General features: G+C 49.6%; 7 protein-coding genes and 1 long non-coding RNA gene across 12 annotated transcripts in view; 4 read left to right on the top strand and 4 right to left on the bottom strand.

The window, feature by feature from the left end:
* Nucleotides 1-42,272: 42,272 nt before the first annotated feature.
* Nucleotides 42,273-92,174, top strand: ITGA11 (integrin subunit alpha 11). The gene is made up of 30 exons (XM_068410148.1): nucleotides 42,273-42,400; nucleotides 49,483-49,594; nucleotides 63,045-63,154; nucleotides 64,535-64,626; nucleotides 65,871-65,985; nucleotides 67,906-68,033; nucleotides 68,694-68,842; nucleotides 70,155-70,299; nucleotides 70,510-70,675; nucleotides 71,253-71,323; nucleotides 72,103-72,247; nucleotides 74,759-74,907; nucleotides 75,057-75,197; nucleotides 75,918-76,121; nucleotides 76,757-76,887; nucleotides 77,580-77,746; nucleotides 79,347-79,489; nucleotides 80,628-80,738; nucleotides 80,951-81,036; nucleotides 82,450-82,657; nucleotides 84,411-84,509; nucleotides 86,140-86,216; nucleotides 86,840-86,929; nucleotides 88,117-88,207; nucleotides 88,328-88,441; nucleotides 89,047-89,133; nucleotides 89,377-89,487; nucleotides 89,848-89,943; nucleotides 90,309-90,422; nucleotides 91,388-92,174. The coding sequence occupies exons 1-30, from the start codon at nucleotides 42,349-42,351 to the stop codon at nucleotides 91,451-91,453; spliced, it is 3,570 nt and encodes a 1,189-aa protein (XP_068266249.1). The 5' UTR covers nucleotides 42,273-42,348; the 3' UTR covers nucleotides 91,454-92,174.
* Nucleotides 92,175-97,168: 4,994 nt separating this feature from the next.
* Nucleotides 97,169-103,253, bottom strand: FEM1B (fem-1 homolog B). Its single transcript, XM_068410808.1, has 2 exons — nucleotides 102,824-103,253; nucleotides 97,169-100,258 (listed from the first exon to the last, which is right to left on the bottom strand). The coding sequence occupies exons 1-2, from the start codon at nucleotides 103,069-103,071 to the stop codon at nucleotides 98,623-98,625; spliced, it is 1,884 nt and encodes a 627-aa protein (XP_068266909.1). The 5' UTR covers nucleotides 103,072-103,253; the 3' UTR covers nucleotides 97,169-98,622.
* A 370-nt stretch (nucleotides 103,254-103,623) lies between these two features.
* LOC137668723 (uncharacterized) lies at nucleotides 103,624-104,683 on the top strand. The gene is made up of 3 exons (XR_011048981.1): nucleotides 103,624-103,790; nucleotides 104,121-104,371; nucleotides 104,501-104,683. It is a non-coding gene; the product is annotated as an uncharacterized lncRNA (long non-coding RNA).
* A 1,892-nt stretch (nucleotides 104,684-106,575) lies between these two features.
* Nucleotides 106,576-113,677, top strand: CLN6 (CLN6 transmembrane ER protein). The gene is made up of 7 exons (XM_068410474.1): nucleotides 106,576-106,665; nucleotides 107,597-107,711; nucleotides 108,132-108,230; nucleotides 110,635-110,823; nucleotides 110,940-110,995; nucleotides 111,935-112,057; nucleotides 113,299-113,677. The coding sequence occupies exons 1-7, from the start codon at nucleotides 106,583-106,585 to the stop codon at nucleotides 113,585-113,587; spliced, it is 954 nt and encodes a 317-aa protein (XP_068266575.1). The 5' UTR covers nucleotides 106,576-106,582; the 3' UTR covers nucleotides 113,588-113,677.
* A 1,747-nt stretch (nucleotides 113,678-115,424) lies between these two features.
* CALML4 (calmodulin like 4) lies at nucleotides 115,425-120,393 on the top strand. Of its 2 annotated transcripts, XM_068410769.1 has the most exons (5): nucleotides 115,425-115,508; nucleotides 115,620-115,650; nucleotides 116,961-117,101; nucleotides 117,842-118,030; nucleotides 120,076-120,393. In XM_068410769.1, exons 1-5 carry the CDS (start codon nucleotides 115,506-115,508, stop codon nucleotides 120,171-120,173), a joined length of 462 nt encoding a protein of 153 aa, XP_068266870.1. In that variant the 5' UTR covers nucleotides 115,425-115,505; the 3' UTR covers nucleotides 120,174-120,393. The 2 variants fall into 2 exon arrangements, with proteins under 2 accessions (XP_068266870.1, XP_068266871.1); XM_068410770.1 differs by lacking the exon at nucleotides 116,961-117,101.
* Nucleotides 120,394-122,658: 2,265 nt separating this feature from the next.
* Nucleotides 122,659-187,447, bottom strand: PIAS1 (protein inhibitor of activated STAT 1). The gene is made up of 14 exons (XM_068410119.1): nucleotides 187,416-187,447; nucleotides 161,952-162,396; nucleotides 146,003-146,087; nucleotides 145,338-145,385; nucleotides 143,351-143,441; nucleotides 142,540-142,674; nucleotides 139,665-139,770; nucleotides 138,092-138,165; nucleotides 132,850-133,010; nucleotides 131,123-131,253; nucleotides 130,632-130,809; nucleotides 129,293-129,435; nucleotides 128,219-128,256; nucleotides 122,659-126,524 (listed from the first exon to the last, which is right to left on the bottom strand). Exons 1-14 carry the CDS (start codon nucleotides 187,437-187,439, stop codon nucleotides 126,489-126,491), a joined length of 1,695 nt encoding a protein of 564 aa, XP_068266220.1. The 5' UTR covers nucleotides 187,440-187,447; the 3' UTR covers nucleotides 122,659-126,488.
* A 21,353-nt stretch (nucleotides 187,448-208,800) lies between these two features.
* Nucleotides 208,801-212,811, bottom strand: SKOR1 (SKI family transcriptional corepressor 1). The gene is made up of 8 exons (XM_068410684.1): nucleotides 210,847-212,811; nucleotides 210,661-210,757; nucleotides 210,159-210,266; nucleotides 209,975-210,046; nucleotides 209,682-209,756; nucleotides 209,534-209,608; nucleotides 209,003-209,068; nucleotides 208,801-208,898 (listed from the first exon to the last, which is right to left on the bottom strand). The coding sequence occupies exons 1-8, from the start codon at nucleotides 212,809-212,811 to the stop codon at nucleotides 208,801-208,803; spliced, it is 2,556 nt and encodes an 851-aa protein (XP_068266785.1).
* An 8,359-nt stretch (nucleotides 212,812-221,170) lies between these two features.
* The window catches only part of MAP2K5 (mitogen-activated protein kinase kinase 5), a 134,516-nt gene continuing 114,077 nt past the window's right edge, over nucleotides 221,171-241,609 (bottom strand). For 3 of the 4 annotated variants that reach the window (XM_068409968.1, XM_068409969.1, XM_068409970.1), the window contains one exon: nucleotides 221,171-222,791. In XM_068409968.1, coding sequence (XP_068266069.1) covers nucleotides 222,687-222,791 — 105 coding nt within the window. In that variant the 3' untranslated portion in view covers nucleotides 221,171-222,686. The remainder of the gene's footprint in view (nucleotides 222,792-241,609) is intronic. The other variant, XR_011048940.1, reaches the window with a different exon arrangement.

Here is a 241,609-nt window from a genome sequence, read left to right as displayed (position 1 = left end):
ACGCCGGGAGGAAGCAATAAGCTTAAGCGCCTGTTTCGCTGGAGAAATCCTGAGTTTCTTTCCTTCAGCCTCCGTCAGTATTTCCTGTACACAGCGTCACGTCGCCCCGCGGCCCCGGCCACGCAGACGGTCCGGAAACGTCGGCAAAATCCCTGGCAAAGGGCTCGGGGCTGCCCAGAGCCCACATTGTGCGGCGGGCGGCTCCTGACCGAGCCCTTTCCTGCAGTTTGGAGGCTTTCCTGGGCCAGAAATAGCTCCTGGGAGAGCTGGGGGGCTCGGGGGGGTCCCAGCCCCACTGGCTGCGGGGAGCATCAGCCTTTGGATGGAGAGGGTGCTGCGGTGCGGGGGGAGCGGGGAAAAGCAGCTGATGGGAGAGTTTTCGTGCTGGATTTAGGGTTGAAAAATGAAAAGCTGGATTTGGGGATGGAAAATGAAAAGCTCAGCATCCTCTGGCCCTTCGTCTGGCCCCGAAGCAGGCTGCTCCTGCCAGCGTTTTGTCCCGTCGCTGGAGCAAGGTGCTCAAGGGGTGGGTGGGCAGGAAAAGTCCAGCTTCAAAACGTCATCGTCGTGTCTGGCCCGTCAGGAGGTGGCTCTAGCAGGGGCTGGGCTCTCCAGCTGGAAAGCATCCAGGAAAGCAGCGTCTCGCTCTGCGGGGCTGTTCACACCTCCAGGATTGGCATGCGGAGGTGCCCCCGGCTCCGGAGGGACCTGCCCACCCTGCACCGCCACGCTCTGGCCAAAGCCCTTTTCCTAGAAAAAAAAAAACCTAGAAATACTTTCTGGCCAAGAAAAAAATTGCCAGTTTCCCATTGCATTATCCCATTTGGGGTGTTTTCGTGAGTGATGTTTCAGTTCTGGACTGATGAAAACTTCGAGTTCCCAAGCAGATGCCAGCTTCATTTTTCCACTTGATTTTTATTATTTATTCCTCCATTTCTTTTTCCCCACTATATATACTTAAACCTTCTCTTTGAAGCTAGTATCATCTCATGGGGTTCCAAGCATCCAGGGCATGGGGGAAGGAGCAGGAGCCCTTTGGTTTCTGATGGCAGCGCTGCCGAGGACACAACGGCTCCGATCCAGAGAGATCTCCCCGGCACCCAGCTGCTCCCAAAGTGTGTGGACAAGAGTGTAAGCCCACAGTCAAGGCCACCAAGGGACCTGAGGGATGCCAGGAGGAAGAAAGTCAATGAAAAACCAAAGGGCACAGGGTGATGCTGCAAAAACGGCTGCCGACGGGTTGCACGTGGGAAGTCTTCCCAGCAAAATACACGGTTTCACAAGAAACACCATTTTATGATGGAAAACTGTTGAAAACAAGTTGAAGGACAAGAGGACACAGCCTCAAGCTTCGCCAGGGGAGGGTCAGGTTGGACATTAGGAAGCATTTCTTCTCAGCAAGGGTCATTAGCCATTGGAAGGGGCTGCCCAGGGAGGTGGTGGAGTCACCGTCTCTGGAGGGGTTTAAGAAAAGCCTGGACATGGCCCTTAGAGCCCTGGTCTAGTTGCCATGGTGGTGTCAGGGCAAGGGTTGGACTCGATGATCCCAAAGGGCTCTTCCAACCTGGTCCATTCTGTGCAATCCAGGGGAGAGGTGCAGTTTCAAACGGGAAATAGTTTTGTTATTTACTTATTTATTTTCCCCCCGCGCTGCTCTGCAGAGCCCGCCGCTCCCCGAGGTTTCCGGGCTTGGAGGGGCCACGCTGGAGCTCAGCGCTGGACAAACATCCCATTTCCTGGCCGAGCCAGCGAAGGCTTTTAAAGATGAGGAAAGGATGGAGAGGAAGGGGGATGCGGGGACGCTTCGGACATCGGGTTGTGGCTCAGCGTTCCCTGCTGCTGCTGAGTGTTTTGCAGGCAGCGCCGCCGTTTCCCAGCCAGGAAGGAAAACAGCCCCTTCCCCAAAGGAGCTCGAGACAAAGCGGGAGAGGAAAGGCTGGAAGAAGGGCCCCAGCCACCCCGCGGTCCCACGCCGGCCCCTCTGCCCCTCGCTTCCTCCCGGGGGCTTCGCATGGGTGTTCGCGTGCGGAGACCGAAGCGTCTCGTGTCCCGCGGGGTGTGGGGAGAGGTGGCATCGGTGTGGCCAAGGGGATGGGACCTTCCCCAAAGCTTCAAGAGCAACATTGCGTTTGCTGCCTTCACCTGGAATTCCAACCCTTGCTCCATCGGCATTTTAGCAACCGTGGAAACGAACAGCAGGTCAAACTCTTGGGGGATTTGTTTCCAAATCTTTTTTTTTTTGTCTTTTTCTCCTCATTTACAGATTATTCGACTTAAATTTCGCAAAATTGTGTCTGTTCAGAACCTATCGTTTTCATTGTGCATTATTCTCCTCCTATGAACACCCTCCTCTCTGCTCTAGGACAGAAAAACAAAAAAAACCAAAGAAATTTGGTGTGAATTCAGGGATGCTTGTGAGCCCCCCAGGCCATCACCCTGGAGCTGACGGGTGTGTTGCTCTCTGGAGGATGCTGGAAGACAAAAAAACTCTAATTCTAGCTCCTGCGTGCCAGTTATTATCCAGAGCATTTGCAGTCCTACAATACATAATTTTTATGAAACTCCCTTTTTGAGTAACCCTCTCCATTCTGCTGACGCTAATGGGCGTTTTTATTTTTCCATCACCTCACTCTCAGCGGCTCAGAGGCATTAAAAAAAATATTATTGATTTATTGGAGTCATTTCCATCCATCTCCCGAATCGGACTAACGTGCCACCATTTCCAAGGTTCATTTTAGTTCTGCATTATTCTTTCATTTATTCTTCTGCATTTAGTTCTGCGTTTCGCTTTCACGACACAACTCCTCCCTTGGTTTGGGTTGAGCAGAACTCAGATGAAAAATGAGAATACTATAAAGCACTTCGAAGCGGGGCAATAAAATAAATCACATCCCCCATTGTGATGTCCAGCATCAACATTAACCTCATGAAACAAGCACCAGCAGAGAAATTCGCCGCTCCACTCTGGTGTTTTTAGGCTCTTTACAATGTTTTACTTATTTAAGTGCTTGAGGGGAGGAGCACATCCCAAAATCCCACGCTGGAAGGTGGAAATGTCCTTTGTAATAATAGTTAGAGCAGCAAACGGGTGTGCTGGGAAGCCCGGAGCGGGGATACAGGCCAGTGTAGAGCATCTCTGTGCCCTTCCTCCCCTCCAGCGCCGGGGAGGGGAGGGCTGGGCAGCGCTGCCGTCCCGCTCCTCCTCTCCAAACAAGAGAACAATTGAGGTTTCATAATCAGAGCGACGATATCTGCCACCGCCGGGCACCCAGCCTGGGGGGACATCCCTCGTGGAGCGAAAATATTCCACGGGCAGAGGACAGGGTTGTTTCTGTGTGTCACTGCGTCGGGTTTGGGGCTGTTCCTCCAAACTAGAGGCAAACACCCAGACCTGGAGGTGGGGAAAGACCCCAGGGACAATGTTATAGGCAAGGAGCCACCGGGTGATGCCTGCCGTGCTCCCCAGCACCTCGGCAGAGCTGCACGAATAACTTACTCTGCCCCTGCCCCACTGCAAAAGCAGATACGGGGAGAAGATGGGCAGGAGCAAGCGATGCAGGTCGGTTAGCAAGAGATTTTCCATACACAATAGGGCTGGATTAAGGGGATGGATGCTGAGGGGTGGCTGCGGCCCCATGCCAGGGAAGGGACGGGCAAGCTCTCCTCTCCGTGCACGAAGGGCTGACTTCCCTCTTTTTCCCCATCTATCCTGGGAGCTGCAATACTGCATCACGCATCAGAGGGCTGACCCGAGCCAGAAATGGAGGGCAGGTCCCAGCAGCACACACAAAACCCACAGGGACCAGCTCTGCCACAGCCCCTGGGAACAGCAATGCCCTTCGCCTGGGGGAAAAAAATAAAAGGAACCAAGAAGCAAAAAACCCCAGCGCCTCTTTGGAGGCTGTTTTGATCTGCTGGCAGCTCCAGCCTTCGCCTACCAGCAGCAGCAGGACACAGCTCTTGTCTCAGTGTGTTTATTTTTAAATGCATCTTTTCAAGCATCGGGAGTCTTGGCAACGGCAGCCGGGAGGGAGAGCGCGTGCGATGGGCAGCTACAGCGCGCTGGGCTGTAATCCCTGAAAAATCTGTGTGTCCTATATATATAGCGCCGTTTAATCTGCCTCAGTCGTGAGAGCTTTCAGAGAAATGAATTTCAGCTTTCACCTGGGCGAAGCTGGGCATTTTTTTTGCCTAGAAAATATGGGGCTTCCAGGAGGGGTTCTGTGGCACTCCAGGAGGCAGTGCCTTACCCAAATCACATCATTCCCTTTTTTCTTGCCCCCTCCTGGCACAGGCAGAGGTTCAGGCGAGTATTCCCCATCTGGGGCTGTCCAGTTAAAGCCAAGACACAGTTTTGCATGAAGAAAACCAAAAAGACAACTGACACCCACCCCCTCATTGCCCCTGTGCCCCCCTTGCACGGGGTTATTTCCCCCCCGCTCCTCTCCGGAGCCACCACGTCGCCTGCGCGTCCCTGGGAGCCGCTGGGCAGGAGTTATTTTCCACCACAAAGGTCAGCGGTGCTCCAGTTTGACATTCCCAGTATCGATCAGCCATTAAGGCAGCGAAGTGTTACTGGGCAAAAACAAGAGCTGCTTTTCGGCAGGTTTTAACCAAGGGGATGGCTTCATTTGTAGGAAGCACAGCGCTGCCCGATCCCCCCTGCCCCTGCCCAGGGACGCTCCTCCCAGCTCCCACGTGCAGAGGGTGGGGAAGAAAACATCAAAATAGCTCATCAGGGCTTATTTTAGAGGAGAAAGCCACTACCAGACCCGGCACCACGCCACACGCCTGAGCACGCTGCCATGTGCCTTCCAGGACAAAGCCACCGTCCCCAAAGTCCCCGTGGGGCGAGCATGACCCTGCTCTGGTCCCGATGCCCCCACACACCCGACAGCAGCATCAGCACTGGGGCATTTAGGAGCCTCGTGGCCAAGGGGGGATTAAACCCCTTCCCAAAGGACGTGGCGTGTATTGGCCGTGGACTTGGGGGAGAGCCCAGGTCCCACATCAGCCAGAGGCAGGGGACCTGCGCCCATGAAGGGCTGGGACGAGCAGGGCTGTGCTCATCCCCTAACAGCAAAACACCGTCCGTGCCATCACCACAAAGCCACCTCCCCACCCCAGCCCTGTCCCTGTGTGCTTTGCTTGAGTAGAGACAATATTTTTTCCCCTTGGAGGGGACAATGCAGAAGCAGGAGCTGGCAGCAGGGGGGCTGCAGCAGGATGGTGCCACCCCAAGACATGTCCTGCCCAGGCTCCTCTGCACACGGAGGATGGGATCCTCTCAGTGCGTGCCCGGTGCGTGAGCAAAGCCTGTATGTAGGATTTATGCTGCTGGAATCCGCCCCCTAAAGAAAAGCTTGAAATTAAACAGCTATATTTTGATAAGATACCCGGCATTGCCAAAATTAGTCATCAAATGCTTATTGTTCCATGCACATTAGATTAGAGCCAAGCAAATGCTGATTTTAATCTCTCCAGCACTCTAATGCTCTGATGCTTCTCAATTCAACCTTGAAAACAGCTTTTGTTCACGTTAATGGCTTTCATGCTAACGAGGCTGGGTAAGATTTAACATGTAGGCTCATCCCGTTCTTCATTTTAATAACAATTCCGCCACAGAAAGCAACACATGTTGGCAGCATGTGGGCATCACCCAGCCACCAAACACGGCTGGAAGTCCCCATCCAGGAGCGATGCTTCGGCCAGGGCACCCGGCAGCCCGAGCTTGAGTTAAAACGGGCTAAGAACCATCGAGTCACCGGTGTGAATTAAGTGGTTTCTCTTTTGTGTCAAGGGACCTGCAGAGCAGAGCCAGCTGGTCGGGCTCAGCGGCCGTCCCTACGCACCCCTCTGTCCCAGCCTCATTAAGATGCCCTGCGCGGGACACTCACCAGGCTGCCGTGCTTGCTTCCCAGCACGCTAGACTTGTGGAGGTCTCTCATTGACTCGACAAGAGCTCTGTGCAGAGAGGGAAAGCAAAAACATTCAATTCACCATCCCAGGAGGCTGAGATAAAGCACACAAACTCTTCCTGCTTCTCCGCGCCGCGGCGTTGGGCCATGAGTGGCAGGATCCGGCCCCCATGGGGTATTTCTGCACAGGGTATTTCTGCACGGGGTAATTCTGCACGGGGCATTTCTGCACAGAGTATTTCTGCACCAGGTATTTCTGCACCAGGTATTTCTGCACAGGGTATTTCTTCACGGGCTGGAGCATCACCAACAACAGGGCACAGGGCTGAGCCCCCCGGGCAATCACGCCGACCCCCATGTCCTCCTCCCCGGTGACTGCCAGCCCTGTGTAGGATAATTACACGTTGCTGCCCACTTTCTTCTAGAGGACAAAGCAATTTCAATGCACAAATAGTTTTTGCTCCCGAGGCCATTAGCAGTTAGGTACACGGCACGTTGCCTGACGCACACGCAGCCCCGTAACGTACCCATTAACCTGCCCAGGAGCCCCGGGATCAGCAGCGGGATGCAAAGCAACATCTATTCGTAACGTTTGCCGGCGAGTCAGCTGCCTGCTCAGAGGCTCAGAGCCCCCAAAGCACCAGTGTGGGCACGACTGCCCCTTGCCCACGCAGCCAGGTCAGGATCCGGCCCCGCACACCCGCATTGGGCTGATAACACACGTAGCAGCACAGCAGCGATGGCGATCGGAGCCCCGACACCAAGTCACAGAATCACAGAATCACTGAGGTTGGAAGAGCCCTCTGGGATCATCGAGTCCACCCATTGCCCTGACACCACCATGGCAACTAGACCAGGGCACTAAGTGCCATGTCCAGGCTTTTCTTAAACCCCTCCAGAGATGGTGACTCCACCACCTCCCTGGGCAGCCCCTCGCTCCAACACTTCCACACCTCAAGTCCTGCCAGCCTGAGAAAGTTACGGGGCAGGAGGGAAGAAGAGGTTTGATAGCTATATGAGGTCGGTTCAGGATTATATATTGACCACTAAAAAGCAGATTACGGGTATTTATGAGACAGGCAAAACTGCACGTCCCATTACAGAATAACTCCGTCGATAATGAAGAATAAAGCTCCCCACTGAGCCGCCGTGCAGCTATTATGGTTTGGATGGCTCAGTGACTCCAAGATAACATCAGCGGTGCTGCAGGACCTCATCCATCACCCGCTGCCATGCCAGCGCAGTGGCTCCCGGGCCGGGGCTGGGGACGGTCACAGCTCCTGCCTCCCCCTCAGCACTGGTCACACAGAGCCGTGCAAGCCCCTCCACAGCTGCCAGCGGGCAGAAACGCCGTCTGGAAACGCTCCGCTGCCATTGCCAGGGATGCAGTCTGAAATGCCATCAGCATCCTGAAGCTGCTTTTTTCTTTTAGACCAAGTTTTTCCATGCGTGTTTCAATCCCTCAGTAAAAAAATTTGTTATACAGAATCACAGAATCACTCAGGTTGGAAGAGCCCTCTGGGCTCATCGAGTCCAACCATTGCCCTGACACCACCATGGCAACTAGACCACGGCACTAAGGCCATGTCCAGGCTTTTCTTAAACACTACGTACCTCAAATTAGTTATAAACATTTAAGAACAGAAAAAAAGTCTCCTTCTTGGGAAGAAGCTTTTTTTTTTCCTGGTCCTGAGATGGATTTGATCCCCCATGAAAAGTTCATACCACTGATGAGAGACCCCATCTCCCCCGTCCCCACCAGCCCTTTACACATACGCAGTCCACAGAGCAGGGAAAGCCCTTCAGCCTGCTCTTGACAACACTTCGGAGACCCAAATCCTACAGTAACCAGCAAAGCTCCTTGTTTTCTCCTTATTGATGGCACAACCAGCTGGAGTGGCAGAGGGAAGCTGAGCGAGCGGCTTCAGCTCCGCACCCAGCTGCAGGAAACACCTTGGGGCTCAAATAAACACCGGAATAAATGCACCGAGCGGGGCCTCGAGAAGGAGCACGTTCCTCTAGATCAGGTTGGGACCCCCCCAACGCCGCGCTGCTCTGATTTGGTCCCCTCAAAGTGGGGCTGAGCTGCCAAGAGCTGGGGCAGATCTCTGGGTGCTTCTGACAGTGACCTTGGAGCAGGGGGGTGCCCCAAGGTGGGATTTTTGGGTTTGCTCTGGGAAAGCCACTTGTCCTTAGTGCACAGACAAGGAGAAGAGGCAAAGAGAGCTCCGCTTATAAACTTTTATATATATATATATAAACTTATAAAGAGCACTAGATTGATTTGACAAATATTAAGGATGAATCCCACTAATATGGTCTAAACAAAGGACGAAAGAGAGATGAACATTTCTGAAGCGATATCTGCCAGCTGAGTCTTTCCCAGCCTGGAAGGAAGTGACTGGGATGTCCCTGGAGTTCAACTTCTCAACGATTTCTTCTTTCTCGAGACCCCTGACTGCCTGGGAAGAGCCTCTCTGCTTCCCAAGCCGCTGGGAAAAAAAGCACCAAGCGAGGCCAGATGTCTGCTGGCCATGGGGCCGGGCTGTCACCACGAGTCCCCATCCCTCCTTCTCCACTGCTTCCCACCCACACTGGGCACTTCACCTGGTCCCACGGACGTCACAGGAGCGATGCAAAAAGCATCCCTGGCACCAGCACTCGTGGTACTGGCAGGGGCCCCATTTTGGACCATTTTCCCCCCAGGAAACCTTCCGGAGGAGGCAAACCAAACCTCTCCTGGGCCCACGTGCTGAGAAGAAACACAAATCTCACGCTCGTCAATAAATTCTGTAAACAAGCACAATTTTCCTCCCACTCTGTTTCCCAACTCCTTCCCACCCCGCGAAGCCGGCGGAAACATCCTGATGGAGCACAAAGCGTTTCTGGCCCTCGGAGCTGCCCTGGGTCACCGACCACAGGATTTTTACCCTCCTCCAGCTTCTTAGAATAATGTTTCCTTGAGGGCAAAAATATTGCATGCTTTTTCTCAACTCTAAAGGGTTTTAGGAAACTCAGAGAGGGGGGGGAAAAGTCTCTTTCCACGTGCTGAGATGAGCGGATAACCGAGCCAGGAGCTCGTCCGTGAGCGTTATTTCACGTCGCATCACACGTCATCAAGAAGAGTGAGTCAAGAGAATTGGTTACAACAAGGTTTTTCCACCAAGGATCCAGCAGTTTTAAGCAGAATAAGGGGGACTGCCCGTATACCAAGAGAAAGCCTCTGATGGGAGGACACCATAAATCCAACCCCTCCTAAACTCACCTGCCTTTTAATGGCAAAGAGGTGAAGAGCCACACGCACGGGTATTAAAGGGGGGGACACAGGCAGCTGCTGGAACCCAGGGGGAAGAAACTGCTTGGGAAGATGCTCTGGGGTGGGTGAGGGTAAAAAAAAAAATCAGGGCAAAAAGGGCTGCTGGGAGCACTAACATTCCCATTTTTGAGATAGGCTGAATAAAATCCTTACTAAGGCCCAGCTTGGTACGGGACATGAACCACAGAAATTTATCCTGGCAAAGGGGACTTTTCTAAAGCAGGGAGATAGTGAGCAGCTCAGGCACCTCTCCCTCATGTGCTGTTTTCCACCCAAATGTCCCAAAATGTTCCCTGTGATGAGCACCCCAGGGTGCTCCTCGGGGCATGGGCAGCACCCCGCAGCCCCAGCGGCTCCTTTCCCCTCTCAGCCGCTCCTGGACAGCTGACAAAACCACACGGGTTTTTGGGAAGTTTATCCCAGTTGGGGGCAAAAGTTGTCCAAAAGAGAAGGAGGAAAGGAAAAAAATCAAAATAAAGAAGAAAAACAAACACTATCTTCTAAATATTTCAGGCTTCAGAAACCCGTTTCCTGGCCAGCGCGAGGAAGTGCCAGCGCCGGGGTGGATGAAGGTCACCGGAGGGCTGGATGCAGGGGGCAGCTGGAGCCCGCACAAGCCCTGCCTTGTGTGCCAGCTCCCAGGGACAGGGACCCATCCCCGGGAGCAAACAGAGACTGGTGATTCAGGCACAAACAAGAGCGCGGGGAACGTCTGCGCCATCCCTCCCCTGCCCCATCACGTCCACGCGTTCGCCACAGCCTCAAATCTCGCCTTTTCCCCTATTTTCCCTTATATTTTTGCACAGAACGCTCTAGAATCAGGTTTCTTTGCACTAAATATGAAAGCAGCCAGAGGTTTGTAGTGAACCGACACGGAGCTGTGAACTCAGCATCTCGCCAAGGGCTGAGCCTGCCGTGGATCTGCTGGCATCAGACGTATGGAGCTCCTTCGGGGTATGGGGTTGGATTTAGGGGGGAGGAGAGCTGCTGGAGCTGCTGCACTCCTCTTGATAAAAAATAAATGCTTTTCTGGACATGCGACTGCCTGCCCGGCCATCTGCAGAGCCATCGGGGATGGCACGGAGGGGCTGCCACGTCCCTGGGGGGTCTGTCGGGGCGCTGAGTCCTCACCTGCCCTGCTCTGCTCCGCGGGCTGCTCGGGTGCCTCCGGACACCCAGGGACGGACGCGGGGCTCAGGGAACCGTGGGCGCTCCTCGACCCTGGAAGAAAGGGAAACCCTTTGGTTACAGCAGCACCGCTGCCGCCTGCCCCAGGCCCCCGCCGGGCACGAAGGCTGAACCTCGGCTTCACCGAAGGCACCCGAGACACGGTGGGTGCCAACACGCACCTGGGTGCAGCCACCAGCACCAGCGCAAGCAACTCATTCCTAAAGATATTAGGATCAGCTCCAGCCCCTCCACTCTTATCGCAGAGATTTCACAGCACGGGCTGAGCATCACAGCCACACCGCTGGCACAGACGGGTCAGGATGTGGCCCCCATCGCTCTGGAGCCTCAGGGTGGGCACGGACAGAGGGACCATTATTCTCTGGGGAATTTACAGCAGCTATTTATTGTACACGGGGAGAGCAGGGATGTCGGAGCAGAAGGCAGCCGGGGCTGGGCTGTCCGAAGGGATGGTCACTGCCACAAAGGGACCCTCATCCCCACATCGCTTTAACAGCCCCAGCACCCCCACAACCCTGGCAACCAGCTTTTTAGGTCCTTCCCCTTCCCAAAATCAACCAGCATGAACTGTGACAGCGATACCCGGCGCTGGCACCCCCCTGTCCCCAACGCAGGCACACGCACATCCCCGGGCTGGCCCCAACAGCTTCCCTGGCTGCACCATGGGGCTTTTTGGCTGGAGCGTGGCTATTCCCCACCCCTCGGCGCAGGAGCTGGGTGAGGATTTTTCCATAAGGCCCGACAGCTTGTTTGAGGGATTTGAAACGACCTCTCCGAGAGGGGAAAATCCAGGTCCACATCCCGGCGGGGGGACGGGGGCTGTGGTGGACACCCAGACGGGGAGAGCAGAGCTCACAGGCACAGCTCCTGCCCTGGCACCGAGCAGGCGCTTCCCCAGCCGTGCTTTTAACTAAGCATGAAGCAATAGGTTGGAAAAACTCGTTTTTGGTGCAGCGAGGCGGCCATGCCCCTGCCCTGCTTGAGGACAGAATCCCAGAATCAGTGAGGTTGGAAGAGCCCTCTGGGCTCATCGAGTCCAACCATTGCCCTGACACCACCATGGCAACTAGACCAGGGCACTAAGTGCCATGTCCAGGCTTTTCTTAAACCCCTCCAGAGATGGTGACTCCACCACCTCCCTGGGCACCCCGTGCCAATGTCCAGGACACCCCGGTTTCCCACCAAGCAGGGTCCCTGTCGCGCTCACCAGCTGCACGCCATAGCAGGACCCCAGTCTGGGCTCGGGTCTGAAGGGTTCACCCTTATTTCTCCGCTCTCTGCAACTCAAGCAACATCTCAGCACCTCCTCGGCACAGCCTCTGCCCAGGCGGTTTTGCTCCCCGGAGGTTTTCACAGCGATGCTCGAGGCTCTGCAGACCAACTGCGGCCGGAGAGCTGCGGCGAGGGGACTTTGCCAACAGCTTTGTGCCGAACAAAGGAGCGTGGGGTTTCTGGGAGCTGAGCTTGGCGCTGGCCCCCTCCCAGCTCGGGATGCACAGATTTGGGGGGGACTCTAGCAGCTGGCTCCGTCACGTAGGATTTGCCAGATTTGGGTAATTACACACTGACTTGGGAGATAGGAATCCAGGATCCGGCTCCTCCGAGCTCTCTGCTCGCTGGGGAATGAATCGAACTATTCATCATTTGATAAAATTGCCATGAAAAGAAGGAGGAGAGGGGGGCGGCCCCGCCTTGCCTTCGCAGGGTATGAATTACAGCGCCCGGCGAGCCTGCCGGCCCCAGACGGGCCCTATTAAAGCGCCAGATTAATGCTGCGTTGAATCACAATTAAAACTCATTAAAAAGCCACAGGCCAGACAAGTTGCCTTTGACGAGAGTAATAATGCTTCTGGAAATGGGGAACTTCATTTTTAGACTCAAAGCGGCCCGTTATGCTTGTTCCCAACCCCCAGAAATCCCACCGAAGGTAACGATGAGTGATCATCCACGCTGCGGGGGACAAGGGATCTGGTTAATGGGTATAAATAGCTGAGGGCTGGGTGTCAAGAGGGAAGGGGCAACCTCTTGTCACTTGTGCCCTGCGATAGGACAAGGGGCAATGGATGCAAGCTGGAGCACAGGAAGTTCAACCTCACCATGAGGAAGAACTTCTTTACTGTGAGGGTTACAGAGCCCTGGCACAGGCTCCCCAGAGAGGTTGTGGAGTCTCCTTCTCTGGAGACTTCCAAGCCCCGTCTGGATGCGTTCCTGTGTGACCTGCCCTAGACTGGTCCTGCTCTGGCAGGGGGTTGGAGTTGATCTCCAGAGGTCCCTTCCAACCCCTAACATCTATGATTTATGATTCTATGGCCCTAGACTGGTCCTGCTCTGGCAGGGGGTTGGAGTTGGTCTCCAGAGGTCCCTTCCAACCCCTGACATCTATGATTCATGATTCTATGGCCCAGTGCCTTCAATCAAGCTTCCCATTGACTGAACCACCGCCAGCCTTTCCATGGGCTCAGCGTTTGCCTCCCACCCCCTGAATCTGCCCTCACCACCGAGGCAGAGGACACTGCGCCCTGCCATCAGGAACATCACGGCGTTGTAAGCGTAACCTCCCAATCAAGGCCTCTGCAGTAATTACCCGTGTTAGGGCATCATTTATTCAGTGTGTTTGATCACGACAGGCCGTAGTTGCAATTTCCTCTCGGGGTTTTGGGTTTGGCTTCATCTGCTTGTTGAACTACGAGGATGAGCCGTTCTCGAGGCAGCGTGGCTCGATGGCGAATGCCAATTAATAGATAATAAAGCCAGAGGAGACCATCGGATAATTCAGGCTAACGCACACCACGGGACCTCCCACACGGCATCCTCTTTTAAACTGCGTCTTTCAGAAAAACCTCCAGTCATTTTAAAACTATATTCTCCAAATTAACGCGCCTCCAGGCCCCCACTAACTGGTGTTCATGGTTAATTATATTTAGGGCTTTGGCAACAGCCTCTGGAGATGGGTGGCAGCTGGAAGCACCATCACTGTGCTTCTGCCTGCCCAAATACACCCAGCACAACCCCTGCTTGGAGGTTAGGTTTGTCCAACCCCTCCCCGGGCTGGTTTTCTGTTTGCAGGCAACAGAGACCAAACCCGAGCCCCAGACCCTCGCAGGACCAGCGGGGATGAAGCTGCCCCTGATTCCTACAAGACCTTCTCAGCTGAAGGCCATCACCTCGCTGGCTCTTACTGTAGAGCCTGGAGAAAGCCCTGGCCGGGCAGAGCTGGTGTGGCACAGCATGGCATGGCACGGTGCAGCACGGCATGGCACACAATGCAATGCCATGCCATGCCACGATGCCAGGGATGTGTCCCAGAGCTTGGACAGATTCTCAAGCACGAGGCATGGGCTCTTTTTGCATTTCAATCACAGAATCAATGAGGTTGGAAGAGCCCTCTGGGATCATTGAGTCCAACCATTGCCCTGACACCACCATGGCAACTAGACCAGGGCACTAAGTGCCATGTCCAGGCTTTTCTTAAACCCCTCCAGAGATGGGGACTCCACCACCTCCCTGGGCAGCCCCTTCCAATGGCTAATGGCCCTTGCTGAGAAGAAATGCTTCCTCATGTCCAACCTGAACCTCCCCTGGCAAAATCAGTCCTTCTCCATCCTGTTTATAACCTGCTTAATCTCTCCCATGTAGCAAACTCCCCTGAAGGAGCAAGGTCGGGGACGTGCGGCGGCTGTTTGCGGTTCCTCCTGTGGGAGGGAAGGGGGTGGCTTGGGACACAGATGAAACCAGCTTCTTTCACAGCAGATATTTCTGCGCCCTCCTTGCCTTCCCACAGCCCCCCCCTACACCCCAAGAAAAGCTTTTTGTCCCTCCCCGTGCCTCGAGCTCGCGCTAGGACAGCTCTGCCTGGCGTTAGGCACCCGGATCTGATTTTCACATTAATTTTCCTCCACGGATGAATCGCTCAGGCGTATCTGCAAAGTTTGTGAGATCCTACCCACGGCTCCTGTTTCCAGCACCACCTGGGACACGGCCCCAGCGTGGGAGGAGTTGTTGCAGGAACACTGTAAATGCCTGTCCCTGGCAGCACTGGGAGCTGTGGGCTTTACTGGTTTTAGTTAGACACCATTACTGGTTTTAGGTAGACACCATTACTGGTTTTAGTTAGACACCTGCTGCTGGGCAGGATGCAAAGACCCCAGATGTCCTCCAGGACCCTCCCCTTCGCCTGCCCCACTGTGGGAACACACACACAACTCCCAGTCCCCAAACCCCCCCGTTACCCCCAGCCTTGGGTCACCGGACCCTTCCCTGAGTCCCCACCTCACACTGACTCCTGGCAGCCAAAAACACACAGAAAAAGCATCTCCTCTCCCACACTTTCATTTTCCCCCACCACATCAGCCCTGGCCATACGTGCCAGCCTCGTGCCCAGGGGAAGGACCATGAGTGAAGGCCACGTTCTCCACCTCAGTGCTGGGGTCCAGGTCCCAAGTTGCCTGGATGCCCCTGGAGCCGAAGCTGTGGCAGGTCAGGAGCCTGCTCTTGGGTTTTCTTTAGCTTGCATCAGGATATTGCAGGGAATAGTATCTACAGGGTGTATCAGAGCTTCACAGCGCTTTACTCAAAGCTTACTCCGTGCACACAGCATAGATCTTCCCAGTTCACACCTCTGTTCCTCGAAAATTAACAGCAGAGTCCCTCCCCACCCCACTGACGGTGCTTTCCTTGTGGCCCCGCAGCCTTTTCTCAACGTAGCTCTGAATAAATCTATTTGCACTCAGAAAAAAATGTGTTAATGAGCACTACACACCCATCAGCCCGGCTTAAAACCGTGACACTTGGTAGCAGTAAATTTGTAGTTCTTTTAACCCAATTTTAATCTTTCAGGTCCCTCCCTCAGCACCCAGAAGAGCTGGAAACACACTTTTTCTTGGGCAGAGATGCTGGTGGGTTTGTCGGGATGGCACAAGGCGTTGGAAATACCCAACAACAAATGCCAACAGCAGTGACCACCCCGCAAAAGCCAAGCGGGCAAAATGCAGGTTATTTCCTAAGGACAAAGATGGGAGAGAGCGATTCCTCCCCAGCAGCATCTCCTCGGGGAGGCTGGGCACACACCAGCGTGCCAACACGTGTGTCCCCGCTGCGTGTCCCCTCCTGCCGGGGAGGCCAGCGACATTTGGGGTGAAAAGCAGCAAACAGCACCGCTACCGCTGCCCTCCCCGCACACGTCCCACCTCAGGGCTCGGAGAAGGACCACACCAGCTTCAGTCCCGTTTCCTTCCAGCTCCTTAATTCGGTGCCCAACGTCCTGGCAAGTCTGTGCCACGGCCCCGTGAGCAGTGCCACAGCCTGGATCAGCCGTGTGGCACCCAACACCCGCAGGGACCCCGTCAGCCACGTCAATCGCAGCCCGCTGAGAGCCTTCCAGCTACGGCCAGACCCTGCCCACCGTGGGGGGGCTGCCCGAGGTGGGGGGGCTGCTGTTCCCTCTGGGGTGTGAGAACCATCAGGCTCATCGGCACGACCACATCCTCACGTTGGGGCTGCGGAGCAAGGAGGGCTTGGGCCAAGCAGGTCCAGCTTGGACTGCTCTGCTCCTCTGTGCTCTGGACGCTGCCGTATCATGCCGTATCACGCCGTATCACACCGTATCACACCCTAATTCAGCGGGATGCTGCGTGCTCTGGACCACCCCGCTGGCACTGTCCCCCTGGCACAACCTCGGCTGCGGGATGGGGCGAGCGGGAGGTGATGAACTCGGCTCCCGGACACGAGGGATCGTGGGGATGGGGAGAAACGGGGAGAAACCGGCCTCAGGAAGCAAAACCTTCCCCTCCGCAGCGCCGGCAGCGATGCGGGAGAGCCGGGCTCTGAGGTTGGGGGGACCCAAGCGGCTCCGCATCGCCTCCCACCCCCGGCACCCCTGCTCGGGGGGGGGGGTTTGCCACCCCGCAGCGCCCCGTCCCGCTCCCTAATCCCCCCCAGCCCCACTCCCGACGTGTCCCCCCCGCCCCAGACGAGCCGGCAGCCACCTGTAGCGGTGCGGGCAGCAGCTGCGGAGCGGGGTGCGGGGGATGCGCAGCCCCCCCCGGGGCGGGCCGCCCGCTCCAAGGGTTAAAAATGCAGCACGACCGCGAGCTTTGCGGGGGGGGGGACACACAAGCAAGCGGGAGGCGCGGGGAGATCGATAAAATCCTATAAAATAAAATAAAAAGCGGCGAGCCGGGAGGGGGGGGAGGCGGCCGGGCCCCGCTCCGCAGCGGCAAGGTGCCGGGGAGGTGGGGGGACACACGGTGTCGGGGGGGGGCGGCAGGTCCTTACCTTGGTGACAGTCATGCGGGAGCGGCGGCGGGGCGCGGGGGCTCGGCGGGGGCGGGCGGAGCGCGGCGGGCGGAGCGAGGGAGGGGAATGAAAAAATGAAGAGGAAAAAGGCCGCGGAGGAGGGGGGGGGGAAAGGGGAGGGGAGGGACGGGGCTGCTGCGCGTTACCCCGCGGAGGAGCCGGCGGCGGCGGCGGAGCGGGGAGGTGTGACGTCAGCCCGCGGCGGTGGGTGACGTCAGCCCGCGGCGGTGGGTGACGTCAGCCCGCGCCACCGTGACGGAGCAGCCGCCTCCCGGTGCCGCTGGGACCCGCTGAGGAAAAGCCGCTTTTAACCCTTTGCAGCCCGAGCGGGGGCAGGAGCCGGGCGGGCACCTGCTGCCCCCCCCGTCCGGGTGCGCAGGGGGCTGGTGGCCGCCCCGGGGGGGGGCTCCGGGCACACCGAGGGGCAGCGGTGACCAGTAAACCCAGTGGGTACGCGCTGGGAGGGCGCTGGCTCTGCTCTTTGCAAGCAGTAAAACCACCCCGGGGGGGCCTGGGCGCGGGGCTGGCACCGCTGTTGCGGGGGGGGGTGGCACCCGAGTCCCCCACTGTGCCACCGGCCCCTGGCACTCCCCCGGTGGCACCCGAGTCCCCCACTGTGCCACTGGCCTCCGGCAGTCCCCCGGTGCCACCCGAGTCCCCCACTGTGCCACCGGGGTCTGCACCTCGCTGCCCGCTCCGGCTCGGCACCGCAGGAGGGTCCGACAGCACCCACACGCACCCGTCCGTGTTCTTGTCCACATACAAGGTGGGCTGTGGTTTTTTTTCCCCTATTACAGTGACAAGTGGCCATACCAGAGCCCACTGCTTTGTGCCAGAGCTGTCACTCCTATTTTCTAGGCGAAGGTGGCACTCGGATGCACAGGGTGACACCGGTGTCCCACCATGCGGCTGGATGCCAGGCAACATCCACAGACCAGGGCCCAAACAGCTGCCACGAGGTCACTGACGCAGCAATAAAATCTGTGTAATTTTATCCCGCTTCCTCTTGTCATCACTGGGCAAATCGAGCTCCTCACGGCACCGACTCAGACTCAGGGGTGCGGGGTACCAGGAGGCACCGCAGCATCCCCGCCAGCCACGGCCCGCGCTGCCTGGCCTGCACCAGCCACAAAACACAGGCATTTCCTCACATTTTTCTAAGCAATACTTAGAAAACGTTGCATTTTAGCTCGTTGTCTCCTGGTTACGCGGGAATGAAACCAGCAGGATACAGCCCAGATGCAGAATTATCCAGCCATTAGATTAGGGGCTGCACCAATTTATTTTATTGTTGCTGAATTAAAGCTACTTGAGGCCAATGCCAAACGCATTTCCAACTCCCCTTAAAGAAAAGCACTCTGCCAATAAACAAAGGATTTCCTTTTTATAAGGAGATTATTCAGCCAAGAGTCTGATGAAAGATTATGGAGTTTCATTCCAGTGCCGAGCCTTCCCATAAAATACCAGTGGATCTGATAACAAGTGAATACCGAGAGTTGTAAAAAAAAATGTCTCTAAAAATCAACTCTGTTCTTAAAGATAAACTATGTGCCGTGGGCTGGACTGGAAACTGTGAGAAAGGTTAATGCAATTAATGCAGAGCTAATGACATTAGCCAGCAGAAGCCACCTCTAATTCCCCAACCACCCAGCCATGACCTCTTCCCAACAAAAACCCCATTTTCCTGGGAGCTGGTGGTGGAAGCAGAAGGCTCGATGCAGACAGAAATGATGCTTAAAACTAAACAGCACTCGGGAAGTGGCCGATACGGGGGACCCCGAGACCCAGACAAGCCAAACGGGGAGAAACGAAGCTCTTGCAAAGCCTTAGAGGAGCTGCCGTGCCCCGGCCAACGCCGCTCGTGCCGTGGAAGCACAGCGCCCGGGGCCCGCTGAGCCTCCTGCGCGCGGCCGGAGCCGCTGGGATTAATTAGCACCAATTAGCTGATTGAAACAACCCGCTTGGAGCGGCGAACTGGGACAGCCGGCGAAGGTAGGGTGAGAAGGGAAAGGCTGCTGGGCAGGCGTGCGGTGCTGGGTGACTCCTGGGGGCCTGATCCTGCTGATGGAGGGAGGCTGCAGCCACCCACCCTCTCCACGTGGTAAAACCCAGCACCTCCCAAACCCGAAATGCTGCTGCTGGGGGGAGACCAGAAATGTTGGGGAAAGGGCTGGGACCCCAGGAGAGATGCTGGGGTGGCTCAGCCCTTTCTCGGTCAGGACGGTGGGATTTTGCAGCGATGGGGAAGCCGCAGCAGCGTTGGCACGGGGTAACCCACTGCCCCAAGAACCTGTGCTGCAGCTGCCTCCAGCAACGCCGCGGGCTGAGGGCACCCCTTGAACCGTCCCTGCACAGCTCCCAGCAGAAAATGGCATTAATGGGTGTGTGGGGCTCTGCTGAGAGCTGGTGGGGGCAAACGGGCCCTTAGCTTTGCCCCACGGCTGGGAAAATAGCACGGGCTCCTTGTTTCACCAGTACAGCAACTCCAACCCCAAATCATCCAGCTTTTGGCAGGCTGGGAAGGATTTTATTGTATTTTGGATCAAAATTAAGCCAGTGACAGATTGCAGGGGCTTTGTCACCAGGGAGAAGATAGGACAAGAGGACACAGCCTCAAGCTTGGCCAGGGGAGGGTCAGGTTGGACATGAGGAAGCATTTCTTCTCAGCAAGGGTCATTAGCCATTGGAAGGGGCTGCCCAGGGAGGTGGTGGAGTCCCCATCTCTGGAGGGGTTTAAGAAAAGCCTGGCCATGGCCCTTAGTGCCCTGGTCTAGTTGCCATGGTGGTGTCAGGGCAATGGTTGGACTCGATGATCCTTGAGGGCTCTTCCAACCTGATGGATTCTGTGATTCTGTGGGGTTTTGCTCTGAAGGTCTGTTGGGACCCCATTCAAGCCCCGGACTGGACTTGCCCTCCTGGGGGGCTGAGGAGGGGGGTGTGCTGGAGCTGTGCAGACCTGCACTGACAGCACCCACCCTCCTGCTGCAGGGGAAAGGGAGATGCTCAGCACCTGCAAAGAGTTAAAATCTCCTTCTGGCACGGCACAGGATCCGTCCTGGCCTCCTCCTGCAGAGGAAATCAGCACCAGGGCTGCGTGGGGGGGGCTCATCCTCTGTGGGCCAGGAGGATGCCTATGGGGTGGCCCACGGGAACCCTCCTGCGGGGCTGGATGGGGCTGTGCAGCCCCAACCCCGAGCAGAGGCAGCTGGGGTGTCCCACCGCCGCGTGTCCGTGGGTGACGCCGAGCGACGCGGTGCCACGCGGCCTCGCCACGCAGCCATGGGTGGGTGCCAGGGGCTGGGGCGAGCGGCGGCGGGGGTGGCTTGGGCTCCCTCTCCCGGCTCCGCCGAGATAAAATCATGATATATGATTTTACATGATATATGTATCATGGGGCTGGGAAGCTCGCACGCCTCTGAGCACGGGTGGCGTGGGGACAGGGGGATGCCGGGGGGACCTCAGGGATGCTGGGGGGGGGCATGTGGCAGTGAATACCCTTGGGGCAAGGAAAAGCCCAGCAAACCCAGCAGAGGGATGCTCAGCCGGGCTGATTAACAAAATCCCTCCCAAAACCAGTCTGGGGGGGCTGCCTGTGCCCCCCACCTCCCACCTCGCAGCATCTGGAGCCCACGTCCGTCCTTCCTGCCACGCGGCTCGTCCCACCCCTCCGTTTATCTGCGTGTTTAATTTACTGGCTCTGCTGCGCAGGAGGAAGGAGACGCTGCCTGGGTGGACGCAAAAGATTAAAGCAAGTCATGGGGAAAATCGGAGCCTGGCTGGCTGGCTGGGCAGCATGGGCCACGCTGGGGCAGGGGCTGCGGGGAGAGCGTGGCTTGTAGTGCCTGTGTTGTAGAATCACAGAATGGTTTAGGTTGGAAGGGACCTTAAAGATCATCTAGTTCCAACCCCCCTGCCACAGGAGATTCCCCCTGTCCAGGAGATTCGGGACATTGAACGCTGCAGACACATGCCTGTCTTCAGTGCAATACGTCACCTCGCTCAAGGAAAGCTCCTGAGAGAAATATTGCCGAACCCATCCCAAATCATAGGTCTGGAGAGACTTCATCAACCCATTACTCACTCCTTGGCTTGCCTGAGCCAGGCTCGGCTCTGGGGCAAGCTCCAAGGTTGACCTGGTTACACCATGGATGAGTTTAGCCCTTCATTTGATGAAACTCTTGGGAAGACACATCTCTGTTGCACCAGGCTGGCCTTGCAGACACATGAGAATAACAACAAAGCCGTGCTGCAACACATAATTACTGTGTCACCAGAGAGCCCTGGTTATGAGATGAGTAATGAATGGACCTGGCCTAGTCACAGAATCACAGAATCACAGAATCACAGAATCAATGAGGTTGGAAGAGCCCTCTGGGCTCATCAAGTCCAACCATGGCCCTGACACCACCACGTCAACTAGACCAGGGCACTAAGTGCCATGTCCAGACTTTTCTTAAACCCCTCCAGAGATGGTGACTCCACCACCTCCCTGGGAAGCCCCTTCCAATGGCTAATGACCCTTGCTGAGAAGAAATGCTTCCTAATGTCCAACCTGAACCTCCCCTGGCCAAGCTTGAGGCTGTGTCCTCTTGTCCTAGCGCTGGTTGCCTGGGAGAAGAGGCCGACTCCCACTGCGCTACAACCTCCCTTCAGGTAGTTGTAGACTGCACTAAGGTCACCTCTGAGCCTCCTCTTCTCCAGGCTAAACACCCCCAGCTCCCTCAGCCATTCCTCGGAGGTCAGACCCTCCAGACCATTCACCAGCTTGGTCGCCCTCCTCTGCACTCGCTCCAACACCTCAGCATCTTTCTTCAAGAGTCACTTGCTGCAAGCCCATGATGGGTTTGCTCTGGGGATGCACATCAGGCCCCAAATCTCCTGCACAAGGTGTCTATCTGGCTGGCCCAGAGATGAGACCTCTTGGCACTTGAGGCTAGCTGCGCTCCTTTAGCCCTGGAGCGCTGGAGGGAGTGATGGCAACATTGGAGGCGGTGGTCCTGGTCCTGCTGTCAGAGGCGGTGGTCCTGGTCCTGCTGTCGGAGGCCGTGGTCCTGATGCTACTGTCGGAGGCGGTGGTCCTGATGCTACTGTCAGAGGTGGTGGTCCTGGTGCTGCTGCCGGAGGCAGTGGTGGTCCTGATGCTGCCACAAGCACGAGCCATCCCAAAAGCAGGTTCTCCCTGGCTGCAGGTGGAACAAGTCTTCATGTCTTCCAGGTCCATGCTCTTTCTCAGCAATGCCAATCCCACCAAAACGAAGGATGTGTGGTCCCCCCTTAAGCAAATACTTGATTCTTTAGGAAAGATCCACTGAGCTGGTTCCTTGCCCCGTCAAAAACGAGTTACAGTTCTCAGAGAGGTTCCCAGTGCTGGACTGGCGTAGTAGGGTGGCCAAAGCTGAGCACATTGTTTGTGCTGGCTAAAATTACATCGAAATAAATATAGCATAGATACTACAGAGTCTGTGCGTGGCAAATTGTCCTGGATTATCCCCAGAGTTACTGCAGCTGTGAATTATCCAGAGGTTCATGTTTGGATTTCATACCAGATAATTTATAGAGAAGTCCAGAGACGGGCTTTCATCTGCTTTGATGAAAGTTCATCTGGAATAACAATACTTGGTAGAACCTGGCGCTTAGACTGCACTGAAAACCCAAGCCCTTCTACTTGAAAGCAAGATGTTTCCATTTAGAAGCACTGTTAGCAAGAACAAACATCTCTCTATTACTGACTCTCCTTGCTCTTCCCCTCCGCTGCAGTCATCTGGTTCGGATTAGTCCTGGATAAGGTCCTGTTTTGCTCAGGGAGCTAGGAGGGGAACTTGGAGCTATTTCTACTCATTTCAAGTATGAATTGAATGTGGTGCACAAATGAAAATGCAATGAGCTTCAACATGTGAAGGGAATCAAAGAGACATGGCAGCTCCTCCCGGTGGAAAATCAGTTCTAATGGCAGAGGAGATGAAGGGTGGGAGCTGAGTTCCCCACCTCAAAGCTGTGCCCTTGGTCCTCAAAACCACCAGGACCGGTAACAATGACCCCCTGGCAAGGGGGAAGCCGTGGTTGAAGTGTGGGTTTGGGGGAGAAGCCCAGCTTGGTTCAGCTGGGCCAGCACTGGGGTCTGGGGCTCCTCTGGCTGGGAGTGGAGGGTCTCTTGGCACCCACCATCTTCTCACCCCAATGGGAAACTGCCTTTTTCTCCAGCGAGGATGAGTGACAGCCTTCCTCTCTCACCTCCCCAGCGAGGGTGCTGGCAGCCTCTACCAGTTGGCTGGGAGGAGAGCCCTCCTCTCACGAGTGGGAAAAGCTGTTCCCAAGTCAAGCCAAGCGAGAGGGAGCCTCTCAACACCAGCAAGTTAAATCCAGCCCCTTCTTGTGGCTTGTTGTTTACATAGCGCCTGTTTATAGCCCGCTCCTGCCATAGCTGCTAATTTGATAGCATGTGACGATCGGAAACGCTGCACAGAAGATGACAGAGAGAAAAACAGCCATCGTGTCAAAGGCAGGAGCAAAGCAAGAGCCGGGGCCAACAGCTGTTTAGATTTCGGGTTGGTGTGTTTTGGGGAAATGAAGAGATAAATATAGAATCATAGAACCATAGAATGGTTTGGGTTGGAAGGGACCTTAAAGCTCACCCAGTCCCAACCCCCCTGCCACAGGCAGGGACACCTTCCACTAGACCAGGTTGCTCCTAGCCCCATCCAACCTGGCCTTGAGCACTGCCAGGGAGGGGGCAGCCACAGCTTCTCTGGGCAACCTGGGCCAGGGTCTCACCACCCTCACAGCAAAGAATTTCCTCCTAATATCTGATCTGTATCTCCCCTCTTTCAGCTTAAAGTCCCTCTCCCACTTTCCTGTAGCCCCTTCGGGTACTGGGAGGCGCTAGAAGGTCTCCCCAGAGCCTTCTCTTCTCCAGGCTGAACAGCCCCACAGAATCAATGAGGTTGGAAGAGCCCTCTGGGATCATCAAGCCCAACCATTGCCCTGACACCACCATGGCAACTAGACCAGGGCACTAAGGGCCATGTCCAGTCTTTTCCTAAACCCCTCCAGAGATGGTGACTCCACCACCTCCCTGGGCAGCCCCTTCCAATGGCTAATGACCCTTGCTGAGAAGAAATGCTTCCTAATGTCCAACCTGACCCTCCCCTGGCCAAGCTTGAGGCTGTGTCCTCTTGTCCTAGCACTGGTTGCCTGGGAGAAGAGGCCGACTCCCACTGCGCTACAACCTCCCTTCAGGTAGTTGTAGACTGCACTAAGGTCACCTCTGAGCCTCCTCTTCTCCAGGCTAAACACCCCCAGCTCCCTCAGCTGTTCCTCGGAGGTCAGACCCTCCAGACCCTTCACCAGCTTGGTCGCCCTCCTCTGGACTCTCTCCAACAGCTCAACATCTCTCTTGAAGTGCGGGGCCCAGAACTGGACACAGGATTCAAGGTGCGGCCTCTGGGAGTGTACAGGGAGCTCGTTTCCTAACCCTCATCAGCCTGGGTCTTCCTGGCTGAACCACCACTGCTCAGACAGGCAACGCCTGGCACGGATTTCTATTTAAAGGGAGTTTAAGGTTGCACTGAGCCACATCTCCTGCTGCAGAAAAGCACCCGCTGAATTTGGAAACCCAGAAGATACGGTGGAAGATCAGAAAGTGGCCGGAGTCCGGAGCTCTCCTTGCAGCGTGGGGGCATGGAGACAGGACTCCATTTTAAGCAGAGCATCCTGGCAAGCGTCCTGGGCTGTGGGCAGCCAGCTGGGCGATTTAAGAAGGGTTTTCCGTAGCTCCCGTCTGTTGTTTGGTGGATGTTCTTGGCTGTTGCCTCCAACGTGCATTTTAAAGGGAAACCTGAAACTCCTGGCCCGCTGGCTGGTTTTCCCCTCGCAGCACGAGCACCCCCAAGTCTCCCTGGGCTCAGGGGCAGCAGGGGGGGGTGGTTTGACACCATCGGGGTGGGCAGAGTGACCAGGTCCCCTCAATCGCTCCCGCTGACCCCCGTGGGCGACCTGCCAAGGATCCCCACCATGATCACGTCACCCGAAACGGGATCTGCTCCCCAGCTGGAAGACCCCACGCAGCGCTTGGGAAAGGGGCTGGTGAAGCAGCAGCTGGCGGCGCCCACCAAAGCTCCTCATGCCCCCCGCAGTACCCCCAACCTCTGCACCCCCCCGCCCCGCTCTGCCATTCCCAGGAGGAGCTGGAGAAGGGGAGCGCTGAGAAACGAGCCCCGAGTCAAACACTTCTCCAAGTGACTTTTGTGTGTCGCCTTCTTACGGCCCTTCATTGTGGGTGCTGAGCCTGGGCACACCGCTGCGTTTGTGTCAGGATGTAGCCCAGGCGTGGCGGGCACACATGCCGCAGCAGGACACTGGGTTCCCGTGCCTCAGTTTACCCAGACAGAGCATGGAAGCTGCTGCCTCCCAAGCAGTGACTCCGGGCAGGCGCGTGGTTTCTGCAGCGCTCTGCACAACACTTCACACCCCAAAAATAAAAATTTCTGACCATCCCTGCTAGCAGCTCTGTTTGTTTTCTAAATGCTTATTTAAACACCGGGGTTTTCTGCCCAGGAGGGGCAACTTTTGGTCCCACCGCCCGCAACCTCACGGCCGAGCCAGGGAGCAAGGGAAGGCGACCCTTCGTGCACAACACACGGAGAAAGTGCCTCAGCTCTTGCCTCTCCTGGCAGCTTTTAAGAGGCTCTTTGACCCTCCTGCGGTGCCAGAAGCGCTCCTGGCCCACACACACACACACACGCTGCACACGTTTTGTGCAGCTCCAGGTTAATTTTCTGGCAGATGTCAGCAGGGTCCTGTTGGAGCCTCTCCCCTGGCTCGGGCACCTTGGGCTGCTTCACCTCCCTCTGTCCCCCGTGTCCCTGTCCCCAGGGCTGCTGAGGGAGCTCCCCAGCACCTTGGTGCTGTCAGCTGTGAGTGCAAAGATAAACGAGCTCATTAGGTTGTAAGTGCTAATTAGCAGCCTTTGCTTAAAGGGTTGAAGCTAGACCAAGGGCAGTAGTTTGTTGGTGCTGCAGGGAGTTGTGGTGTCCTGCAGCTCCCCTGGTCCAGGAGCGTGTCCTGGAGAGACACCAAAGTCTTTCTGCCCAGCTTTGCACCCAGAGCAAGTGTCTTCCCAGGCTGGATCCGTGCCCCTGCGTGAAGGGTGCCATGAGGCAGCACCCCTTTGCCTGGCGTGTGGTGGACCACTGCGTGCTCCTGTGAGACTTGTCCCATTGGTGGCATCTGCTGCCATGTGCATCTCCTGGGAGAGGTGGCCTGAGCGGCTGTGACAGGGGGTGAGGAGCCTCTGCCTGGGGTGAGTACTGGGGTCTGTGGGTGCTGTGTGGTGACCCTGGGGTTTGTCCTGGTGGGTCTGTGGCTATTGGTAAAGCTTAGCTGTATCTCTAGCAAAGTCTGCCAGGTGCTGCAGCACCCATGGGTGCCATGTGGTTCTGAGCACTTTGCTGTTAAGGTCTTGGACTTCCAGTCTGGCCCTGGTGTTGGTTATCTACATGGGCCTGCCCATGGGCTCTGCAGAGGTGGCTTTTACTCTGATGTGGTCTTACTGCTCTAAGTGGTGTTTAAGAAGGCTGGAGTGAGCCCTTAGCTCTCACTCCAGGAGCTCAGCTCTGGAGGATGCTGCTTGTGTGGGCACAAAGTTACATGACTGTGGGCTTGCTCCTGCCTGTGCCATGTCAAGGGAGATGAGCCCTGACCGTGTCCCCCAGCTCGGCAGGCTCCTCTCTGGCTCTGTGCAGGGGCAAAGGGACCTGTTGACCCCCTCTAATGAAGCCAGGCTGATGCAACTCCTCAGCTGCTTGTTGGAAATACCTATTTCATCTCTCAAATAGGAAATCTCTCTGTGTAGAGAGAAATGCCTTTACCTCCATTCTTGACTTACTCTGAATTAGCACATACCTCTCTCTTCCTGACTCAAACACTACCTGTGGGGCAAAAGCCCCAGTGCCACCCTTGCTGGCCTGTGTCCCCCCAGTTGCCCATGCCCACAGGGCTGAGCTTTGGCACAGGCTGCTGCCCCCCAGACCAGGTGTGCCATGATGTGCCGTGCCGTGCCCACGTGCTTGCCCCATGGCTGGGGACACTGAGCAGCCCCAGGAGGTGGGCTGTCCCCCTTCCTTTAGCTGGGATCATCTCCGAAGGGCTTTGGGGTGGGAGAAGGGCACCTGCTGTGGCCCAGCTGCTGGTGCAGGGTGACTTCCCACGATTTCCCTTCCTGTGAGCAAAAGCGAGCCGACGCTGTCCCCCCGCGGAGGAGCAGGCAGGGGAGAGCTGCCTGCAGGCAGCAGAGCAGCCAGGATGCTCATTTTTTACGTATTACGTGCTCTTCTGTGAATAAACTTGGGAGTTTTAATAGCAGTGTTGTTTGTATCTGTCTGTGAACGCACACAGATGTAGGAGGACGCGAGCGGAGGGAGCTGAAGTGGTGAAATACAGAAATCAGGGGCTTCCCCAAGTGCTTTGGGACCAGTTGTGCTGATAAGTGGGTGGTTGTCCCAGTAGCTGCTGAGGAGGCTGTGTGTCATCGTGAGCTCATCACAGGGTCCTGGCATGGGGATGTGAAACCTGAATCTTAAAGGTCTTTGTCCCCCTGCAGTGGTGCGATAAATGGGAAGGAGGTGCAGGGCACAGCCTGCCTGCCCTGCACAGGGAGCCCTTGGGAATGAAAAATGGGCTTTTAATGTCAACCCTGTGCCATCCTTTGCAAGGAGGTCAGGAAAAAGCTGGTTCTCCGAAGCGTTGGCTGCTGCCACCTTCCCACATCGTTGCCCCCAGCCCTGAGCTAGGAGAGCGTTGCAAGGGAAATAAAAACACCTCGAGCACAGAAAACCCTGCTGCCAGGCTCACTTCTGGTGCTGAGGAGTCCAGAACAGCCCCCAAAGTGCCAGAAATATCTGCAAAATTTCTTTTTGGGGTGTTCTAGCGTTGCTTTATATTTCCCCTGCCCAGCCCGGCGATGGATGGAGGGGACCTGGCTGCAAAACATCTTGGGTAACCATAGGGCTGGATCAAAGGCGGTCACATTTGGTCCGGGCCCACTTAAGGCTTTGAAAGGTGATGAAAAGGCTCTGCGTGCATGTGTGTGAAGTGAAAAATACTGTAAAAGATTCCTCTTCTATAAATCCCCGCAGCTGAAACGGGGGCCTGGGACAGGCTGCCAAGTGCTGCAGAGGAGAAACCAATCCACCAGCTCAGGTTTGATCTTCCTAGCAGACCTGGGCGAGCACAGGAGCTGAAGAGTAATTTAGAGCTCCCCTGACTGGCTTTCAGGTGTGAGTAGGTAGTGTGACATGGGCTATAACACTAAATGAAAGGAATGGCTTTGCTTCCATAAATGTATTAACAATACATCATACTTAAGAGTAATAGAGACTTGGCCTCATGAACCAAGATTTTCCTACGTGATGGGAGCATGGAAAGAAAAGTTGTAGTAATTTTACAGTCATGAGGTCTTGTGGTGGTGGTTATATCAGGGCTTCTGGACTGGGTCTGGAGTTGAGGTGCAGCATGTGATGGGTGCAGGCAGCTGCTGGACGGAGGGTCCCTGGAAAAGCACCTTTACAGGGTTTGGCAAGTCCCTCCTCATTTCTAGAGCAGGGGAAATACAGTGTCCAGAGGTTTCATGACCTCATTTGAGGCTTTTTTCCCTTCCTCAAACAATAAACAAGTACGTTTGCCATAGTGCTGTCTCCCCTCGCCCTGACCACCTGCACAACATACTGCAACTCACGAAACACATGTTTTCCCAGCAGTCTGGCCTGGAGGAAAACGTCTGCAAAATGACATATTCTTCTAGTTACAGTTTGCAAAACTGTATTTATTTTTTTTCTCTCTAAAGTGCTAAATTTAGCCTCCTTGAGTCAGGAGCGGGATTGCTTCTGCCGGCTCCTGACAGGAGGGAGCAGAGTAGATGTGCTGCAACGCTGGCAGCAGCCACGGAGGAGCAGGAAAAAACACTTCAAGAAAGATGTTGAGGTGTCGGAGCGAGTGCAGAGGAGGGCGACCAAGCTGGTGAAGGGTCTGGAGGGTCTGACCTGCGAGGAATGGCTGAGGGAGCTGGGGGTGTTTAGCCTGGAGAAGAGGAGGCTCAGAGGTGACCTTAGTGCAGTCTACAACTACCTGAAGGGAGGTTGTAGCGCAGTGGGAGTCGGCCTCTTCTCCCAGGCAACCAGCGCTAGGACAAGAGGACACAGCCTCAAGCTTGGCCAGGGGAGGGTCAGGTTGGACATTAGGAAGCATTTCTTCCCAGCAAGGGTCATTAGCCATTGGAAGGGGCTGCCCAGGGAGGTGGTGGAGTCACCATCTCTGGAGGGGTTTAAGAAAAGCCTGGCCATGGCACTTAGTGCCCTGGTCTAGTTGCCATGGTGGTGTCAGGGCAATGGTTGGACTCGACGAGCCCAGAGGGCTCTTCCAACCTCATTGATTCTGTTATTCTGTGATTCTGAGAAAGGAGAAAGTCTGCTTTAATATGGGTAGCACTTGCAGGGGATCAGAGTTGTCTTTCCTCATTACATGCTCAATTAAAAAGGAAGCGAAGGGAATACTTGTGAATTCCCACATTCAGCTGAGCCGAGGGTCTCTCCCGCAGAGCCCTCCCCTGTGTATGTCAGTCCATCCCGCTGGAAAAAGCTGGTTTTAGAAGCAAGCGACATGGAAATCATTAAAACTCCAGGTTTATAAGATGTTTTCAAGCTTTTTAAGTCTCTAACCACCAAAATATGTTTAGAGCTTTAAAAAAACCCCAGCTTTTTACTGACAAGGAGCTTAAATGGAAGGGAGAGAAAGTTGGGATGTGCCGTAAGCAGTCGGTGTTACTTCACACCGGGAGCACGGGCAGAAGTGGATGTGGGCACTGATTCCTTGGGGTCTGAGGGCTCTGGAAACTGAGATTTGCTGAAGTTGCTGTGAAATTATATAACATCCTTTTTTAGATTTGAAACCCAAGTTGTTTTTTTCATATTAGGCATCAACATCAGCCCGTGTGGGACGAGCGGTGTGTGCCCTGGTCTAGTTGCCATGGTGGTGTCAGGGCAATGGTTGGACTTGATGAGCCCAGAGGGCTCTTCCAACCTCATTGATTCTGTGTGTGGCACTCAGCTGTGCTTCATGCCGGGTTTTATTCCATCCCAACAGCATCCTGACATCAGAAGAGGTGCCTTTATACATAATATTTGACTCTATCATAAATATGGCATGCAGATGGCATAGAAAAAATCTATATGCCCACCGAAAGAAAGACCTTAAAACCTGCTTCCTGACGGATTCAGTTTATGAAGTTGCTGATTTATTACAGCGCTGCATTTGGTATAAATATCTTTGTGAATGGAATCACTTTGTTGTCATAACTCCGAAAATACGAAGCAGGCAGCCTGTTTTCTTTACTTTTATTTCATTATGATACATGAATCTCTTTAGGATAGGATTTTATCAGTGGTGAACAGCATTAGAGGTACCTGGGCTGCTCTGAGGCGGGTCAAGGGGTGTCCCCTGCTTTGGGACCACAGAATCAATGAGGTTGGAAGAGCCCTTTGGGCTCATCGAGTCCAACCATTGCCCTGACACCACCATGGCAACTAGACCAGGGCACTAAGTGCCATGGCCAGGCTTTTCTTAAACCCCTCCAGAGATGGTGACTCCACCACCTCCCTGGGCAGCCCCTTCCAATGTCAGCCTGGACCAGCAGCAGCAGGACCCGGCTGCAGCGATGCAGGCTGAGGGTGAGCTCCAGCACCAGCTGCCAGAGGAGATGCTGGAGGTTGGTTTAGAACAGGCAACGACCAGGAAGGTGGGCAGCCCTGGGGATTAAATTATCCCTGCTCTGTCCCCCCGCCCTGAGCGGGTGCCAGTCCTTGCAGCCACTGGCACGTCCCTGGTGCGTGCTGGCAGGGAGTTTTCTCTGTTCCTAATCTGTCCCAGGCTCCCGGCTGGTTTGGGCAGCAAAACATCTTTTTCCTGTTACAAGCCAGGGCAGGTTTCTTGCTGATGCTGCATCCTTCCCCACGAGCGGCATTTCTGCCACACTGACTCATCCCAGCTCGCTGAAATACAGTCGCTTACCCACCCCCTCCCTGGCCCTGCTCCCGGCTGGCCCCAGGAGCACTGGCTGGGGACAGTTCTGGGGGGGTGATCCCCAAAACAGGCAGCGGAGACCGGGTACAGGACCGCCAGGGCTTTGCAAGCTGCACCAGCCGTTGCAGGCAGGGCTTCTGCACGTGCCACAGCTTGGAAATTAATAATAATGCAGCTTGGAAACTACTACTAATGCTAAAATAACACGTGGGAAGAGGTGGGAGAAGCCAGAGGAAACTGTAGTTTGGGAGTTTGAGCTAGGAAAAAAAAAAATGGAGCGTGAGCACAGACCCCCCAGGCTGGGGGATTTAGAGAGCAAAGGGGTGACTCTTCCTCCATCCCATGTCATGGCAAAAGCCATGGAGGGAGCCAAAATCCAAGCAAAGGACGAGGAAAAACTTAGCAAGGCTGTTCTATGATGTAAAGCGAGCGATGGAGTTAAACCTTCAGTGAATTCCCAGACAGAAGCAGGAGCGAGCAGCTCTGATGGCAGCGTGGCTTCAGAGCAACCCTGTCCCTGGGATGCCTTGGGGCTGGTTTTGTGGACTGGAGGGAGGAAGAGAAACCACCTGCTCGTTGAGGTAATAAGTTCATCAGCCTGAAATATTTCTCGTGTGGATCTCCAGAATCCACGAGGCCTTTGTTGCGGCGTCGAGGCTGTGTTTTGGTGAGGCCAGTCCGACGGCTGCAGCACTGAACACTTTCCCATCTTCCTTTTTTCCATTTTCCGTGGTTCCTTCAGTTGGATGCCGTCGGATGGCGTTTCCTGCTCGGCAGACGATGCTGCATGGCAGAGCCGCCAGTGCTCCGGCCAGCGCAGGCAGGCAGCCAGGGGACAGTGAAAAGGAGGGTCAGCGTTCCCTATAAAGAACTGGCTTTCTTTGTAATGTCTTCACACTTTTTTTTTTCTGGGAAAAAAATCAGAGAATGTGCTGGCATTCAGCTTTGGAGCAAAACCTCAGACTTCATTAACAAAGCAAGCACCTTCTGTTGGCTGATCTTTACTTCAAAATCCAACTTTCCAGTTGTTCTTTGGCAGAAGCAGGAAACTTTGCACTGACTCTAGTATCAAATCTATAAACCGTGCTGGTTGAGATGGTGCCTTGAGGATGATGCTTTTTCTCGCCTTGCTCCGCTGTCCCCAACAGCTGACCAGCAGCTCTGGCCAGGTGGATGTGTCAACACACATCCCCTCTGCTCTCACGGGAGCTGCAGCCAGGGAGTTTTGTCTCTTCTTATTTAAGGTAATTACTGTTAAACAGCTGCATTCTTGATACATGGGCACAGTTTGTGTTGTGCAAGAGTGTCAATGTCTAAGGGTCATCAGCCATTGGAAGGGGCTGCCCAGGGAGGTGGTGGAGTCACCATCTCTGGAGGGGTTTAAGAAAAGACTGGACATGGCACTTAGTGCCATGGTCTAGTTGCCATGGTGGTGTCAGGGCAATGGTTGGACTCGATGAGCCCAGAGGGTTCTTCCAACCTCATTGATTCTGTGATTCTGTGTTTCGGAAATTGGAGGCTCAACACTGTTCCCAGCAAAGTCCACTGGCTTCATAGACGATGGCCAAAGGGCCACTAAATGCAGCTGAACTCACACCTCCGTGCTTGAAACTCAGGGCAGTAGAAAAGCTTTTGACCTTCTGACAAACCGAAGGGGTATGAAGCCGCTTGTGAGCAGATTCACAAATGGAAAGCAAAGAGGGGACACTTCAGAAGCCCTAAAGGACCATGTGGGAAGGTATTCGCTCTGTAATGGTGAGGAGGGAAGTCGAGCACCTTGCCTTTTGGGAGAGCACACGCCGAGGGTGTGAAGCACTCCAGGATGCTCTCGTGAGAGGCAAAGCCCTCTCTGCTTCATGGAATTATAGAATCATTTGGGTTGGAAAGGACCTTTAAGGTCATCAAGTCCAACCATTAACCCAGCACTGCCCAGCCCACCACTAACCCATGTCCCTCAGCACCACATCTACAGGGCTTTTAACTCCCTCCAGGGATGGGGACTCCACCACTGCCCTGGGCAGCCTGTTCCAGTGCTTGACAACCCTTTTGGGGAAGAAATTTTTCCTGATATCCAACCTAAACCTCCCCTGGCACAGCTTGAGGCTGTTTCCTCTCATCTTATCACCTGTTACTTGGGAGAACAGACCAGCACCCACCTTGCTACACCCTGCTACACTTGCTCCATCGCAGAGCAGCCGCTGGGACTGAGCCCTCCATCATGGGATGCTTATGTTAATGCAGGTGATGAGTCCCAGGGAAGCGAGGATCCACCACCCATCTGCAAATGCCATGGGAGAGGCGATATCCCCAGCTGCTGCCTTGGCACAGGGATGCTCCTGGGCAGTGGTGTTGGCAAGGCAGGGGACCACAGTGCTCATTGTCTGCAGGGGCACTCAGCCAGTAATGGCCTTGCCAGAGCATGGACAGCAAAGCAGAGCACTCTCCAGATGCCTGGAATGTGTTAAATCTGTCTCCAGAGTCTAAAAATGGCTCGTCCTTCCTTTTTTTAGAGGGCTGTCTAGAAAGTGCCAGCGCTGAGTGCCCTTGGAGGCAGGTGAATGGGGAGCTGGGGATCCAATTTTGCTGCCTGATGGCATTTCTGGTTTGGAAAGGCGTTTGAGCTGCTTGGAAGAAGTGTTTTGTGAAAGTCTGAAGGCTTGTTATAGTAACCCTGTCGTGTCTTGGAGTGGGTAACGTGCTTATTTTCTGCAGCGGACTGTTCTGGAGAAATGACCAAAAATATTCAATTCCTGACCTGCATCGAGAGGAGCACAAATTCCCAACAGAAGCCATGCGAGGAAGGAAGCATTAGGAAGCATTTCTTCTCAGAAGGGGTCATTAGCCATTGGAAGGGGCTGCCCAGGGAGGTGGTGGAGTCACCATCTCTGGAGGGGTTTAAGAAAAGCCTGGACATGGCCCTTAGTGCCCTGGTCTAGTTGCCATGGTGGTGTCAGGGCAATGGTTGGACTCGATGATCCCAGAGAGCTCTTCCAACCTCACTGATTCTGTGATTCTGTGAGTGGGGTCACTCTTTCAACCTGCTGGTCTGGAGGGTGGGTTTGAAGCCAGCGTGGAGGGGAGCAGCGGGGAGGAGCTGGTGGGACTCGTGCTGTGACGATCTCAAGCCTCAACCAGATTTCAGGCCAAATTTGCATTTCCATTTTCTGAAAGTTTTGAATCCCCTCAAAGCTTGCACTAAGAGAGGCTGTTCCCTTGCTTTCCTTTAAGAAAGAGAAACCACATTTTGGTCTCGGTGTAAAAATCCACATCCCTTTCCTTAACCTACCCTGAAGCACGTTCAGCAAAACCACCAAGCTCTGCAGGAGCTGCCCGGGTGATGCTCCCAGGGCTCTGTCCCCACCAACAGGGAGTAAAGCAGGTTCAAAAAGCCTTTTATTTTTTTTTTCCTCCTTTGCAAAAGATTTTGTGCCCAGAGTTACTTTTACTGTCGCATATTTTCCCCTCCAGGAGCTTCGGCAGCGTATTAATCAAGCTCTCCTCTGATGTTGTGATTTTTACGGGCTGCCAACTGCACACAGCCAGTTTGGCATCTTCTCTGACAAACCCAGGTTTAAATGGCTTTACCATTTGTATTTAGGGCTTAGCTGCGTGTGTTACTTCGGTAGAATTAAACTGGAAAAAAAAAAAAAACCAAAACCCCAAGGACAATTCATATCGTACAGCAATAGCCTCCAGACAGGGAGGAATCGCTACACGTGGGCAAATGGAGGTAGCAGAAACCTGCAGCTGTGAATAACAGCAGATAAAATAATATTTGTAATAGATAGTTCAGAATAGTTACGTAAGAGGGTCTTTTTTTTTTTTCTGCAATGGAAAATTTCCCAGGGGAAAAAAATCTGTTTTGGTGAGATATTTAATTTCTTTTTCTGGGTTTGAGAGGGGGGTTAAGTGCTTGGGATGCAAGAGCTTTCCCAGGGCCTCTCTGGGGTGATGCACTGGGGGTGCACAGGGCATGGACACTCAAGCCTTTTTATAGGGGGGAAAAAACCCAACTATATTATTTTTTTTGTATGTGTGGAAGAGGATCCGAGCTGTGGTACCTGGGAACCCATCCAGACAGCGTGTGCCACAGGTCAGGCGGGGAATTCGGACCGCAGTTACTCAGCACAAGCTCTGCCCCAGGGGATTCATCCTAATAATTCATTATCCGGGCAGGGTGGATGTTTCTTCATTCAGAGTAAGAAATAAACGGGGAGAGACTAAATAAATAGGAAAAAAAATAATGCTGGCTAAGTAAACAAAGAAATTCCTCCGTAGCAAAGGCCGCTTTTAGGGTTAGCGGGCTGTAAATACGGCGTTGGGAAAGCTGCTTGAACCGTGAAGTCACGGCGGCAGTGCCAGACACCTGGGGAGCCTCGGCTCCGGGGTGCAGCTGGGAGAGGAGTGACCCTAAATCTAGGGGGGACCCCGTCCCTGAAACCACTTCCCTACCCCACGGTCCCCCCGTCTCTCCCAGCTCCCTGCCCTCGCCACCAGGTCCTGGGGCTCCGGTGGCTCTTTGCGAGGGGCTTTGGTGGCTCCTGGAGTGTAAAGTCGTCTGTTGGGAGGTGGATGTTGAGAGCTGGGTGCCGATTGCCAAGACAGCAAGAAACACCCGGCAAGGAATGTCTCAGCTATTGAATTTTGTGTATAGATTTTTTACAAAAAATATATCGTTTGCTGCCTACCTCAGCTCAGCACCCCCGAGCCCCGGCAAGCCCTGGCCCCAGCATGAGCTTGGTGGCACGGAAGGAGAGGAGAGGAGCGTTCTGGCAAGGGCTAATAAATACGGCTTATGCTAATTGAGTGCTGGGAGCTAAGGGCCAAAGTTCTTCCAAACACGGTGGGGGTGCCAAGTCTCTGTTTTCTGGAGGTTAAATTACTTTCCTCTTTTTTAGACAAAAAAAAAAAAGCCAATGAGTCTACAGCACCACCTCACCGGAGGAGTTTCTCTTGGGTCAGTGTATATTTGATCCCCTGATGTTGTTGGAGCGAGTGCAGAGGAGGGCGACCAAGCTGGTGGAGGGTCTGGAGGGTCTGACCTCCGAGGAACGGCTGAGGGAGCTGGGGGTGTTTAGCCTGGAGAAGAGGAGGCTCAGAGGTGACCTTAGTGCAGTCTACAACTACCTGAAGGGAGGTTGTAGTGAAGTGGGAGTCGGCCTCCTCTCCCAGGCAACCAGCGACAGGACAAGAGGACACAGCCTCAAGCTTGGCCAGGGGAGGGTCAGGTTGGACATTAGGAAGCATTTCTTCTCAGCAAGGGTCATTAGCCATTGGAAGGGGCTGCCCAGGGAGGTGGTGGAGTCCCCATCTCTGGAGGGGTTTAAGAAAAGCCTGGACATGGCCCTTAGTGCCCTGGTCTAGTTGCCATGGTGGTGTCAGGGCAATGGTTGGACTCGATGAGCCCAGAGGGCTCTTCCAACCTCATTGATTGATTCTGTGATTCTGGAGTTGAGTGTTGCTTGGGGTGCCTCCTCCTTAGTTTCCCTGGAGAACCGGGTGGGTGGGGGTCTCAGGGGGGTCTGTGCCTGCCTGGGATGGTGAGCACAGGGACCCCACAGCCTGTGTGGGATGCTGAGGGCAGGAACCCCAAGCTGCTCCATCAGGGAGGCAGATGTTGAACATCGGTCTTGTAGCGTAACTCAGGATTTTCCAACACCTCCACGGGTGCCCTGGGTCCTGGCTCAGCATCTTCCCCTCCTTTCCCAGGCTCCGGTCACCCTCCCCTCCCCTGCAGCTGGCTGTACCTAGGGTGATCCCAGCTGAGACATTGCCCTTGCCCTTGAGGTAGGGTGACCCTGGGGCACAGAAATAGCCCTGGAGCATCCCAAAGTGGGAAATGGGGTCGCTCCCCCGGGTGCTGAGCTGGCAGGGCAGGGGAGGCTCTCGCCCTCCTTCCCAGTCTTGTGCTCTGCAGAGACGTAACGTTTCCTGGCCTCACACGCCGCTGACGGTCTCCAGGAGAGGCTGGCTTTCTGTTTACATCAGCGTTTGTTTTGGACAACCAACTCTCCAGAGCTCTGAGCTCAGCGGGGCTGTGTGACGGCCAGGCGTGATGGCACCACGTGCTCTGCTGGCCCCTGCTCACCCTCGGCACACGGCTTTGAGCTGCTCCCCGTCACCCAAAGGTGACAAATCCGTGACAAATCCACTCAAACCCAACTGTGCCCACCCCGGGGAGCCGCTGGTGGTCCAGCTTTGTGCTGCCCTTATGCCGTGGGTAAGGGGTGATGTGTTTTCCCTTCCTGCCACGCCAGAGCTGCTTGCGGGTGTAATCCTGACCCCAGACCCAGGTGCTGGGCAGCATTTGGTGCTCCTGAGCTGGCTGATATGTGTAACCTGAGCACCCAGCCTGCACCCATCCTTCCCCTGAAACTTTGGGAGAAGCACCATGGGTGCATCCCAGACCCTCTGCAGCACCCTCACCCCGGGGCAGCTCACAACTAAAGCCCCGCACAGCACCGTCGGCCCAACCTCTGTTTATATGAGTGAATTAGGGATTTTGTTTTCATTCCTGGCCTCTGTTTACATTCCTTGTATCCTAGTTTAGTTCTTCCCAAACTCCAGAAGCAACAGCATCCAATACATGACACCCTCGGAAAGGTCAGGCGCAAGGAGGCATCTGCCACGAGGAAAGGCTGAATTTTGGGGAAAAAAATGACCACATGTGGGAAAACCTACAGTGAATTGCTGGGGTGACTTCAAAATGTAGGGGAGGAAGGTCAGCCAGCCGGTGAGTTGATAGCATGAGCTTGTGTAGGGTTTGCTTTCAGCTCTGGAGGTGTTGGGGTGAGAGCTTGAGCTGGGACTTGGACGTGTGGGTGAAAGTTAAAAATCCCAGAATCAATGAGGTTGGAAGAGCCCTCTGGGCTCATCGAGTCCAACCATTGCCCTGACACCACCATGGCAACTAGACTATGGCACTAAGTGCCAAGATACTCATAGGTTTTTCTCTTGAAGAGGTGCACGAAGGCTTGTCTGGTTCGGCCGTGCAGCTTGGGGTCATCCTTCACGCAGGCTGCAAGGGCACGGTCAGTGCAGTATCCTTCTTATCCAGATTTTATAAGAAGCCCATCCAAGGATGTTAATTTGGGGAAGACACGAGATCTTCCCTTTGGGAACGGCTTGTGTAATTCCCTGAGCAGATCTGCAGCCAGATGAACTTGCTGCCTGGGTTGAAACGGCCCCTGCCTGCTCTCTCCTTGCTTTTTACTGACTTGTGCTGGCACGTGCAGAAAATGTTGATGGTCACGAAGGTAAAAACCTTGCGGGGGGCTCAGGTGCAGAGCTCAGCTCCCAGGTTTTGCTCCTGCTGAAGGGATGGGGTGGTTCAACCCAGCGGTGTTTAGCTGCAGAGCATGGATGATCTCGGACGTGCACAAGCCTTAGTTTGCACCTTGACACTTCTCTTGGAAACTGTCAGGCTTGCAGAGAAAATATGAGGGTTTTTTGGTCACAAACTTCTGGCATCTGAGCCACGAGCAGAAATTTTCTTGGGAGCCAGCTTTTTTGGGGGTGGGAAGCTTGAGGGCTGCCCTTCCCCACCGAAAGCTGTTGTTTTGCTCTGTTTTCAGGAGAAAACTGGTTCATGTCTCACTTTCTCCACCAACTTATTCCTGGCTGCCAGAGAGCCCTGAGGGCTCGATGCCGCTCTCACTGGGTTGGTTTTGCAGCACGGTGGGATGCACAATTAATGTTCAGGATGGACCCTGCGAGCACCAGCAAAGTGCAGCATCCTGGTGCTGAGCACCCCCCTACCGCCACAGCAAAACCCCAAATAAAGAAACCCAATCCCAGGGGCTCGCTGAGAGCCAGGCAGAGCTCGCAGCAAATCTTTTCCTACCGCCCTTCCAAGGGTTTGTGCAGGGACCGGCTGTTTGTTTGCAGCAGCACCCGTCTCTATTGGAGATGGTCGGGGTGTGTCAGTTCCTTGTCCCCCACGATGCTCACGTGTGAAACCCTTCCCCTCGCTGCTGCGTTCATCACGGTCAGCAGCTGGGAGACAGGGAAAATAAAATTAAATTAAAAAAAAAAACACCCCTCCTTCAGCTGATGGAGTTTGTGTTGCAGCCTGTGGCAGGGCACAGGATCCAAAAATGAAGCAGGAAGGCAGCTTTTGATATACACCCAGCTTTTTTTTTTTGACAGGACTAATATCGTCTGATGAATACATGAAAATTATCTTCTGTTGGCTTTTTAGACACTGAGGAGCCCTGCTGCTGAGGTTTTTACTGGATATCATGGCATGTCCCCGTAACAACTCTTTGCAAGAGGTTAAAATACTATTATTTCCTTGGTTTTTGTTTTCCCATCCATGACTTCCACCGCCAGCTGTTTACATTTTGGAAGCATTACATCAATATTATCACAGCACAGCTCTTCTCCTTTGAACTCTTGGCATTTCTCGCTCATGCGAAGAGGCTCGGTCGCATTAAGATGTCTGAGGGGGATCACAGAATCACAGACTGGTTTGGGTTGGGAGGGACCTTAAAGATCATCCAGTCCCACCCCCCTGCCACGGGCAGGGACACCTTCCACCAGACCAGGTTGCTCCAAGCCCCATCCAACGTGGCCTTGAGCACTGCCATGGAAGGGGGCAGCCACTGCTTCTCTGGGCAACCTGGGCCAGGGTCTCACCACCCTCACAGCAAAGAATTTCTTCCCAATATCTCATCTCAATCTCCCCTCTTGCAGTTTAAAACTGTTCCCCCTCATCCTGTCACTCCATGCCCTTGTCAAAAGTCCCTCTCCCGCTTTCCTGTAGCCCCTTCAGGCACTGGAAGGTGCTAGAAGGTCTCCCCGGAGCCTTCTCTTCTCCAGGCTGAACAGCCCCAGCTCTCTCAGCCTGTCTCCAGAGCAGAGGGGCTCCAGCCCTCGGAGCATCTCCGTGGCCTCCTCTGGACTCGCTCCAACAGCTCCGTGTCCTTCTGCTGTTGGGGGCCCCAGAACAACCTCTCTGAAAACTGCATCAAGATGCAAATTTCAAGTTTATACAGGCCTTTTGTAATTTTACTTTTTTCCATGAAAAACTGGCTCGGTTTCCAACTGCATGGGAGAGTTTAGCTCCCAGCGAGGGATCTCCCCTCGTGTGCCCTGTCTGCGGCCCTGCCCTGGGAGCAGGAGCAGCGAGGCTGCGACTTCTGCTCAGAGCATCCACTTCTCAGGGATCCCTCCCTCTGTGCGCTGGTGATTCTGTTTTAAGTCTCATCTGTGCTTCCTGCCCAAGCTTTTTAATATTTCCTTTTATTCCCTAAAAACTCTTTTTTAACTTTCACCAAGCCAGAAATGTGTTTTGTTCCCTCCAGCTGTTGCTGTCGCCTGAAATTCTGCTTTTTCCTTCAGTTATATAGGGGAAAAACCGGGGCTGCCCAGGGAGGTGGTGGAGTCACCGTCTCTGGAGCGGTTTAAGAAAAGCCTGGACGTGGCACTTAGTGCCCTGGTCTAGTTGCCTTGGTGGTGTCAGCGCAATGGTTGGACTCGATGATCCCAGAGGGCTCTTCCAACCTCATTGATTCTGGGATTCTGGGATTCTGTGATCCATGTCCCTGTGCTGTTTTGGATCCTACTGCTGCTTTGATCTCCGTTCCAGCCATGTGTCCTCTCCTGCCTGCAGACCCCAAACATATATTTTCAGGGGAGCATGAAAAGAAACTGGATCTCTCAGACACCGTTTCATCCAGGAGTGTCTCTAGCAGAGCTTATCTCCCTCCCACAGACCCCAAACTGCCTGACAGACACTCGGTAGACAGAGATGTTGGCGTTTGGACCCATCTCAAAAGATCTTCGCTCTTGGCTGGGTGGGAAGAGGGACAAAAACCCCATCAAGGACTTTCGTTTGCTCTTCAGCTTTGAGGGGAGGAGAGCTGGCATGGCAGCGGTGGCTGCAGTGGGCAGACGGCCCTGGCTTGGCTTTTCTCCTGGCTGCAAGATCAGTCTTGTGGAGCTCGACTGCTGCAAGTAGTGACTGCACATGGAGATGCGCCCATCAGCAAAGAGGGCTTGGGCTGGAGGGCGGGTAGGGAAGGACCTCCAGGGTCACATCTACTGTCTGAAAACAAACCAAAGAGTGGATTTGTCTTTTCTGCTCAGAAAAGTGGAAGCAAGGCGGTGGCCAGCCCTTCCTCCCCAGTGGAGCAGCCCCAGCTGGGTTGCAAGGTCTGGTCCAGAGGTGCTCGGGGCTGTGTCCCAGCCCCAAACCCTTGCTGCAGTCGGAGCTGAGCTCCTCCTGGAGCTGCCTCCTGGGTGCCTCTTCCAAAATGTGTTCCCCAGCCCAGGGAGGAAGAGGATGGAGGGAGAAAATCCCACCCTGGGGATGCTGCTGTGCTTTGGGTGTTTTGGGCTCCTTAGTCCAGACCAGAGGTGATGGGGCCCTAAATGACAGTGGTGGCTGTTGGGAGGACACTGGGAGAGAGCTGTGTGCAGCAGGAGCACCCCACCATGCCCGAGGACAACCCTGGGAGAGGGGAAGGAAACACTTGTTAGGAGCGTTCCTTCTGCTCCTTTGCTGTTTGCTTCCCAGCCGGGCTCTCCTAGGTGCCAGTGCCAGTGGGGATGTGCTCACGCCTGGGTAGGTGCTGGGGAAAGTAACTGGTGCGACCGGGTGCCCCAGTGCTGCATGGTGCCCTGCAGCATCACAGCAGCCACCTCAGTGCCATGGGCGCCAGCCCCACTATCCTCCACTCCAGGGGTGGCATCTGGGCGAAGGTGGCACCCGAGCCGAGGTGGTACCCAGCTGGAGGTGGCACCCGAGCAGAGGTGGTACCCAGCTGGAGGTGGCACCTGAGCAGAAGTGGTACCCAGCTGGAGGTGGCATCTGAGCTGAGGTGGTACCCAGCAGGAGGTGGCATCTGGTCCAAGGTGGTACTCAGCTGGAGATGGCACCTGAGCCAAGGTGGTACCCAGCTGAAGGTGGCATCTGAGCACACGTAGCACCCAAGACTAGGTGGCATCTGAGTGCAGGTAGTGCCCAGGCAGAGGTGACACCTGAATGGAGGTGACACCTGAATGGAGGTGACACCTGAATGGAGGAGGCACCCAAGCAGAGTTGGCACTTGAATGGAGGTGTCACCCAAGTGAAGGTGGCTGGAGGTGGCACCCAGCAGAGGTGGCACCCAAGTGGAGGTGGCTGGAGGTGGCATCCAAGTGGAGGTGGCTGGAGGTGGCACCCAGGAGAGGTGGCACCCCACAACCATCAGTGACCCTGTGCAGACTTTCCATCATCAAGCCCCCAGTGGGGTGAGGGGTCCCCAGGGGACCCCAGTGGGGTGCCACAGGGAGATGACCAGAGCGCTGCCATGGGGTTGAAGTTCCCGGCCAGCACGGCCCTGCTGGGAAGCCGATCCCTAAAGGGTGCCGTGGCCGCGTGAAGGCTGTCCCCTCTCCCGTCCTCTCCTGCTGTACCTCCTACAAGTTTCGCTCGTCCCTCCCACTCCCTCCCAATGCTCTCCTTCTGTCAGGGAGCCGGAGAAGGCTGGGGATAAGGAAAGGGCTCTGCGAGCGAGGCTACCAGTCTGGCTGGCTGCCTCCCGCCGATGCTCGGGGCCGGGGAGCAGGGCAGCTCCCATGGACCTCCCCAGCGGGATGCTCCTCGCCTGCTCCCTCTGCCTCCTGCCCGGTAAGCGCCCGCTCCCCCTCCTGCGCCCACCCCGATTCCCCACGCAACGGGAAAGCAACTGGGAATAAATTTTTTGCTTGTTTGGGAAAGGTGCTGGAGCAAGCCCAGGGTTAATAAAGCTGTTGGGAAAGTCTTCCCAGGAGCAGGAGGGAGGGAGCGAGGTGGGCGCCTTCGAGGCGGGTGAAGGGGAGTTGAAAGGGATGGAGAGCTTTGATGGGCTCCCAGGGAGGAGCGGGCAGAGCGACATCCTCTGAGCCCCCCTGCTCGGCTGGGCTGCAGCTGGAGGGGGATTAGTGAGTGGTTTTGTGAAGCATCAGATGGCGGGGGGGGAAAAAAGCCCCCCAAAAATAAAGCCAGACCCTTTTATCTAGAGTTAGCTTCTGTGCCCCACAGGTGGCTTGTCCCGTTGCACACGAGGGGGCTGCGCAAAAGGGATTTCTTGGGGTTAAATAAGTTGAGAGAGGCTTTAGGCAAGGGTTTGGGTTTGGGGGGTGAGCCTGCAGCTTCCCCATCCGGCTCCGTGCGTGCGGGACGAGCCCTGGGGAGGGCTGGGGTGGGACGGGGGGGTTTATGCTTCTCGCCGGCGCGCTCGGGCTCGCTTCGTGCAGAAAGAAGGTCCCGGCAGCGGTCGGTTTTGCTGCAGTTCCATCTGGCCCAGGCTCCCAGCAGCCAGGCTGGGACCGCTCCGGGCTGCAAGGGGGAAAAAAGAGCTTCTCCCCGCTTCCAGGAGCCGGCTCACGCCTCCCCACCAGCCCCCTTGCTAAACATCCCGAGGGAGAAGCACGCCAGGTTTTGTTTGGGTTTTTTTTAACTACTTTTATTTTGTTCCCCTTCCCAATCGCGCCGTCGCTCGATCCTTTACAGCGAGCCGCAGCGGAGCTGCCTTTCTTTGCTTAATAGGGACCATATGTGTGTGCCTCGCATGGCGGCGGGGCGCGGGGCTGCCTGCGTGGAGCTGCCGGGGCCACGGGGACCGCGGCACAGCCCCGGCCCTGCTTACGTGGGTGACCGGGTCCGTGGGGTGAGCTCCCCTCAAAGAGGGGTTCCCGTCTGCTCCTGGAGCGGTGTGGTGCTGCAGCAGACGTGAGCCATGTGCCGGCGAGAAGGGTTAATGCTTCCAGCGCTCCATGGTGGTCTCCAGACCAGGGTGCCTTGTGGCTACCGGTTGATGTATTTTGCTGAGGGCTATCATTGTGCCACCAGGACTAGAAGCAAGTTTGTGTGGTGTGTGGGACCCGGGCTGAGCTGAGGGTGCCGGGTTGGGACGTGCACCCTTGGGAATGGTCCCTTCGCCGTGTCCTGGAGCAAATCCTCGTGTGCTTTGCCCAAGGGAAACCCCCCTCCCCGCTCTCTCCAGTGGCCCCAGGGGAACCTCCTGCGCTCGGGCTCTGTCCCCGCTCTTGCGTCTTCCCACGGGCTGGGAGTCCCCAGAGCCACCACGGTGTCCCCGGCGCTTGCTTCATTGTTCCTTTTCACCAGCAATGGAGCCAAGGGAGGAGGCAGGTGATGCCAGCGCCCGGCAGACAGTTCCCTTCCAGCAGGCACCTCGCAGGGCCAGGGACCCCAGCACCATGCCTCCATGCCAGCCCATCCTGCGGACAACCCAAGGTGTCCCTGAACTTCACATCAGGCCAGCTCCTCTTCCCTGAGGCTTCGGTGAAAGCAGGGCTGGGTCTGGGCCAAAAGCCAGCAAGCCCAGCCAAGGGGTGCTGAGCCGTGGCTCAATAAAATAAACACCTTCGGTGGCTGCAGATGGCCCCATTGCCCGCTGGCACCCTGCACTGGCAGAAGGATCCAGGGAGGATGCGCTGAGATGCGATAACTTCCCTGTGTCAGACCACGCATCTGGTTTCCTTCGGTGGTTTGGTTTTACAGAGAAGGTAGTTGGCTCCTTCCCTCTCTAAAGGGTCAACAAATGGTAAAACCATCGCGCTTGCTCCATGGGGATTTGTCCAGGTGGGTTTCCAAAGGACCCTCCAGTCCAGGCTTTGATGGTGGGTACTTAATTTTGGGTGCCTGCACAGCCCCAAAGGTGGGGCTGAGTGGGACCCCACCTCCCCCCCACACCAGTTGTCCATCCGCTGGCCAAGGTTTGGCCAGGGAAGGTCCGATAAACAACCTCCCCAAGGTGCATGAGGCCCTGAGAATCCAACCCCCCCATGGCCCCCACAACCTACCCCTTTCCTGGCATCTCCCTGGGAAAGGGGTGATCAGAGACCTGCTGCTATTTATTCCTGATGCCGTTATCACTAATGAATGCGCCGCAAATGAGCCAGCAACACGTTCCTTAGGGCTGCAAAACGTGGCCATCAAACGGCTCCTCCTCGACTTTTGGGGGGCCAAAAAAGCTGGAATTATGGAAGCACAAGGTAGTTGTGTAGTTAACGCCCCGGGGCTGTTTGTCAGAGATTTTGTGGGTAACCAGGAATGTTACAAGACACGAGCCGGCGATGACTGATCCTCTGTTCATCCTCAGTATTCCCTGGCTCTCCCCCCGCGCCGCGGCAGCAGCCACCAAACCCCGGGTTGTTTCCTAACAGCTGATGACAAACGCTGGCTTTGAGATAGCGACCTGGAGAGGAATTTGGTGCTTTCAGCATCTCGTTTGGCAAAGAGCGCTTGATGGGAATTAAAGCTAGAGGGAAGCACGGGGACACGTGGCCCACTCTGCTCCTTCCCAGGGCCCGCTAGTTTTTGCCCAAATACCTTATACCAAGCTTAAACATTTTCTAATTAAGCCAAATATTTCAATCCTAAGAAAAGCAAAGGTAACGTGCATGGCAGATGGGCTGCAGAGGAACATCCGATGCCACCTCCTCCCTGCGGGAAAGCAAGAGCCTGGTGCAGCACGTGCTCTTCTCATGTCCCATTCGTACCCTACTCCTCGGGTCACCCGGAGTGCCCCCAAATCCTGTATCTCCTCCCGTGCCACCCCTGGGGATCCACAGCAGCCCAGCAGTGGGCAAGATGCCCTTGCCCTGGAGGATTTGGCAGAAGAGCCCATGTGGACCCCGACACAGGTTCCCACGGGCCAGACTCAGCCGCCACCTTCGAGATGCTTCTCCTACCCGTGTTGCTGCCCCGTGTCGGCTCGGCCTCTCTCCAGAGACTCCATCCCAAGCTGTGAAAGTGCTGGAGGCTGGTGAAACAGGCTGGGTTTGCACGATGCAGTCAAAAAAATTGAGTGCATTTTCCCTACAGTCAAAAAAAAAATCAGAAAATTCTTCTGGCAGCTCCAGAGCCCAGCTCAGGTCTCCTTAAACTGTCAAGGTTTGGAGCAAAGGCAACAAGCTAAAGCCCCAGAGCTCTCAGGGCAGCAGAGGCAGCCTTGGGACATCACAGCAAGCACCATGGCACCTTCACGGGGTCCCTTTGCCGGTGGTGAATCCTGTGGCCTGCCCGAAGGATGCAGGCAGGAGGCACGGGCAGAGGTACGGGCAGGAGGAGGGTGCCGGGGCCCCAAGAGCATGCCCCTCCTGGAGGTTTCCCTTACAGGGAGGACTTATTTTTACTCTTTTTGGCAGGAAAGGTGGCTTTTATTCTCAGTATTGTTTCCCAAATGTGTTTTGTTTTTTTTTTTTTTCTTTTCAATATTTGACCTGACAAGAATCAAAAGTTTGGACTCAACAGAAGCTCCGGTTCGGAAAGGAGGTCTTTGAGGCTTCCTGCCTTGGCAGCATCGCAGGCAAAACATGTGGTTTTTGGTCACTTATTTATGACAGTGATGTCAGTCCTGACAAGAAAATGAGACTGGGTTCCTCGGGTTGCTAAATCTCCTTGACAACAAAAAGCTCCCATTACTTTAAGCCAGTTTAAATATTCTCCGCTTATTTTTTTTTCCTGTCTTCCTGCCTCGAATGCACCCACATCTGTCAGCTGGCTGAAATTCCTCCCCTCTGCCATCCATTGCCTGGAAACTTTCTTCCAGATCATTTTGCTTTTCCAGCCCCATCGCCTCCCCCGGTCCCTGCTACCTGCTGCGAGCAGGATCACAGAATCACAGAATCAATCAACCAGGTTGGAAGAGGGAGCTGGGGGTGTTTAGCCTGGAGAAGAGGAGGCTCAGAGGTGACCTTAGTGCAGTCTACAACTACCTGAAGGGAGGTTGTAGCGCAGTGGGAGTCGGCCTCTTCTCCCAGGCAACCAGCGCTAGGACAAGAGGACACAGCCTCAAGCTTGGCCAGGGGAGGGTCAGGTTGGACATTAGGAAGCATTTCTTCTCAGCAAGGGTCATTAGCCATTGGAAGGGGCTGCCCAGGGAGGTGGTGGAGTCACCATCTCTGGAGGGGTTTAAGAAAAGCCTGGACATGGCCCTTAGTGCCCTGGTCTAGTTGCCATGGTGGTGTCAGGGCAATGGATGGACTCGATGAGCCCAGAGGGCTCTTCCAACCTCATTGATTCTGGGATTCTGTGAATTGAACCTTGCTTGAAATACTGCAAAAACCCCTCCCCAAAAGACACCCCCCTCCTCTTCCAGCCAGGTCCAGGTTGTCACCCCACCTGGGTGGCAGTGATGTGACACCCCAGGGTGGTGCCAGCTCCCCACGACCTCCCTGCTTCCCCTTGCCCATCACTCCTCACGGTGGCCGGTCCTGGCCTCCGTTTAGCCACTGGGTAACAGTTAACTCAGAGGAGGTTTTAATTTGTTTTGTAATGTTAAATAAGGTCAATCTACCACAAAATATGCTGGCTCTCATCCCCTCCCCCGTCTCCTTTTTTTTTTTCCTCTTGCTTTCTAGAATTTCTTTTTGTAGGATTTCAAAGCTCTTTACCTCAGCTCTCCTTGGCGAGACTCTACGGTTCTCCGCTTACGGAGCCAATGTTGCAGATTTGTTCCTATAATGGAAAAAAATCAGGTTTATCCCTACATTCCTACCTATAAAACACTTTCCAGCCTGAATTTCTCTGCCTGGGAAGCGGCATTCCCAGCCTCTCCTATTGACAACCCCTTTATACCCTATAAATACCAAACGTGATCCTTCTGCTGCTTAAGAGGAACGCCAGGATCTTTTATTTGCAACCGCAGCTACTTTCTGCCCGAAGGCAAATGAAGAGCTGGGATATCCTGGCTATTGTGTGTCCTTCCCTGCAGCACCATCTCCCACGCCCAGGCCCCTCTGTGCGTAAGCAAACGTGTGGAGGGTCTGACCTCCGAGGAACGGCTGAGGGAGCTGGGGGTGTTTAGCCTGGAGAAGAGGAGGCTCAGAGGTGACCTTAGTGCAGTCTACAACTACCTGAAGGGAGGTTGTAGTGCAGTGGGAGTCGGCCTCTTCTCCCAGGCAACCAGCGCTAGGACAAGAGGACACAGCCTCAAGCTTGGCCAGGGGAGGGTCAGGTTGGCCATTAGGAAGCATTTCTTCTCAGCAAGGGTCATTAGCCATTGGAAGGGGCTGCCCAGGGACGTGGTGGAGTCACCATCTCTGGAGGGGTTTAAGAAAAGCCTGGCCATGGCCCTTAGTGCCCTGGTCTAGTTGCCATGGTGGTGTCAGGGCAATGGTTGGACTCGATGATCCCAGAGGGCTCTTCCAACCTCATTGATTCCGTGATTCTGTGTGGGGAAAATAGTGTCGTAAGTTAAAAATGCCCCATAGAAGCTGTGCAGCAATTGTAGCTGTGGAGGGTTTGAACATGACGCTGGCCTGAGCCAAAGCGTATGTAGCTCTGGATAAAGACCAGGATATTGTGGGCTGATACCTGCTGGCTATGGGACAGGGACCTGCTGGCTATGGGACAGGGACCATGGGATAAGGGACATGGATATGGGTGGCTGCAGAGTTTTGCAGCCACTAGTAACAGAGGCAACGCAGTGCATGAGCCCCTCACTCCTCCCTGAATTGCTCCTGAAGGTTGACCCGTGCGGGCTGTGAGCCCCAGGCTGCCTGGAGCTGGGGTGTCCTGGCCAGGGATCCTGCTCCCGCTGTCCTGCGGGAAGGGGCATCCTCCAGAGCAGCCCTGGGGAGAGGGTTGAGCCCAGAAATCACCCCATCCGCATCTGAGCACCCATCCTAGGGGACATCCCCCTCCAGAGCCACCTCTCCCTAGCAAACCCTGCAGCAGCACTTTTTGCTTGCACAGGAGAAGTGAACCCCAGCTTTGACTCTTTGGTACTGCAAAGCCCTCGGGGACGGCAGGAGGTGGCCCATGGGGATGGCTGGGATGGGTGATGGGCTCCAGATGGGGCACACCTGCCATGACCACATGTCTCCTATGTACCCCCAGCCTGTGGTCCTTGCTGGGGTGCATGGGAACGTGGTGGTGGCCATCTTCACCATGAGCAGCTGCTGCTTCATGGCTGGAGCAGCAAAGTGTTGTCTCACAGGGGGCTTGAGGAGATGTCAAAGAGGAGGAGGGTGCTCTCCTCTCCCCTCCCCATGCCGGGCAGCCTGGGCTTCAGCTGATTCACTCTTACAGTGGCCTAGAGGAAAAATAATTATTCCTTTATCATAAACCAGAAACACTTTGTGTTGGTAGCAGTGGTGGGTGCCAGCTCAGCAGCCCCGAGGAGCATGTTGGTGCCTGCCAGGTGAAGCCCCTTTGCAGGTGGGGTGGGGAAGGGGGCTGCCCTCCAGGGCTTGTGCAGCTGCAGCCACTAAACCCTAATTGAACCTGCTTAAAGCTGCAGCCCTGGGGCTGGCTACTCCCTGGGAGCTCAGTGCTGGAGAGAGGAGTGCTGGGAGGCTGCAGGTGAGGTGGGGCTGGTGTGCTTTGGGTCTCCCAGCCTCCCCTCCATCATGGCTGGGTGTGGGAATGCTGTACCACAGAGCTGCTATGATGGGGTAAAACAACCCCTGTCTTGCCTAGGACCCTCCTGGAGCATGTTGTGCGTTTTGAGGGAGCAGCATTCCCAGGATGGTTGAGGTTGGAGGCACCTCTGGAGATCGTCTAGTCCAAGCCCTGCTTAAGCAGGGTGACCTGGAGCAGGTTGTCCAGGGCTGTGTCTAGTTGGGGTTTGAATATCTCCATGGGTGGAGAGAGCACAGCCTCTTGTGGTGACCTGTTCAGTCTCTGACCACAGTAAACAAAGTGTTTTCTCCTGCCATCTCAGCACCCTGGCTGAAGGGATCCTTCTTTTCTCTCCCCAGGGTTCAGCGACACCTTCAACATCGACACCAAGAGGCCCAAAATCATAGCTGGCTCTAAGGAAGCGTATTTTGGCTACACGGTGCAGCAGCATGACATCGGGGGGAAGAAATGGTGAGTTCTGCGCCGGGCTCTGAAGAGGAGGGGATCTAAAGCAGCCTACCCAAAATGCTGGGTATCTCCTCCAGCTCCATCCAACCACTGCTTTGGGGTGGGAAGTGCTTCAGCCCCAAGGGAAAGCAATTTGCTCTTGGTCATGCTGGTCCCAAGCCAGCCTGGGCAAAGTAGAGAATAGAAACCTCCTTCTTTTCAGAGAGAGGAGATTTATGTGGGGGATAACAGTGTTTGATAGGGGTGTGTGTATATGGAGGGTGCTGTGCTCTGGGTCTTGCCCAGCTGCTTCTCAGTGGCAGGTGCTGCACGTGGGGCTTTGCTCCAGGCAAGTTCACAGTTCCCTGGGGCCCCTCAGCCTTCCACACTAGCTGAAAACCCATCTGGGTTTTGGGTCGAGGCCATCCCGTTTTAGATAGTTTCCACGAAGGAGCCGTGGTCTGCAGAAGCGCTCAGACCTGCCTGCGTCTGTCAGGGGTGCAAGATGAAACTCAGATGGGCTTTGCTCAGGTTTTGGGTTTCGTGGCAGGTTTTGCTCCTCGCTAGGGCTGATCCCTGCTGGGAGATCCCACACAGATGTTGGCAGAGACCCTTGGTGCTCTCCAGGAGCACGTCTGGATGCTGCAGCGATGAGGGCAGCTCAAAAGCCCATGAAATTCTCTGCAACTGAATTACTGCGGTGCTGAATGATCTGCCCCATGGGTGGATGACAGCCAAGGCAGTAAGCAAACATGTAATTAATGCAGATGGACACCCTGAAATTCAAAAATTAGACCTGTGCTGCCTTTGTGTGACCTTTGCTGGTGCTGGTGGGGGCTGCAGGGGCCAGACCCTGTCCTGCATCCTCAAGCCGAGCTGACATCTCGCTGCAAGGAGGAGCAGGGAGGTTTGGCTTTAACCTTGGTCTCTCCAGCTGCCATCAGCACAGCCTGAGACCCCCCTGCTCACTGTGTCCCTGCTGATCAACGCAGGGTCAGGGCCAGCTGGTGAGGTTCAGGTTGGACATTAGGAAGCATTTCTTCTCAGCAAGGGTCATTAGCCATTGGAAGGGGCTGCCCAGGGAGGTGGTGGAGTCACCATCTCTGGAGGGGTTTAAGAAAAGACTGGCCATGGCACTTAGTGCCACGGTCTAGTTGCCATGGTGGTGTCAGGGCAATGGTTGGACTCGATGATCCCAGAGGGCTCTTCCAACCTCATTGATTCTGTGATAATGTTCAACTTTCTGATGGGAGCGTGTGCTCTCGTTGGGCTGGGAAGAAAAGGGGCTGTGTGGGGCACAGCTCATGAAGCTGCATATGCACCATCGCAGAGATGGGTCCTGAGCAGGTATTTGAGCACCCAGTGTCCCCTCTGAAGTTCAGAGACTCACATCTGCATGGCAGGGATGAGCTTTTCCACTGCTTCAGCTCAAGACTGCTCGCAACCAGGCTGAGTCTCCCCAGAAGCATGTCCGTGCCAGGTACCAGAGCATCCTCAGAATCAATGAGGAACACGGCATAAACACAGCTGTCCAGTAGTTCCAGTAAATAAAGCAAATTCCTGCAACGTCCTCTGCTCGAGACGTGGGTGGGGTGGCTGACGTTAACGGGTGACGTTGCTCTGCTTGGCGTGAAGCCTTCCATCCTCATCTCCCTCCGTGCGATGCTGGAGCACATCTGGGCAGCACCGTGTGCTTAATTTCTAAGGGAATCTCAGCCCAACCTGGTGTCTCCATCCCTCACCTGCATCTGGGTAGGGTCCAGGCGTGTCTGTGAGATGGTGGGATGGGGTCCAGGCTCTCCAGGGCAGTTGATATGATGCTGCAGAGCATACGAGCTCTTTGTTTGCACAGACATCTGCTGTGAATTATTTTCTATCAGGAATGGATCCAAAACACCAAAAACTTGGTGGTATTTGCGCTGACCCCTGCAAGTGACTCTGGCTCTGCCGAGGTGCCTGCACGGTCAAGGCTGAGCCCAGGACAGTTCAGAGATCGTGGTTCTCCGAAGCAGATAAGGAGCAGGAATTGAGTGTCTTTGCCATCACATTCCTCCCTGCCTTTGCTGCTGGATAATATCCCTTTTCCTTATCTCATTTCACCCTAAACCATGCCAAAATCTCCCCTTGGAGGACAGCAGCATAACCGGGTGCGAATGGCATGCAGGCGCCTTGCTCCAAGGTGCTCATGTCCCACCATGCTCCTCAAATGACCAAGTGACATCCATGGGTGCAGGTGGTGGGAACACCTCCTGGGACCCCAGCTGAGCCCTGCTTGCGAGGAAGGACCTTCCTCACCCACCTCAGGGCAGGAGGTGCAGGGCAGGGATGTAGCCCATCTTGCAGGGGGTCCTAGCCAAGGCATTGAGGAGGGATCCCATGCAATCCCCCCTGCCCCTTGGGGTTTGGTTTTCCTACGAGGTGGGGATGGCAGCAGCAGCTAAGCCGTTGGGTGCTCAGTGCCTGCACGAGCTGGTTTTGCTGCTCTGTGGATGTTTCTGCCCAAAGTGAGATCACTCGGAGAGATGCCCTGTGGAAATTGGTGGAAAACACCCATTTTTTTAAAATATTTTCAGCCCAGTTGTATCTATAGATGCTGTTTTAGCCACGATCCTGGCTGCACCCTGGCAGAAGGACGGAAATTCCCGTGCCATTTGGGGGGTTTTAGGTTTTTTCCTCATTCCTTCGAGCTGCCACTATCACTGATGGCATGGTCAAGGGTTGGCTTCCCTGGGGACCAGTGAAGGGAGGATTGTCACAGAATCAATCAGGTTAGAAGAGCCCTCTGGGATCATCGAGTCCAACCATTGCCCTGACACCACCATGGCAACTAGACCAGGGCACTAAGTGCCATGTCCAGGCTTTTCTTAAACCCCTCCAGAGATGGGGACTCCACCACCTCCCTGGGCAGCCCCTTCCAATGGCTAATGACCCTTGCTGAGAAGAAATGCTTCCTAATGGCCAACCTGACCCTCCCCTGGCCAAGCTTGAGGCTGTGTCCTCTTGTCCTAGCGCTGGTTGCCTGGGAGAAGAGGCCGACTCCCACTGCGCTACAACCTCCCTTCAGGTAGTTGTAGACTGCACTAAGGTCACATCTGAGCCTCCTCTTCTCCAGGCTAAACACCCCCAGCTCCCTCAGCCGTTCCTCGCAGGTCAGACCCTCCACGCCCTTCACCAGCTTGGTCGCCCTCCTCTGCACTCGCTCCAACACCTCAACATCTTCCTTGAAGTGTGGGGCCCAGAACTGGACACAGGATTCAAGGTGTGGCCTCAGCAGTGCCGAGTACAGAGAGACGATCACTTCCCTAGCCCAGCTGGCCACACTGTTCCTAACAGAGGCCAGGATGCCATTTTGCCTCCTTTCCCAGCACAACACTGGAGCAAAGACCAGCTCCAGCTTGTTTTGGCTCTTCTCGCATCTCTCCTGCCAACATCAGGCAGGACACAGCCGTAGGTTTCTCCTTTGTTGGTTCCTCTGCGTGAAAAAAATGAATGTTCTCCGCACAGAATGAGTGTACGTATGTACCTCAGTACAGCGTGTATCTGAACATGCAATTATGTAGTATAAAATGTCTATTAAATATGTGTACACAGTTAAAAAATGAAGCCACCATGACTCACTCTGGTTAAAGGATAAATGACTGAACAAAGAAAACATCTATAGTATAAACCAAGGACGTACAGAAAGAGCAGGATAATAATTGTGCCGAGCCTTGGCCGGCCCCAGGAGCTGGCAGGAGGCAGAAGAAACGAAGATTCAAGCTTGGCCAGGAGAGGTTCAGGTTGGACATTAGGAAGCATTTCTTCTCAGAAAGGGTCATCAGCCATTGGAAGGGGCTGCCCAGGGAGGTGGTGGAGTCACCATCTCTGGAGGGGTTTAAGAAAAGCCTGGACATGGCCCTTAGTGCCCTGGTCTAGTTGCCATGGTGGTGTCAGGGCAATGGTTGGACTCGATGAGCCCAGAGGGCTCTTCCAACCTCATTGATTCTGTGAGATGCTAAGATGAAACCCCAGTTGCTGGTGAAGGCAGAAGCCAGACGAGCATCCTTCAATGTCATACCCAAGGAGTTCAACAAGATCCACTGAAAGGCAGAAGAGCTCAGAGGAGCTAAATAGTTATCTCAGACGCGTGGTTCGTATCGGGGCGATGGTTATAACAAGGCGCAGAGACCCGGCTGCCAAATACCAAACGTGCAATCTGAGGACTTTGGCACCTATCCTTCAGTCTGGGTCTTTTAATGCTGCTTTTGGCTAGCGTGGATGGTTTTTGGAGGGTTTCAAAGCAGCTTTTTTACATACATATATATATAAATTTTTATACATGCATCTATGTGTGTGTGTGTATACACAAACTTATATATAATATTCTGTAGGTATATTTTCAGTGGTGACTATTTCCCTTTTTCTAACCTTTTGGGGAAGGAGGCAGATCATTTGCACGTGGGGGCTGTAATTGCAGCCCTGATAGTGGAAAATCTGGGAGGAAAGAATTCGGATTATTAAACTCCAGGGGGAAAAATACCACTTGGATATATACTGCTCGAAAGCCACCCCACAAACTGATGAGCTTTTCTCTGCTCGCCGTCTTCCCAAGCAGTGAGTAGCTTTCAACCCCCTCTCTCAACACTTTCTCTCCCTTTTTCATTAAGCTGGAGGTGCCTCCTCCAAGCATGAGGATGGAAAAAATTACTACAGGCTACTGAAACTCATCCTACCATGCAACGTAGCTGCGTACAGCAGCAGTCAGGCAGTGATCCCAGTGCCTGGTGTTGTGGGATCTGCGCATCCCCAGGGCTGGGTGTCTTGGGTGAAATCTGGGGGACATGGGAGCTCCCTGTGCTGCTGTGTTTGGGGTAAAGTGGCCTGGCAGGAGGTTTGGTAGAAGGAGAGGGAGTTGTCATAATGGCAGAGATGGTCGTGGTGGTGACCCGAAGGGGTGGCTTGGCTTGGAGCTGTTCCTCTGCCCACGTTGTACTTTGGTCCATGTCATTTTGGGGTTATTTAAGGTATGAATCGTGTGAGTTCAGGCATGTTTGTTGCAGTGGATGCATTTATTCAGACAAAATACATCTGTCAAACGTGAAAAGAGTTTCCACAAATAAGCATGGGACATATGTCCCTCAAACACAGGAGCTCCCATCCCCATGTGCACTCTCCTCATGCTGCACGTGGATGTTTGTGGCAAACACAACCTGGAATTGCCTTGAGTTTGGGGAGAAGATATTCTTAGAGGTCAAAAATCAGGGGGAAAAAAAAAAGGGGAAAACGTTCCCTTCATCTTTCATCTCCCCTCTCCCAATTGCTTTTCCTGATTGCTGCCCATCACCCAGGAGCAGGAGCTGCATCACTCTGTAAGGAAGGACAAAAGGACCCATTCCCTCCTCCCACATGTGCACAGGAGGACACACCAACCTCACCCTCAGCCTTCCATTGCCACCAGACACCCCAGTACAGAACTGGAGAGGGAAAGGAGCCGGGGGGAGTTATTGTGCCTCCGTGGGGCAGCCGGCAGCAGCCGTGATGCTCCACGCAGCGAGTGCCGGGACTGCTGCCCCGCGCCGGCTGGTGTCTGTGGAGTGAAGGTTTCCAGCTATGCAAAAAATGAAGCTTGAGATGAACTGGCTGTGGAAGGAAAGCCCTGGGAATAAACATCCATTAGGCTTCAGAAGCCATAAAAATAATAAATATAGCATTCCCGGGCTGGCTGGGGCCAGGGCTTCGCTGGTGCTGCTGGCAAGGGGGCATGGCTGGAGAGGGGGGGGGTTGGAACTAGATGATCTTTAAGGTCCCTTCCAACCCCAACCATTCTATGATTCTATGGCTGGGGAGTGGGTCCCTGGCCATGCTGGCAACTGGATGGGCTTCAGGGGAAAGCGTTTGGGGTGCTGGGTGCTCTCTAGCTGCTCTTTGCCTCCTGAGTCGTGTCTCGTGCTGTCCTGACCCCACTTGGCGGCCAAGGGGTGCTGTGAAGCCTCGGTGCAGGGTTTGACCACCTTGAACCCCCCTTCTCCCCACCACCATCAGCAAGAGCTCATCCTTGCAAGCACCCCAGGGCCAATCCTCCCTTTCAAGGGTGCCTGGAGAGCGGAGGCAGCCCCAAGTCCCCCTCCCCATCCCCATGGCTGCTCCCAGGCACAGACATGACGTTTCCAGTCTGAACGCGGCCAAAGGGAAAAGGAGGAGGGAGAAGAGAGAAAAATCTGCTCGGTGGATTTAAAACTGTAATTGTGCTGATCTGGAAAAACAGTTAAAGGGTCTGCTATTTCCCTACTACTGCGAGAGGCTTTCTTGGCTGTAATTCTCCTGTGGTTTGGCCGGTACCCGAGCGCTCGGATTATTTTGGTGAAAGGGGACATAACTGCAAAGCATTCCTCCGGCGCGGGGATAATGTCTGCTCCCAGCTCTCCCTCCCACCACGCCAGGGCTGCAGGCACGGGATGCTGGAGCAGCCCACCCCAGCTCCCCTAGTTCAGGGGTTGTCCCTTTTTGGCACACATGGGGTCTTTTTTTCCAGCAAATCACATAGGTTCTGCTATGAGCATCGCTGGGCTCTCTGGGGCTGCCCCTGTCTGGCACCTTCCCAGGGCGCCTTGAAGGACCCAGGACATCTGTTGTCCCTGGGGCAGGTCTTCCTTGGCACAAAGCAGCGCGGTTGTCACAGTCTGGGGTCAGTTTGCATCAGCCAGTTGGGCCCTTTCGTTATTTTTTTAATTATTTTATTTTTTTTTAGAAAGCATTTGGTCTAATTGGAAAAATAGATGTGGTCTCGTGTTACTCGTGTAGGACTTGCAGGAGAGAGGGGCTCACGGGAGGATGTCCCATTGCAGACAAGCCCAGGCTGCACCAGCAGCTCTGGGCTGACACCCTTCATGGTTGCTGGCAGGCTGAGAGAGGAAGGAAAAGGTTTGCCACCCTGCCCAGCCAAAAAGCAAAACTGCACTCGGGATTTTATTTCCACAAGGAACAGGAGGCACGTGCAGAAATGGGGGTTTGGGTTACAGGACAAATCTGGCAGGTGGACAGCAGCTGCCCCGCAGCTCCTGGGCTCCCAGGCATCCCACCACCTCCATCTCATCTTCCTCACCTTGAGAGCCTGAAAATTTCCCCTGCCCCGACCCTGCGGGTTTACCCCAGGCTTTCCAAACTGCTGCAGCGAGAGCAGCATTCCCCGACCTGCCTTTGTTTGCTGTGACACGCAGGTGGGTTCCCCCTCTGAGCTGCACCAGGATTTTTAGGAAGAAACAGAGGAAGCCCAGCAAGCATGAGCTTTGGCAGCCAGGCCCTTGGTGTTTTTAAAGCATCCTCATTGCACCATAGCATTAGTATTCAGGTGCAGCTCCAAGACCCCAGCACCAGAGGGAGGCTGGAAGTGGATGGACACCAAGTCCTGCCTGTGCCATCACATTGCACGTGTGTCACAGAATATCTATAGCCTCCTTTGTGAAGATTGCTGTGGAGGAATCACACAGAATCAGTCAGGTTGGAAGAGCCCTCTGGGATCATCGAGTCCAACCATTGCCCTGACACCACCATGGCAACTAGACCAGGGCACTAAGGGCCATGTCCAGTCTTGTCTTAAACCCCTCCAGAGATGGTGACTCCACCACCTCCCTGGGCAGCCCCTTCCAATGGCTAATGACCCTTGCTGAGAAGAAATGCTTCCTCATGTCCAACCTGAACCTCCCCTGGCCAAGCTTGAGGCTGTGTCCTCTTGTCCTATCACTAGTTGCCTGGGAGAAGAGGTCGACTCCCACTGCGCTCCAACCTCCCTTCAGGTAGCTGTAGACTGCAATAAGGAAGGGGGTCTTGCTCCTTCCCATCCCATATTATTCATCCATAAAAAGGCCTTTGCAATCACATCTTCATTATTTAGGGCTGAGGGCTTGGTGCCCTGATCTCAGAGCACTGAAGGGCAGATGGATGGAGCTGTGATATTGGAGCCGGTGACCCTGTGGAACCCCCCCAAACAGCGTTAACTGGTGATAATGGGTGACTAGGGAAAGTGGGAGGCACCTGGTGAGAACCGGAGTCACGGATCGGGGTTTGCTTTGGAAACCTCCAGAAGAACATCAGTGATCACACGAGTCCTGGTGGACACATGCAGCCTGCAGAGCGTATCGACCAGTAACTCTAAACGCCGCAGTGGAAACCTGCTGATGGGCCTCGCCTGTAAACACCTCTTTATTACAATATCTCTAAGCAAAAGGGAAAAAATGATACCAGGAAAAATGGTGTGTTGGTGGTAGATGGACAGCCTCCTGCAGGGACTCCCCGGGGAGGGGCAGGAGGGTACAGGGATAGGGACAAAGCTCGTGTCCAGGAGCGGGTCAAGGTCTGGACCTGGTTGCCTGCGCTGGGCACTGCGGGGTCAGTGGGACCCAAACCTCAAAGCAAGGATGCGCTACAGCTTGGGAGAGAAATCCCCTAAAGCTCACCGAACGTGGGGATGGAGCACTGCAGCTGCTGTGTCGTTAGTAGGTTGTCTATTAATTGGGGTAATGGGGAACATTTTAGGTATTGGAAGGGGCTGCCCAGGGAGGTGGTGGAGTCACCATCTCTGGAGGGGTTTAAGAAAATGCAGTGCAATCGCCATCAACTTGAACTCCCTCTATGAGACCGTGTTGGAGGTTGCCCAATGCTCAGCCACAGCTGTCTGTCCCAGGCGTGTTGTGTGGTGGCCCTTGGTCACCGACACACTGGTTTTCTCTGCTCGTGGTGAGCAGAACTGGCCAGGACAGCCATCTGCCCATTGCTGCCCACGCAAGGCGATGGGGTCATCACCATCAGCAGAGCCATCCTGCATCGCCCGTGCTATTCAGTGGAGCTGTCTCATATTTAACGGTATAAAAATGACCACATGTGGATAAAGTGATTTGCTAGAGGCTGCACAGAAAGATGCTGTGAGACCAAGGACTCATTTTCAGGTCCCACATCCTCCTGTGCCACCATCTCGTTGACTCCTCCACCATTTCTGCCTCTCCTTAGGCTCCCACGAGGTATTTTTTTCCACCGTTGCCAACGTGGAGAAAAACATTCCAAAGTCCATTCCTCTGTCACGCTCCCTCCGAGGAGCCCTGATCCCATTTAAAGTTTTCCAGAGCTGATCTCTCCCTTTCCTGAACCTCCTTAATCACTTCTTCATCTAGTTCCGTCTTGAATAAATTAACTGCAAGTGAATTTGCCTGGCGGGAGATTAAGTGTCCCATTAATTGAAAAATCCTGTGAAAAGCATAGTTGCTTCTCCATTCCTCCCTAATCCCTGCATTCCCAGATTACCAGCTAGACATACCTTCCTCTCCTGATTTCTTTCCATTTAATCAAAATATCTTGAGGCTCAAAACGAGCTTTGCAACCTCTCCGTGTTGCGCCCAGGGAGCCTGCTGTGCCGAGGGGGTTGTTCCCTTTAAAAGTCAGGAATTTGCTGGATGCAAAAAGGCTGAGGGATCTCTTAGGGACCCTTAGGTTGGGATGTGGGATTGTCAAGGGTATGGGTGAGGGGCTGAGCTACGGCCAGGCAAAGGTGCTGGTTAATACAGCCCTGGCAGGAGAAAGTGCGGGTAAAAGCCAACAGCACTTTAGGGGCAATAGGCAGAAATTAAAAATTATGTGATAGAGAATAATAAATGACGTTAAATAGAGACTAAACAACTGACCAGAACCAGACCCAGCGCTGTCAGGGGTGGTTTGATGGGGGTGATGCATTCCGCCAGGGAGGGGGGATGCTGGGGATGGGCACAACCCTTCGGCTCAGCGTAGGAGCCTGGAGGTACATCCAAACAGCCACAGATTTCCCAGGGAAATGCCAGCTTCTCCGTCGCCTGATGCCTTCAAATCAGGGATGGGTGTTTTTCCAGATGTGCTCCAGCCAAACAGAATCAGGAGGCTCAGAGGTGACCTTAGTGCAGTCTACAACTACCTGAAGGGAGGTTGGAGTGGAGTAGGAGTCGGCCTCTTCTCCCAGGCAACCAGCGCTAGGACAAGAGGACACAGCCTCAAGCTTCAACAGGGGAGGGTCAGGTTGGACATTAGGAAGCATTTCTTCTCAGCAAGGGTCATTAGCCATTGGAAGGGGCTGCCCAGGGAGGTGGTGGAGTCACCATCTCTGGAGGGCTTTAAGAAAAGCCTGGCCATGGCCCTTAGTGCCATGGTCTAGTTGCCATGGTGGTGTCAGGGCAATGGTTGGACTCGATGAGCCCAGAGGGCTCTTCCAACCTGAGTTATTCTGTGATTCTGTGATCATTGTGATGTTTGCTGCTAGCCTTGCCCAGGGATGGACCAAGGGGTCCCGTCCCCAGCTCGGGCAGGGCACTGGGAAGCGGGACCCAGCATAGGGGCTTTGCTGGCAAAGCAGAAGTCGGGTTTCCACAGGCAGAGCAGAGGCTCCTCGGATATTTCCACCAGCAGCTTGGTTTTCCTTTTTTTTTTGTTGTTTTTTTTTTTCCCCAGGATGAAAGTTAAAAATATGTCCTCAGACATGTTGCTCTGAGCAGTCTGTGCTTTTCACATTTAATCCCTTTATTTTTTTTTTTTTGCTTTTGTTTTCCCCATAAGGAGCGCATGAAAAGGAAGGCGAGGGCGGGCTTGTTTGGTTCTTATTTTCTTTTAAAGCTGCATTTATTAGCCATGACGCAAGGGCCTGCTGCTTTGCTCTTTGCAGAGGGATTTGCTTGTTTAGGTCATGGTCAGTGGGGGGGATTTGGGGTGACCTGTGGGGAGGGGGAGAGCCAGGATGGAGCAGGGGATGGGACCCTGCTGCAGCAGGATGCTCCAGTTGGGTTTGGGTGATTTGGGATGGACTTCTATATTTTTTTTAAGGAAAAAAAAAAACATTTAGAGTATAGGTTTACAAACCACAAAGTAAAGGAAGAGCTTTGTAAGCAAGCTGTGAGCTGGTGAGTAGAGCAGCGTCTCTGACAGCCGCCTTCGGGGAACGCTTAGAGCATCCCTGCAACCAGCACCTTCCAAACAGCTGGAAAAGCCTTTTCCCCAGCTGCCAAGTTTCCATGAGAATTTGACAGCTTCAGCTAATTAATCCTTTCAATTTAACCAAAAAGGGAAAACAATGCCATTGTCTTTGGGAGACAAAAATTCTGCTTTCATGAGCTTCACAACCCCTTTGCATTCATGGCAGCGCCTGTAAATATTTGGGCTTTCTTGGAGCTCGCAGCCCTGACGTAGGGCTGGGGAATGGGTGCTTCGCCCTCGTCATCGTCTCGTGTTTGAAATAGGTGCTTCGACATAATAACCACTGCTGTTGGGGAACAGGTGTTAATGGGTAGCGTGAGAATATTAATATGTGATTATTAATTAATGGGAAAGTCCCAGCTGGGATTTTCCTGCTGTGATGTGGAGTTGTTAATGTTAAATCCTGTTTATGTTAAACTCTTCTATTGGAATGAGGGATTAAAAAATGAGAACGTAGTCTTCTCAGGTATCTCAAACTTTATTTCTTTTCATCTTTAAGGTCTTTTTCTTCTCAGAAAGGGTCTTTAGCCATTGGAAGGGGCTGCCCAGGGAGATGGTGGAGTCACCATCTCTGGAGGGGTTTAAGAAAAGACTGGACGTGGCACTTGGTGCCATGGTCTAGTTGCCATGGTGGTGTCAGGGCAATGGTTGGACTCGATGAGCCCAGAGGGCTCTTCCAACCTCATTGATTCTGTCTTTTTCTCCTCCCCTCCCACACCCTTTCACTACATTTCACATCTTCCACCTTCCCCCTGTCTCCGACCATGAGCAAATGGGCATCGATAGCGTGGCAGAAGCAGAGGGACACGAGGTCGGGGAGAAGGTACCAGATTTCCCTGAGCTTCTAGATGCTGTTGAGGACAGCTCCAGATGGTTATTATTTTCCTCTAATTAATCTCTTCCTTAGCAATGAAGCTGTAAGACAGGAAGTATTTCCATGAGAATCCTTCAACGCTGCTTAGATTTTGGAAGTTTTAATTTGGTGAGCAATTCCGTTTTATAGTGATGGAGCAAAAGAATGAGTGTTTAGTGTCTCTGCAAGCAGCATTTTTTTAAAAAAAATGACCATTTCTGGTCTAACAGGGACCATCTGTGCCGGGAACAGTCGCTCTGCCAGCTGCTGGGTAGGGCAGAACAAAAGAGGTCCTGTTTATCTGGCGATCCGGACTCGGACGGTTACATCCACCGATAGGATTTGGAAAATAAAAAAGTCATGGAGCAGATTTATTTTGGGCTAACACATTGGGAGCAAGAGATGCCAATAACCCGTGGTTCGGGGTATTTTTGAACTAGCCTGTAAGGAATGGCCAAATTCCTCAGGTTCTGCTCTCCTCCTTCTTTGGTTTGCTGGTTTGTGCTATTCTGGTCAAGTCCACAAGAAAAAGTGAGAAAAATGCTTGCAATGTCCCAGATGCATCCTGACTAGAGACCTGCACCCTGGGTGGGTGTATTTGTTTTTATCAGCTTCTCTTACTTTAAAGAACAGATAGATGTCCAGCGTCCTCACCCGCTGCCGAGCTGGGGATCCTAAGACACGGCTCCGGGCTGCTCGTAAGTGAACAGCCCCAGGTCGGAGCAAAACTCCAGGAAAGTCACTTTTTCAGCTTTTTAGTGGGGAAAATTCCCTGTGGATCCCAGTGTGAGTTGCCACCGCTGCTATACCAGCTCCATGCTATTCCTTCGGCTATTGCTGGGCAGGACTCCTTCCTACACATCTGTGTCCTGAAGACAATCCTGCCATGAGAACGTTCCTACCTTGCAACTAGCGCTAGGACAAGAGGACACAGCCTCAAGCTTCGCCAGGGGAGGGTCAGGTTGGACATTAGGAAGCGTTTCTTCTCAGCAAGGGCCATTAGCCATTGGAAGGGGCTGCCCAGGGAGGTGGTGGAGTCACCATCTCTGGAGGGGTTTAAGAAAAGACTGGACATGGCACTTAGTGCCCTGGTCTAGTTGCCAGGGTGGTGTCAGGGCAATGGTTGGACTCGATGATCCCAGAGGGCTCTTCCAACCTCAGTGATTCTGTGAAGCAGTGGTGAGAAGGGACAGCTCCATTCCCCACTCCCTGGGGCCAACCGTGTCTGCCACGGGACCTCAGAGGGACACTGAAGGTTTTGGTGCCGGTGCTGGCTGTGAGCCGAGGTGGTGATGGGTGTCCCCTGCTCCTCCTCACTCTGTCAGATGGGTTTGCAGACCTCGCTCGCTGCCAGATATTCGTTCGCCCCCGTTGCATCCCCAGGCCTTACTTCCCATGAGCAGCGAGTCACCATCCCAGCTTGTTGCTGCCTGTCGTCACGGGAAGTGGAAGCTGAAATAGTCCTTTTGCTGCTTGCACTGAGTCAGGTCAGGGGAATGATGGTGTCCCCCAGCAAGGGACCCTCTCCTGACACCTCCTGACCCACGTACCGGGGGCTTGGGCTGGGAATCATTTCATTCCCCTCCAGCAGCGGCCATGGGTTTGCTCCCACACCTCCCACCCAGTCCCTGGGTGCTGACGGACCCCTTTTCCCCGCAGGCTGGTGGTGGGAGCTCCCTACGAAACCAACGGCCAGCAGAAGACAGGAGATGTCTACAAGTGCCCGGTGACCAGCGACAGCCACAGCAACTGCACCAAACTCAACCTAGGTACCCACACCCGCGGGGCAGCGAGGGGGAACGGGGCACTTCTAACACCATGCTTTTTATCACTGCTTTGGTCTGTAAAGATGCACCCTGTTGCGTTGCCCAGGTTGTCCCCAAAAGCATGAGGACTGCATGTTTTGGGAGGATTTTTAGATAAGGAATTACTTCAGGTGATCACATCGCTCCTGGTGCTGAGCTTTAAGCAACGTCAGGATAAAATCAAGCAAATCGGGATAAAGTGAAAAAGTTATTTATTTAATACAGCTTAAACTGTTTCGTTTATTAAACCATCAGGATAAAATTATGAGCGGATGATGGTCCCGCTAGCAAATAGCTGATAGCACGTGGTGGTGTCTGTGTTCTCCGGGGGATGCGCAGATGACTGATATTTGGGGGAATTATCCCCCATCCCCACCACCCCATCACTGCCATCGCAGGGGGAGAGATGTAGGGGAGCTCTGGACCCGCAGGCATCCCAATCCCGTCTCCCTGGGTGGAGAGAGCAAGCTCTTTCTCGGGGTTTCTCCAGCTGATCCAGCAGGGAACATGAGAGCCGGGGACTTTCTCATGGTCCTGAGGAGCGTCGCTGGGGTTTGGGGGCAAAGGCTGGGATTTTTGAACACTGGAGCAGCTGTTCTCACTTTATTTATCATCATGATGAATCTGAACTATCCTGGGTTTCTACCAGAGCTGATAAGAGAGCAGAAACTTTGGATCATCCACAATATTTGATTGATTGGCTCCAGTTATTATTTTTTTTAAAAAAACATTGTTTTCTTTCTTTTTTCTTTTTTTCTTTTTTATTTCCTATGAGAACGAGATTCTTCAAGGAAATAAAAATCTCCTCTGTGTGTAAATTTGAATCTTGCTAAAAAGCAATCTTTTTTCCATTGGGTTGAGCTCCGGGTGGTGGATCTGGGTTTCTGAGCCTCCCCTCAATTTAAACCTCAGCAAGAAACTTCCAGTGAAACCAACCCCCCCAGTTTTACCATTAATTGCCCAATTTCCTCCTTCTCAGTTTGCTTCTCAGGGCGAAAGAGCAAAGGGGGAGCGCTGGGTCACGGGGAGCCCCTGAAGCGGAGGAACGAGGGGGTTAGGCAGCGTTTGTGTCACAGCTAAATGATATCAGGGTTGATGACAGGGCTGCCCTGGGGGCTGCCCCCAGTTTCTGGGCTGTGACGTGGGAAACAAAAACCATGCACAAAGATAAAGTGGCCACTAAACGCCTGCTGGCCCGGCAGTAAAAGATGAGATGCTACAGCTGCTCAGGGGGGGTTTCATCCCCTCTTGCTCCAGAGATGCTGGGGAGCGACACGGGGACGTGGGCTGGGTGCCCAGCGTCCCTGCCCGGCACCTGTCCCTAACCGCATCCTCTCTCCGCAGGACGAGTGACGCTCTCCAACGTCTCCGAGCGGAAGGACAACATGCGCCTCGGCCTCAGCCTGGCTACCAACCCCCGGGACAACAGCTTTCTGGTGAGGAGAGGGGGCTTCGGCACGGCCTGGCCTGCCTGGGCAGGGAGGTCTCTGCAGGGTGCGTGTACGTCAGTGTGTAAAGGTGTGCAAAACCAGGTGTATGTACGTCAGTGTGTAAAGGTGTGCAAAACCAGGTGTATGTACGTTAGTGTGTAAAGGTGTGGAAAACCAGGTGTATGTACATCAGTGTGTAAAGGTGTGCAAAACCAGGTGTATGTACGTTAGTGTGTAAAGGTGTGGAAAACCAGGTGTATGTACATCAGTGTGTAAAGGTGTGCAAAACCAGGTGTATGTACGTTAGTGTGTAAAGGTGTGCAAAACCAGGTGTATGTACGTTAGTGTGTAAAGGCGTGCAAAACCAGGTGTACGTACATTAGTGTGTAAAGGTGTGCAAAACCAGGTGTATGTACGTTAGTGTGTAAAGGTGTGGAAAACCAGGTGTATGTACATCAGTGTGTAAAGGTGTGCAAAACCAGGTGTATGTACGTTAGTGTGTAAAGGTGTGCAAAACCAGGTGTATGTACGTTAGTGTGTAAAGGTGTGGAAAACCAGGTGTATGTACATCAGTGTGTAAAGGCGTGCAAAACCAGGTGTATGTACATCAGTGTGTAAAGGCGTGCAAAACCAGGTGTACGTACATTAGTGTGTAAAGGTGTGCAAAACCAGGTGTATGTATGTTAGTGTGTAAAGGTGTGGAAAACCAGGTGTATGTACGTTAGTGTGTAAAGGTGTGGAAAACCAGGTGTATGTACGTTAGTGTGTAAAGGTGTGGAAAACCAGGTGTATGTACGTTAGTGTGTAAAGGTGTGGAAAACCAGGTGTATGTACGTTAGTGTGTAAAGGTGTGGAAAACCAGGTGTATGTACGTTAGTGTGTAAAGCTGTGCAAAACCAGGTGTATGTACGTCAGTGTGTAAAGGTGTGCAAAACCAGGTGTATGTACGTTAGTGTGTAAAGGCGTGCAAAACCAGGTGCACATACATATATGTGTAAAGGCGTGCAAAACCAGGTGCATGTACGTCAGCGTGTAAATGTGTGGAAAACCAGGTGCACGTACGTCAGCGTGTAAAGGCGTGCAGATACACCTCTCTGTGTATTTATATACACACTGCACGCACCGCAGGGCTCAGAAACCTCACCTTCCGTGGGGAAAATGATGCTGAAGGAGATACAACAGCCTTGCAAAGCAGCAATTAAAAAGTGCCAATTTTAAACCCATCCCTGATGCTTGATATCTCCCCGCAGGCCTGCAGCCCTCTCTGGTCCCACGAGTGTGGGAGCTCCTACTACACCACGGGCATGTGCTCCCGGGTCAACTCCAACTTCAGGTTCTCCAAGACGGTGGCTCCGGCTCTGCAGAGTACGAGCAACAATCTGCCCTGCGGCTCTAACCCCGCCTTTGAAGTCAGAGGGAATTTTGGGTTCTCTAAGTGCTTCGGTCCCGTTGAGAAAACAAAGCGATGTCAGTGTTTAAGCGAAGGCAAGAGAGCAGAGGAAATGGTTGCAGGGAAGTGATTCAAAGGGGGTTACGTACACAGACATCTGGTAAACATTTTCCTTTTGACTGACACCCAGGGAAGACAAAAAAAAACCACCTTCTTCTTCCCAAACCAGAAATAAAAGTATCCAGAATATTTTATCTGCACAGCCAGGAAGGCAAAATAGGGAAAGAATTCAGACCTTGGCCACACAAAACAAAGAGCTCATTGACTGGAAGCAAAATGTTTTGGCTCAAATTTGTAAATTTTGGATACATTCTTTTATTTTGAGGTATAAAATAAGCTTTCCTGTAGGTGATAAGCAATTGCAGAAGCTTGTCCTGCACCATCAGGGCTCCCAGACGCTCCTTGCCCCAGCCGGGCGTGGGATGCGATGCCCAAGCTCCATCACCCAGAATCACAGAATCCCAGAATCAATGAGGTTGGAAGAGCCCTCTGGGATCATCGAGTCCAACCATTGCCCTGACACCACCATGGCAACTAGACCAGGGCACTAAGGGCTATGGCCAGGCTTTGCTTAAACCCCTCCAGAGATGGTGACTCCACCACCTCCCTGGGCAGCCCCTTCCAATGGCTAATGACCCTTGCTGAGAAGAAATGCTTCCTAATGTCCAACCTGACCCTCCCCTGGCCAAGCTTGAGGCTGTGTCCTCTTGTCCTATCACTGGTTGCCTGTGAGAAGAGGCCGACTCCCACTGCGCTACACCCTCCCTTCAGGTAGTTGTAGACTGCACTAAGGTCACCTCTGAGCCTCCTCTTCTCCAGGCTAAACACCCCCAGCTCCATCATCCATTTGGTGTCGATTGATTCTTATGGCAGAATCATGGGAAAATTGAACTTTTGGGGGGCAGAGGCAGTAAAGACAAAGTCCACCACCAAATTTTCAGTGCTGCTTGCTCTTTATGGCCAGAAGATGCTTTTAGCCCTCGCTGCACAGGGTAATTGTTTTTTTAGAGAGAAGGTGGGTAATAAGCACAGCGTTATCATTTAGTGAGTGGGGTGCAGAGGGTCAGCTCCTCTCCCTGGCTCCTGGGGGATCGAGATGGTGGCATGCAGAGGAGCCCAGTGATGGAGTGACCCATGTGTGACACCAATCCATGGATGCGCTAACCCATAAATGCCTACAGTAAGTGAAAAGGGCAACAGATAAATATCCGCCACTGGAAAATGCAGCATCTTCTGGTTTTCTGCAACTTTTCTGAAGAATGTTATAAAATAGAAGTGAGAGAGAGAGGGAGATGACGCTGAGCAATTTTCCCCGCTGAAAACCAGTTGACTGCCTAAACCCTTCACGGCTTGTACAGCAGAGCTGAGCCCTGGGGTCCTCGCCAGGGTTTTTGGCTGCCTCGGCGCTGAGGATTTAACGGGAAGGGGAGGAAATTCCCAACTGGCGTTATAGGATGAGTGCAGGCAGGGCTGGGGAGTGACTCAGGGGTAAAGCATCGCTCGGCAGGAGGAGCAGAGGCCGGATCCTGCCTGCAGCGAGTCACTTTTTGAAGTGTGTGACTGTATTAGACCGGATAAAGGCCCCAATCTGAATCAGAAATGATACCGCTGAGTGTTATTCTTAGAAAGTTATCCGGTCTTTTCTCGGCAGAGAGGATACTTGTGGCTTCTCTCTACCTTATTGAAGCCCAGGCGTCTTTATGAATGATTGAAATAAGATTTTTTTTCAAACAAATCATAAGAGCAAGTACCTGGCTGTGAAGAATGAAGCCATAAATCTCCCCTTTGCAAGCGTTGCCAAGGTCTTTCAATAACACGCTGCGTGTTTTTCACAGGATGCCAGACGTACATGGACATAATCATAGTTCTGGATGGATCAAACAGCATATATCCTTGGGTTGAAGTTCAGCACTTCCTGATAAACATCTTGAAAAAATTTTATATTGGCCCTGGCCAGATCCAAGTAAGCCCCTGCACAACTTGTGTGTCTCCTCGTGTCGTGCAGGGTCCCCTGGCAGCGCTCACGGGGCCCTTCCCCACGTCCTTTTCCTGCCAATACGCTGTAATTTGTGCCGTGCTTTTTCAAAATAAACTTCCAGTGAATGGATTTTCAAGCCAAATCCATGGAAATAATGCTCACATTGACATCTCTGAATGAGCGATGGAGAGAGCAGCACCCCACACCCTGGGTGGGCACAGGGGGAGGGTGAGATCCTATGGAAATATAGAAGTATTGCCCCATGCTGGGGTAGCTCGTTGCAGCTGTGAAGAGCTCTCCATCCTCTTCCTATTAGCAATCACTGGTTGATTTGGGCAGGGATTTGTGGAGGGATATCCTCAATAATTTGTTCAAATAACCCCCCTTGGGTCCCATCTAGAGATGCTGTGGGGCACAGCACACCTGCATCATCCCAAACCTTTATAGCAGGGGTGGGTGAGAGCTGGCAGAGGATAGAAACAAAACTGAGTGTTATCAGTGGTCCCAAAGAGGGGAAAACTGGAGCAAATGGGGCCCGAGTGATTGATTTTTAAGGGTGGCTGGTATTTCATGTGGTGGACAAAGCGTGCTCGTCGTATCGTGGCGGGTTGCTGGCATCCTTTGTGACATTCCTTTAATCCCTAGGTCGGAGTTGTTCAGTACGGAGAAGATGTCGTCCATGAGTTTCATTTAAATGACTACAGGTCTGTAAAAGATGTGGTAGCGGCTGCCAGTCACATAGAGCAAAGAGGAGGGACAGAAACCAGGACTGCCTATGGGATAGAGTTTGCTCGGTAAAAATCGCTCACCTTCCTGTTCCTCCTGATGACAAGTTTAAAATCCCTCTTTGCTTTTCTTCGCTCTCTCCCCTTCACTTCTCCTGGGGGTGCCACCAGGCTAAAAATGCTTTTGCAAAACCCCTCGGTCTTTAATTGATGCTTTAAATATGATGCTTTGCAAAACCGCTTAGTCCTGGGTTGCTGCTGGAGCAGGGGAAGGGCACAGAGGCAGACTCTGAAAATGCATCCTCTGTCTGAAAGCACCCAGAGCTGAGCTCCCAGCCCCCAAATGCCACCTGCCCCAGGCTGCCACTGCTCAGCCCCTGCTGGGTCCCAGGGAGCTCGGTGCAGCCCTGACCCACAGCTCCATCTCCTCTGTTATCTGGGACAAGTGCCTGCTCCTGCACTTTCTTCCCGCAGCCCAGCCAGTATTCCTGCTGCAGATTTAGGGTGTTTTGCTGAGTTAAAGGCTGCTCTCCTGCAAGAAGCCAGCTCCATCGGTGGAAAAATCCCCTTTTAAATTCCTAAAATGTTTCCCGAGGTCCTGCACCCCATTACAGAATCACAGAATCAATGAGGTTGGAAGAGCCCTCTGGGATCATCGAGTCCAACCATTGCCCTGACACCACCATGGCAACTAGACCAGGGCACTAAGGGCCATGTCCAGGCTTTTCTTAAACCCCCCCAGAGATGGTGACTCCACCACCTCCCTGGGAAGCCCCTTCCAATGGCTAATGACCCTTGCTGAGAAGAAATGCTTCCTAATGTCCAACCTGACCCTCCCCTGGCGAAGCTTGAGGCTGTGTCCTCTTGTCCTATCACTAGTTGCCTGGGAGAAGAGACCGACTCCCACCCCACTACAACCTCCCTTCAGGTAGTTGTAGACTGCAATAAGGTCACCTCTGAGCCTCCTCTTCTCCAGGCTAAACACCCCCAGCTCCCTCAGCCATTCCTCGTAGGTCAGACCCTCCAGACCCTTCCCCAGCTTGGTCGCCCTCCTCTGCACTCGCTCCAACACCTCAACATCTCTCTTGAAGTGCGGGGCCCACAACTGGACACAGAATTCAAGGTGCAGCCTCACCAGTGCCGAGTACAGAGGGACAATCCCTGCCCTAGACTGGCTGGCCACACCATTCCTAATAGAGGCCAGGATGCCATTGGCCTTCTTGGCACCTCCCCAAGGGCTCGCAGCCCCCTAGACAGCCCTCGGTGATTTACGATGCAGGCGATGGGGCGCGCGTCTCGGTGGCTTCGGCGAGCGCAGGGCGGTGGGAGCCGTGACCCTCCTGGCGAGGCTGAGCAGCCCAGGGCATCTCTTCAATTGCAGCTCGGAAGCGTTTCAGAAAGGTGGCCGGAAAGGGGCAAAGAGAGTAATGATTGTAATCACAGATGGAGAGTCGCACGACAGCCCAGACCTGGAGAAGGTGATTGAGGACAGCGAGAAGGACAACGTCACCAGATACGCCGTGGCGGTAAGTGAGGGGGGACACTTCGGGCAGCAAATGGCTACAAAAGCCGTGCAGAGCTCGGCGGTGCCCTGTGCACCCTGATTGCTCCCACAATGGGGTGTCAGACGCCAAGGCTGTTGGGCTCCTTCCACATGGAGACCCCTCAGGTGCTTCGGGATGGCTCCATCCATCGCACGACAACCCCCGAGTCTTGCATTTGTATTTCAAACCCAGGTGTTGGGCTATTATAACAGAAGAGGAATCAACCCTGAAGCCTTTTTGAATGAGATAAAATTTATAGCCAGCGACCCAGATGACAAGCATTTCTTTAACGTGACAGATGAAGCAGCACTCAAAGACATTGTGGATGCGCTGGGGGAAAGGATATTTAGCTTGGAAGGTGAGTGATGCTCCTCTTCAACACACCCTGACCTGCCAGGCTGCAGCGGGTTACTTCAGATGTGCCGTCGGTCCTTGGTTTGCTGGATTTCAATTGGTCACACTGGGGGTTTCCCTAATATCTGTTTGGTACAGAACATAAAATCATGTTTTGAATATCTTCCTATATAAAGAAATGTATTTTGAGTGGTTTGCATCCCTCAAGCCAGTCACCTTGGTCCAGCCACCCCAATGCTTCTCTGTGGAAGAAAGCTTCCCTGAGGGAGAAGCTTCACCCAGTCACAATTACGAAGTGAAATCCTCTAAATCCACATTTTTGTGTGACCTCACAGCTAGGAAAGGAGACAACTGCACCACGGCAGAGCTCCTGGTACCTATTAGCACATGAGTTTGTGTAATTGCGGTGATTTAGGGCAAAACAGGCTCATTTGTGGCAGCTGAGGTCCTTGTGCTCCATGTGGGGTGGAGATGGATGCTCATCCCACCCCGACCCATCAGGGCACCAGTCAGCCCCACCAGGAAAGCAAAGCTCTCCATTAAATACAAATTCCCTTTTGTTTTGTTGGTTTTTTTTTAAGGAACCAACAAGAATGAAATCTCCTTTGGACTGGAAATGTCCCAGACTGGATTTTCATCGCACGTTGTGGAAGTAAGAGAGTAAATGTGGGTTTTTTTTGCTCCTGCCCCGTGCTTTTTATCACCACCAGCAGCTGCGGGTGGGGAGATGGGTGTTTTGGGCAAGTTGTTAATCGTGAAGATAAATTGCTAACACGAGCACAAGGAAGAAAACCCTGTTGCTGCTGGTTTATCCCATGGGGAAGGGAGATGCTGGGAGAGCAGTGCCTTCCCTAGGACCAGCCTGCAGCAGCTCCTCCCGACGCCTCGACCTCTCTGAAAGGACGTGCTGGGATGTGGCATCGGGGAAGGTGGTTGTGGGTGGTGGGGAGCAGAGGGTGGTCAGTCCCCTTCCACCCACGGGCTTTGAGGGCTGGCAGGTCCGAGAGAAAAGCCAGCAGGGATTTTTGGCTCGGGGTTTTCCTGGGGAGGAAAAGCACGCTGAAAAGATACGAATGGGGTGAAAACATCATGCCAGCATGTCTAAACATCTCCGTCTTTCCAGGTGTGCTTTGGAGAATGACTTTTAAAAAATTTATTATTTTTTTCTTTTATATTTGTGAGATTCCTCCCTTTTTCTGTAAAATGTGATTTCTGGGAGGGACCATTTGCTGGTTTTTTCTTCTGCACTCTGCAGCCTCTGATAAGAATATAGTCTGGGCGTCGGGCTTTGAGGGACCCCCACATATCTTCTCACACAACCTCAGCCCATCAGGTCCCCTTGTCCATCTCAGCGTGAATCAGCTTTGCCCGTACAGAGAATTGCCTCCACTTGGCAAGAAATACCCTCAAACTGCTCCTGTTCCCTCGCAGGACGGGATCTTGCTGGGGGCAGTGGGCGCCTACGACTGGAACGGAGCCGTCCTGAAGGAAACCAGCAGCGGGAAGGTCATTCCCCTGCGGGAATCCTACCTCCAGGAGTTCCCGGAGGAGCTGAAAAACCACGGAGCGTATTTAGGTAAGAAAGCCAAGCGAGGCTGTGCTGCCGGGGCTGAATTCATGATTTTATGGTTCATAATAGGAAGCACAACATGTTTCTCAAATGACTAAGAGCAGCCAGCCCTCCCAGCGTAGGGAGGGTGCCTGGTTGGTTGTGAGCTCCCGTCGGTGTGGGACCCGTGTTGCCCCTTGGGATGCAGCGTCCGTGAGCATCCTCCCTTGGGAAGAGTCCAGTGTCGACCACGGACTGCAGCGTAAAAGTGATTTAAATGCAGAAGTAGCTCAGACATTGGCCAGCCCGGCTCATCTGCAGCGCTTACTGGAAAAGCACTGATGACACTGCATGCCTAGGGAGGAAATACCTGCTGGGTTAATCCGTTCCATGTGCGCCCGTTGAAGTCCTGGACTAAAAATATCAGCCTGGTTTGCAAAACGAAGCCTCTCTGTGGAGATGTGTGTGCCAGGCTGAGCTGCCCCGCGGCAGGGAGTGGGGCGGGATGCTGCGGGGTTGCCCGCCGACGTGTCAGGGTCTCTTCCCTCCTGGGGACATGAACAGCCCCTGGACACGTGGCTCATCTCTTGGGGTGACAGCAGAGCGTCCCTCGGGCTCGGCTGCGAGCGCTCGGAGCGGGGAGGGCTGCGGCTGTGCGGGGGGTACCCATGGCAGGATGTGGGAGCTCAGCTGGGCTCTGTCTTGCCCATTGCCTGGAGCAAGAAATCCAGAAATATTAAGGAAATGCTGGTGCATCCTGCTGTGGAGCAGCCCGGCTCGCCCAGCACCAGGACCTGGGGGTTTCAAGGCTGATGCTTGGCTTAGGAATATCCCCCCAGGAGGGGAATATTTAGGGAGACAGAGACCCCAGGTAAGGCCAATGCCCAGGGATAGGGGTCCGTAAACCCTGATAATCCCTGGAGATACTCAAAATTCATCTGGATGTGACTCCAAGTGATCTGATCCAGCTTCATGGTTGGCCATGCTTTGAGTTTCTAATAATTTAATCAGCATTTAAAACTGACTGTGAACATGCAGGAACCTGGAACTGGGTTTGAAAAGAGGATTTTGCAGCCCCAGCGTTATATTCCTACATAAGCCCATCTGCAATCATGGGCAAGTGTCTCAGCCCAGCGTGCAACATGTGGTGTTGGTGATGCCAGCGCAGAAGATAACCCATCTGGGTAGGAAGGAGGGATTGCTCGGGGGCAATCGCTTGCACAGGGTTATTTCCATAAGGACTCGTGAAAACTGCATGAAATGCAACAAGGCCAAGGGCAAGGTCCTGCACGTGGGTTGGGGCAATCCCAAGCACAAACACAGGCTGGGTGGAGAATGGATTGAGAGCAGCCCTGAGGAGAAGGACTTGGGGGTGATGGGTGACGAGAAGCTCACCATGAGCCGGCAACGTGCGCTCGCAGCCCAGAGCCACCCGTGTCCTGGGCTGCATCCCCAGCAGCGTGGCCAGCAGGGCGAGGGAGGGGATCCTGCCCCTCTGCTCCCCTCTCGTGAGACCCCCCTGCAGTGCTGCGTCCAGCTCTGGGGGCACCAACATCAGAAGGACACGGAGCTGTTGAAGCGAGTCCAGAGGAGGCCACAGAGATGCTCCGAGGGCTGGAGCCCCTCTGCTCTGGAGACAGGCTGGGAGAGCTGGGGCTGTTCAGCCTGGAGAAGAGAAGGCTCCGGGAAGACCTTCTAGCACCTTCCAGTGCCTGAAGGGGCTACAGGAAAGCTGGAGAGGGGCTTTTGACAAGGGCATGGAGTGACAGGACGAGGGGGAACGGTTTTAAACTGAAAGAGGGGAGATTGAGATGAGATCTGAGGAAGAAATTCTTTGCTGTGAGGGTGGTGAGACCCTGGCCCAGGTTGCCCAGAGCAGCTGTGGCTGCCCCCTCCCTGGCAGTGTTCAAGGGCAGGTTGGATGGGGCTGGGAGCAGCCTGGTCTGGTGGAAGGTGTCCCTGCCCGTGGCAGGGGGTTGGGACTGGGTGAGCTTTAAGGTCCCTCCCAACCCAAACCAGTCTGTGATTCTGTGACTCATGAGCAATGGTCTTGATGGATTCATGGCCTCCATTGGACTGTGAATGTTAACATCAAGCATCAGCAAAGTCTTTCACGCTTGGTTTCGTCGAAGGAGCAGCGCAGTGGGTGCCGCAGCCTGCACGCACCTTGCTAGTGTTTGTTTCACTTGATGTGAGCCATGAAGTGAAACACTTGTCAGGCTGTGAACTGGACTTGCCTTCGATGAGAGAAGGAGTTTGCACGGGGTTTGCCACCTGCGTGAGGCAGTGCCAAAACTCTCGGTGCAGCTGCGTGGCTCAGGGACCTGAGCAGGCGGCTCAAAGCCCTGGGTCAGGGCGCTGGGGTTTATTTGAATGACTTTATCTTTGAAGAAATCTGGGTTTCTAGCTTCCTGATCTGGAAGGCAGCCAGAGCTGTGTCAGCAGCTGGGGGCTAATGGGAAGCAGATCACCGAGCAGCGGCTGGGAGCAGGCAGGGAGCCGCTCGGCCGCGCTCACCCCGCGCCCACCCCCTTCCAGGTTACACCGTCTCCTCCGTCATTTCCACCGAGCACGAGCGGATTTACGTCGCGGGAGCGCCCAGGTTCAACCACACCGGGAAAGTCATCATTTTCAGCATGCACAACAACCGAAACCTCACCATCCACCAGGCGCTGAAGGGAGAGCAGGTAACGCCGAGAGTGCTGCACGGATTTTTCCATCCGAGGGGATTCTCCTCCATCAATGCTCCCAACCGCGTGGCTGCAGCAGGGATGGGGCTCAGAACGTCCGTGCGGCCCCGCGAGGTTCATCCATCCCTCCTCTCTCTCTCCTCCAGATCGGCTCCTACTACGGCAGCGAGATCAACTCCCTTGACGTCAACGGCGACGGCGTCACCGACGTTTTGCTGGTGGGAGCCCCCATGTACTTCAGCGAGGGCAGGGAGAGGGGGAAGGTCTACGTCTACGCCCTGCGGGAGGTACGTGGCAGCACCGAGGGGTGAGACAGGGACACCGCAGGGGCCGGGGCGTTTGGGTGTTAGCACGGGAGCTGCTCCGTGTTCCCTCGTGTCACTGCGAGGTGGGGTCTGTGCAACATGGGGTGTTTCTCCAGAGAAACAGCCCCCGTTCACTTCATCTCCCCCAAAACCGTTCCCTCCAAGGGCACCCTCCTGCCCAGGGTCATGGGAAGCGGCAAGGTCGGTCCCTCCACCATCGCTTCAGCGCACAGGTGGGACATGTGCCACCCCATGGTCCCCTTCCCTGGCACCCAGCAGCGCTCTGGGGCAGGACCAGCTTTCCTGCTGCCCTCAAATCTGGGTGAAAATGCAGTTTCTGAGGCAAATCCGTCAGGCTCCGGGCTCGGCAAGCAGGTCATGCTCTATATTGAGGGCTGCAGAGCCCACCCGGAGCCGTGCGAGTCCCCACATCTAAAGCACAACTTTTTATGCAATTATTTATGTAGGTTGCTATAAAAAGGAGGCAAAGCAGGCATGGGGGGCTGGCACGAGGCTCATCCATCCCCAAGGACGAGCAGAAAGTCCCACAGCCCCAGGAGGGCTCTCACCTTGTTCCTTAGAGAAATTGCTCGCACATCACTGCCTCTTGTTTGCTTGTCTTTGAGAGTTTTTCTCCTCTTAGGCTTGCTGCTGATGTTTTGGGGGGTTTTTTTTGCCTTTTCTCTTTGGCTGGCCCAGCAGAACCACTTCGTTTCCAGCGGTGCCCTCATCGATCTGCAGAGCTACCAGAACTCCCGCTTCGGCTCCTGCATCGCCGCCGTGCCCGACCTCAACCAGGACTCCTACAACGACCTCGTTGTTGGGGCACCTTTGGAGGATGAGCACCAAGGAGCCATATACATCTTCCTTGGCTTTGAAGAGACCGTCCTGAAGAAGTACAAGCAGGTACGGCTCCCGGGTTCACACACACAATCAATGAGGTTGGAAGAGCCCTCTGGGCTCATCGAGTCCAACCATTGCCCTGACACCACCATGGCAACTAGACCAGGGCACTAAGTGCCATGTCCAGTCTTTTCTTAAACACCTCCAGAGATGGTGACTCCACCTCCTCCTTCCTCCTCATCCTTCATCGAATAAATGTCATTTGTGCCCATTTTAAGGACTGATAGAGCACAATAAATTCACATGCAGGATTGCATTGTTAATTATTATTGCCAGGTATTTTCTCTTGTAAGGGGTCCAAGAAAAAACAAACGTAGGGTATAGAAAATATGCTTGAAATTAGAGGCAGTTGTTAGCACTCGGTGCAATGGATAACTAGAGATAAAATATTTCTCACACCTGTGAGAAACAGTAAATACACAGAGTAGTTTCAGCTCTGGGATGGTGTCTCCAAAGAGAAACTGCTCTCATTCCCTGGAGAGCAATATTCCCAAAAAAATGGAATATTACATTTGGTGTAATCTCTTGGAAAGGGGCATCTCCAGTAGCGTGGTGGAGGTTGGCATGGCAAACCCCTCCTTGGCGGGCAGGGATGCTCCTGCTGGAAACCAGCCCAGATTGTCCCCTTGGCTTTTCAGCGGATAGCAGCTGCGGAGCTCGCGCCGGGCCTGATGTATTTTGGATGCAGCATCCACGGCCAGCTGGACCTGAACGAAGACGGGCTCGTCGACTTGGCCGTCGGCTCTCTGGGGAACGCCGTGCTGTTGTGGTTAGCTCTGTCTCATTTGCCTCTCTCCTCTGCCCGCAGCTCAGTGCAATATGCTGACATTTTTTGGGGTAAAACTGATCTCCCAACAATCTGATCCATCTTTCCATAATAACAACCCCCTGTCTGGTGGGGCCATGGGATTTCAATGCATTTAGGTCCTAGAAGGACATCTGAGTTGGTTTTGCATTGAATTTCATCATTAGTTCCCCAGGAGTTTCAAACCAGCTCATGGATTTGTGGTGATTTGCCCAGGCTCCCTCTGGTCTTGTTAAATAAGAACAATTTAATATTTGCAAATATTGATTAATGTTTGGAAAGTCCCTTGAAGCTGTTAGGACGGAGGGTAGCTGTGCCCAGCAGAGATGGGCCACCCTGGGGTCTGCCTTGGAAAGTGCTATGTGCACTCAACGGGGCAAATCCTGCTCTCGGTGCTGAGCTACTTCACTGACATAAGCAGGAGGCAAATATGTGCAAGAGATTTTATTCTTCAAATCCTACACAGATGAGCTGAGAGTAGATCAGCATGCTGTGGTGGCCATTGGTCTCCCTCAGCACCTTCTTGATGTTGAGAAAATGGGTGAAAAGCTGTGAAAAGGGTGAATCTGGAGGTGTAAGAGGCTTTTGGAGGCTGCTGCGGACATCTGGGGTGTCCCATGCCCCAGCACATCTCCTGACCCTTGCTTGCCCTGCAGGTCCCGCAGCGTGGTCCAGATCAACGCCAGCATCCGCTTCGAGCCCTCCAAGATCAACATCTTCACCAAGGACTGCAAGAGGAACGGGAAGGATGCCACCTGCATGTCGGCCTTCGTCTGCTTCACCGCCGTCTTCCTCTCGGCTCACTTCCAGACGGCCGGCGTGGGTAAGCACCACGGCTGCTCATGCGATGAAAACCCCAGTTCATGCGTTGTTTAGATCTCCAGCCCCGAGGGAGCACCCAGCTTCTGCCAAGGGAAACCATCCAGCAGCTTGGCACGTCTGGAGGTGTGCACATTGCCACCCGCCACATCCCTTTTTACCCACAAGTTTGTCCCTGTCCTGGATGATGTAGCAGGGACAGTGGCTCTGTACCCCAAGGATACAACCTTACCCGTGTTTAACCTCTTCTCTCACCTACGCCCCGGGGCCAAGCTCTCCTGCAGCTTGCCTGGCCGTGGTACGTGTGACGGGGATGTCACCACCACCTCTCCGGGACAGGAGAGGACGTGCCCGGCCCATGTCCCGCAGAGCTCATCCATCCTCCCCGCTGCAGCGGCACATCTGCCGACCAGATGTGCATGTTTCCCTAATGTCCCAGGGAATCTCTGTGAAGTTATTGGCCAGCTCTGCTTTTAAAAAGTGTTGCATGTTGCTGTGACCCCGAATCTACCCGGCGGATGCCCGTGACTCAGCTGGAGCCGGGGGAAGCGATAGTGACTTGGCCCAATGCAACCTGGCAGCAAGTGCTGTCAGAGGGAAATCAGAGCCCGGGCAGAGCCAAAAGGAAAACTCCCAACCCCTAGAGCACAAATTTTGAGTTGTACCATCAAATCCAGTGTTTTCCTCCTCCCTGCTATCACTGCAGATCTTGCAGGACAAAAAGTCAAGTGGGGTTTCCTTTATTTATTTACTTTTACACTTATTTCTACCCAGAAAAGCCACCCCTTGGACAGTGCGAGCTGGGGGCTGATGGTTGCTCTTTGCTTTCTTGCATGTTTTGCATCACGCTGGTGTAGGGGGTGCAAATCCCCCACTGCTTGGGACTGGGGTGGGGACCTTCGGTTTCATTTCGATAGCACTGCAGGAAGCAAATGATCTCCACTAAAGCATCTAGGAGAGAAACAGCCCGTTTTTGACCCGATGTTGCTATCTCTACTCTACTCTACTCTGGTGAGGCCTCTACCCTGGTGAGACCTCACCTGGAGTATTGCGGTCAGTTCTGGGCTCCCCAGTTCAAGAGGGACAGAGATCTACTGGAGAGAGTCCAGTGGAGGGCTACGAGGATGATGAAGGGACTGGAGCACCTGCCTGATGAGGAAAGGTTGAGAGACCTGGGGCTTTTGAGTCTGGAGAAGAGAAGACTGAGAGGGGATCCAATTAATGTGTATAAATAGATGAGGGCTGGGTGTCAAGAGGAAAGGGGCAACCTCTTGTCACTTGTGCCCTGCGATAGGACAAGGGGCAATGGATGCAAGCTGGAGCACAGGAAGTTCAACCTCAACATGAGGAAGAACTTCTTTCCTGTGAGGGTTACAGAGCCCTGGAACAGGCTCCCCAGAGAGGTTGTGGAGTCTCCGTGTCTGGAGACTTCCAAGCCCCATCTGGATGCGTTCCTGTGTAACCTGCCCTAGACTGGTCCTGCTCTGGCAGGGAGGTTGGACTCGATGATCTCCAGAGGTCCCTTCCAACCCCTGACACTCTATGATTCTATATAGCGAGCGTAACCCCGTGGGGAAGCCCTGACGGTGCCGCTCTCCTTCCAGCGCTGCGGTACAATGCCACCATCGACGAGCGCAGGTACACGCCGCGGGCTCACCTGGACGAGAGCGGAGAGCGGCACACGCAGAAGGGGCTGGGGCTGCTCGCCGGGCAGGAGCACTGCGACACGCTCCGCTTCCACGTCTTGGTGAGTGTGAAGGAGGACAAGGCTGGGGGTCTCCTCCTCTGCTGGGGTCTCCTCCTCTGCCAGCCCCACGGGGAGATGCTCTCCCCCTCGTGCAAAACAACGCGCCGGGACGCGGCTGGAGCAGCCTCAATGGCATCACGGGGCTGGAAATGAGCCTTGTCTCCAAGCCCGGGTTTCTTCACGCTGGGTTTGATGTGGTCAGGGATGGAGCTGCCGGCGTGCGGCAGCTGCTGGGTCCCCGAGCGCTGACTTCATCGCGGCCCCAGCTTGCGCTGTGCTCCTTGCTGCGTGCCACTAGCCGGGCCCTCGGGGAGGGCGTGCACCCCTGACGCCCGGGTCAGGCTGCTCCTCCTGCTCCAAAATCAGAGAAAACTCATTTTTTTTTTCCATTGGGAACCAAACGCCTCCATGCCAGTCCCCAGTGCTCTCCTCTCTGCACCCCCCTGACCATCAAGGTCCTCCTCCCCGGGTGCAGGAGTCGGCGAAACCCTCTGCATCGCTCGCAGGGAACAGCTGATGCACAAACCTGGCCAAAAACAAACATTCCCAGTGAATGATGAGAAAATTGCAGAGGCCAGGGAGGGCCGCGCTGCCAGACTGGCCCGGCCCCAAGCCCCGGCCTGAACTGCCGTGAACTTCTGGGAAATTTGAGTCTGGAGCTTGAGATGGAGCTTGTGATTTAGCCCGAGAAGCATCTCGCTTCAGAGCATCTAACACACCCCGTGCGGCTGGGGCAACGCATGGGAAGAGCTTGTAGAGCTGCAGGAAAGGTGCAGTTTTGTTACCAGTATGGGTTGTAGGACAGCTCTGTCCCCGCTGGGACCCTGGCTCGGGGACAGTTCCCCCCCCAGACCATCCATCTTTTGGATCCAGCATCTCCAGGGTGAAGCATTTCCTACACCATCACTTGTGGACGGGTGTTGTGCAGCACCACCGAGCTTGGGTTGTCCGTGTCCCTAGGTGAGGGTTAGCTGGAGAGATGGGATGATTGCACACAGAGTATAATCGATTGCAAAGCTTTTATTTCATAAACTAATCACACATGCCTGCAGCTCTGCCTTGCCTTGCTCTCTGACGCAGCTGCCCCTCCATGGGCAGGAGACTTGTCCTTCTCACCCATGCTTTCTGCTCGCTGCAGGACACAGCTGACTATGTGAAGCCGGTGACGTTCTCCATTGACTACGAGCTGGAGCACCCCGAGAACGGCCCCATGCTGGACGACGGCTGGCCCACCTCGCTCAAGGTCTCGGTAGGTCCCGGCACCAACCTCCAAGGGTGCCTTTGATCAACACTTGGTCAGCAGATTTATCTCTGAATGTAACATCTGCTTGTTGGGGCTGTAATCTCTGGTCCCTCCCATGATAGCAATGTATTTGCTGGGATCGCTGCCCGTGTCCCTTCTCCTTGGGCCATAACCTAGGGTGCAAAGTGTCACCAAGCTGCTCTTGGTGTCCCCCTCAGGTCCCTTTCTGGAACGGGTGCAACGAGGACGAGCACTGCGTCCCTGATCTGGTCCTGGACGCCAGAAGCGATGTGCCCAGTGCCATGTGAGTAGGTCACTCAGAGCATCCTCCCAACCAGTATCACAAACCAGGGTGGGGGGGTCCAAAACCCAGCCCCAACCCATGCTCCATAGATACCAGCATCACAGCTGGTCCTTCATCCAAAACCACCATGAGGTGTTCCTCAGCACCTCCACTCACAGCACGTCTCTGAGCCCCTGCTTGCTCCATGTCTGGAATGAACTGGCATTTTTTTCAGGGAATCCACAGAACAACTAATATTTGATGCCATGGTGATGAGCCCCAGGGAGACAAATCAGGAAATAACAGGGGGGAATAAATGCAAGGCTGGCAGTACCCACTTGGCAATTACGGGCTTGACTCATGCAGAAGAAATAATTATACGCTACATCTGATGGCTTAGCGAGCTTTTAAAGGTTATGTAGGAGCACAGGAGCCTGAACCTCCACCTCCCGTCAATGGCAGTAGGCTCTGGACCAACCTCAGGGCCAGCGCCGCTACCTGGGCGTTACTTGTATCCCGTAATTCAGCATTTATTGCTCTGTGTCTCCTGTAAAGCTCTTGGTCCTGAAGCTGCGATGTGGGGCTTGACCAGGAGGGGTCCGGGGCCCCCAGTGTTCCTGGCTGGGCTGCGCTGTGGGGAGGGTGCAGTGAGGTATGACCTGCGAGGAACGGCTGAGGGAGCTGGGGGTGTTTAGCCTGGAGAAGAGGAGGCTCAGAGGTGACCTTAGTGCAGTCTACAACTACCTGAAGGGAGGTTGTAGCGCAGTGGGAGTCGGCCTCTTCTCCCAGGCAACCAGCGCTAGGACAAGAGGACACAGCCTCAAGCTTGGCCAGGGGAGGGTCAGGTTGGACATCAGGAAGCATTTCTTCTCAGCAAGGGTCATTAGGCATTGGAAGGGGCTGCCCAGGGAGGTGGTGGAGTCACCATCTCTGGAGGGGTTTAAGAAAAGCCTGGACATGGCCCTTAGTGCCCTGGTCTAGTTGCCATGGTGGTGTCAGGGCAATGGTTGGACTCAATGATCCCAGAGGGCTCTTCCAACCTGGTTGATTCTGTGTGATTTAGGACATGGTTTAGTGGGCACGGTGGCATTTGGTCGATGGTTGGACTTGATGACGATTTAGATCGCTAGTTGCCTGGGAGAAGAGGTCGACTCCCACTCCACTACAACCTCACATCTAGATGTTTTTTGAACACCTCCAGAGATGGTGACTCCACCACCTCCCTGGGCAGCCTGTTCCAATGCCTAACGACTCTTTCAGTGAAGAAATTCTTCCTAAGATCCAGCCTGGTGGTACGGGATCTATTTTTTCCTTACATCCCAGCTGTGCTAAGAGCTCCTAACTGGGTTTGAGCAAGCTAGGCACTGTTAGTCAAAAATCACAAGAAAAATGGGAAGAATTTGCCAAGCCTGCACCGCTGCCCTCCTCTTGCAGGGAGTACTGCCGGCGGGCGCTGCGGAGGGCACCGCCGCGCTGCTCCGCCTTCGCCCTCGCCTTCGACGCCTCCGTCTTTGTCATCGAGAGCGGCAGGAGGAGGGTGGCCGTGGAGGCGGCGCTGGAGAACCGCGGCGAGAACGCCTACAGCACCGTCCTCAACATCTCCTTCTCCAGGAACCTCCAATTCGCCAGCTTGATCCCCAAGGTGAGGCGGCCGGCGGGGAGCCAAGGCTTGCCAGAGGAGCTTCTGATCCCGGCCGGATGAGAAAGCTGTGTCCTAAACCAAGCCCAGAAATATCTCCATCCCTCATAAATCAGACATGTTTATGGGCTTAGTTTCTAAGCACTTACAGCCCTTCCAGCTCTTTATTTTGGAAATACAAAAACGTTTGAATTTTAAGAGCCTGAAAGAAGGTCAGATGCAGATGACATTATTTCCCTCTTTATTTTTCTACTCCAATAGTTTAAAAATACTTGCTGCACGTGGCCAAGTTCCCGACAGGGATGAATTTTTGCAGCTGAGATATAACTCCTGGAAGTATGGGCTGATAACTGGAACGTGGCCACAGCTCAGCATTGAGCCGGGTGATGCCACTTCTCTACGGCTGTCGTGCCCCATCCACTCCCACCCTCCCCAATATTTCACCCCCACCCCTTGACCGATCTCAGTGCGACTCCTCTCTTTTCCCAGCGAGGTTTGGGAAATCTGCTGATGCTGCTGAGCCCCCAATGACTTCATACCCACCCGCAGATCCCATCTCCCGCGTTTGTTTTTCTACAACCCGTGCCAAGGGAAAATTGTGGGGCACGTTGCCCACAAAATAAGGAAAACGTATTTTTCTGAGAGGATACTCCAAATTAAGTGAGGGGGCAAAGCCCTACGCTGCTCGGTAACAGAAAGCACCGTGCAGCAGTGGTTGCAGGAGATATTTGTAGCTGGTTACAGAAGCACCACTGCTAACGGGTTCCTGGCTGCTGCTCCTTATAAATAAGCAAATTGCCAAACAGAGGGGATGGGTGTTTGTGTCAGAGGCTGTACAGAGACCCAGATAAAAAGTAGCTGTGGCCTCAAAGTCCATAATCTCAGCAGATGAGTGGAAGAAAGCTCCGAGCCGTTGCTGATAGCTGTCAAGGCATTTTCCCTGTGGCTGGCGCTGGGATGTCTCAGCTCCTGGGTAGGACTTATCCAGTGGCAGCAGCTTGAACAAGACCCTTGTGGGGTCTAACACAGGGCCAAAAACTGGAATAGCTCATCATGGTGGGGATGGACACCTGCATACAGCAAGGCTACAACCTCTTGTAGGGTTGCTACAGCTTGGCAGCGAAGGAAGCAGAGCAGGGTCAGTGTCCCATCCCACCCCAGCCTGTGCTTGGCCTTTGCAATGGGCAGGAGCTTCTTCCCCAGCCTGGCTGCTGAGCTGGAAGGAGTTCAGGCAGCAGGAACAATTGTTGTGATGAGGAAATTAAATATTACTGCTTAGCTGGTGGCCATGCAGAATAGCTCATGTTATCTCTTGATGCTTCCCTGTGACTCCTCATCACAGAAAAATATTCTTCTTCCCAATTATAGCGCCAAGAATAATCAGGTTAATTCATGCACCGCTGTAGATAAATTTCTAAAGAGGATTTAAATCAGAAAGCTGGAAGTTGCTTGCTAGAAATGCCCCCTTCCAGGAACAGCTCTAGAAATTAAGCTGCATTGGTTGGTTGGTGGGTTCGTTGGTTGGTTGGTGGGTTCGTTGGTTGGTTGGTGGGTTCGTTGGTTGGTTGGTGGGTTCGTTGGTTGGTTGGTGGGTTCATTGGTTGGTTGGTGGGTTCATTGGTTGGTTGGTTGGTTCGTTGTTCTTTCCAGAAGTTAAAGCCTGTTTTGAGCCCCGTGGGTGTGTTTGCTGCTTCCATAAAGAGCCAGGCCACGGGGCTCATGCCAAGTTTCATGGACACTTCATGTCCCATTTTAGGACGACACGGACATCAACATCGACTGCGTGACTGAAGACAAGCACCCCAACAAGAAAGTGTGCAACGTGAGCTACCCGTTCTTCCGAGCCAGGGCCAAGGTAAAGCCATTCCCTCCTGCCCTAGTGAGGCTTCACCCATGGGACAGGAGCCCTCTGCCCCCGGCTTGGCTGCAGGGCCACATCCATCCATCTTCAGGCTGGGTGGCTTTGAACAGCATTTTTAAAGATAAACATTTAGTTTCTTCCCTTTCTCTGTCCATTGCTGGTGTTTGCAAGGTGTGTTAGGGGAACTGGGATGGTTAGGATGCTGCCTTTATGCTACGAGAGCCCCAAAATCAAACCCAGCTCTTCCGAGTCAAAGAATTTAACTCCAGTCCTTTGGAGTAATTTAATGTTGGCTTCAAACCACTGATGGTAACTTCCCCGAGCTCCTTCCTCTCAGGCTGAGGCACCCTTCCCTGCCCGAGAGGTTTTCCTTGCTCTGAGCATCCAGGGTCCCTCCGGACCCTCCTCTGAGCCTGCCCAAGCCCCCTCGGGCTGGTGGCATCCTCCCAACCGCAGCTCACAGCGGTTCCCAGCACTTGGGGTAAGCCCAGGTCCAGTGAGCATCATTTTTTATGTGCCATAAACCCCTTTGCAAACGTTACACACAGCATTAAGGTGGGGAAGGAAAAGCGAGGAGATGCCACGCTCTGCAGTCACCAGGGCTCCGTGTGACATCCCACCTGCACCCCTCAGGGAAAAGGGGCCAATACCAGTGGGATCTAAAGAGAAAAATCTTTCCAACCCCCACATCCGTCTGAAGCCTTTCCTTGTCAGAAGCTTGATAAAGATGGATGAGCTCCAGGCACCTCGCTAGGCTTTAAAGCTCCCAAAAAAAAGCCCTCTCAGATGCCTGTGGCTGTACAACGAGCACAGCAGCCCGGCTCCCCATGACCTACGGGGGCTGAGAATGCATCTGCGTGGCATCAGGTAGTCCAGGTCCTGCCAAAACAAAGACAAGCTGGAAATGGAAATTTGGCCCTAGAGCAGCAGGAGCTTTAATATTATCCTCAGCTGTGCAGTCCCAGACAGTTTGAGGTCATTGCCACAGCTCTCGCAGATGTGACATTTATCACATTTTATTGTTGTTGGCCTCTCTCCGGCTGCCTTTTCCCCCCGTGCCGCGGATGGGAGCGGGCGGCCCCTCGCTGCAGGTCCCCCGGGGGGTTTCTCTTCCAAAGGGGGGCTGCTCGCTTCGCCAATCTCAGAGTAAAAAAAATGCAGCGTACGGGGCCGAGAGCAAATCCTGCACAGCCCCGGCATGGCCTCTCCTCTCCTTGGAAAGCTGAGGCTCTGCCCGAAGCCCCACAGAATCACAGAATCAGTGAGGTTGGAAGAGCCCTCTGGGCTCATCGAGTCCAACCATTGCCCTGACACCACCATGGCAACTAGACCAGGGCACTAAGGGCCATGTCCAGGCTTTTCTTAAACCCCTCCAGAGATGGTGACTCCACCACCTCCCTGGGCAGCCCCTTCCAATGGCTAATGACCCTTGCTGAGAAGAAATGCTTCCTAATGTCCAACCTGAACCTCCCCTGGCCAAGCTTGAGGCTGTGTCCTCTTGTCCCCCTGCAGCATCTCCCAGGGGGATGCTCTCACCCGCAGAGCCCCCGCACTGCTCCTGACCAACACTCAGGGTTTTTTTTCCCCCCTAATTTTTTCTCCTATCTGTTTCCCCTCTCCACAGGTAGCTTTTCGCCTGGATTTTGAATTCAGCAAGTCGATTTTCCTTCAAAGCATGGAGATCTACTTGATCGCCAACAGGTTAACAGCTGCTTTCTCCCTTGCACGGGTTTGCGAGGCCAACGGTTACCTGCTTGCCTTGGCTCTCCTCCTTCCACAGCCCTACGTGATGCTGGAGGCTTCACTCGGGGAAATAACCCCAAGGGAACAGGGTGCAGCCCTGGATTCACAAACCAGGCTGGTTTTATTTATCTATATATTTATATCCATCATTTTTCTGTATGCGCTGAGCAGAGTCTTGGCCAATGCTTCTTTCTTTCTTACCCACCTGCACAAGTACAAACACTCCCAGGAAAAATATCTCCTATTTTTTTTGCAAATTCTCCTCGTTCACTTGCCCTGCACGGGTAAAGTTTTCTGACAACCACGTAAAATCTCCTTAGGGTTTGTTTTTTTAATTTTCATCAATTATTAGAGCTAATGAGGATTTGCTCTGCCAGGGCTGCTGGGTGGGAAACCTCTCTCCAAATGATCTACTTTGATGGCCTTGGGCTAATTAATAAAAGATACAGAATAAAATCATTTCTCTTTACACTTTGGCCAAAAAGCAAAAGTTCAACCCTTCCCCACCTGCTCTCTATGGTCCCCCCTCAAAACCAATCCAACCCTCCCCTCACCCCCTGCTTGCTCCGCTGCTGTTTCAGTGACAGCGAGGAGAAGGAGAGCACCAAGGAGGACAACTTCGCCCACCTGAATTTTCATCTCAAGTACGAAGCCGACCTGCTCTTCACCAGGTGAGTGTTTTGGAAGGGGACACAGCTTGCAGGGTGTCCTTGGGGAAAATCAGCACTGGCCCCATGGGAGCTGCGTTCAAACAGAGCTTTAATTTGGGGAATTTACTTAGAAAAGGGGCTGAAGGAAACATAAAATCAAGGGCATCCCACTCAGTGGGTCCTTATGAAAATCAACAGCAAGGAGCGACGAGGTGCTGCGCTTCCATAACGTTTAAACGCACAAATGTTATTAAATAGGTGTGAGGGCAATTTTCCTTAAAGGGAAAAAGTACTTATTGTAGGTAATAATGTTCATAACACGTGTTACTAGGCAGTGTCTGGGCCAGTAGCCATCCCACTAACAATCACCTCACCAGAAGCTCGGCTGAGTGATGTGCGTGGAAGGGTTTGGGCATCAAGAGTGACTAAAGCAGACTGTCCTCGGTCCAAGGAGAGCAGGAGCTAAGGCACAGAGGATGATTTATTAACCTGATTATAAGAAAAAAACCCATGCACCCCAGAAGCACATTCCCTGGCACTGCTTGCTGTAATTCTTAGCAGATTTTTAAGACCTTCAGTCATTTTTTTTTAACGCTAGAGGCAGTGGGGCTCTGAAAATAAAACCACTTTAATACCTACAATTTATGGGGAGCGGGGGGATTCTCAGCTTAACAAATATCAGAATCGCCCTTATGGGAGAGGGGAGAACTCGGAGGAAAAGCAGCAGCATAAAATATTGAAATTTGGGCACCTGGAGGAGAAAAAAAGAGGAAATAATTTAAAAGAATTTTGGGGGTTTTGGGCCACGTGCCCTGTGTCGTGACACCTGCAAGTGGGCACCCATCGCATGCTCCTGGCTCCTTCCCCTCTTCTCCAGCTGCAAAACAGAGACATGACTTCTCTGCTCTGATTTACACATGACATTCAAACCGTCGAGCAGCGCCTTGGATGTCTCTTATATTAAAAAGGCGAGAAAAATTCTACAAAGAAATGGAAAATACTGCAGAAGTGGAATAGCATGATAATCCCCTGTCTTTTTTTTTGCACGCCAGGCAATGGTTTCCATCTGAAATGGGGCCAGACACACTGAACCCCCTCTCCTTGGGCCGTCTGCCTGCGGAGGGGCTGGGGGCAGCTGGTTGCGGGGCTGCTTCGGGCTCTGTTTTCTCCGAGCCCACCTCACAACTTGTCCTCCTTCGTCACGACAGGGCGTCGAGCCTGGACTACTACGAGATCAGGTCGAACAGCTCCCTGGAGAGATACGACAGCATCGGCCCCCCCTTTCACTGCACCTTCAAGGTAAGGAGAGGGGGGTTCAAACTGGCTGATGGACCCCCAGAGGTGGGATGTGCCACGGTCACCCTGCTCGTCCCCATCTCTCTGGCACCCCGGGCACATCCCCATCCTCTGCCCTCGCAGCTGCAGAACCTGGGCTTCTTCCCCGTGGACGGGGTGACCATCAAGCTCACCATCCCCGTGGCCACGCGGGCGGGCAACCGCCTCCTGCTCCTGACCGAATTCATGGTGGACCAGGTAGGAAGGGGGGTTCAGCCCCGTGAGGCACGTGTTGGGTCCCTTCTGCACCAAGGTGGGGATGGAGATACCCCACAGAGGGTCACCCCATCCTTCTGCAAACCCCCCCCGTGCTCGCACCTGCACGGACGCTCTTGGCTCGTGCCCGGGCTTCTCTTTCACATTCTCTTGGCTGGAAACATGGAAAATGGCAGCGGCCAAAGGGTTTGGTCCAAATATTTCTCTGAGCTAGACCTCCCTCCAATAAGCAACGAATTCTTGAGGGTCTTGAAAGCATTAGCTGTGCCTGGGGCCAGCTGCACGCGTGAGTGACCGTTAAAGCGGTGAGAGGGCTGGGAGCAGCCCCCGGGGCACCCCGAGCCCCCCGCAGCCGTGCGGGACTCACATGTGATGGTGATGGAAAGAGGCCAACGCAGAAGATGGCGTGTTTGTGGGTGGATTTGGCCTCCATTTGTATTGCCTGCTGCAGCAAAGTGCCCGTGTCACCTGTGACACCCCGTCTGGGGTCCCCCCGCTTCCACCAGGATGGGTGCTGAGCACGGGGCAAACGCGGGGAGGTGGCCACCGTGGTCCCCGTGCTTGGAGCCCATCAGCTTCTCCCGCAGGAGAACACGACCTGCAACGTCTGGGGAAACACCACGGACTACGGGAGGACACCGGCCGAGGAGGACCTCTCCCGCACCCCCCACCTGGTACGCACCTTCGTGGGCCCGATCCTGCCCCCGGGCTGAGCCCTGCCACCCCAAAGCAGAGAGAAAGCCCCCGGGAGGGGGATGTCCCATGGCCATGGGGCAGGACGGGTGTGCAGCCCCTCCGCCGCGGTTTGGATCTCGCTCCCCCCGGTGTGTGCCAGGGGAGAAGCCCAAGGGGGTTGTTTTTTTTCTATCCCCTCCTCGGCAGCAATGCTCCCGCACCACAAACCTCTCCCCTTGCAGAACCACAGCAACTCCGACGTCGTTTCCATCGACTGCAATGTGAAATTAGCCCCCAACGAGGAGATGAACTTGCACTTGCGGGGCAACCTGTGGATGAAGTCTCTGAAAGCAGTAAGTCCTCCCAAAGCACACGCGTGGCTTTTGAGGAGAAACCCCCCCCAAAGGAGCCTTTGCACCACAAAAACGTGGGGTTTTTTTCCTCTCCCTCCCAGGAAGCCTGAGCATGTGTGGGGTAACTTCTGTTTTCAAATTCTACTAGTGTGTGCATCCACCATCCCGCACAGCACCTCACCACGGGGAATTTAATCCCGAGCTGCCCTTTTTTTTGGCTGTAATTTAGCCACACTCACGCCTTGACCTGCATCATCCTCCCACACGGATGCAGCACCCACAATCCCCAGCACGGATGCAAAGCCGTGGGGGTACCCAGCTGGGGTGCGGGGTCCTCACGTCCAGCATCTCTTTGCACAGCTGAAGTTCAAGTCACTGAAGCTCGTCACGAACGCCGCTCTCCAGCGACGCTTCGGGAGCCCCTTCATCTTCCGGGAGGAGGACCCCAGCCGCCAGGTAACCCCCCCCCCGGGCAGGGTGGTCACCCACCCACGGACCTGGCAGCTTTGGGGGTACTGCAACACCCTGCAGTCCCCTCCTTCGGGAGGAGATGCTCAGCGTCCCCACCGTCGCCCCGTCCCCCCACCCCCAGCAGCGTATTTCTCCTCAGCAAGGGTCATTAGCCATTGGAAGGGGCTGCCCAGGGAGGTGGTGGAGTCACCATCTCTGGAGGGGTTTAAGAAAAGCCTGGACATGGCACTTAGTGCCCTGGTCTAGTTGCCATGGTGGCGTCAGGGCAATGGTTGGACTCGATGAGCCCAGAGGGCTCTTCCAACCTCATTGATTCTGGGATTCTGTATCGTGATGCTCTTTCCTTGCAGATAACGTTTGAGATCTCCAAGCCGGAGGAGTCGCAGATCCCCATCTGGATCATCCTGGGGAGCACGTTGGGAGGGCTCCTGCTCCTGGCCCTGCTTGTCCTCGTGCTCTGGAAGGTGAGCAGCCCTCGGTGGAGAACCCCCTGCATGGAGGGACCCCGCTCTGTGTCTACAGCCCCACGTGACCCTCAGCACCACTGGGCATCACAAAATCTCCTCTAACCTCTTTCCACTTCCATATTATTTATATTCAGGGTCTAAAGCTCCTGGCGATATCCCATTAAAAGACAGACACTTCCCAGCAATCAGCTGAGTAACAGAATAGTCACAGAATCACAGAATGGTCAAGGGTTGGAAGGCACCTCTGGAGATCATCCAGCCCAACCCCTGCCCAAGCAGGGTCACCCAGAGCACGTTGCACAGGGTGGGTTTGAATATCTCCAGAGAAGTTCCTCATATTCAGATGGAACTTCCCATGTTTCAGCTTGTGCCTGTTGCCCCTTGTCCTGTCGCTGAGCACCACTGAGAAGAGTCTGGCCCCATCCCCTTGACACCCACCCCTAAAGTATCTGTAAGCATTGATAAGATCCCCCCTCAGTCTGCTCTTCTCCAGCTGAACAGCCCCAGCTCCCTCAGCCTCTCCTGGTAGCAGAGATGCTCCAGCCCTCTGACCATCTTTGTAGCCCTTCGCTGGACTCTCTCCAGTAATTCCTTATCTTTCTTGAACTGGGCGGCCCAGAACTGCACACAGTTACTCCAGGTGTGGCCTCACCAGGGCCGTGTAGAGGGGCAGGAGAACCTCCCTCGACCTGCTGCCCACACTCTTCCTCACGCACCCCAGGACACCACTGGCCTTCCTGGCCCCAAGGGCACATTGCTGGCTCATGGGGAACTTGTTGTCCCCCAGAACCCCCAGGTCCTTCTCTGCAGAGCTGCTCTCCAGTAGATCAGCCCCAGCCTGTACTGGTGCATGGGGTTATTCCTCCCAAGGTGCAGCACTCTACCCTTGCCTTTGTTGAACTTCACGAGGTTCCTCTCCGCCCACGGTGGGGTTTCCTTGTGTTTCTCTCCAATCCCTACAGCTCGGATTTTTCAAAAGCGGGAGCCGCAGGCGAGCGGCGGAGCGGAGAGCCCAGGGGCTGGAGTGATGCCGCCGGGACCCCCGTGCCCCCTCCCAGCCCCTCGCCGGTACGGAGCAGAGGTTCACCCTGATGCCAAGGGATTTGGGTGCTGAGCTCGAGCTGAGAGCACACCCCTTTGTGTGAAATCCCCTGAACAGGTCTCAAAGCCAACAAAATACCCCTACCCACACCGAAACCCCCCCAACCCCGACTCGTGGCCCCGTGCCACGGCGAGAGGAGCTTCAAACTGGGTTTGCAATGAGGCGGCAGCGGCGCGGGGACGGAGGGGCCACCGAAGCAACGTGCCCCATGACTCGGGGCAAACTCTGGGGCTGCAAAAGTCTTTAAAAAAATAATATCCTTAAAAACTGAGGGTTGCTCATTCCTGTGGCTGAGCTGCAGCAAAGCTGGCCGCGGCTCTCGAACTGCGTCGCATTCGTTAACCGGAGCAATTAGGTGGAGATTTTAATTTGCCTTCTTCTTTAATGCACTGAATACAAATGATTGATAGCAAATTAAAGCACCTTAATGCAATCTCCAGTTGTCCAGCTGTACATACTTATTTTAAAATAATATTTACCTGTTTAAGCAAAGGAGAAAAAAAGAAATCAATCAAAAAATTTTAAAAAATAAACCCAGTTTGAAAGTGCTTCCTACGACCTGAGCAGTTTCGAAGAGCTCGTGCCCAGCAAGGCTCCACACGTGTATCATAACTGTACAGTGGTGTCACGCGAAGCCGGAGGATCGGTGCTGTCTGACAAAAATCTTTCTTTTTGCATAACAGAATTATTTATGCGAATGTTAATTTTATGGATGAAAAGAAAGCATACGTCCGCTGGATGTGTAATGAAGTTTGTTAAATACTGTCCTAGTATTTTTTAAGGATTAAAAATACAGTATTTTAAAAATGAAGAGCCTCTGGTCCTGTTCTGTGCTTGCACCCCTATGGGATGCAGGGGAGGGGGAGCCAAAAAATAGCTGATTTTTCATTGTTAGCATCCTCACCTTGAACGGGGGTTGTTAATGTCCCAGTTTCTGGCTGGTTCACAGAATCACAGAATCAATGAGGTTGGAAGAGCCCTCTGGGCTCATCGAGTCCAACCATTGCCCTGACACCACCATGGCAACTAGACCAGGGCACTAAGGGCCATGTCCAGGCTTTTCTTAAAGCCCTCCACAGATGGTGACTCCACCACCTCCCTGGGCAGCCCCTTCCAATGGCTAATGACCCTTGCTGAGAAGAAATGCTTCCTAATGTCTAACCTGACCCTCCCCTGGCCAAGCTTGAGGCTGTGTCCTCTTGTCCTAGCGCTGGTTGCCTGGGAGAAGAGGCCGACTCTCACTGCGCTACAACCTCCCTTCAGGTAGTTGTAGACTGCACTAAGGTCACCTCTGAGCCTCCTCTTCTCCAGGCTAAACACCCCCAGCTCCCTCAGCCGTTCCTCGGAGGTCAGACCCTCCAGACCCTTCACCACCTTGGTCGCCCTCCTCCAGACTCACCCCAACACCTCAACATCTTTCTTGAAGTTCAGGTCTCAGCTGTCCCCCGGGACCCGGCTGGGGTGCAGGGCTACCCCGGAGAGCTGAGATCCTGGTGCAGGTACCAGGGAGCAGCACTGCCAGCGCTCCCACAGCCCCAAAGAGACCAAATTTTGCAGATTTATTTTCCTCCCTTGTCATCATCAGCCACTTTTCCTTACCGCTACTGAAAGCACACAGGCAAGATGCACGAGGACAACTGACGGCGTCTGTCCGACCATTTATTGCTAGGAAAGAAAAAATAACTGATTCTCACAGCTGTGCCCAAGCACAGCTCAGCCCCTGGTGCTATGAAGAACGGCCGCTTGTCTCCCTCCCTCCCCCCCCCAGGCTTTAGAGGGCAGCAAGGGCTGGGCAGGACCCTTCAGCCAGGTGTCCCCAAGGATGTGGGAGTGGTGGGTGTTCTTCTGCTGCTGGCCGGCTCCAGAGCCAGTATAAGTTATACACAATGGGGTGGGGGTGTGTGTGCATGTATAATTTTATGTTCTCTCTCTCTTTTTTTTAATATATGTATATATATGGCTGTGTGTGTGTGTGTAATTTTGTGTTCTCTCTCTCTATATATATATATTTTTATATATATATATATATATATATATATGTGTCTGTGTGTGTGTGTGTATCCTCCAGCTGTAGGAAGCCGTGCTTACAAGAAAGATATTGCACCAGCTTGAGGGTGTGTATATGTGCGTGTGTTTACATATATGTGTTTGTGTGTCAATGTGTATCTACATATCTCTGTATGTGTATATATGTGTGTGTGTGGTATATGTATATAAGACTGTGTCTGTGTTTGAGAGTGAGAGCATCTCCACCCTCCAGCTTTGGGAAGCTGTGCTCACACGGGACACTGTGCACCAGCTAGGACCTCTGTGTGTCTGCTGTGTGTGTATTTTTTTATATATATATATATATATATATATATATATATATAAAAAATGTGTGTGTGTGTGTGTGTGTGTGTGTGTGTGTCTCTATATACATGTGTGCATCTGTATATGCTTATATATTTGTGTATTAAAAAAGTGTGTATATACATATAGGCACAGAGTAGGCACAGAGAGAGAGAGAGAGAGAGAGAGAGAGATGCATCTGCACATACGTGCTTGTGTGTGTGTGTGTATATATATATATATTTCTCTACTGGTCCTGTACACACACCTCTCACCCAGCAGCGTCCCCAGTGCAGCAGCTGCTGCCCACTGGTACCCAGCACCCGTCTGGCCGAGGCGTGTGGCACAGACGGCTGGCTGGTGTGCGACAGCCCCTCATGGGAAGGAACGCTGTGCTTCCAGTCCCATTCAGTTAAAACACACCAGGAACAAAGTTCCCATTCCCCACCCGCAGCACGGGGGGCTCCGGGAGGACGCCCACCCCGTGGGATACGAGCCCTGCCGCAGGCTGCTCCATACAGAACCCGGGCATCAAAGCATCAGTGCTTGGCTGGCTGCAGGTTACAGGTAAGGAGGGTTTGCAGCTGCTGAGAACTTGGTTAAAGCTACTTACAGCGATGGCTTTTACTAGTTTAATTCAAAACAGAATCACAGAATCAATGAGGCTGGAAGAGCCCTCTGGGATCATCGAGTCCAACCATTGCCCTGACACCACCCTGTCAACTAGACCAGGGCACTAAGGGCCATGTCCAGGCTTTTCTTAAACACTTCCAGAGATGGTGACTCCACCACCTCCCTGGGCAGCCCCTTCCAATGCCTAATGACCCTTGCTGAGAAGAAATGCTTCCTAATGTCCAACCTGACCCTCCCCTGGCCAAGCTTGAGGCTGTGTCCCCTTGTCCTAGCGCTGGCTGCCCGGGAGAAGAGGCCGACTCCCACTTCACTACACCCTCCCTTCAGGTAGTTGTAGACTGCACTAAGGTCACCTCTGAGCCTCCTCTTCTCCAGGCTAAACACCCCCAGCTCCCTCAGCTGTTCCTCGGAGGTCACACCCTCCAGACCCTTCACCAGCTTGGTTGCCCTCCAAACAGCACAGGCAAAGCAGTCAAGCTGCTCCGCGTGGTTACTTCAGTTCCTAAACTCAGACTTGCGCTCTTCTAACCCTCCCTGTCTGCCCCTGTCAACAAGAAACAGCTCTTCCCATCTTCAGCTAAACTCATTAATTAATTCTGCACCTTGACGTACCCTACACAGGGTGGCACAGCCCCAGGGAGGGTCTGATCCAGCAAACCCATACATATATATATATATATATATATATATATATATATATATATAAAAAAATAACAGCCCAGCACCTACAGTCACCTGCGCCCTCGTCCCTGGCAGAGGGGACGTCTTGCAGCTCCTTCTTCCCAGGGAAAGGAGCACCGGTGGGGTTTGCACAGATTTTCATCAAGAGCTTTAAATAACTCCCACAAAGAGAGCGAGCGCATTCATTCAGCTTTTAATGCTTGAAAAAGAGATTTCCAGAGTAAGGAGAGGGAAGGCCCCGGGATGCCGAGAGCCGTGATGGACTTTGCTGGAAACAGGCACCCACCAGGTGGTGTTTTTTTTTTTTTTTTCCCCCCTATCTTTTGGCCAAGAGCTTTTGCTGCCAGAGCGAAGGCAGCAGAACAGCACGTGCATGATGCTTCCCAGGCTGCAGCCAAGCAGGAACCCACCTTCATCAAGAACCAGGACAAAGCCCAGGGAGCGCTCCTGAGACAGAAGCTTTATCATCAGCTGCTCCTTGCACAGCACAGACCTTCCCCCTCTTTATAAAGTGCTTTGCAATCTACTGACCAATTCTGGAAGTCTTTAAGAAAAGCCTGGACATGGCACTTAGTGCCATGGTCTAGTTGCCATGGTGGTGTCAGGGCAATGGTTGGACTCGATGAGCCCAGAGGGCTCTTCCAACCTGATTGATTCTGTGATTCTGTGATTCCAAGACCGGTTTTATACAGGTATTTTGCAAGGACACAACGCTTGGATTACCCCATGTCAGAAACCGGTCCTGAGAAAAAAAACAGCGCAAGGAAATACTGTCTTAATCAACAACACAGCACCTCGTCATGATTTCCAACCCAGATTCTGTTACACAGAATCACAGAATCAACCAGGTTGGAAGAGACCTCAGGGATCATCGAGTCCAACCATTGCCCTGACACCACCCTGGCAACTAGACCAGGGCACTAAGTGCCATGTCCAGGATTTTCTTAAACCCCTCCAGAGATGGTGACTCCACCACCTCCCTGGGCAGCCCCTTCCAATGGCTAATGACCCTTGCTGAGAAGAAATGCTTCCTCATGTCCAACCTGACCCTCCCCTGGTGAAGCTTGAGGCTGTGTCCTCTTGTCCTAGCGCTGGTTGCCTGGGAGAAGAGGCCGACTCCCACTGCGCTACAACCTCCCTTCAGGTAGTTGTAGACTGCACTAAGGTCACCTCTGAGCCTCCTCTTCTCCAGGCTAAACGCCCCCAGGACCACTTACAGCAAGCAGTAAATAAATGTGCACATGTAAAAAGGACCAGCAAGGCATCGGGGCTCTGAAGCATGTGGCACAGCGTAACAGGAGACTTTTTCCTGTAACAGCTACACACTATTTCATATATTGGTTAATTTTAACTGAGTCAGCTCCCAGTAACTTTAGGAGCTAAATAATAATCATCATTTGCTGCGTGTTCGCAAGTTGTTTGAGTTTCAGGTTCAAAGCTTTAGTGGCAGCAGATACAACCCCACAGGGGAGCCTGAGAGCACACCCCAGTTCTCGTGATGAGCCATGGCGACACGAGCATTTTTTTGCATTTCCAACAGCCAGGTTAAAAATGGGCCACTGTAAATTCTCCTCAAAAACACAGACCTGCAGCTTTCCTGCTGACTTCACACCGACACATCTCAGCACGCAGGAGGAAGACATTTAGGGTAACGGTTTACAGGGACACCAACACCTTCCCAACCATCTGACAACATCCCCTCGTTGCATTGAGGTGCCAGGTGCCTGAATTTGGCTGAATTTTGCCTGATGTTCAACTGGAAGAGGTGCATTTTTTTAAGTGCAGTCGTCCCACCCACCTGAGATAGAAATACCAGGCACAATTTTTCATTTTAGGAGCTATTTTTTAGCAGAGTAAAGTTTGCAGCTTAGAAGACATGGTATTTCTAAAGCTTTTCCCTTGGAGGAGACACAGCAGCCAGCACTTATGGTACCACACAATCTCAGCAGCGCTGTTCTGCTCGTCCCTAGACCAAAAATTAAGAGTTCCAAGCTAATTCCACATTCAATGTTTATTTATTTGTAATACAAATAGAAAGGTGTGCCCAAATCTCGCCTTAAAGTTCTACCCAGATTGTTTAAAAAAAAAACAAAAAAACCCTACAGAACATTCTTTCATCATCTGACAGTTAAAAAGCTGCATTTAAAATAAACAGAGTTTTCAGTAGCCTGTCAAAACAAGTGACATTTTACTGCCGGAGTATCTGCAACTTCTACCCAGGAGAAGAAGCAACGACGTTATTGTACAATCAGTTGCTTATCATAAAAGATTTTATGATAGGACAATTTTTTAAAAAATCAGTTTTCACAGAGATTTTCATAATGAAAGGAGTAAAAATCATGACAAATCCTCCAGTCCAATTCAGGGAGGCACAGACTCCACACGTGTTGGGAAAGCCAGTTTCAAGCAGTATCCCACTCCGAAGGAAGACTCTCTTTGGCGACAGACTACTCGATTAGGAAGATACAGCATTTGGAATCCAAGAGTGCAGTTTGACATACTTTGAGTCAAAAAGGTGCGTGTTGATCATCGAAACGAGAAGAAAAAAAAGAAGTTAAAAGCATTTTGAAATGTTGGGACACACACAAACACAAATACCCTACCAATTTTCTAGGTATCCATGCATGATCTTTATATATGAGCAACTCAGCTACATAAAAAGAAACCATGACTCTAGTTTATTTCGGTCAATGTGCAAGTTTCCCTCTTCAAAAGTTACTCAGTGCTTACTGCAGTGGTGTAAATGAAGAGCAGATGAACAGATGAACAGACTGTAGCTGAATTTAAGCCTGTATTTCCTAACAGAGCACTCCATAGGTGTTGATAACCACTGTTCAAAATTTTATTAAAAAAAAATAAAATTTTAAAACGTTACCAACGTCTTCAGCATTAACTGAAAGGCATAAAAAGCTGGTGAGGTCTGAGAGCAATGGCCTGCTCTGTATGTCGAGACTTCACTTTTAACCAACTACCACATGATTTCCAATTCTTTCCCACCTCACTCCAAGAATTTTTAAAATTTGCAAAGCTACTGCCTCGATAGCACGGTGACCCGGGCTTTCCAAGGTGCCTTTGTAAATATCTACCTAAAGCATTCGGCTGCAAATCCTACGTGGAGATGTGTGTTTGAAACAAAACATTCTGCACAAGTTACATTGGGATTCTTTTCATTTTGTTTTTAAAAACAAGAGATGACGAAGCAATTCTTTTAATCAAAAGAAATGACCAAAATCTCAAACATCAGATTTGACTACAGGAAAACGACGTGGCTTTATTTCCCCCCCCTCCCCTCTCAAGATTTGCGTGAGAACTGAGGCTGCAGACTGAATCCAGAGGAACCCCCAAAAAAAAACAGAATAGAGAAAACCAACTCCATGCATACACATGTATTCTGCTGCCTGCAATTGATGTCATCCCGGGATAGCACCACCACGAAAGATTTTATGTAGCCTAGTGAAACTTCACAAATTCTTCCAGAGTTCTGGGGATCTGGTTTTGGTAGCTGATGTTATAGATCCGTACTGCTCGGGCAGCCAGGCACTTGAGACTCAGCTTCATTTGAGTTTTAAGGAGTATTTCAGACACCCCCGTTGTACTTTTATCAAGAGGGGTTTTCTTCTGCTTGTTCGTCATGTCTGTATGAGCACCAGCCTCCACCAGGCTAATGATGATGGAATGCAACGTCAAGAAGTCACTGATGGGCCTGTGATATTGGACGATGATGTGGAGAGGACTGTTCCCATCACGGTCCACGGCGTTCACGTTAGCGCCGCAATCCAGCAGGAGTTTTGTGACAAGTGCATTAGGGAAGCTGCAGACATCATTCGTGTGGAAGTCGTCAACCGGGGTACTGGAGTTGACGGCGTGATGCAGCAAGCTAGAGCCGTCCAGAGTTCTGGGATCGAGGTTAATCAGGTTATAAATCTGCTTGTTGATTCGCGACTGATCCTCTTCGCTGCACTGGGTCTTGGTAGAGATGCAGACTAAGTAGAGGAAGGTGAAAATGTTGCATTCGTAGTTGTCCATGGCTGTGCGGATGTCAGAGTCCGGGGCGCTTTTGATCCGGGATATGCCTTGTTCTATTTCCAAGACGCTGCACCTCAGAACGCTCTCGATGTCCTTGGCCTTAACGGGCTCATTTAAGTGTATCATCTGCGAAAAGACTTGAGCAAACCTCAGCAGGTCCTTATGAGTGTTCCTGTTGCCTTTTTGCCTTAGATGCAAGGCATGGAGCCACAGCTTGATACACTGTTCAAACTCCATGTTATCTGCATAAACAGCCCCCCGGTAAATAATGGGGTGAGAAACATCGATATTGTCCGAGCCCAGAATTCTTTCTCGCACGATGAGGCCTTCCATGTGAAGGGCATCCCTGTCCTGCCTAATAGACTCTAGTTCCTGAGGAGTCTTGCATTCAGTCCTGTTGCCATAAGCTTCAATTTGTGGAAGAACTTCTTTTTCAATTATATCCTCGCTGTCCCGGTACCTCTCCAGCATCGCCAAATATAAATAGTGGTAAGTCTTCATGATATCATAGTTTTCTCTGTCATTTGCAAAGGAGGCACCCAGAAGCTCCAGAGCTTCAATCCGGCTTCTCCTATCGCAGTCGGCATGAGCGAGCAGCAGCTCCACAACGTCGGCCTTGCAGCTCTCAGCGGCGACTTTCAGCGGAGTCATCCCGTGGCCGTTCACCATCATCGCCGCCTTCCACTTGACCAGCTCCCTCACGATCTCCAAGTGGCCGGCTTCGGCCGCGAAGTGCAACGCCGTGGCCCCGCAGTGGGCTTTGGCGTTGGGGTCGGCATGCTGCTCCAGGAGGTACCTCACCACGTCCGTGTGGCCTTTGTAAGCCGCAATCATAAGGCAAGTGTTGTCGTACTTGTTGGCAATGCTGATGTTGGCGTTGTTTTCCACCAGGTATTTCACGATGTCCAGCCTGCCATCGAAACACGCGGCCCGCAGGGGAGTCGAGTTGGTCACTGTCGTGTGGTTCACGTTGGCGCCGTGACTCACCAGCAGTTTGACGACCTCGAAGTGGCCGGCTCCTGCTGCGCACCACAGAGCTGTGGCTCCATCAATGACAAACCTAAAAACAGGACAGAAACGAGGGGTTAAACTGACGCTCTTTCAAAAGCAGCTTTAACAGAAGAGCAGAATGCAACAGGCACCTCCATACCCAGCCATTGAAAGGTATTTTATAGCCATCCTTGGTTTGTACTTGAAGGAACTTACTGCGATAGCCAAGGGAAAAGAATGACTTATCAAGCACGCAGACCTCCTGAAGAAAGAAGCGTTGGAAGCTGAAACTTCAGAGCAGCCAGGGGGGATTTAGCCACATTTTGCACCAGCACTTCCCAGGCTGCTTTGAAGATCCTACCTGCAAGCTCCAGCCCTCAGCCTACGGAGCTCTCGGGAAGGATGGTTACAAGAATTATTGCTTCTTTGATCCTTTGTGCCAGAAACTGACACCTTAAAGACAGAGAGAAAACTTAAAATTGCCAGATTGACCCAAAAATCAAACTCAGACATGAATAACAGCGTCGCTGTACAACACACCAGCCCTGGCAGCAAAGCTGGCTGATGAATTTCCTACCACTTCACTCGTTCTCTCTCCCTGGGCTGCAAAATTGCCACCGCTTCCACCACGCCAACACTTCTTCTTCAAGAGACCGCACCATAAACCAGCCCAGCAGTCTGGTTACACAAATGGAACTCCAGGAATAAAATTAAATTTAAAAAAGTTGTTCCGAGCTGGACTGTTTGAGAGATCTGCTTTACGTCACGGCCTCGCAGACAGCTCGCTGGCCCTCGTAAATGAGGGGACAGTTAACTTCAGCAAAGCACCACAGTTTCTCAAGCTGTTTTCTTCCCAAATCCAGCATGTTGTGTAACTACAAAAGGCTGATGTCCTTTCCATTCCCCTGGCTTTTGAAGCAGCACTTAAATGTAGAAACAGGCAGCATTCACCCCGCAGTTAATACACGCTCAAGGCACATCTCCAATCACAGGGGAGGCACAAATATCTTACTTCCATATGTCCAAACAGCCACGTTTCCCAAGGTTAAAATATCATAAGGCACCGACTTAATTTTAACAGTGATTTTTATCATTTTATGAAGCTCTCACATAGCTCAACGGGAATAGTTGTGTGGCTGTTTGTAAACCCAACACTTGTAGACAACACTTCAGAGGCCACTTAAGAACTCTGGCACACAGAGGTGTCTACACCTTTATTCACAGTAAGAAGTTCCTTATTTTGTAAACAATCACATTAAAATACTTTTGTATTAAAACAGGAGGAGTCAGGGGCTAGAATTTGTTAATGAACACAACGTGATTTATTGGTACATTCTGACAAGTCAAGAGCCTGGAGCCCAAACAAGGGGAGCTGCTGTGCCACCTTATCTCAAAAAGAACAAAAATAACGCCGGGATCACATGCCTCCGCTCTTCCCACCAAGCCATGACTCCCACGGCGCCCATTGTGTCTCAGACAACACCTCCTTTAATCCGCTCCAGGCAGAGGCTCGGGCGAGCAGATCGCCAGCCCATCAAAGCACAGCTTGAGGAATGAGAAAACTCAGCCGTGGAGGGGGGCTGGCAGCCCTTCCTATCACTTTCTGTCAAGAGAGGCCCTTCCTTTAGCTAAACTCAGGGCAGATCCTCACCCCAGGTATTCTCAACTAGTTTTTGCTTATGGAAAAAAAAAGAGCTGGAAGAAAAAAGGAAAAAAGAAAAAAAAAAAAACACCAAACCACACAGGGAAGCCGGTTCCTCCTTCACTCAGCATGTCAGAACCAAGCCAGTCCTTCCCTGGGCCAGGTGGAGCTGCACAGGCACAACTCCAGCTCATCACGTAGGAGCCAGATGAAAGATCTCAGCAGGGACCCATTACCTTCCCTCAGTATCTGATGTGAGCTCTCCTCTCTCTGCACGCCACCTGCAAAACCTGAACCTGGTCAAAAGACCAATCTACCTTCACGATTAGTCAGCCTGAGGTCGAAGGCTGACATACGGGCAAGAACTTCACGAGCACTCCAGGAGATTGTAGAGATGTTCCTCCCTCCTCCTGCCGTGGCAGCACACCACTCGGGACCACGCTCCTGGAACTGCTGCTGGGCTCCTCCCAGAACAGCAGCACCAACACCGTGGCCCCGGCCGGGTCCTGGCTGAGGGCCAGGCACCCCCTGCCCTCCCTTTCTTCCCTTCCCATCCTAAAATGTCACATCACTCCCAGCCATCCAGTACATTGGCTCCCTGCGGCGAGGATGGGATGTTCCTTGGGATGTCTGGGCTGGCTCCCCATGTGTGGGTACCACCCTACCCTGACCCTACGCCTGCTGTCACCCGCTGCAGAGACCAATGTCACAGAAAAGGCCATTTTGGCACAGCAGGAGAAACCACGAGCTGACCTGCTCGCTGAGAGGAAACCTGATGAGGGGTTCTCCAGGCTGTGGCCAATATTAGTCTGTCTACAGTTTGAGGTGGGGGATCTCGGAACGGCAAAGGCATTTACACCTCACACAGCGTCAGCCGGGCGATCTCAAGCGGCAAAGGCATTTTTATGGCCGATAAAGCACCTTTCCCCACGGCGGCCGGGGGAGCAGCGGGGTGCTGAGCCCCTGCGCCGCGCAGGCACCAGCTCTACGTACCCGTCGAAGCGGACCGTGCCGGTCTGCTGGGTCTGCACGCGGTAGTGCTCGAGGAGCAGGCGGACCACCTTGGCGTGGCCGTTGCGGGCGGCGATGATGAGCGGGGTGGAGCGCTGCCCGCCGTGCTGGCTCACGTAGCCCAGCAGGTACTTGATGTCGCTCTCGGAGCGGTTGAGGAGCAGCGCGGCCAGGGTCAGCACTCGCCCCTCGCTCGCCGCCTTGTACACGTACCCGGCCAGGCCCTCCATCGCCGCCTCCTCCTCCTCCCGGCTGCGGCCCCGACGGCCGGGCCGGCCCCGCTCGGGCCTGCCGGCCTGCCCCGCCGCCGGGGCGGCCTCTCCCTCCGCCTCCTCCTCCGTCCTGCCCCGGTGCCCGGCGGGGGGCACATGCGGCCCCCCCGGCCCGGCCAGCCCCTGCGGGCCGGCGGAGAGGTGGGGCAGCCCCAGCGCCCGCCGCCGCCGCCGCCGCCTCACCTGCCCCAGGAGCCCCCGCCGCCCGCCCCGGGCCCGCGGCCCATCCCCGGCGCCGCCGCAGCGGGGACGCGAACCCGCGGCCTGGCCGCCGGCCCCGCCCTACGCGGGGTTGCGGGGGGGGGGGGGGCGGCGCGGAGGACGGTACCGCACGGACCGGGCCCGGTGCCGCGCGCGGGGCACCGCTACGGGTCGCCGGAAGGGCCCCGCCGGGCGCGCACGTCCGCCGCGCTCCGCCCCCGCCGCCCACTCCGGAAGCAAAACCGGAAGCGCCGCGCCCTGTCCCGCGTCCCCCCGGCAACCGGCGGCAGCGCACGGCCGTTCCGGGCGGCGCAGGATCCCGGGGGGGACTTGGCTGCTCCCTTCCCCCGGGCACCCCGGTGCTGCCCGCCCGCCCCCGGGGCCGCGTGTCGCGCTGTCCGGCCGGGGACCACGCCGCCTCCCCTGGCCTGCCCTCCTCGGGTGGCCTGGCGTGGGGCCGGGCCCTCCCTGCTCTGGTTGGGCTGGGTTTTGTTGGACTGGGTTCAGTTGGGTTGGGTTGGGTAGGGTAGGGTTGGATTGGGTTGGGCTGGTCTGGGGTGCACTGAGTTGGGTTGGGTTGGGTAGAGGTGGGTTGGGTTTGGCTGGTCTAGGCTGCACTGGGGTGGGGTGGGGTGGGGTGGGGTGGGGTGGGTTGGGTTGGGTTGGGTTGGGTTGGGCTGGTCTGGGCTGCACTGAGGTGGGTTGGGTTCAGTTGGGCTGGGTTGGGTGGATTGGTTTGGGTAGGGTTGGGTTGATTTGTGTTGGGTTTGTTTTTTGTTGATTCAGTTTGTTGTTTTTTTCTAAAGAAAGGACCGGCAGCTTTCATTGCCTCAGCCATGACTCCACCCCAACAAGCCTGTCATGGCCAGTCTCAGCACACGCAGGAGCTTCATCCATGCCATTACCAGCCTCACTACAAGCATATCAGCTTAACCAAGAGCTAAACGCAACCCCCCTGCTTGGCTGCCTCGCCTTTCCTCCATACAGATCATCTCCCAGAGGCCTTCAGGAGGTGCCCCACGCTGTGACCAGTTACATGAGACCGATAAAGGCCGCGGTAAGTAACGTGATACACACCCTGCACTGCTGTCTGTTGCGTGCCATTGTTTTCAAGGGGATACGGTATCACCTATATTAATAGTTAATTTAAAATCATGCAACTGGAGCCACTGCTCTTTGTGGAAAGTTTCGTGCAGGCCGGGCCGTGCATTATGTATGGGAGCAGCGGCCTGGCTGCGCGGCCAGCATCGCCGAAAGGAACCTGGAGAGGCGAGAGGGAAGCGAGTCAGGCCGCGGTCAGCCCTGCGGTGTTCAGTCAAGGAGGATCAGCTTTTAACAGCCACGTAGGCGTGTAAGGTGCAGCGCAACAAGCAGGGTTCATGGTAAGTTTAAGTGGAACCTGTCTCCATTACCTTAACGATCTCCTCCGCTTTTCAAGGATATTTTTTTTTCCAACAAATGCTGCCCGGGTGCCAGTCGTGTTCCTTCGTGGGTTAGCATGAACGGTGCAGAGAAGGTCCGTGAGGAAGCTCCAATGCTGCCACCATCCCTCCTGGCAGCACCACGGAGCAGAGAGACCAAGGTGTCTGTTCTGCACCTTCTTGGAGCCTCATCACCTTCGCTGGGTCCAGCTTACTGCGGTCTGGACCGCGATTCCTCAGCAGAAAGCTCTGGCGCAGCTCCAAGTGATTGTCCCCAGTTAACTTCTCAACGACATAGATGGGCACAGCCACGGGCACAGGGACACAAGCGTGTCGGTGCAGAGCTCCCAGCTCGAAGGTGATCCTGGGACTGCCGGAGTGCGTGCGAGCTGCTGAGCTTCACCGTGATCAATGTCAGAGGCCCCAGGAGCACGGTCAGAAGCCGAAAGGTTTCAGTGCATCAAACCACTCAGTCCCTTAAACGCCCATTTCCCCTGACAAGCAGCACATCTTAAATGGCATCTCCACTTGAGGAGCTCTGCTTGTTTCAAACGCAGGTGCATCTCCCGACTTAGACCCTAAACTACAAGTCCCAGGGGGTGCAAATTAAGTCCCGGGGGCTGCAAACGCTTCCCTGCCTCACGCTTTTGCTGCCCATGAGACATCCCGACCTGATGGCATTTCTCTGGGCAAAATGGGGGTGAGGGAACGGAGCACGGCATCCACGTCTCCCAACTCAATATTGTCCTTCTCCTCAATTTTAAAAACAGCAAAGATTATCCAGTCGTGCTTTGGGGAGGGAAGGGAAATAAAACCTTGACAGGCTTGAGAGATGAGCCCGCACAAACCGCATGACATTCAACAAGGCCAAGTGCAATGTTCTGCACGTGGGTCAGAGCAATCCCAAGCACAAATCCAGGCTGGGCAGAGAATGGATTGAGAGCAGCCCTGAGGAGAAGGGCTTGGGGGTGATGGGTGACGAGAAGCTCACCATGAGCCGGCAACGTACGCTCGCAGCCCAGAGCCAACTGTACCCTGGGCTGCATCCCCAGCAGCGTGGCCAGCAGGGCGAGGGAGGGGATTCTGCCCCTCTGCTCCGCTCTTGGGAGACCCCCCCTGCAGTGCTGCGTCCAGCTCTGGGGCCACCAACATCAGAAGGACACGGAGCTGTTGGAGCGAGTCCAGAGGAGGCCACGGAGATGCTCAGAGGGCTGGAGCCCCTCTGCTCTGGAGACAGGCTGAGAGAGCTGGGGCTGTTCAGCCTGGAGAAGAGAAGGCTCCGGGGAGACCTTCTAGCACCTTCCAGTGCCTGAAGGGGCTACAGGAAAGCTGGAGAGGGGCTTTTGACAAGGGCATGGAGTGACAGGACGAGGGGGAACGGTTTTAAACTGCAAGAGGGGAGATTGAGATGAGATATTGGGAAGAAATTCTTTGCTGTGAGGGTGGTGAGAGCCTGGCCCAGGTTGCCCAGAGCAGCTGTGGCTGCCCCCTCCCTGGCAGTGCTCAAGGCCAGGTTGGATGGGGCTGGGAGCAACCTGGTCTGGTGGAAGGTGTCCCTGCCCGTGGCGGGGGGATGGGACTGGATGGTCTTTAAGGTCCCTTCCAACCCAAACCAGTCTGTGATTCTAAATAAACTGCTTCGATTTCGCACAGCGAGGGGAAGGCCGGGCAGCGCCGGGCTGAGCCGAGCCACTGACCCAGCCCCGCGGTTCCCCCCCCGGCCGGGGCGGTCCCGGGGCCACCGGCCGCGCAGCCGCCGCTCGTCCCCCGGCGCCGAGGCGGGGCCCGGGCGGAGCCGTGCGGGGCCGAGCGGGGCCGGGAGCGCCGGGCCGGGGCCGGGCGGGCTCATGCAGGGCGCGGCGCGGCGGCGGCCGTTCCCGGCGGCGGCCCCGGGCTCCCCCCAGCCCGCCGGGCCGCTCTACCCGGGCAGGTGAGCGCAGGGCCGGGGGGGCGGGCACGGGAACCCCCTTCCCCCGTTCCCTGGGGTCCCCATCCAGCCCCCCCCCGGCTCACTCCGTGCCCCATCCCGGGTACCACCAGCCCACCCAGGGCGCTGCGGTTGCCCAGGGTATCCCGGAGGGTCGGGGTCCCCCAGCCCCACGTAGGGTTCCCCGGTTTGTCCGGGGCACCCTGGCTCACCTGGGTGACCCCAGCTGCTCCGGGGTTTGACAGCCGCAGCTCTCCCGGCTCATCCAGGGCACCCCAGCTTGGCCAGGGTACCACCACCCTCTTCCTCCATCCATCGGGTTCGGACCATCGTGCAAACTCGTGGCTGATCCGGCTGACGTCGGTGTGGTCTCAGCACCACGGGGGAGCGATTCATCCACTTTTCCCGTAGGGAGGTGAAGGTCCGGTGATGCTGGAGGGTTGTTTGATAGAAAGATTTCACAGGGTTGGATCCAGCCTTAGAGGAGGAGGATCTTCAGAGTGGAAGATGAAGGTGACAGTGCGCCCAGAGCATCCCTGTGCTCAAGTACCACCAGCCACCGATGCAGTTTTAGCATTCAGCAGAAGTGCCCACGGGAGCTGAATTTTGCTTTGTCATGCAAAAGTTAAAAATAGTTGCACTTAATTCAGCACTTAAGCTTTTCATCCTGCTTTTGCGCTCACTTCTCGGCCAGGAAGAGTCTTCTTACGGGGATGAGCCAGTTTTAACAACGCTTTGCCTTTGTGTACTGCCTCCTCCTCTCTTTGGCCTCTCAACTTTGGTGTTATCCCACAGATCCCAAAGCCCAGAGACACGCCGGCAGCCAGAGAAGCGCAGGCTTTGGGTGGGGATGCAGACCTGGAGTCTGGTCCCTGCCTCCTCGGAAACCTGTTGTGTGACTTAAGGCTGACACTATCACTTCTGTCATCTCTAGGCATGGAGCAGTCAAGAACGAGGACACCTTCAAGACCTCCCCATTTCATTTTGATCTGTGGTTCTACTTCACGCTGCAGAACTGGGTGCTGGACTTTGGGCGTCCCATTGCGATGGTGAGTGTGGCAGAGGCAGGCCCGCTGCTTTGCTTGCAATCAACTTATTTAGGGTGGAGGCCAGGGGGACAGAGCCGTGGTGGTTCCCTGGAGACCTAGGGGCTGTGTTCTACACCAAAGGGACACCCTTGAGGAGCTGTCCTGGAGACGAGGACCGCTGCGCTGTACTGGTGTGAGTGGTACCAAGCATGTTGCTCCAGTCACGAGGAAGGGATCTGGGAAACTGGTTCCATGTCATCTGTCCCACAACTTTATGTTTTCATAACAAAAGTTGCCTGGAGAGGTTCCTACTGCTCTTGCCTGTCCCTTGCCTGTATCTCCAGAGCCTGGGACTCCTGCTTTCCACATAGTGCAGGGCAGAAGTGGCCATTCCTCAGTGGTGAGGATATACTAATGTGCTTTTTTTCCCCCCTTGCTCAGATAATCCTGCCTTTGGAGTGGTTTCCTCTAAACAAACCAAGTGCTGGAGATTATTTCCACATGGCTTACAACGTTATCACGCCATTTCTTCTGCTAAAGGTAAACCTGGAGGGGGCAGGCGTGACACTTCTGTTAATATTACCAGTTGTAAAAACAGAGCAGAGGATACAGCTTTGTAAAGGTGAAGAGTTTGTTAGGAACTTGTTGAACAAATGTTGGTTATTCACAAACTCCTGCGAGTGAGCCAGCTCTAGGGAGAGGGTTGCTGCTCCAGAAAGAATTTGTGATGCCACCTTTTACAGAGCAAGGCAGTGACCATCTTAATCCAGCTCAGTTTCCTGCATATACAAAGCAAATCGCTTCCCCCGGGAACTCCGGATTCAGGAGGAGTCGGAGCCCTTCTCCCTGGCTGAGCCAAAGCCTATTTTTAAGACAACATCCATCCGTGACTTAAGAGACCTTATGAGACAGCTGGGACTGCAGCAGATTTTCTGAATTGTTCAGAGCTTAATTACACTTGCTTTTCGCCATTAGAATTGTATCTTTAGCTTGAATTTATCTTGCTTCAGCTGCCAGTCACTGGATTGTGTAAACCATTTATGAGGTTAAAGACTGTCTTATCTTTAGAAATCTTCTTATATTAAATACTTAGCAGCCAGAAGATATGAGAAAGCAATTATAAATATATTTCAACCTTCATTAGCTAGAAACTGAATTATGTCCTAAGATGTAAAGCTTCTCTCTCTCCCGAGTCTGGGAGATTTTTAAATGCCAGTGTGGCCAAAAAGGACTATTCAGGATCTGCTCCTTTGGGGGATGTGAAAGCTCTGAAGCTCCATCTGACCCGTCTGACACAGCCGATTGCTGCAGGCTGGGTACTCCTCAGGTTGAAATTTGCTGTCTTGGACTTCCCTGGCAGCACAGCAGGAAGGGTTGGTCCACAGAAAAAAACCCCTTTGTTATTCAGGGCGCATTTCTGTTGCCCCGTGTCCCCTCAAAGGACGTGTCCCACCGTCCTTCTCCATCAGATGAGAGCTTTCCTGGACCTTTTGCTCTCCTCATCCCCTCTGACGTTCATACAGGAGTTACGGCGAGAGGGAAAGTTAAGCCTCAAAATTAAATACAAATAAGGAGCTTTTCAGCGTTCATGAAGGGCTGCAAAGCTGATTTGGCAGCAGGGAGGCGAAGGTGGCCCCGGCTGATCCTGGGGCTGGGCTGATGCATCCCCCTGACCCACACTTCCCGAGGCCACCTTGGCATCCCCTCCAACGCCTGAATCGTTTGAGCTGGGATTTATGCCTTTTGAGGTCTTACCTGCTTTGCAAGCTGAGCGGGAAGCTCCATTCTGGAGAGAAGCTCCTGCTCCTTGTCCCCAGCCAGGCTTGCAGGAGCTCACCCCAGGCTCCGAGTAACCCTGGGCTCCCTGCCAGCCTCCCGTGCCTGCCTCTGCCCAATCCTAAGCAGACCAAGGGATGGTCCAGGGAGAGCCCATCACTACAGCTGGTGTTCAAAAGGTTGCCTCAACTGGTTTTGCTGGTTATTAGATATTTCTGGATACGGGTTTAAATCACAGAATCAATCACGTTGGAAGAGCCCTCTGGGCTCATCGAGTCCAACCATTCCCCTGACACCACCATGGCAACTAGACCATGGCACTAAGGGCCATGTCCAGTCTTTTCTTAAACCCCTCCAGAGATGGTGACTCCACCACCTCCCTGGGCAGCCCCTTCCAATGGCTAATGACCCTTGCTGAGAAGAAATGCTTCCTACTGTCCAACCTGACCCTCCCCTGGCCAAGCTTGAGGCTGTGTCCTCTTGTCCTGTCGCTGGTTGCCTGGGAGAAGAGGCCGACTCCCACTCTGCTACAACCTCCCTTCAGGTAGTTGTAGACTGCACTAAGGTCACCTCTGAGCCTCCTGTTCTCCTCTTGCAGCATCCTCTCTATTAGCAAATACAGAGAGAGGTGAGTCCGATTCCATTTGGAAGAACACCAGAGAGTTCAAAAAGAGCCCTTTGAAAACCATCCAGCGGAGAATTATAAAGGAGCAAGCGTGTCCCAGGCAGGGCAGTGAAGCAGCTGGGGTGCTGCTGGAGACTCTGGCGCCGCTGGAGGGCACAGCCAGCCTGCCAGACCCGCGCAGCACCGGCGCTGCAGAAAGCAGCTGCCTTTTTTTGTTTCTCATTACTCGCTTTTGATCACATCTGGTGAAGAAACTGCTCTGAGTACTCTATGAGAAGCGCTGGATCACTGATTCGGTCTAAGCGTTGGCTCAGGTTAAGGGTGCTGCTTTGCAAAAAGGTTTAACTAGGGCAAAAGACGTGGTTTTGTTGTTGCAAACAGGGATAAAGTGTGTGCTCAAACCTGAAAGCCACATAGGTTTCTGCAAGCCCCTGCTTGGGTTTAGGTGATTTTTGCAAAGCACCATCAAGTCGGAGAGGGCAGAACTTGTTGCTCATCTCTGCTGGTACCTCTTTGCTGTTTAACACGTCTCTGTGTTTTCAGCTCATCGAGAGATCCCCCAAGACCTTACCGAGATCAATGGTCTACGTCAGCATCATCACGTTCGTCATGGGAGCCAGCATCCACCTGGTCGGAGACTCCGTAAACCATCGCCTGATTTTCAGTGGCTACCAGCACCATCTGTCTGTAAGAGAGAATCCCATCATCAAGAACCTGAAGCCAGAGACGCTGGTAAAGAGGCTGGGTTTTATACCAGCACTTTAAAAAAATATATATTAATTGCTTGTTCTTATTTAATAGCATCCTGTTCCCTCTGCCCTTTTAAATCTGTTTTCGTTGCATTGCAGATTGATTCCTTTGAGCTGCTGTACTACTACGATGAATATTTAGGTCATTCGATGTGGTAAGTGATTTCCAGGCTATCTGGTGGCCTCAGGATGTAATACAAGGGTGGGCAGATCTGATCTGGTCGTAGCTGAATATGTAAGAGAATGAAACGCAGCTGATGAGACCTGGCTGGGGATAATGTGCTTGTCGCCGGTGTGGTCACAGTGAGCCTCTGCCTTGGAAAAGAGTCCGTTCCCTCTGGTTTTGTCTCTGTCTTGGGGCTATTTCTGGGCAGCACGCTTCATCCAGCCTGGCTGCACTTGCTGGCCCGGGGCAGGTGATGCTGGTAGTGCCCACAGGCTGCGGCAGGTCCCACGGGTGTGAGCAGCACCCGGCGCTGCAGACATGTCCCGTGTCCTGCTGCTCTGCCTGCGCCAGAGACCCCACAAAGGACCCCACAAAGGACCCCACAAAGGACCCCACAAAGGACCCCACAAAGGACCCCACAAAGGACTGTCTGGCCCTTTATCTGCTGCCAGATAATCCCGAGATTGCTCAGAGCAGAGGGAAATCTCTCCCCCATGAGGCTTTCCCAGTTTCTTTGCTGGTCCTTGAGCACTATGAAGCAAGCAAATCCCTGTCTTTTAAATAAAAAAGGGCTCTGTTAGGTTGCTGAAATCCTGGTCCACGTCCTGCTTTCCTGCGGTTCAGCTTTCAACACAACCCAACACCCTTAAACAGCCTCTCAGAGCCTGGGAGTGTAACAAATGCCATCGCTCAATCGAGCACTTAAGCCTGATGTTTGACCTAAGCAGCAAACTTGGGTTTTTCCTGCGAGAGCCCCCAAAGTCTCGTTATCTGCTGGAGCCAGGACATACCATAGCCCTGCCCCAGGCATTGCCAGCCCTCCTAATGATGCAGGCTATCTCGTAGCAAGAGCTGTGACGCTGGCAGAGAGTTGACGATGCCCTGACCAGCACTGCGGGACCCCACAGTGTGTTGTTTCTGTTTCCAGGTACATCCCTTTTTTCCTGATACTCTTCATATATTTCACCGGCTGCTTCACCCCTGTTGCAGAGGAGAGCAGGATGCCAGCGGCTGCCTTGCTGCTGATGGGGCCCAGCAGCCTTTATTACTGGTGAGTGGCTCCTGTCTGTGTTCCCCAGGGCAGGACTTGCTGCAGCTTCTGCTCTGCAGGTCTGGAAAATCACAGAATCAATCAGGTTGGAAGAGCCCTCTGGGCTCATCAAGTCCAACCATTGCCCTGACACCACCATGGCAACTAGACCAGGGCACTAAGTGCCATGTCCAGGCTTTTCTTAAACCCCTCCAGAGATGGTGACTCCACCACCTCCCAATCCCTCTGTTTCAATGGTCACCCAGTGCCAGCAGCGCATCCACCCGCTCTCAGGTTGTTGGTGGCAATGAGGACGCTCTCACCGGGTGTCCAGGGATCCCACACGGAGCTCAGGCCGCCTGCGCCAGCTCGGATGCTGCCTCCTCGTGTCACCCTGCGGCTCCAAATAGCCTTTTGAGAGAGGTCTTATTTATTTCCCATTTTCATTAGCCTCATCTTCCCAAACGGTTTCCCTGATGGCAGCCAAACAACTTTTCATTCATCGTCAGAGATGATGTTCTCTCTTGCCCGTGGCTTTGCCCCCTGCTGAGACTGTTTTTATACAGTAAATTAATTTTTGATAGTCAAAATCATCAGGATGATTTGGTCAGTTCCCAGTGACCCCATTGCACTTGTTTAACTATATCAGCGTGAGCCTCTGCGGTTCGTGCGCTGGTGATTTAAGAGCCAGGGAGTGTGATTCCTTCTTCCTCCTGCTAACACCCGTTCAGGACTGGCCCCTGCCAGACACAGCACAGGGGGAGCAGTGGATTTTTGGATTAAATGAGCAGAACATCATGGGTCAGAGCCAGAGTCTGGCTTTGCTTTGCATTCAAGCACCCTGTTCACAAACTGAGCCCGGCACCTTTCAAATCCCACTGGGCACACACTTCTTTACATGTTCTCTTCATGAAGCCCATAGCTCAGTTGTTAAAGTCATAGAATCACAGAATTATAGAATTGTTTTGGTTGGAAAGAACCTTTAAGCTCATCAAGTCCAACCCTTAACCCAGCACTGCCAAGCCCACCACTAACCCATGTCCCTCAGCACCACATCTACACGGCTTTTAAATCCCTCCAGGGATGGTGACCCCACCACTTCCTGATAAGAAACGTGAAAACAAATCACAGCTTAAAAGCTGGCAGCAAAAAGCAGCCCAGCTTCGTTTGTGCGGATGCAGAGCAGGGAGAGGGGGGAGATGGTTCCCCCAGGTAGGGCTGGCAGCACCTGGGGGGCACTGACGGGTGTTTTTGCTTCGTAGGTACCTGGTGACAGAGGGTCAGATCTTCATCCTCTACATTTTCACTTTCTTTGCCATGATGGCTTTAGTGATGCACCAGCAACGCAAAGGACTCGTCCTGGACAGCAACGGCCTTTTTCTCTTCTACTCCTTCATCATAACGCTGCTCCTCATTGCTCTTTGGGTGGCGTGGCTGTGGAATGACAAAATTCTCAGGAAGAAGTACCCTGGCGTGATCTACATCCCCGAGCCGTGGGCGTTTTACACCCTGCACATGAACAACCTCCATGCGGCAAAGGAAAGTTTATAAGTTTTGATATTTTAGAGTGATTTGAAAAAAGAAAAAAAAAAATCTAGTTTTTCTAATGTAGATGTATTTCAAATAAATTCCTGACCAACATTAGCTGTGAGATGTATCGTATGTTCACTAGACTGAGCGAGGGAGGGGGGATTTGAAGAGAAGGGAAAAAGTCTTTGCAACTTAACATGTTAAAGCCAGGGTCATGGCCGGGCTGCCTGGCTTTGCACTGCTCAGCTCCCACAACTGCACAACGCGGTGCAGGGATTTATGTCTATAAACTGGGGCCCCAACATGAGAAGGACACGGAGCTGGTGGAGCGAGTCCAGAGGAGGCCACGGAGATGCTCCGAGGGCTGGAGCCCCTCTGCTCTGGAGACAGGCTGGGAGAGCTGGGGCTGTTCAGCCTGGAGAAGAGAAGGCTCCGGGGAGACCTTCTAGCACCTTCCAGTGCCTGAAGGGGCTACAGGAAAGCTGGAGAGGGGCTTTTTACAAGGGCATGGAGTGACAGGACGAGGGGGGACGGTTTTAAACTGAAAGAGGGGAGATTGAGATGAGATCTGAGGAAGAAATTCTTTGCTGTGAGGGTGGTGAGACCCTGGCCCAGGTTGCCCAGAGAAGCTGTGGCTGCCCCCTCCCTGGCAGTGTTCAAGGGCAGGTTGGATGGGGCTGGGAGCAACCTGGTCTGGTGGAAGGTGTCCCTGCCCGTGGCAGGGGGTTGGGACTGGGTGAGCTTTAAGGTCCCTCCCAACCCAAACCCTGCTGTGATTCTATGATAAAACTCGTACTGGAGCCCTGTGTGACAGAATCCAAGTGGTAGAAGAAAAAAAGTCACTGGCGAAACATACTGAAAAAAAAACATCAGGTAAAAACTGAGTGAGTCTCAGTTCCTGAATCAGCTCTGGTTTTTGAAGGGAAAACCTTTATCCCACGAGACTTAAGGACCCTGAACGTGTCACTAACAGGGCAGGGGAAGGGTCCGTGCTATAGTGGTCACTGCGGCCACTAAATATTTTGCTCTCGGGTCTGGGTCTCCACCCCAGCCTGGCTTTTCCATGGCCTCAAAGCCAACGGCGTGGCAGCAGCACAGCGCTTGGGGGAGCAGAAGACTTGAGCCAGCACTGCTGTTTGCCTGGGCCAGCCCACAGCACCCGGGTGTAAACCCCTCCCTCGCCCTCAGCATCCCCCTGCGAGTCCCTGCCAAGGGCTGCCACAAGACTTGGCAGTTCCTGGAGCCTGTTTGCTCCCAAGCATATTAGCTAAATAAGTGCTAATAAATAAAAACTCAGACAATGGGGAGCTTTTCAAACCATCTCAAAAATCCCTTCTCCTCTCAGCCTGTCGGCAATGTCCCAGCTCCTCCGTGTTTGCAGCGGGCACATCTAACCCCCCTTCCCCTGCAAACCCACGGGCAGGGCACAGCGATGCCCAACACCCCGCTCCGAGCTCAGCCAGGACGTGCAAAGCCTGAATTAACTCCTGCCCACCCGCAAACCCCCTCCAGCAGAGAACTGTGAAGCCATAAATCCCCTCGCACCCTTAGCGCCTATCACCAAGGCTGGATTTGTCTCCCCGCAGCTCAGGTGTGCAGCTATCAGAGATTATCAAACCTTTTCTGCTCAACCAGCTCATCCCCATCCAGCCCGAGCCCAAACACCCTTAAACCCCGGCCGAGGGAAGCTCTCGCCCCACTCGCTACTCGGGGTCCCATCCGGAGCCCCTCTCCCCATGGCGCAGGAGCTGTGCTGGCAAGCAGGTCCCGGCCCCGGCTGGGATCAGGTCTCGTAGCCATAGCAGCAGGGTATTTATTACAGCCCAGCCACACTCCACCCCGGGCGGGCGGACTTTAGCCCTTAATCAAACAGAAAAGCAGCAGCAGCCACCTCCGATCCCGCCGGGCAGCGTAAAACCCACGGAGGGCCCCCAAAATAATGGTGAGTGAAGTGTTTTGGCTGATACAAACTGCTCACCCCTGCTCCCCCTCATCCAGATTTTAAAGCTGTTTTGTTTTTTCTCTCCTTCTCCTTCCCCCCTTCATGCTACAGGCAAAATTTCTGTCCCAGGATCAGATTAATGGTACGTACAGTTTGGTTTTGGTTTTAAATTAGCAAGATCAGCGTAATAACTTTATAGCTAATCGCATTTCCCCCAAAAGGGTCTCGGTCTGGGCTTGTGCTCCCTCGCTCGCCCTTCTCCCAGCTCTGCTCGCTCTGAAACCAGAGAAATCTCCCCGATTTCCCCACAGCAGCACGAGGCTGGCAGAAGTCAGCCAGCGACCTGCCAGCCCCACAAACAGCCCCAGCGGAGCTAGCAGGGACCAGGAGCAATCCCAGGTGCCCATTTGCAGCACCAGAGCCTGGCAAGGCTTCGTGTGCGATGGGAGCGAAGGTGAAGGAGGAAGAGGAGGGCAGGAGAAGGTGCAGGAGGTACAAATTGTGGTTGTGAGGCAGCGGGGCTCTCCCTGGGAAAGGGGACCCCTGGAATGAGGAAGGGTTTGCTACGAGAATGGCAGGAGAAAGCTGAAATAAGAGTATTATTGCAAATCTGTTAATCCTCAGCGCCCTTGGGCTCAGGACGGCTGCAGGGGCAGGGGAGGCCACGGCACCCCCGGGGCACCCAGCACCCACGGAGCCCTGGCACCCCACGCTGCCGCCTGCGATAGGGTCTGGGGACAGGGAGGATGAGGAAGGGGTGGAGGGTGATGGCACCAAACCAGGCTGGTTGTTATTTCCCTGCGGGCAGCACAGCTCCCCGCCAGCCTCGGAGCCTGGCACCGCGCGGGCAGGGGGACGAGAGGCAGCAGCCGGATCTGGGTCAGCCACAACCCTCAGTTCTTTATTGGAGAACCTCAAAGCTCGAGGGGGAAGGGGAGCGGGGAGACGCTGCGGAGGGCCAGCGGCAGAGCCCTCCTCGCCCAGACCCACGCAGCCGCAGCGCTCGGGCTGTCACACGCGACATTATCAGCTCTTTCGTCTCTTATTAAAACCCAGCAAGTGCCAGACCCTGCACAGACCACGCAGGGACCAAACCACCCTCCGTCCCCCACCGCTCCTCAAGGCTCATCCCTTTAGCATCCTCTCCTCCCCACCACCAAGGCAGAGAAAAGCACTTTTTAACAGTATCCTACATCTTTGGAAGCCTGGCTCCACTTTCAGACTTGCTTCATTAGGCTGAAGGACCCCAATTAGCTCAGCTATGGATTTTAATTGCCCTTGGCACTTTACCCAGGGTCCTCCTCCCCATCCATCACCTTCCCTGAAAGGAGACACCCCGAACCAGACACACTATCCCCGCTGGAACCCCCCCAGCAGGCAACGGGAGAAGCAACGTCACCGCTAGATCAATGTAACCTCACGTGGCATAACAGAGCTTTGGTTTTTAATTAGAGTTCAAGGAATGTTTTTCCCTGTACGACAAGAAACAAAAAGGCAAGATAAAAGGCTCCGACCTGCTGGCAGTGATGCGGTGCCTGGGAGCCAGCCCGACGCCGGCAGAGGTGCAGAGACACCTGCACTTGCACAAGATCGGTGAGCAAAGTGCACGGGAATAACACACGCTGCGTTAAGGTTGGAGAAATGCAACTTCTCTGTGGTTAGGAGAGGACACGCAAGGACACGGAGGCTGCCTGGAGCCCAGGAGATAATATTTGCTCTCAGGTGAAACAGCCCCAGGTAACCCAGAGCAGTCACCAAAGCCTGGTCTGGTGGAAGGTGTCCCTGCCCGTGGCAGGGGGTTGGAACTAGATGATCTTTAAGGTCCCTCCCAACCCACACCAGTCTGTGATTATGGATTTTGAGGCTGGGAAACTGCCCAGTCCAACCAGCACAAGTAGAGAAGCACAGAAAGATACCCATCTGCAGGGATGTATAAATAAATTCAAAGCACAGCACAAAGACCAAGGAAGAATCATGAGATAAAATAGGCTGGATTAAAAATTCTGGATACAAGGTTTCAGAGCACAAGTCTAGCAAAGCTATAGAAGGGTTTTTGGGCCAGGAGAAAGCCTGGTTTTGGTTGGAAAGGACCTTTAAGATCATCAAGTCCAACCATTAACCCAGCACTGCCAAGGTCACCACCAAACCATGTCCCTCAGCAGCACATCTACACGGCTTTTAACTCCCCCCAGGGATGGTGGCTCCACCAGAGCCAAGGAAAAGGGAAAACATGCCCCAGGCAGGGGAACTGGGGGGGAGAGGGGGATGCTTAGGTCTGGATCCAGACTACAAAACCGAGACACTCCTCAAGAACCTACTCTTATTTTTTCCAGACAGAAACGCAGAGCTGGATTTCTCCACTTTCCTGAACATAATGTACAGGCAGATGAAGCAAGAGGAACCCGAGAGGGAAATCCTGACGGCCCTGTCCATGATCGACAGGGAGAAGAGGGGCATTATCACCGTTTCAGAGCTGAGAGCCAAACTTACAAGACTAGGAGAAAAGCTTTCTGAGGAAGAAGGTATTTCGCAATTCAAAGACGTATCGAATGCTCCCCATCTTCTTTCCTTCCTGATTTTCCTCTGTAGTCACTCTGGGAGCAGAGCTCCATGGTCAGCGCAATTTGGAAGGGAAAGGGGGACTTTTTAATTAAGATACTTTTGAAAAGAAAAAAAAAACCTATCCTGTTTGTCAGAAATTTGCCTCCAAGGGGCACAATAGGAGGGAATACCCAGGAAGCTGAAAATGATCAAAACCTTTCAGACAGCTGATTTTTATCTATGCATATAAACTTTTTTAATGCATTCCCCACTTCTCCAGCTTTTCGCCAGCTCAGGCTGGTGGGAAGGCTCATGGAGCCTTCAAATTAATGCTCCATCTTCATCAGAGAGCAAGTAGAAAAACCCATCAACGGTTTGATCCAGCCAAGGAGTGGGTTTTACGAGGGTTACAGGGTTTGCACAGATCCCATCAGCCTCCTTGAGGGTAGAAATGTCCTTTCTAATGTTAAAGTAGGATTTAATCAGAGCAAGGTCGGTCAGTCCAGTGGCCATCACCAGCTTCACCAGTGACACACCACCAAGGCACATCTTGCATTTTCTTCAATTGTTTAACTGGAATAGTAGTTTGTGCAGGTATTTACGTCTGAAAACACTTTCAGAGCTATTAGGAGAGCTGAACAGTGAAGATACGGAGATATTAACTCTAATTAAAGCAAGGACCACTGTTCTATAAAGATCTGGGAGGTGCAGGAGGATCCCCCATGACTTTGGTGTACAGGCTGCGCATCTACTCACAGCTCGTAACGAGGCACTATGGATCCTAACGCAGGGAGAGACGCTGCTTCTCAACCAGAAATTCCCCCTTTGGCTCGACACTGAACTCCAGCTTGCCGAGCTGCTACAGATACTTGATGCTGGACCAGACTCCATGTCATTAGCGTCTGCGACTGTTCATTTACATACCTTCATTTACAGTCACTCCAGAAAAGCCTTCACTTCATTTTAATTTAACGTACTCTTACCAAATGAGAACTGACACATTTTTCTCCTGTGTTATTTTTAAATGTTCTGGGAAGAATTAATTATTTTTTAAATTTATGTCCTTAGAAGCATTCGATTACCATCGAGGTATTCTTTTTGAAAGGAGGATTAGATCTCCTGGAAAGAACAAACTGTTACTTACCTTACAGTACCAGCAGTTCTCACAACAGCCCCTCATTTACCCCACGCTGCACCCAGATCCTCCTGGCAGCAGCTTCCACGGGGCTGTGCTTACCCCTACACACACCCATACCTGTCTGCAGACTGGGGAGAACAGCATCCCACCCAGTATAAACAGCAGAGAGGGCAAACAGGTTCATGGAGACCTGCCAGGCTCTGGCCAGGCAACTCCAGCCCACACGGGCATGAGATTATGGAGGACTTGTAATCAGCACATGGTCACGTATAATCCCAGAATCAATGAGGTTGGAAGAGCCCTCTGGGATCATCGAGTCCAACCATTGCCCTGACACCACCATGGCAACTAGACCAGGGCACTAAGTGCCATGTCCAGGCTTTTCTTAAACCCCTCCAGAGATGGTGACTCCACCACCTCCCAATCCATCTGTTTCAATGGTCTATCAACAGGCTCTAAACGCCTAGAAGGTGTCCTGCTAACAAAATATCACACAACAAATGCAGGTCTGCAACCCAACAGACCACCTGCCCCATCCCCTTGCACAGCATCCAGCCACCACCCTGTTCACACGCTATTCAAACCAAATGAGCTACTCCTACCAAGAGCAATTCAAAGCTGATTTGGACTAAATTTGTTAATCTTTTCCATGTGGAACTCAAAGAGATGGACATCTCTGCTCCAGAAAATCAGACATTGAAATCAAAATCAAAGGGCTAACTGACGCTAGTTTAAAACTACAATGAGGATGGCACCTCCAGCTCATCCCAACAGTTATTACTCCTAATAAAAATGACTTGAGAACCCAAATCTTGCGTTGCTCTTCTTTGGAAGATCACAACATCCCTAATATATGCCACTCAAATTTATATTTTCTTTTTCTTTCAGTTGATGACCTGCTAAAAGAAGCCAAAGTTGGACCAAATGGAACAATAAAATATGAAGAATTTATCCGGACCATTTGTCTTCCTACCGTCGACTACTGAAATCCAAAACAAGAGATTTGATAAGAGCAGGACCCGAAATCTTTTTGACTTCACTTTTTCCTAGTTACTACTTGGACTCGGGAATCATCATTTGCCTTTAAAAATTGTTATTTTTGCCTTCATGAGAGTGCTTACACTTAACACAGGTTCCCACCCCATTTCTGGAGAAACGCTGTCACAAAATGTGAGCTGTTATTTAAATAAACCGAATGCAACATTCCCTTGTGTAACTGGTGTCATGCTTCAAAAAAACAACTCATTTAAAAAACACATTTAAGTCTACAGATTGTGGCATAAATGATAACTTGTAGTGAAGGTCTCAGAGTGACTGCGGTCCAAGAAGTCAGCATCACCCCTAACCATTTGCTGTTTCTACACACCCGAGCCCAGACATGGTTCTTTGTGTACAAAGATGTTCCCCGTGAAGCTTCATGATCACAGAATCAATGAGGTTGGAAGAGCCCTCTGGGCTCATCGAGTCCAACCGTTGCCCTGACACCACCATGTCAACTAGACCAGGGCACTAAGGGCCATGTCCAGGCTTTTCTTAAACCCCTCCAGAGATGGTGACTCCACCACCTCCCTGGGCAGCCCCTTCCAATGGCTAATGACCCTTGCTGAGAAGAAACGATGTCAGGATGGTGGTAAATTAGTGTAACCACGCACAGCTCCCCGGTATTGCTCGGATCCATGGTATGATCTGATAATGTAACTCCCAAGCAGATGCTCACCAGCTGCAGAGGACAACTCCCAGTCTCCAAGCACAGGAATGGTCTATGATCACGGTCTCGTTCCTCCTCATCTTTCACTCCTCCAGCGTACAAGATCTCTGTGTTGTTGTACTTCTGGCACGTTATTTAAGGTGCAGTACCACGCAACGTCAGGTCCCCGGGCAGTTAAGCTGCCCCTGCATTCTGAGGCAACGCACTGAAAACGCTGTGCGTGGTACATGTATCTGTCGCCACGTTCTGGGCCAGCTGCCCAGAACACAGTCCTAGAGAAAAACAGGGGCCATGAAAACCCTGCTTCTCTACAACAGGAAAATACCAGCCCATCTCTCATGACTTCAGACTGATTTAAACCAGTGTGACCCAGAACAATGGCTGTTGATCTTACTCCACCTCTATCTTGGCAGCCTTAGTAGGCTGTGCCTAGAGTAAACTTGGTTATAAACTGGAAAAATGAAGCATGAGCCAATCTTAACCCTTCCAAATCATTAACATTGTCTCTATAAGGGTAAGGTAGGGATTATTCTCACGGAATATTATTACATGGGGGTAAAAAAGCACAAAAGATTATACGACATGCTGAATCTACACAAGAAATGGAAGCAGATCCAGGACGTATCTTCCAGACAAGTGGCAGTTTTGTGCCCAGCCTCACCCCTGTGGTTCTCACAAGACAGCAGTCCCAGACTGGCCCAGTAAGCTCAGACTCTGATCCTGACACACCAAGATACTAACCAAAGGCCCTCAGAACAGCAAAGGGTCACACCTCAAGGGGAAATGAACTTTGCTCAACGTAAAACTGACAAACTACATCGTGCCTGTCTACCATATCCCTCAATTCTTGTATTGGCTCTTCCTTACGGAGAGAAAATAAAACAGAAAACCTTGTTTCTCTAAAAAATCAGAGTTACAAGCAGCTCAGCACTCAGACAACACTTCAGAAAAACAGCATACAGTGAAAACAGCGATAATATTCACTAGAAAAACCAAGAACAGGTTCCAACTAAGAGCAGAAGATAGAATTTCCCTCGTAACTCTCTTCCCACTGTTCACAGTTAATCTCAACGTTGGGACAAAATCCCGACCTACCTTGACACTGAGCCTTGGCCCACCGGTGCCTTTTGGAGGTCACCCACGGCGTGGAGTTCGCCTTCTGCCCGCCGGAGCTGCTCCAGACCTCTGCTCCAGAAGCACCAGCGACGGGGGCAAGCAAAACCCTCAGTGTGAGTGCAATTAGCTTATGAAACAAGGAGTTCATTCGGAAGCATTTGTTTCCAATATGCATCAATAGCCAAATTACAAATGATCCAACACACAGCTTAATTCTTCCCTATTGACCAGAACAGTTGATTAACAAATCCTTTCAGCTGCAGACAATATAAAAGCTTGTATGTCATGAGGACTGATCAGCTCAAAATCACTTTGGATTACTCCAGAACGCATCTGTATGGTAACAGGCGTTACTACCCTCTCTGGGTGGGTAAACATTACCCAAAGAAAGAGCCAGCAAAAAGCACCCGCGCTTCACACACACTCCCAGAACAAAGCAGCATTGTCAGAGCCTGGAGAGAGAAGTGTGAGACACTCCACGCCACAAAACACTCAGAAGCAAAGTATTCCTGTTCTAAAGGGACCTTTGCAACCCTGAGTTCACAGAAAACACCCTCCTCCCTCCCCTCCCCTTTTATTTTCCCCCAGGAAACACAACGTAACTGAATGCTTTTTATTACATCTAAAGATTTCTACATAAACAGGTAACATTCAATAGGTAAACCATTTTTTTTTTTCCAATGCATATAATAAATATTTTCACTTGGTACTTTTATACAAACTGACATTGGTCTACTATACATTTTTAAAAGCCATTTACTGGTTTGGCATGCCGTATGGAAACTAAGAGAAAGTTTTAAGGCAATGAATGACAGATTTAAATTCATGGAATTAATGGTAATTTTAATATTCTGCTTATATACATTTTTCCCTTTGTTAATTAAAACAATTAACAGCAGCACTTTCGGGGACCACCAGCAATTTTCCCTTGTTAGAAATCTAAGCTCTGTTAAAAAAAAAAAAAGAAAAAAAAGTTACACTGACAGAACAAAATCATTTCTATTTAAAATGTGCTTAAAATCCTGAAATGTTAAACTGCAACAAAGAATTAATCTTCAAAACGTTCTCCTCACAGTCCTTAGCTCCGCGTTGGGTCCGAGTCCACTGAAAATCTATCGGTCATCCCGTCCTTGAAAGGCGTGTTGAATCCTTGCCGTGGAGAGGAAGGGGATGCCTGGAGTTGCCGTCACGTCTATCCTTATGGAAGTGCTACCAAGCTGTTAACGCGTGGCGTAGGTTATAGTTTAGCCTGGTTTTCCTTCTTCTGAAGGATGCATCGGTAATGCCCTCAACGAGCAATTCAAAGCCACTTCCACCCTACACAGCTACGTACTCGTATCCGTGTGTCTGCGTGTACACGCGCGGAGCACTGTGTGAACACAGACACACGTACACGCTCCTCCAGTGGAAGAACTCAAGGACAAAGACCACTAGCCCAAGGTTCCCAGAAGCTCTCCAACCTGCAGCGAGCGGAGCAGCTCCCTGGGTTCCTTGGCTGCGTCTTTGGTAACATGCGAACTAACAGAGACTGAGTTTTGGAGTGATGTTTGCAGGGAATTCGTCGAGAACTCAGACTGAGACTTCTACCAAGCAATGTTAACTGTGGTCAGAGGCACAGAGAATTATCAACTATAAAGAACACCCTAGCATGAAACAGGAATAGTCACAAAGCAGACGGGGTTAACACCACAAAGGAGGACTTCAGAACATTTCTGTCCCTTCTTTGTAGAGCAATGAGGTTAAAAAATGACCACGGTGAACTGAACAGCCTTCCCCCCCTTCAGGGTGACTCGTGAGGAAATGGAAGACGTCATCAGCTGACCTCACTTTCCAAAAGCAAAGACAGGCATAAAGATGCCAGATTCTGCGTCACCACGCACTTGCCACGTTTAATTTTATATGTGAATTAACAAGATTTTAATACCAGCGTCAAAAGTGACATAAGATGCTCTTCAGGTCATCATTAACAACACAGTCAATGGAAACGTTGCCACAATCGTCGGTAAAACAGCCACAAGCTCTCCCCAACTCCTCTCAGGTGTTCCAGAAGCTGCGGACACGCACGCTCCCAGTTACACCGACAGCGGTCGTACTCCGGATTTACAAACGGTCTTACAGCAAAGCATATGCTCTGAAGTTACCAGGTTAGTATTCATGACTAAAATGTATGAGATATATTCCTAATGTAGGTTTAATCACTTCAAAATCAGACTGAGCTTAAAAAATAAGTATTTCCCATTTTCTATCCTTTTATTTATTTTTTTTTAACTGACATTTAATAAATTATAAAATTGGTGTATGGTGAAATATATATATCAGCCAGATATGTATGAAATACACATGCATGGGAAAAACTATTTAACTCACTTTTAACTCACACACACGGATCTATAAATACATATATACACACACATATACATATAAACACAAACATTTGTTTTCAAAATTCAAGTCAACTATTTAGTGGCAGAGGGATGCTGTAAAAACACTAAAAACGATTTTGATGCCACATAATGTGAACCTTTCAAATAACCATACGACTGATCATACAGCAATACCTAATGCTACTTGGAGTAAAGATTTTTTTTTTCTTTTTCCATTTTTTTTTCTTTTTTTTTTTCTTTTTTAATCAATGCAAGATTTTGAGACAACTTCATAGGCAAAAGGTGGCCCTTGTCAACGCTCAAAGCAACTAGCTGCAATCAACAGTTTTGGACATTAAAAAATCCGACACGAATCTGCTAATTTTAGTATTCCTTAAATCTCTTTTCCTGATAAACTTGTTACCTGCACTTTCAACCAGTTATAAAAATATTTTTCACACCAGAGGAAATATTTACTCTCTCTGACATGGACTTTGGGACACAAGAGAATCACTTCCTTCCCTCCCCCCTTCTCTTACTTTAAAGAATCTCCTGAAAAACTGCATTCCAGCTATTTACACATTTCACTCTTTAATAAGAACAGATCAGCTCAAATGACCCATCAATTCTAAAAAAAAAAAGATTTTCCTATCTCATGCACAACTTCCAAAAAAAAAAAAAAACCAAGAAAAAGAAACCAGGAAGTAAGTATGGCTCAAAGTTCTCCAAGTTCAACAGAAGTGTACTGAAAATCAGGGAAATCAAAATAATTACAAGGCCAAAAAGAGAAAACTGAATTTTGAAACCCACTACCCTAAGAGACTTCAATAGGTAGCAATAATCTGAGTGCATGGGCTACAGCGTGGGGCTTTTTCGTTGGGTTGGTTGTTGGTTTAAGAGACTCACATTGAACATTTAAGATGAATTTTGATGAATGTGAACTCAGAAGACAGCGTATCAAGACCATTATCAGCTGCACAAACCATGCAATAATGTGTAGGTATTTGTATTTTCTTCTTTTTTGTGTTGACAAGTTCACTTTTAAGCAGAAATTTGATCTACTGCAGCTAAAAGTAGGTTTCTCCAGACAGAACACGTAGGCCGCAATTCAACAGGCCGTTTATACACGCATGGCTAACTTTGAAGCACAAGCAGTTCCACAAATTTAAAACTGACACATGCTTAATATTTTGCTGATTAGGATCTTACGGTATTTTAAAAGGATTTCATAGTAAGTTCTTAGAAACAAAACCCTACAGTCCAATGTGTTAACGCTTTTATTTGGGGCTAGATTCTACAAAAAATTCTGTGTCTTGTCCCACATAAGCACAGTCGAGTAAATCCTCAGCCTGAGATTTTATCGAGTCTGGCCCTCAAGAATAATTGGTGCACTAATGAGCTTGCAACATGCTTGATTAAAGCATGGAATTAAAAAAAAATTGTCTCAATAGAGGGTCATGTAGAACCAGAAATGACAAAAAAAAAAACAAAACCAAAAAACCAAACCCACTCCTGAAAGGCTACGTCCTGCAAACAGAGGGGATGCTGTGGAACAGTTTGGGTAGGGTTTATTCTGCTTTAAGCATAATAAAATCTGTACTAAATATGGGAAGGGAGAATTAGATTCCACCACAGGTAAATGTCTCCAAGAGGAGAAAAAAACCCTCTCAAGTTTGAACTTTAAAAGTTCATCTCCTTTCCTGTTTATGGTACTGTGAAGAAAATAATGCCATTTGTGTCCAAACTATGGGGAAAAAAAAAAAAAAAGTAATTCACATGACAAATGCACAGGTGTAAAATCTTCAGCATCCATAAAAATGAACTGAAGCGCCTTGTTTTTCTTAATTTTTTTGTTTTGTTTTGTTTTTTTTTCTTATTTTTACCAGTGAGGCCATCTTAGGTTTATATACAAAAGTAAAACTGAAAATATACTTTTGTTCTCTGTACACATAAATTTTTTTCCCTAAAAAAGGAAAAAAACTTGTCTATGTTTCTAACATAAAGTAAAACCAAGCACAAAGATTTCCTCTGACGAGTTCATTCACTCCAAAAATCAGTCCAATGAAATAATGTCTGGTATGATACCAAAGATAGACGCCGTGTCCGTGCTGCTCCTACTTGCAACTGGATGACCATGATTCTCTCGCAGGCTGTTGGAGGAAACAAGACTGCTGTTACTGCCACTATTGCTACCATTTGTGGCTGGCAGAGAACTGCTTCCTCCTGCATTTAGCTGATCGAGAAACATCTGAGATGAAGTGTATGGGAAAAAACGAGAGTGTAAGAGTTCTTGATCATCTGACGCGGAAACGGCCGCAGCTGCCGCGGCAAGAAGGGATGTGTTGTAATGCTGGGGGGGGAAAAACAACATTTGCACGTTACATTTCAGACACCAGAGTTTTGATTCAGACCAGCACAAAAGAAGGCATTTGTAAGCTAAAGCTCTGACAGCTCCTGGATTTCACACCAGCTCGTCTACTCAACCTTGCTGTAAGGTAAGTGGACCGATGCAGTGAACTTTTACCTCTGCAGCCCCTGATTTCTGAAGCCAAAAGAAATTGGAAATACTAGTATTAGTAAGAGCAAACACTAGAAAGGCAAGAGTATCACAAGACACCCAAACCAGTAAGAAACGGTAAGAAGCAGCACTCTTTTACCTCTTCAAAAATTCCTTCGTGGGAAAATTCCCCAAAATTCAAAGAAACATTTTGCTCCGCTCAAAAGTCACAGACCAACCAGAGCTGGTGAAACTATGTGCTAATCACTGCTGGTGGAGGAAAGCATACTTGTGTGAAAAATGCATTTAGAAATAGCACGCTTAGTCCCATTAGATGGCAGCAAGGGCTGCCTCACGTTATACTCTGATGGTTAGCTGCTGAGAGGCAAGAACTCCAGCTATCAAGAATCAGATTTCAAATACAATCTCTCCGTAGAGTAATTTTGCTCTTGATATTTCTTTCCACTATGATGAAACATCCACGCAGGCTACTCAGCCTCGTTCCCTGAAATTTATGCACTGGTATAATTATGCCATATCAGTGCAGCATCACGCTTCCACACTACTTGTTTCAGAGTAATTCTCATATCTATGTTTTACTCAGTATCAAGATAGCTTTTCTGAAACCAAATTCTACAGCGCAGGCTCTGGTCTTGATTATGTATGAAAGTATCCCTCTACATTAGTGCAATTCTCCTACTTGAGACTGCAGAACAGACATGAAGGCACAAAGGGCAGGGGAACCACCCCAGCCCCCTTCTTTTCTTGGAGGCACAAGAGGAAAAGCGATCAAGTGGGAGGACTTGCCAACCCACACTCCTTTTGAGCTCCTGATTAGCTTCCAAAACTGGAGGAGCCAGCACCAACCTAGCCCATTTCAGTAAGCACTTCCAGAAAGGTGGCAAACATGGTATGAGCAGGCACACAGCCTCAGACAAAACAGAGAGCTGCCCCTGACTCTTCGAATTGGGTAAAGGACTGTCAGGAGTCCCAGCGGTGGGGCCCAGCACTGTCAGATGGCCAAAGTCAGACCTCAGGTCTGAAAAAGTAAGGAGGTGGCTGGTGGACCTTCAGCCACGGCCGAGGGTCATTCCACAATACCACAGTGGCTGACTGAGCTTAACCCTTGGAAACTGAAGTGTTTATCTTTTGTTATGCCTTATCCTACACCAGTATTTAGACGATGCTTATGTTTGGTCACAGTCTCTATGTGGGTAAAATAAAGCTGCAGCCTGCCTGCACTTACACCACATCATACACCCACTCCTTCCTCGCCTACACATCCATGCCAGCAAGTCCTTCTCAGAAAAGAGAATATGCCATACAACTTGATTTTCCTTGACTCACCTGATTGTCTCCTGACAGGAAAGGGAAGAAATCTAAACCTGTGAAGAGCCAAAGAAAAAAATTAAGCTTCTCAAAACAAACAAGCACCTCCCCATATTCCCACCATTTATTTGAAATAAAACCAGCGTAATACTGATGACACTTCAGGTTCTCTTCACTGCTGGAGCTTGCAAAACATCAACCCTTTAAAACCTTAAGATATTAACCTACTTTTTTTTAAAGACCATCTCATCCTCTGTGAATGCAAAATTCACAGAGGACATTCATATTTGTGAATACAAAATTCACAGAGGAAACTGTTGGAAAGCAGCGTAGGGGAAAGGGACCTGGGGGTCCTAGTGGACAGCAGGATGACCATGAGCCAGCAATGGGCCCTTGTGGCCAAGAAGGCCCATGGCGTGTTAGAAGGGGTGTGGTTAAGTAGGTCAAGAGAGGTTCTCCTCCCCCTCTACTCTGCCCTGGTGAGGCCGCATCTGGAATATTGTGTCCAGTTCTGGGCCCCTCAGTTCAAGAAGGACAGGGAACTGCTAGAGAGAGTCCAGCGCAGAGCCACGAAGATGATGAAGGGGGTGGAACATCTCCCTTATGAGGAGAGGCTGAGGGAGCTGGGTCTCTTTAGCTTAGAGAAGAGGAGACTGAGGGGTGACCTCATTAATGTTTATCATGAGGATGGAGCCAGGCTCTTCTCAGTGACATCCATGGACAGGACAAGAGGCAATGGGTGCAAGCTGGAACACAGGAGGTTCCACATAAATATGAGGAAAAACTTCTTTACAGTGAGGGCAACTGAACACTGGCACAGGCTGCCCAGAGAGGGTGTGGAGTCTCCTTCTCTGGAGACATTCAAAACCTGCCTGGACACGTTCCTGTGTGACATGATCTAGGTAATCCTGCTCTGGCAGGGGATTGGACTAGATGATCTTTCGAGGCCCCTTCCAATCCCTAACATTCTGTGATTCTGTGATTCTGTAATATTTTGCACTACTGGATTGTCAGATGACTGCATGTTTAAGTCTTTTAGAATAGTTGTTATTGCTTGGAGAGCTGTGCTTACAGCTACAGTCAGAAGCTCACCTTGCAAGTCATAAGGCATAGGTGTCATATGGAATGGGTGCCTGTAGTCTTGGATAAGTGATGTATTGATGTAGCTGGTGTCAACAGCAGGAAGGCTTGGTGTTCTTGACACAGGAGATGCTTGATGGGGTAAATTTAAAATGCTGGAAGAAACAATGGCTTGTTACAAGCGTAAAATATAGTCTTGGCTTTCATGCTAAAAGAACAGCATTTGAAGATTCCTATTGCTGTCCCATGCCAGGTATGCCTGTTTTCAAATTTAACACAAAGCCAACCTCTCAATACACGTTCTGAACTTTGTGACAGGCGCGCAACAACACCCCTACTAAATTTCAAAGCTTCACTAGGAAGCATCAAGATGCTGCAGCACCTCAATGAGTCTTGTAGGGATTGGAAAGGGATGAGGGGGAGGAACGAGACATGAGCATCACGTGCTCCCCAAGCTTTCTTCTCACAATGACATTTTATCAGAAAAGTTAATTCAGTCCAAGCCAGACTGCAGCCCAAACAGCTGACATCTAGCAGAATTAAAAGCAAAGGAAAGCTCAGTCTCAAACAGCAGGAACTGATGACTCTCACTATAAACAGTGCTGGGATCCCTGCTGTAAATACATTACAAATACTCCTAAGCCAGGACAGGACAATCCTGAAGGTGTATTGAACCCCCCAAAAAGGTACAAATCTGCATAACAGCACAACAGATATGCCCCACGAGGTAATTAGCACTGGAAGACAGCCAAGAAGGTTTTGAAGAGTTTTAAGTGATCACCAAGTCATTTATATTATGTAATAGTAATCAGTGCAACAACAGGATCCCTTCGGTTTCACCTCAGTTTTCATCCCTACATGTTTATGTAAATAGGGTGCAATTAACAGCCTGGCTACTTAGGTGTAATCAGGTTATTCTGGCACTCTTTATTACTACGCTACCGGCAGTAACCACCAGCAAAACCCACACACTCCCATACCACACCCATGTTTCTCATTGCTCTCTCTCTCTCTCTGTATGTGCTGCTTTTGTATTTCTCTGTGGAAAAAAAAACATTTCCAGATTTGCAAAAAACATACTTCTGAGCCACAACCTTTTGCACCATTTTATACTCATTTTCACAAATGCACTGAAAAACTGCATCATATCACACACTTAACAACTCAAAGTTGTTACTCCAATCTTCTCAAGCCTGAGAAGTGACCTGAGATCAAATCCATTTGCTATAAGCTACTAAATCAGGATATAATCCAAATACAGAACTTTCTAGACACAAATTCCTTTGAAATTTTTTATTGCTCTCCATTGTGAGTATGTACTCTCTGCATTGGCTGTATATTTTATTCTCACCCCTTATTATTTAACGGTGATGCTGGAGATATGGAAGGACAGCTTCTCTTTGCAGATGGTTCCTCCTCCTCTTCATCTGATGAGCTATCAATGGTTAAATCAATCACTTCTACTTTCTTATTTTTATTTGACTGTTGGTGAGAAGACACCTGATGTTCCAAGGAAGAGCTTATGCATCCTATACAAAGTAAGTCAACATTGTAAGCTGTAGATTACAACACTCCAATCATCATAACATCCCAGCTTATCATATGCCCTCATAAATAAAGCTTACAACTTAGAATAAAAGACAACAAAATTGCGTAACATTGATAACTTAAAAGTACCATCAGCCCCAAACAGGTACTACTGAAGTAATCTTTCTCACAAATGATCATTAAAAGCTACAGACATACATGCAAAAATGAGCATCTTGAAAAGTTAAAGGAACATCAGTACTTAACAGTTCAACAGTGCAACATTCAGCCCATACATCCCAAAACATGACTTACCATCAACTCCGTTGTAAGACGCAGTTACCTCCTGCACTTCCTTCTTCGATCTCATAGGAGCCCATGATCCATCCTCCTTAAACTGAATTTCATCACAGTCTGTACAATACTTCAGGATTTCCATGAACAACCTGTCAATCAAAACCATTTAATATCAGTCCTCAAAAAGAGCTTAACTCCCCTTTTTCTCCAACACCTTTATTAGTCAGTGTAAGTTTGAATTAATGTTTAAAAAGAGCCAAAAGCTTTCATTGTTCCACCCTTCTCTCATCTGCTTCCTTGATAAAAAGGAGTCATTGAAAAATTTAAAATATTATCTAAAAAAAAAAATCTGCACATTCACTTAAAAGAACTCCAGGAGTAGAATCCTGCAGAGCTCATGACACAGAACTCTCCATTCCCCAAAATGATGTGAACTAACATTAAAAAAAAATAAGCTCTTGCTTACCCATATTTATCTTTGACAATATTTAACTGAGGATGCCCATATCTTGAAGGAGTCCATACAGCTGAGTATTTAAGGACTAGTATTTCCTGAAACCTCTTTTTAGCTTTTAAGCAAAAACTTCCTAACAAAAGCTCAGCATGGGAATCTAAACTTGCAGCCTCTTCTCCTGGCTGCATCTCCTAAAACTTTTAGGATCCTGGCACCACATCACTCCCAGTGGGAATTCCAGCTTTTGACCAAGACTATTCATGTGGTTCTGCGTAGGAAAGAGCTTTAACTAGTGAGAAAGTTCACTTTTTTCCCAGATTGAAACATTTTCTAGAAATAACCTTCTCCCTGGGATGCTACAACTGTATTGCCTAATCTCCAACGTCCACACCTGGCAACACAAGAAGAAATAAGGACAATACGTTGCTGTAATTATTACACCACTCTTAGTCTTTTCTGTTTTAGGCTGAAACCTAGAACAAGGAACCCCACAGCTCTTTGATCCAAAGCAGAGGGCTTGTAAATCTGGAGGTCATGAATCCAAAGCAGCTTGTGCAAGCCTGGAGTGTCTCCACAAGAGTGTTTTGCAAGGCCTTTAAGGTGATCCTTTGAGCATAATCTCTTATGCTTGGCAGGGAACTCTACTTGTCCTCCTCCTTTATCACACTTTGGAAAGAAGGTTCCTATCTAAGGAATTAAAATGCAAACCCAGGAATACATACTTGGCATTTCTTCATGGAGACCAATATTAGCTTTTTTTTTTTTTTTAATGTTTTGCAGGTAAGCAGTACCAGGGAATCCATCTCTAGGTTGCTTCCTATATATAGCAACTCCCCAAGTGTGAAATTGTACATGCATTTGGTGGGGGGTGGCAGTATTTATTTGATCTAACACACAGGTCTGCTGTCAACGATGCCAGATTTGTACAGTTGCTCCATTAAAAAAAAAAAGGACGTGTGCTGTTTTCACCTAGGGATCCAACACTATGGAATACTAAAAAAACAACTGCTTTTGGCAGGATAACTCAAAATTTACCTCGGATTGGAAGCAATATCTTTCGTTATTATTAACTTTAACAGTTTGATGACCACAATTCTTCCAGAATACTGAATGAAGAGGCAGCCAGGTTAGTAGTTCTTCACCAACAGCAGGGAAATTAAACGACATGGTAACTTAGAACAGGTCATAGCCAGACAACCACGATTTCAAGAGCACTGTATTCTGTACAGCACAAAACCAGTAAGCAGGAAGGGTAAGGTACATCCTTCATTTTGATTCAAGTTTTACCTACCCATCAATAATGAGATGTTCATAGGGAGCTTTCTTGTCACAGACAGGGCAAACCCAAGTTGGTTTCTTCTCATTCATTTGAATATACAGAGTGGCGTCAAAACACTGCAGGTGTGAACAAGTCAGGGCCCTACATGGTATAGTTAGCCGCATTTTACCAAGCTTTAAGAGAAAAAAAAACAAGATTACATCACCTCGGTATTAAATTAACAAACAGGGCTTTTCTGTCTGAAAAGAGACAAGAGACAGTTGAGTTTTACTCCAGAAAGAGCTCTCACAAATCCGAGTTTTGATTAAAATACATGCCACATACACCAATCCCTCCTTCCTCATGTGTAGGTTTGATTATCACCTAAGAGAAAAAGTTACTAAAAATCACATTTGTAACCACATTTGATCAAGGAAACTGAAGACTACACCCTTCCATATTCCTGTGACAAAATAGAGTCCACTGAGCACCTCCTCCTGCTGTGATAAACACCTCTATGCACACAGTTGTGAGCTAACCTGAAATGTCACTGCCTTTTTCTGGTGTAAAATACAAATATCTGACTACCCCACAATACCATTGCACTTTTTCAACACTACAAAGGGTCTGCAAATGTTAAGGGAAGATGAGGCAGGAAAAAAACGAGTTCTAAAGTACACTTTCAGATGCAAACCATCCTTTCCTTCAAGTTTGTAGAAAGGCCAGGACAGCAAGGCCAGCACAAAGCTTCTACAAGTTTAATACAAAAAGCACAGCCCAGTGCTTAAGCTGAGCAGGTAACACAGGAGTGCTGTGCACAGGGAGTGTTTAGGCTAAATCATGCAACACGAAAAATTTTAGTTTGGATTAGATAAATTCAGACCATAAAACATTGACATATTAAGTTGTGGCCACCCCTTCCCTGGCAGTGTTCAAGGCCAGGTTGGATGGGGCTGGGAGCAACCTGGTCTGGTGGAAGGTGTCCCCAAGGGCAGGGGGTTGGAACTAGATGATCTTTAAGGTCCCTTCCAACCCAAACCATTCTACGATTCTATGATTACATTGAATGCAAAATTGATTAGACAGTGAAAGGCATTTCATATTAATCTGAAAGAAAAAAAGTTTTCTCTCCTCAAAAAAACCCACGCAGTTGTTTTCTAGCAAAGTGCTTATGCTGCAGTTTAGGAGAGGCTTTAACTGACCACACTAAAGGTAAAAAGTAGGAATGTCTAAACAAGACTTTTTCTTTATTAAGAACTATTTATACTGAGTATTTTGAAGTTATATAGATTTGACTAAAATACCCACGATGACTTCATTTGAAAACCTTCAGCCAACTCTAGCAGTGGATAGTAGGAGGAACTGTTTTTAGTACGGCTCAAGCAAGCATCATGGTCATGCATACTGATTCTGAGCAATACAAGATGGGTGCCACAGGATGGCACTCAATCTCAGAATATCAAAACTAAAAACAATATCAAGAACAAAGGCTCTACTCACAGTCCACTACTTCCTCCATGATGCCTTTTTTTTTTGGCGTCCCCCGTAAGCAGAAATCCCTCCACCCCATTCCCAGCAAATTCAGCTAGACTGCAGGATCTTGCTTATTTTTCTTCCCTCTGGCTCTCAGTCACTGTCACAAAACTCGGCACCAGATGGGAGGGGAGCAGAGAACTCCCTGGGGAGTCTGCAGTAATGGTGGAGGAGAGCTCAGACAGCGGGAGGTGCTGCATGTGCCATGTGTTTGGCACCCCCTCCCCCAAAATCCATGACCAAGCACATTATTTCTATCACATAATCAACCCCCAACAAAGCAAGGCCCCCTGATCCATGTCTGTTATGAATTCTTATCTCCCAGATGGTAGGTCAATGGCTCATTTGTCTTTTGGGCACAATAAGAGTCTCCCAGCTTAGCGAGGATCAAGAGTAAGGGTACCGGAGATAAAACCTGAATGCTTCTATGTGATGCAAAATAAAAATATGGAAGGTCGAAGACACATGCTGCAGGAAGAACATAAATACCTGTCTCCTGAGTAAAAAAAAGATTTGAACCAGAAACATTTTCACAAGCTTTTGATATAAAAACTGTAGCTCTAATTTCTACGCAGCGGTCGGATTTAACCGAAGCCATATGCATGCAGATAGAATCAGCGTACTCCGTTAACAAGTTGATGTCTCCTTTCCCATTTTTGGCACTGAACCTCCTGGATCAGCTCTGCCACACTGCCCAAGCTGTGTCAGAACTGACAAAAGACAAGGTCACAGAAGAAGGGATGCATCCCAACTTTTGAAAAACTCTGTTTCCCAACACTGTTACTGTTTTGATTCCTGCCTGCCGGCAGCCAAAGAAACACCGCATTAATTTCTTTTACAAGCACACAAAACATTGTTATCTTTTCATGCTAAAAAATGCACCCAAACCAGGAGTTAAGGATTTGTAAACAAAGCTGCAAAACCTACAGTAAAATGCTACATTTGGAATTTTTGTTCGGTTAAAGAGCTGGTCCAGCTGCAGAGCCTGTGGATTTATTTATTTTTATTTCAAGTGAAAAAAAAAAAGAACATGAATTCAAGTGTCTTCCTGAAATACAGACTCAGTCCAGCCCATTTGCTTGCTGTATCTTGGATAGATTGAGCCAATAGTTAAGGACAGCTTTTTCTCCGTGCTCCGCGGTCTCCGAGGGAGAGCAGGCCTCTGTGCTAAAAAAAGCTCAGCAGCAATCCAAAACAAATTCAGAGGAAGCTGCCTCAATCTGCACTTCTTCTGAGGGCAAAACAGAGATTATAAAGTCTAAACCTTTATATTCCATTTATTTTATTGAATTTTATTTTATTTTATTGAAGTATACACACAAGAGAATCACCCCTGTAACGAGATGGGAGAAGAGCACCCTCACATTAACTAAGCATCATTCTTTCATTTTTGGTTCTGCTGCTGGAGACCAAAGCAGCAGTTTCAATGTGTACTTTCAAAGCATAAACTGTCTTACACAAGCATTAGAAAGTAAGCACAAAATATTTACAAAAAAAATTCTCCGTGAGCCAAATGCTTACAAATCAGCAAGTAAAAATATGGAGGCTATAATAAAATTACACTCAGACCCGAGGATGGTCTGAATCATGTTAATAACCTTTCTATTCATAGGACAGGTTGAAAGGTGCAGTCTCTGTCTCAACGAGCTTCTGCAATGATGGATTATTCCAAGAGCTACAGTGAAATCAGACAGCACTGAATGAGGGACATACTGGAAAAAAAGCCAAGTATGTCTGTTTTGTAGACATTATTAAAAAGACACAGAGACAAATACGCTCAAAATAATCCACTATAGACTTTGTTTTGTCTGTCTATCAGAAGAGAAGCAAATTTCAAAGAGAAATACTGACAAAGGTAGGGCTTCTGAAGAGCTACATCCTAATGTCTGATTGCTCTTTTGTTTTTACCTCTGGCAGAACTCTGAGAAAGCAAAACAGAATTTGACATCTTTAAGTATTAGTAAACTTGCAGTCCTAAAAGCAATATTATAGAGGATATTCCTGCTCTAATACTAACTCATCTGAATCGCAGTCATCAAGAGAAAAAATGCACCTAAGAGCACTGCAGAACTTTTATCAGTAATGGAAGCAATCAGGACAAACAGAAGTGTGTCAGAAAACTCCCACGGAATGATCTATAAAGCAACACAACTGCCTGAAGTGGCAGTTTTGACAAATCGAGTACGACTGAAGTAAAAATCTGTAATTCCAGAAGATGCATGAAGATTAATTTAAGATAACAAATTAATACATAGGCACTTCTAAACTCTTACAGCCATTTAATTCCTACTAACGGATTAGTATTTTTGTCTGTCTTGGAAACTAATTTTAAGTGGTAAGAATATTGTGCCTAAAGAACGACAAAAAACCCCATCAGGGCTATTGTTGTGCTTTCTAGAATAACAAAGTACTAACAGCACAACAAAAATTCAACAGCTCAGCAAAACAGGCTGCCAGGTGTGGACCTGAAACGCTTCAGCATTCCAAATCTGCAGCAATTTCGATGTGACACACAAGTTCCCAGGTTTATAAGCTCACAGGTTATTAGGTTCTAAGTTTACAGATCAGGATTTTATTTTGCAAATGCAATCCCTACATCTTTCTTACAGATGAGTTTTACCTTCCTCATGAATGTGTTATTATTTAGTTAGCATCTATGTTGATATGGAGGAAGTCTTAAGATTAAAGATCATGAAAATACCACATTTAAATATTTACAATAACCTAATACACACATTCAAAGTAACCACAATGTCAATTGTGCTTTTTACGAGGCAGTTATATATCCAAAAGTTTATCTTTACACTGGTAGAGTTTAAGAACATATTTAATAACCTAAGAAATAAGTTTCAATTTTGCAAGAATAAAGTCAGTTTTCTTCTTTAGATTTCAAAACTGAAAACTTCATGTCACGCTTGAGCAGATTGAGTCAAACCAGGAAACAGCTGTATCCTTAATCTTGAAAACAGGTTAAAAAGTTATACTGCAATAAAGACACTGTGTCAATCAATACAGACAGCAAATATTCTGAAGGTGCATGTACCTGAAACAAGAGCACTAAGTCCCAAAGATTAAAAAAAGCGCAGATAATATTAATACAATGCAGTTTACCAATGATAACATAAACCCAGGTATAAACTACTGCTTATCTCTGCATTTACTTGGTTCAAAAACAATTAGTAGGTCAAGATACAGTATGTCTCTGCCACTTCGTATTCACTGGAACTGTATTCTCCCACTTAAATTTGGAACAAATTTTCTTTGAACAACCTCTAGGACACTGCTTCGTTTTTTATCTGAGGCTATTAAATACTCAAAGTGTATACATGCATATAAACAACTTCAGGTAAAAGATGTTCAATTCTTTGACTGCAGACACTGGCTGAAGAGCTATTTTTAAGTCAGATTTACCTACCTTAACCACTGGCAGTGGTTTTATCACAATCAGAGACCAAACTACATGCTTAGATGATCTAGTGACAAATTTAAATGAACACTTACATATAATTTTGAACAGTGTTTTCAAGTTAATGGGATACTCATTTTCTCAGGGATATATCACACACTCAAGCACAGTGACAGATAACTTCAGCAATGGATCCTATCCCCACAAAGTTAACACACAGGTAAACACAAGCTAACTTCTACCAAATACATGTCCCAAAACAGCCACATTTTGATCAGAATCAGTTTTGAGGGAATAAAAAAAAAAAAAAAAAAAGAAAACAAAAAAACAACTTACTGGACAAAGAAGAGAAACTCTTAAGCTTGTTGTTGCTATTTCACTGTCTGGATCAGCGGTCAGTTTCTCTTTAACTGTTATTTCAAAGAAGAAAAGGTTTATTTTTAGTTGATTTAAAACACAAATTGGGTGATAGAGAAATAAAACAAGACAAACTGTGTGCTAAACTTCCAGTTTGCTAAATCTATTGGAAGCAAGCAGCAGTGACTATGGTTTCACTCACACAATAAACATGTAACCTAAGCAGTCTTTACTCTCTAGAAAGATCATAAGCAACAAGATTTAAGAAAGCAAAAATCAGGAAAAGCTCCTCTTAAACCAAGATGCCTAGGAAATGTATTTATATACAGACACCTCTTTTGATATAGAAGCAATTTTGCAATTGACAGATATTTAAAATCTACTGACAAGATGAGCCACGTTGACTTGTGTTAACTTCAAGCACATTAAAAAATGTGTTAGTAACTCTCACATGGACAAGCCCCACTGTAAACTTCTGAAATACTCATCAAGCAATCCTGTGATTTAAAATTGACAAGCAGATTGAGAAATAGGAAATCAGAAGTACTATGACAAAATGTGAGTTTTAAATAACCGCAGTGAAGTATTAGCAGTACAGAAGTCTTTCATCTCTACCCATCCTCTACTTCTCCTTGTAAGGACTGGTTTATAAGCAGTCATTGGTTAAATGAACAAGGCAGATCCACGTCCTTTCTGCTCTATGAACCAGACCTACACCCTTATTCTCACCTTGTATACACAGAGCAGTAGCCACCTGGAAACTCTCTAGCTTTTTGTGCATTTAAATCATCATCCTGCATTAGCACAAGCTAATGCCCAGAACTATATACCACTGGCTTTGTAGCATTTACTGGTGGACTAATTTCCTCCCTTTTGGAGAAGGTCCTGCCTGTGCTGTGTACAATACACATTATCTGAGCATTAAAGAGTATGACCATCAGCTGCCAGGTGTTGGTATTTTCACCCTCTCCCTGAAAAAGAAACATGCAGCAGTTTTTGCTTGCATTTTTATTACATAAGCTTATACCAACATGTCGTTGTCAGAGAAAACAACAAAGCAGCAAACCTCACACTTAAATTTGGAAGGGGGTTGCGAGGAATATTGTGCTAGACAGGCTCTCTCCAGGAGCCCACTCCACAGTACTGTGCCAAAGGAACAAAAACTGTGTTGACGGAGACTTTCCTCCAGTGTGTCAGCATCAAGGTTCAGTATCAGGCATTTAGTTCAGCTTGCCTGAGGTACTGAATTACCAGTTAACTATATAAATACAGTTGTTCTATTCTGAAGAAACAAAGCCAGTATGGCTGAACTGAAAGAGATTCTCTTGCATTTTTCCCTTCCCAGTGTCAACAGGGTTCCTGGACTGGCTCCTAGTACAAACAAAGGCCTCTGAGTCTTTGAATTGGAACTGAATACAAAGAACACCACTATCAGATTCTCAAACCCCAGAGAATTGTAGGAAGTCCAAACCTCAGTTAGTACAGTCCTATTTCAAATCTCCTTTTACAAAAGCTATTTTTCCTCTTTAAACAAGCAGTACATCAGACATACTTAGTGCTCTAGAATGATCGGGGTTCCGTATTCCTTTCGCTCGCAACCTCTGCAGTAACACCGTAGAGGACAGCTGCTTTACAAGATAGACTGCCATGGAGTAGTTCTAGAAAACAGAACAAAAGAGCAAAGTAAAAACTGCTTTAATCAAAAGACAGCTTGTATTTTACACAATGCTTATGCAATTTGTTATGTGATTACAGGGCACTGTGTTTCTAAAGCAGTTACAAGGCTTTAAGACAGCAAAGTTTTCAGGCTAGGGAAAACCCACCGTGCTTCAGAAAGTTCACAGGGCTGCAGTTTTAGAGATGCAACAAAAGTGACTTCACGCTTCCCTGAGATTAGATTTAGCTGCAAACAGAGCCATTAAAACAGCATTTGGGGCACTTCTGGAAGTTTTACATCTAACTCGGGACATGCAATCTACAGCTCATTTAAGAAGGGTAATTTTACATCAATAATGTTAGGTACTGCAGTTGTGTCAATAGATTTAAGGGAAGCTGTCAGGTCAAATGTAATCAATTTTTTTTTTTTTTAATAAAAGCTAATTTTGTTTCCAAAATAGGAAAAATGAGCAGTGATGCCTCTTCAAAAGCAATACATAAAAAGATGCATCATCTGCAGTATTTCCTATTCAGTCTGCCAGCACTGTTCTACTTTCTTTTTCTTATCTTCCTGCACTTACTGTCGATAAAATGCTAACTCCACTGCCAAAGCTTAACATAAGTAAGGCAGTTAAAGAGTTTAAGAGTTCAGTGGGGCCAAAATGTACTCTAGTGAATCCAGCTGGAGCAGGCAAGAAGTCACCACTCCCAGATTTCTGAAGCTCTCCTTTTTCTTGTAAGCTACTAACAACAGCAGGTAACAACTGTCTTTCTAACAATGTGATATTGTACTAAGCGTTCAGCAGCAACACCCCTCTCTTCCCCTTGGAAAGGATAAAATTTGTGTTCTCCCATTAGTGTATATCAATTGCTTTTTGATATAAATAGCATTTGCTAAACCTGTAGCCACACTCACACGCTTCATATTGAAAAACTTACATCTTCCCCTAGCAACTCCCATGTATGTTTCCACTAACAGAACAAAAAAATTTCCATACAACTGTGACATCTACCATTATTTAGGAGGCCACCAGAATCCGAAGATGGGATTTCAGTAATATATCTTACCATAAAATTACACAAACTGAAATAGCATCAGAAACACCACATTGTAAATATTTTATTCTTACAACGAATGCTTCTCACATCGTTAAAAACCACTACTGCTTTAACTTGTTTGTTTAATGCCTCAATTAGTATAGAAGTTAGAAAAATGGTAATTAACATTGTAAAATTATTTACCGACAGCTTGAATCTACAAAGCTAGGAACTTGCCCAAGGCATCTGGTACAGAAGGCTCTTGAAACAGATTGTGTAAAAAGCACAATTATGACTTCAGGAAAGGTAGAGTACACCAGTTAAGACACGCAACTGACTCTTCAGGGAGGGGGAGGAGGGGAATTCAAACTTTGTACCACACAGGCACATCCAAATATAAAATAATTCCTCACATTTAACTGTCAATGTATCAAATACTCACATTAAGATGCGTTACATCTTATGAGTAGCCAAGTTCTGACCAGCATCTAGTTCTCATGAAATACACTAAGAATTTGCCACTCTCTTCAGTTTTGTATTGTAAACTAGAAGGTAGCCAACACGCTTTTCATAACTGAAATATTATGAAGCCTGAGAAACCAGCTAGTTCACAAGAGACATTTCTTTTCCCTAAATCCTCAGCACTATATTCAGAGTAATAACCAGGATTCATCAACCTGCGTGCAGGCACTTCTGCAATGTAAACCAAAACACGTTCATTTTTAAATTCTTATTTCTGATACCTGCCGTTCTCATTAGATAAAAGAAGGTTTTAAAAAAAAAAATCATTCAGCCATCATTTATTCTATAATCTGAATGGAGACTTTTACGCTCCACAAGAAATTCATCATGAAACACCACCGTGATGTTTTATAACTGGCTATTGTGCATGATTGGGCTGTAAGCATTTTTCCACGCTGGTTCAGGAATCCTGGGCTTTGCGCACTGACAAATTCTTGGACAAGGTTTCATCTCAGGACTTCTGAAAACAAGATGGTTGCAGTGGCAAAGCCACCGTTTTTCAAGTACACGTTGACTCTGTAGTGCATATCCAGCAGGTTTTTTTGCCATCAGTGAAAGCAGCGTACGAATTCATGGACTAATTTATTGAAGTAACTTTTTGCAGCATGTTCCAGATTTAAATAGTCCAGTGGATCATCAGCGATTTTATAATACCAATTGTAAAATTCTCCCCACAGACACAAAAAAGTTATGAAAACGTGACTTTTTAAATATTAAGGATAGCAGTTGTGAGAACAGAAATGTAAAAAAGGCAAATGAAATCCCCTGGGCCCCACTGAGTAAATGCTTTGTGTCCACATTTACACGGCTATGAAAGACCACTCTGTACTGAAGGTCACATGCTAGTTACAAGTTGAAGCCAAGATAAGGTTTGTCAAGTCCCTAAAATCAGGAAGAGCTTAAAGTCTGAAGTTAAGACAAATAAACAAGCAAAAAAAAAAGTTTTACAGGATGTCTTCATCGTATTATCTGGGCCCTCAACGAGTCACAAAGCTAGGTGGGTGGAGGGTGAAGAGGGAGAGATCACACCAAAAAATCTGAGGGCATAAAGCCTAGCATAAAGCAATACAATCAAAAGAAGGAACAGTCTACTGCTAAACCATGAAGTATTTTCTGCACCATTAAACTTGCTTATCTTTCACATCTTTCAAACAGATGCCAGAGCAGAAGCTAACAAGCTTGAGACAGCATTATGTACCAAGGTTACTTACTCTTCCAATCTCTGCAGTCCATGAAACAACGATTGTGTTTGGTACCGTCGTAGATAACCTGACGAGTGAGGTAATGTTGATTGGTCGGCTAGGTCGCTTTGGTTCAACACCATTTTTGGTTGGTGGAAGATAGCCCTAGAAAGCAAAGTATTTTTTCCTCTCAGCACAAAAAAAAAAAATAAATACTACTTTTACCTTCTTCCCCTCTCACCACAACCCTGTCCCAATAAAAGCCGTGTCTCACCTGAACCAGGCTCCCTCTTCAAGTTAAAGATATATAGAGATATATCTCTGTATCTCAGACAATAAAGTATCAGGTGTTTTACAAGCCCTTTCTCCTTACACAGAGCCTTGCACTTTCCAAACCCCAACCCTACCCACTGGAATATTAAAAGGCACCTCTGTCATCTCTCCTTTCTCAGTACTGCTATTCAACCTGCCTGGCCAACGCTGCCCAGTCTAATCCTGTGCGCTGCCCCAGCACTATAAAATGGCATTTTTCTCATTAGTCCTGTTGGTCAGCAATGGTTTATTCCCTGAACAACCTCCAAAACAGAGTTCAATTTCAGCCAGATTTTTGTCAAACATAAGAATTTACTGTCACTTTTTTTGAAAATTAATCTTCTGGATCTACTGGCTGGTCTCCTGAGAAACTATTTACTTAACTATCTTTTCCATTCATCTATCCATCTTCATTCAAACGCTCCAAAATGTGAAAACAAAGGTTAGGATAAATTCTCAGGCTAATTTCTGACAGACAGTTCCTAATAATGCTATCCAATTATGCATAACAAAATAACATCTTACTTACTGGAAGGCTGCATGGTTTCCCATTTACTTTCACACACAGATTGGGTGGGAAGTGATCTTCTTGTGGACAACTGGTTTCTGATAAACAAAACCTAAAAGCAAAGAGCTTCCATCATCTTTCACTTCTAAAGTGATTTAAAGATCACCTCCTTCTAGAAGGAATTTTTTTTTCCACTGAGTTATGAAAGCATAACAAATAGTGCTAAACACAGTCCTAAAATTAGCTGTACAGATCATTAAGAAAGCCCCCCAAAAGTACAGGTTTGGATCAAGACGGCTGTAGGTTCCTCCTCAGATTTCCTGAATTCCTCAGATTGACTCTGACTCGTTCAGAAATGCACGTTCCTGTTACAAAAGACAGATAATCCGAATTTCTTTCCTACCATTTCTCCAGCCTGACCTCTTCATACAAGAACAGGGTTTCACAAAGGACAAAACATACAGGCTCTTCAACTGTCCCTCCTCCAACTTCAATAAACCAGCCAGCTGTTTAGCCACAGCATCACACACTCTCTTCATGCCTATGTCAAGCCTATTACTTAAGCTCAGTTAGTTTTATTTATTTACTGAAGTTCAGACAGGCTTATTTGCTGCTGGAACCAAAATAAGACAACACCCTTCCTTGTCCTACAGAATGTGTAGGCCAAGATCACGGACAATAAGCATTCAAAGGACCAGAAAGAGCCTCTCAACTCCACTGGATTTCTTCCAGGGAACCTGCCCCATCCACCCAAATTTACCATCCCATCAGGGCATAGCTGTTCAATGCAGCTGAGTCTAACAGGCTGCTGCTCTCAGAAAGGGGGACCTACCTTCTGTCCCCATTTTCCCTCATGCTCTCCTTGTTCCTTTGCCCATCTGACCCCACACCAAGCCAACACAACCTGCTGATGAGCAGAAGGTATCCTAACAAGACCCAAAAGCAATCGCTTTGTGTACGGTGAGTTAGCAGCTCATGATGCAGACATGACCAGGGGGATGAAAGGCAAGACAGCCACCTTTACAGTAGCAAGCTCTGAAGTCAGCTCTGCTCACAGCCCTCTGCAGAAATACAGGGATACAGAATCACAGAATCATCCAGGTTGGAAGAGACCTCAGGGATCATCGAGTCCTACTGTTGCCCTGACACCACCCTGTCAACTAGACCATACGTACAACTTACAACACATTTGTCAAAACCTCTAAAATATCTGGTCATTCCTGATGTCTTGCCTCCCACTGTCTAAAGAAAAGTAGACCTTGGGTTGCCATGCCCAGGAAATACCGTGTTTGACATCTCTGCTAGGAAAAATAACCCTCCCTGCATGTAGATTTTGAAGGCGCAGGCACCTGGAATCTGACAGATGTGGAGTTAAAAAAAGCAGCACATGCAGAATCTAAAATAACGAACTGAAGAAAATCAGCTGGCTACAGCTAGGTACAGGCAGTCTTCTGACATGCCAGACATCAGGCCTGCAGCAACTTCAGGAAAGCTGCATATCACAGAATCAACCAGGTTGGAAGAGCCCTCTGGGATCATCAAGTCCAACCATTGTGCCTTGACACCACCATGGCAACTAGACCAGGGCACTAAGTGCCATGTCCAGTCTTTTCTTAAACCCCTCCAGAGATGGTGACTCCACCACCTCCCTGGGCAGCTCCTTCCAATGGCTAATGACCCTTGCTGAGAAGAAATGCTTCCTAATGGCCAACCTGAACCTCCCCTGGCGAAGTTTGAGGCTGTGTCCTCTTGTCCTACCACTAGTTGCCTGGGAGAAGAGGCTGTCTCCCACTTTACTACAACCTCCCTTCAGGAGGTTATATGTCCTTCATATAACAAGGACAAGTAGTTAAGGCTGCCCTTTTCAAAGCAGCCAACAGCAAGCTTTTCTCAAGAAAACACTAGGATGAGATTCTTCTCCATAAAGGAAAGTCCCACCTGCTGGGGAGCATATATCTGACATATTTTAAAAAACACAGCATCAAGAACAGGCGATACAAACACATACCTTAGCTGGACCTGTACTGTGAAGTCACATTTGGTCCCAGAAATATCCCTAGAAACAACAGAACACAAGTTAAAACACTGTTTACACAAGAAGTTCATCAATATTTTCTCAGGATTTGCTGTAAGTTCAATGCATGTAAACCACACTTGCCAGTATATACAATGTGCACCACACTCTCCTTCTTCTGGTCGGCCAAACCACCACTCTCAAGACACACTAAAAGGTACACTCTTTATCTTTCAAGGTAAATAAATCAATTACATTCTCATCTGACCTCTACCATTCCCTTTTTTTTGTACACTATAAAGGAAATTCTGATGGGTCACTATGAAGTACCACCTTTATATAGTGAATAAACAGAACTCGACAAAGGATCTGAGTGATGGCGAGAAAGGGCTGCAGGAAAGGGAGGTGTGTATTTGTACAGCGCTTAGTACAAGAGAAGCCTGCCCAGTACTCCCTGGACAGTGGTGGTATTTAATTCTCTCTTCCTCACCCCTTTCCTCTCCATCAGCTTACACAAAAAGGAGAAAAGAATTCCCCAGAAGAGTATTCTCTGAGGCACTACCCAGTCTTTAAGATAACATTTCAAAAGGAAACATAGGGTAAACTAGTTTCTTTTTAAAATTTATTTAAATACATTATTACTGATCAAACTCACTCACATTGAGCTGCTGATCTGCTGCACTTGTTGTGGCGTCAGTGCAAATGCAAAGCAGGTTTCTCGAAATCGCTGACTATTATCTGATGCTAGAAGAAAACAAGAGATCATCACTTTAAAAGCAGCAGATTATAGAGAATAATTAACAGAACTATCTCCTTTCATTAAAGTGTCTGCATATATGCACACACATTTTTATAGCAAGCCCAATAGTACGACACACATCTGTTTCTGTAAACAATTTTAGAGCCAACAAGAAAGTTGCCATTTAATCCCTCCTGTAAATAGAAATACAATAAACAAACTTTATATGCATATAAAGTGTACATTAAAAAGGTGACACTGATAACAGCAAAGCTGAGACAAAGCAGCTTAAGACTATCAGTCATGGTAACGTGAAATTTCTTTGATATTAAACGAAATTTCTTTGATATTAAATAAAAAAACTCTTAGGAATTCTCATCAATCACTTTTTTATTTCCTTTAATGCACAAGATCATGGATTAGCTGGTAAAAGTACACAGAGTGACTGAGAAGTACAACACATGCAACTTCTCGTGGTTCAGTGAGATATTTAATGGAGTTAAATGCACCAGGTACATAATATGCAGACAACTCATGAGACACACAATATGAAATGTGGTTTTCAAGTCCTTCAGCTCTGTGCCATAGTGCTCCACAACCAAACAAACAGCACTGAAGAACTAAGGCACCTGCTGAAAAATCAAAGAAGTGTTAAACATCTCCAAGATAGTGCTTATACCTAAAACACATCCCCTCACCAGGGCTGCAGGCACCACTGCAGCACAGAACCACACACGATGGCAATGAAAGTAGCTTTTTAAAAAAATAAAATTCAATTTAAAAAAAAAGAGAAGCATCTCCCCAGAGAACTGTTCAACACGCTCATCAACACCTGCATTGAAGTGGAAGCTGTAAGAAGCTTGCGATTCAATTTCGTTATTCTTAATAATTTTATAAGGTTATGAATAACTATATTGTGTATTTAACACTCGATAAACTTATCATTTTTTGTTTTACTATAATACACTTCCTGACTCATCCTTGAGTGACAGATGAGTGAATATTTCAGGGTGAGACTTCAGATATTTTGTTAAAAACAGCATGTGGTAGGTTGGAACCAACAATAGAACAGACATTGACTTAGTATAAATACTAACAGCAGCAATCTCACAAAATTACTTTTCTCTCTTTCTTGTATGACAACGCTACAAGATCTGTACATTTTATCACGTTATATGCAACAGCCACATGCAGTTCATTATCAGTTGCTCCAAAGCTAGATGGGCAAGAACAGGTAATACATACCAAACAGCAACTTTTGTGAAAATACCAGCAATAGTAAAGCTTTTTAAAAGCATTAAGTTACATAAAGAACTTTTTCTATTTTTATATGCATATATTTCCTTTTTTTTTCCAATAATATGTTCTACTGTAACGTCCAAAAGCACCATCTGGGCTAGGGTGCAGCATGCAGCCTCAAGTCAATGTCTAGTTAGACTGTCATGCCTACAGTATCCAACATCTAGTTTTATTTTAATACATTTTTAATTACATTTCTTCAAATGAGAAACACACAGGGCTTAAGATGATGGCCACTCATGTTATTGCTGTAAGAATTAGCAGGAAATAGAAACACAATGTATACAATTAACAAAGAAAATCCGTTATAATGTTTGGTCTTCAATATAATTTTATACCTATTTTTAGTTATAAATGGAAAGATCAGAATTATATACTGTAATCAACAGAAGATGAATTAGCAAAGTTAAATAATGCACTGCAGACCAGAGAGCTGAATGAATTCAAGTTATTATTTCATATTTTTCAATGGTTAAAGGCGGTCTTCATCTGTTGGTTTTATTTTCCTCCCATGTATTATTTGCTTTACCCTAGAAACGATCAGTTCTGGCTTTATCAGAGAAGTTCTGGAAGGTCTTTGCGAACATTTGCTGTGAACTCCAGCACCTTTAATTGAAGAACAAGGCTGCTGAACATTTAAGTAAAGCTACCTTCATTTAAAACTTAATTATCCAAGGAAGTTAAACAGCAATTATCTAAAGAAAAAGTCTAACCTCAAATTTCCCAAGCAATCTTTTTCCCTTTCAGCTGCTCATCTTTTCGCTTGTTTTGGTCTTGCAGCATCCCCAATTGAAAGATAAGAATCAAGCACATAATATGGATTTTTGCAAGCGTTGGAAAGAAGGAAGGAGCAAAATAACTGTTAGCAAAACAGCAAAGGTCCCAAAACTCCATCCTTTTCCTCTGTCCGTTACTGGTTGGTATCAACACAAGACTTATTTTTGCTAAAGAGTGACATGTGATCTTGAAAAGTGGGTTTCTAACTTCTGTATTCAGTTTCATCATGCTCAGTGGCCAAATTAAAGCATTAGACATTAAAATGGCAGAAAATGAACACGTACATTCTTCAGTGCTGACATGGAATCTTTCATAACTCCAGTTTTCTTCACAAGCTGTAGTTCTACGACATTTACAGGACAGTAAAGAGCCTCTGCTTGAATAAAAATTTTTGACAACAGAAATAGCCACTTCCAACTCATAACTGTTAAAATTACCGCAGAAACCTGAGCATCACGAGCAACTGCGTTGTGAACATTACAGTTAACGAACCTACTCCTAACTAGAATCCGCCTAAGACACTGGCCCAGGTTGCCCAGAGCAGCTGTGGCTGCCCCCTCCCTGGCAGTGCTCAAGGCCAGGTTGGATGGGGCTGGGAGCAACCTGGGCTGGTGGAAGGTGTCCCTGCCCGTGGCAGGGGGGTGGGACTGGATGGGCTTTAAGGTCCTCCCAACCCAAACCATTCTATGATTCTATAAAAGGATAAAGGCAAGGAGGAAGGCTTTGGGGTTGAGGGGAGGCTGGTTGGGTGGTTTTAACACTGTCAGTTCAGACTAAGAACAAAAAGGCCTCCAACATTTCTTCTTACGCTGTCTATGAACTTCCTACGCGCTCATCTTAATAACTGTAAGCAAAAGTCCATGAGCTGATAGATCAATGGTCCCCAGTGAGCAGAGATGTACTTCATCACACGCTGCCTGATCTTCTCTTAGCTGTAAACCAGCGTTAATACACACACGCCGTGTTTGCGATACATTGCTTTTGTGTACAAGCAATCGTTGTGATTACCGTGGGAGCACGGCCAAATTGCAAAGAAGGAAGAAACAACTCGTTAATTAGGCAAAGATGATCCAAAAGCCAATCAAAAGATTTCAAAACTCTTGACAGATTGAGCAGTGCAGACAGAGGAAGACAGACAAGAAGCAACATGACTCTAACCTAAGAGCACGCTACGGTCAGGCTCTTGACCTAGTATCAGGATACAGCTCTGCCCCTTGGACGTGGAACTACCAACGGGAAAAAAGAGCAAATTTAAACACCAACTGTCCAATTCAGTGCATGCTACCACAAGCAAGCCCAACTTTTAGGAACAAGCACATTTCAGCAAATTATTAAGACAGAATTTGAATCTTTACATTCAGCACAACATTAAGAAATGACAAGAACAAACTACACAAACAGCACAGAATCACAGAATGGTCAAGGGTTGGAAGGGACCTCCGGAGATCATCCAGTCCAACCCCTGCCCAAGCAGGATCACCCAGAGCATGTTGCACAGGGTCGTGTCCAGGCAGGTTTGAATATCTCCACAGAAGGAGACTCCCCCCCTCCCTGGGCAGCCTGTGCCAGGGCTCTGGCACCCTCACACCAAAGAAGTTCCTCCTCATGTTCAGATGGAACTTCCCATGTTTCAGCTTGTGCCTGTTGCCCCTTGTCCTGTCGCTGGGCACCACTGAGAAGAGTCTGGTCCCCTCCTCTTGACACCCCCCCTGAGGTATCTGTGAGCATTGATAAGATCCCCCTCAGTCTGCTCTTCTCCAGCTGAACAGCCCCAGCTCCCTCAGCCTCTCCTCGTAGCAGAGATGCTCCAGCCCTCTGACCATCTCCGTACCCCTCCGCTGGACTCTCTCCAGTAATTCCTTATCTTTCTTGAACAAACAGAATCAGTTTAACACGGGCACAAAACAACTTGTAAAAGCGGTCAGGAACAACAGGGGAGATACTAGACTATCACACTGGAAAGCACAGTCGGGTTTTACAAGGGCTGTGCTGGCTAAAAGCACTACTTCCATTTTCTGCAAGGAGTTTACCATGCCTGAAAACCAACTGCCCACTTGTTTTGCTGCCTGACGTGCTGTGAGGGGGGTTGTTTGGGGGGGACGGGGGACACGGAAGGGGCAGGTTAGAGATGAGGACCTTGGGTGTGCAGCTGGGGCTTGCCTAGGAGGGAGGGGAAACGCAGCAAACAAAACCAAAAGCATCCTCTAGAAGGGAGACAAAATTCTTTTTTTCTTTGTGGTTTTCTCTAATTTTCTCTCATATGTTTTTGTACAATCTTTTTCTATCCGTATCTATTATTTCTAGATCTACTTACTCCACAAACGATGCATGAAAATCTCAACAAAACACATTAAATAGAGCTAATTTATCAGCTTTACTATTAAATCTACGCTTCCAAGCTTATCTATGACTATACAAACTCCCCTATTTCTAAGGGCTTCAGGTTTCTCAAGGAAGAGACACTGGAAATCTGGAATTTAAGAGTGTAGAAAAGCTAACAGATTTCTATTAATTCATCTGGTGTGTCTGCTCTGTTTCGGAACACCAAACAGATCCTGGCAAGTCAAGCACATCATTTACTTTTAAAGTTCTGCAGAGTGATTAAAACCAGAAATATGCAAATATATAGTTTCATACAAGAAAATCATTTTGATGGCTAGAAACATGCAACCATGCCCCGCACACAACTATTATTAGTTAACAAAAGAAAGGCAAAAATAGATCTCCAATTGAAAACTGAGTGGATTAAAATATAATTTATAATCTAATAAAGCTGGAGTCTAGCCAGGACAGAGTTAATATGAACACTGTTAAGAAAGTTGCCAGGAATGTTTTTGTGGGGTTTGGTGGGGTTTGGTTTTTTTCATAGCTATGAATTATTACATTTTATAACCTTTTCTTTAGCAGTCTCTGAATGGTGTAGAGCTCGGAGGATTAGTCAAGAGAGGTTTACAGGCCACGTCTCCTTTGCAATCTCAAAAAGGGGGTACAATGCACAAATGTCTAATGGACTTTTATATTTTTTTTAAATTTACATATAAAGAACAAAGCACAGTAATTTTTAAAAAAAAAAAACAACATGAAAAACAAACACTGCTTTACCTTGCTGCTAAAAAAGTTCCTGAATAACTCAGAAATCTGAAAGGGCAGGGTTTGAAAGTACAATAAAAAGCTTTTCAAGCAGAGTTATGTGATTAAATGGGTGTCAACAAGAACAGCTTCAGACAAATCGTATAAAATCCACTTCTCATCTTAGGGGAATCTCACCATTTTTGAGGGCGTGTTGAAGCGGGGCAGGCAGAGGGGAGTATTTACTACTTCTTCATTCATCCAGCTGAAATCCAGGAAAGGCAACGAACAAAATCCACATTTTCTTGTAAACACGTATATACACTTACAAAGAATCAGCACAAGCTCAGGTCTGTTGCCTCTGCAGGTCCCCAACATTAGCACAACACACTCTAAAATGTTGCAAAAAACATCACAGAGCAGACTTTCTTCATCAAAGTTATTCTTTTTAGCAATTCACTATCACCACTGTTTCCTGAATTATTTCATGCTTACCTCGTTCCAGTAATGATCCAAACAGCATATGGGATTGGTAGGTATTAAGTGAGAGTGACCCAATTATGCCTTGCTGGTTGTATATTTTGTTAAACATTTCACATGAGTAAAGAGCTTTCAAAATTTGAGCAAAAACCTATTTTAATACATGACAGTATCATTCACAGGACCAAAACACTTCATATTCTATATGCATGTATATATATATACATGTGTGTATATAGAGAGACAACGAATATATTACTTATATAAGTAACAATGATACATAAAAAACATTTCCTACCAATTTTATTCTTTATTTTGGAAAACCCTATAGCACTAGAGTGAAAACAAGAACCCAGCTTGAGTGGCTGCATTTTCTACCGCTCTAAAAATATTCTGTTCCACCTCACCAGTACCCACGGCTAAAAATAGCCACACAATCTTTCTGCAGCAAAATACCTCTTGCTGTCTTGAGAAAACGCCAGTCTCTAAGTTTCCATTCAATAACAAATACCTTAAAATCTTTAATGAATCTTACATGTGGTGATGCTTCCTAATGCAACTGCAGCTGAGCATGTACTGCCAATATACTCAGGTTAATCTTTTCCATCTATCATCACCAAGTGCAGCTTATTAAATAGTGAAGGGAATATATTACCTTCTAATACAGAAAGATACTTGGACTAAAATTAAACTTGCACTTTACACTAGAGTAATTACTTAAGTTCAATGGTAGCTTTTCTCATGGCCTGAATTGGCCTATTCCCAAGGATTTTCAATCAAAGCATATTTATTTCCAAAGGCAAACATAATTATGTTAAGTAAGAGTATCAGGACTATAGTAAATTTTTGCTAAATACCGTAAGATAAACAAGCAATCTCTAATTGCTTATTCACTAATATGGTACATAATTTTGAACAGTTAAATTTGTCAAAATATTAGCCAGAAAAACCTAAACGTTGTAGGAGCTGTCAACCCAACACATTATTTATACTTATCTTCCCCAGATAGGTAAGAGACCTCATTTTGTTCTTTTTCTTTTAAACAGAAGGCATTGTATCAATTTATGTTCAACCCTCTTTCAAATACCACTGCTGAAAATTTAATACACTGCCTCCGAGCTAGACCAAAATGACTGCATTTAGATTAAGGCACAGAAAACATTTCCCTTTTAAAAAGGTAAAATTCAGACAGACTTGGAATTATGTTCAGCTGCAGCAGAAGCCAGGAAATTTGTAAAACAACGCTAGGTACACCCAGCTCCTCAAAATGTAGATTGTCCAGAGCCTCTTGTATCAATCCTGCGTGGGGTTCATGTATACAACTGTTTCTGGAAGCGAGATAAGATGCCTGGGTACAGGGCATTGTAGTATCTGTATATTACAACAGAAAGATGTTGAGGTGTTGGAGTAAGTCCAGAGGAGGGCGACCAAGCTGGGGAAGGGTCTGGAGGGTCTGACCTCCGAGGAACGGCTGAGGGAGCTGGGGGTGTTTAGCCTGGAGAAGAGGAGGCTCAGAGGTGACCTTAGTGCAGTCTACAACTACCTGAAGGGAGGTTGTAGTGGGGTGGGAGTCGGCCTCTTCTCCCAGGCAACCAGCGCTAGGACAAGAGGACACAGCCTCAAGCTTCACCAGGGGAGGGTCAGGTTAGACGTTAGGAAGAATTTCTTTTCAGAAAGGGTTATTAGCCATTGGAAGGGGCTGCCCAGGGAGGTGGTGGAGTCACCATCTCTGGAGGGGTTTAAGAAAAGACTGGACATGGCCCTTAGTGCCCTGGTCTAGTTGCCATGGTGGTGTCAGGGCAATGGTTGGACTCGATGATCCCAGAGGGTTCTTCCAACCTCGTTGATTCTGTGATTCTGTATATAAGCAGAAAACAAGCAGCTGCATGGGAGAGAAACGCTGAAAGGATACACCTTAATGGGGATCTACATCACGTCAGGATGCATCATTAGCCCTTTTAAAACCACCACGGGTTATGAAGTTCCTGGGTAACGCAAGTGTTTATACACAAACACTTCCTCCCTCTTAACCACAACCTCTTAGCACCAACCTCCTGCCATCTTCTGGAATCAGGCAGCAGGACCTTTTAAACCACCACGCCAGACCCTTAATTTCCTGCTACCCACTAAATGCATTCGTAGCGTGCAATGCCGGGTCGGTCCCAGCTAGACCCCCTCCTCGGGGAGCCACCCTCTCCCCTGGCAGGCAGGAAAAGCCTCTTGCTAATGGCCATGTCAGACCACAGAATCACAGAATCAATGAGGTTGGAAGAGCCCTCTGGGATCATCGAGTCCAACCATTGCCCTGACACGACCATGGCAACTAGACCAGGGCACTAAGTGCCATGGCCAGGCTTTTCTTAAACACCTCCAGAGATGGTGACTCCACCACCTCCCTGGGCAGCCCCTTCCAATGGCTAATGACCCTTGCTGAGAAGAAATGCTTCTTAATGGCCAACCTGACCCTCCCCTGGCCAAGCTTGAGGTTGTGTCCTCTTGTCCTGTCGCTCGTTGCCCGGGAGAAGAAGTCGACTCCCACTGCGCTACACCCTCCCTTCAGGCAGTTGTAGACTGCACTAAGGTCACCTCTGAGCCTCCTCTTCTCCAGGCTAAACACCCCCAGCTCCCTCAGCCGTTCCTCATAGGTCAGACCCTCCAGACCCTTCACCAGCTTGGTCGCTGTCACCAGACCAAAGCCAGATTCTCCGCCATCACCAGCTGGGTGCCAGCCCCCTAAGAGCAGGGCTGAGGGCTGTGCAGAAGCGCAGCGTGCCCTGCACGAGCCATGGGCTCCAGGAGCTTGGCCGCACCGAGCTCACGTCCAGCACCAACAGAAACCCCAGATTCCCCCCTTCTGTTTTGTCACTCGCTTGCTGTGACATCTAGGCCATTTCACTTCATTCCAATCACTTACCACAATGGATATTGTGAACCTGAACATTTCAAAACACTTCAAAACTACTTGAAGGGAAGCATTTTAGTAAACATACAAACACTCCTTCCCTGACAGCTCTTAACCCACTTCCACGGGTTACAACTGCACTACACTCACAAACACGCTGCCTTGCTGTGGAGTGACAATGCCACGTTCTTCAGCTTAAAACAGATGAAAAACGGAGCTGAGGTTCTGGTCAGTCTGCTGCATTTATCACTGAAGATCATTTTTAGATTCTGTTCGACTTAATCTTTAAACAGTTAATACTCAGGAGGAACAGGCAGAGTTACACTGGGGGTGGGAAAGGCAGGGAGTAAAGAGATCCGAATGAGCTTATTTGAAATAGTGCCTAAACATATACGAAAATAGCCTGGAAATACTCCAAGGGCCACAGTTAATTCATAAATATTATGTATTTTGTAACTCTCTATGATACGTTGTATAAACAGATCAGCTGGAAACTCTGAGCAATTGGATAGATATTTGTTTGATTATTTTTTTTAATCAGTCATGTATTAGACCATTTCTGAGCAATGAGGATTTCTGAACACTTACAGTAAATATTAAGGGACAATTTCCTGCAGCACCCAAACTCGCTGCCCTCCCAGCCTACCTCTGTGAATACCCCCTTACCCCAGCACTCCTCTCATCTGGGCCCACACATCTCCACCGCACATCTGTACCATCACTGCGCTGGACAGAAGGAACATCACTAGATCCTCCATACTCAAGTTAGGTCACTTGATTTCTTTAGACACCTAAATATATGTCCCAGAACTCAAGTGGGACATATCTGGGCTTGAAAATTTTAGCTTGTATTCCTAAGAGCACTGACAGCAGTTAAGCACTTCACATGAGCAGTACTGAGAAGCCCATGCTGCCACGTCCCAACACGAGTAGAAGCAATGCTTCTAGTGCATTGCTGCTTCCTTGGTGAGAGTAAAAAGTTTCATAAGCCTAACAGGAAAAGGCAAAAAATTAAGATTAAAGTTCATGATCAGATAACAGAGCCCCTAGTAAGCGCTCTACCACGATTAGCATAACCCATATCATCTTTTTCTAAAAGCCATCATAAAGGGAGATTAAAGCATCTCTAAAAGGTTCCAAGTTACTGAAGACTTCCAAGGTGCAGCAGCATTTCCAACAACTTCTAAGTGATCTCAGCATCTTGGTTGCAAAAGGAAATCTTAAAAAATACATATTGCAATAGCACAGCTTCCTCTCTCATGATATGTGAGCACCACTCCTGGGCCTCAAGCTCTCCAAACACTTAAAAGGGGTACCACTGATTGGTTCACTGGTTGTTAATGGATTACTCACATGCTTTGAGTCAACCACGTGGTCTGCCATAATTCCTTCTACTAAAAGCTTTAATTAGAATCATAGAATATCCTGAGTTGGAACAAACCCACCAGGACCACTGAGCCCAACTCCTTAGCAAATTACCAACTATCAACAAGATATTCTAATTTGATCTTGGGAAGCAAAGTGGTTTCCTAGATCCATTCACATCAGAGCAGCGGTGTCTGCAAACATCCATATCCTGTAAGGTCCTGGAATTCGGGTGATCTCAGTTCTACGCATGAGGAGATTGAGCAATCAGTTAAAGCGAGAAGTAATAAATTATACTCCTCTGCTTGTAGCACAAGAGCTACCCAGTTGGTTAAAGCTCGCTCATACTTAAAAGAAACAGACTCTAGACTATGGAAAGATTCTCTATACATGAACTTGAGGCATACCACACGCAAATACAAGTTGAAGCCAAAAAAAGAAACTTAAGTGGACTGTAATTCTAGTTCAGCTACAGCACATCAACAAGACAGAGCCAATATTTCAGCTTATTCTTGCACAATTAAAAACTGCAGAGCCGGAAGTCAGAAAGCTCGAGCCTGAGTTGAGAATATAGTGTTTTGTTTAACTTCCTCCCACAAAGTACATTTAAAAAAATAACAAACACAGAAGACAGTAAAAGCGCGACTTTCGTATAAACCCTGATGCTGATTGCACGGAGCAACAGATCAGCTTGCTGATATATGAAAGGGAGAAATACTTGCCAAACAAAACTTTCATAGTTTCCAACCGAGATTTCTAAGTGCACTGAATTGTATAATTGTTTAAGAGCTGTACCTTGAACTACAGCCACCCTCAAGATTTTAGTCAGATCGGTTGCAAGATCTGTCTTCAGGAACGCAGCACGTCCAAGTAACTATGATCAATCACAGTCAAAAAGAAAATTTCAAGGTAAATGCAAGTGAGAAGCATGAACGCTGGTTAGTAAGCACAGAATTCTTGAGGGCAGGCACCAGGGGTGGAATTCTGCTTATTGGAAAAACCCTGTTATTAGAGCCCACAGATTAGGAAATTAAACTAAGACCTAAGCAAATCAAGACAAGCCTCAGTAGAGCCACTGGAAGCTACTTTCACCCGCTGGAGCCAGTATCTGGAGTTTGGCAGGCAGCATACAATGCTTTCTGTAAGTGATACTCTGAATCCCCCAAAACCCTGATGTTTGTCGTCTCCTTCCAGGAAGATGAGACCTGTAGGTAAAAATCCTGATTTCCACAGCTCAGATCTGATCCACATCGCTTAAACCTGAAGCACAGTAAATAAATTGTAGGGTGATCATCTGTCTGCCATTTGGACAGCTTTTAAAAGAGTAGCGTAGCCCACAGCCTCTTTAATCCTTTACATTGAAAAGGTTAATTTGCCCTCACAGGTAAATAAAGACTCATAACCTGGTTAAAATGTTTTTTGGAACAACTACACAGCTAAAGCAATTAGGAATGACATATGCTGTAACAAGAAGTATTTTTAAGATGTTGTTTAACTATCTAATGTCCCTTCCATGATAATCTGGCAGAATCTTGGTACTCATTACTCATAGTAAACACATTTCACCACACAAAAGAGATCTTTATCTGTGTGTTAGAAGTTACTTTTAGAAAATTGGCTTTATGCTTAAAAAACAACCAATTAGCAGTGTCTGTGCACTGGGGGCTGAAAATAAGGGAAAATTAAATGAAAGCTGCAGCTTCACTTGAGAAACTAACAACCAAAATTCTCCTATTTAAAGGAGTTCCTAATCAAAAACCAACAGAGAAGTACAATAATAAGGCAAATTTCATGCATTCCATCAAGGCCAAACTGGATAGCTTTTCCTCCAAAAAAAAAATCAGTCATATAATCACATCAAATTGTGGTTAACCATGAGGCAGAGCGCTCAGACTTCTCACGAGCGCTGCAAGAGCTCAGTGTACAGACTCATGCACCAACATATATTTTCAGAATATAGAGCATTCCTCCTTGGCTTGTGCACAAAACCATCCAATCTAGATGCTTACTCAATTTTGCAATGAGGATGACTAATAAAATATGGATCAAATTCGACAGCTCTGCTGAACACGGACAGATATCTGTCTCAGATAACCAAGCTCACTGACAGCCTTCTTGGGAGTAAAGAAAATGCTGTCATCCCCCGACAGCACAGCCAGCGTAACCATAATTGTCAGCATTAGCCACGTGGCTCTGAAAGAGCTACGCAGGAGCCGTGTACTTGAAACGCTCAGAAGGAAGCGAGAGATGCAATCTGAGCAGAGTAACAGCAGGAGAAGAGTCCTGCCATCAGCGGGGCCTAGCTGCTAGCTTCAGTTCTTCAAACAAGAGCAGGTTGAGGTGGCACAGGCTGAGTTTACGAGTTCAACTAGCTAGGCAAGTCTGCGCTTCCACAAGCATCCTACTCACTGCTACAAGTTGTATGGGCTGCTGTAAGCCAGAGAAAGTTAAAAAAAAAAATCCCAAACTTAGCCAACAGCCTTCTGACCTTAGCTTGTCACATGTGCCTCAGCCAGCCATGCTCAAGTAAAGATCCTCAACAGCTGTCGGTGAGAAGGGTACGGAGGGATAAAGCACTGCATTTACCACCAGTCCAGAGGAGGGCGACCAAGCTGGTGAAGGGTCTGGAGGGTCTGATCTATGAGGAACGGCTGAGGGAGCTGGGGGTGTTTAGCCTGGAGAAGAGGAGGCTCAGCGGTGACCTTAGTGCAGTCTACAACTACCTGAAGGGAGGGTGTAGCGCAGTGGGAGTCAGCCTCTTCTCCCAGGCAACCAGCGCTAGGACAAGAGGACACAGCCTCAAGCTTGGCCAGGGGAGGGTCAGGTTGGACATTAGGAAGCATTTCTTCTCAGCAAGGGTCATTAGCCATTGGAAGGGGCTGCCCAGGGAGGTGGTGGAGTCACCATCTCTGGAGGGGATTAAGAAAAGCCTGGACATGGCACTTAGTGCCATGGTCTAGTTGCCATGGTGGTGTCAGGGCAACGGTTGGACTCAATGATCCCAGAGGGCTCTTCCAACCTGGTTGATTCTGTGATTTCCCCCTCGCCATGAATCCAGCCCAGCGAGCAGTCAGCGTGTTGATTTTAACCACAGTTCAGAGCTACATTTTGAGGAAGCAAGTGTAAGAAGGTAACATCCATTTCCTCCTTTTGTTCTTGACATTAAAAATAATAGTTAGCAAATTTAATTTCCTTATCTGTTATTCACATTAGCTTGTGTACTACCCACCTACGTAAAATATTTGGGTACAGAATGCATGTTCAAGTGCCCTGCTGTGCAACTCCCTTCCCCGAGGCTTTGTCAAGTTCATGTTTTTCAAATTAATAATCATGTCTTGATGGGACAGAAGACTACTATAGCCAACCTTCCAAGCAATTCCACCTTGACTTGGGAAGGACTGGGGAGAATCACATCCAAAGATGTGCTTTGCCCAACTTTTATGTAATGACTATAATTTCAGAAGAATCTAAAGATCCTCAAATCAGCAGAGATCATACTTGATCTTTCTTTTTCACATACATTTTTTTCTATTCCAGTGGATTCCATTTTAAGCAGGGAGATAATTATTCCAAACCCCACATCAGGTCATCAGTTCATTCTTGTGGTGGACAGAAACAGAGTAAATTCAAAAGTTTCTTATCCCTATCCCATGAGGAATCTGATGGGAAAAAGCAAGCAGGAGATGCTGAAATGCTGGTCAAATGCCAAGGAGAAGTTCTAAGTGTTTGTAACGTGCATCTGCCATTTGAAAACAAAGCCAGGGAACCTAGAAATTTGACATTTGAGGAAACCCACATTGTTTGCAGCAGTCAGAAGGATGCCCAAAGCATTTGGGGCATCCAAATATTCAACAAATCATTTAAGACTTTTTACTTCGAGTAGCAGTAACTGTGTAAATGGAGAAAATTAATACAAGTCTGCTCCATAGTTCCATGTAAAACTGCTAAGCTGTATGCACAATCGCTCCAAGTTATTTTGAAAGTGTATAAAGCTGCATATCACTGGTTATTAATCCAACAGGTTCTTTCATTAATATATATTTATTACTCTAAAATACCTTCATGACATTTATAGGTAGCAATTTTACAATCTGTAGCAACATTACTTTCCATTACAAAAGGAAACAACCAATCATTTCTCACATGTATGGACACCAAAGCTCTCTCTTCCCCCAAAACCACAAGAAAAAAAGCTTTTTAACAGTATTGCTTCAGACAAACAAACATCTGCAGTCAGGATTCACATGCAAAACAAAAACCCCAAAAATACCTTTTTAAGCAGTATCTGTCCTTTCAACTAACTTAAAGGTATCTGGTTGGAATTTTTACCCACTTCCATTTTCTTACCCTGACACTCCGAGACCACAAAGGGGAAAAAATATCCTATTGTATATAAACTCCTCAAGCAGTAAGACATGACAGAGCGTGAATTATGATCTCTTCATTTAGGGCTGGTTTGTCAGACACGGAGCTGACAGCACAGTGTTATTACCACATCTAGGAATAAATGCATACCATAATTCCTGCATTGGAATGTCTTGTTGAAATTATAGCATTATTTTTAAGTATTTATAGTGTAAAAGTGATGAGACACATACTGAATACCTAATTATCCTGTAGCACCAGCATTGCCTGGAATGCTTATTAATCAATTAGGTTTTAGATTAAAGCTAAATAGATCCAGCATACCTCTTGAAAGAACACCTGAACCAGAAGATGAGATTATCAAAAGCTATCCGTTTTTCCCTCGATGTCTCAGTTACAACAGTTAAAACAAAAAATATGCAAACAGCTGTGCAACCCACTTCAGAAATCTGCAGACCACCATCACCACTCATATCAGGCCCCCTAACCATCTCCTCATATCTACTCTCACAAATTTCCTCCTCCTCCTACCAGCTATTCTCACAGTGAATGTTTTCCAGGGTTTCAAGACAGCAGGAGGTTCCAACATGGAAGCAGCCCCTCCAGAAATCAACAGAATCACAGAATCCCAGAATCAATGAGGTTGGAAGAGCCCTCTGGGATCATCGAGTCCAACCATCGCCCTGACACCACCATGGCAACTAGACCAGGGCACTAAGGGCCATGGCCAGGCTTTTCTTAAACCCCTCCAGAGATGGTGACTCCACCACCTCCCTGGGCAGCCCCTTCCAATGGCTAATGACCCTTGCTGAGAAGAAATGCTTCCTCATGTCCAACCTGAACCTCCCCTGGCCAAGCTTGAGGCTGTGTCCTCTTGTCCTAGCGCTGGTTGCCTGGGAAAAGAGGCTGACTCCCACTTCACTACAACCTCCCTTCAGGTAGTTGTAGACTGCAACAGGACTACTGTATTTAAGAGCATTAAAAGTTAACCACACTGTCAAGTGCTACAGAGTCACAGCCAGAAAAATGACACATTGTTATATAATGCTCTGTAAGCATCAGATTATTCTCAGCAGTTGCACAAGTGATTTATACCTTAATACAAAAGTCAGTTTAAAGAAAAGTAGCCACAACTGCAGAAGAAACACAAATCTTCCTAAACTCAGGTGTTCAACTCAGATGATCACAGCAAATATCTAGCCTGGCATTCCCTCCCAGCACTGATGAGATTTTGTGGGCTTGATGGATTCGGGGGTATTTTTGTTTTGTTTTGTTTTTAAAAAATAATTAAAAACACTATAAGAACTACTGAAAGCAGACAGGTTTTTTCCCCTTTTCTAAGGTTTGTTTTGTTTTTTGTCAAACTCGCCCTTTAAATATAACGGATCTTTGAACCATATTTAGTGGCTCAGCTAAAGCAACTAATGAGCGTTACGTAAGACGTCTCTCCATGTAGAACAATCTGTTCCAAAAGTTACCAAAAATAGCAATTCTCTAAACACTGATGTGATGCAATATTTAACTAGTTACTGCATTAGCAGCTGAATTCATCCCTTACTATTTTAAAAAAACCAAGAGACTTCAAATATTATTACAACATTTGCAACCTTACCTAGGCTGGTAGGTTTTATCAGCTCATCCAACAAGTCATAAAAAGGTAATTTCTGAAGTTTTATGTCAGGATGGACAGGGTGGAGCGCAGATGTGAGATGGGGGAGTTCCAGTTCATGTTTAGGTCCCAGAAGCGAAACGGGAAGCAACGGTGACGTGGCAGGGTGGCCATCGTAACTGAGCTGTGGAATGGTAGACGGAGACAAAGCGGCTGGCATGGAGCTCGAGTGTACGCTGGGAATAGATAAGTCTGCAGGTGTCATGATTTTCTGAGGGAACCTTCGCCTATAGAGTTCTTTGATTTTCATTTGTACAGCAGGACTGCAGCCAGCCTTTAACAAGTGCAGTGCTTTTGTGAGAAGTTCGTGTTTGCGTCCGTGCTTGTTCCTCCCCGCGTAACCCAGGAGTACTTGCAGTTCAGAAACTCTAAGGCTCATAACCATTTGCTTAAAAGAAACAAAACAAAACGTTAGTATTCAGTTTATATCACCTTAAACACTAACATCAGAACGTGGCTTAATTCCATCGAGCACACAGTTTTTAAAGGTCCACCACCACTGTTCTTCCCCCACTGATTATCTGAAATATAATGTAGAATAATACTTGTTCACAGACAGATATATCTACTTTGAAAGTCTGTAATGAGCAATTTTTAAAGGGATTTCTATCATACACAATTGCCATACACAATTCAGGACAGCAATACTGGGAGAAAAAATAAAAAATGAGAGAAGGACAAGTTGCCAGTACAAAATAAAGCTTGTAAATGTAACTAATCACTGTTCTGCTAGCATCTCTAATGTTATTTTTTTTTTATTTCCAGCTAGATGAATAAAAAGTCACACACTGACAATACCCAAGTCTCTAGCACTTGCACTTAAAAGCTGTGCCAGTCCTAACTCCGGAACCCTACGGCACTTTCAAGTCCCTCCCTCACTTTTTGCCATGCAGCATAACTAATCCACACAGGTTCACAGGAAAAGAGAGAAATAACCAACGTTAAAAAGAGAGAGAGAAATTATAATTTGAGTTGTGTTCAATCCCATATGATCATTACTGAGTTAAACAAAACTTCTTTTGATTCAGTTCCCTTAGTTCTCACAACAGAACTGCAGGTTCTGTTTGGATGGGGGAGCTGGGCTGTGCCTTCTATTAATTAGCATCTTCATTTACACAGTCTTTTACTGTCTCCCAGTCTGGTCACGTGAATCAAACTGGTAAGACTTGTAAACTCTTTCACTTCTTCAGGAACTGAGAAAAACACTATGTAAAGCAGTGACACCAGCAATCGCCTGTGCGCCATAAGTACTTCCCCACTGGTCAAGCAGGAGCCAGAAAATCAACTCACGAGCCCACTTCCTATTTAAAAACTTCTTTCCATGCTTGACAGCGGCTTGTTCGCCATCCCAAGGGCTGGGACACCAGCTGAAACGATATTCCTGTAGAATTTTGGATTCCCAAGTAATCACAAGAAAGTACAACGCCTACAACCCATCGCCACAACTGGCTATCTGGATCTTCTGTATGAAACCATTAAATACCAAAAGATCAAATGTAAAATAATACTTGAGGTATATACTTGGGACTAAACCAGCTCATTCAGCATATCGGGGTTCTGCAGTCTCCCAGCCACTGAAGACCAAAGAACCAAACTAGCACTTGCATTTGCAAACAATTAAAACAGAGTACAGATGTTCCCATCCTCTCTAGTTCTTCAAACTGTGAAGCATTCAGACACATCCATTACTCAAGTTATTTTCACATTAATTCTTAAACCTAAAGTGCTAATATTAGAAAGCACACTATCCCTAGCTTTAGCAAAACCAGCCCAAAACTCCTATCAATTCCTCGCACCTCCAGCACCTGCAAGAGACCTTCAAGTGTCCACCAGAGGTATTTCCCCATACTGAGATAGGTTGTGTCATTTAAAAGCCCTAAATTAGATGGTTCATGGATTTAATGAGGTATGCACCCAGACAGATTTAACTAAATTTGCCATAAAATTTCTGCTCTGTTGAACCACGCCAACAGAACTGTATAACCTTGCTGCAAATCTTAGATAAACCTTGCTGCGGATTACCACAAACACACCGGCTATAACAGGAGTTTGCTGGTGTTTTTTTTCTGTGAATAACCTGAGAACCTACTTCACACTTCCAACTACGGGACTGTCACGGAGCTACTAATGAGAACAGACAAGGTACTTTGTAAGCAACAGAGATGTCTTAAAAGAATAAGGCATTTCAGTTACAATCTGAAGTGTTGACAGTTGAAAGGAAAGTGAAACAAATAGATTTGAAACATGGAAAAACATTATTTATAATGTTTTACAAACATTTCTGGAACAGAATGAGTAGTTACAGCTGAAGTGTTTAACGCTTGCTACCATCACCATTAAAAGTCGCTTCCTGAACAGCCAGAACCTCTCAGAGCTTCACTCTGTTCTTGGTTTGTAATAAATTCATAGGCTTAGCTTGCAAAAAACACAGAGGATTAAGAAATAAATGAGCTAACAGAGAATCTCCTGCTACATGTTGGGTGTTTTCCATTTTCTGAAGGTACAGGCAAGTCAGAAATAAGCATCCAGAGAGCAGGGTCTATGGTGTAGCCAGACTCCTGAACCAAAACAAGTAAAACTCCCCAGATCTTCCCCACCCTGGTGCATTCCTCCAAAAGGAGGACGAGAACATTTTTAGTCCCAACGTTGAGGGCACTAACAGATACATCGATTAAAAACGCAGTCACGGAAAAAGCAGCAATAAAGGTTTGTGGGTTTATTACAGTTTCATACTTCATTGATAAACCTTTCTCCCACAAATAAAGAGGTGATGCTTTAAAACACCCCCCCACAGGCCCCCATCCATAGGGTTTGGCCAGTGGATCGTGTCAATCAGTGGCCCAGGGAAGCAGAGCCCGACACAGAGCCGTGCTGGCAAGTCTCTCATGTCGCTGCAATACGAACGTGAAAATTCCTCTCCCCTCCTCCAACGCAGTTGTGTTTTTTTTGAGGACACAACCCAGCTCTACCAGCAGAGCTGCCACTGCCTGTACAAGCACTATCCGGGCTACGAGCCCTTGGCCCATGTCACAGGTACCCTCATCTTAGAACGGGCAGGATAATTATAGCCAGGAAACAAACCAAGTGCTGTCAAACGCACAAAGTAAATACACAAAAAAGCTGCAATTTATAATTTTTCTTTCCTGTCGCATCTCACCTCATCACAATCCAAACCCCTTGCTGGCTTAGTTACACCAGCAAAGCCGAAGGGCAAAGACACCAAGCGTTTTGCTTCAGGAAATCTTGCCTTTTCTCCTGTTGCCTGAAGTACCGTAGCAAAAAGCTCACTCACAGCAGTACAGCTACAAAACCCACCACAAAGAGTCTGTCTCCCAACAACAGCAAACATCCACGATGCAAATAACTGCCCCTACCTCTGGCTGTTGATCAGAATTGGCAAAATGTTTGGTTTTTTCTTTCCTAACAAAAAAACAACAACAAAAAAGCCCCAGCCAAACAAAAATAAGGCTGTACACAGCTACCAAGGGCAGACTGAAGGATGGCTTGCAAACCACAACTGCAGATAACTAGGTGTTTATTATGTGTTCACGTACAGGTAAATACACGTTCCTACAAACATCACGGTAGGGCACAAGAAACTGATGCTCTTCAGCTACGAAAAGGTTGAGCTACTTGCCTAACTTGAGCGTGAGAAACACAGCAAGGTGACTGCAAACCAGTTTCAGCTACACAAATCCCAGTACCTAACACCCTAGGTGTTCTGACGATGATGATGGGCATTTTGGTGCTTGTGGTATCTAGGCAATATCTAAAATTCAAAGAGAGGGAGGGCGAGGACAGTAGAAAATGGTTAAAAGTGTACAAGAGCATGAACAAGCTTTACAGAAACTTGACTTATCTCAGTTTAGCAGAGTATTTCTGTTGTGACTCACTGTAAAGACCTTCACAGAGTTTCGAAGGTAACTCTAATCTACAAACACACACCTGACATTTCCTGCTCAACAACACAACACAAGCACGTGTTCCTCCACAGAAGCTACGTTAGTCATGGGGATTGCCTGGCTCGTTACACTCCCCCTTCAGCCCACACCCCCAAGGCTTGTGACCACACTCCATCCTTCCCAAAGCCATCAGGGCATTTCACTGTCTGAAGACAAGTCACCTAATTGTACGTGTCAGGCAGGAGGTCCACGGAAGCGAAGAGGTCAGTTTGTTTTCCCACCTCCCAGTTGCTTGCGAGTCCAGAGGAGGGCAACCAAGCTGGTGAAGGGTCTGGAGGGTCTGACCTCCGAGGAACGGCTGAGGGAGCTGGGGGTGTTTAGCCTGGAGAAGAGGAGGCTCAGAGGTGACCTTCTTGCAGTCTACAACTACCTGAAGGGAGGTTGTAGTGGAGTGGGAGTTGGCCTCTTCTCCCAGGCAACCAGCGCTAGGACAAGAGGACACAGCCTCAAGCTTCACCAGGGGAGGTTCAGGTTGGCCATTAGGAAGCATTTCTTCTCAGCAAGGGTCATTAGCCATTGGAAGGGGCTGCCCAGGGAGGTGGTGGAGTCACCATCTCTGGAGGGGTTGAAGAAAAGCCTGGACATGGCACTTAGTGCCCTGGTCTAGTTGCCATGGTGGTGTCAGGGCAATGGTTGGACTCGATGATCCCAGAGGGCTCTTCCAACCTCATTGATTCTGTGATTCTTGTTTCCCAATCTGTGCCACTGTTCTCCTGCCAGACTGGGTGAACCCAACCATTTGATGCAGTTCATGCTGCAGCCACGTGAGCAGGTTCATCCCCTTGTTTCTGCGTGTTGAGGAAGCATTCTCAAGCAACTCATCTGGAAACAAGGATTATTTCCTGCTCCACGCCTCCTTCAGTAACCAATAAGGTTTGGAAGAAAATAGCTGAAGGATGGAAAAGCAATCGATGGGTGGCATCCTACGTCATTCACCTACTTCTCTCCTGTGACTATGAATAGGATGTTCTACCTACAGGTCTCTCTTTCAAAAAAGTTGGTACACTTCTTTAAAAGCTAACAGATATGAAAATTGTTTAAGTCCTCCAAACCGACAATTGCATGTAGACACTCATGAGGTAAGGAGGAACAAGGGTTTTCTCCAAGACATCCACAAAAGGACTATTAAATAAAAAGCATCAGGCTGCAACATCAATGAATGTTTTGTAGCTCCTGACTCACTAAGTTGTCTCAATAAATAAGTCTGGTTGGAGAAATGTGTCTAGGCCATACAACAGGACCATTTTGCCCTGTGAATGTTGTTTAGGCATTCAGAGTAAATACCAGGAACCTTGACTTCTAACAGAGCAACCAACATTAAGAGTCATTTACTTTGATTTCTCTCTGCAAAGAAAACAGCAGAGATAAATCTTTTTTTTGTTATAATGCTTTGCCACACAAGCCCAGTCACTCCACCCATCACGGAAAGATGCCCAGGCCAGGCAGCTTCCTGGCTAGAAAAGTCCAATCGTTAGCACAGGTTAACAGGTCAGACCAAAGAAAATTGCTTTCAAGAACTGGACCTTGTCTCACTGATCTATGAAGGTTGGGAATTAAGTTCAAAACCAAATAAAATCTAAGTGTTAGTGCCTCTGGGTAAGAAATTCCTTTGATAACTCCGTGTGGCTGGTCTCACTGGCACATGATTCAGAGAAGTGCAACTAAAAAAGACAGGTGGATTCAGGCAGAGAACATCATTTCTCGACTGGAAAATACACAGGTGCTAAAACACTGGTTTGAAATGCAGGAAGACGAGCTGTAAGTCCTGCTGCTCAAGAAAGGATCAGATACAGGTTATATGCTGAGATCCAACACCACAGACAGCAATTTTTTCCCATTTCTTGAATGGAGGGATTTGCCCAAGAGGTAAAAAACAGGCAACACTCATTTTTTTTTATTATTTTTCATAAATTCAGCAGCGTCCATAGGAAAGCACGATGGACAATACTGAAAATTCGTCACAAATACCAGCACCACGAGATACTGCCTTCAAAGCAGCACACTCATCCGTCAGTGGCAGCACTAATAGTCCCAACAATTTGGTGAAAGCTTTCTAAAAAAAAGGGTATTTCTACATCTCCAGTAATCAGCCCTGGGATCTATCTGGAGAATTTAACAAGTTATTTCCGGATGTTTATGATAACTAGAAGCTGTGAATAAGCTCCAAAACACATTCAGAAGATCTGCCAGCACAACAAGAAGCATTTGGCTAGGTACCACACCGCATTTTGCGCCTAAAGCTATAAAACAGGTCCTCCACAATTCCCTTAACCATTAACGTGAAAGTTAAAGGGGGGAAAAAAGAAAAAAAATCACCTCAAACACTAGTCAAAAGATGGAAGAAGAGAGTAAGTAAAAGGAGAAAGAAGAAACGAAAAAATGGATCCTGAGTGGGAGGTCATGCATTTATAATCAGCAATTTAAAACAGTGACAATAAATTTCTTCTGTTATTAGAAACATAGTGATTAGCAGTAGTTCGCTAACAGTCTCTGAAATTAAGAACCATTATTACCAGAGGGCAAGCACTGCAACAAGTCACTTCAAAGGAGAGGTAGAAGAGAGAAAACCCTTCTGACTGCACCCCTGTACTCTTTTGAACGCTTCACACAGGAGCCTGCACACAGACATGCTGCACAGCACCTTCGGCCCCAGCGTCCAGCGGGATCGGCTCCGGCTGCAGTTGGACACATCCACGCTGGCAAAGCTCTAACGCTGTTTTCAAGGACAACACAAATGGAAACTTCCCCCTTATAAAACAAGGAAACTACTATTCGAGGAATTCCACAATGCACTTCCAAAAGACAGTTTAAAAAAAAAATTCAAATCAAAATTGTTCTTTTTTTTCTCTAATAAAAGCAGCTAGGAAGCATTAGATTAGTATGGAAATGGTTTTGAATTCATCTCAGTATGCCTCCAACACCCAGCTGTAAAAATACAGCAGAGTTCTTGCACGCTATGAACAGCCTCTTTAACCCCTGATATAAATCTTCTGGAGAAGAAAGCTATACCTGAGCTACATGAGCTCTCTACAGTTGCACAGATTAAACTCTTGGGTTCTTCGACATTTAAGATTTGTGAAAATGGGAAATGATGAAGGTAAAAATATTCCCATCTTTTATGAAGGCACGTTCCCTAGTCCTAAATTCTATCTGCAAGACTCACACAAGGAAGCTATCAAGGCTAAACTATAAAAATTGAAATCAGTCTACCGAAAATCTGTGAGAGGGAGTGAAACGACCAATTCATGGAAGCTCAAGCGCCTCGATGACAGGCTGTAACTTCCTGCGTTTGTCTAAGGCAACCAAAACACTCAAAGGTTGAAGTCACCATAATTCAAAATGGAAGGGAGGCAAAGGCACAGAAGAACAGTCGTAAATATGCAACACACTACAACCTTTAAGGAGGCTGTTGGTTTTCATAATGAAAAACTCAGCTGTCCCCTCGAGTGGTATGTACAGTGTTCTGGCAGGCAGAGCAGCACGAAAAGAATAGGTACAAACCGATGGCAGGTACAAATATTATTTGCCTTTTGTTACACACACGAGAAGATAAGAGTATTTCTTCATCAAAGAAACCCTGTATTTACACAGTATATCAGTGCTCATAAAGAACACGTCACAATTGTATGACCAAATCTATGCATCTGTCTAGCTGGCAATAAAAATACATTTTAATCCATTAAAAATGCGTCAACAAAATGATGTTCATATATTGTAAATGCCAAAAATACCCGGACTGACCTGCTGTTGGTATCTCCATAGACATGGGCTTCCTTAAGGTCAAACACTGTCCAGGGAGGTGGCGGAGTCACCATCTCTGGATGTGTTTAAGAAAAGCCTGGACATGGCCCTTAGTGCCCTGGTCTAGTTGCCATGGTGGTGTCAGGGCAATGGTTGGACTCGATGAGCCCAGAGGGCTCTTCCAACCTCATTGATTCTGTGATTATTTTCACCAGGTAACATATTTCTTCCCATGCTAGCAGAGAAAGTGCACTATAAAGCTGAAGTCATCAGGTGTTATTTACTTTAGCACGCTCACAAACAATATATTTCCTTGCAAACGATACGGTGGCATATCTGTTAATATAACCATTATGACCGTTGAACCAACCTACCCCAATGATGAAGCTCAGATTCAAGCCCCTGCTAACACTAGGAATCTCTGGCAGTGAAGAGATCATCTAAGAACTGCAGCAGTTCAGTCTAAAGGGCTTCTGGACAGGAGGTCCTGCAATTTCCTACTGTCATCCTTCTGGATTCATGTCATGTAACAGCTTACCAAGTATACCATAACCACTTAACTCTCAATTCCACTGATCAACCAGTACAAGGAACACTTTTCCCACCTGCTCTTGGCAAACACTGCTTGCTTCGACCTGTTTTGCTGGTAAAACTTGACTACCCTCAAATTTAGTAAGTTTTAGTTTAAATTGCTGATTTTTTATGAGCAATGCTGTTTCATACATGAACAGTAACAAATCTAACCTCTCCTTCCAGCCCACAGTTCAGAGGCCTCCATCTAATCCTGCACCAGTGACGCTACCAAGTTCTTACAGATGTCTGTCACTTGCTGGAGACAAGAAAACCCACAGTGATAAAAGTAACAAAATTCACTGAAGGGTGAAAGGATATTGCAAAAGAAAACAGTAAGAGAGCTCTAGCCCCACTGAACTGGCTGCTAGTAACAACAGGCAGGCAGAGTTTGGAATTTTTAGTATAATCCCCATGGGTTAAAAGTTGCCTCACGTTTTTTGCAGATGCCTGTGGTATTTTGCTATCCTATCATATACATGAAGTATCTTCCAAAAGCCTTGACACATCTAACCTGGCAAATTAGTGCAGGCAATCGCCCTCCTAGACCTCACTCCACCCCTTTTCCTAGAGGTTGTCTCCTCTGTAAGAGAGATTCAGCAGAACAGACTGTGTGCCCACGTACCCAAAATGCCACTTCAGTGCTTGAACACTTAAATCTGTGGGATTTTTTTTTTTATATGATGGTTTGCAAACCATACTGAGCCCTGCCCAGCCTGGCTGCACGTTAACACTGCCCTAGCAGGGAAGCTGGGACAGCCACTTGTTCAAACTGCAAAAGCTAGATTTGTTGGAGGAAGTCTGCCAAGACTTTAGCCGTGTCTAAATTGTATTTGATTTAAAGTCAGTCACATTTTATCTTAATCCGTAACAAAAGTTTTACCGTTCTCAAGAGATTTTATTCACTAGGTGAACTATATTATTACTTTCGTTATTAAATAAGGTTGCTGACACAGTAGTAATCCTCATTTCAGTTCTTGGAGACTCAAGTTTTTTTCAGCCACACTCAAACTTAATTGTCCCCAGTGTATTTATCTTTGCAGATGGGAATTATTTTTACAGAGCTGTGCGCTATCATGATTTTCACGACAAGTAATTGCAGAAATACTTGTTTAGACAATCTCTGGATACAAAACAATGTGCCTCTCTAAAGACAAACAGCTTACACCTAAGGCTAATAATGAAGACAATTATTTTCAGCTATTTGGGAGAGGGTCATTGCCAGACAAATTTACTTTTTATTAAGAACGTCCTTATCCTTAACTAAGCCTTTCAACTGGCTGACAGAAGAGCTAATTCCGATGCAATAAGCTTCAGTGGAGCCCAAGCCAGCCGCAGACACAGCTGCCCAAAGAGCTTGCTAAACACAGCCCTGTTCTAATCTCCCTAACAAATAATACAAAAGGTCTACATCAGTATAATCAAAATATAACAAGTTATGCAGCATTCAATAATAGTCTGACAGATTGTCTCTTTGGATAAAAAACGAAAAAAAATTAGGATCGAGGTGTCTCAGCTTCTGGAAGCCATACAGGAGGTCACAAACACATTTATTTCCCTTCCCTTTAAGAAAGAAAACATACTTTTTAAAATACACAATTAAAACAAAAGCAATGGTTACATAAACAATTCAACTGGTTTGGGATTTACAAACAGTCCAATAAATGAGAATCCTTTTAGCCATTCTTTTTCAGTAGGACACTAGAGGATGAAGCTCTAGTTACTTTCTAAATATCTAAAATACCTGCGTGAAGCACATGTAGCTTTTGGAAGTCAATTCTGAAGGAAAGCTGGGGAAGAATGCACCTGGAATTCAATGAATGTACTCACATTGCAACATGGACAAAGAGGCGGCTTCCACGAGCAGCTTACAGACCTCTTAACAGCAAGACATACAACAATTTCAAGCCCTACATTCTTACGTTCAGTGTTTGATGTTTGCTTGAAAGTTATTTAAATCTCTACTGCATCAACAGACATTATTGCTTTGTATGTGTTAGCCAACTTAAGCATCACTTGATTAAAACAAATTATTGCCATAAGATGCATATTTTCCTCCAAGATTTTTGAAAAAAAGATCTTTGTATATCACAGAATCAATGAGGTTGGAAGAGCCCTCTGGGATCATCGAGTCCAACCATTGCCCTGACACCACCACGTCAACTAGACCAGGGCACTAAGTGCCATGTCCAGTCTTTTCTTAAACCCCTCCAGAGATGGTGACTCCACCACCTCCCTGGGCAGCCCCTTCCAATGGCTAATGACCCTTGCTGAGAAGAAATTCTTCTGTAACTTACAGAACTGCAAAGTGATCTATTCTCCACATGCCATAAGTTATCACCCAGTACTGAAGACTTAGTTGTCCACTATAAACAAACAAACTTTTGCTATTTAATTAGCTTCAAATGAGATAACACTTCAGGAGATGAGATTATACAGTCAAATATAGCCAAAACACTTCTAGATAAACTATTGACTTTTTTCCCCCCTCATTTGTCCCATATTCTAGGATGCAGCACAGGAGACAGCCTACGTCAGCACCAACTATTATTCTGCTATCTCAAAAAGTTCTAATTAACAGTCATATTAAATTTGGATACTGACTTGAAAGTACTGCAGAGCAAGCTGAAGCCAGTATATAACTGAATATAATTTCCTTAGAAGTAATCAAGAGAAGAAACGGAACACAAATGAAATAAATCTGCTGACAACAAATACCTACGAAATACACTGGCCAAATACTATTGCCTTCTCATACTGGTCCACCAAGAATAATAATTTATTACTACTCACAATTAGTCTTGTTATCGCAGAAGTAAGCAATGGAGCCAAAAGTTCCCACTGTGTCAATAAGCTGAAAACGAATATTCCATCAAGCAATCATACTGTATAGCCTTTTTTAAGAAAAAAAAAAAAAAAGCTAGTCATTCTCTGCATTTTCTCTGCTCAAGCTGTTCCCTCTTTCAGGAGGAGACACCCATTCTCCTGCCTTTCCTCTACTTACTCCTGAAGCAAAGCCATCATTACAAAGCAAAAATGATACAAGTTGTTTTCACTGTGCTTGCTTAGCCCTAGCTCTTCCTAGAAAAAGCTTGTCCTACGTGTTTGCTGGAGAAGACCAAGAAACAGCATTCACGTTTACTTGATAGTTCTACTCCATGACCACTTTCAGCAAGTTAAGAGATAACTGCATATGAAATTCAAAATTAATAAACACAAAGTAGACAAAATTGGAGGAAAAGCTAAATTTCTCATGCGTTTCATTACATAGCTGATGGCTCAGGAGAGGGACTCGAGCATCGTCACAGCTCTTCGTGCAGCTACAGCCAAATGAGCAGAACTGCAGGGAACTAGTAGGCTAGACAACCTTGAGAGGTCCCTTCTGACCTCAGATTCTGTGGGTAAGAGTATTTTTCAGAACTGAAGAAGTCAAAGAAGGGAATCAAGAACTACAAACAAGATGTACAACATACCTGGTCCTACAGTCATTCTGAACAGGCAAATAATTTCAAAATACATACTGTAAACCTCAGAAACATGGGCCGAGGGGGACAGGAGATGAGGGCATCAATGTGGGAATGGTTCTTCAGTGGAATATGACTACCCATGACTATCCTAGGAAGACACAGGGCTACACAACCAGATCAGAACACCACCTAGTAAAATCCCTCTTACCTATCCTAGCTCATTTTCTCTCTCAACAAGGTATCTAGAAGAGAGAGTAGCCACGTCACAGCAAAGCGCTAGCAAGAAAACTACACATGAAACACGTGACCACCCTACAATTCAAGAAAAGTCAGTTTTTCAAACTCTGAAGAGCTCTTGTCTGTCACAGCACAACAGGAAACACAAATTATAGGTCTGACTATTTATAGAACAGTTAAATGGACACAAAAGCCTGATTTACTCCTAACTGTACAGATGCATTAAAAAAAGTAATTATTTATTACATGCAACAATATGACACAGAATTAATATTTACATCACATATTGAGACAGATCAATTTTAAAGTGCCAAAATACATTTATCATTATAGAGGAGAATGGGCTGCCCAGGGAGGTGGTGGAGTCACCATCTCTGGAGGGGTTTAAGAAAAGACTGGACATGGCACTTAGTGCCCTGGTCTAGTTGCCATGGTGGTGTCAGGGCAATGGTTGGACTCGATGATCCCAGAGGGCTCTTCCAACCTCAGTGATTCTGGGATTCTGTGAGAAAGCAGCAGCTCAGTAAAAAAAAACAAACCAACCACTCTTGTATGTCACTTGTCCAAACCCAGGTGGAAATGCTGGCAGTCAGAAGTTCATCTCCCATTTCAAAAATCTTACTATGTCAGTACTCAACCTAGTTCCCACCGAGGCGGATTCAGGATCCCAGGTCAGTCAAGTTAATGAGACATGCATGACTTCTTTGGCTGCTACTCACGACACTAAAGCATCAGCAAGGCTGTCAAGAATCACAGTGATTTCATTCCAAGTACCAGCACAGCTTGGAAAGAGAGCGACGGGGCAGCAGCGGTGCCAACCACTGAATGCGCGTCCTGGGGAAGACAGCTCAAAGAGGCACGGGGACAAAGAAAGGGAAAGCAGGAAGCTCCGTTTTTCATATCAGCCACAACGACTGGTTTCTTCCCACTATGTAAAAATGCAAAAAGATGATGGAATAATAGGAGAGGAAGCAGACCTTCCTGCTTTTCTTCAGCATTCAAAAGAGGATAAAGAAAACAGTTTCAAATGACAACATGCAGCCAGAGACAGGCTGAGAAGATGCATCTTAGGCAAGGCCTGGACTCCTGACAAAGCTGATCCTAAAGCCACAATCCTACTTCACCCCTCAGAATCTGGGCTACTCTGCCCTTCCACCTTCCAGTGCTGTCCACACCAGAGAAATATATTTTTACATGTATTAACTGCATCACTTTACCTGTAGGCTCAAAGACAAGCATTAAGAACCCATTAGCTCGGGATTAATCCCAGGACAAAACATGCAACAGTGCATTAGCAAGCTAAGAATACATTCTCTATGTAATATTTTCCTGGCCCACATATAGCACAGGCAAGGCCTATAGAAACATTTCTTTCACAGTCACACTGGCACACGTTAAGGAGAGATACTAAGGACGCTTGCTCAGGGGGGAGAGAGATATTTCATTTCCCAGGGCCATCAATCTGACACACCACCCCCCTCCCTACCATCTCATCTTTCAAGCACCGTATTTTTCTTATAATCAAAGACTGAATTCAATTAATCTATTCACACAAGAACCCCTGCCCCGCACGGAAACAAACTGCTTGATGGAATGAAGGTTTTTATAAGCCAACTTGCAGCCACACCTATGATTTAAAATACATGAAAACTATTGCAAGCGAGCTCCAAAAACGATACTGCATTTAACTTGGCTTCAGCCACAAGAACAACCAGAATCGAAAGAGCTGCCTAAAAAAACTTTGCTATCAAAGTTAAAACTTGCATGGAAATCCTGACCAAGTGAAAACCGAAAACACGGAGTGTTTCTGCAGTGCTGCCTGCCGATACAGACGCTCCCTTACTTTTCCTCCCCCCAAACTCCCACCCCACTCGGGGGGCAGAGGGAGGATGCTGCTCCACTCACTGCTCCCTTTCATCAGACTGACCAAACTGTTGCCCCACCTCATTAACCGCACTCACCCAAATACCCCTCTGAATAGGAATTTGCATATATACAAGCCTTTTGCAGCTCATTAATGTCATTTGAATGACTCTCACATGTTCGTGAATTCACACTCTGCCTGGCCCTTTTTACATACATGGGCCAAAGGCACAGGGGAAAGAAAATAAAAGATAATTTAGGATCTCATGACAAAACGAAGCCCAACATTTTAGTATGAAGTGCCTTCACCCTTCTGCCTCCTGATACACTCACTAGATAATATATAGCTTCTACTTCCAGGTAATGAGGCTGTAAACATCATATTACTTCACAACCTTGCTCTACGTCAAAAGCAAAGGACAGTCCAGTATTAGGGAAAAAAATAAAAATAGAGGCATCAAGACATCAGCCATGCACAGGCCCCAGGAACGAAGGAGTCAATGCAGTTAATCAAGTAATATTTAGCCCAAGCCCTTTACTAAGCTATGTGAATGCACTCCAAAAAACAAAGGCACATTTAAAAAAAACTTTTCCAGTTAACTGAACGTAGGAAACAAGTCTCAACACATCTCGGCTTCCCCTTAAAACAGCTTGGCACCACCTCAGAGTTCTACATATGTTTAAAAACAACAGAACAGAACAGGTCAAAGGAAACTATGAAATCCAGTCCGCACACACACGCTGGGTATTCTTACAGCATTAATAATTTTTTTTAAAAAAAAACAGGCTATAGATCCTTAGCTTGCTGTTCAAAGTTCTTCTATTACCCATGTGTCCGAGTTGTTCCAAGACCAAACAATAGAGGAAGGTCATGCGTGGAGATCTGCAAGGGCCTGTGCTGGCACATGTAGCTTACCCTATTCGTTAACAACCTAGAAAACGAAGTGATCAGTGGGGTGACAAAGTTGCTGACGCTATGAGGTGGTGGTAAGGATGAAGGCAAATTGAAGAAGGACAAGTTCCTAAGTTACAAGAGGACACAGCCTCAAGCTTGGTCAGGGGAGGGTCAGGTTGGACATTAGGAAGCATTTCTTCTCAGCAAGGGTCATTAGCCATTGGAAGGGGCTGCCCAGGGAGGTGGTGGAGTCACCATCTCTGGAGGGGTTTAAGAAAAGACTGGACACGGCACTTAGTGCCCTGGTCTAGTTGCCATGGTGGTGTCAGGGCAATGGTTGGACTCGATGAGCCCAGAGGGCTCTTCCAACCTGAGTTATTCTGTGATTCTGTAAGAATCACTGTGAGACCTCAGCGACAGAGCAATTCAATGCACATAAATGTGAAGTGATGCCTATGGGGAAAAGCAGCCCAGACAGACCCGGCTTTACGCAGAAAACGATGGGCTCTGGGATGACCTTTACCACACTAGAGCGAGCTCCCAGGCCCAAGATAAACAGACATATGAAAACATCAGCTCAGCAGCAGTCAAACACACAAATCATTGTTAGAAATCATTAAAAAAGGAACAGAGAGCAAATGATAAATCATTATATATACTACATAAATCCCTGGTTCACCCAGATCTCAAAGTCTTTGTGGTTTGGTGGTCTCATCTTAAAAAAAAAAAAAAAGAAAAAAAGAAAAAAATAAAGATACGTTGTAAGTGGAAATGTTCACAGAAGGATGGCAGAAGTGCAGTATGATTCCCCTGATTAAGAACTGGCAAAAGCCAAGATTCTTCAACCCAAAAAATAGAGAATGTGGGGACAGATATGATAGCAATCTATAAACCCATGAACAGCACAAGGAGAGTAGGCAGGGATCAGTTGTTGAGTCTCCTTCATCACACAATATAGTGACCAGTGGATGAAGCTGGCTGGAACCAGGCTCAAAACAAAATGAGAAGGGTCCTCACGCAGCAAGCAGCAGAACAAGAGAAATCCCCAGCAAAATACTGTGAGCAAAAGAAGTTTGTATAGGTTCAAGAGGAATCTGGACAGGCACTTGGAAAATAGATTTATTTTAACTTGTCCAGCCAGTAGCCCCCATCAGGTTCAGAGGACTGAGCTGAAAATAGCTGGAGACCAGGAGAATATCACAGGGAGGTGGCACTTATTTCTCATACTTTGTCCTGGTTTTGCTTTTCCCTACACACTCACTTCTGGAAGCTGTAAGAGACAGATATGGGGCCAGATGGACCCTTGGTCTGAACCAGCACAGCTACTTTTACATTCTTAAGATTCAGTTTATAACACGTTTATTTTTAGCCGTTTCCTCAGAAACCCAAGCGACATTGTCAAGAGCCTCTAATAAAAATGTTACTTCTCAACTGAAACGAGTCAAATTTTAACACCAAAGAGGTAAAAGTGGAAATTAACTGAATGAAAACCTTTAGGAAAAGGTGGACACCCTTTAGAAAAATATTATCTAAAACACTTGTAATTCAAACCACCAACAGTTCTGATACTTGATTAAAACAGTCTGAAGCCCTGCCATCGAGTGGCCTCAGCAGATTCACCGAGATAGTGCTAAATCAACACGGAACCTATGAAAAAGAACAGCTTTGTTTCTGTGCTGCTGCTGAAGTCTCTACATTTTTCATTTTGGTGCAATATATTTATAGGTGCACTAACAACTCCATAGACAGCCTGAGCAGAGCTGTCTCTAACAGATTTTTCAATAAGCTGAAAAATCTACACAAATACTTGGGACTGTTTCAAAGACTCTTATTTTGCACCAGGGAAACAAGATACAACATCTGCACAAAGTGAGATCATTTTGTCAAGGGAGTCTCGGGAAACAATACGAGGAATGAATGTATCAGAAAACATTCTCATCCACACAACTTTTTACAACACACTCCTGCAGCTCAGGTTACAGATTTCACCTGAACCGCACACATTATCCCTATTGTATTTGGCCTCTGCTTTTTAAAAAAATAAATACTAGTGAGCTGCACCTATGCTAAACTGCCAAGCAAAACTAGGTTCGCTATTTCCATCCTATATTCCATTTTGCGTGCTAACTAACCATGTTTTCAGTTGAAAAGCTGAACAGAGAGGCCTTATGAAGTCCAGACCCTGCTCTACAAAAAGGGCAGGAGGAACGTCTTGCCGAAGCCTGTAAATGAAGGTAAGGCTTTTCAGTTCTGAATGATTCTCAACTGACTGTCCCACTTTAAGATACCCTTTCTCAGGGGGAAGCTCTGGCACTGTCACACGTGAAACAAACCTGAAGGAACTTCACACACTGATGAGACCACAAATATGCAGAAGGAGCAAGATTAGACCAGACCAATTAAGTGACTCTCAGGACTACCAGTTGTTCTGCAGAGATACACCAAGCCAATTTTAATCCCAGAAGCAACTAAGGATAAATCATTTTGCTAAACTCTGTCTTTTGGCTCAGCTGCCAATCTGCTTCCCTTTGTGAGCCTCAAGAACAGAGTAGCAGCATCAAGCACACGGTCAAGAGGTCCAAGGCTGAAATCTGATGGACCTAAGGCATCCTATTGCAAACCGCACCCCCTGAGAACGTTGCAGTGACAGATCCTACGGCTGCTCAACACTGACTTGTACAGTATGGGAAGGTAAAGCCACAATACTTGCTGGCAGCTTGAGTACGCGCCCAGTGGAAGAACCACTCTGAATACAAACCCCTACAGCTTCAACATAGAACTCTCGTGTTCCTAAAGCACTTTGTAGTTTTATACTTTGCCATCTCTTTGGAAAAGAACTGGTTTTTTCCTAGTATTAACCTAGCTTAGAAAACCAGGCCTCTAATCTCAGTTCTGCCCAAAGATTATGACTTAACTCCTGCCCAACACAAATTTCTGAGAACATTTATCACATATGTTTGCACCCTCAAATGGTGGTGGCCACAAAAGATGCATCTTCAGGAACCGAAGGCAACGCTGCAACCAAGCAGTAAGGAGACTGAGCTCAGTTTTCCATCTGCTTTATAACCATGTATTTAATGGGAGGGGAGGAAAGAGTGGGAGAGCTTGGTATAGCCACTTTCAAAATGGACAAGAATCCTATGGAGCCTCCTGCCGAAGAGATGCCTACCTACTGCCTGTCATCACCTCCCCTCAGAACATTCACTGCTTTTGAAATCACCTCCACCTTTTCGAGTGACACCAGAGGACAGTCTCAGGAACTACTTTTGCACATTTCTGAGGATGTTAAGGATTTTGTAATATATCTCCACTAACAGAAATCCACGGGAGTAAAAACTCCTCAAGAACTACGTCTGTGGCATGGAATCATCTGCCCAAATCCTATCCCCAAACAAGCTGTTGGTATCTTATTGTCAAAGATGTGAGGTATAGCAAGACGATCCAGCAAGAGGATGGGGAACAGGGCTCATTCAGCCTGGTGAAGAGAAGACTTTGGAGGAACCTAATGGCAACCTTCCAACATGTAAAGGAGGTCATCAAAAAAACAGCCATGATCTTCAGAGAGGTACACAGCAGAAGGATGTGAGACAACAGGCACAGGCTGAAATAAGAGGTTCAGGCTGTATACAAAAAAAAACAAAACAAAACAAAACAAAAACGCTGTTTTCACCACGAGAACAGTTAAGCAGTGGAAGAGGTTGCCCACAGAGGCTGTACAGTCTCCATCCTTGGAGGTTTTAAAGACCAGCCTGGATAAAGTCCTGAGTAACCTGTTCTGACCTCATAGCTGATCCTGCTTTGAGCAGGTAGTTGGACTGGAGATTTCCCAAGGTCCCTTCCAACCCAAATTACCAGATAATCTATGGTCAGGATCAATGAAGCAACTAGGTGTCAAACTGAAAACACCACCAAGAAAAGCTAACGGGAGAGTCCTACTGAACTCTCGGTTTGAAGAATCTAACGTGACAAATTGTATCTGGGCTGGAAACTGGGGAAAAAGCACTCTCAGTAGACACTATAAACATGCAAGGCACGGGGAAGAAAATATCTACAGAGATAAGGGGATGCTTCACAGCTTACTACTCTGGAAAAGTTGTTGGCTGTGTATCAGCCCCAAAGCAGGGTAGAGACTGAAACTCCCCCTTTCTTACTCTCTCCTGCTGTTAAAACGTACTTCTAGGATGGAAACTGGCAACTGAAGGATTACCTACAGCCCATGCACTCCTGGCAGAAGCAGAGAGGAGGCAGAACTCATGCATGTTTATTAGCATATATCCAGACAGCTCATTACCATTTCCTAAACAAAACAAGGGAGGTTCACTACAGAGCAATCTCCAGTGATGCACACAAAGTGAATAACACTTATCTTTCTGTCCTTCATGCTAAATAAACTTTAGCATACCCACAGAGTCTTTGCTCTTCTGTGGAGCCTAGGACTCTATCCTCACTGAGCAACAGCTTTAAAAGGCTCCTTTTTCTTCTCCATTAATTATCTTGCCACTTCCTATATAAATCTCTTGTATATAATCTCCTATAGACATAAAGGTCAAGCTTAGGCCAACCTTTAGTCTAATTGTATAACAGCTTTTCATTTCTTTATTTCACATATTCTAGACAATCTCCACAATACCCACCTTCTGCTAATTCCTACTCTCCCCTAGTCTTGGAATACAACGCTTGCTTACAGAGCACTCTGGTATCCCTCCAGTATATGCTAAGGGACAGAATATAACAGCGGAGACATGGCAGTACATCTACAGCCATCCCTAATCCCAACAGGAGAATAAGATTAAGCAAATTGCTGACAAACTCCTGCATCAATATAGCTGCAACAGTCAACAGGAGTATCAGCAGAACAATAAGCACTGAAGGTGCTACATGCAATTTTTGCATCACAAAATCCAATCATCTTCATTTTAAAAAGCTCAAACCAACTCTCCTAGCATCTAGGAGATCCTACATCTACAACCTAGGTCTACACAGAGCTGGAATAGTGACAGAGCGATGAGACAATCAATATCTGATCTTGATCAAGAGGATCCTGAAATTCAGCTGCCCAAGCACATGTGACAGCAGTCACTCAACCAATACATTTCCCCTTTCCTCCCCCCTTAAGAACAGGACAAACATTCCTCTGTGATTCTTGCAGGCACATTTGTGTGTTAACCAGAGGTGAAGTTCCTACTTACACGGACAGCACAAGATGAGGCAGCTGGACTGCAAAAGACACACAAGGCATATACCAACAAGTTTTTAATGTAAAAGCCATGTTTGCGTTCTTCACCGAACTCATGGCTTTCAGAAGGCTTTTACTACTTTTTATGGAGGGCGATAAAGCAGAGTCTTCCATTAGAAGGTCACCTGTAACATCTTTCATCAAAGCACAAGTTTCTAAAGTGGAAGCACAGCAGCAAAATAAACAGACATTTCTAAGATAACTTCAGGTTTGTAGGTAGAATTCTTCCCTTGAGGAGCCGAAGGGCCAAACACCAGTATCGCCACGTAAGAGAACAGCTCCAAGAGATCCAATCCATTTCCCAGCCACAAATCCTCTGGGACACTGGGTGATCCCAAGGCCCCACAAAGTAACCCTTTAAAAGTGTTGATCCGCAGCAAGAAAGGTACTATTACTTCAAATCCAATAGTTTCAGCAGAGACCAATGAACCCCACACGGATGGACTCCACCAGCCGACTAACCCTGGGGTTCAGCTCCAGACTCACTCATAAGCGTTACTACAATCGTCAAGGATTACAAGAGACGCTTCAGAGGAACGCAGCAGCTAGGCACTCGGAGGACTGGAGAGGGCTGGGGGTATCTCAGAACAATTACAGGGAGCACTCGAGGCTCAAGTGTTTGGAAGTTCTGTTTTGTTTTCCACTATAATGGCACTAAAGAGAAAAACGATCAGATGATGACTTCTGCGAGAATGGATTACGGGAACTAAAATCCACCGTGCCAAACACGTTAGTGACAAGTCTGCACTTTCTGCTCTACATGAATGCAGGTCAGAACATAAACCATACAAGTCATCTACAACCCTATAAATAACTTCAGTATCTGAAGATACCTTAACTGTCTACACCCTGCTTCATGGGATGCTTTTAAATATGTCTTGTGTGTCCAACCCATAAACACTCTTATCAATGGCCAAGCAGTCCTGAGCCCTCCCCTCCCTAGGCTAACCCTTTTATTCTCATGAAATAAAGCTAAATAAGATGCATCTTCCACCCGCTTCTTAGCTTCTAAGCCTTTTAATTTTGATTTCTAAATACCTTTATAACCAAAACCGAAATGAACTGTAAATCCATGAAAAATAACTATTATGAACAACTGGTTCTTGTATCTTCTTTCCTTCTCACAAGTGGCAATGAATAACAATTCCCCTTGCACAGGCCTACAAATACTTCCAGGGTGGCCCCTAACACTCGTGAGGGGTTTATCCTAGAAGTGTGCTGACACTATATTTATGTGTACACAACATGCAATCTGGTTTTTATTGGCAATAAAGAAGTGTTATGGATTGGGGCTTTGACAGTTAAGCAGTGATGCACAGCTGCCCGTTTTATTCATTTGATATCTTCTATTCCAGTGTTGAAGACCAACAGCTCAAAACAGATACCTAGACCAAAATACAGCTAAAAATACAATTACACTCTGACATACACCAAATTACAGGCATGAAAATAACGTAATCCGTGGACTCAGATAACAATGAAAAGTGGATTATATTGACTTTAATCACAGAAACACACAACCCCAGCAACTTATAAAAGGATTAAGCAAAAATAGCTCATAATACAGAAGAGTAAAATTCTAATTGAACGCTGAAATAGGTAGCTTATGCTTATTAGCATTGACAATGCAATTTAACACAACTGCGTTTCCATACCAGAGATCCATTTGTCACTATTATCACCACCACCTGAAAGCCACGCTACCAGCCTCTCCCCCTCAAAAAACTGCCTCCCTGTATTTAGGGAAGGGGTATTTCCCAACTGAGGATTTTTAAATGGTTTATTTTCATCACCATTGTGTGGAAATGCTATTATGAATTTTCATTCAAACTCTTGGCTCACTTTTTTTTTTTTTAAAGTATAAATTGTGTCTAACAAGAAACACACCAGGGATCTCTTCAATCCCCAAAGGCACTTTCTTAAAAGGAGAGAGAACAAAGGAGAAAACCTCCCAGCATGTGCTTTCCAAACCAGCTTCTTAGGACAGTATCAAGAATGACAACACTAGAACATAAGCTTTTCTTTTTCATTCTTTGATCCATGCATAATTGAATTGATTATTGCAAACTGTGTAATGATTTCCAAAAGACTTGAGTAGAAGGCAAAGATCACAACAATCTAATAACCAATTTCAAGAGATGTAAGAAATATTGAAGGAAAGATTTAATCACTCAAGTATACTCCTTCCAATTAGAAAGAGCTTTAAATAGCTTACCTTGAGATAAATTAGAGTCTGTGTGCAATTATACAGGAATAGTAATTAAGATCAGCAAAATTCACATATGCCTCAGCCTATAGAGTTAGGGAGGGAATCTGCAGAAGAACAGACTTCCCAGTTACCTTGTTACATCAACAAAATGAAAACATACTGGTTCAATTTATCCAAACCTTCGAGAGTACCAAAGAATCCAGTAACCTCACAAGACTGGGATGTGCAAAGTATGTTTGATCTTATCTGATTTATTTTTTTTTTTTTCCCAACTGGACAAACACTCTCAAATGGGGAGACTGAAATACTCTTGATCGTGGTAAGAAAATACATTATGGGAAACGTTACTTCATGATTTAGAACTCTTAGAAAAATTACAGCAAGTAGGAATGACCACTTTTTCTGGAGGAAGCAAGATCTTTAATTTTATTTTGTGTGTTTGACAATACCACCTGTCATATCCCACTCCCCAATTTACATGTGTGTACACTACCCACATGTACCACCATGGTTCTTTACACAGGAAGACAAGAAAGTTTTAGAAACTTGCCTTCAAGTTTTTCTGACAAACTTTATCCGGTAAGGCAACTGAGTTACTGCACAAGTATTACATTTGATTTTAGTTTTTAAAGGTCACTAAATCTGAAATCAATGCCGTTTGCTAATTAGAGGAGAAACAGGAAAAGATTTTACCTAAGAAAATTAAAATAATTAAAGGAATTCACAGCTCATTCTTCAAATAGCAGAGTCTTAATCACAAACCCTCCCTTAGTTACGTCTCCTTTCAACTTGCAAAAAAAAAAGAAATAATTTAAAAGCATGTTTTTCTGGGGATGTACTCCCACTTAAAAATACCCACTGCACCCAACTACGATGTAACAGCTTTCCATTAGCCACATTTTTCCAAGGAGCACTCACCTCCTCCAGTACCTAATAACCGAGCTGTACTACTTCTGGAAAACCCATATGTGACAGCTACAACTCTAAGCAGAAATTTCATGCCCCCTTATCTTTCCCCCTCCTTTCTGACAGAGAGGACACACACACACACCTCTTTGTACAGTCTAGAGAAAAAAAAAAATGTATTGAAGGCTTCAAAGGATGAGTTGATGAAGTAACTATTTTTTTCTCATGTAAACTGCCAAGCCCCCATAGCTACCAAAAAATAAAAACCCCAACAACTTTTCACAGAATGCAGCGCTACCATCCTACAGCCCCAGCCTGCAAGTACCACTACATATCCTGAGCAGCAAAGTGAAATTGAAAATAAACTAGTCAGTTTGACATTCACCCTTCAGATCCCTGAGGGAGCAACAGTACTTTAAAAAAAACCAAAACAAAATACATAATTTCTCTCTACTGGTTCTCAAGAAGCAGGTTTCAAAAAGCGATCAAAAAAGAAGTCCGGGATGACAAGCAGACACAAATACACTTCTACAAAAGCTCCACCTGTAAAGCTGCAGAGAAAGAGAAAAGGAGAGGCCTCTACGCTACGAGACCAACAACACTCCAACACATGTATAGTACCCAGAGCCCGCAGGCTCTGTGCTGGATGAGAGGCTTCAGGTTTCAAAGCTCCTAAGACCAATAAATTGTCAATTTTCATAGTAAAATCATGTCTTTTAGCACTGTCCCTTGACCATCATCCTGCCATCTTAACACACATCAAAAAAAACAACTTTATTCCTTAGCTCTTTTCACTCTATTTGAGTCAGTTTTGTTTATAAAGGCATCACATAAACCCATGCCAGCTACTGCGCACCAAAAAATCTTAAAAGATTCAGTTACCAAAACATACTACCCCATTTGCAATGCTAAGTTTAACAAAAGTTTAACACTGTGATCACACCTTGACCCTTTATCTCATTATCTGGGAGTCACAATTTGAAAAAAAAGGCTTGGGGACAAGACAGCTCAAGCAATATGCTCTGCAAGATACCCAGAAAAACAAAGGATAGAGGAGGATCTATTTGTCTTGACTTGGCAGAGACCCCAAAAAGCTGGAACATGCACCAGATTTTATACTTCTTTACACCCTGACAGCTCTTTAAGCATCTAAAAATGAAAGCGCAAGAAACCTTTGATACACAGAAAACTGAGACCTACCAAAACTCTAGGGAAAGACAAAATATTTCCCTAGTCGTACTTTACACATTCTGTAGTTTATGTCACACATTTAATATACTTCTGATTTGTGTCTTTCACTGTATTAACTTTAACGCACGAGACAGAAGCCCTCCTGATGGATAAGGACCCTACGACAACTGCAATGAAATTATCAAACTTTTAAATACACTGCTGGGTGTGCAAGGCAGAGTTCGCACCCCCCTACACCTTGCCAAAGCCATTGGAAAGTTTTTTGGGGCCTTTTTTGTTGTATTTTTTTTTTTTTCTCGGTGCACAACGTGGATACTCCACCACCCCACTTACTCCCTCTCCTCCTCCCCCAGAGGGGCAGAGTCCCCCCTAAACCCCCCGCCCCGGGGAGCTGTAACTTCGCTCGAGGGTGCTTCAGAGCAGCAGGTTTCGCTGCGTTTCGCAGGGTGACAGGGACAGCCACAAGCTCAACACCTCGTAACTCCTCAACATCTGTTCGTGACGGCCCTTATTTACCGCGGTGGGAGCGGGGCGAGGCCAGCGGGGCTCCCGCGGCGGTCCCGCCCGCCGAGGGCGTTCGTTAGGAGCCGGCCGCCTGTCAACGGCCGGTACAGCCGTTCCTCAGGGCTCCCTCCCGGCCCCGGCGCCGCTGGTGGAGTCCCCTGGAAACTTTGCGAGGAACCCAGAGAACCGTCCCCCGCCTCGGGGGCGGCCGAGCCGCGCTGCCCAGCGCCGGCAACTCCCGGGGGCTCCCCCGGCCGTCGTCGTCGCCGCCGCCCTCACCCCCACAACGGCCCGGCCCGAGCCCAACCGCCCCCTCCGCCGGCGCTGATAAGAGCCCTCCCCGCCAGCCCCGCTGCCGCCCCCCCTGGGCCCGGCGGGGCTGCCCGGCGGGGAGCGCTCGGGCGAGAGCCGAGGGGAGGACAGCTCCGCTCCCCGCCCCGCTCCGTCCCTCAGCCCCCGCTGCCGGCGGGGCGCCGCCGCAGCCACCCCGGCGAGGCAGCGCCACGGGACGCCGCACAGCACCGGCAGCGGCTCGGCTCGCCCCCGGCGCCGCGGGGAGCACAGCCCCGGTAGCCCCGAGCGCGGCAGCGAGGAGCATCGCGAAGGGAATTGAAGCTGCGCTTTACCTTTAGTTCCGCACTGTCCGCCATCTTGCAACTCCGGGCGCAGGCGCAGTGAACCCCGCCGGGACACCGCCCCCCCCGCCGCCCCCCCGCCGGCACGCAGCGCGCAGCGTTTGAATCGCGGCGCCATTTTGTCCCTCCTCTGCGCTCGCGCCGGGCGGGGGTTGTCCGGCGGGGAGCGGCCCGCAGGATCTTTCCCCGGGGCTCCGATCCGCCCTAGGGGCAGCGTGTCGCCGTCGCCCCGTCTGGAAAGTTTCCCCCTGACGGCGCGGCCCCCTCGGTCCTGCCTTCCCCGCTGCTCGCTCCCTGAGGGCAATGGGGCGCCCGGCTCTCCTCAGCCGCGCCGGGCAGACCCCCCGGGGTGCCGGGGGCCCTCTGGGATAGGATCACCAGAGGGAAGAGGTGGATACGCATTCCTGTAGTAATAAGTTAATTAAAATTGGAATTTGCAACTCCGCTTCCTGCTACTTAATCCGCAGCTTTAAGTGCCTTAGGAGTGAAACAGCTCGGGACTAGACCGGGGTCCCTCAGCCTGGGTGCGCCGCTCTCCCGGCGGCAGCGAGGGCGGTGCGGGCTGGCCGGGCTCCGCCGAGGCCGCGGGTGGGTGCCCGGCTCCGGCCGAACCGCTCTGCAGGGCCGCGGCGGGTGGCACCGCAGCTGCGGGACCAGCTGGGAGAATGTCCTGCCATCAGCCGTCCTCCGGCTCCCGATCTGTGCGAACCGCAGGACGTTTTAAGTTTTATTTTCCTGAGCTGCAGAGGAAGTTCAGGGAATCAAGGTGGGCTTCCCCACGTTTTCCTCTTGCTTAGGAAAAGCAATACAAGTGTTTGTAGGAGGGCCTACAGAATCAGAGCAGAGCTTTCAGATCCAAACTTGCCTGCGTCATATCATTTTGGAGTGAAATGTGGGTTCTCACAACAGCAGAAGGGAGAAATGCACACCAAAAATGCTACCTGGCAAGATGACTGCATCAGTCGTGAAGTTGATCAGCTTAAATACTAGCATTTAAGTCACACACCTCAGCTTGATTCAGCTTCCTTTTACCTGTGTGTCACTCTTTAATTACAGATTGCCATGACACTTTCTCCACTTGGCCTTTAGTGCATGGGATGGAAAAAATTTGTTGAACATAACCAATATTGTACAACCTTTTAAGTGAGAGAGAGATAGAGACAAAATTTGCTATTTTTCCATAGCTACTGTAAAATTCATCATCATGCAGTCAGAAAGCACTTGTACTGTCTGCATTGTAAGACAAGAAAAGCATTCATGTCTCCACTCTACAGATTAAAGAGAGCATGCTTGAGGCTACATAGGGAATCAGCAGTAAAGAGATTACCACTCATGATTATTACTGAATTATAATTTATGGCTCCCATATGACCTGAATTGTTATCCACAATTTAAAATTAGGTAGTTTCCATTGAGGGAAGAATGCGAGAGTGGTATCAAGTATCTTTTTAGTAAGCAGCTTTTCGATACCATCCTACTTATTGTTAAGGATTTATATGAAGTCCCAATTCTCTGAACAAAGGAAAACCACACACATCTCTTTCCAAACATTTCATTTCAAAGCATTTCACCCAGAAACATTCCCCAGCTTGGTCTCAAGAACAGATTGACAGAAAACCCAGGTGCATCTTTTGACTCCTCACTGGTGCACCTCTTTCTTCTCCAGGTCATGCATACATCCCATTTCTACTGCAGATATGCCAAGTATCCACTGTTCTCATTGATTTCTTTTACAGTTCTCAGCGTTCAGCATTGGCATATCAAATGAAGCATTCAGAAAATGAGGAGTAATTAGAAAAGGCTGATAAGTAATACTCCTGTACTCTGGCTTAATACTGCATGTAATGAAGATTTATCGTAGTGTCGAAAATGCTGGTTTGGGGAGGAGGCAGGGCGCTAGGCAAGATATCTAAAAAAATAAAAGTCAGATGACTACTCAGTACACCCACGTGTACCATAATTAGCTGATCTATTTCGGTGGTCTGAACCAGCCCAGTTTAGAATACTTCATTTTGAATGATTGAATATGTTTAATAATCATGATCTACTATGATCTATGGGTTTGTGTCTAGTTTAAAGAATTTGGCAAAAAGATCTATAATTGTATAAAGACAAATCCTTTTATTTTCAATTGCTTTTTTTCCCCCCTGAAAGAGGCTTGCTGCACAGCAGTTTTCCCCTCTGCTTCTTCACTTCCTACCAAATTCAGTGGGATGTGGACATGTGCTTAAGTGCTTTGCTAAATCATGGCATAACACTATCAAACCTGACACATGGCCGTAAACCACAGTGTCCTCTTTCAAAACTTGCTTTAAATAAAACAGGCTGAGAATGTCTTCAGACACATTAAAATAAGGCAGCGAACTAAAAGAGACGATACAAAATATTCCATTCAAAATTGCTCACCCTAAATACTGTAAGTGTTTTTACAGACAAAGCTAATACAGGCCCTTTGTTTTTCAGTTTGGACTTCTGAGAGTCATTTCTTTTTTAATGCTGTATGTACTTCAGCATGAAGAAGGAACTTAATGTGAAAAGCAATCTGTGCTTCTATTTTTAGACAATTATTTACATGTAACGAAATTTTGTTCCTCTCTACTCCTGTGACTTAGATGGTGGTTTCTTTGCCAAGTAAAGACTTTGTCAACACACAGTAGTTTTCAGAGGTGCTCTCACTTGCTCCAGCTCTGCTGCAGCTCTGTCAGCGATGACAACACTCAGATCTCTCATGATTCTGTCTGCATTTCAGAAGGACATACTCATCAAGTAGTGCAACTGCAGTGCAACCGGAGCAGGTGAGAACATCTCCAAAATAGTCTTCCAGTTTTCAGTCACTCACCTCTGTTTCTGAGTTAAAACTACAATATTTTTTTTATTTTGACCTTGGCGATGGGGGGAGAGAAAAATAAAGATCAGGGTTTTCCTCAACCATGATATTTTCAATTCCCAATCTTCAAAAGTTCATTTCCCCCCTTTTGCCATATTACAGTAAAATAAATGACTTCCAGAATCTACCTTCCACCCCCATTTCTTCTGTTTTCCTATTCTGTAACCTCCGCAAAAAATGTATCATGTCCCATAACTCACTTGCTTAAAACCATGTTCAGACACAATAACATTTTTAAAAGATATGCATTTTTTCTACTAACATGTTGTTTTCATTAGTCCAAGTCTCCAAGACTTTTCCCTCTTTGTCTAATAGTCCAAACTTACTCTCTGCTCAAAAGTAATGGGGGGATATTTTTGATCCTGACTATAACTTTATAAGTTATTTAAAAATGGATTCTCAATTATTTATTGATAGAAAAACGTGACCAAGCCATTAAAAACATCTTTTATTCCTGAGATTGTTGGAGGCATAAAAACCATTTAGATGTATCACTGAAACAGCCTTTTCTGGGGAAAAAACAAAAGTCATAGATGTACATTTCAGTGAAAATCACTTGGAATGTGTGAAGAAAACGGAGTAGCCAGTATATCAGATAAAATAATTAATTCTTTAAAAGTAACATACATGGCATTGCTCAATATGCTGTACAGCAAGTTCAACAATGTTGAGTGACTGAGACTTGGCTGGTACACACATCTCCCCCTAAATTCACATCCAAGTGTAATATTATATTAAATTACATTATATCATATTATGTTACCATCACCTCTCAAATCTGGCCCAAAACAAGGGCAGCTGCTTAGATAAGGAAGATTCATTACATCTTTGCTGCCTGTGTTATTAAAATTTACAGAGGGGGAATTAATCACCTAAAATCCTGAATTAGGGAAAGATACTGGACCATTTTGTTAACGTCACCTCTTTTATATCCTTAGATCTCCTATTATAACAATGTTATTTCAATATGGAAAGCACATGTAAATGAGTTACTATAATCTTTAATTACCTATGCAGCGTTACAGCGTGCCACGTCCCAGCTTCATCTGCGTATTTCCTGTTTTTTCAGTTCTTAAATATCAACTCGCCTTATTGCTGTACATACACGAGTGTGGTTTACAACACCGAGTACTCAAAACCTGCCACAGCCATGATACAAACTCTTGCCACGTTGCAATTTTTGCAAATCTTTAAGAATTTTAGTTGCACTCCCTGATATTTGAGTGCCGTGTATATTGTATTCCCTGCCTGGAATTACACATTCCAAGTCAAGCTCAGCTCCCTACGTACTTTACTGCTACACAAAGTGTTGCAGCTGCAAGACAATAGTAATAGGCACAACAATTAGCCCATTCTTTCAAACTATTTGCTTAGCCTTTCCCCTCCAATATCAGTGGATGATATGTGCTTGCTCATAGCGCTCCACTAATGTTCTTAAGGCCTGTCCTTCATAATTAAGCTATTCTATATTTGGACTGTGTCAAATAAAGTATCAGTCGTGTCAAATGGAGACTACGTTTTAAGGTGAGGATGAACAGAACCTTTTGGACCTTTATAGAGCACAGGTACAGGAAAAGAAAAACGCCTGCATTACCTCTGAACCAGCCACGGGGGTTTCACGCCAAACACGCTCATACAGCCTTGTTTGATTTTATACATGATGTCAGTAGTCTCAACAGCAAAACTCATTTACACTAGAGGGGTTTCATGTCGTAGGGGGCTGCTTTCTGTATTGAAATGAGGCGTACGTGGTACGGGCAGCCCAAGCAAAGGAGGTAACAGCATCCTACTGGCCTTGCAGCGTTTAGTTTAACTTACCTAAAATTAACTTCTGTCACTCTTACCCCAGGAGAACTGCCACTGTCGGATGGATCTAGTTCTGTGTGTACCTTTGTTCACTTTTCTCTGTGTTTTTATTTGAATTCACAGAATCACAGAATGGTTAAGGGTTGGAAGGCACCTCTGGAGATCACCCACCCCAACCCCTGCCCAAGCAGGGTCACCCAGAGCACGTCGCACAGGGCCGTGTCCAGGCAGGTTTGAATATCTCCAGAGAAGGAGACTCCCCCCTCCCTGGGCAGCCTGTGCCAGGGCTCTGGCACCCTCACACCAAAGAAGTTCCTCCTCACGTTCAGATGGAACTTCCCATGTTTCAGCTTGTGCCCGTTGCCCCTTGTCCTGTCACTGGGCACCACTGAGAAGAGTCTGCTCCCCTCCTCTTGACACCCACCCCTAAGGTATTTGTAAGTGTAGATAAGATCCCCTCTCACCTTTTTCTTTTTTTTTTTAATTAAAGCTAGAATAGCTTTTTTCTCTGAGAAGAAATGGTCATTCCTGAGATATTCATCTACACTTGTAAAAGCATTTCCTTTGGCCGAGTTGAATTCAGATTTTTTTTGTCAACAAAATTCCACTTTGCTGAATCACAATTGGGTTTTTTCGTCATTAGCACCCATTTTCATAATGCATGGATGCAGTACGAGAAAAAAAAAAGAATAAAAATCAACTACAACAGGCCATCGTCCATAGTGAGCTGTGAAGTGCACGCTGCCGTATCAAAGCCAAGTAATACCTAGAATGTCAGATGTTGCAGAAGCTTGAAATTGGCAAAGAACTGTTCAAACAGGAGGGCAGAAAAGTACAGAAAGCTACATCTATTTCCAAAACTTCTTCAGAGAGGTGAGGCAGGCTTTCAATTAAGCTGTACAGACTTAGAGCATCAACAAAACCAGGTTTTAACTGCTACAAACTCTTCCATTCCAATTAAAAGTGATTTTATGTAAGACTGAAAGGTCCGGGTGCTTAAGTTACTTTCTACAGATACTAAATAATTCCTAATAAGCAAAGTTCTGTGGAAAAAAAAGCTGCTGAATTTTCCAGAACTTTGATTGAGAGTAAGTCCTTGTTACGATGTTACGTGTTACTCCCCTCCTTCCTCCACTCACACAGTACATGTAAAATACTGACATTTTCATAAAATCCTGATTTATAACAATTTTGCGTGCGGCATAAGTCACATAAAATGATCTAGAAAAAGACAGAGAGCTGTTACTATTTGAGTCCCTTTCCTCCTCCCTGTCCTACAATTTCCATTATGAACCACACATGGAAGTAACATAGACAGTGTTGGAGTGGATTATTACACGTACAGTATAGGAGTCGATTATGCTCATCTTCTCCAGTTCTTTAGCTCCCATCTTGCCTAAAGTGGGTCAGAGTGGAGGTGGATAAAATGCCACATAAAATGCCAGCAGCTAGGCTATGCCCACTGGCACAAAGACAGTATCTGGTGTGAGGTACTCACAGCTTTATTTTTTACCTAATCCCTATTTCTAAAGAATCACTTCAGTCATGGGAACACTAAATAAAGCTCAGTTCCAGTAGCAGGTTAGAGTTCATTTCAAATGGCTCATATGAAAACAACAAAGCTAATTATACTGCAGTAATTACCTGAAAATTATATGTATGTTGTTTTTCCACCAGTCAATACTGCTATTTTTGAACTTTGCATTGTTCTCATGGATTGCTGGAGTCAAGCTGTCTCTAAATGGTCTTCCCGTCTCATCATTAACGTAGCCTCTGGTTTGGGGAGAGCGTTTTAGAAGTTCCAGCTGCAGCATGTGCTGTTTAGCTGAGATCTTTCGTGCTCACTTGCACTCTCCACCACAATATATCCTCACCTATGCTGCATTTGAGAAAATGTTTCCATTTTAATAGTCTTCAGAGATTATAAGATTCTGACTCTACAATAGGACTCTAAACCAACAGCCAATTAATTATCTTGCGCATTACAAGATACTGAAAATTCACCCTAGCCCACTCAGTACAATTCAGTGATAACTCTGATTTTAAAGAGTTTTATTTCCTTCCCTATCCAGGGTGTGGCACGTTATCATTGTCATTTTTTTTTGTTTTAAGAGCAACCCATGAAAGCACCTGACAAAGGCAAGCCAGTGCCACGCGGGTGAGTGTCACACCCCACTCCCAAGAGGGGAATGCTGTCTAGCAGCAAGGGTGGCAGAATGGGAGGCAGGAATTTTTGGATCACTCCCAAATAGTCTTCTGCCACACTACCTGATTTTGACCCAGGCATGGGGTAAAATGCACGCAGAATGACTCCTTTGTGAAACGGGGCTGATAATCATAGCTATCTCCCTGGACTGTTGAGTGGAAATTAATTAACGTTTGGAAAGTACTTTGAGATTCTTGGATGAAAGATGATGGAGCTGGAATGCTGGCAACATTAAAATAAGTTGGAATAATCTTAATATTTATTGCATACAGTGCTTTCATCTTCAAAGCTCTTTACTAACATCAATGAATTAACAAAGAAAATATTAATAAAGATCATATTTACCCATAAAATTATGCTCCCAAAGCATATATAAATAGATCTGCCTCCAGTTAAAAAATATTATTAAAAGAAAACCTAAGCACCAACTCCAGTATCATGCACTAAATCCCTAGTGGTCCTGTCCATAGCAAACCTACTTTGAACTATTAATTATTGGTTTATACTTTTAATGAGGATAATGGGACCCTAAGCCTAATCCAGCAGCACTGAAGTCACTGGGAGTGTATCACTGACTACCAGGGGTGAAAAATCAAGACAGCAAAGGAGGAGGGAAGAGCAGTGGTTAGAAAATACCTCACTGTGCCAGGCTGCATTTCTCTCTGCAGGACGTTGTATTTAAGTACAGTTTGTTGTGTCTTTGGATTAAGCTACAGAGAGCTGAGAAACGCTCTGTACCACCAGGAGAGATACGCAGCAGCCCTGGGTATTTCTCAGTCGATGTATAGAGTCCAGGGCATCCCAGACTAACTATCCAAATGCTGCTCGCAAGGAATTGCATGCTGCTTTTTTCTTTTTTTTTTTAAGTATATTCTTACTGGCACAGACATGACTATCACATTATCACTGGGAAGCACAGCCCAGCGATTTACTGAAAACCAGTAAATGAGACAGTCCTTCCAAGTGCATTATCTGCATTGATTTCAAACCAGTGCTTAAAGAACAGCAAGGGACCTTTCCCTTTGTGTTTCATTTTCCAGTCACCTTCCCCAACGCACTCTCTTTAGCTGTAAAGATAAATAAAACCAGAGAAAAAGCATTCTGTTGTTATTTCCCCCCGACCCCCAGTTATTTTGAATTAAACACGTTTCCATAGGTCTCCTCCACTACAGTGGATGCAGAGAGCTGCTGGCACTCTCTATGGTGATGGACTCGGATACATTCCAGAACATAATGGGCTATAATAGATTTTTTTTTTAATCTATAGTGCACTTCGTAGACTCTGGAGGTCATTTTAGGCAGCCCATCAATGTTCAATATAAATATTTCTGTTCAGCGTGTTCGCTGCACACCGATCAGCAGTTTGCACTTGCCAGATGTGCGTGCCACAACACCAAAGCCACTCTCTGCTTTCTCCAGACTTACTGTGAAAAAAAAAAACATTATCTGTGAAGTGTTTTGTAGCCCAGTCTTGTCAAGGCCGTTGCTGTTTCTTCAGAGTTGGCTGAAGGCTTTGCAAAGTTATTCAGAGATTAAACTGTCCCAGTTAATCTGCTATATGATGACGTTCAGGCAAAGCTTCAAATATCTTTGGGTTTGGGTAGAAATCAAATGTTACCTTTGGGAAATAAGCTTGTTATTAGCATTAAACATAGCTTTTGGGTTACTTCCAATAACTTTGTTGAATTATGGGAGTTTTGTTATTGGGTTTTCTTTGTGTCCTGTATTTATGTACCACGGTTGGACAGATGCTGTGTTTTAGCATTTACTGTTTCTAGCGCTCCCAGCGCTATCAGAGAGATTTGCTGACGTTAATTATTCCGCGTAACGCCTAACACATGGCGAGGCTCCAGTTAAGAGCACATCACCTCTCTGATGTGGTCTCACGAGGGTGGCACATTTAGGCACAGGTAGCATTTTGTAGGCTGGGAAAAAACACACGAGCAGGGGACGGTATTTCTATCAACAAATACGCCATAGCTGCAGAAAGCATTTTAATGACAGGCGAGACTGACATCCAGACAAACAGCCAAGGTCTTTTTCTCTCCACGTGATCTTTTCATAATCCTTCATTTCTCTCCTAGATCAACAGGTTCCTCTTTATTTGTCATTGTCAGCTCTTAGCACAAAGAGCCTTTTGTCTGTAGCTCTGGCCCAAACACACAAGACACTTTTTTGTCCGTTCTTGGCCATATGCTTTCAAATGGACTAATGGGTTTCCAAGCTATAAAGCAGAACCTTGACCCCAGAAGGGGAGATGGTTGTGTGACAACATCTCTCTGTTTTGACATCATAATTTATCCCCGCTGCAGCTCTACAGGCAGCACGAGCTAGCGAGTACACAGCACAACCCAGCAAAACTACTTGAACCTGATCCGCTCTAAAGCTCGTGCTATGGACACCGACGCTGGAATCGCGCTGGCGGCAGCTTCTGATGCCCAAGCTCAGAGCAGGGAAGACCTGAGCCAGTCAATAGCTGCCTCTTTATCTCCTCCTCTACTTCATTATCACTGGTGTGATGAAGCTATCATGCCTCCTTTTTAAGGCAGCACATGTTGCAGCAGAAATCGTGCTAGCCCTAAAGCCCAGAGGATTCCTGCAGATGCATTGCTGCATCCATGGATGTCACCTAAAAATGCATCGCTGAGGGAGAAGCCAACAGGCAATAAGGAAAAGTTATCTGCCCTGTTTTCTCGATTTGCTGGACTACATCACCACGTGCCACATTGCACTCAGCCTGCCTAATTAAGAAGGGTGCCAAAAGCTACCGGTGGCTTGTTCGAATTTTGTTAGTAATATTCCGCAGTTGAACACAGAATCACAGAGTCACTCAGGTTGGAAGAGCCCTCTGTGATCATCGAGTCCAACCATTGCCCTCACACCACCATGCCAACGAGACCAGGGCACTAAGGGCCATGTCCAGGCTTTTCTTAAACACGTCCAGAGATGGTGACTCCACCACCTCCCTGGGCAGCCCCTTCCAATGCCTAATGACCCTTGCTGAGAAGAAATGCTTCCTAATGCCCAACCTGAACCTCCCCTGGCCAAGCTTGAGGCTGTGTCCTCTTGTCCTATCGCTAGTTACCTGGGAGAAGAGGCCGACTCCCACTCCACAACACACTATGAAAAGAGTTCATACCCTTTCACTGGCACTTGTTCCAGACTATCACAGAAACTCTTTTGTTTTCCAGTAGAAATAGCTCCAGAGCCAAATTCCTACCTGTCTCTTTCAGGGTGTGTCTTTGCCACATCACATAATAGGGTTTTGCTCAAGGTGAAACTACCCTGCAGCTTCAAGGGTGGCTTCTTAAGAGACATGGTGGGGTGCTGAGGAGAAGGGGAACCTGCTTTCTAGGAGTTTTTTTTCTCATTTCACTTCTTTCACGAAAGATTTGTGCCTGATGAATCAGTCTCTGGGGGGGGGAGCATAGGGGCTGTGACCCATTTCATTCCGGAGCCACTTTCCCGTGTATTTAACAGAGCTAGTGGGATTTTGAAAGCAGAGCTTCTCCATTTGCTGGTGCTCCAGATGAGGGAGGAGAAGGAAAAGAGCTTCTTATCTCCTTGTTCAGCCCTTATCTGAGGCTGCCGCTGGGGCGGCAGCAAGGGGGAGGATTGACAACATCTGCGGGGGCAGCAAGCACAAAGCTTACGTGCACATGAGAAGGGGGAAACCTGTACCCAAAAGCACCTCTTATGTTATAAACTGCTCCAGACCCAGGGTTGAGGGGGGAAGAGAGCAGCGTGACGTGGCCTGGAGCTTCCATTGCCTGCACAGTCAACACCAACAAGCCCTGCAAGCTCAAGAGCCCACCAACATGTCTTTAAACAACCTACAAGCACCCACGCACGCACACAGCCCAACCAAAGTCAGCAGCGTTGTTCGCTGGAGTACGGCCTCGGAGGGTCAAGCCCAAGACAAACAGCATTATACCATACGCTGTCTGGCAGGCTGGGAAACAACAAAGCCCAGCCTGTGCTCAGCCATCCTCAGCAGGGCAGCACACAGCATCGCCACATGCTCATGGCCCTCAAGCTTTGTACAGAATCACAGAATCAATGAGGTTGGAAGAGCCCTCTGGGCTCATCGAGTCCAACCATCGCCCTGACACCACCATGGCAACTAGACCAGGGCACTAAGTGCCATGTCCAGGCTTTCCTTAAACACCTCCAGAGACGGTGACTCCACCACCTCCCTGGGCAGCCCCTTCCAATGGCTAATGACCCTTGCTGAGAAGAAATGCTTCCTAATGTCCAACCTGATCCTCCCCTGGCCAGGCTTGAGGCTGTGTCCTCTTGTCCTAGCTCTGGTTGCCTGGGAGAAGAGGCCGACTCCCACTCCACTACAACCTCCCTTCAGGTAGTTGTAGACTGCACTAAGGTCACCTCGGAGCCTCCTCTTCTCCAGGCTAAACAACCAGCAGGGCGATCCCCTCCAAAGCCCCTGGGTTGCAGTTTTCCCTTACCAACATCACTAACCAACCATCAGCTCCCCCAAAATTCAGGCTGCGACGCTGCGATGTGTGTTACTTTGGGGCAGCGTGAGCCAAGGTTAGGCAAGATAGAGCCACCTCTGAGTTACAAAAACAAGTCTTCAATGATTTGTAATATGTTAAAAAAAAAAAAAAACACACAAAAAAAGACATTCAGCCACAAATGTGATGACAGAATTTCTTTCAGAACCTCTGTTACATGAAAATGAACACTAAAGCTTTTAATTTACCTAAAATTTCTCTCTAAAGAGAAAGATGTACAATTTGTTCAGGACTAGTTGACAGATGGGGAAATTAATTCCTCCGTTATTGTTCCATTTGCTGGATGTGAAAATACTTAACGCTTACAGAGGACTTGAAGGACGGGAAAAGCTACGGAAATATCATCTCTCAAGACAAAAATTAGAGACAGAAATGTCAGGGTCTGATCCTGGAAGATGCTAAGTGCTTTCAGCTAGCCCAGAAATCAGTCTTTTCCTTAGCAATCCTCAGCGATTTTCCTGTGGTAAAGCAAAGGAATAAATGGGTGAATTTAGTATTAGACCTAAAAAGCAGAGTTGCACAAGATCCTTTCAGTTTGACGTCTCCACCCAGCAAACTCTTTCAAAACAGTAAGTTCTCTCTTTCAGTTGAAATTTCCTTGTTTTAAAGTTGGAAGCCTTTAACTGGAAGGTTTTTCTTTTCTCTACTAATAAAAATAAGCTATTAATACTATTTTTCCCTTTTTCATTGAAGATGCCCTGCGGTTTTCTTCCATCTGGGAACAAAAATTCTTTAAAATGATACCAAGAATTGGCACCTCTCAGCCACATCGCTCAGGAACGACCGAGCGATCGGTCCTGCGCTCACGTCTGGGCTCTCTCGATCCATGAATAATGAATTAATGGGACATTACGGAGCAGATTTGAGGCCAAACTCAGTTCTGGGAAGCACGGTTATTACGGAGCTGTCGTACCAGGGATGGTCCCGTACGCCGATCAGGGCCAGGGCTTGAGCCGATGTAGAAATCGACTGTATAAAAGGGGATTTAAAAAGAAAGAAAACAACCAACCCTCAGCAATACCCAATTTCTTCTCCCACGCACAGCAGCAGCACGGCATTGCCTCGGGGTTTAAAGCTCTGGGTCTGGCTTTAGGCGCCTCGAGCTGTGGGCTGCCCGTGTTCAGGACACCGTGTACCACAACAACCAGGAGTAAATTGTCAGTGTTTAATTAGAGCCTGTTCCTCTTTATCAGCCCGGCGGAGTTACAGAGCGTTCGTTCCTGTGCCGATTCTGCTCTGATTACAGGCTGTGAGCGGCGAAGCCTGTTATCAGTAATGCAGCTTCACAAAAGCGTGGGAAAAGCCACGTCCCAGATGCCCAAGACCTCTCCCTGTGGAGCACTGCAAACCCATCCCTTGTGTGCCAATACCCTGGAAAACTCTGGGAAGGCTGGAGGGGATGAACAGGCACAGAATCACAGAATCCCAGAATCAATGAGGTTGGAAGAGCCCTCTGGGATCATCGAGTCCAACCATTGCCCTCACACCACCATGGCAACTAGACCAGGGCACTAAGTGCCATGTCCAGGCTTTTCTTAAACCCCTCCAGAGATGGTGACTCCACCACCTCCCTGGGCAGCCCCTTCCAATGGCTAATGACCCTTGCTGAGAAGAAATGCTTCCTAATGTCTAATGGCACCATCCTAGATATTCCCTTGCAGAAGTCCTCATGCATTTGCCATTCATCTCTTTAGGTTTCCCTGAAGTGATGGTCCTGGAAAGACAATTGCATACCCAGTTGTTAATCAGGAGGCTGGTTTGCCATCATTCTCTTGGGACATGGCAAGGGACCACATCTGACTTGCCTGGCTTCCAAGACAATTCTCGCTGAAGGTAGCAAGAGTCACACGAGCAGGACTTGACCCTCCGTCCCCTCCCACACCCGTTGCTGCACTGCCCTGCAGTTAACAGCCACTTGCAGATTTCTTTAGGAGAAACCCTGTTTGGACTTTTTTTACTGTTCTTTCAAATATTTCTTTGCCCCTGGACATTTTTTTGGGGAAAAAAAAAAATCCTCATTTAAATCAAGTCCATTGTTTTCACTGAACTGAACTACAGAAAGATTTCAGAACGTGGTTGTGATTTGCCACATCTGTTATTTTTATGCATTGTTTTCGTGCCAAGAGTTTCATAAAAGGTGTTATATAACCACATCGTATCACATAATTCAACATGTTTCCACAATTAGGAGCCCACGTGAACATTTAAGTAACAATCACCCATTTTTTTTTTATGTTTCTGTACATCTTTTAGCCCAGCCAGCCTGAGATACAAAGATGAACTGTGACTGTGGTTTCTCAGTTCTCCTGCAGACTCCGCTGTCGTTTACTGATAGCCAAGTTCATCCGTGATCCGTGCTGCATGGATCACTGCTGCATTTGCATTTAAAAAATAAACATATATTGCTTGAGTCCTGTGCGCTGTGTAAGAGAACAAGTGGAGATTTATCCCGTGGTCACACGTAACTGGATCATCTCTCTTCAAGACACTAATAGGGTCATTGTTTTCCAAATATTGCGAGATGAGCATGAAAAGAAAAATACATTTGCACTGAAAGCTACTGATGGACAGTTGGATGGAAGGCTGGAAAAACAATGGGGGAAAACAATTTAAGTGATTAAATATAAAACTGCTTTTGCTGTTGACTTGATGAGCGGTTCCCTTCTAACGCTTAGCACTGAACTCCAGATACTCGCACAAACCCAGCCGTCGCTCCTCGTAACCCTCCTGGGGCCAGCCCCATATTTCTGGAGTCTCCCTCCTGTAAGCACAGAAATACACTGTGTAATTGAGGGGGGGGGTTGGAAAGTGGGACCACGCACGCACAGTCACCACCGATCCCACCCCAACGATGTCCTAACGCCTCCCGCTGCCAGTGAGGAGGGCAGGTAAGTAAGAAATGAGGAGGGATCCTAGGGGAACTGCAGAATCTTCTGCAAAGACCACTCATGGAACGGTTTTGGAGGATCTCAAAGAGGTTTGCAGCCATGGGGTGCCATCCAGGCAGGCAGGGTTCAGCACGGAGCCCACGGCCGCTCTGGATCGTGGCTCAGCAAGGTGGCTGCAGCTCCATTGCCCCTTTTCCCCACTACTTTCCCCAGTTAAAAAAATAATAATTAATGGTTGGCCATTAAATTAATCCAGAAATATCTGCGAGTCTGTGAAGAGAGATGCCATTTCTGGAAGAATCCCCCAAAGGAGATTCTTCCACCTGCGAGGAGGGACCAGGAGTTTGGGTCTGACGGACCTTTGCCGTGGAAGGGATGGGTTTATTAGGACACACTCCACAGTTTTGCCGTAGGTGAACCACTGGGAACTTTGGAAATTTCCAGCCTGGCACTGCTTTAAATGAAAAGCTCCATCTTGTCCTCCTGGGTCAGATATTCTGCGTGCAGTTTCTAATTTGGACCGTAGCTCTGGAAAACTTGATTAGAGCTGTGAAAACGGAATTTTTATTAGGGAGAACTGAGTTTTGCCAAGGTTTATTTTTCAAGGGAGTAGGACCTAATCCTAGAAGTAGTTCCAGGGCTGTGCTATTCTGGATGCCCTTGCAATGGTTTATGGCAGTTATGCAGCCAAACCTGGACTGACTGGTAATGTTTGCTTTGGACAAGTCGCTGCAGATGGCAAGCGACTGCAAATGTACTTCTCAACCTGGTGCAGGCATCACTGAAAATGCATTTTCTCTACGTTGCTCTTTTTTTTTTTCCTTCATTTTTATGCAATTACTATGTCCCTAAATCCACACTACCTAAAAACAACTAAGCATTTAAAGGCACGCGGAGAATAGAGAGTAACGTATCTGTGTTCAGACAGAAGCCTGTTAGATGTAATCACTGGATAGATAAATCTCCTTGCCAGCTTTCAAAGCTCAGATTTCTGCTCAATCAAATATAAAACCCCTCTTTAGGTGGATGCTTTTCAAGCAACAGCACATCAGTTTCCTCGAGGGAACCCACAAAGCTTATGGCGTGGAGTGACCCTCTGGAGGGAGCTTTACATCTATACAACGAGCAGTAACCAGACTGAACTGAGCCATAAATCCAGGAATGCATGGGAAAAAAGCAAATTAAAATGTGCTATACTTGGCAGGTTCCTTTGCGAGCGCAGTACTTGTGAAAGGTGACATTAACGGCCGCAGCAGCTGAAGGCTGCTCTTTCTTCCAGAGCTGGGGTAGCACAAGCAGGAGCAGGAAAGGCTTCCCAAAGAGGGGCTCCCCAAAGGGCTTTGCCTTGGGTGCAAGAGCTTCTGTGGCACTGCCCGCTCGTGCCCTCCCCGCTGGCACAGCCATTCAGAGCTCACCGATGGCAATTTGGGATGGATTTGGGATGAGGAACCCACCACTATGACACACTGGGGATGGGGGCAAGCGGGCCTTGGGGACATCCAGACCCCCCGTAGGGCACCTTGACTGGCAACAAGTAGAGTGGGACCAACAGTCCTGCAGCTCTGCCTGCAAGCACTGCGCAGTGCGTCGTGCCCACTGCTCCCTTCCTAGGCTACCAATTAATTTAATTGCAACACAAGAGAAGTGGCTCTCGGCAGTCAGACTGCTGGGGTGAGGTTCTTGGGGACCCCTCATCCCATCGCTGCCTCCAACACACGATGGACTGGAAATGTCCCTTCTCCATCACGGCACTGGTCACAGAATCAATGAGGTTGGAAGAGCCCTCTGGGATCATCGAGTCCAACCATTGCCCCGATGCCACCATGGCAACTAGACCAGGGCACTAAGTGCCATGTCCAGTCTTTTCTTAAACCCCTCCAGAGATGGTGACTCCACCACCTCCCTGGGCAGCCCCTTCCAATGGCTAATGACCCTTGCTGACAAGAAATGCTTCCTCATGTCCAACCTGACCCTCCCCTGGCCAAGCTTGAGGCTGTGTCCTCTTGTCCTAGCGCTAGTTGCCTGGGAGAAGAGGCCGACTCCCACTCAATCCCTATGTCTAGATCATCTATAAAGATATTGAACAGCACCGGCCCCAGACCTGGTCCCCCCTGCCCACCCCCTCCCCAGTTAATCCACCTGCACTATGGCAACAGCAGCTTAATTCCTCTACAGAAAAATAGTGAGGATTAATTTGTTAGTGTCAAATTATACCTTTGGATGTGCACATTCAGCTCTTACAGACTTCAAGGAAAGCCTGGCCTTCACGCAGGCAGACATGAGCCTTTCGTGTTTGTAGCGTGCTTTGAAGCTGGGCTGGTGTCAGGAGGTGTGAAATGCTGGGGAGAGGCGAGCTCGCCCCCCTCGCCGGCTCCGCCACGGTCAGGCAGCGAAGCGAAGCGAAAACAACAGGCGCGATGTGGGAAGTCAGATCCCACAACTTCATTAAGAGTCAGAAAGGAGATCAAAGGAAAGAATTTTCAGCTTAAAAAAAAAAGGGGGGGGGGAAATATGTTTTAAGTTTCCAAGCAAACCACAGAGTTCACTTTGTTACATGAACATAACTAAGTGATTTTGTAAGCAAGGCAGAGCTACCCTGCCGTACGCCTTTCTCTCATCCACACAGCGCAGAAAGTCTTGTTTGCACCCAAACCTCCATCAATTTAATTAAACCCAAACCTCCTTGCATGGGGACACTCCGGCCTGTTTACATGCAGCTCCTCGCTGTCCTCGTCACACTTGTCCCTACCATCCTGAAATCAAACCCAAAGGACACCAGCCGCACGCTTTTTTGCACAAACTAAACTGGTTTACACAGAATGCTTAAGATAAAGGCAGGAGGAACCTCCAGCCAGGCAAGGACTAGGCACACACCTTGTCCCCAGCCCCTTGCAGCCAGCCAGACCCCGAAATACCCGGGATTTTTCCCCTAAGAGCCTTTTGAGTTTGCTGAGGTGAGGCCAAGGCAGCCAACAGCTCACGGCACATCTCAGTCACAACCGCACATTCAGTCACAACCTAAATAATCCTTAAGGAGACGAGTTAAGGACCATTTTCTTCACTTTTAACTCGAGTGTTAGCCTTCCTGGTGTTCACCTGAGTACAGCACTGTATCTCTGATACCCCTCCATAAATCAATGAGGGTCTTATGCATTTACTAAAGAGCCTGTCCTCACTTTGGAACAGAACAGCTTAGATTACGTGTAATGGTACCACTGGTCTAGTCCCCAGAACCAGGTCTGTGACCTCCTGGTCAGCCTGGGTTTCTCCTGACACCAGGATTTCATGGGAAAGCTGCTTTACCCCTCTCCCCTGGGTTGTGGGGGTCAGTGAACCTGCGAGGGACACACAAACCTCTCGGGGCTGCCTCCCACCCATGGCACCACGCTGCCCGAGCACCCCAGCCCTGCATGGACGGGACCGACATCCACCCATTGCTCATTTTCTTCCCCTCAAGTGCTGCAGCAGAATATTGTGCAGGCACGTTTTTACTCGCTGATGGCCACCATCCCACACCGTAGGAGCAACACCCATCACCCTAAAGCCCATGGGGATGGTAAGCGCCTGTTTTCTCCTCCTGCCCCCAAAGCTGCTGCTTCAGGAGGGACTCAACAGCTTCACTGCTGCATGTCCATCTTGTGCAGAGGCGATGGCCCAGCTCCTGTGCTCCCCCCCAGGTTCACACTTGCCTTCCCCAGGGGCAATTTTGGTAGTTTCCATGGAAGTTGCCCAGAACCTCAGTTCAAAACCAGACAGGTTTTGAACGAGGAGCGCTGCGCAGAGCGGCCCTGGGAACGCCATCTCCTGGCGTCCTCTGAGCTGCTGCTGGAGAGACAACCCGCATCCGAGGTGACCCTGCTCCGCACGGGTCAGCGGCGGAGCTTTGGGGCCTGTGACACACCGATGGAGCGGGTCCGGGTGCGGTGCAGTCCCGCACGGTGCCATGTACCCACGCCACAGAGCAACACCCTGCCCAAGCCTGGCAGCTGATGGCTCAGGCGCTTCGCATCGCTGCTGCAGACCCACCAGAGAGCATCAATCAGCCCCCAAGTCCACCCACGCTCCAGGGCGATCCCCTTCCTGCGAGAAAAGCACCTCCAGTTCAACCCCAACTGCAACGCGATGGCTCAAAGCGAGAGGCCAAGCTCCAGCCAGTCGCTGGGATTTTAACGGGGGGGTCTCTGGCATTTGCACCCCCAATAAGAGGGAAGCTGCTCTGCAAAGGGGACGTTCAGCTCAGAAGCAGTGAAACCCAGAGCAGACACTGCTCCGTCACTGGGAGCCATCGCGCTGCTCGCCTCCAAATAAACAGCCTTGTGTACAAGAGGAAAATAGCATATGGGGAGAAGCCTTGGCAAGGCTGGAGGTCTGGTGATCGGCTCCTTGGAGCTGCTCTGCCGCTGGCCTGAAAGAACAACTCCATCAGCTGCAGCAAACAGACCTTCTGCTTCCCCGAATTCCGAATCCATCACAGGCTCAACTACACACACTCCAGGCTTTTTCCTATTTTAATTATTTAAAAATCCTAACTCTGGTTGTTTATTTTCAGGGGCTATTATTGCATTCAACTATTTTAAGACTAAAAAAAAATAAAAAGACCAGAAGAAAAAAAAATCTGAAGCCTTTCCCTCATTCTGCTGGTGAAGTTTAATTCACTCTAATTATTTCATGTTACTTAGACTATAATAGTTTCATAATTTCTAGTATATTAAGCACTTAATACGTTGTGTCATTTGAAGTTGCATATTAAATTCAGCAAAGTACATTTTAATGAGAGCTAAGTAGTGTGAAAATATTAATACAACATAATAGTTCATTTTTGCACCCACGTTGGTAAGTGCCACCACCACGCAGGGTGTGCCTGGTGCAGGTGGGTGCAGCGGGTGCCAGAAGAGCTTGTGGGGCAGAGGCATGGCAGTGCCAGCAGCACAGCACGCTTCCCCCCAGCGCCAGCAGCCAGGGCCAGGCGTCCCGGCCAAGCTCCTGTGTGGTTCTCCACAGGGTCACCCCATGCCACCTCCAGCCCATGAGGTGCCAGCGATGACCCAGCCAGAGAGGCACAGAGGAACGTGCAAGTAAAGAGGCTCAGCTACTCCCCTTACAAGTTCCAAAGAGGCCCAACTGTTTCATTCCCACAAGCCACCCACCTCTCAGCCTGCAGAGCTTGGCTCTGCCTTTTTATTCACACCTTCGCTGTGGTCGCCCTGGTCTACTCACTCCCTCCCATGTCCCAGGGAGATGATCCCGCTTCCCATGGGCTTACCTGCATGAGAGATGCCACCAGCAACCCCAGCCCCGCTGCTCCAGCTCAGGGTCACGTATTGCAGACACTTTCTGCAGCTCACACAGCGCAGAAGAACGTCTGTGAGAGCCACAAACCACAAGAGCTTTGCCTGAATCTCTGAGAAGCAAGGAGAGCCAAAGAGAGTCAGCTGTGCTTCCACCCTAAGGGTTTTATAACCTTGAGCCCAGCCAACCACCTCCACCTCCCCAGCTTGATGGGGATCCCACAGGTGATGGGGATCCCACAGGTGATGGGGATACTGCTCCACCTCCAGCACAGCTGATCCCAGGTCAGGCACTCACTGCCCCATCCCTACAGAGGGGAATAGCCCTACTGAACCGCCGAGGGGGATAATGCCTAATAAAAAATGGGGTTTGATCAGAGATTCACGGGGGATTGAGGCTGGGAGGCACCTCTGGAGGCCCCTGGCCTGACCCCAGCTGGGAGCAGGGCTGCCCGCCGGCGAGGGGAGCTGCTGGGCAGGCAGAATGCGGCTGGAGCCCCCGGCCCCGGCCCTTTGCGAAGCAGCCCCGCGGGGTGCCCCGGGTCGGGCCCGGGGGGTGCGGGGCCGCAGCACCCCGCATCGCTGCCCGGGGAGGGAGGGAGGGGGGGGGGCTGCACCGCCGGCTGCGCCCACGCGGTGGCAGCGCAGGCCGCGGAACCGCCGCCGCTCCGCGTAACGAGCGTCCCAGCGACTAATTACCGGCAGATCCGCGCTGCGGAGCTCCCGGGGGCGGCTCACACCGCAGCAGCCCCGCGATGGGCAACGCGCGGCCCCCCGAGCGCGTCCCCCCGCCGCACCGGTCCCCAGGATGCTCCCGGTACGCGCGGCCCCGGTGCATCCCCCCTCCCCGGTCCCGGCCCCCCGGGGGTGCTGCAGGACCACGGCGCATCCTCCCCCGTGCGACCTGCGTCCCCCCCGCTCCCTCGCACCCCAGGACCCCGGTATAGGGTGCATCCCCCCCCACCCCGGTCGCAGCCCGCCCACGTGCCGTGCTAGGTTAATCCTGGGCTGAAAAACAGGTATTTAGGGCTAATAGGTGTGCGAGCCCCTCCACACCCGCTCTCAGAGCTCATTAATGTAACACTTTCATGTGTGAAACGAGCATATAAATGGGCATTAATGAGCTCCCGGCTGCGGCGCGGAGGAGGAGGGGGAAAGGGGAACTTCGCAGGGGAGCGGGAGGGACCCCCCCAGCCCCGGTGTCTGCCCGCCCCGGGGGGGACCCCCCCCACCCCGCAGGACAGCCCCACGGACCAGGAGGCTTCTTAAAGTCGGTTTTTATTAAAGAACCAAAATCACGTACAGAGGGGTCTCTCCCCAGAGCGGGCGAGCGTTGTTCTGCCTCCGGAGTCGCGGACCGCCCGTTAAAGTGCTGTTACATCCATAAATTTACAAGGGGGGAGGATGTGGGAGGGAGGAGAGCGGGGGGTGGAAATAAATATACATCATAAATAAATAAAAATCCAACAAATACTGTACCAAGAGAATCACAGTACATTTATATCCATTGCACATAGCCACTTTTGTTTCCAGTCTGGACAAGGGATGAAGAAGCGGACACACAGGGAGGGAGGGGGAGAGGGGGCGCGGGGGGGGGCCCGGCTCCCCCTCCGGCCGGCCCGGGGCCGCCCCCCGCCGTATTGCCAGTCCGAGGAAAGCCGGGCTGCGAGTCCTCTATGTACAAGTGTCTCCTCGTGGAAATGGCTTGTGTGGGCTCTGCCCGCATGGCTTCGGGGAAAGGGGAGGGGAGGGGGTCCGGGGGGGGCTCACTGGGGCAGCAGCGGCGGCTTGAAGGAGCAGTTCCCCGTGCAGTGCCGCGGGGTCAGCATTTTGCAGGAGAAGTGATGCAGCGCGTCGTGGGCCTCTGCAAAGCGATGGAGCTGTCACCCCCGGCTCCCCCAGACCCCCCCCCGACATGGGGAGGGGTATCAGCCCCCCCTTTAGACGTCTCTGCCCCCCCCCCGGTACCTTTTAACTTCTGCTGGATGGCGTAGCGCGCTTTCCTCTCCTGGTCCAGCTCGTTGCACAGCGTATCTGGGAAGGGGGGAGAGCATCACAACGCGCCGCGGGGACCAACCGCCCCGTCGGGGATGCGCGAAGGGCACCGCGGATAGGAGGGGGGTAAAGGGGGGACTCGATGCGCGCAAAGTCGGGCACGGCTTCCCAGGTAATTTACGCCGCGGTTTTTAATTTAGCCCGGGTGGAAATTGCTGCGGAGAGGGAAGGTTGGTTCGCTCCCATGTAATGATGCCTCGCAGCCCTTTGCGGGGCGGCTGGAAATCGCGAGACGAATCGGAGCGCACGAAAGGATATCGATTTAAAAAAAAAAAAAAAACAAACAACAAATAAATTAAAAAGGAAAAAAGGACAAAAAAGAAAAAGGAAAGGAAAAAAAGAAAAAAAAAGGGGAAAAAATATGAAAAAAAAAAAGGAGAGAGACAAAAAGGAATTAAAAAAATCGAAGTGGTAACTGCGGCTGGCCGGGGCGGCCGGCCTTACCTCGGACGATCTGAAGCTGCTGCACCATCTCCTCCCGGTACGCCAGCTCCCGCTTCATCTGGTCCTGGAAGTTATCTGCGGGGGCAAGGGGGGGGGTCAGCACGGCAAGGCCCGCTCCCGGCCGGAGCGGGGAGGGGATCGCCGGTACCTTTCAGGCTCTGGAAGTCCCTCTCCAGCTTTTTCCTCAGCTCCATTTGCTCCAGGACCAGTTTTTGCAACTCGTCTGTTTAAAAATACATGGCGGGGTTGGGGGGAGCCCCGCACTTTTCCATATGGAGGCGGCTCAGCGCGGCGCTAATCGCATTACGTTACATTAATCACAGGAGTTAATCACTCCTGTAGAAAACACAAATACCTCGAGCCGCGGGGAGAGGCCGGGGGGTCCCGCCAGCCTCCCCCCGCCCCCGGCGGGGCGCCGACCCCCGCAGCCCCCCGCCTCACCTCGGGCCAAATGTTCGATGTCCTTTTCCACCAGCTGCGTCCCGGCGACATCCATGCCAAGGCCGTCCTCTCCTGCGGGGGGACAGGGCGCCGTCAGCCCCGCCACGGGGGGCTCCGCCGGCCGCGCATCGCCCCGCCGAGGGGCCGCGCATCGCCCCGAGGAGGGGCGCGGACCGGCGCTTACCTCTGTCGGTATTTACAGGGCTGGGATGCGAGACATTCCTTTGGTCCTGATAGGATTTTCTGGTCTCTAAATCCTCTGCCGCGGAGTGATTGTCTTCTTTATCTTGCTCTTAAAGTTAATAAACCGATTTTCAACCATAAGCAACGAAAGTACGGTCCTGATATATCCTTAATTACATAATTACGGACAAAGCCCTCGTTAAAACCTTCTTAGCGGACATCCTAATCGCTTTGCTATTGGAAAGTAGCTTGGTGCCCGGAGCTTTGCCCCGCCGCGCCGTGTGCGGCCCCGCCAGCCCATCCCCGCCGTCCGACGGCGGCAGCCCCGGGCCCGGGGGGGGCCTGGCCCCGTCCCCCATCAGGAAACCGTTCGCGTTCTCTTTTCTCCCGAAAGCCCCCGAACGAAAGCGGCGGCCCGGTTGCCCCCCCGGGGCTGAGCAGCCGGCGGGAGCGGCGCCCGGGGCCGGGCCGTCGATGCGCACCGCCCTCCCGGCCCCGATTACCCTTAGCCTCGGGCGTGCACAGGTAGGCGGCCGGGGCTCCCAGGGAGGCGGCGGTCTTCAGCGGCTGCAGGTGCTCCCCCCTGTCCGGCGCGTACACCTACAAAAGAGTGGGTCAGGGCGGCGGCGAGGACCCTAGGGCCGGCCCCGCACGACCCTCTAGGGCTGATTTCCCCCCCAGCCCCGCACCTCGTAGGCGCCCCTGCTGCTGCTCCGCTCGGGGCTGCCGTCGGGTGGCTGGCCACCCTCCTCCGCCACCGGCTCGCCCGCCTTCTCCTCGGGCCCGTCGGCCCCGGCGGGCGGCAGCGGCTCCTCGGTACCGGCCAGCAGCCGGGGCGGCGGCGGCTCCCTGCCCTCGGCGGGGGGAGCGGCGGCGTCCTCCTCCTCGTCCTCCGGGAAGCGGTTGGACTCCACGTCCACCTCAGGCTCCTCGGCCGTGTCCCCCCCGGGGGAGAGCGAGCGGTAGCTGGAGCTGCCCTCGCTGAGGAAGTCCGGGGAGAGGTAGCCGGGGCCGCGGGGGGCCGCGCCGCCGTACGCCTCCCGGGTGCCGTAGAGCTTGGCGATGCTCTCGGCGTCCTTCACCACCGGGCGGAAGGCGGAGAGGTAACTGCCCTTCCTGGGCAGGGGCAGCGGGGCGAGCAGCGCCTCGTCCCCGGAGCGCTCCTCCTCGCCCGCCGCCCTCGACAGCGCGCTGGGGCAGCGCTCGCTCTCCGCCCCGGCGCCCTCCTGGGGGGTAGCGCTGCTCCTCCCGCTGCCCGACGGTTCCGAGCCCTCCAGCTCGCCGTGCCGCCCCGACAGGCCCGGCGGCTCGGCCGCCGCCGCTGCCGCCGCCGCCGCAGCCGCCACCACCACGGCCGTGGCCGCCGCCTTGGCCTGGCTCTGCGCCGGGTAGGGCGGCACGGGCAGGCTGCCGGCGGCCGGCCAGAAGACGGGGAAGGAGGGGTAGACGCCGGTGTCCTTGGCGGCTCCGGGCTGGTGGGGCGGCTGGGCCGGTTGGTGCGGGTGGGGGTGCGGGGGTCCCCAAAACATGCCGGGGGGCAGCGCGCCGCCCTTGCCCGCCTCGCCGCCTCCCGCACCGCCCAGCGCGTCCTCCTGCTTCTTGGGGCAGAGTCCGAAAGCAGCGGCGGGGAAGCCGTAGGGGTGGGGGAAGAGCGGCGGCGGCAGCTTCTGCAGCATCCCGAAGCCCTTGCTGGGCACCGGGATCACCGGGTAGCTGCGCACCGCGCCCGCCCCGCCGTGCCCCCCCGCCACCCCGCCGTGCGCCGCCGGTAGCCCCAGCGCCCCGCGCTCGCCCGCCGGCTCCTGCCCGCTGCAGCGCAGGCTCTTGTGCGCCGGGGCCAGCTCGGGGCCGGCGGACGGCGGCGGGTGCAGCGCGGCCTTGGCGGCCGGGGAACCGGCGCCGGGCCCGCCGGCGGCCGCCCCTTGCAGGGAGAAGGTCCGCTTGCGGGTGCCGCCGTTGAACATGGCCTTGACATCCTCCCAGGCGTGCGACAGCTCCTCCGTGGCCGTCTTGTCGCTGAGCTTGAGGTGGCGGCGCCAGGAGTTGAAGTTGGCGGCGTCGGGCTGGGTGTACTTGGAGTCCGGGGTGCGGTGGGAGTGGAAGATGAACTTGTTGGGGGAGAAGTACATGCTGCAGTAGCTGCACTTGATGCACTTGGCGCGGGAGCTGTTGTAGCGGGCCGGGATGAAGCTGCCCCGGGAGCCCCAGGCGCACTCGTGCACCACGTCGAAGGCGAAGTTCTCGGGCAGCTTGGGCGGCTTGTGCTCGCCCAGGAAGGACTTGCAGAGCCGCTCCGCCTCCCGCTTGGTGATCATGCCGCAGCGACGGGAGGAGATGGGCATGGCCCCGGCCCGCCGCAGGATCTCCAGCTGCACCGGCGTGCACTGCACGCAGGTGATGCCCAGGGCCACCCGCCGGTTGTGGATCTCATTGTAGCTGTAGTTCTTGAGCAGCGTGTTGGAGATCTGCGCCAGGCACAGCCGCTCCTGCCCGTCGATGACCAGGGACACGATGGGCACGCCGTACAGAGAGGTCTCACCCACTTGGTTGGGCTTGAGGGTATTGGAGCCCTGGTACGGCTGCAGCTCTTGCTTTGAATTTGGGGAGGAGCTTGCATCTCTCCCATTTCCCATCTGACTGGCGATCGCCTCCATTCCCCCCCAAAACGCCCCTGCAAAACAAAATCGGGAAAAGGAGCGGGTTAGAAGCGCTCCCGGGGCCCCGCCGCCGCGCCCGGCCCGCCGCTCCCCGCGCCCCGCTCCGCGGTCCGGCTGCTCCCCGCTCGGCGCTGCCGGCCCCGGCACGGAGCCCCCCGGGCGCTGCCGCAGGACCCTCCCCGCCGCTGGCAGGCCGGCCGGAGAGGTCTGGCGGAGCCGTAGCGCATCCCCCGCGCCGCGGCCGCCGGTACCGAGCCCCGCCGCATCCACCGCCAGGCGCGGAGCCGCGGCCGGGCGACACCGGGAGCCCAGCGGCAGCGGCCGCCCGGGGCAAGGACGTCCCGGGGAGGGGGCACCCACCCAGCCCGGGGTCCCCGGGAGGTCCCCCGTCCCTTCCCTTTGTGCCGGCTCGCCGAGCCGTGCCGGGCCGCCCGTTGCGGCGAGCCCCGGGCGGGCTCCAACGAAAAGCGCCGGAGGATGCGACCGGCGCGTCCCGTGGCGGCGGGGCCGGGGGGGGCCGAGCCCCGGGCCGGGCCGGGCGGGCCGAAACTTGCCGCCCGGTGCCCGGTGGCGGGCGGAGCGGGGCAGCGGGCGCGGCTAGCCGGGAGCCCCTTTGTCGTGTCCCCGGCAGGAGATTAGGAGCGGGGGGATTAGGGGCCGGGGCGGGCAGGACCCGCTGCACGCAGCGGCAGAAGGGCAGCAGCAAGCCAGGCAAATTGGCTTAGCGGGGAGGGCTCACGGCTATAAGCCGCTTCCGTGGGAATTACACGAAATAACGGGGAGCGCCTCCCGAAAACGCGCCCCGACCCCCCCCCCACCTCCCCATCTCCTCCATCCGCTCCCACTTACCGCTCCGCGGAGCCCGGCTGGACGTGCAGGCTCTCCTCGGGGCTAGGGGCCGCAGCCCGGCACCGGGGCCGCCATCAGCCGGGGGCGGGGGGGCCCGTCCCCACCGAGCCCTTTACGGTGGACAGCCGCCGGGGCGCGGGGCGGGCGGGCAGCGATGCGCCCTTCACCGACGCCTCGGGGCCGCCGCCCGCCCCGCCGCCGCCGCCGCCACCTCCGCCGAGTCCGCCCGGGCGAGATGCAACAAGAGCGAGTGACCAGCCGCGCCACCGAGGGAGGATCCGGATCCGTACTTGGAGACGCTGCACATTGATCCGGTGACAGCTAAAATAACGGGAAGACACACCCACTTAGCACCAGCATATTTACATTAACTGCCTCCGGGACCCCGCGGCCGTCAATCACCGATGCGCTCCAGTCAATCACGGCGCGGCTTTAAGGCACGGCGGAACGGGGAGGGGGGGGGTGGGGGGGCCGCCACCGAGCGGGGACCCGCCCGGGCTGCCCGAGGTAAGAGCTGGGATCAGCCCCGGGTCGCACCTGCGCGGGGCTCCGCGCCCCTCCGCGCCCCGCCCCCCCACCTCCCGCGGTGTGCGCATCCCCGGGGGGAGCGATGCTCGTTGAAAGTTTACGTGGGGAGCGGGCGGTAACGAAAAGAGGAGCCCGGGGGGGGGCGACGGAGGGGGCCCATCGAAATCGGGGATGCGCTGCTACCGCGCATCCCCCCCCCCCACCGGGATGAGCGTTCCGCCGGCGCTGCGCGGGGGCGGGAGAGGTACCGGGGGTGCGGGGCGCATCGGGGCGGCAACGAAATCGCCGGGAGGCGAGGGCGAGGGGGGGCGCGCCCGTGTTTTTTCGTTCCCCACGGGGGTCCACGCCACGCCGGCAGGACCGGCAGCCACGGGAGCGGGGGGGGAACCTCCCCTCTCTCCGGTGGCCGCCGGTCCTGCGGAGTAGCGGGTGCCCATAGCCGCGTCCCTGCCCTGGTTGGGTTCCCGCACGCAGCGCTCGTCACGGCCACGTTAATTAAACTGTAATTAATCATCGCGTCCGGTCGCGATCGGCGCAATTACACCGATCAAACAGAAGTTAATAACGGCGCGGATCGCCCCCAGCTATCACTTTTGTGTCCGTGCCCCCCCTCCCCACTTCCTCGCCATCACCGGGAGGATGCGGCGGAGCCAGCGCGGAACGAAACGCAGGTGCGGAGCCGCCCATCGCCTCCACGCTCCCCCGGGCCGCCGCGGTTGAACCGGCCCCGATCCGCGCTCCCACGCGGGACAGCGGCCGCGGCTCACCACCCCCCGGGACGTCCCGTCGTGGGCGGGGGGGGGACACGCGGACCGGGTGCTGCCGGCCGGGCCTTGCGGCGCGGCCTTCCCGCAACGATCGCAACCCGAGCCGGTAATTATTCCTCGCCCTTTAATTATTTATTCGCCCCCACCCCATCCTCCAGCTAAGCGGACGCAGGAGCGCGGGGAGACGCGCCCGCGCTGGGGTCAAGCCCCGCTCCCCTCTCGCCACCGGGTTTCGGGTGACCCCACGGCGTTAAATACCCGCAGTGGCTGCGGATCCGTCTGCGAGGCCACGCCGGGCTGCGAAGCACCGGGAGCGGGCGGCGGCGCGGAGCGAGCCGCTATCCCCCTTCCCGGGACTACGGCGTGGGGGCACCGGGAGGATGCGGCTCTGCCCCGGCCCCCTCCGCCGTGCCCTTCCCCGAGCCCTGAAGCTGCCCCAGCTGCCCCGGTTCCCCACAAAGCTCCTCCCGAGCCCGGAGCGGCGGAGCCGGCCCGGGGCTCGCCCCGACGGCGGTGCGGCAGCGCGGAGCCCCGAGGCGGGGACCCACCGCGGCCCCGCCGCTCCGGCCCCGCTCCCCCCGCCGGCGCCCCGCTCCTCGCAGCCGCCGTATCTTTTAACAGTTGAATTGACTGCAGTTTTTGTCAGTTAATTAGGTTTAATTTACATAATTAGTACAGTATAAAGAGTATTGGGGATAATCAGGAGGTACGTCTCGCTTACTGTGTAAACACGGATTCGGAATTAAAAATCAGATGTAATTAAGGCGTGTGCGCGCGGCTTTTAATTGTAATGAATTTCTAATTAACGCTCAACGATCGCCGCATGCGAGAGCCGGGACGTTTGCGGGCTCCGCCGCCCCGGGGGCCGCCGACGGGGCCGGGCTGCGCGGCCGCGGAAGGGGCGCGGAGGGGCCGCGGTGGACAGGGCTGTGCGCCCCGACGGTACCCCCTGCCCCGGGGGGGCCGGTGCCTCTGGCAGGCGAGGCCGTCGGATAATTTAGGTTAAAACTTAGGGAGCCGTGTCACGGGGGTATAAATAAATAATCACGCGGGGCCGGCGGCGAAAGGCCCCTCTCTCCTGGAGGGCTGTGCCGAGATTGCCACATAAATCACGGCGGTCTAATTCAGTGGAAGTTTAATAAACGCCTCCTATTGGAAATGAATGTTCCCCATTTAACAGTTGTATCAGCACCATATAAAACCATGACCCCAATAAATTTAATTTTAGAGGCCGATCAATCCGGGTTTCTCTCTATCGATCCGCAGCGGCTCTGCGCCGTTACAGCCTCTTCCGCGGCCCTTCCCGGGGAGGGGGGGAAGGAGCGTTTCGATTAGACTCTTTATTAGGAAAAGATTGCTCCGAGAGGCCTGAAAATTAAACGGTGACATTTTAATTACTGGACATTGACAAAGGGAGCGGGCGGCGGCTCTCTGCGGGCCGGGCACCCTCCGCCTGACCCGGCGTGCTGGGCACCCGCGGGGGACGGGCGGAGACACGGCGGAGGGGGAGGGATCGGGACCCCCCGGGGCTCCTGCCGTGCGACCCCCAGTGTGCCTTGGGGCCCCTTCCGAGTGCCCCGGCTGAGCACGCCTGCCCCCCCCGGGGTATGCCCCCACCGCACACCTCGTCTCTCCCACCATGCACCCCCCCATCTATGCACCCCAGCTCTCCCACCACGTCCCCCCCCGTCTGTGCACTCCACCAGTCCCACTGTGCCCCCCCCAGTGCACCCTCTGTCCCCCCAACACGCGCCCTGGCTCTCCCCAACGTGCACCCACTTAATGTGACTCAGGTCCCCCACTGTTCAAACCCCCCCCAACTGCTGTCACCTCCTTGTCCCCTGTCCCCCAACCCCCCCATGGCAGTGCTGCCCCGCACCTTTCTGGCCACCCAAGCCCTCCCCACACCATCCCTGCCGGCTCTAAATCTGCCTAATTCCCCTTGGTCAGAGGGGCTGCGGAGGAACACACCGTACGCAATCGATAGACACGACTTTATTGATTAGGTTAAACCAGCACCTTCGCCGAGATGGAGCGGGATGAGCCGAGGGCAGCAATTAACTGTGCCATCACCCTGCCAGGCCGTGCCGTGCCAGGGCCAGCCGGGCACCACGGCCCTCCGGGATGGAGCTGCACTCACCTGCACGCAGGGCCCGGCCAGCAGCTTTGTCTTGGCTGCAGAGAAGTTTTCTTCCTCCTGCCTGTAAAACCCCAGACATCCATTTGCCATCAAACATCTCCCGGGCTGCCCGGCTACTTATCAACCTTGAACTTTCACCGCAGGACTCGGCGGCAAGAGCAGCCGCAGCGGGGTACGGGCGAAGCAGCAGCCGCTCCAGTCGCCGGTGAGGCTCAACCCATAAATCCTGTCCTCAGTGCACACTTGTGGTTTATGGCCGTACCCTCTGCCGAAGGTACCGCAGCCCCGGGTCAGCGCAGCTCCTCGCAGCCGCACCGCCGCGCTCCCGCTGCAGCTTCCCGCAGGGAAAGGCACAGACCTCGGAGCTTTGCTTTTCTTAAAGCACAACCTTCTTTTTATTCCATGTGCCCAAAATACTTTAACATAGTTAGAGATTTTTTTAGGGTTTTTTTCCCTATTAGGCTCTCACAGACCAGGCCAGGCAGCCCAGTGGTGCAGTACTGGTGAGCTGCGGGAGCAGGATGAGGCCAGCAAGTTCAGGGGACAGTCCCCCAATCCCTCCAGATTTGTGCCCATGGTGTCTGTGAGCCCCCCCAGCCTGAGGGATCCCCCAGGGAAGGCTGAAGAGGGGTTACCCTAAAGTAACTGCTGTAGCTCAGGACCTCGCTGTCATGCAGTGGGCCCTGGCTCCCCCTCCTCGCCCCCGCTCCCCACGCCTGGCTCCCACCGCAGGGACGTGGTGCCCACCTTGCTGCAGTATTTGGGGCTTGGGCTGGTTCCTGCCCGGGTCTCCGCAGGGCAGCGGACAGCCCCAGGAGAGCAGTGGGGCAGGGACGAGGCTGTGTGGGGCAGGATTCACCCACAAATCACCTCACATGGCTGAAGAGGGTCTCCTGAGCACGCTCCGGAGAAGCTGGTTCTTCTGCAGCTCTCAAAGAGCTGGGGTCACCTGTGATGTGTCTAACTCAGCCCCATCGGCATGCCGAGGCTTGCATGGGCTGGCTCCTGGCAGCTGAGTGAGGATGGGTGTCCCTCGGGGTGTTGTGGGGTCTCTTACGTGTTTATCTCTGCCGGTTGCTTGTTTTAACGGGAGCGGGAGGAAGAGCCTCTGCACAAAGATGCTCTGTCCCCAAGAGGCTGAGCAGCCTCCGAGTCTGTAGGGAGCAGCTCGGGGGCCGCCTGCTCCAGACCCCCACGGATTTGCTACTCCCATTCACTGCCCGAAGAGGCTGGGGGTGTTTCTGCATGCCCTGGACCCCAGCGCTGTGGAGGGGTCTCAGCTTGGGATGTCTCAGCTCTTGCAGCCCCCTGACCTGCCTCCTCCCTCCTCTTCCTACCAGCCAAGGCTGCAGGGTCCCTGGGGGGGGTCCCAGGTGCATCTCCTGTGGGGCTGGACACTGATGGCCCCCCTGGGCTGTCCTGCACAGGGAGCACAGTCAGAGACAGATAGAAATCTGAGCGAGCATGTGTCTGCCCTGGCAGCATCACCCCCCTCCCCACCCGCAGCCAAAGTCCCTCTGTCACCAAACAGTGGCTCTGCCCTGGGCTCCCAGAGCCTTTGCTCTTGGTCAGTGGATTTTGCTCCTTGCAGGATTAGGGATTTTTTTTTCCAGCTAAGACCCAAATCCCCAGGTTTTGCTTCAGACATTGCCCACACACTCCCAGCATCACAGAGGCAGCGGGTCCCCGGGGTCCGTCCCTCCAAGTAAACTTTCTCTGCAGGACCACAAAGCTCTGCGAGGCAGGAAAACACGTACACCACTCCCAGATTCAATCCTTGGGTTTGTTGATGCTCTCACATGTCAAAGGGATAAAACAAAGCTCCTAAGAGCTGTTTCTAGTGATAATCTCAGTTATCAACGTTACCCCATCGCCTGGCAAGGATCACAGGCAGGGAAAAGCTGAAAACGTGGGAAGCTTTGGCACAGATGGGACATACCCAGGTTCTTCCAGAGCCTGTGAGCTCCCACATACACACTCCCGTAGGAGACTGGGTCTGCCAGTACCACCAGGACAGGTTACAGGGAGAGGAGACAGAGCGGTGAGACTGGTGTGGGGCTGCTGGTAGAGTCCCTAAACGAGCTGGTGGGATGAAGAGAGGGACTGGGGGAGATGGGGGGGGGTCACTCAGCACACCTAGAGCAGCCACTGCTGAATTAATGTGTGTGTTATGCACCCTCCCCATGCCATCTTCTGAGCAGGACTCAGCGGTAGTGTATAATATTGCTGCATTTTCTGCAAGCTTTTCAGCCAAGAAATGCCCTGATTTCTCCAAAAAGTTGCAGCAGGAAGGAGGAGAGAGGGACAACGTCCCCGGGCAGCCCTGGCCCCGGCGCAGCTCCTGCCTGCGTGGAGAGCAGCACTGCTGAGCCCCCTCGCAGCACCCAGCGCTTCCAGCCCTGCCTGGTTGTGTCCCATCCCTGGAGCGGGTTTTGGGGCCAGGATGACATTACATGCAAGGCTGGAGGCAGAGCCCAGGGCTGGGCTCGCAGCGGCACGTTCCACGTGTCTTGGCCATCTCAAAGTCACCTCTGCACGCACACAGCCCCCGCGCCAGGCAGGATTCCCTGAGCCCAAATGCAGCGCAGCAGACTCCACTTCGTCGTGCCGCTCTCAGGGCTGCACCCCAGCGGACCCCTCCAGCTGGGTTTGGGGGTGACCCTGCACCGCATTGGGGTGTCCCACGCCAGGCTCACCCCGGCTCCCACTGCCCCGCATGGTGCAGATGTGGGGCTGACACACACTTGCTGCAGATGTGGGGCTGACACACACTTGCTGCAGGGAGAGGAGTCTGGACTGGGTGCAGACTGCCAGGGAGCTGCTTGTCGTGGGTGGGGGCACCCAGGTGAGCTAAAGCTGCCCAGATCCTGCCCCAATTTTATTGCCTCCCTGCCTTCCCCTCAGTTTTGCCCTTTGGTGCTGATGGGTGGTGGTGAGAATTGGGCTGACTTGCTTGAACTGGGCTCTGTGGGCACCAGGGGTTTGCACACACGTGTGTGCAAAGCAGGGCCAGGACGTGGGTTGGAAGGGGAGAGCGAGGTGCTGTGCCGGGGGGACCCCAGTAGCCCCCATGCAGCCACACAGACTGAGCTGTGGGGTCCAGACCTCCCATGGGGATCCACCATCTCCAAGGTAGGAGGTGGCAGTTGAGGGAGACCCCCCCCCACTGCTGCTCGACACTCAGGGTGGCAGCAAGGCTGGTCGTGCTGCAGAGGAGCCGGGTTTTCCCCAACCCACTCTCTCCACGCTCCCATCCAGCCCCAATCCCCCCCAAACAGCGTTAACCCAGCGCTGGGAGCAGGGTGGAAGCGGTGCCACTGAGCAGACCCACGGTGGCACATCCTCCTCCTCTCCCTCAGCTGCACCGAATTCAAGGTCTTGGGGAAGGAAAGATGAGCGAGGCCCCAAACCTCCCCTGATTGCTGGATTGATCACGTATACTGATGAAGACAGCAAGGTTAATACACGTGCCAGTGAATTATAACACTGTCAGCCCGTTAGCCAGGAGATTTTTCACGTTCCCATCAGCTGGCATCCCACACAGATTCTCAGGGTGATGCCTTCCCCTCCCGACCTCCCTGCCAGGGAAAGCGAGAGGAAAAGCCTTGGGTTTACAGACTTTTTAACTAAATCCAAGGGAGAGACTTTTTATCCAGAGAAAGTCAACGTGAACTGTTAGAGAGAAATAAATGGAAGAGCTGCCTATGGTCTGGTTGGCTCATAGGGAAGAGATTTGTCTCACTTTAGAAAAAGGACCTGAAGGTATGGGGGCCGTTGACTCATTCATTGTACTGTTATCTGCCAGGGAGGTTGTGACATCAGAGCAATTAAGACAAACTTTAGTCTATAAGTTCATGCCTGCAACCTCTATACTTCAAAAGAAGACAAACGATCCCTCCAAGGAAGGAACCAAAGTCTTTTCCAGGCTGCTTCCACAGAAACATTTAGGATTTGCAGTGGTTCAGGAGGAATTTTTCACCAAATTAGGTTTTTTTTTAAGCTGCTGGTATATAATAAACTACCTGAGATTTTTTTTTTAGCAAAAGTTTATTACTAATGCAAAGACAAGCAAACAAAAGCCCCAACCTCCTCCCTTGCCCAAGTCACATCAGCACTAAACTTGTTAACCTAAAACACATGATCCTCAGTTCCTCATGCTGCACAGGCAGAACCTCCCACCCTCTCTGCAAACCCCCCATGCCCGGGGCTGCTCTCCCTTTGCAGCCAGAGGCCAACAGCCCATCTCGGCCACGCACGGTTCCGGGGCTGCCAGCCCCGGCTGGTGCTCACCCAGCGGCACCCCTACTCTCACCTCATCTCTTTCCACCTCAGCAAAACCTTTCTGCACTCACGGATCAGCCCGCAGTGCCTGAGCATGGCTGCTCTTCGCACGCACCAGCGTGGTGTTGTCTCTCCTGTTTGGCCCTCCCAGCAAACCCACAGAATCCCAGAATCAATGAGGTTGGAAGAGCCCTCTGGGATCATCGAGTCCAACCATTGCCCTGACACCACCATGGCAACTAGACCAGGGCACTAAGGGCCATGGCCAGGCTTTTCTTAAACCCCTCCAGAGATGGTGACTCCACCACCTCCCTGGGCAGCCCCTTCCAATGGCTAATGACCCTTGCTGAGAAGAAATGCTTCCTAATGTCCAACCTGAACCTCCCCTGGCCAAGCTTGAGGCTGTGTCCTCTTGTCCTAGCGCTGGTTGCCTGGGAGAAGAGGTCGACTCCCACCCCGCTAAAACCTCCCTTCAGGTAGTTGTAGACTGCACTAAGGTCACCTCTGAGCCTCCTCTTCTCCAGGCTAAACACCCCCAGCTCCCTCAGCCGTTCCTCGGAGGTCAGACCCTCCAGACCCTTCACCAGCTTGGTCTCCCTCCTCTGCACTCGCTCCAACACCTCAACATCTTTCTTGAAGTGCGGGGCCCAGAACTGGACACAGGATTCAAGGTGTGGCCTCACCAGTGCCCAGTACAGATGGACCATCACTAGCCACAGCAGCAGGCGCCCAGGAGTAGAGAGGCACCGCCGGTCATTCGATAGTGCGATGCTGATGTACCTGCCCTGCTTTGACTCTGGAAGGACAATCCCTCACCTCCTTGCAGGATGCACAAGTCCAGATACTTCTTTTTTGTTTGTTTGCTTTTGTTTTACATTTAAACCCAGCATTTTGGGGATGTCTGTACTCAAAGACAGCCAACACCTCCTTACGAAATCCTCCGAACACTCAACGTGTCATCTGTACAATAGCAAAAGAGTAACAGTTAAAAAATACTCTGGAGCCAGGAAATATACAGTACATTCAATAACAAAAAATATAGATATAAAATACTTGCTTTAAGGCTGTGTACAGTTTAACTGAAGATAAGCTGAGGACATTAAATTGCTCAGCAACAAAAGCAATGTGGGAAGAAAATTCCTTAACGTGGTGATGAGGAAAAGGCAGCAACAAATATCCTGAAAGATTTTGTTGATGCTTCTAGAAAATATTTTTAGTAAAATATGATCCAGAGAGACTGAGAGTCCGAAGCACGGGGCTGGTGCTGCTAGTTGGGGATGAGCTGCTGTGCCGTGAGCCAGCCCAGCTCACTGCGGTCCTTGGGTCGATCGCCGTTCCTCCAGCATCCTGCACACCCACATGGACACGACTTCTGCATTCCCATCGTTGTACTGCACGATGAAGGGGTGGCCCTGGAAAGCGAGACAGGCAGAGTTAGCCAAGATAAACACAACCCTTCCTGTGAAAACCCAAAAAGGTTTGTTTTTTTTAAATTTTTTAAAAATACATTGGAACATCCTGTGGTTACAGTCATAAAAACGCAATGAAGCTGTGACTGAAACCAGTGAACTTCCCCTCTTGGATCCGGATTATCCATGTACATTGTTCACACAGAGAAAGGGGGGCTGGGGGAACCCAGACCCTTTACTGAGTCCTTAGCCCAGCACTCCCTGAAAATACTGTTGTGGGGGTGTTTTTATGTTCGATGAGCTCACCATGCTTTGAACCTGCTCCTTCTGGGACGGCCTGCGAGGCTGTTCCACTGCTAAATGGTGCTTTGGCAAAGCACCATTACCTAGAAATTACCTAGAAAAATATCAATATCCCTGCAAGCGTTAAACTCCTTTTGTGACTCGGTCATGGAGCTCTGTGCCTGCAGGTGCAGCAGGAGCAGGCGCCAGGCTCCGCAGCACTCACAGCATCCACACGGAGAGGCATTTGCTCATGCTAGTACATGTCATTTAGAGGGATCAGTTGATATAGAAATGAAAATATCACCTAAGTATAACCAAGACAGGTCTTCATGAGAAGCTACTGTGGGAATTAAGTATGAGGGAAAGAGGGATGACTATAAAATATTCTTGGCTATTAATTATTTGGCTACTGGAGGACTGTGTCTTACGACACCTCGGAAAATCAGAACAGCGTCTCAGGATGAAACAAAAGCATGGCCTGCAATCTCAGCAGCCAGCTTCGGCAGCTCGTGTCTCAAGCTGGCCCCATTCCTAGAGATGGGAACATGCCATCTTCAGATGAATCTCAAATGAAGTATAAAAATCCACAGGAAACTGAGTACCGCAATTACATAAATGACTGAGAGAAAGCAATCGCCAGGAGAAACGATCACAGATGATGAAAACCTCTACTCCAAATCAAAAGCAGCTCAGTTTTTGCAACACTAAACTTCACAGCTCTTGCAAACAACTCCTGAAAGGAATGAGAGTAGATCTGCGGGGAGCCTTTGGGGAGGGTGACGTACATGTGGGAATTACCGACGGCAGCCGCAGCGGTGAACAACGGCAATCGGCACACGGAGACCGAGCGCAGGAACCCTCGTGGTCTGCTGGGTTAGGTTGGCACTGAGCAGAGCAATGAAGCAGCACCGGGCTAAATAAAGCACAATAAATCCTCGTTGCATCAGCTCCAAGCAATAAAACGCACTGAGGGCCAGGGCCAGCAAACACAGGAGCCACAGGAATAAAATATGCCATTATCTACAAGAATTATGGAGGAAGCGTGAGATGCTGTTGCTTCAAGTCTTTGGGATAGCTGGAATCTCAGCTAGAACATTTTAGGGAGAAGCCTGAGTTGTGGAGAGCCCTTCTTCAGGTCTTACTGGGACCAGCTCAGTTGCTTTCCCAGTTAACCTCGTAGAGGAAAGATGGAAGGAATAATTTGAAACTACTTAAATGAAACTCTTCCCCATCCATTCATCAGAATGGAAGAGACTGCACAGGTTTATGCTGTGAACCACATTGCAAGCATGGTCAGACCTTGGTGGAGAGAAGGTAATTTAATTTAAACAACTATAACCCAGTCACCTCCCAAACCTCGCTGCTGATCATCGGTGAGTGTATGAATAATTTCAACAGCTGCTGGCGTAACTGCAAAAGCAAAACCCACGATGTAGAAAGGTCTGTAAGGATCTGCTAGTGCAAGAACAGGAGGCAGAGCATGGTGCTGGTGTCTGGGTGTGCAAGATGGTTTTAAACTGAAAGAGCGTAGACTGAGATGAGATATTGGGAAGAAATTCTTTGCTGTGAGGGTGGTGAGACCCTGGCCCAGGTTGCCCAGAGAAGCTGTGGCTGCCCCCTCCCTGGCAGTGCTCAAGGCCAGGTTGGATGGGGCTGGGAGCAGCCTGGTCTGGTGGAAGGTGTCCCTGCCTGTGGGAGGGGGTTGGGACTGGATGGTCTCTAAGGTCCCTTCCAACCCAAACCCTGCTGTGATTCTATGAGTCAGCCCGGGCAGGGAGAAGCTGCACTCCCAGCTTTCCTCTCCAGTATCAGCCTGACCTGTTCATGCCCAGTCTATAATTCAAATTTGAAATGGGGAAGGGGGGGGAAAAAACATGCCAAAAGCCTACAGAACCTAAAAGACACCACAGTGACTAGTGTGAAGCTACAACAGAAACGGCACGGTGGCAGCCTGAAGAAGGCTCATGAGTTTTTCTGTGTAAAACTCCCTTTGTGTGAAAGCCCACGTACGTGTGGATGTGCACACCCCACAGACAACAGTCACCGAGATGCCAAAGTCCGCAGGTACAAGACCACCCGACTCCCGTGTATGATTATAGGTTTCCAAAGCAAAGTCAGTTCAAAGAACTCGCTTTCCCCTTCTCAGATTTGTCACTGCTTCCCACCAGGCTCGAGCTGCAAGCCCTTAATTTTATCTCCAGGCCTTTGAAATTGTGGGCAGCTGCTACCTGCCATTGCAATCGACCTTTCCGAGTTTGCTCTTTGTAACTGCTACAGAAATAGATGTTTCCCCCCAATATTCAATTTTTTGAAGTAAATTGCTTCCTTTCAGCCAGTCTTAGCTGTAGACAGCAACTTTAAATTTGTCAGAGACCTCTGAATTTCCCATCCAGGCAGATGTGTGTGTGCTCACACTTAGCCGTGGCTTGGAAAATGGCCCACCAAGGAAGAACATCATATCCAGAGGTACCAGAGTCCATTCGAGAACTTTGAGGACAGCAGCGGACAGTTCAATGCTACCAAGAGACGATGCATGATCTTAAAATGATGCACCTAAGTCCACAGACACTTGTGGCACTGAGCATACGGACAATGTCTTTTTCCTTCCAACATCTGGCTACTAGAGATCTTCAGCTTTGGTCTTGAAGGTCTACCATCAGGAGCAACACTAAACAAAGACTGCACCCTCTTTTTTTTTTATCTCCTACTCCAGATATCCTACGTATGTTTGGGTTTCACTGTTTTACTAAACAAATTCCATCTGAAATATTCCTATTTTTACTTGATTCCCACCTATGAGAACAATTCAGGAGAGGGCACAACCGGGAACAGAGAGGCAGGATACCAGAGTTTACTCCCAAGCTGCCACATACTTTCCAGCGTGACCTTCACAAAGGTGCCTCATCTCCCTCAGCCTCATGGTTAAAAAGGGAATAAATGACTCTGCTCTCCCACGAGAGTGCTGTGAGAATCAGTGCAAGGGTGTTTTGCCCAGCGCTTCAGTATTTTTGGGTGCAAAAGGTTGTGGGTTTTTTTTGTTTTGTTTTTTGTTCATTTGTTTCTTTTTTAATAGGGAATGGGAGAACAGAGATTTCCCCCAATGCCAAGACTAGTGTCAGTGGGACCTGTCCTTGGAAACCTTGGTGGCCAGCCCATGGCATGTTCAGGTCAGGCACCGACAGCAAGGAGGTCACAAGTGGCACAAGGATGTACAACGCCCATGGACAGCCTGAGCTGAACTCAACGCCAAAACCACTTCACTGCCTCTAACTCCTGACCTCGCGAGACCACACCTCGCTCGGCAGCAGCTTGCCTGCTGCACTCACGCCTGCAACTGCAATAAAAACATACAGCAAAGAGCAATACAGAACTGTGGACAATGCACCAGTCCTTCAAACTGGCCCTTGGCCTGCTTACAGCAACATTTTGAGTGAAAATGCAGCGCAAACTATGCGAGATGGACTTGTGGTTGGCGTAGCATCCAGAAGTGTCTCAGGGAAAACATTTAAGATTTCCTCCCAAGTCTCCAGCCACCATGTACCCATCAGCAGCAGCCTCCTCTGCTCTCAGCAACTCCTTCACAGTGTCACCCTGACGGGTTCTCTGCATTTTGCCACTATTCAGCATCTAGTCCCCCATTCCCCCCTTCTCAGGCATCCAGAGTGCTGCAACCATTAACTCCCGCAGTTCAAAACATGCACACCTCAGAAACCAGTGCCTTAAACTGGAGATATGTTTGGAAGGGAGAGTGGAGAGAATCACAGAATCACAGCATCAACTAGGTTGGAAGAGCCCTCTGGGATCATCGAGTTCAACCTTTGTCCTAACACCACTGTGTCAACTAGACCAGGGCACTAAGTGCCACATCCACTCTTTTCTTAAAGACCTCCAGGGATGGTGACACCACCACCTCCCTGGGTAGCCAGAAGGGCCAGGGAGATTAGACAGGGAGGGAAGGAAGGAACAAGGGAAAAAAAAAAACAGGTAAAAAACAAAACTGCTGAAGGAGAAATGCAGCTGCACCACTCCAGGTCTAGGGCATGCCCAGGCTACAGGATGGGGCTGGGATAAACTGTCACCTCAAGAAAGAAAAAAATGGAAGTCACAACAGCTTAGACACTATTAATAAATTCTAGTCACTGAGTGTCTCAGCCACAAATAAAAGTCCCAGCCCTGACTTCAACAGTGAGCAGGATGTTCTAAACCAAACACAAGCAAACCGCTGTACTTAAATATGAACCAGCGATGGTTCAGCCAACATTTGAGTCTCAGTAACGTGCAAGAGCTCACCACAAACCTTAAAAACACCTGGTGATCAGCATGTCCAGCAGACCCAAGCAGCATAAGATCTGTTGAAAAGCCACCACCAAACAGCTTCCCCAATTTCTGCAGTCAAGGGGAAGCAAACAGCAGCTTGGAGCCGAAAAGGTCAGGCAGGACGGGGCCAGGGATAGCCCCCGAGTGAGTGTCAGCCAGCCTAATTTTGTGTGTCAACTCCGAAAATTAGATAAAGAATGACAAACTAGGCTTTTTAAATGAACTTGTCTCATCTTGTTTGCGTGATAAAGGGTACATTTCTCAAGTTGCAGTGTCCCACCAGACAGGTTAACTCTTTCAAAGGGGAGTGCCTCGCAGAGGGTGATGTAAACCATTTAAATATCTGACACGAAATTAAAAGGGCAGCACCCCCCTGAACACACAGCCCTGGTAATTCGAACTCATTGCTCACAAACCATCAATCATTTAGCTCAGTCAATTAAATTGCCATTATTCAAGGGTAAAAGTTCCGTAATTTTACCTACCCTTAAAATTCAGCAATTTGCTTTCATGGCCTTCTCCTGCAGCCTGAGGAATCTTCGTTTCTGATATTAACCCACCCAGAGCTTAGAGCACCAGACTTTACATCGCTCCCTCGGCAGGACTGCAGACACGTGGGCCTCTGCCAGCACCAGGTACCCTCACGCAGCTCTGCTCCGGATCGGCTCGCTGGCGTTGCTGGTAGGAGTGAGGGTGAACCGACGAGGGGAGATGAAAGTCCCCCTGGGACACAGCCCTCATACAAGGCCTGTGCATCACCCACAGCCCCAAATCTGGGCTACCCGAATCCTTTCAGCTATTTAGTCTAAATGCACACATAACAGGTTATGCTGCCTCTCACGCACAAGTCCAGGGAAGATCAAAGCTTCACAAGAGTCTATCCCATAAATAGGTTCCTCTGCCACTGACCACACAACACTTGTGTTTGGATAGCACCAAGGAGCTTTAGACCAGTGCTGCGGCTCCTCAGCACTGCCAAAGGACAGGCAGACAATAAATAACATCCCTTAAGCAATGCTGCTGTGACTTCAGAGGACTCCCCAGGCACAAAACAAGTGTTTATTGCAAGACTGGTTTAAAGGGTCCATGAAATAGGCAGCTACTGACCTTAGCCAGGATGGCGACAAAGTGAACATACCAATCAGTCACCAACTTCCTTGTAAATCTGCAAAAATGACAGGGTGCTGTTTCCTGGGGCAGAGGAGATGACAGGGACAGGGAGGACATGGACAGGAGCCTTAATCCTAAATGGTGCCCAGTGATGTTGCTCTTTTTTTGGCAGTGCATCCATATCTAGCCCACAACAGCATCTCCTTATATTTTTTTCACCATCCTGCATCTAAGGGGTGGCTGTGGCCTGAGCAGCAGATTTAACATAAACCTTGTGAATACAGAGGAGGAAGGAGGGACACCATTAGAGGGACCAAGGTCTTATGTTAACGACTACGTGACTCCCAAACGTAACCCCAACACCTGGCAAACTGGAAATGACAATAAAAGACCTCATGCTTATGCAAGGTACGTTAGGAAACAAGCAGCACTGCTGTTGGTTGCAACAGTGCCACGCTTTTAATGTTCTCCTTTGCAGGAACCCTCCCAGACTGTGCAGTTAAAGGACTGTGCTCCATTTATTACCAAGAAGCACAGACAAATCATGCATTTCATTTAAAAATTTGAATTCAGCAAAACAAAATCCATAATAAAAAGATCCCAACTGTTGCAGACACAGTCTATCAAGACGATGGCAGTGCCCTCAGACAGCATTTCAAATACAGTTTATTAGCGTGTGATATGAAAAGGGTATTTTTATTGCATGATATAATGCAATGGGACCTTGGGCGCTCTGCAGAAGGACCTTGCACTCAGAAGTGTAATGAACCCATAGTCCAAAAAACATTATACTGTACATTAACCTATCATTAATGGCACATTAGGGCTAGGGGCATTGCACGCTCGCTGGTCAGGGCTCCATCAGGACAGTATGGAGGAAACCACAGTCTTCACAGGCTTAAAACAAATAGAGAAAATAAATATTACTGATGGCTACAGGCTGCTTTAAGGGAAGCTCACTCTCTGCTTAACATGCAATTTTGATGCCATTTTTTAAAGGGGGGGAGAGAGAAGACAATGCAGCAGTTTATTAGGCAATATTAGAAATGGCATGTCACTGCTTTGCAGCATTGAGTGTCTCCGTGGTGCATCAGATACTTTTCCTGCACAAAACATGGCACCTCCGAGCACTGGGGCACTTTTGAATAAAATGAAGACTAGAAACTTGCTCCCCTTCCCTGCCATTCCCTAATCCCCAAGGACACTAGTGAGGCTTCCCTGGCAGCAGGAATAGAGACCTAGGAAGAGCATCCTCTGACCCAGCTCCGCAGAGCCCCATCGCTGCCTGCAGGACCCCTGGGACCCATCCGTCTGCATCTGCACCCATCTCCACCCCACGCCACCACGTCTCAGAGCCATTCGGCAGAACTCCAGCCTGTGTCTGCAGTAACTCAGTGCAAAACGTGACCAGATCACGACGCTTCTTACGCTCCTGAATCAGCTTGGATGTCCCATGCCTTCCTCCACTGCAGGTACTCTCTCTGTTCAAAGGCAAGCTTGATCAGATGGCCGCAGTGCAAACGCTAAATCAGAAAAACCTGGCTGGCAACTCACCCCTAGCTGGCCGAGGGAGCACAAGCCCTTCAGTTTTGGAAAATAAGAACTTCTCTGTCAAACGGCGCACCACAGTTATCATCCCAGATAGTTCTCTGGTTGCTACCGATGCCTCTGTGCTATTTACAGCTCTTGTCATTAACTGAGGGCACAAACTCGAGAGGAAATTCTTGCCCATTCACAGGTTTAATGGGAACACAAGCTGGACCTCCAAAAGGATAAATACAAACCTCAGCTCTGGAGCTGGACTATCTTCCCAGGTCACCTGGAGACATGAAGTGCTCGAGGTAACCCAAACTACCCCGGACTGACCCTGTGTCCCCCTCTAGTGACCTCAGCACGTGTAAGATTTCATCACTCTACCACTGCCTCCAGGAGTGGAGGATTTTACATCTAGAGCTCCTGCCTCCAAGGACAAGCCAAACTAAATGCTGTTCTAATTATCTGTGCTAGCTATCCACAAGGCCAATTTCTGCTCCCACAGCCAGGAATAGCAGCGAGGAATCCTCAGGCCAATACTCTACTGCCGACTCCCAAAACATTGTCAATTCACAGGCACAGGAGGTGTCAGAGCCCTCCTCAGGGGCTGCTCCATGCAGCAGGCTTCCCTCCACCGCTCCCTTCTAAGGCTTGAGTGGGGTAACACACTCTGAAGGCTTCAGACGTTTGCATTGATCCATGGAGACACAGAATATATACATGGGTGAAGAGAGCTCGCAAGACACTATAGTTGTTACCTGTCTGTTGCATCTCTCGTTTTACTTTTGCAATTTTAGGATGTGTTTGACCACGGGAGGCAACCTGTTCAAGAAAAGGATGAGTGCCTGCAATGCTTGGAACAGCAGCGACTGGGAGGCTTAGCATGTTGTCTGGAAAGCGTGCCCCCAGCATCCCAAAGCTCCAGCAAGGTCAACCCTTGCTTTGAGAGACACTCTCCTCCAGAAATGACGCCTTCTCATCCCTTCCACGCAGCACCTGCAGTGACGGGACTGGATATGTCAAATCACAGCAAGTTTAGCCATAAAGCACCAGCTTTTCCTACGTACTTGCATGGCTATGTTTGATCTGGGACCGGGTGTTTACTGGCCCAGTTCTCTCTCCCAGTTCCCATCCTCAGAATAGCGACTATTCAGGGCAAGGACTGCCTCTCGCTGTGCTTGGTAAGGCATTCAGCATCCCTGAGAGCCTGTTCTCAGCTGGCTGCTGGAGCGAAATCTCCCATAGCAGGGGCCGAAGACACAGCGCTTCAACAGATCTGCAGGAGCCTGCAAGGCTGCGGGTGGCACAGGCAGGAGGAGGGCACGGGGACTCCGAGAGTCACAAGACAAAAGCACCCAGAAGAGAGTGTTTCACAGAATTTCCCACCCCCATGAGGACATCACCTGTAGCTTCTGCCAGCTCGGGGTGCAGAAAGGACCGATGTGTCTACAGAATGGTGCAGGTAGCCCAGAGGGCCAGAAAGCCACATCGATCGGCAGTGTTTTCTGGGCAGAGATAAAGCAGAGACAAGAACGCATCCACAAGCAAAACCAAGTCTCGTTAGTCTCCTTGAAGTTTCTGCTCTCGTTCCTCCCTCCTCAGCCTGCGCAGCCCCAGCCTGCTACACAGCTCCACGCAGAGCGTCGGGAAGCGGGTTTTGTTTGTTGCACGGCCTCCCTAACACACACTGTAATTAAAATGTTGATTTACTAAACAGTTTAAATATATGACAGACAATGCAGTTAAAGCCTACAGTTAGGTCAATATGTGATTTAGATTTGCCATTTAAAAACTCTCATTTAAATTTTGCATACATTAATCACTACCATACTTCAATGTTCTGATATCCACCTGACTACACTATTAAAATAAAACTTGCTGCCCCAGGGAAATCCTACTTATTCTTAATTGTTTCGAGGCTTTGATGGGCTTTTAATCTAAGATTAATTTATGCAATTTTAAATAACTCTTCTTATGATTAATAAGCTTGAAAATTAAAAGGAGTCTAAAGCAATTATAATGAGCATTTGGTCATAACCTCATTAGGAGAAGGAGTGAAGGATACAGCTCTGGAATTCTTACAAGACTACAATTTAAGGTTACTTTCAGAAGAGTCAAACATAGTTCTTGAAATTGCAAAGGCAGATTAGCCTAGGTCAGTGTTAGAACTATGGCTATCTAGATTAGCACACTAATGATTTTATCCCTCTGATGATACTCAAGATGGTGAAAAGACGATACAAAAATGTATCAAATAAAGATAAATGATTAACACTACTAAGCAGTGAAGTCTTGGAGCTATATTTCTTGTTTATCCTTTTTTTTTTTGAAAAGGATTCCTTTCGTGTTTTGTTTTTTCCTGTATTATTTATCTATTTGTAGATTAACTTTCATCACTGCACTTTTACTTTTTATATGATAAAGTTAATTGCAAGTGATTTTTCGGCTGGTTTAGTAGTTTCGTTGAGGCACCAAAATTCTGCTGCAATTTACCGAATTTGTCTTTAAGTAACGGCAGTCCCCAAGCCTAATGGATGGACCAGGAGGAAGAACAATTCAACTTAAACCTGAAAACCTTCACCTGAAGAGGAACCATCCACACATCACATCTGAATTTCCATTTGTAAACAGTAATATTGATCCTTCCATTATGATTAAAATCCTTTTTCCAACCTTCTTCTGAAGCTTTGGACATTGGCCATAGCCAAACGGTGTGATGGTGGTCCTAAAAGACCCCTTGTGCGCTCACCTGATGTGTCCAGGCTTGCAGCTCATCATCAGACTCAGGGTCAAGAGGGAATCTTTTTTCAGGTCAGATCAGCAGGAATCGGTGCAGCTCCTCTGATTTCTGTAGCATGGACCTGACTTCAAACAACTCAATGCCCTCCTATTTCAGGTCTTCAGGCTGTGCGTGGATGGGTACGTGGATGGGTCTGATTTTTGCTGTTCTCTTTCTGTGGCATGTACTAGTCTTAAATTTACTACAGAGTTTTGGTTTTGGCTGTGGCACAGAGGAGTCTATTTGCCCATCTGCAGATCATTCTTTCCACGGCAGTTTTGCTTTTGATATTTGCTGTTAAACAGATAACTGTACTTGGCATGCTTCTTGGTGCTTAGCTAACAAAATGAGCTGTCTCCCAAAAAAAAAAGGTATTCTTTTTTGTGATGACTCTTAAAAAAAACTAAGGCAACCGAAATATAATTGAAGTGCGCTTTTGCAAGTGCTGCTGAGGTTAAGAAGAGCTGTAGAAGAGGAATAGAGAGAGTGGCCCAAGGCTGATAGAGTATGTCAACATTAGCAAGCTGTCGACAACAGAAGCGGATCCGCAGAGTGAAACGGTTGGTGCAATGTTTCAGGGATGGAAGAGGTTTCACTTTTGACCAGCTCCGGTCTGGTCTGTGGACACAGCGCCCATTAGTAGCTGGAGCTCATTAGGTGTGTGCCTGGAGCACATCTTCTGGTGTGGTTTCATTTGAAATCGATTCAATTCATGAGCTTCAAGACCTGTCTGTGATGAGAGTGAAAGAGTGGTAGCTCTGAAAGAGCAGGAGATTCACACCAAAAAGGCACACTGACCTGAACTCTAATGTCAATGTAGATGCACCTGCAGAAGTGTCTTCAACTCATGCCTCACTGGGAGCACAGGAACGGTCTCGTTGATACCAAACAGAGCTAGTCTGAAGTTAAAAGCTGATGTAGCATTTCCTTCAAACAGGGACTAAGTGTTCCCCTGGACTGGGAAAGAAGGGTGGACAAAACGGCTGTTATCTCCGAGTTTTGAGAAACTGTTTTCTACTGACAGGAGAAAAAAAAATCACTAACTTGGAGTAAACTGAAACAATCTCCTAAATGTTTTCACCCAGACCTTGGAGAAAAAAAATGCTGTGTGCATACACGTGTGCGCACACACACACACAAATAACAACAATTAACAAAACCAAAAAAACCCCAGAAAATGATCTGGCTGGAAGCAAAAACGGAGAATGAAACAGCCCGCACTTCGCTAGCATTTCCATGATGAAGTTTCTGCAAATGAACAAGTTGTTTTTAAAAGCACCCCGTACGATCATATTGCATTACATGCCTACACACCGTCTGCCTCTAGCGCAAAGTAACATCCCCATGTTTGCCAGATTTAGTAAAGAGAGTAAATACAGCAAGTATGCAACGATCAAACATGAACATACTGTCAAATCACCTCGTCTCAGGAGCAGAAAAAGCACAGGTATGAAACGACACCCGAATAAACGTGCGGAGCCCTGCTGAAAACACAGGGAAGGCGGCAAAATATATCACCACTAGTTGGCTTGGGGAAAAAAAAAAATTCCTTTGAATCCCTCACAAGGTCACTGAACAAACGACCGAGGCCACGACAAGCGTTTCCATTCTCAGATTTGTATTTTAATGCCACCGTTCCCTACCGGGAGCCCTTCCCCGGTGCAAACCCCGGCCTTCTCCAGCCGCGCAGGCACACGCCGGCGGAGCCGTCCCGATTTACACCAGCCGAGCGGTTACCCCAGCATCTCCCATTAAATCCGAACAGGCAGATGCACGTTTATGGGACAATGAACTTTTCCACGGCTGCGGCTTGTCGTGCTTTGCTGTTACGGCCTTAATAAACCTGCGCATTCCCATGCTGTGGCAGCTGCCTGGGGTGGGAGCGTGAGCAGCCGGCTCCGGAGGAGAGGCCGCAGCTTCGGAAAAAAAATCATGTTTAATTTAAAAATTAGAAACTGGAGCAGGCTGTGAGCACAGAGGTTGATTGAAACAAAATTTAAATTCCTGTCAAGCCCATTTAAACACAGGGGCCCTTCATAGACAATTAGCTGCTCCCTGTGAATGCTGAATAAACTCGGGCCTGGTCACTGTTAGAAGAGAGCAGACCTACTGTGAGGAGCTGGAAAAAAATTAACTAAAATCAGGCTGTATGAAATATTTAGCCTCCCAGTTTATCACAGGGGTTTGGAAGTGTAAACAAGACAAAAATCGATTCCTCGGTGCCCTCCAATCAATCCCCCAAAATGGTTAGGGCATCTGTTTCTGCTAAATTTTGTTTACTCTGGCAGATTTGCCTTAATTGCAGTTGTTTATCTCCCATTGTCCCCGGGGCCCTAATCTCCCGATTACTAATACTTAACACTCATTTCACATCTAAAGCTACTTCTAATCCTCAACAGGTTTCTGGGGCTCTTAAAATTATTGCAACGACGGAGAGAGGGGAGACGCAACCTCTTTGTGCGAGGCACATTTTCTTATCTGCTACCAGCTGGGTCCAATCATCACCAGGGATGGCTGCAACAAAGGTGCTAAAAGGCTCTTTCACAGGCACTGCTGCTCCGCCGGGGATTCAGGGGATAAAAGAGAGCTTTGATGGGAAAAAGGGGAAAAAAAAAAAAAAGCCCTCAACAAGAGGGCTATAACAGTCCAGCCAAATAAAGTTACTGTCATAATCAAATGCTGTCAATCACAATGAAAATCCAATTAAAAAATCTTTCAGTGCGGCCCTCTTAAGTAGAAAAATGTCCCCTATTTATATGCGTTTTTGTCAACTGCACAAATTAGAAAGTAGTATTAATTGATTTTTTACTACTTTAGGCCCTGATCCTCCAGCTGAATTTCTGCGGATGCAAGAATCAACCGGCACAAATCTGATTAAGGGATTTGAGGCATAATGCGCACAGGTCACTAAGAAGCCGTATCTGTATCTCCTGCTTTATACTCCGCTTATTCATAGGCAATTATTGCTCTTATTTAATACTGCAGGAGTGTCTTGAGGTGCTAATCAGAATACACACTCACAAGTAGCTGGTACTACACAAATAGCAGCAATTTTAATCCACGCACTGGCTTTGAATCAATTTTAAATTCCAGGTTTATTATACTAATAAATACTGTACCTGGATTTCAACAGTCACCTGTTAGAGCAAATTCCTTGATGAATTTGGAATGAACGCGAAGGACAATATTCCTGGAATTAAAGATATGGCTCTTATTTCAATACTAGTAACAGATTTTTTTTGTTTTTATTTTAAATAATTATGTAGGGAAGACAGCTGACATAAAAATATCAACAAGACAAATGCACGACTTCTCAATGTTTCATAATTGAAAGATTTGCAGTTCTGCTACCAAAATGAGTGAGATGTAAATATTTGTGTCTGTAGAACTACAGAACCACCACAAGTGCCAAATGAAACATTTGCTCAAATTAAATGCCAAAGCCCAGGAGACTCAAGTAACCAAAAATATTAACTGTATTGCTCTAAGCTGTTGCCAATTTGTTTTTGTCCAATTTCCTTAGATTTTCAATACTTCTTTGCGCCAACTCAAGTTACTTCTTTTCACATTTCACCGGAAAGTGCTAGTACATTGTGCAGCTTTAGGGCATGTTAGAAAGCCAGATGTCCACATTTTCTGTAGAAAGTCAGTGATCGCACGAGCAACGGGACTGCAGAAGACAGCGAATGACTGTAACACATTTAAAGCTCACAAGTTAACCTCATCACAATCTTAGTCTTCTGTAATTGCTGGGTTTAGTGACACTGATAGGATGAATTTCTCCATTTCGATAGCTGATTTCTCAAGTGACAAAGAAGAGCAAATCATACCCCTAAGGACAGAGATGGCTTTTTTTTTTTGAAAGCCAGAGGGAGAGGGGGAAAGATCCATAACCCACCTTTCCCCATCTCAGCGGAGTGGGGAATCAGTTGAGCAATGTAGCCACCTGAAAGAATACATATTTTTTTTCCTCCAACTCTTGTGCTACCCTGACCAAGAAAGATGATGAACACAAGAACATCCTGAGCCCTGGTGTGAAATCCTAGCATCAATGAAGTCAGTATAAATTTTGACATTGCCTCCAACGTATCCGGGATTTGATCCAGAACTCCTCGTCCACTGTATGTCTGAATTGACAGATTGAAGATACAGTTCAATATTTATCATATTTACAACAGCTACAATACTTGGCTCTGTACTTCTTTCCCTGGGAAATCAGGGGAGAGCCCTTTCCTTCACATTTGGCATGTGTTTTGGTGTCTGTCAAATTTCTGCTTGTCATGGGGTCAATAACTGGGATCATTGTGACAGAGGAGAGTCTAAATGTTTGCAAACAAAGCCATCCATCACAGGTTCAAGCACGGGCAATTTTATGCTGGACAAATCATTGCTGATAGGAGATCTTGCACTGTCTCAGGAAAAAAAAAAACAACAATACTTTAAGTAGCCAAAGAGGGAAAATTCTTGGCTCACTGTGATCCAGCAATGACGCATAAACAACTAGGTAGATGCAGACAGAAAACATTTATCTATAAAGCTGTCTTCAAAAGATTTACGGGATGTGTTCGTGAAAAGCAAAGTGCACCAGCCCTCTGTCTCTCTCAAAAGTTAGCACCATCAAAGAACCCAACCTGTACAGCCATCTCGGCCAATGATGCCACTGCTGCAATGCAGAGCCAAATTAGCTGCTGGAGGATATCCCTTGTATTGACAAACCTAAGTGGCAGTATTTTATTGGCTTTATTCTGAAGGTTTATATGAAAATCCAGGTAGGATTACGCTGATCCTCCATTTGTTTGTTTACACCATAAAAGTATTTCCTAAGAGCTACAGACAATGCTTTAACACAACAAGCTGCAAACAAGTTTAGCTCTACCTGGTAAGAAGTGCTGCTGTCCAGACCCTCTACAATATAACTACTTAAAATACAGTTGCTTAAAAGCTTTGCATTTTTTACTTCCTATACTTGTTGGAGCAGACAGTCAGGATCCATTTTTGAGAGTCTGTAATATTTTGACACATATCTTAACACATTTAAATATGCAAACAAACTATGTGAAAAAATGCCCATTGTAGCTAATGAGATCAGGGTGCCTGGTCTAAGCACCATTGCTGAAATGGAGACAGGGATTGCTGAATGCACAGGAATGAGAAATTTCAAAATTGCACTAGGCATTAAAATAAAATAAAATAAAATAAAATAAAATAAAATAAAATAAAACAAAACAACAAAGAAGAACACGTTTTCCAGCAGGTCAGTGGTTTTGACACAGATGACGTACAATTTATCATACAATCTTCTAAATTAATAAAACACCAACATAAAAAGCAGCGGTGATTTAAATTGAAAAAAAGAGAAGAGGCAGTAATTGGGTTTAAAATTTGGCGACTTGAACAAAAATGATCAGGTCTGTGCAAAAGTAATCAAGTGCAGAAGGTGACTGTATCCTTGGCCAAAAGCATTGCCTCTCCCTCCCCAATACCCCCCTTGAGACATCCAAGGAGCATCTTAAAGACTCTACTTTTATGCATCCATGGGAAATACTGCGACATGCTCAACTTTTGGTATTTCACATACGATTTCTTTAACTAAGTTGCTTTCGTTTAAGTAGCCGTATGCAGCAGGGTAGAGTTCAACGCTGCCCTAACAAAGAAACTCAACAAGAGACTTCAACAATTCTGCTGGCTTTCTGAAAAGCGCCCACAATCTGCAAAATAAAAGGCCAAGCTTCCAGCTAAAGAAGAGATTTTAAACAATTACCAAAGCAGGATAGTGATATCATAAAGGCAATTTCTGCGCTAGCTTGTTTTCTGAAACTCTCTTTGCCTCTGAACAGCTAGAACAGATAATAACTATTAGTAAATCAAACTCCTGCAATATCCAGCTGTGTCTCACACATTTACATACAGATAGAATGGGTATATGTTTTTAATATGTATGCGATACGTACTTTTACCACAGCTGAAGTGCATGCTACAAAGGAGGAGGAGAATGGGAATGGAATCAGCATGAGATAATAAAGTGGCCTAGATAAAGTATTAGCCAGCGATTGATCTCAAACAGGGGATGTTGCTTCTCTCTGACCTGATTACTTACTATGCATAGATTCCATTAAATAGAGCTTAGAATGGAAAGCTTCTGAAAAATACCGTAAATACAGTCAGATCTACAGCCTCCTGAGCCAAACCAGCCCGCGGATGCCTACCCATACAGGGCACGAGCAGGAGTTTAAACCTTACCCATACCGCCACACTACACGCATTAAATACACACGTATGTCTGCGCTTCCCTGGGAGCCAGGCTTGCAATGCCAGAAAACTCCATGTTTTAGATGAAAACCGGAAGTTCACAGTGGGGAAAAAAAAAAAAATAAAATCTTTATACAGAAGAATTGTTGAGATTTTCCTTCTCTAGTTGGAAGGGGAGAGAAGAGAGAGAGAGGAACATGCTAAGACATTGTGCAGACTTCCCTGGTGCTGAAACAGGAGTACGTTTAATTTAATTGCCTGTATGCCTTTCTCTTCTTAAGAGGGAACAAACTGGAGACAAAAGAGCAGACACTGGAAGCACCGGGTTCAGAATAACCACCAGTGAACTATAAAGACTGTTCCTTTCCCAGTATGGACAATTTTCCCATTGCTTGGTGAAATCACATTTTTTTTCACTCCTGTGGGAAAAGCCTGTTAAATTTGAAATACTTTGAAACAGTTACATCGTTGATTATGTATACACAGAGAAACCGATGCTGTATCTGGTTTGGTGGATGGGTATGTGGAAGAAAGGGCATAGCGACCGAGTGTAAATACAGAACCTGATTTATGCCAGCCGTTATGGAAATGTGGTGTTCGCTTGTGCAAGAATATCTATGCTACCAGAAAGCCTGACTTGATCCAGGAATTTCATACAGACTTTTATAAAAAAGAGCTTCCTAACATGACAGACAGGGTAAATCCATCCCTGATGTAACCCCACGACTTCACTGGAGTTGCCAATCTGGCACTCCAGGTATTGTTAGTCGGCTCTTAAAATGCATTTAACAATTCAGCGATTATCAGGAGAGTAGAAAAAGATTGATGTTCTGCTCCCTTCATTTTGCTTTCAGTCTTTAATTATACTAAATTGGTTACAAAATAGTGACTTCCAGTACGGCTGATGTCCATAGGGGAGAAAGCCTGCACTCCACTGTTTTGTTTGAAGCTAATGATGATTACGTGTTACACCTTTCATCCTTGCTAGTACATTTCTTCTAAATAAAAAAAAAACCCAATGAAGAAGGTGAAATCCTGCTCTCATTTAAACCAACGGTAAGCTGACCTTGACAAGTCCAGGATTTCACTGATAGTATCTGCATCACCCTCCCCACTCTGAGAGTTAACATGGAGATATCCATCAGAATTACAACAGAGCTTTCAGAAACGGATGACGTGGAATGATGAAGGATATTGCACTCAGCAATTCTAGAATTCAGAGAATATTTAACAGCTTTTGGTCTGGCCCTGTTTCCAATGAAGCATGGTAATTTATATACACATGTATGTATAGATATGCTTCTGTGTATATAGATATATTAGGTGTGTTTGCATATATATGCTAATATATACGTGCATATCAGTTTTATAAATAAAGTGCTCCTTGACAAGACCAGGTAAGTGCAAGAACGTAAAGGGCTTGACTGGGGAGCAACTCCTGAGCTAATAGAGACTCTGCTACAGAAAAGCCCAGGGTGCTCTGAGCCCATCAGGCTGGAGGTGGGAATTTAGGGCAGCTTATGAGGGTCAGCCACATTGCAGGCAAGGACAGGGTCACTTCTTTATTTCAGCAGCAGTCTACTCCATGCTTTAGTACTCATTGTTGCAAGTTAATTTATAATTGATTAGAAAGTAGCATGAGGGGAAAAATGCATTAAACAAGAGATTTTATTTAAAAAGTAGAAAGGCTTTTTTTTTTTTTTCCTGAGCTGCTATGATTTTAAAATTATTTTACAAAATACCTCCTTAAAAGACGGCTAGCACACTCCAGGGCATGTAGTTGTAAAGATAAATCTGTGCACTTCCCTGGTACTGCAGGCACTCACCCTTTGGCCTCATTTTTATGACTCTACACCCTGGAGTGGTGTTATTGCTTACAAACATACATATACACTTATGGGGGTATGTGCGATCTGCAGATGTTTTATTTATAAGTGGCAGGCCTATTGCATCACTGAAACATGCATTTACAAACAGATATCGGTTTTATGAAACCCTATTCCGTTGTTTTAATAGCTAAGCTATCCAGCCATAGCATAATAGTGCACAAGGTAAATGTGTCTACATCTCTAGAACCTGTTCCAAGTTTTCTCAGATGTGACTAACTGCAAGAATTTTCCAACCATCAAAAGTTAATAAAAAAAGACAAAATAAGGCAGTGTAAGCCTTTCGTAGGAGACGCACACCACCACGAAGCGGAGGGGCTCTGATAAACTTTAAGGCCTCATTTTACCAAGGTATTTAAGCAGGTGCCTAACTTCAAATGTAGAACTATTGAAGTTAATATCCTTAAAATTAGATTCACAGTTAAATACTTTACTAACCAGGATCTAAATGGAGACTAGTCGGGATTGTGAGATACCTGCCCCAGGGCATCTTCAGAGATTAGCCTTTAACTAGAGAACAGCTGCAATCAAAACACTTGTTTTGCAGTTCGCAGCAGGTAAGCAAGAAATGAGATAGTGCAAACCTGTCCTTACCTTGTTAAAATTATTCCGAGATATTTAATGCACAGAAAATAAATTATAATGATTTTACAGAAACCTCC

This window comes from Nyctibius grandis, chromosome 11 (genome assembly GCF_013368605.1).
Source record: "Nyctibius grandis isolate bNycGra1 chromosome 11, bNycGra1.pri, whole genome shotgun sequence".
Classification (NCBI taxonomy): domain Eukaryota; kingdom Metazoa; phylum Chordata; class Aves; order Nyctibiiformes; family Nyctibiidae; genus Nyctibius; species Nyctibius grandis.
The sequence above is the reverse complement of the archived record's forward strand: the minus strand, read 5'-3'. Positions and strand labels throughout refer to the sequence as shown.

Coding starts and splice junctions, on each gene's coding strand:
- ITGA11 (XM_068410148.1), top strand. CDS start 42,349: ATGGACCTCCCCAGCGGGATGCTCCTCGCCTGCTCCCTCTGCCTCCTG. Junction 68,034..68,693: donor TTGGCCCTGGCCAGATCCAA/GTAAGCCCCTGC, acceptor TTTAATCCCTAG/GTCGGAGTTGTTCAGTACGG. Junction 75,198..75,917: donor ACGTCTACGCCCTGCGGGAG/GTACGTGGCAGC, acceptor CTGGCCCAGCAG/AACCACTTCGTTTCCAGCGG.
- FEM1B (XM_068410808.1), bottom strand. CDS start 103,071: ATGGAGGGCCTGGCCGGGTACGTGTACAAGGCGGCGAGCGAGGGGCGA. Junction 100,259..102,823: donor GGCACGGTCCGCTTCGACGG/GTACGTAGAGCT, acceptor TCCTGTTTTTAG/GTTTGTCATTGATGGAGCCA.
- CLN6 (XM_068410474.1), top strand. CDS start 106,583: ATGCAGGGCGCGGCGCGGCGGCGGCCGTTCCCGGCGGCGGCCCCGGGC. Junction 110,996..111,934: donor TATTTAGGTCATTCGATGTG/GTAAGTGATTTC, acceptor TTCTGTTTCCAG/GTACATCCCTTTTTTCCTGA. Junction 112,058..113,298: donor CCCAGCAGCCTTTATTACTG/GTGAGTGGCTCC, acceptor TTTGCTTCGTAG/GTACCTGGTGACAGAGGGTC.
- CALML4 (XM_068410769.1), top strand. Junction 117,102..117,841: donor CCTGCACTTGCACAAGATCG/GTGAGCAAAGTG, acceptor TATTTTTTCCAG/ACAGAAACGCAGAGCTGGAT. Junction 118,031..120,075: donor AAAGCTTTCTGAGGAAGAAG/GTATTTCGCAAT, acceptor TTTTTCTTTCAG/TTGATGACCTGCTAAAAGAA.
- PIAS1 (XM_068410119.1), bottom strand. CDS start 187,439: ATGGCGGACAGTGCGGAACTAAAG. Junction 162,397..187,415: donor CGGACAGTGCGGAACTAAAG/GTAAAGCGCAGC, acceptor GTTTCTTTTAAG/CAAATGGTTATGAGCCTTAG. Junction 126,525..128,218: donor TCCTGTCAGGAGACAATCAG/GTGAGTCAAGGA, acceptor TTCCTCCAACAG/CCTGCGAGAGAATCATGGTC.
- SKOR1 (XM_068410684.1), bottom strand. CDS start 212,811: ATGGAGGCGATCGCCAGTCAGATGGGAAATGGGAGAGATGCAAGCTCC. Junction 210,047..210,158: donor CCCTGTAAATACCGACAGAG/GTAAGCGCCGGT, acceptor GTCCCCCCGCAG/GAGAGGACGGCCTTGGCATG. Junction 209,609..209,681: donor GGACTTCCAGAGCCTGAAAG/GTACCGGCGATC, acceptor TTGCCCCCGCAG/ATAACTTCCAGGACCAGATG.